Source organism: Gopherus evgoodei, chromosome 3 (genome assembly GCF_007399415.2).
Source record: "Gopherus evgoodei ecotype Sinaloan lineage chromosome 3, rGopEvg1_v1.p, whole genome shotgun sequence".
Classification (NCBI taxonomy): Eukaryota; Metazoa; Chordata; order Testudines; family Testudinidae; genus Gopherus; species Gopherus evgoodei.
This window is the reverse complement of record NC_044324.1, coordinates 220,902,211-221,190,568: the sequence shown is the minus strand read 5'-3', so window position 1 is coordinate 221,190,568 and position 288,358 is coordinate 220,902,211. Positions and strand designations below refer to the sequence as shown.

The window sequence follows — 288,358 nt, the reverse complement described above, 5'->3', positions numbered from 1 at the left end:
AGATCCCTGTCGGACCTCACTTGATATGCCCTTTCAGCATGATTATGAACCATTAAGGTCCCTTCCAGTTCTAGGAGATTTATATATCTCCAATTATTAATTAATTAATTAATTAATAACCACTCTGAATAGTTTTCCAGCCAGTTGCGCACCCACCTTATCGTAGGTCCGCCTAGGCTATATTTCCTCTAGTTTGTTTATGAAAAGGTCATGTGAGACAGCATCAAACGCCTTACTAAAGTCGAGATATAGCCCATCTACTGCTTCCCCCATCCACAAGGGTTGTTACCCTATCAAAGAAGGATATTAGGTTGTTGTTTTTGAAAAGTTCAGGTTGACTGTTACTTATTACCTCATTTTCTTCTAGTGCTTACAAATAGAATGTTTGATTATCTGCTCCACTATATTTCTGAGTACTGAAGTTAAGCTGACAGGTCTTACCTGGGGTATCCTTATTTCCCTTTTTATAGATAGGTACTATATTTTGCCCTTTTTTAGTCCTCAGGTCTCTCTCCCATCCTCGATGAGTTCTCAAAGTTAATCACTAATGGCTCAGAGATCTCTTCAGCCAGTTCCTTAAGTATTCTAGGGTGTATTTCATCAGGCCCCACTGACTTGAAGACATCTAACTTGTCTAAGTAATTTTTAATTTGTTCTTTTCCTATTTTAACCTCAGATCCCACCTCATTTACACCGGTGTTCACTATGTTAGTCATCTGATCATGGCTAACTTTTCTGGTGAAAACTGAAACAAAAAAGGCATTTAACACTTAGGCCATTGCTACGTTTTTCATTATTGTCTTTCACTCCTCATTTAGTAATGGGCCTACACTGACTTTGGTCTTCCTCTTGCTTCCCATACATTTGTAAAATGTTTCTTGTTACCATATATATCCCTAGATAGTTTAATCTAATTTTGCGCCTTAGCCTTTGTAATTTTGTCTTTACACGCACTTGTGTTTTTTCATATTCATCCTTTGTAATTTGACCTAGTTTCTACTTCTTGTAGGACTCTTTAAACTTTCAGATCGTTGAAGATCTCTTGGTTAGCCAGGATGATTTCTTACCATACTTCCTATCTTTCCTGTGCATTGGGATAGTTTGCTCTTGTACCCTTAATGATCTCTTTAAAAACCAGTCAACACCCCTGATCTCTTTTTTCCCCGCTGACTTGTTTCCCACAGGCTCTTACCTACCAATTGTCTGAGTTTGCTAAAGTCTGCCTTCTTGAAGTCCACTGTGTTTATTCTGCTCTTGTCCCTCCCACCATTCCTTAGAATCATAAACGATATAATTTCATGATCACTTTTCATCATCAGATTCTCAACTAGTTCCTCTGTTTGTCAGAATCAAATCTAGAACAGCTTTTCCCCTAGTCGCTTTCTCCACCTTCTGTAATAAAAAGTTGTGTCCAATGCATCTAAGAACTTTTTTGATAATCTGTGCCCTACAGTATTATCTTCCCAACAGATGTCTGGGTAGTTGAAGCTCCCTATCACCACCAAGTCTTGTGTTTTAGATGATTTTGTTAGTTTTTTTAAAAAAAAGTCTCATCTATCTCTTCTTCCTGGTTAGGTTAGATGTAAGGTTTACTTGGTCATGCCTCAACACAAAGGGCTGGACTGGATGATTTCTCGAGGTTCATTCCAGCCCTATATTTATTTTTATGATTCTATGATCCTATGCCACTGACAGCCAACAGGACTACAGAATATTGTATGCTGCCAACAGCCAAGAGGACAGTACAATATCGGTCACCACTGAAAGCCAATGGGACTTGGGCTCTTATATCACTTCAGTGGTTTTGATAATTTCACCCTAATTTTCTAAGGCCCTGAATAATCTCACACTTAAGTCAAAAGAGCTTTGTCAATGCCTCCAACAAGTGCAGGATCAGGTCCCAAATGAAGACCAATGGCCAGACAAGCATATACAGTAAGAGGAAAGAGGAGAGATCGAGTATGAAGGCAAGCAAGAAATGGCAACCGGCAGAGGAAACATTACACAAGATGTCATTAGGTTAGTACGTTTTATTTCATCTTTTAGGGAAGATTGTAGGGTTTAAGACTTCTCACATTGCTGCTATTTTTTAGCACTTTACTTCCCATATCCTCCTTTTGGACTATCTTCCTGGACAAGGAGGTTTACATGAAACCTCAAGTGATCCCAGCCAATGCCAGGATAGGAGTAAAGAAGCTCAGGGCAGGAGAATAAGAAACATTGCTAACCCTAAATTTAGACTGTTTTGCTACTATTGTAATTAGTTTTAAGCCTGGGGCAGATGAGAAGATGTTGCACAGAGCTGTCACTGTGCAGGTGTGAGGCATATGGCTCCTTATTCTTACCCATTTAATTGAACTAACAAGGTATGACTCTTTAAAAGTTATTTTCTCCTTTACCCTAACCCTCACTTTTCAGGCATTGGCTTATGTGTGAGGTCTGATTTGGGCATTTCATCTGAATGCAATACGTATTGGGCCCACACATTTCTCACCTTTGATGGTGATGATTCTGCTGGGGCAGACTCTGGTCGTCTCCGTGGAGGAACAGGAGGAGGACCAGAAGTTTCATCAGAGATTTTGGTAAAGCTTATGGACGACACAGATGCAGATCCTGATGGATATTTAAAAAACAAAAACCTTCAACATGATGTACTTTATCTGCTCTTTACTCATCTGATTGCCTTTAATGACCACTTAATTAGCAACAATTTGCTTTTACTGAAATACAAATGCAAGGGAGATAATTCAGCATACCATCATCATGTCTTTGTCTTGCTCATGAAAGAACAGCTGTAAAGTATGGAGATACTTCAGTTTCACACAAGGAAGCTACCTATGAAATATATATTTTATGGGACGCAGCGTGACCCAGTGGACAGGACGGCCCAGCAGATAGGGCACTGGAACAGAGCTGAGGAGATCTGGGTTCTATTCCCAGCTCTGACATTGGCCTGCTGAATGGCTTTTGCTGTGGGCAAGTCACTTCACCTCCCTGTGCTCCTGGTATATTAATCTGAAAATGGGGCTGGTGATATTTATCTCCTTTGTAAAGCATTCTGAGGTATACTGATGAGAACTGCTCTAAAACTAGGTATTAATTATTATTATTATTATTAGTGCACTACAGAATGAGTAACCCTCTTTACCTGGTAGCGAATGAAGTGAGAGGGGGAAACTGATGTATTTGTATGTCTAGGAATAACTGATGGATTTGGTGGAGGGGGGAATTGTGTGCAATTATTCTTCAATTTCATGCAAACTTTATGTTTTTTAACTCTACATTTTTCTTGAAAACATTTAGGCAGGTCTGGAGGCATAATACTTCTAAGCTCTTATCTAGTGCAGTGGTTCTCAACCTTTCCAGACTACTGTACCCTTTTCAGGAGTCTGATTTGTCTTGCATATACCCCAAATTTCACCTCCAGTTAAATATGACTTGCTTACAAAATCAGACATCAAAATACAAATGTGTCACAGCAAATTATTACTGAAAAATTATTTACTTTTTCATCCTGTCTGTATGAAATTTTAGCTTGTTTTGACTTTGCTAGTGCTTTTTATGTAGCCTGTTATAAAACTAGGCAAATATCTAGATGAGTTGATGTACCTCCTGGAAGACCTCAGTGGTACACGTATCCTTGGTTGAGAATCACTGACCTATTGCTTTTCATCAGCAGATCTCAAAGTGCTTTACAATGAAGGTCAGTATCATTATACCCATTTCGCGTGTATAGGGAAACTGAGGCATAGGGAGGTGAAGTGACTTGCCCAAGGTCACCCCAGCAAATCTGTGGCCGAGCTGGGAATAGAAATCAGATCTTCCAAGTCCCAGTCCAGTGCTCTATCCACTACACCGCCTCCCTATGAAATAGGCAGAAGAGGTAAATTAATTTTTATCTTCATTGTTCAACAACAGACTACCAGTCAGCCTGTGTATCAATTGCAAAACCCTGACGCTGAATTCACCACAAACTTTCCATCTTGGCCATAATTTTTTTAAATGGAAGTTTAGATTCTGGAGCACAATTCTGCATCAAGGAGTGGTTTGACAGCAAATTCTATTGCTGCAGCATCATGGAATACGTGGGGCCCTGGACATGTCCCTTTCCACATTCTGCTCTGGCAGAATCTGGAAGGGAACATAGACTCATAGACTCTAGGACTGGAAGGGACCTCGAGAGGTCATCGAGTCCAGTCCCCTGCCCTCATGGCAGGACCAAATACTGTCTAGACCATCCCTAATAGACATTTATCTAACCTACTCTTAAATATCTCCAGAGATGGAGATTCCACAACTTCCCTAGGCAATCTATTCCGGTGTTTAACTACCCTGACAGTTAGGAACTTTTTCCTAATGTCCAACCTAAATCTCCCTTGCTGCAGTTTAAGCCCATTGCTTCTTGTTCTATCATTGGAGGCTAAGGTGAACAAATTTTCTCCCTCCTCCTGATGACACCCTTTTAGATACCTGAAAACTGCTATCATGTCCCCTCTCAGTCTTCTCTTTTCCAAACTAAACAAACCCAATTCCTTCAGCCTTCCTTCATAGGTCATGTTCTCAAGATCTTTAATCATTCTTGTTGCTCTTCTCTGGACCCTCTCCAATTTCTCCACATCTTTCTTGAAATGCGGTGCCCAGAACTGGACACAATACTCCAGTTGAGGCCTAACCAGTGCAGAGTAAAGCGGAAGAATGACTTCTCGTGTCTTGTTTACAACACACCTGTTAATGCATCCCAGAATCACGTTTGCTTTTTTTGCAACAGTATCACACTGTTGACTCATATTAAGCTTGTGGTCTACTATGACTCCTAGATCTCTTTCTGCCATACTCCTTCCTAGACAGTCTCTTCCCATTCTGTATGTGTGAAACTGATTGTTCCTTCCTAAGTGGAGCACTTTGCATTTATCTTTATTGAACTTCATCCTGTTTACCTCAGACCATTTCTCCAATTTGTCCAGATCATTTTGAATTTTGACCCTGTCCTCCAAAGCAGTTGCAATCCCTCCCAGTTTGGTATCATCCGCAAACTTAATAAGCGTACTTTCTATGCCAACATCTAAATCGTTGATGAAGATATTGAACAGAGCCGGTCCCAAAACAGACCCCTGCGGAACCCCACTTGTTATACCTTTCCAGCAGGATTGGGAGCCATTAATAACTACTCTCTGAGTACGGTTATCCAGCCAGTTATGCACCCACCTTATAGTAGCCCCATCTAAATTGTACTTTCCTAGTTTATCTATAAGAATATCATGCGAGACTGTATCAAATGCCTCACTAAAGTCTAGGAATATCACATCCACCGCTTCTCCCTTATCCACAAGGCTCGTTATCCTATCAAAGAATGCTATCAGATTAGTTTGACACGATTTGTTCTTTACAAATCCATGCTGGCTATTCCCTATCACCTTACCACCATGGAATGATGTGCAAGCGAGATTCCTAACCTAGCCCATCTCTCACTTGACAATAAACTTAAAGATAATCGTAATCTAAGTAAAAATGCACTGAAACTCTCTGCCATTGTGCAAGGAGGCAAGAACATCTGCAGATAGATTATTTTGGTCCTTCAAATTTATTATATCAGTTTACATCATAAAATAGGACAAACATCTGTGACTGTCTTAATTATTTAAATGCATTCCTAGCTTTAGCACCTACTTGAATGAAAAGGACTTGAAGGATCTGAATCAAAGACGCTGCAGACATCTGTAGTACTGGAAGTAGCAGAGGCAGGGGGTGGTGTCAATGGCGTTCGTGGAGAATTTGGTGCAGATGCTGTACTTTCTGACTCACTCTCAGGGATGCGACTGTAACTAATTTTTCTTGGCTCCTGTTGCAGCGGTGTAGGGTGTCTCATGGTACCTGGCCTTGGGTTTGATGGACGAACACCCGGAGATTTGAGGGAATAGTTGTATTTTTTTGGCTGCAGTGATACCAAATATCAATATTGTGCAGTTAAAAACCTTGCAGTGAATTGAAAGTATACATTTTAAAAATCAAATTACCTTCATCTCCATCACAAAATCAGTTAAATGCAGCTTCATCATTATGCATATAAATTCTAAAACAATCTCTGCTGCATTGTGGGAAACATTTTTGAAGTTATTAAGAAAAAAAATAAAATCTGAATACTAACAAATCTTGGTGGAGGCTTGGAATTTCGCGGCTCTATTTCTAATGACTTGTTGAACAGATAATCTGTGAATTCTTTCTCCATGCTATTTCCCATTGGATTCAAATTTTCAAAAAACCTCTGAAACACAGGAAGTTTAGGAAGATTACATCGTATAAGTTACTTTCATGGGGCAGATTCTACATACTTTATGATACAAGTAGTCCCAGTGGTTTCAAAAGCACTATGTAAGTACTATTCAGCAAAGGTGAACTACATGAAATTTAACTTTAAAAAAAAATCAGTAAAAATATCCAACGTAACTGACAATCATTTCAGAATTTCCATTACTCTGACAAACCAGGGGCAAGATCTTGCAAACTGCCAGCACACAGAAATCCACTGACTTGGGAGGACATCAGTAAAACCCACATGCGTTACCTCACCTCTCCGTAGGACTTCACTACAATGAGGAAAACATGGTGTTTTAAGGCAGGTATGTAAGAAATGAATTACAAACAGGGTTGAAAGTGCCAATTTATATACAAGATTTTTTTCTTTTTAGGATTTATAGTAACTTCAATATAGAAAGGAGAAGTCATATTTTAATACAGCAGAAAAGAACACTACCTAAATTCTGCTTCTGTCAAGACAGCAACATGCAGGATTTTCATTCATGGATCATGGAAAATGACATAGCTCTTGCAGAGAGCTTTGCTGACCTCTGCCAAGAACAAACAGGCCAGAAAATTCAGTAGGCTAAAGTACTGGGAGTCAGTGTATCATGCTGGTCAGCAGATGAGGAGCCTCATGTACTGCCTGCTACTACAGGTGTCCTATGGTGTGAAAAAACCTATGAGCAAGGGGCACTGTGTCACACAAAGCTTGAGACCCAGGAGCAAACAGCCTGCTCTACAGATTCCTTTGATTTTCTCTATTAAAATTATTTCTGAAATAATCACCACAAAGAAGCTCTCAATATTTCAGCATAAGAAAATGCAACTCACTCGGATATCAGGTTCTATTCGTAAGCAGTATGGCTGATTTTGGTACTGCTGGATCTCCCCTGTTATTTCAGCTACTTTCCTTCTCTTGCTAAAGTTTATAAGTTCTTTTCCATGTCGCTTTAGAAATTCAGGGTTGCCTTCTTCTGTTTTCAAGATGTTAGTCAAATAAATTCCTAAAATAGTGAAGAGAATAAGAACATTCAGATACTACAGTACAAAACTATAAGGAAATAAAGAATACAGCTGGAATATGAAGCCCTTTTAAAGAATTAAACTTGTGTATTGTAATTACTCAGGCCTGATCTATACTAAAAAATTAGGTTGGCATAACTACATCGCACAGGAGTGTGAAAAATCCACACCCTCGAATGGCATAGCTAAGCTGACTGAAGTCCGTGTGTAGCCATCAGAAGGTCAACGGAAGAATTAGTCTGTCAACCTAGCTACCACCTCTTGGGCAGGTGGATTACCTATGCTGATGGGAGAACCCCTCCCGTTGGTGTAGACAGTATCTACAATGAAATGCTACAGTGGCACAGCTGCACCACCGTAGAGTTTTAAGTGCAGGCATAGACACAGAAACAAACTTTTCTCTATCACAATCAATGACAGAGTTGTCTGCTTTACAAATAATGGCAATATCTTAAACCTTTCCTTGAAAACTGCCTGTTTTCATGAGAATCTCAAGATCAATCTATTACCCTACTTACCACTTACAAAGCACATGCCACATGTATTAAAAAACAACAGGGAAATCTAGTTATGTTTGAATGCTGTGAGGCAATGTAATTTCATTGAGCTGACAGAAGTGGAGAGTTCTAAGTGTTTCCTTCCTCTCACCAGCATTGCCTTATTCATTCTCGGTTCAGCTCTAGCCAGTTACTGAGCTGAGCCAAGCCCTGGAGAACAGAGATGATGTTTTTTATGCCTGATGTGAAACTGATGTGGAGCTAGCTACTGTCTGCATTTTGCTGGCAGGTTAGTCCATGCTGTTTCAATCTTCCCTAATGGTTTCACAGAGATATTCAACAACAAGAGGATTAAAAAGAGAGACAATGGGACCCACAGGAACTCCACAGATGAGGACCTGGACGGACGGACGGGCGTGTGTGATTGAGTCTGCAGGTGCCTGGCTTTTGTAAATGGAAACCATGCTTCACCAACATATTCAAATTCTTTGAGGGGGTCAACAAACATGCAGACAAGGATGATCCAGCTGATACAGTGGACTTGGACTTTCAGAAAGCCTTTGACACAGTCCATCATTAAAGGCAATAATCTTAAGCAAAGTATGCAGTCATGGGATATGAGAGATGTTCCTCTCACGATCAGTAACGGGTTACAAGATGAGTAAGAAAGGGTAAGAATAAAGTCAAGTGTTCCTAGGGGAGAGAGGCAAATAGCCTCATAAATGATCTGAAAAAAAGGGGTAAACAGTGAGGTGGCAAAGTTTGCAAACAAAAAATTACTCAAGATAGTTGAGCACAAAGCAGACTGCGAAGAGTTACAAAGGGATCTTACAAAAGTGAGTGAATGGGCAACAAAATGGCAGATGAAATTCAGTGGTGATGAATGCAAAGTAATGCACATTGGAAAACATAATCCCAATTATACATCCAAAATGATGGGGTCTAAATTAGCTGTTACCTCTCAAGAAAGATCTTGGAGTCATCGTGGATAGCTGTCTGAAAACATCTGCTCAATGTGCAGTGGCAATCAAAAAACGAACAACATTAGGAACCATTAGGCAAGGGATACATAATGAGACAAAAAATATGATAATGCTGCTATATAAATCCATGGTAGGCCCCTGCTTGAAGTTCTGGTTGCTCCATCTCAAAAAAGATATATTAGAATAGGAAAAAGTACAGAGAAGGGCAACAACAGTGATCAGGTGTATGGAACAGCTTCCACGTAAGGAGAGATCAAAAAGACTGTTCATCTTCAAAAAGAGACAACTAAGGAGGGGAATATTATATAGGTCTATGAAATCATATATTGTGTGGAGAAAGTGAATAAGGAAATGTTATTGACCGCTTCACATAACACACAGACCAGAGGTCAAACAATGAAATTGATAGGCAGCAGGTATAAAACAAACAGAAGGAAGTACTTCTTCACACAATGCAGAGTCAACCTGCGGAACTCACTGCCAGGGGATGTTTTGGCCTTCACAAGTATAACTGGGTTCAAAAAGAATTAGATAAGTTCCTGGAGAAAAGGTCCATCAATGTTTATTAGCCAAGATGGTCAGAAATGCAATTCCATGCTCTGGGTATTCTTAAACCTCTGACTGCCAGAAGCTGAGACTGGATGACAGGGGATGGATAATTTGATAATTGCCCTGTTCTACTGATTCCCTCTAAAGCATCTGGCACTGGCTACTGTCGGAAGACAGGATACTGGGCTAGATGGACCATTGGTCTGACCCAGTATGTAGCAAATACAGAGGATTCAGACTCAGGCCATGTGGAGGTAAGAAGGAACTAGAGAGGCATCAGTCCATGCTACCCTTTATACATTTGGTTTGGAGCATGAGACAAACTACTTTGCATGTACAGGCCAATTGACCCCGCTTACTAAAAAATGTCCAGACTCGGGCGCGTGGTGCCCAGGCCTATCTGTGTGTGGAATACACATAGCAACCATCACTCGAAGAATAACCATTGTTATTCCAAGTAATGTGCACATTGCAAGGACACCAACTTCAGAAAAATCATATTTCTGACTAAATGGTCCTTCAAAAAACACTGTTTTCCCTGCAAGCAATACCTAAAGTCAGTAGAACAGATTAAAAAAAATACTTCTCTATTTTTTCCCCAGTTGTTTACTTTGTGGTCAGTTAATTCTTTCCTCTGCATATTCAGTCATATTGCCCGTTTGCGTGGATCTTTCACACAGCAATAGGGGAGATGAAATGTTTAACAATCAGACAACTGAAACTAAATTTAACTCCTTTAAAAAAAAACTGACTAGACTTTAAATTCAAGCTGTTCCTTTAAAATATACTTCTCCCCTCTGCTTGTATTTCTGTAGAGCGCTTTAGCTCAGTCTTTGTAAAACACTAACTGACATTTCTTTTATGCTGTTCATCCCGAATCAAACCTACTTACCAAAGAAAGGCACACATGGAGGATTAATGGACCTGAGTTTTGCCAAATATTTCTTATAGTGATCCTCACTCAATTCATGAGCTTCTTCTAAAATCTTTTTCTGTCGACTTGGAATTTGCTGAAAAGATATACAGATTGGTTAGTTAGGAGGGGACTGTGGTCCAGTGCCCCATCCACAAGACTAGGACTGGCAGCTGCCACTGTCTTGTTGTGTGACCTTGGGTAAGTCACAGGCCCAGATTTTTAAAGGCAAGTTTGGTGTTGCAATGCTCAGCACAGCAACATCTCAATACCCTTAAAATTCTGTGCCTTTACCAATTTGGGCCTCGGTTTCCTCATCTGAAAAATGGGATACTAATACTTTGAGATCTAGAGATGAAAATAGCGATATGGGTATAAGAATCAGGACACTGAACCTCCAACCCAGGTCAGCTAGGGCTCTTACAAAAGCCTGACTTCCTTACATATCCCTCAGCCTCTGACCATAATCTTGCCTTGATTTCCTCTCAATTATAATATTGGTAGCATACCTCTAAAACCTTTAAATCCTGCAAATGCCTATGGAAAACTCAGTTACGCACCCTCATGTCAGTGAGGATCAAGCAACCCAATTAAGTGGGTATGGATCCTATGCTAAAGTATATGGAGGGAACCTGCCAGGAGATGCAGACTTTCTTCCTGTTTCCTGCAGCTGGCGTGTTCCACCTCTTTCCCCAGACACTCATTGCTCTGATCAATCTGCCTATGCCTTTCTGATAATCCATCTTTTATTTTCAATCTTGCTTGTTACTGGTTTCAGGGAGTTGGCTCTGGTGATTTGCCATGTCTTTCTGCCTTGCTCACCACTGTATTCACTTTGGGGACTCCTGAAATTAGAAGTAAGCACCTCTGACATTACACAGAAATTTATAGCTATGTTTTACACTCTGATGCAATCTTCCATGGGTGATTTTACTTCCCTTGGGGAAGCCAGAGACACTGTACACTTACATTTGTGGTGCAGCCTGTATATTGTTGAAGTATTCGCTTATCCTGCTTTATGCACAGTAGTCCTTGCCAATGGTTCAGCTGATCTGCTACATTGAATGATCTACACTGAGGACTAAATCTTCAGATGATGCAAATAACTGAAGTCACAATTGGAGGAGTTCAGAGAACTAGGTACAGCACTACAAACAGAACTATGCACACATGTGCAGTACATCTGGGGATTCACCATCATTGGTTTTTTCCCTCCCCAACAACTCAAAAGTGATTGAAGGAATCAACTTTTCAGAAACATTCATCTATGGTCAGAGATTCAGCCCAAAAGGCAAAAGTTGTAGAAAACTGTAAGCATCTGAAAATAAGGAGTTATAATAGTGATCGTTTTGCAACCTTTAACTATAGTATTTGCTGTCACTGACCCTGTAATAAACCACCATTTTTTAGGAAGTCTAACAATTGAGCTATAACAAATTTCCTTCATCTCATTTTTTCCCTTCAGTTTTGAGTGCATCTATTCTTCCATATTTGTCATTAACTGTTTCCCCTTATTTGTAATGTTTCTGTATTGATTTTTTTTTTTTAATTTCAGTTGAAAAGTTTTTCTTCATCTTCCCTTTGAGACACTGTTCTTCCTCTGTTTATTTCAGTTTTTTAACTCTCATCCATCTCTCCGCTTTACTCTTTCACTCTAGTTTTCTGCTTTATTCTCCTCAGTCCCTTCTAGTCTCTCCTCTCTGTCTTGTGATTGGCAGTGCCTGTGCCCGGACAGTGTGAACACTGAATACAAAAGCAAAGGCTCCTTCAAAGCCTAAGAACCATTTACCACCCTTTAATGTGCTACTGAAAGGAGAAGCATTTATAGTAACAGAATGTAACTTGACTGTTTCAGTTTCTAGATTGAAAACTGAAAACATTGTAACCTACCTCAAATGTGTGATCCAGTCTATACACAGGTGAAGAGTTCATAGCACTCACAACTTCAAGAACACCATTGAAGTTATTTAGCTCCTGAAAAACTTGCAGGATCTCAATTATCCGACTCACTACATTTACTCTTTCCTCTAGGTTTTCTGTTTCTACGATGCATCTAAGTACACAAGCAGAACACTAATTTTGTAGAAATAAAACAGAGCCAGAACTCTGCCAAGCAACAAAGATTCAGCGATAGCACAAAGTGTACCATTTTGAAATGTTTCAACAGATCCAGCAAGGCCCACCAAATAGCTGGAGGGAGATTTAGAAACATTTAGAACAAGTTAGGTCCCATTTCTCAGGTTAAAAAGCTGGGAATATTAGAAGTAGGCTTCAAAGGATTAGATTTTTAACAATAAAAATTTGATAAACACTGATTTCAACATACACACATAAACCAACACAAAAATGTTTCCATCAATAATAATAAAAGTTTATAGACAGGCAAAGCAAGAAAAATGCTGCTTGAGAACTTAGACTTTGATTTAAGGACATTTACTTCGTGTATTTTGACATGTGATGTTGACAATTTGTGTTTTAACAGTTATAAAAACTTTAACTATCTGAATCCCAATATCTACTGTCATTAAATAATTATTGTCTGACACCCACCTTGTCTGACCTTGCAAAATTTTCCACAATTGTGAAAGATTAAATATATAAAAATTAAAAAAAAAAAGCTTAAAACCCACAATTTTGTACAACTGTGAATCTTTTTATCATTTAAATCAAAACCAGTGCTTAAAAATAAACAGATTTTTCTGTCAAAATTATAAAACAAATTAAAATGAAATTCTGCCAAGTCTACTTACAAGCAGCTGTTCTCAGAGGCAAACTAAAATTTGTCCATTGCCCAAGTAGCGGCTTCCCCAAGGCAAAATTTCTCCTCAGGTTACCTCTCAGGAAGCATCTGAATGAACTATATAGATCCACTAACATTCCAGAAGTAGAGATTTAAAAAACAAACAAAAAAACCCTTACTTTTCAAACCATAAAGTGAGATTAGTGGTGTGCCGTATCATTTTGAGAAGGTTGGGAGAATTAATTTCTTTATCTTCCTTGGTCCATACACTTCCAACTAGTTCTGATGGCTGCACAGCTCTAAAAGAAATAATAAAAAAATAAAGCATAATATAAAACTTTTTTTAAAAAAAGACCACCATTATTCCAAAAAAAGGTCTTAATTATCAGTGAATTTTAATTTAGTGAAGGATCACTACTTGGAAAAAAAAACAAAAAAAAACCTTAGCTTACAGCAGACTAGCGTGATCTCAGAATCAGGAGCTATTCTCCTCTACTATAGTGAAATTAATAGTATGTTTTAATTATAGGTGCTTAGATACCTTGATATCCATGATATAAACATACAAATATTTTCACTTTGTGGTGCATCTTTAAACTCCTTTGCTGCATAATTAACAATCTAGCACATGTCATGTGTCAAGGGGGTATGCCAATAGCGGGGATCTGTAGAGAGCCTGCAGAAGTAATTTTGGGAATATTTTGGGTTTGTGTAATAATGTAGTACAGTAAATTCAGTTCTTCAATGGAGGAAAAATACCTGTAAAGATCTGACTCGAGTAAAGTGAGCTGTCGGGCAATTTCTATTGGGTGCAAAGTGAGCAAGTCGAAAGTTTCTGGCTGTCCTGGCTTGCTTATATGCCACTCAATTGCAGGAGGTGAACTTTCAAAAGTAATATTGTGGCTTGGCCCAATGGCTTGGGCCTGCTTTTTCCGGAAGATTATCTTTGTGATTGATTCAACCCATTTCTTCATAGCTTTACCTGGAATAAAGACACCATTAATATTTATTTAACCGTTTTAATTCTGTGTTTCTCCAAAGAGGCTAATGTCAATTTTTAAATCTCCATGTTACAAACATTGTGCCTCAATACTCGGAGGTAAGTGGCTCACTCACACAAAGCCAAGCAGCGGCAAAGCTAGAAATAGTAGTAGGAGCCCAGCGATCCTGGTAGTAGCATGTACATAATTCCTTCTGAATTAATGGGAGTTTCAGACATGGAACTGAAGGGAAAACTGGACCCCAGAAAAAACAGTTACTAACCTTTTCTGTAACTGTTGCTCTTTGAGATGTGTTGACCATGTCCATTCCACTTCAAGTGTGTGCATGGCCAGCGTGCTAGTGTTGAACATCCTTCCATTAGTGGTACCTGTTGAGGCAGAGCCGCCCTTGACCTCTCTCAGTTCCGTCTTATTGGACAGACTCCAATAAAGAGGGGAAGGAAGGTGCGTTGTGGAATGGACACGTGCAACACCTCTTGAAGAACAACAGTTACAGAACAGGTTAGTAAGCATTTTTTCTTCGGGTGATTGCACATGTCCCTTTCAAGTCAGGTTACTCACAAGCATTACAAACTGGAGGTGGGATCGGAATCTACCTAAATAATGATTAAAGAACCACACGTCCAAATCTTCCATCATCTCTTGACTGCTGGATGATGGTATAATGAGACGCAACAGTATGAACTAATGACCAAGTTGCAGCTCTACAAATGTCCTGTACAGGCACAAGAACTAGAAAAGCTCAGAAGCTGCTTGTTATCTTGTTGAATGTGCCAGCACTGTGCTGGGCAGAGTCGCAATGTGTTGTAGCACAAACGTATGCAGTAGGAAATCCATAATGATTATTCTTTGAAATGAGACCCTTCAAACTGTCTGCCACTGCCACAAACAGTTGTGAGGACAATCTAAACAGTTTCTTCCAAGGAGAAAGCTAATGCTCTCCTGACAGCCAAGGCATGGAATCTCTCTTTGTTCTTATGAGAATGAAACTTATGAAAGAAGGTTGGTAAGTATATTGGCTGATTGATATGTAACTGTGACATTACTTTGGTCAGAAATTTTGGATGTGGGCATAAGTACACTGTGTCTTTGTAAAAGACTATATAAGGTGGATCAGACACCAGGGCTTGCAATTTTCCTCAAAGTTCACTTTCATTAAAAAATGAAGTAATGAGCAGGTAGCCAACAGATCAAAGGGAGGACCAGTCAGCCTTAATAACCCCAGATTTAAGTCCCAAGGAGGGACAGGATACTCCACTTGGAGAAATAAAGGGTCCAGACCCTTTAAGAACCTGAGTGACACTGGTTTGGAGAATACAGAGCAATCTGCAATTGGAGGGTGGAAAGTGGAGATAGCTGCTAGGTGAACTCTGATGGAAAGACCTTGATGTTTCAGCTGTATAAATGGTCCAGGATATGCTGTATAGGAGCCCAGAGTGGAGAAACACCTCTCTGCTGAGACCACAAGAACGGCTTTCACGTCAACAGTAAGTGTACCTAGTAGGTACTTTCCTGCAGCTATTCAGAAGAATGTTTTGTATATTCCTTGGACAGACCTCCTGAGGTACTTCCCATGGAACATCCAGGCTGTAAGATGAAGAGTCACAGGTCAGGATGAAGGAGGTGACCGTAGTTCTGAGAGATCAGGTCTGATTCTGGAGGTTATGTCAGCGAAGCCCAAGTTGAGAGGCTCAGCAGAGTGGAAAACCAATACTGGGAAGGCCCCACTGGTGTTACGACGATTGTACGAGCATGATCCTGCTTGATTTTTAATACTAATATGGGGAGCAGCAGAACTGGAGGGTAAAGCATAGATGAGTCTGTCCTTCAAGGTAACAGAAAAACATCTGTCAGGGATGCTGGATTGTGACCCACTCTTGAGAAAAAAGGCAAAAACAAAAACAACTGCTGACACTTTCAGGTGTGACGAGTTGTAAACAGGACTACATGGGGAACCTCTATACTTGAACAATGTCTCTTACTACATCTGGCTGGAGATACTACTCATGGTGACTGGTGAAAGACCTGCTCATGGAATCTGCTAAAGTGTTCTAAATACCCAGACGGTGTTAGGGGTGAACTTTATTGGTGATACAAAACTCCAAAAGCTGTATTCCCTCTTAGCACAGGAGATTCAATCTGGTCCCTCCTTGTCTGTTCACATAAAACATTGCTGCTGTATTCTCCATAAGAACTAGGAAATTTCTTCTTTTCTGTGGGGAAGGAAAGTGTGATAAGCTAAGTGAAGAGCTCTGAACAACCTCACATTTATGTGGAGAGCTATCCATCTCTTGGCCAGACCACAGACTCCCCAGGTGGGTTCTCCAACCTAGGGAAGAAACCTCTGTAACCAGAGACAATGTTGATTGTAGAGGAACAAAAGGAACTCTCATATGTACATTGGCTGGATACACTCACCAGTTCAGAGAGCTTAAGACCTTCTCTCAGTCCTACTAGCTGTAGATGACAATGAAGGTGTTTGCCACACCACCTTTGTGGGTTCCAGAATATCCTCATTTATGGATAGAGCCACTCAGGAGGCCCTGCTGACCCCAAAATGTCCACCAATCTGTGCATGCTTATCGGAACTACTTCTACCTGTAATTCCAGGGAGGAAGCAACCCTCTTCAACAGAGGTGGAGCCTCCCTTTACAATTCCACTTGAGGAACCACTGGGCCAGTTTATTCTTGTTCAGTACCCAACATGGTACCGAACGTGACCTTTCATGCCTCCTCCAGTGAACTATTCCAACCACTGCTTGAGGATCTGGAGGGAGGCGGGTGCAGAGAGGATTTGGTGGTGTGAGGGAATCCCCACAGGTTTCAATATGGCCAATGGTAGAGCCTCAACAGGGCCTCAACTTCTTCCCAACCACTGTTTTGTGCCCACTGACCAATGCAGAATGTCAGCTGCATATCAAGGATGAAAGAGTGACAATTCAGGTGACAAACCTGAGTCACCTGATCAGGGAGGAGCATTATCTCTCAGTGCCAGGAAGAGATGGTGACACTCAAAAGATGCGACCAAGGAAAGCATGCTAGGCCTGGCCCTTGACAGCACCATGTGAGCAGGTGCAGGATGGCCTGAAGGTGCCCAATAGCTGAGCTCTATCTGCAGGTAAGTCAGAATGAGTGTTCATTGGTGCTAGACAAGAAGTCTCCTGAACTGCTGGTGAAACTGGAATGGACAGAGACAGGAGACTGCGTGCCGCATCTTATGCCTCTGGCATTGAGGGGTTCCCTTGATGCTGTTGCTGCTGCACTGAAGAGGTCGGCACCCCTGGTTGTGATGGTGCTCCAGCAGTGGTCAGTCTCAACAGCACCTGTACTGGAGTAAACGACCCTGCCTAACATGCTATTTGCACCAGGGAGTGTCTCCTCATCAAGGACAAGGAACCTCAATCTCTTAGAGGGTGGATCCTTCAACTCACACTACCATTGTTTCTTCCTTAGCACCAGGAAAGAAGATGGGTGCCAAGACTCCACAATGTCCAGAGAAGTATGCCTAACAGAAGTAAAGGCTTGGTGCCCACTCTGGGCAGGAAAGCTCTGAAGGTGGACACAGAGCCGTCTCCATGAGGCAGTAACATAGTCTCACCTTTCTGTCCCTTTTAGGGGATTGAAGTCCCTGCAAATTTGGCACCTGCCCCAGACATTAGTTTCCCCAAGGCACTTCAGATGCCTACAGGGCAGGTCACTTATTGGTATCAACTCGTAGCATTTGGTGCAAGGCTTGAAGCCCAGAGACTGAGTGATGCCTTAGTACTGGGCATCAGCTCCCAGACAAGTGGAAACCAAAATATACACCAAGAACAATATTAAATAAATTGAACATATCTAACTATAAAACTACTAGACAAGTATCAACTACATATACTAGAAAAACAAATTCCTAGCAAGGGGAAAAAACACTTGCAAGAGCAAGCTACCATGCTCTGACTACTTTCATGAGTGGTAAGAAGGAACGGAGGGGAGGCTGGCGGCAGCTCTACCCTTCATAACAATGAGCAGCAGTATGAGGTAGCAAAGGGCATACTTCCTGCACTGACTGGTATCACTAAGGGAAAAATCTACAACACTAGTGCACTGGGTGCGCACACACCTCAAGTGGAATGGACACATGCATCACTCAAGAACTCCTGCACCCTAGTCTTATGCTCTGTCCACAAGACCAAAGATTTCCAAACTGGCCAGTCTACATAATTTGCTGACAGTCCACAGTGAACTGATTAGTCATATGCTTGTTCTCTTCGTTTCAAGCTGCTAAATATACATTAAACACTTTCCTAATATAACCCTTCCCTGTATGCAACAGCTGCAGCTGCCACAGGGATGTTTCATTATTAAAAATGAATGGGGAAGGTTTGCTACACAATTATGAATTGGAGTGGGGGCAGCCTATGTGATAACCTCCCAAGATGTAGCAACACTGTGAAACAACCTGAGAATCCCTGCTCTAGAGTACACTGTTTCCTCCAGTAAACTTTTATGAAAGTTACTCCTAACTATAGCTTAAGGGGTTTCTCCCAATAAGCAGGTGACCAAAGACTATTTTGACCTGCTTTCAAAACTAATCACTCAGTTGCTGGCAATTTTCAATATAACTAGAATCATATTTTTGCCATCAGAGTTAAGTAACATGGATCATATTTTTCTGAATAGACACCATATTTTTGGGAATGAAAACAGCAGTTGATTTTTAAATAAAGGTTTATTCAGGGTATGCGCTGAGTAATATAAGTCATCATAAGCACCCAACACTTCATTTTCCTTCATCCACTGACCACAAGGAAGCATCACCACGTAACAAAGATGTCTAACACTGGACATATTCTAAAATGCTGATATCTATTTTAATCATAAATACCTCTGACTGTCCCAATGAATTCTTCCAATCGGTGTAAAAGATCTACATCTCTCTCAAAGTCATAGAAGTGGTGTTCTACCCAATGTCGGCATACATTTAACACTCTACAACATTAAAGGAGAGATTATAAACTCTTTGCGGGAAGAGACTGTCTGTTAGTCTATGTCTGAGAGTGCCTGGCACTTAGATGGGATCTCCAGGTGCTATTGTAAGAATTAGACCATACAGGAGGGTGAACCAAGGGATCAATTGCAGCTAATATACAGTTTTCATTTCACATTAAATATTCACAAAAGAATGTGCATAGCTAGTTCTTGTCTTAAATACATTTACCATATATACTCATTCATAAGCCAAATATTTTTGGTAAAAAAGTGACACATCAAAGAGTGGAGGTCAGCTTATAAACGGGTCTACACCAAAATGTGATGATTTTAAACTTTATGGAATCACTGATTTGAATATCTAATATGTTGTCGTTTTGTTTACCTGGAGCGTCTGCAGGCACGGAGCTGCTCAGCTCCCTGTGGCTGCGGTTCGCCGTTCCCAGCCAATGGGAGCTGAGGGGCTCCATGCCTGCAGACGCTCCACGTAAACAAAACCTCCCAACCTGCCAGCAGCTTACCCTGATGGCCAGGAGCCAAACTTTGCAAACCCTTGAAATATAGGCTCGGCTTATGAAAGGATCATACAGTTTTTGCTATTTTTACCTACCATCTTGGGGGAGTGAGGTGTCATCTTATAAACGAACGGGCTAATGAATGAGTATATATTAATTTCACCTGAAAGCTCTGAATAATGCTGTCAGTTAGAAAACAATGTTACTTACTTAGGTCACATCTACATTAGGAATGCTTTGCTGGCATAGGTGTAGCAATATACTACCCTAGTAAAGCACCTCTAGAGTAGATGCAGCTTATACTGGCAAAACTGAGGGCTTGTCTTCACCATGGAGCTAAATTGGTGCTGCTGCAATTGATGCAGCAACATCGATTTAGCGGGTCTAGTGAAGACACGCGCAATTGATGCAAGAGCATTCTCCCATCGATTTCTGTACTCCACCTCAACACGAGGTGGAAGCAATGTCAGTGGGAGAGCATCTCCCATTGACATAGCAGAGTGTGGACCCCGTGATAAGCAGATCTAAGCTACATCGACTTGAGTTACGCTACTAACATAACTCACATTACGGAGCTTAGATCAACTGGCAGCTGTAGTGTAGACCAGGCCTGAGATTTTGCCAGCATAGCTTATTATAGCTCCTTGAGTAAAACTAGCTACACAGGCAAAAGTGCACGTTTGCCAGTATAACTGAGCCTACAGTAGCCTTACTGCTCCATCTCTCAAGCCACTAGAAGCACAGATTTCAGAAAACCCATTAGGGAGCATTAGTGCCTAATTTGCATCATAGCATTCTAGAACCTAAAACTTTATAAAAGCTGACCCCTTAACCTGTCCTCACTTCTCCTCTATTTCAGAGAGTCTTCAGAAGGATTCCAAAATATACGCAAGGTGGGAGGGATCAGTGTGCATCTGCAGAGATAATACATTCAGAAAACTCCATTTATAAGAAAATAACTTTTTTTTGTTATTATCCAATGAGTTATCTACTGTAAAGAAAGAAGCTATGTGGTGCTATAACCGTTCTATAAGCTGAATCAATGAAACTGAGGATGCATTACTAGGTGGGAATCAGGGTCCCGACTGCTGTGATGCAAACTAGGCATAAGTGCCCCTCATAGCTTTACCACTTTGTCAGTGGCTCTGTGGCTCATGAAGAATGAAGAGACTCCTTGTGGGAATCTGTAGAGGCACTCTACGAAGGAGAAGTTTTATCTGCATTTCTCTAATACTCACCGCAGCTGTACAGGTTGTATATATTCTTTCCTAAATCGTTTCAACTCTGCACTAAGAGGCTGATCTCCATTCTCCATAGCTATACGATCAGCTTCTGTAGGCTCAGGCTCTGGAATTTCAAACCTAGCATGGGACAAACAAAAAAGTCTAAACCTTTACATTTATTTAAATAATGTAAACAGGAATCAGTAAATTTGTTGTGTTAACCTTTCTCAGAACATGCACTAAACAAAACTATTAAGAGTTTGATTCAATTGAAGATATCTCTGCTTTCTCCCCTGTCAAAAAGTTTAGAGGGTTTCCATTAAATCAGACCCTTACCACTTAGTAAGTGTAGAGCAATCACTTACTAAATTGGAAATAATAAATGTATCTTATGTCTCTACATAAAAAAAAAATAGAAGATAACACAGTCACAGTATGTGCCAATACAGACTGCAAAATGACAAAACCTTTGGGGCAAGATCCTCATCTGGTGTAACTCAGCATAACTCCATTGACTTCAATGGAACAGTATCAATTTACATCAGTTGAGGATCAATCTTTTGGACTTCATAATCCGTAGATCTGAAAACTTTTAAGAGAGAGACCAGTGACAAAAATTGAAGCCATCTTTTTTAAATGTTAAATTTAAAAAAAAAAGATTTTTTTTAATCCTACACCACATTAAAAAAAGAAAAAAGAAAAGAGATCCCTCCTCATATGGACCAGTGCAGCAAGCACTCCAGTGAAGTTACAAAAAAAGTCACATACCTTTCTATCAGAAGACTCAATAGTTCTTGAGGTTTGCAAAAGGATCTATATGTCGTGAGAAACGTCCGAACAAAATTTGGGTCTAGGACACACACAAAGAAATCATTGCTTTCATTTCAACAAATTTGCTAATTATAATACTTCACAAGTATTCAAAGTGAATGGTTTTCTTTAAACTTAAATGTACTTGAAAATACTTGGACTATTAATGGATACCTGTTATACAGTACAATGAACATTTCCCTGTTGTTTTAGTGGCAAGTTAGTACTTTATGGCATGGCAATACAAGGCAGAATGAATAAAATCAATTTCAAATGCATTTTAAAATTATTCACAAAAAACACTTGTTTTTCCTCTCTCAATTATTAAAAGAACTGGAAAAATTCTTACAGCGTTGCACATAGTGCATTTTAATAAATGCACATAAGTGCCATTTTCTGAGTGAGTCATCTAGTCCAGCACCCTATTTATGACAGTGACCAGCGCCACGTTTCAAAAAAAAAGGGGGGGTCAGAAACCCTATAATGGGCTATTATGGAATAACTTTTTCATAGGGAGATGCTTCTTCCTAATTCCATCACTAGTGTGACCACTGCTGGAATAGTGTGTCCACATCTGCTGTCCACACTTAAGAAAAAGTGTGGAAAAATTAAAGAGGGTTCAGAGAAGAGCCACAGGAATGATTATAGGATTGGAAAACATGTCATATGTTGAGATACTCAAGGAGTTGAAGTTATATTTAGTTTACCAAAGAGAAGGTTGGGATTACTGATCACAGGTTAAAAGTATCTACAGTGGGAACAGAAATTTGGTAAGAGGGCTTTTCAGTCTAGCAGACAAAGGTATAACAAGATCCAATGGCTGGAAGTGAAGCCAGAAAACTTCAGACTAGGAAAATGGCACAACTTTTTAGCAGTGAGTGCTGTCCTGCCAGCATAATTAAACTGTCCCCAACGAGCGGTGGTAGCGATGTCAGCAGGAGAGCTTTACCTGCCAACGAAGTACTGTCCATACCGGTGCTTCCGTCAGTGAAACTTATGTGGGTCAGGAGGGTGTTTTTCTCAGATCCCTGACCAACAAAAGTTTTGCAGACAAAAGTGCTAGTGTAGACAAAGCCACAGATACTGTCTTAAGTCCATGATTTTTGGTCTTTAGCAGAGTTATGGATTTACGTTCCCAGGATCGTCTTTTGAAGGTGTTTCCTTTGAGGACAAGGACTAAAAGGTCAGATATGGACTGATCTTTTTGTAAAAAGTGTTTGCCCACAGGTGATATGGTATTTCTCTTTTTCTGTGTTCATTCCACTCCCCTTAGAGTTCCATCACAACTTTAGCAATCACCACCCCTCCATCAAGCTCTCTCTAGAACACCCCCATGCTGCTAACCCTGCTTTGTTGCAGAATGGTAGAGTTGTTACCTGCCCACTTCACCCCAAATGGTCTCTCCTAACATGTGTTAACTCCTTATCTGTTCCACCTTGTATTTAGCTGTGACACTCTGAATGCCTTTCACAGACCTGAAGAAGAGCTGTGTGTAATTTCAAAAGCTTGTCTCTTTCACTCACAGAAGTTGATCCAATAAAAGATATTAACTCACCTACCTTGTCTCCTTAATATGACAGTCATGCAAATAATGAAAATAGGGGATTTCCCTTTACTCAGTATGGGACGAGAATGTCATTTTTACAGTGCTGAACTGCACTTTTATATTTAAAGACAAAATCTTTCAAACTTGAGTGCCGAACGGTAGGTGTTTACATCCAGAACAAGGAGCACTTGAATTTTTAGATGCCAAACAACGGTAGTTGTAGGCAGTCAGCACATGTGAAAATCAGGCCCCCTGTTTAGATGCCTGACTTGGCTCCAAACTCAGAAACCATGAACAAAACTATTTAACTGTTTGCCTATAAGTAGTAGTGTTTCCACAGAATGATTTTCATTAAATATTATTAAAACACACCATGTGTACCTAAACATGTTTTGTTTAAACCAAAGAGTAGAATGCCTCCACATAAATTAAAAAATGTCCTGGCTATTCTACATCTAAGTCATAGCTATTGTTATTTACATTAGAATTTGAGATCAATGTTTAGAGCCACAGAATCCACAGTAACATTAGTTCCATTTGAGGTAAATATAGCAAAACAAATTAACTTTTTTTCCTTTCAGTTTCTGATTATAGATGTTATCTTACTAACAAAATCAGTGGCTTAAAAATAATGAATATTATACAGCTAACCAATTTGTAGGTAAAAAAAAAAAATACAACTCCACTTAGTCAGGATGTCTGCTCATGTGATAATTCTCCCTTCAATACAGCCAATTTAAAAGCTAAAAAAGAACAATAAGTTATTCTACAAGGATTTATAAATAATCACCCTTGAATTCCTTAAGAAAGGAAACGGACACTATGCTGACGCACAAATACTCTTAACATATCAAAGCTTTAAAAATAGAACAGCACTGCCCTATAGATAAAAAAATTGCCAGGACTTTCAAAATGAGGAGCCCCTAACCTTAATGCTCTTACACAAAGATCAGGAAAATGGGGGAGGAGGGGAGAGAGACACACAAACAGGTTTATGCAAACAGGGTCAAATGGTCTCCTTTAGTGTTTAAACTCTGTGGAAAGGGGCTTGATGTAGAGGAAATTTCTCCATGCAGAGATATACTGAACTGTTCCATTACAGGGAGGATGCAGTGGTTTGCCATGCCTCATGGAAAAGGCTGTGGGGCCTGCCTCCAAACCTGTTGAATCCCAGGAGGCTTTTGTCATTACACTGGCTCTGGCCACTAGTGAAAGCCTGACTCTCTGGCAGTACTACTCCGTTGCAGCTGCTCTATCAGAGATTTCACCTTGGTGCCAATGGGAACATTTTTTGCAGATAAGTCAATGTAGCCTGGGGGACAGGCAGGTCCACCCCAGTAGATGAAATCTTGCATAATCAATCATTATGGACCTTTGACTGCAAAAAAAAAAGGAAATCTGATATTTGATTTTGCCCCAGACCATTCATGTCTTGAGTCTGCAACTAATTTAGCTACACTCTGCTGTTACTTAGAGTACACTTAATTTATGTCACCTTAGAGTGCCAGGCCCACCTACCTACACAATAAAAGCCTGCTTTATAGGATGTAAGACCTTCAGGGCAGGAACCACATTTTTGTTCTGTGTTTGTAAAGTACCTAGCACGATGGGATCCTGGTCCATGCCTAGGGCTCCTATGCACTACAAATATAATAAATAATAATGCTCACAGCTAGAGAAGTTACATCTTTAAAGTTGAAGCGCTAAGAGATTTGTGTGCAGCAGTTGCACTGTTTGAGAAAAGGTGTGATCGTGCAATAAGAGACTAACAATGCATATGCACAAAGGTGCAGAATTAAGGCTGAAAACAATTTTTAAACTTCTCTTAACAGAATGTTATGTATGGTGGGAAACAAATACTACCATCTGGAATTATTTGGCTAGATGTCATCAGAATGCCCTCTCTTAAGCACCTGAATAGGTCTTGTAAGATGAGCAAATGGAGCCATACTCTCAGCTCATGGACATTATTTAAAGACAATAGGGGCAGAGATACTGTGGAGTATTGCCTCACTCGCTCTGCACCTCCTAAATATGCAGCAAATCACTGCACTCTTTGCAAAGTATGTAAATTCACTAAAAAGCTAGGTGACTTACATGCATAGGCATCAAATATGTTCACTGAGACTGGATCTAGTTTATGTCATAGTGCTTCCTGGTGAAGTCACTGAACCTCTGTGTTCCTTTGTTCATCTGAAAAGCATGGCTAATAATGCTTAGCATACACAGCGTTTCTCTCATTCTTAGATTTCAAAGCCCTTTGCAAAGGTGGGTATGCATGAGTAATTCTGTATTAAAAATGAGTGACAGAGGTACAGAAGGGTTACTAACTCACCCAGTTTCACACAGCACCTAAGAGTCAGATCCAGTGGCTGAATTCAGATCTTTAACTCAATGCCTATCACAATACCTGCCCAGGGCAACGTAGGCAAATCAGTCAATTTTTCTGTCTCAATTTTCCAACTTATCAAACGGGACTAAATTCCCAGCTCTGCAACAGAATTGTGTGACCCTGAGCAAACCAAATAACCTCTCTGTGTCTCAGTGACACCACCTCTAAGCTTTGTTAAATAGGGGTTGTAAAGCACAGGGAATTATTAAGTGCATTTGGTGGTAGAGTCAGGACTCTTCTTGGCTACCACCTTGTGCTTAGTACTATATGTAGGTTAAAGGGGCATTTTGGTGGGGAATACAGCAAAAGAAAGATCTCTTTTACTAGATCCCGTGTTCCTAAAATAATTTAGAAACTGTTCCTTTCTGGGCAGATAGAACTCTGGAGAGAAGCTCAAAGCTCACTGAACACAAGCATACAAACAGGGCATCCTACCAACACTAGGAACATTGCCAAATTTATTAATAACTTGTATCAAATCATCGTGTATGTGCAAAGGGTGAGTCTCAAAGGCCTGTAACTAACAAATCAAAACAAGCATTCACCAGAAAACTCAAAAAGGTCCTTTTTCTTTGGGGCTGTTGCCCTTCTAAATACTACCTCCATTTCCCCACTTATTTTAGTGCTCAAACTTTTAAACCAATGTCACAAAACCAATTCTACTTAAAATGTCTTGGTTTTTGCTATCAAACACTGAACTGCCTTTGCTCCAACTTCCAAAAAATTCACAGGACAGAAGCCAAACAAATGAAATTTCATCCTCAAAGGCTAACAGGTTTGAAAAGTTATGAGCAAATGAGAACAGAGGCTTAAAATAGTTTTGCTGTAACTGCATCTGGAGTACTATATTTATTCATACCACATTTTAGAAAGATATTAATAAATGCAAGTGCATTCAGAGCAGAGCAATAAAAGTGATTGAGTGTATGGAGAGATTCATTGACAACAGAGATTAACAAATGAAATATAGATAGCTTGGTTAAATGATAGCAAGGGTGGGGGAACAGGATGGGGTGAAAGCCACCTACAAATATTCAAGGGTCTAATCTTCCAATGTGTAGTGTATCAGTTCCCTGAAGGATGGAGAGCAGTTTACAATAGTTGTAATGGAATGAAATTGAGAAAGGAAAAAAATTACAGCTGAATATGAGGAAAAGCCCTCATTGCGAGATGTATTAGGGTATGGAATAGTCTCCTTACGGAAGTGTTGGAAGCACAATTAACTGAGATTTTCAAATTAGACTGGCAAAACACTGGAAAATGTATTCTAAAGAAAAATTCCATGCTGACAGGGGTTGGACTGAATGACCAAACAAAGGGGTGCCCAACCTATAGCCCACCAGAGCACTTTATAAGGCCCACGGCCTGCTTCAACACAACATACTAACAGCCAATTCATTAACATTTTGTTGTCATGTTTACATCATTTTAGTTTATACAACTGTGTAAACAGACAATACAAGTACCTAGAAACAATCAATGGCGGATTTAGCGTTAGTGGGGCCTTGTGCTCAGCTTCATTTTTGCCCCCCTTGCCCCTGCCACCGGGGGAGCATTCTCTCTGATCTCCCCCTGCCTTTACATTTTTTCCCCTGCATTCTCCTCCTGGGGCTCAGGGCTGAGGGTGCAGGGTCTGGGTGGGAGTTGGGGTGCAGGAACAGGTTGGGGTGCAGGGTCTGGCCAGGAGTTCAGGTGAGGGAGGGGGTGTGGAGAATTTACATAGGGCAGCTCCCATTTGGTGCACGGGTTGCAGGTGGCTCTGCCTGTCCTGTACTTGCCCTGCAGGTCCCATTGGCCATGATTCTCAGAGCTGCCTCCCACCTCCTCCCCTTGCCAGGCAGTGCTGCAGCCCCTAAAGCCCGGCCCCCTTTCTGAATCCAGCCCTGCGAGCAGGGGCTGGATTCTCAGGAGGAGCAGGGGCAGCCACACAGCCTGAGAGAAGCAACGGTTTCTCCTTCAAAGCACTGCTTCTCTCCGGCCAGTTGTGTGGCTGCCCTGTGCTCCTCCCAAGTCCTCTGGGCTGCGTTCGCAGCACTCCCGCCACCCGCACCTCCTGCCTGCTCCCCTGAGGCTGCGGGTGAGCCTCCGTCCCAGCTCTCCTGCTCCCTGCAACCCCCCTGCAGGGGGTGCACCAGTGCTGAGCTGCCTGAGGGCCCAACCATGGGGCCCCCTGTTGTTGGGAGGCCCCATGACAGGGCACTGTGTGTTTCACAGTAAATCCGCCCCGGAAACGATCTAAATACATACAACAAGCTGAACGTAAAATATAAATCAATACAGGTGATTTTAAATCTTATTAAAATATGTAGAATCTATTTGGCCCACACAAGATTGTGCTAGGGTTTATGTGGCCCTCCTGTGTAACAATGTTGGGCACCACTGACCTAATAGATCTTCTCCATCTCTGTCAAAGAATCCAACCCCAATCTCTGATACAGTCTTGATACTGATTTCTAGCCTAAACCTATCCAAGCCAAAGAACTGCCTTAACCTCTCCCAGGTGAAAGCCAGCCTCTCCAAATGTGTTGGAAAATTCTACTACTACTGTAACCTGTTTTTCCAATAGGATCTAAAGTTAGCCTTGGGATTACAAAAAGCTACAATACAGGATCTAACAATAATTGAAAAAAATCATCAGGAAGCAGAACAGAAAATTCCACAAAAATCCTATCCTCAACTCTTCAGAAAAGCATTTAAAAAAAACAAAACAAAACAAAATAATTACATCTTTTAAAAAGTAAGAATTATTCAATAATATATTATAAAAAATCAAAATATAACTTTCTGACATGGGGGAGGGGAGAAGCTTCCTGATCCATTGTCTAAATTGGCAAATTACTGAATAGTTTGGAAAAAAAAGAGTGGAGTGTTAAGCACTCAGTTATCCTAAATCAGACTGATCTTACATCAAAAGAAAAAAATACAGCATTGAGTTATTGTACTGCATACTGTTTTGACTAATAAATGTAAGACTTCAGGTTAAAAAAATGAAAAAAACAATTTTCAACTCTGTCTTGGGAAGAGGCACCTTCTTTAGGAAATTTACACATTTAAAGCTTTAAAGTAGTAAACAAGAGAATGTGGTTAACATTTCTGCAAATGCAGCACATAAAATATTAAGAAGCAAGGTAACTAGGGATGAGTGCTATTATGTATCTCTCTCTACCAAGTACAGATACTTGTATTAAAAAGCCCTAAAGTTGAGTATAGTAGCTTTGTCCCTTTAATAATCTGAGTAAGTCTTTATACTGAAATTCAGTTAAATTTAAAGCAAGAAACATGCAACAAATTGTTCCTCCATAACTACTAAATTGATATTATATCTTGCTTCTTTGCTGCGTGTTCATCTCACTAGCTGTCTGTGTGGGCACAGATTGAATTCAAGGCTGTAGTTTTAAAACAGAATATATAAACTCTTTCTGAGCCTGTGGCCCAACAAATATCATCACAGCTTATGAGGTCCAAACAGATAGCAACTCTTGAAGCCTGGAACATACAGGAAGAAGTATTGTGTATGGCCCTGGCCCTGCAAGTACCCATGTATGAGAATAACTTTATGCTCATGCACAGTGCCAGTGAGTTCAATGGACTGGGGACTACACCGCTACTCCAATATAACGCGACCTGATATAACACGAATTCAGATATAATGCGGTAAAGCAGCGCTCTTGGGGGGTGGGGCTGTGCACTCTGGTGGATCAAGGCAAGTTCGATATAACGCAGTTTCACCTATAACACGGTAAGATTTTTTGGCTCCCGAGAACAGCGTTATATCGAGGTAGAGGTGTATATATTTATGTCTATAGTAATGGGGCTAAATAAAGATCTCTTTTCTGAAATCCAGACCCTTAACTCAAAAACAAATTTTATTTCAGAATGCCTTTTATACTGTAAAGCATGTTGATCAGTTGAAGTTTTATTCAAACTGTTTATGGATTTTTTTTTTAAAGTGTAAATCTTTTAATCTATTTTTACTGTACCAGTGTTTAGTATGCTTTTTAGATCAATGTTATTAGGCCACAGGGAAACCTGACAACAGAACAGCTGTGGTTCTGCTGAACAAGAAAAGGCTGGATTTGAGTGGGTCAAATGTGTATGGTCCTGTTCCACACCAGCTCTGTACTTGCACTGAGGTGGGTAAGGGGAAAGCAAAGGCAGGCTGGAGGCAGAGCCACAAGAGATAATACTATTATTATCCAGTTCTTGCCCTATAACAGTGGTACATTACGGACTGCAGAGAACTTCTTCAGACACTGAGCTGAAGTGGCTTCCACACAGACGCTCTAGAGCCACTATGTTAGACATCTTATATTCTTAGCCAAGCTACTGCATCAAGACACTGCACATACAGACTGGAGCTTTGCAAAACCTGAAAGATGACAGCATCTTTCTTCTCATTCTGTATTAATAAGTACTGATGCAAAGAAATTAGGCATTTAGTAAAATAATCAACAGCTTCAAATATTCTAAACCAGTTTAAAGGCTGCCTCACCTGCATACATGTGGTAGGTCAGTCTCTCAATGAGTTTCACAACAGTTCCTGCCTTGAGGATAGGGATTCCAGATTTGGGCTGCATGTTTTCTTCAAATACAATATTCTCTTCAGAATCTGGTTCTGCAAACCTATAAAGCTCAGGACTTGGAAATCTCATCTGCTCCTCCTTCTCTTCCTGTAGCATTGTTACATCTAACATTCTTTCCAGGGTGCTTCTGTACTGTAAAGATATCAATGCTGCCATCCAGTTGTTTTTCTCTTCTGCTGATTTAGCAGCAAAAATAACACTGTTCTCATCTTTTAAAATAATTTCAAAAGCATGTTTATATTCATTAGTGTCGTCTTTATCATTGATTTGTACCTTTCGCATAAAAATTTTTTCTTTCAGACGATACTCTGCATTGCTAGCACCTGGAAGTCTTGGCTGGCCATGATTCGACTTACAGCAAATCATTAGTCCATCAAAAAGGAATATGTGTCTCTCATGTTTTGCGCCTACTCGTGAGAGAGTTCCTTCCATTATAAACTCATTGCAGCACTGTCCGATGTCCTTACCCTCCCAACCATCAATGTTTTTCTGGATCTCATTCATTTTCTTGATTGCTAGTTGTTTCCCCTTCATCTGCTGACTATAGAACCGACATGCAGATTCACTTCAGTGAACGAGAGTAGTAATAAAAAAAGGAAATACCACATTAGTTCAGAAAGTATAAAATAAACTATTCTTTCCAAATGAGAAGGTAAATACACCCTCATAGAAATACATGCTAACAAGAGAAAAATTTTAATGCAACTACCACTACGGAGAAAGTGCTTGCTAATTCCTAAAGTGCCTCATTTGGACACAAGCATTCGATGTATTTGATGCAATGTAAAATGTTTTTAAATGAAGTGCCTAAACAGCAAAAGGCAAATTGCTACAGTACATTTTTAATGCTCTAACATGTATTCTCAATTTATTTCCATTATTAAGAATGCACTTAATTCTACCTTCCTCAATTAGCAGCTAAGCTGTACAATGCAGTTACGTCTAACCCTAAAGATTCCATTTTAGAGTACAAAATTGGATTAGTTATCAACAAAATATTAAAATAGTCCAAAATTAATGTATTGAACAGAATTTTGAGAAACAGGTGTTTCTATATTACTTATAAACTGGCACTGCATGAATATTGTAACTTATTTTAATCATAACCAAATATATCTGAAGTACATAACATTGCAAGTAATTACTGGTTCACACTTGAGCTTGGTTTTCAACTGGGTAGGCACACAAAAATCTGTTTAGGTAATTTAAATGGTTCCATGACATAAGAATATCTACTTTCAACCACAAAAGAACTGCACATTAGCAATTATAATGTTACAAATTCACTTACTATCTGGAAAAAAAAATCTACAATTTATTTTTCCTTCGGCTTACCACTAGATTCTCAGGATGTCTTGACCAGTTGTGTGCAAGGACACATACAAATACGAAAGGTTTTAAAACAATAACAAATTATCTTAGCTTTGTATGTCACTTCCTCTGAAAAAGTAGGCTTGTCACAAACTATTTTGTTCATTGTTTACTGAAAGAGGAAACTGGGAACCCTGGATTTATAGCAAAGCACTGAGGGCTGAAAGCAGAAAAAATGGAAACATGTTTACCTAAGTCTTCGCTTTGCAAGACTTTTGGAGCATATCCTTTCCATACTACTCTGAAGGTTAAGCAGAGCTGTTATTGCTTGCTTTAAACATTCTTTATCCTCTTCATCCTCACTCTTCTCTTCCAGTTGCTGTGAATATTGAAAGCTAAATATTAAAAGTGTTAAAGAATGATGGTATATGCATGTGTGAAAGCATTACAAATCTGTTTAACATATTGAGAAGAAATCTCTCCATTTCCTGGGTTTGTGTGTTTTTCTTATTATATAAATCACAGAATAATCTACATTAATTAGATGCATTACCAACAGCAAGGTGGGGGGGCACAGCAGGGGAGTCCCCTGTAAGAGAGGAGTTCCTTGTCTACCCCAGGACTCAGCTGTGCTAGGGAAGAAGCTACCATTCTACTCCAGGTCTATCCAGTCCCCATCATGCCACCAGCAGAATGTGAGAGAGTCCCCTTTGAGAGAGAAGCCTCCCTCACTGGGCAAGGACATAACTGGACATGTGTGTTTATTTCTAAATTAATAGGTTTACAACCCACGTGGGAGGAGCTGGTTGAGCGTTTTACATTCTTATAGGTTGGAGACATAAAGGGGAAGCTTGTGCCTTTCTGAGGGATGTGAACGTGTTTGTATGATGTGCAGCCTCCTCCATATTACATACATGAGGATTTTCCTGGGAGTAGGGTAGACTGATTTATGGCCCTGTGGGAAAAGGGCTGGGAAATGAGGCTGGAAGAGGTTACACTTCTTTGTGAGACACACACATGGAGGGATAAGGCTCTCTGTGTTTGGCACAAAAAATGAAGAAGAGGTACCAGTGTGCGCTTGTTTTTAAAGCCCTCTTTTATAAAGAGGTTCCTTATTTTAGTTTGTCAATTTGGTTAGTCTGGGATGGAAGTGTAGGGTTTGTTACTGTAAGCTCCTTTGGGTTTGGTTGAATAAGGGTTAGTAGTTATATCAAGATGTCTTTCGCAGTCTACCCAGGAGGTCCCTTTTTGGTTACCTAGCTGTGACAGGTAGGTCCTTTGGCTGGCCACCTTAAAGCGTCTCAGAGTGAGGCAGCACTGCCAAGAGCTTCAGGAATGGAGCCTGAGAGTTGGAGGGGACAGGAGCATGTTAACAGTGAAGGTCTGGGTCCTTCTATCCCTATGGCGGATGGGGAGGCAAGGATGAGACAAGGAAGGTTTAAAAAAAAATGGTGCTAGACATAAATCTGAATTGAGATTTTTATTTCAGTGCCTCTGGTTTAGTCTGCAGTTTTCTCATGGGTTAGGGTATCAACTGAAGCAATTCCTAGACTATGGTTATGCTTATGAATATATCAGTCAGCTGTCAACAATTCTCTGATTCGATAAGAAATGAAGCTCTTATACATATCATCAAGAACTGGCTCAACAAAATTGTGGGGTTGATTTGGCACATTTGGTCTCAGGCAAGCAACAATGCCACATGAACCCACGGGTGAATCAGAGTGGAGGTGGTCTGACTGTGGTTTGCATCCAACTTGAAATGTAAAAGGTGTCCCATTCCCAAACTGGATCAAATATAGTATGTCCAACTTTGTTTGAAAGTCCTGGAGGACATTACTTCTTTCCATGACCTGTTCAAGTTAATTATCTCATGTTGTAGACACCAGTGCTGACAGCAATAACCTCAACATTCCCATGTATGGCCAACCTTCTGAATCAATTTAGTTTTTCCTGTTCACCATGAGGCCAATGAGACTATCCCTGGTGGTTTCTGGTTCAACTCTCATGGCTGACCACACTCTTGATGTAGTGTTTGGACTGGGATTGGAGATGTGAAATTTGGAAACTAAACCCCTCATACAGCAACCAAAACATCCATTAATCAGAGGTTAGGGCACACAACACATCACAATGAAGGATCCATTTAGATTGTGTATTACCATACTAACACAACCTGAGTGTTTCCAGAGGGCTCTCAAGGAGAACACTGATCTCCTGACAGAACACTATCAATGGTTAGTGGGATATATGCATCTTATCCTGATGAGGGGGACTGCTAGCAACCTCTTAACTTAGCTTTGATCTTGCAGGTTGCTTAGTTTATATCTGATCTGTAACAACTCCAATGTGAGGGAGGATTGCTCAAGCACCACTGGCAGGAGTCTTGGGATGAAATGGATTGTGGCATAAAGATCTTTGAACTCTTATATTACAGTTGTGCACGAGACTAAATAAGAGGTTCTTTGCCTCCACCACAGTACCCACTGACAGTCTTTTCTACTGTTTGCAATCTGGGTTTCTGGCTGGATTCCGTTATGTGTGGATGATCATTTTTTAGCAGCAGCCAAAGCTATTATTTACCCTGCGTCTGCCTCTGAGGTTGAAGCCTTCTCTTTCCAATGCAGAAAGCGAGAGGCAGCTTTCGAGCATATGGAAAAATGCAGACTGACTAGCTTAAAGGTCGGGATTCAAAGTAAATGAGATAAGTAATTCTATCACATACTTATGAGACATACATAGTGTTATCTGGGACTTTGATTCAGCATAATGCTATTATATGACACAGGTTGAAGACCATGGAAAATAAAAACAGGTCCTTGAACCTCTGCATTTTGGTGTAAGAGAAGCGGGAGTAAGAAAATACTTAGTTCTTCAAGTCATTTTATTAATGAAATACTTGTGCAAAAATCCAATCTTATATAAATGCACACAATGCTTTTCAGCTCTCCTTCCTAATATTGTGCAACAAGAGAGAGCTGTAGGGAGAACAATTTCCTCAAGGTGGTGAAGAGATTAAAAGGTTTTTAAAAATTTGTCACAGATCTTTCATGTTACTAGGTAAAACAAGCTTGCAGGTTATTTTATCCTGATAAGCTCTAATACATCACTCAAAGAAATAATTTTTCTTGGACTCTGATGAAGCCCAATTTTTAAAAGTTACCTGTACTTCCAACTCCATATTCAAAGAAAAATCAAGTGTTCAAAGCTACTAATGAATTTAATCATACCAAAGTCTTTTTTTAAAGTTAACCTATATTTAGAATTTCAAAGTTTTAAAAACGTTGTGTGTGCTAAACATATATTATTTTTTTTATTATAAGCGTTACCATTACTGAATTATTTCTTAGTCAAAAACGGAATAGATATTTGCAAGGTTTTATGCCAATCATAAAAAAATAGCTGGCCCCCCCCCCACCAAAAAAAAAGGGAAAGAAAGAAAAAGAAAAAGGCTTCTGCCTTCATCTGTTTCTTTTCAAAAAATCTTTTCTTTTTAAAGAAATAGGTCATGCAGGGAAACGTGGTAGGAGGGAGAGTACAGGAGGATTTTTGTAATCTAGTATCAAATTAAAAACCTACTTTCTTGGAACATATTGGGTCATGAGAAACAAAACAATCTTAGTGGACATATGCCACAAAAAATTCAAACTGCCATTAAAAGGCCCACTGATTTATTGCAGCTGTATAGTGCCACCTAATGAATCAGTACAATAACTGCAAAGTATAGGAGTTTAAACTCTCCTTTTATAAAGAAGCAGAGCGTAGGGGGAAGGTCTATCTATGCATGACTGGGATATTGAAGGTATCATGGTCTGTTTGGAAAACTGTCTATACTTTTACCGGGTCCAAGAGTTCATACCTTCTTCCCCAAGCTGTTAAAGTCATGGAACACCTCTACCTGCTAGTCAAACATGCTATGGTCTGAGAGACTAACCAGTGGGCAAGAACTCTGAAGCTATAATTAGTTTCCATGCAACAATAGGTTTCGTTGCATACACATCAAGACTAAAACTCTCAGTTCCTGTTAGGCTCAGCCCACCTACATGATATAGTATAGGAAACCATATCCACAGGTACACTGCCCAGAGACCCTGACCAAAGCTCAACAATTAAGATTCGTAAGAGGAAATATGTATACAGCCATTCCAGCAGTTGGAGGATGTTATCAGTTGGAGAATTTCTTCCCAGTTCAAAAATAAATACTGCAAAGCAGAACAGATTTGAGGGCAAATAGAATATAGAATCATCTGTCCTCATGAATGTCAGCATGAGAACTGCTCCACTCTTTGGGGCATTAATCACACCTAAGTAGTAGTAGCAATAAGAAAAGATAATCCACCTTCAAAGAAGGATTAGATGTCTATATGGCAAACAAGAGTATCCAGAACAACAGCTGATGGTAACAACAAATCTCATGCTTCCACAGTTTAAATCAATCTCTAACTATTACAGATTAGGATCAGACCTTCATGGGGGCAGATTATTCTAAATCTGTCAGTTGTGGGGTTTCTTATACCTTCCTCTGAAGCATGAAGCACTGGCCACTGTAGGAGACAGGATATTAGACTAGATGAACTATGGATCTGATCCAGGAAGGACCACACAAAATGCCATTGTAAAGGGGGCCCATTCAACTACAAGGGTTAGTTCAGTTGACCAATATCAAAAAGTTATAGCTGGTTGAATATACCAGAAATTCAGATTAAAAAAAATAAAAATTCAGTCTGGATTATTACCCAATACAAGCACAACAGAAAAACCTGAGACAGGATTGTTAGGTTTAACGCATGCAAATACGAAGCAATTTCTGACACATGAGAAGCACAAAGATTACTGAAGGCTTAAACTGCACCTCCTCCAAGAGGAGACAGGGGCAAAAATATTCCAAGCCCATCTGTGACCTGATCCAAAGCCCATTAAAGTCAACAACCCTTTCAACTGATTTAAGAGTCTTTGGATCAGGCCAATAGCCCCATAACCTACTTTAGATAAGACCCTGAGAAATCAGACAGGGTATCACACAGGCAAAAGGATAGGCAATCTGAAGAAAGTGGGCACCTGGAGGTATACTCCTCAATCAAGAGGTTGCATTCTGTTTATTAAAAGGTTATTTGGGAGCATCTACTTGAAATGGCCATCCTCTCCATGCAAAGTATTTTTAATAAAAAAATACCAGGAGACAGTGACTATGTAAGAGGTGCAGAAAAAAAAGCTTTCCTGTGTGCTTTTACATGCTATGGACTTCATGTTAAACACAAAGATACACCTCATTTGAGGAAAACCTTACATCCTATTCACCAACCCAGGGACCATCCCTAGAGAGGTCCAACCATCAATCAGCTTATACAAATAATTATAATTATTAGCTTATAATTAGCCTATACAAAGTTATTTTACTGGTGGGAAAGAGACCACCAGGAATCTTCTGTGGCACATCAGCATAGACAGTGTTTTCAATCACTGGAAACATCCTGTGCCTCTTCAGGCTTGATGGCACATAATTCATCACTTGTGGCAGCCAAGCTCACTGCAGGCACCACAAGCTCCTTGCATCTCTTCATTCCCCATAAGGTCTATGCCCCTCCTTCCCCCAATTTCAGGAACCCCCTGCAATTCCTCCCAATCTCTCCAACTGCTAGGGCCTCTCATTCTCCCCTGCTCCTTCTGTTCTTCCCCTACACCAGTGGCTTTGTGTTCAGCTCTATTTTTACTTCCCCCATACCCTCAGTGGCAGAGTGTCTGTCTCCCCTTCTTCCATACCAGATTCCCACAATCTCCCCAATCAGGGGTTTTAGGTGCCCCACATTCTCTTGTCCAGCCATGCCAAGGGCTTTGTGCAACCCTATTCTCCTCTTTTATCCTACTACCCCCGTACCAGGGTGCCCCCAATCCACCTTTCCAAGGGCTCCATTTCCACCTTCTCCATATGGCTAGGTTTTTGTGAGACTCCTCATCCCTCCTATACCAGGGGCTGTGTGTTACTACTCCCCCCCCCCCAGGCCCTCCCTATCAGGGCTGTGTGCCTCCTATTTTACCTTATCCTGATGCCAGAGATACTCTGTACCCCCCATGCCTCATATCAGGTTCCCCCAATATTCACTCACCAGGGGTTCTGCATTCTCCCCATTCTCACTCCATAACAGGGACTGTATACATTCCCACTCCTTTCCCCTGTACCATGGTACCCCAATCTCCCTCCTCCCCCACTAATACCTTCCCCCATGGCAGGGGCTGTGTGTTCCCAGTGTCCCCTCTATGGGTTCCACATCCTTTTCCCTAGGTCAGAAGTTATGTGCATACCCCCATTTCCCCCCAACATTATTCTGACTTCTCTTCCAGACAAAGCATTCAGGACACTGACCTGTTAAAACTCATCTCTGTTCATCCTCCCAATAGAGACGGAATATTGTTATTAGTAAGTATTAATGGGTACCATCAACTAGCTCTTTGATCTATAGGCTATTGCAGAAGTGCCCAAAACTGAAACAGTGGTAGACTCCCACGTGTCCCCAATCTTCTCCAAATCAATAAGGTTCTGGCCTTTGATGCCTAACACATTTCTGAATTCCTGGGATAGTTATATTACATACAAACAGAAATGTCAATGAGGTACATTTTGCAACAACAGCCAAACTGTTATAATATGATGGCTTGATTCTTCATTTGAATTAGGATCACCTTCCAATTCAGTTCCACTTTCCTCAGCAGGTGAGCTGCAGTCTGAGCCCTACGTTAGCATGGAAACAAAAAGGGGAAGTCAGAGCAACCAGCACTGGTGTCAGCAAGTCTCTCAAGCATCCTTGATTCCTATGCTATACCTTAAATGTCTTCCTCCACATAAGGCCTTCTCTATTAACCTCTATGATGCAGATCATGTTTCGTTGGTCAGCTACTTGAAGTTCTTCTGGAGTGCACGGACGCCTTGAGCCCTAACAGGAGGCAATGATTTCAAGACTAGCCAAAGGATTGGTGTTAGAAACAAGAGACACACAGTGCATAAAGGGTCCCACAGATGTGGCAGTTATGCACAGCACTTTTCAAATCACTCAGCTCAGACACCAGTGCTTCCACATTCCCGATCAATATGCTAAACAATATCCAAAAGAGGTTCTATGGGCCTGGACACTAATACCACACCATGCAGTTGGAGCATCTCAGCACATTGTGCCAGGGAGAGACGTATTGATGGATCAGGTGCTCAAGTGCACTGGGTGTTAGTCAGAAACAATGGTGCCTTGGGCGTTATGAGGAGCCAGAAGAGGTGGTGGGCCACTGAATCCCTGGTTTAGTGGACCACACTGAAGACATCTATGCCACAGAATACCTAAAGACCTCGAAGGACCAATATCTCATGGAGTCCACCCCTGCCCGTTGCGGATTCTACAATCTGCACAGACTCTCTGTGCACCAAGAAAGTAATAGGCTAGGAGCAAGTCTATCTCCAAGACTCAAAAGGCTCTCCAGTTCCTAGGCCCCATCAACACAAGCTGCCTGAAGCTGCTAATAAGTAGCTCTGGGAGCATAACACATCCAGAAATAACTGACACCCCATCCAGTTGTGAAGCCACTGTTGGACTTAGGAGGCAGCCAAGTGCTGCATAAATCAGGACGCATGGCTATTACAGGAAGCATGTCACATTCAGAGCTTTGATAACAGCATTTAGCAAGATCTTTGAACTATATATTTTCTTCAATACTCTGAACTAATTATAAATTCACTACGGCACAAATTCACATCTGAGTTTAATAGGTCAATTTATACAAATAAAAAAAGAACTACATTTTAAGAGATTATTATTACAGATTTTTCATGGGCTATACTGACCCACTTAATTCTAGACCTTTAAATTAAATTACATGCATTGAGTTACACACTCTTTCCTTGTGTGAACATGGCATTACATACCAAAACCCAGGATAACTGAATAGAAAAAAAAACAAAACCTGATGCCTAGTATTATCTTATAAAGATAATACATGCTGCTCCAATATAAACAGGAGAAAAAGATCCATTGAAGTTTGCTTTCCCTAGTAAATCACATAATTCAGATATGGCATGACATTTTTGGGTCCTTCAAAATTCACATTTGATAAAATTAAAGTGGCAACATGACAAAAATGAAATTAAAAAATTCATATATCCAGTAAGTTTTACTCTAACATTTGCCAGTTCATTAACAGTTTATGACTTGATACTCTAAGCGCTACACAACTTTCACACAGATTTTGCAATTCTAAGGAAGGGTAGAAGGGAGTACAGCAAAATAGAGACAATGGATTTCAGGAAGGCAGATTCTGGCAAGCTCAGAGAGCTGATAGGTAAGGTCCCATGGGAATCAAGACTGAGGGGAAAAACAACTGAGGAGAGTTGGCAGTTTTTCAAAGGGACACTATTAAGGGCCCAAAAGCAAGCTATTCCGATGGTTAGGAAAGATAGAAAAATGTGGCAAAAGACCACCTTGGCTTAACCACGAGATCTTGCGTGACCTACAAAATAAAAAGGCGTCATATAAAAAATGGAAACTAGGTCAGATTACAAAGGACGAATATCGGCAAATAACATAGGAATGCAGAGGCAATATTAGAAAGGCAAAGGCACAAAATGAGCTCAAACTAGCTATGGGAATAAAGGGAAACAAGAAGACTTTTTATCAATACATTAGAAGCAAGAGGAAGACCAAGGACAGGGTAGGCCCACTGCTCAGTGAGGAGGGGGAAACAGTAACGGGAGACTTGGAAATGGCAGAGATGCTTAATGACGTCTTTGTTTCGGTCTTCACTGAGAAGTCTGAAGGAATGTCTAATATAGTGAATGCTTACGGGAAGAGGGTAGGTTTAAAAGATAAAATAAAAAAAGAGCAAGTAAAAAATCACTTAGAAAAGTAGGATGCCTGCAAGTCACCAGGGCCTGATGAAATGCATCCTAGAATACTCAAGGAGTTAATAGAGAAGGTATCTGAGCCTCTAGCTATTATCTTTGGGAAATCATGGGAGACGGGGGAGATTCCAGAAGACTGGAAAGGGCAAATATAGTGCCCATCTATAAAAAGGGAAATAAAAACAACCCAGGAAACTACAGACCAGTTAGTTTAACTTCTGTGCCAGGGAAGATAATGGAGCAAGTAATTAAAGAAATCATCTGCAAACACTTGGAAGGTGGTAAGGTGATAGGGAATAGCCAGCATGGATTTGTAAAGAACAAATCGTGTCAAACTAATCTGATAGCATTCTTTGATAGGATAACGAGCCTTGTGGATAAGGGAGAAGCGGTGGATGTGATATACCTAGACTTTAGTAAGGCATTTGATACGGTCTCGCACAATACTCTTATAGATAAACTAGGAAAGTACAATTTAGATAGGGCTACAAGGTGGGTGCATAACTGGCTGGATAACCGTACTCAGAGTAGTTATTAATGGCTCCCAATCCTGCTGGAAAGGTATAACCAGTGGGGTTCCGCAGGGGTGTGTTTTGGGACCGGCTCTGTTCAATATCTTCATCAACGATTTAGATGTTGGCATAGAAAGTACGCTTATTAAGTTTGCGGACGATACCAAACTGGGAGGGATTGCAACTGCTTTGGAGGACAGGGTCAAAATTCAAAATGATCTGGACAAATTGGAGAAATGGTCTGAGGTAAACAGGATGAAGTTCAATAAAGATAAATGCAAAGTGCTCCACTTAGGAAGGAACAATCAGTTTCACACATACAGAATGGGAAGAGACTGTCTAGGAAGGAGTATGGCAGAAAGAGATCTAGGGGTCATAGTAGACCACAAGCTTAATATGAGTCAACAGTGTGATATGTTGCAAAAAAAGCAAACGTGATTCTGGGATGCATTAACAGGTGTGTTGTAAACAAGACACGAGAAGTCATTCTTCCGCTTTACTCTGCGCTGGTTAGGCCTCAACTGGAGTACTGTGTCCAGTTCTGGGCACCGCATTTCAAGAAAGATGTGGAGAAATTGGAGAGGGTCCAGAGAAGAGCAACAAGAATGATTAAAGGTCTTGAGAACATGACCCATGAAGGAAGGCTGAAGGAATTGGGTTTGTTTAGTTTGGAAAAGAGAAGACTGAGAGGGGACATGATAGCAGTTTTCAGGTATCTAAAAGGGTGTCATCAGGAGGAGGGAGAAAACTTGTTCACCTTAGCCTCCAATGATAGAACAGGAAGCAATGGGCTTAAACTGCAGCAAGGGAGATTTAGGTTGGACATTAGGAAAAAGTTCCTAACTGTCAGGGTAGTTAAACACCAGAATAGATTGCCTAGGGAAGTTGTGGAATCTCCATCTCTGGAGATATTTAAGAGTAGGTTAGATAAATGTCTATTAGGGATGGTCTAGACAGTATTTGGTCCTGCCATGAGGGCAGGGGACTGGACCTGATGACCTCTCGATGTCCCTTCCAGTCCTAGAGTCTATGAGTCTATGAGATTTAAAAGTACACCACTGTCCAATGTAATAACAAAATTTCCAGACATCCCTCTCTCATCGAGCTATTAAAAAAATGGTTGTGATCCCCACTGTTGGTAGAACTCATATTCCAGATGTTACGATTTTTTTTTAATGCTTCTACTTCAGAATGAAGGATTTTCCCCACATTAGAAATTGAAAAAACCTCTTAATGTTAACTCATAATTAGATGCATAATTCAATTTTATTGAACATTTATAATTTCTTAAACTAAAAGGTACATTCAAATATTACTGTTTAAATATCCAAACAGGTGCCAAAATATGTACTTTAAAAAAATTACTATTTCAACACATACAGATGTAATCTAACCCTACAAGAAACAGATGAAAACAAGTATTGTTTGCAAATATATCAGTCAACTTTGGCAGTAAAAGTGACTCTTGAATCATCTACAAAATTTTTTAGAAGTCTGCAGTAGACTCAAATAGCTACTAGCAGAGTCTTTGCATGGATTTTGTATGCTCAAGAGTCCACCACTGAGGAGCTGCATATGTTGCCACTTGCACATTTGGAGAAGCTGCTGTAAATAAAATTAAATCTTCTTTACACTTTCCTGCCTAACTTCAGATTCATCAGTTCCTTCCACACTTGCTGCTATCTCTTCCTCAGCAGCTGCATTATCTTTCTGGAACAAATGTAGAAGCCTGTACCAGTTTTCTTCCTTGGCCCTCCATGCTCTTGTGAGACCTCTCCTCCTCAGAGTCATCCAGTTTTTTCCTCCTGAGCTGGAGCAGCACTGTAGAATGTAGATGAACATTTTATTTTACAATTTTTAATTAACTAGACTGGTAACATGCATTGTTACATCTATATTTGAAATAGCACCAAATATTTACCTATTTGCTTTCACATTTGGGATTGAGGACATCCATTTTCTTCCCAAGAATTCTCCATCACAGTAAAGTAATGTTGATTTAAATCAGCCTTTCCGTTTTCTTATATAATTCCAATTTGTAATAAAATTCACCTTAACAGCTTCAACATAATACAGCATGGAGTCTGATTTTTACTGGCAGAGTTGTGAGGCCTTGCACTCAACTCGATGGTATTTCTGCATTTGGATGGTGTTACATGATAATATCCAAATGACGTGTCCAATCAATTCCAAAATTTTCAGGGAGTGTACTAAGCATCAACAGGCAGAACCCTATTCATTTTGGTGACAACTGGAAAAGCGAAAGGGGGAAATGGGACACACAGAATGGGTTTGCAGAACTAGGAGCTTCAGCCACCTCTATAACTGTCTATAGGAGCAAAGAACCAGTTGATGGCAGCCATTATCACCTTCCAGTTTTACAATAACCCTCACCTTAGCTCTGCCCATCCTCCCAATACAGTTTAAAAATGTGGACAACCCTGAAAGAGAAAGAAAAGAAACAGATAAAGGAGAAGAAGAATGGTGGGGAGAATGGGAGCACACAGAACCCCTGGCATGGGGAGCAGGGAGAGAACAGTGGACCTAGCATGAGCAGAAAGGGGACCACAGAGCCCCTGGCATAGAGGAGATGTGGGCCATGGAAACCTTGTTGGGGGGAGGGGGATGTGGAGGGATTCAAGGAGTCCCTAATGTCAGGGTTCCCTCCCCACTCCGAACTCTAGGGTACAGATGTGGGGACCCACATGAAAGACCCTCTAAGCTTATATTCCACCAGCTTAGGTTACCCAAGGCACAAATTTCTTTCCTTGTCCTTGGATGGTACTGCTGCCACCATCAAGTGATTTAAAACAAACAAACATTCAGGGAGGGGCCACTTGGAGCCCTATTCTCCCCCCCCCCAATATCCCCCAAGCCCCTTCACCCCCTTTCCCTTTTCGGGGGGGCAGCTTGAGAATAATATACCAACTGTTAGGTTAACAAAGTGAGCACAGACCAAATCCCTGGTTTTTAGGATATTGAAAATCAATCAGGTTCTTAAAAGAATAATTTTATTTAAAAAAAGTAAAAGAATCACACCTGCAAAATCAGGATGGAAGATAACTTTACAGGGTAAATAAAAAGATTTTAAACCCAGAGGATTCCACTCTGATTCTGCTTCCCAGTTACAAAACAGGAATAAAATTACCTCTTAGCATAGAGAAAATTCACAACCTAAAACAAAAGATAATCTGATGCATTTCCTTGCTATTACTTACAATTTTTGTAATCTTAGATCAAGGGCAGGCAACCTATGGCACACGTGCCGAAGGCAACATGTGAGCTGATTTTCAGTGGCACACTCACTGCCCAGGTCCTGGCCACCGGTTCGGGGGGCTTTGCATTTTAATTTAATTTTAAATGAAGCTTCTTAAACATTTTAAAAACCTTATGTACTTTACATACAACAATAGTTTAGTTATATATTATAGACTTATAGAAAGAGGCCTTCTAAAAATGTTAAAATGTATGACTGGCATGTGAAACCTTAAATTAGAGTGAATAAATGAAGACTCAGCACAGCACTTCTGAAAGGTTGCCGACCCTTGTCTTAGATGCTTATTTCAGGGAGGGTTTTAGATTTTTTTTCATGCCCTGATCTCTCTCTGTCTGAGAGAGAGCAACAAAGAGAGCACAAACAAAACCTTCCCCCACAAATCTTCCCTTATTGGTCCTTTTGGTCAGGTGCCAACCCGATTATTTGAGCTTCTTAACCCCTTACAGGTAAAGGAGGGATTTTATGCTACCCTTAGCTGTATGTTTATGACACCTGGGTTGTGCAATGAGCTCAGCCAATAGAAGCAACGTGTATGACCTGCTAGATTACTCCTATTTCTAGGCTGATTATATCTTTCCAGGTGTCTTCATTGGGGGACCGTTTAAAATGTTAGCAGAGCCACATTTTCTGTAAATTCAAAAGAGAGTTATACATCCCTGTCATACTGCTGTAGTTGGGGGTGACAGGAGAAACCATTCTGATAACAGGACATTCCACATATTAGAAGCTAAACAAACAAAAAAGCTATACTAAAAGAACACTTAGGTTGCCAGTCAAGCATCCATAAATTAGGAAATACTAGATTTAGGGTTGTCTATGCAAGCTAAATTCTGCCTCTCTTGTGCATCTTTCCTGTGAACTGAACGAGGCAGAGTACTGTGGAAAAGATAGTATATGATCATGCAGTTAAAGACTACCATAATGCATATGCACAAGAGGTCAAATTAAGGTTGCAGGCAACCATAAAGCTGACATTTCCTAACGTTCAAGTGCTTGACTTTGCAACCTAAATAATGATCTTTAATTTAGTTTTTTTTCCCTACATAATTTCTTAAGTTTTTAATTAAGAAGGAAAGAGATAATATAATTTGTTTTTATGTGCAACTGTAACAAGCCCTTATCATGCAGTGTTTAACCCTGAGCCTTTCAGCAGTGGAGCACAAACTGCAACCCCTGAGCTACAGAATTAACTTCATTAACATGCAGCAGTAAAAGGTGGTTATTCAGGGTGGATCTACCTGCTTGGGGAGTGGCTGAAGGGATAGCCCAGCTGGTCTGGCTTTCCCATCCCCCTGAAATTGAGGGAGCTCCTGCTGCTCATGATGCCCCTAGAAAAGGACCAAGGAATTGGGCTACTAGGGCTGTTTGCTGAATCTGTGGGTGGGTGAGGGGGAAGGCAGAGCCCGGCCTGGTTCCCACCTCATGTGGTGCCTCCATAGGAGGGTATGGGACACTGGGGCCATGAGCCATGTCCAGGTATGGGGACCTCAGCTCTTCACCTTCCCCTCTCCAGCTGCTTTAACAGCTCCTAGGAGTTGCCAGTACATCTGCTGTTGTAATAGCAGCAACAGCATGAGCTACGAGCATGCTGCCAACATTTTCCCGAGGAATGCAAGCAAAAGAAGGCATTTTCTAAACAGCCTGTAACCCAACAAAAGCTGAACACAATTTCATGGGACAAAAAGGCACTTCCCTAGCTTAATGGCATGCCTCCATGTCAAACATCAAAAGTTCACCTCAAACAACAGAAAGGTGATAGAAAGGTCTTGAGAGGTCTTTATAGAGAAAAGTGTTAGGCATTGTAAGTATAAGGTTCATTACCAATTCCCCCTGTAATAACTTTGGTCTGGTCTACACCTAAAAATTAGATCAACCTAGACTGACATTGCCTGGGGCTGTGAAAAATGTTGTGCCCTGGGCAATATAGTTAGGTCAAGCTAACCCCCGCTGTAGATACATCTAGGTTGACAGAAGAATTCTTCTATTGAATTAGCCACTGCCTCTCAAAGGGGTGCATTTAATATCGCCAAAAAAACAAACAAAAAAAAACAACAACACACACACCCCTCCCCCCCCCCACCACATCCTTTCATCAATGTAGCAAGCATCTAGCTATGCCACTGTAGTGTTTGTAGTGTACACAAACCTGTGGTGATTTTTCAGGCTTATCACAGTACTAAATGCTGTATTCTTCACAATACTGCAGACATAATTCACTCAATCTTTTTTGTACTGTTTACTTAAACATATTAAGAAATCTTACTAGAATTATACAATTGAAATCATCTTCCAGAATAAGACAGCATGGGAAAGAAATTCAAGTTCTGACAAGCAGCCAATTCTGGCCCATTTTAGTTTAAGAACCTGAAAAAAATCACACCAAACCAACCTCTCTTTTCAGCACCTGCCACATTTACCACTACCAGCATTCTGCTATTCACAATGTGACTAAACAAAAGGACATGTTACAAATGCTCTCTAAAACAATGTCCTTTATACAGTGGAGTCGCATCATAGGCGCATTTAATGTACGTGATTTTAACTACATGCGCTCGGCAAAACAAAAAAAAGAAAAACAATGTAAATACTGTACTTGTAGTGCAGGCGATTCTGCCCACCATTCCACTCAATGAGTGTTTGACTATACGCGATTTTCACCTTACGCACTGACTTCAGAACCTAATCCCCGCGTAAGATGCAACTCCCCTGCATTCTTACTAGTAAGTATACTAGACTCTAGAGCAAGGGTGGCCAACTTGAGCCTGAGAAGGAGCCAGAATTTACCAATGTACATTGCCAAAGAGCCACAGTAAAATGTCAGCAGCCATGCTGATCAGCGTCTCCCCCTTCGCCCCCACACCTCCAACTGTTTCGTGGCACGCAGGAGACTCTGGGAGGGAGACGGAAGAGTAGGGCATAGTAGGCTTGGGGAGGAGGAGGGGTGAAGTGGGGGCAGGGCCTGGGGCAGAGCCAGGGGTTGAGCCGTGAAAACCCCATGGCCCATTGGAAAGTTGGCACCTGTAGCTCCAGCCCTGGAATCGGTGCCTATACAAGGAGTCGCAAATGAACTTCTGAAGAGCTGCATGTGGCTCCGGAGCCACAGGCTGGCCACCTCTGCTCTAGAGAGAGAAAGAACTTCCTGTATTGAAATTCAGTAACATGAACTGTCAGTTTCAGATTAAATAGAATACATAATTACATTTTAATCAAGATAATTATTGGATTACTGCAATAATAATTGAAGGCATATTACTTCAGTTCACAAGAACAATTTAAACCGATCTAATAAAATTCCAAGCAAATACAGAAGTACATCCACTGCATATACTTTATTTCCTGACATATCTGCTCTTTATTTCCTGACAGGCTATCCTGTGTCTGTGGTATAGTTATTTTACTTCTTTACATCCATATACTTACTAATAGGTAGTAAGTGGAAATCCATTCTCCCCTCTAACTAGTATTAAAGTGTGTGTATATAAAAATATCCAGTATTTTTATTTTGAAATATAATAATATGCACAAGAGCTTATTAACATACAGAAAGCAGCAAGACAGACTATATAAATTACCTGACGTAAAGAAAACCTCAGCAACAAGTTTCAAAAAATATGTTGTACATAAATCATGAGAATCAGGCATGAAGCCTTGAAATATTTATTTAAAAGAGGCAATAAACACTGTCATAGCTTCTACCTCCTTGCAAACTAATGACCTGACAAACAATTACAGCGTTATATTGAATGCAGAGCTTACGGATAAACTTTCATCACAATGTCACGACCATTAAAATGATGATCTAGAGAGACAGAATTCTGTAAAATTTTTCAGCATCAAGTGTCAAACTTGATTCCTCAGCCATTTCCAAATTAAAACCAGAGTCATTCCCTTCCCTATATAACAGATAGTTGTACAGACCCAGCACAAATATACAAATAGTGTAACTGATACAATTCCACAGTTGTATGCCAGCTGAGCTCCAGCAGCATGTAATAAATTTAATACTTTCATGCTGGAAAAGGAAAAAAGTAACATTCTTACCTTTGATGCCCTTGTTGCATCAGAAGGATTTAACACTACTTAGGACAGTCCAAGAGATTCAGGAAAAAATATTTGAAATTAAGATGTTTCCACATTGACTAAACTAAATTACAACTCTGCAAAGACTGGAGAATCATTTTAAGATGAAATTCAGATATTAAACAAGGCTTTGGGAATGGATCTTTGGGATCTGTCCTTCATTTCTAGTGATACTAGAAGAGATCAACTGAAGTTATTGTGAAATGAGAGTATACCGGACAATCGACCAATTACACAAGTACATGAAAAATTCCAACTACAGATATTTGCGAAAACACAGCAATTCCCATCAAGTCACAAAACTTAAGTTTACACACATTACTAATAGAGATTAGCAAGATTTTTTTCAGGGAAGGAATGTCCAATATTGCACTTTCTGTATAAGAACATTTGAAGTATTATATACATAGAACTGAAACCATTTAAAGATACTGAAGTTTTAGAATGCATGATAGAGAAGATACTTATCTCAGAGAATATACATACTACTCTTTCACATATTGTAGTCTTCTGTGCAGGGCAGATTTGCAAATTGCTCTCAGCAAAAGGAAATTTTCAGGTGAATTCTCCTAAAAGTTATCTTACAAAAAGAAAACTAGAAGTATTATGCATCTATCCTAACCAAGACAGAAATATAGTACCCTATTTCTATAAATCTTATAAACTGTTTCCTTTGACAACATGACAGAACTGTTTATGGACAGTATTATGCAGCTCCACCTTTTATAGCATCATTCACACAAATACAAGCCAACTCTGTCTCCTTTAATTTTATATTAACTACTTACAGCAAACAGGAATTCTCCACAAACAGTTGATTCTTATACCTTTCCCACACACCCACACCTCCCCTTGCAGCTTGGAGACTTGCCTCGCCAATGTCACTGCCAATAGGAAAGCTACCTTCCATGATGGTGAGACAGGGAGCACGAGGCCAAAGACTCAATGGGCAGGCTTGTGAGCCTGCTACATTGCTCCCCAAGAGCTTGGGCCCAAGATGCCAATGTGGGGGAAGAGTTGCCTGGCATGGGACCTTGCTCACACCGTGTCTTATCCTTTCCCTTGCGGGAGGATGGAGACCAGCCTCGTCCCACCTTCTTGGGCTTCGTGGTGGGAGCCATGGATGGGGACCAGTGCTGGCTAGTGGACAGTCCCAGTGGGGCACTACACACCAAGGTCATGCTACTTGGTGCCAAGTCGGAGCATTGCTCCAGTGCTGGGGTGCTGGTCGACTCCATAAGGAGCATTCTTAAATGAACATCACGCTCCTTTTTAGTTCTTGGCTTGAAGGACTTGCACATTTTGCATTTCACTAATACATCCTTCACCCAAGCAATGCAGATAACTGCTATGTCGATCACTAACGGGCATGGACCTCTTGCAGCGAACACAGGGCTTAAAGCTTGTATTTCTGAGGCAAAGTCCCATTCGGGACCTACAAAGTCTCTAACTATAGCTAAGGGATTTATAAACACTAATAAAAAACTATATACAGTATAAACAGGAAATAACTAGTTTGTATGAACAGGTAGCTACAGCACTAACTGAAGCAGCAACAGTTCCAGCACCATCACTAGCAGTAAGAAGGAACAGAGGGTGGGGAGGGCAGCATCCTATATATCCGGCGCCCCCCAGGCATGTGCACACCACTCCAGGGGGCATCGGAGTCAGTACCCTATGGATACTGCTGAGAGAAAAACTTCCAGCACCAGTGCATGTGATGAGCACACACGCCTAAGTTGAATGACATGAGCAATCACTCGAAGAAGAATGGATAATACTGTATATTCCTGATGCACTGTCCATCAGATTTCAATTCTCTTCAGTTTTTTTAAAATGTGATAACTAACGCACCTATGCTTTGAACTATAACCGTCACTGTGTACAAGTTATATGGTTTTTTTTGCTCATCTACATATTCAACAAGAAATTGCAAGAGATTCTTTTTAATAGCTATCTTCAAATCACACAGAAGTCAAACTGGCAGATGGATGTTTAAAACCAAAGCACAGGTATTCCATAAAAGATGCAATATAGCCTCAAGACATTGCTAGTGCAATTTGCTTAAATGCTCTATGAGAATTATGGAAAATAAATGTTGTCAAATAGTACAAGAGATACTTTATATAATGAACATCTGTGGCTAAAAGAAGATGTGAACATGAAACACTATTTGTGGAAATCAGACTTTCCATAACTGAGACTAGTTTGTCTGCAACTCCTGTAATCCTGGACTCTAATTTGTGCAATATAATCTTTCATATTTCACATAATTCAGTGTTCTTTACAGTTAAGTGTACATAAAAATGCTGGGTCTTCATTCGGTTTCATGTTTTAATAAAGAAACTATGTGATGTGACCTCCACCCCCCCAAATAAAAATTTGAGTTAGAATATTGTCATGTATAACCAAAATTACAAGCAACTCAAATCTTTTGACACTAAGCTTCCAGAACACAAAATGTTGTTGCCAACCAGGAGACAGGGAGGATTTTTTCCACTCTCATTTGAATTTCTCCATGATGTCTGAGATTTTTTTCTGAGAGAGCAATTCCGCCCCCCCCCCCCCAACAATTCCCTCTGAAGTAAAATTTAATTTTGGGAGAAACAACTTAAGCAAAGTATTCTATTTGTTAAAGATCACAGTTTAATAAAGATGTCTGATTTGTTAAATCAAAAGACTTTGCCCATTTATTTTGTACTGTTCAGTTACAGTACTTTAAATAAGATCTTTACAATTCAACCACTGATAGTCCATCACATCACACAAAACACCCAGGAAAAACACCTGATTAATGGAGATGACTCACCTGTAACCTAAATTCTTCAAGATGAATGCTACACATTCCCACTTATGGGATACACCAACAGTGCAGTCTGGATGCACTGACAATACATCTCAGGATCCAAGCTGCATCATCAGTACATACCATGAGCGAGAATGTGCAGAGGCTACTCAAAGGAGCAAAAAACGTTAATGTTGAAAGAGAATGTCACAGGAGTCCTGTTCTCACCCAGAAACCAGAGTTACCATTACTTCAAAATAAAATCTCATCAACTTTAGAAAACTTCAGATATATATGTTTTTTTTTTTTCCAGGGTTTCCAGTTAAGAAATGCAGCCACGTTTTCACTGATCATTACCCCGTCTTACACTGTTCACCCAGGCTTAGCTTTATTCCTAAAATATAAACAAAATAACTAGGAAGTAAAATTCCTTTTTCTATTTGAGGGATCCATTTTCAATACACCAAAACAATATCACTACAATATTACTCAATACAAAAACAAAAACCCAGATGTTAGTTGCTGCACAATATAGATAAAAATATGGACATGCATTCGTTACATGTACAAACCTACAATGGCACAGAATTTACATTTCATTACACCATATTCATCATTCCATTTTTATTAAAAAATTCTGTTAGTCTACTAAGATGCTTACTGAGAATATAGATAGTTCTGGTATAACTAAAATTGAGAAATGCTAATATGAAACAAAACATTTTAGATGAGCAATATAATTTTTTACTTACCTTTAAAAGTTCAAAATAGTGAAGACAGTGATAAACGGGAGCAAGAAGCAGCCTCGGTAGAACATATTGAACAGCCTCTTTAAAACCTTCTCCTATTGACTGGAAACGAAAATGGTTTTAATCTTAAAACAATAGGTGTGTTGTTGTAGCACAATGGTATATTCTTAAAAACATTAAAAAAGATATTGTACCTGTAAATAGAATGCTGCTCCAGGCTTTGATAACTGACTAAGAAAGTGATCATGAAAAGCAGGTCGCAAAATATCTTGAGCGTATGATTCATACGGATCAAATGCCAGTTCCTAAGAAGGAATACAAAGTAAAATTTTAAAATAGGTTAGTATCAAAGCTTCCTGTTATTGTTAAAAATATGAAGTATATTACACAGGAGAAAACTTTATAATTTTATCAGTAAGCACATTTATAAAGATTTCAGTCTCAATCCTGAGAAGGTTTAGGCACATGCTTAACCTCATGCATTTAGTTATCAGTGTATAAAGTTAAACTCATGCTCAAGTCTTTGCAGAAACAGGGTCTTAGACACTCCCATTTTGATTTCAGTCTCTAAAGGTCAGTTTGATATTTCTAAACCTTAAAGCTCTTGTTCATTTCACTTCTGCCAGCACCTTGTCCCTCCACCTGCATGCACTGGCAATAAGGAGGAATTCTGATAGTTGGGTGCTGGGCCTGAAAATCTGGTGGCATGAGGGGATGCTCATGCAGCCTCGAACGGTCAAAGCCCTTCAAAAATGTCCCAAAGACCTGTGCAACCAGGCAGCAATACCTTAGCGGGGAAGCCCCCCTCCAAAAACTGCCAAAACACACTTTAGAATTATGAGTGAAAGATACCCATAGTGAAACTGGTCCCACACCCTTTTTGTGACTCAAACTAGTCTGCAGTCTCAGAATCAAGGGTAGGTCAGCAGCGTAAATTCTGAGAGCCTGGGGAAATCTGCCCTGTGATGACTGTTTCTTTGAAGAAGGTACATGTCAATGTAGGCAGCCAAGACAGTTGAAACAAAGATGTGCTGAACTACCAAAAAACATTTTTTTTTTTTATAATTACTCCAGTTATCTAGGACACACAAGGTGTATAATAAAAATAAAATATTTATTATAAAAACAAACTTTAATGTTCTTACTTACCTCTGCTAGGTCTTCAAAACAACTGCCTACTAAGGGATGGGGGCTGCCTTCATCTGTCATTTCTACGGTGTCTTCAATGTGGCCCAGTAGCTTCACACTAAGTTCATGAATATCTGATATACGACTAAATATATTTTCCACATCCTGAAGGAAGAAATGGAATCATCAGACAATAAATATCAATAGTGAATAAAAAAGAAATTAAATCCATAAGACAAAATATATAGCACACAACGCAAGCTACTTAATCAGTTAGAATATTGAAAAAACACTGATTAGTTTCTCAGCTAAAGCAAGGTTATAAATATTGTAGGTAACGGATAGGTGATTAATTACTGTGACTCATATTTGGAAGAAAAATAATGGGAGAAGAAACAGAGAACTTACGTTACTTATCTTAACCTGAATTTAGCAAATAGGGCTAGTTCTTTCACAGAATCAAACTCTTTAGTGTTTCTCAGAAGTATTGCCTTTTGGTTTCCATTTCGAATTTGAATTAAGAATAGTAATGACCCACATGTTAACCTGCCCTATGCAGTATACACAGTATTACACACAAATCATATCATCATGCAATTGCCCAGTTTGTGTTCTGAACCCACTGGTGAAACCCAAAGTCTAGCAGAGAAGAAAGATGAACCTGTGGAGAGGTGACCAAAACTTTTCAGATTTTTTTACTCTTAAGTAATCCAGTTTTCAGCAGTTCAGGATCTACTGCACATACCCAACTGAGGAAAATCCTGGCCTCAATGAAATCAATGGCAGAACTGCCACTGACTTCAGTGGAGTCAGAATTTCACCCTACAGCTCAGTACTCTTATAGAAAGAATGGGTGGAGGAAAGGTTTAGCAGAATCAGAAAAGACAGTTCAACTAAACAGAGCTCTAGCATTCAGAGAGAGATCTCATGTAGCTAAGAAAGTGCATGGCACTGACAGGAAAACAGGTATTCCAATTCCCATACCATGACAGACTACTGGCTTATTAATACAATATTGCAAAAACAGGCAGCATTTGCTGTTTACAATTTTTTTGAAACTCTGCACACCTCCTAAACTTCTACCCAGTAATGCACTTAGTCAATGATGCAATTTTATTTAATTATGCAATGCCAAAAAAAGAGGAACAATATCCTTCTGGTTCCTCAAACGGTCAGTTTATGACCTGAAGCATAAGTTTTGATCATCCTTGATGGTCTTAAATCTTTGCATTTGTGTGGAGTCTTTCATAAGAAGCTCTTAAAAAGTATTTTACGAACACTTTCCTCTTCTACTTACAAACATCAATAAATATTTTCATTCTTTCCCACACTTCAAAAAAAATAAGGAACCTGAGGCACAAAGCTTAAGTTACTTGTGGAACATCACACAACCCAGTGGCAGTTAGTGACCCAGGGCTCCCAATTCTAAGTCATTGAATATCTCCACAACCCTGCCTCTGTTTATATTTTCAAGGCGCTTTAGCACCTACATAGCGATAGGTGCTTCATAAAGAGAAGACAGGCAGGACAGTGGGGTAGACTAGGGCATTCAAACAATTTGCACCTTAATGTGCATTTCAATGTTGTCGGTTTTGCTTTTTAAAATGCAGTCTATATGGCAGCTGTACAAGTGGGTTGAGAAACGGTACAGGAGAAACTTCCTTCTACCCTTATAATGTCAATACAATAGTTCCCAATGCACTAAATTGGCTTTCTAGGATGCGAGAGAAGTGCAAGGGGAATATAATGATGCATGGTATAGGACACTCAGCACACCCTGCTCTACAATTCTATATTCTGGGTTCTAGACTTCTGGGCTAGGAGAGAGGAAAACATCCTCCTAATCCCTCATCATTTATTTCAGGATGAGCTATAATACGTTCCCATGCTGCCTCTCCTTTCTTATCTACATTTCAATCCTTATACCATGTGTGCATGCACACACCCCTTTTCTCAGCCTATTCTTTCAGGGCTGCCTTTGTAGGTGAGCGGCAGCATCAAAATAACATCTGTTACTGGGCTGCAGCAACAAGCGTGGAGAAACAGATGGCTTTCTGATAGTTTTTCCTATACTATATGAATGTTACCCTAGACAAAAGTTAGGTCCCAGCAATTCTTACTTACATTAATGCAAACGTAAGTTTGATATGCATCAGCTGTAACATCTATATAATACTTACATGAGCTGAAAACAATTTGGAGTTGGAGACAAAAGGCTCTCTAAAAACTTTTATAATGAGATTTAGTTCCCTTATGTACTGTCGAACCTCTGCCATAAATGACTTGACTAGATCATAATAGGTTTGTTCTCCTGAAGTGGAGGGTTCCTCATCAGATAAAGTTAGTGCACTTATATCTTCTACATCTTGATGGAACATATCCATCAACACCTGTGTAAATGAAATTGGAGAAAGTTATACACAAAAATTAGATACAAAAATTACCGGCGGGGGGAAATAAGTTGTTAGAAAAGATCTAGTTGACTACTATTAATGGGAGGCTTTGTATGTTGTCTTGAGGTTGGTTAAACATATTTGGTAAAAAGGAAATTGAATTAAGAAAAAGCAATGCAAAAAACTAACTAACTATGTATCATCCTAATTCTAATTCAGCTACAAGAAAGAACTGACCGGCAGTTTGGTCTGTGCTACACTTTATATCCCATATGGAAGAGGGGCGCCAGGTTCATGCACATGAGGCGCACACACCTAAAAGTGGGATCCACGTGAACAAATGCTTGAAAATATGCAATTTGGTTAATTTGTCTGTCCTCCATATGGGGTAGGGAGGAAGCAGAAAGAAGGAAACATAGCTTATATTATTTGAGACTGATCATACCTAAGATGCTTATGGACAGAAAGTAAGGATTACATTACATAAAGGGGCAGCCTATAAGGTGTGTGAAGGTACTTGAGGGAAAATTGGACTAATGCATACCTAAGACAGAGCATAGGCAAGTGCTGACAGCTTTATAATGTCTCAGAGTTAACTGATAAGGCTAGGCTAAGTCTGGAAACACTGTATGGGCCATGTCTGCATTTGATGTGGTGAATAAGGCAGAGCCACAGAAGTCTCCCTCTAGCAGGTTGTTCCTTCAGAACAAATACCAGCAGGTTGGATGCTTGCTTCAGAGCCTTTAAGAAACCTGCTGTTTATGCATGGGGTTATTGCAACTCTTCAGAAGTGTGACTGTAGTGTATGAGGCACCCTTACATCCAAACCCTGTTAAGGCTGGTTTCTTGGTCAATGCATTTTGCTAGTCCAACCAACAGCTGAAGGAGGCAGAAGATTAGGAGAAAGAACCGAAGGCATCATTAGCACAATCATATGGCAGGTAGCCAAGCTTCTGCTGAATATCCACATACAGACATGTATCTCTACAAGCAACAGTGATGGAGACAGCTGCCCTATACTACTAAGCCCTGGTCTACACTCTAGAATAAGCTCAACATAAAAGACAGTTTATGTCAACCTAATTATGTCGTGTACACATTCCAGCCTTGCTCCCACCGATGTGAGTGCTCTACTACCCCGAGATAATAACTCCATCCCCATGAGAGGCATGGGGCTTATGTTGATGTAGTTAGGGCGAGGCAATGTCTGTGTAAACACTGCAGGTTACTTACATTGGCTGTCATTCTTATCAATGTCAGGGCTCCATGCTGGAGCTATAAATTGAGGAAGTGTTCACAGCTTGGGCTGTCACTCTAGGTAGGGTAGTGGTGGTGGGGGCTCCAGCTACAGCCTGGCTGTCCTCCCAGGGTGCTGGCTCCCCACTGGGCTGCTGCCCCAGATCCCTGCTCCCCATAGGGGGCCTGACACGGGTGGGGAAGTGCGTGCTCCTGTTGGGGAGCTGAGCAGATCTGAGAGTCCCAGCTCCAGACCCCCCACACTGCCCTTCTTAAGTCAGTGGAAGTGCTCCTTATGAGGCTATGCACCACCGACAGAAGGAGGGTAGTGTGGACATAGGTCAACTTAAGCTTGTAGTATAGATATGCCTTAAGTGTCTTAATGGTCACTAAGGTCTCACAAGGTACTTCCTCCATCTGTTTCTTCCTTAGCCTTAAAGGAAAGCGAAGAGGGCACAGTCAATACAAGGCTGAAGCAAGACAGGGGACTATTCACTGGAGCAACAACAAACAAAAACCTCAATGAGCTGATTAACACAAGTAATGCCAACAACAGACAGGGCAAACAGTGAGAAGGGGACACAAGAAAAGGTTCCATGGACTTCAATGAAACTAGAGGCTCTGACCTCTCTTGAGGAACTGATTCCAAGTTGTGTGGGGTTTTTTGCTTTTTTTGAAAGGGAAAAAATACAGGTTTCAGAGTAGCAGCCGTGTTAGTCTGTATCCGCAAAAGGAACAACAGTACTTGTGGCACCTTAGAGACTAACAAATTCTCATGCTGAAATAAATTTGTTAGTCTCTAAGGTGCCACAAGTACTCTTGTTCTTTTTGCAGAAAAAATACAGATTGTTTGCCCTCCAGTGTGTCCAAAGATTGAGACTAGGTGTCCAAGGCAGCTAGAATGCAGAAACGCTTGAGAACACGCCAAAGGAATTTAGCTCATCGACCACAGTCAGAAAGAGTGTTCTGGAGCACTGGGGAATGCTGAGGTTGCATGAAGTGTCCCAAATAAAACTTTGCACCGTCAACCCCTAGGAATGCTCTACGTTCAAGTCACTGTTAGTCTCAAAATAGCAATAATTTTAGAAGTTCATGTACTGCTGGGGGGTTTCTAAAGGAAGATGCATATCAAAATTCTACATTACAAAACATTTAAGGACTAAGAATAATATTCAACATGGAGATTTTTAGAAACCATTCAAGATCTGGTTAAAAATTTAATACTGCCAAAAAAAAAAATCCATTCCTTTGACACTTATGAACTATGCCACCTACCTTATCAGCACACATTGCCACTTTAATGTCTTGTTTTGTAATTTCATAATGTCTTATATTTCGTACGTAATTCCCAACCAGCTTTAAGATATCTGCAGAAATGTATTCTAATACTGCTACTATGTAAACAGATACTTGGTGGTCAATTTTGTAACCTAGAACTTCCTAAAAGTAAAAAAATAAAATAAAAAGTGCATCTTTAAATGTGTTATACAACCAGTCAAATAACTAATTTATGTATTTTAGAATAAACCTACTGAAATCATATGTTCAGTGCAACTGTCATTAGATAGTCAACGTCTATTCACCATCAGTACTGGCAATATTAAAATACTTATTTCTGTTATACACCAAGAGAGAACAGTGATATCACAGGTAACACTGCATGGCTCAAACTGACTTTGAAATGTTAACAACTCTACCAAGCATTTATAACATGCAGTACCGTTCTAATTGACACACTCTAAAAGCACTGAATTCTCTTTATCACTCAGCTAGAATAAAAGTATTGCAATTTTTGGCAGACAAGTATTTAGGGTTGTCTTTTTTTTCAAAAAGTGTTACTAACCTTTCAAGACATATTGCACATATACATTCCTCTCCTGATGTACATGCACCCCAGGCAGAACACCAGAATTTTTTCCCTCAGTGGTACTCATTTGGTGGGGTTTGAGCACCCTCTGCTGGCGCCAGTAAAGGGACCCAGCTGACCCTGAGCCCCCTCAGTTCCTTCTATCTAGAAAATCCGATGTAGAGGGGTAGGAAGGCAAGTTGTAGAATGGACATGTGCAACACATCTCATCGAACTGTCTTTTTTTCCCTTTGAGTGACTGCCCATGTGCATTCCATTCTTGGAGAGTGTCAAGGAGTTCAACAGGTGGAGGGATCAGAGTTTATCACCAGGGCCTGATGAAATGCATCCTAGAATACTCAAGGAGTTACTGGAAGAGGTATCTGAGCCTCTAGCTATTATCTTTGGGATATCATGGGAGACGGGGGAGATTCCAGAAGACTGGAAGGGGGCAAATATAGTGCCCATCTATAAAAAGGGAAATAAAAACAACCCAGGAAACTAGAGACCAGTTAGTTTAACTTCTGTGCCAGGGAAGATATTGGAGCAGGTAATCAAAGAAATCATCTGCAAACACCTGGAAGGTGGTAAGGTGATAGGGAATAGCCAGCATGGATTTGTAAAGAACAAATCGTGTCAAACTAATCTGATAGCGTTCTTTGATAGGATAACGAGCCTTGTGGATAAGGGAGAAGCGGTGGATCTGATATACCTAGACTTTAGTAAGGCATTTGATACAGTCTCGCATGATATTCTTATAGATAAGCTAGGAAAGTACAATTTAGATGGGGCTACTATAAGGTGGGTGCATAACTGGCTGGATAACCGTACTCAGAGAGTAGTTGTTAATGGCTCCCAATCCTGCTGGAAAGGTATAACAAGTGGGGTTCCGCAGGGGTCTGTTTTGGGACCGGTTCTGTTCAATATCTTCATCAACGATTTAGATGTTGGCATAGAAAGTACGCTTATTAAGTTTGCGGACGATACCAAACTGGGAGGGATTGCAACTGCTTTGGAGGACAGGGTCAAAATTCAAAATGATCTGGACAAGTTGGAGAAATGGTCTGAGGTAAACAGGATGAAGTTCAATAAAGATAAATGCAAAGTGTTCCACTTAGGAAGGAACAATCAGTTTCACACATACAGAATGGGAAGAGACTGTCTAGGAAGGAGTATGGCAGAAAGAGATCTAGGGGTCATAGTGGACCACAAGCTTAATATGAGTCAAAAGTGTGATACTGTTGCAAAAAAAGCAAACATGATTCTGGGATGCATTAACAGGTGTGTTGTAAACAAGACACGAGAAGTCATTCTTCCGCTTTACTCTGCACTGGTTAGGCCTCAACTGGAGTATTGTGTCCAGTTCTGGGCACCGCATTTCAAGAAAGATGTGGAGAAATTGGAGAGGGTCCAGAGAAGAGCAACAAGAATGATTAAAGGTCTTGAGAACATGACCTATGAAGGAAGGCTGAAGGAATTGGGTTTGTTTAGTTTGGAGAAAAGAAGACTGAGAGGGGACATGATAGCAGTTTTCAGGTATCTAAAAGGGTGTCATCAGGAGGAGGGAGAAAACTTGTTCACCTTAGCCTCCAATGATAGAACAAGAAGCAATGGGCTTAAACTGCAGCAAGGGAGATTTAGGTTGGACATTAGGAAAAAGTTCCTAACTGTCAGGGTGGTTAAACACTGGAATAGATTGCCTAGGGAAGTTGTGGAATCTCCATCGCTGGAGATATTTAAGAGTAGGTTAGATAAATGTCTATCAGGGATGGTCTAGGCAGTATTTGGTCCTGCCATGAGGGCAGGGGACTGGACTCGATGACCTCTCGAGGTCCCTTCCAGTCCTAGAGTCTATGAGTTTATGTACCCACAGACTGCAGTACATCTCACCCAAATTTGGCAAAATTTCTCAACTACTGGGTGATGGTGTAATGGGAGGAGAAAGTGTGCACCGATGATTAGGCTGCTGCTTTACAAATGTTCGGCATCGGGATCTGCACGAGGAACGCCACTGAGGATGCCTGAGTTCTTGTGAAGCTTGCCCGGTGGTTAAACACCTGTCAGAGCGTAACAAGTGCAGATGCTTACAGTTTTCTAAGATAAAGATCTTTCAGTCTCGTCACAAAGAATTTCAATTCTGGCCACTATAGTCACGAACAGAAAACTTGGATGGGGTAATAAAATACAATTAGGAAAACCATGGTAAAAATTTTAGCCTGGCTTCACACTTTCTTTGTGCGAGGCATAAAGTCCCTACAAATTTGGCAACACTCCCCAATAAGAGCTTCCCCAAGGCACTTAAAGCAACTTGAGTGTGCATCGCTCACAGGAATAGCCTTATTTCAGGAAACAACAGGGCTTGAAGCCTGGTGACTGAGGCATCCCTTGGCATCGGGAATCAACTGAAACCCTCAGATGGGGTAAAATCCTGACTGAACAAATACAAAACTGTTTACAATAAAATTCAGTAGTCTGTGTTCTCTTGTGAATACTTGCAAAAGCAAGAAGAGCCATTCCAGTGACTGTCACACAGAAGGTAAGGTAAGGAGGAACTAAGGGAGCGCGAGGTTGGATAGGCCCTTTATACTGGTGCCAGCGGTTTGAGACGCCCAGATGGGTATCACTGAGGGGGAAATTTCCAGTGGAGTATGCATGTAGAATCATTCGAAGAACTTAAAAACTTCTGGGAAGTATAATCATAGTCCTAAATGTATTTAACAAGCATACAATTAACTGAAATAGAAATAGTACAATGATGATGACGATACAGGACATACACTAAAATCCAGATTTGTTTTATTCCTTTTGATTTACACTTCAGGCAATATACAGACAATGAATGAAAATGTCAACCTTAACATTCTACAGTTCTGTAAAAGATAGGTTTGCCTAATTTTAAGTAGCAAGGCAATCAATTATGATTTGAATACTTACTTTTAACAATGGATGGATTTTTTCTACTGGGAGAGATAATGGATTTCTTCGTTTCCTCTTTTCAATAGCAGACTGGGCATCAGCTATTGCCCACTTATCAATAGGATGGGGAAAACTTTTTTGAACACGATCCTTAGGAGACAGAAAACAAGCACTAAGGGCTCAGTGAATAATCTGAATGTATTCAGCAAGTAGTATACTTGTTTAGATAAAGACTTCACTGTTACTGATTAAAAACAATTCCTTAAAAGGAATAATTTATTTTGATGCAACCGTGTTTAATGTACAGATAGAAACTAAAGTTATACCAAAAACTGTACAGCGACACATATCCTAAATGCTGTACACTAAATATATACTGCGCACAAAAAACTACACTCAAAGAACATTAAGGTTGCAGAGTTAAGCACTCAGTTAGGAAACACTCACAGGTGTGTTGTGAAGTTAAGTTTATTAATGTATGTGAAGCACTCAGATGCTGCAGTGATGAGTGCCATGGAAAAGCCCACAAGGAAATTAATAAATCTGTCTTTGAAGCAGGGTTTGAATAGTGTGCAGTGACTAAGACATGGAGCCACACATTGCATAATAAAAGGTTAAAATAAAATACTGAGTAGCTGTTCTTCCTGTGAGCACAGTCCATCCTGTGCACTGAGTAAGGCAGTGGTCCTGTGGAAAAAAATAGTCTGTGATCATGTAATTAAAGACCATAATTATACACACACAACTAGGGAGCCAAATTAAAATTCATGGGCAAGCTTAATTCTGGTGTTTCCGAACTGTTGAGTGGTTGACTTTGCAACTTTAACATCCTATTAACACAGGTTTTTTATGTATACTTTTCTAGGCTTTTAAAAAGGCAAACTAAAAATCAGAAATTTCTTCATGTCAAACTACATCAACTCCAATATGGTTCAGTAAGGTTAGATCTACAAACACAGACTTTTGCCACTTGAGTGAAGAGACTGGAAGCAGCAGAAGTCAATCTCTATGTAGAACAGCCACTGAAGGAGAGATGAGATATTTTGCCAGTGGGCTCTCGGCTATCTGCTGACAACAGAGGAATGTTCAGAATCAGAACCTGGAATAGAACTCAGGATTCCTGAGGTGATCACCCTCTAATAGTTGCACACAGGGACTATTCACTCCCTCTTGTCAACTGTTGAGAAGGGCCCACTTCCACCTTAATTGAACTGGCTTGTCAGCACTGACCCCCCACTTGGTGAGGCAACTCTCCTCTTTTCATGTGCTATGTATTTATAGCTGTCTCTGTATTTTCCACTCCATGCATCTAATGAAGTGGGTTTTAGCCCACAGAAGCTTATGCCCAAATGTGTGTGTTAGTCTCTAAAGTGCCACAAGGACGCCTTGTTGTTTTTGCTGATACAGACAAACACAGCTACCTCTCTGAAACCTGTCAAAGGCTACTGTATCAGCTTTATAAATGTCATGCGATATCTTTCTGGGAGGGCTAGTGACGGTACTCATGGCTCAATAGGTGAGCTCAATAATGATTCCAACAGGGAAATAAAGTCAGTAGGGGGTAATTAATGCAAATCTCTAATGTAGGTAACAAGTCTGAGGAAGCTTCACACATTAGGGAAATAGCATATGCTAGTTTGACCCAGTTCAAAAAAGTCATGGAAGACAAAGAACTGGAAATGGTATAAAGATGACGACAGTCCTGATTTGGAAAAAAAGAGACACATTCTCTTGGTTAGAGTTTCACGTCAATTCTTGGATTGAGAGAGAGAGAGGTCCTGCAGAAATTGCCTGAAGTACTTTAAGCTTACCAGGGTCTGTTGAAGATAGATGACTGCCTAGTAAGCCAACCCCTGGAGAAAAGTTGTTTATTGTTTTTAAGATTTTTTTCTATAATGTATTTGTTCTGAATAAATAGCCACTGGTTAACTCTGTGATTGCCCCTCAGAGCAGGACTGCAGGTGACGAACTAAAGTCAATCCTGCTGAGATAGTCACAGTAAAATGCAGGGTTCTGCAATGTAAGCCCCAGATCTAAAGGGAGAGAGTCACAGGACGCAACCCAGAGAAAGCTGACAGCGAGAGGACTGAGACTCAAGTGGGGTGCTCTCAAGCAGGCCATGAGAGGGTCTGAAGTGTAGTTATCTCCAGAATGGTGATAACATGTACTATATTTTGTACAGTGTTTACACATTTTATTCATATATACTATACAACATATAGTATTACTCTGGCACACAAAACTGACACTAGATATTAAAATACTGGATATGTTAGGAAGGACCTGGGACATAAAACCAGCTTTTGGTCTGCCACTGACAGACAGACACAAGTACCATATTTCTCCCATGCGCTTCACTTCCATAATGCCATGCCCAGTAGAATCTCAGAGTTATGAACACCAGAGTTACAACCTGACCAGTCTACCACACATCTCATTTGGAACCAGTCATACACAATCAGGCAGCAGAGAAAGGGGGGGGGGGGAAGTAAATACTGTACAGTACTGTGTTAAACTACTAAAAACAAAGGGAAAGTTTAATAAACAAGATTTGACAAGGTAAGGAAACTGTTTCTGTGCTTGTTTCAGTTCAATTAAGATAGTTAAAGGCTGTATTTTTTTCTGCATAGTGAAGTTTCAAATCTGTATTAAGTCAATGTTCAGTTTAAAATTTTGAAAGATCATAACTCTGAACAAAACGTTATGGAACATTTCAGAGTTACTAACAGCCTTCATGTCCGAAGTGTTTGTAACTCTGAGGTTCTACTGTACTCCTCAGAGAAAGATTTATAAGCATGAAAACTTCTCTCTCATATTAACAGAAGTTGGTCCAATAAAAGATATATGCCTCACCCACCATGTCTCTCTAATATCCTGGGACCAACACAGCTACAACACTGCATACATGTATTTCTCATGACATTTTAAAGTGCTAATTAATTAGACTATTCATCCATAGCATCCCAAATTAATGCTACAAAATACAGAACAGATAAACATTCTCTGTACCTCTACATCCAGAAAGCTTCTCGGCTGGGCTTGGCACAGCATATTCAACAACTGCAGAATTAACTCCTCAACATATTGTAAAGCATCTTCAGCTGAGGAAAGTTTAGGATGGACTTGCTCCTGAACCTACATTGAACAGAAAATTGATTTAAACCTTGCACACTTTTCCCCAGGAGTCCATGCTCTATTTCCACAGAAGTTAACTTAGAGTTAAAAGAATTTCAGGAGCATGACACCACAGACCTAAAAACTAAGAGAGCCAGAATTCTATGTGGCATAAATCTGCATAGCTCACAGACTGAAGTCATATAAACCATACCAATTTGTGCCAAATCTAACCCACAGTACTTAAGTGAACACGTTTTGCAATACGCAACATTTGATGCTGACTTAGTTCTACTGCAATGCCTACATGACACTGTCTGATAACAAATGGGCTGTGAAGCAGCTATGCATATATTTTTAAAATAAACATTGCATATTTTTCTCTCTCCCTCCCTTCATTTATTGCTTGCAGACTAAACTCTTTAGTCTGGAATAGTCTGTGTGTGTACTATGCTTAATGCAACGTGAGCTACCATAATGTAAACATTAAAATAATTTTTAAGGTACAGGCACTATATTTAAATAGTTTCACCTTTTTAGGAAAATTTAGCAATCTTGAAGCTTAAAATTTAATCAATTTGCCTAAAGAGTTTGGCTTTCAACAAAAGTAAGTTTCCTTTAGTGTTATCTGAAGTTAAACTACTTAAGTGCCAGTTGCACTGTTTTGAATACTTAATTATTCTGAACCAATCTCCAAAATAAAAATATTTACAATATATTACTTCATCAGCTCTGCACTAAGTAATGCTTCAAATTTTACAAATGTGAATGTTACACAGTAAAGGTAAAATTTAGATTTGCAGTTATAGCTGAGAATAAATTCCCAGTGGCTAAATATAGTGAAGAGGCACTCCACTCCCACCTGTTAAATTAGATTTCATTTTCTGGAATACCTGTTTAGTAATTAAAAAGTACTACCTGAAACATGACTGCAGTGTAATGTTTGCTTCCTAACCCTGTAGCTAACAAATAGCTTGGTTTTAACAGTTTAGGTACACACAAAGTACAAAGTCTTAGGCTGTGTCTACATTGCCACTTTCAGTGCTAAAACTTTGGTCCTTCAGGGGTATGAAAAAACACCTCCCTGAAAGACAAAAGTTTTACCACTGAACAGTGCCAGTATAGACAGCACTTTATCACTGGGAGATGCGCTGCTGGAGATAAAGCTACCACTGCTCATTCGGTTTTTTTTTTTTTTTTTAATATATATTGCCGGGAGAGCTCTTCTCCGGTGATAAAGCGCTTCTACACTGCCATGTCACAGTGCTGCCACGGCCGTGCTGTAATGTTGGCAGTGCAGACATACCCTTAGAAGTAATATATTTAAAAACACCTAAGAACATTGGTTTTGGAGTATTCACCACAACTGTTTAAGGAAGCAAAGGAAGCTGATAGGTAACAACCTTCATAGTCATGCCAAGTAGCAAAACCGTCAAATTTACTATCTCGCCACAACCTAACTCCAAAACCCATTATCAGTCACCCCAATCACCACAAACCCTTAAGCTACCTTCCCTAAATCATAAACCATCAATCTAATCCAAATATCAACCCAACATGCCAACATTCAGTAAACAATTAATTATGGAGGCATCATTAGTAGCTCCACAGTTAAGGCTGCGTTCATATTTGTACTTACAGCAGGAACTAAATCTTATGAGGAAAAAAAAGTATAACACGTGCTTGCATCATTCTGCCTCAGAAGCAGAAGCCTATTGGGCCTGCTGAAGCACTCCACGGGGCTTCATGTTTGGGTACGGTTCTTTGTTATAGATCCTGCCTTTGAATTTGTTTAGTTTGCTAAAACTTCAATGAGAGAGTGGGTTTAGTTTGACAAATTTATGTCCACACTTAGTAGGTCTTAAAGCATCGCTACGAGTCATTCCTTTTTACTTTAAAATCCCTGGCAAATCTTGAAAAACAAATCTCTGTGCAAACTGACTGACCAGAGCATTTATTCTCAATCTGAAGCAAATTTGATTTTTGCCCAGCACCTCATTCTGACCAGTGTGTATGATATGGTTTTCGTGGCGCTTGTGAAACAACAGGAAAACTACTTGCCTATCACGCAAAAATCAGGGACAGCTCAGTTTACTGCACTCTGATTACCATAGTATCATATGTTGTTTGTATTTCCATTACATAGAACCTAAGCCTTCCAACTGGGATTAGAGCACCACTGTAGTAGCTGCTGTACAAATCGAGTCGGACAGTCCTTGTCCTAAAGAGCTCACAATCTAATTTAGGATGCAACAGTGGATAAACCAAAAATATAGGTTTAGCGAGGGAAGATAAGGAAAGCAGCAATGAGAATATGCATTAACGCAGGCTGGCACATGATTTCAAGATTTGTTAAACAGTGCAAAACTGATAGGAAAACCGTTTCCAGAGAATAGTTATCAGTGGTTCACAGTCATGCTGGAAGGACATAACGACTGGAATCCCGCAGGGATCAGTTCTGGGTCCAGTTCTGTTCAATATCTTCATCAATGATTTAGATAATGGCATTGAGAGATACTTAAAAAATGTGCATGTGATACCAAGCTGGGAGGGGCTGCAAGTGCTTTGGAGGATAAGATTAAAATTCAAAATGGTCTGGACAGACTGGAGAAATGATCTGAAGCAAACAGGATGAAATTCAATAAGGACAAATGCAAAGTGCTCCACTTAGGAAGGAAAAATCAGTTGCACACATACAAAGTGGGAAATAACTGCCTAGGAAGGAGCACTGCAAAAAAGGAATCTGAGGGTCACAGTGGACCACAAGCTAAATGAGTCAACAGCGTAACACTGTTACAAAAAAAGCAAACATCATTCTGGGATGTATTAGCAGGAGTGTTGTAAGCAAGACATGGGAAGTAATTCTTCCGCTCTAATCCATGCTGATTAAGTCTCAACTGGAGTACTGTGTCCAGTTCTGGGCACCACATTTCAGGAAGGATGTGGACAAATTGGAGAATCCAGAGAAGAGCAACAAAAATGATTAAACATCTAGAAAACATGATCTATGAGGAAAGATTGAAAAAATTGGGTTTGTTTAGTCTGGAAAAGAGAAGACTGAGGGGGGACATGATAACAGCTTTCAGGTATGTAAAAGGTTATTACAAGGAGGAGGGAGAAAAATTGTTCTTCTTAACCTCTGAGGATAGGACAAGAAGCAATGGGCTTAAACTGCAGCAAGGGAGGTTTAGGTTGGATATCAGGAAAACTTTCTAACTGCCAGGGTGGTTAAGCACTGGAATAAACTGCCTAGGGAGGTTGTCAAATCTCCATCATTGGAGATTTTTAAGAGCTGGTTAGACAAACACCCATCATGGATGGTCTAGATTAGAGGTTCTCAAACTGTGGTCCGTGGACATTCAGGTGGTCCGCAGATGGTTCCCTCTAAGGTGCACACCTGGGCGGCCTCACATGAGAAAATGAAGGGCCACCCACCTAACTAATGGAGCCGCAAAAGGTGTGGCTCCACTAATTAGGTGCCTGGACCCTGGAGAAGGCACATATGTACGGTGAGGTGATAGCCTTGGAGGGAATAGGGAGTAGATAGGAGGGGACAGTAGGGTGAGGGGAGGGGGGCATTTGAGATGTGCAGGGCTGCGGTGGCCAGAGAAAGATGCGACTTTCCCCAGCTCCAGAGCTCTGGCTGCCGGGGAGAGACAGCCCTCTTTCCCAGGCTTAGCTCTGTGGCAGGGGAGAGACCCCCCACTCCTTCGCAGCTCCAGCTCGGGGGCTGTCGTAGCAGGGGAGAGAGGTCACATCCATCACATTAGAAAGGCAAGACTACTGATATTAAAATGAGTTGTGTACTTTTATTTGTAGAACAAAAAAAGTTAATTAAGTTTTTAATTGGGTGAAAAGCATCCGGGCCCACTGATTTGAATTCATTCAGATTGGTCAGAAGATCGCTGACATGTTCTTTACTTATCCCAGTCTGCATCCTTTCCCCTTTATTGTCTATGGCAACTTCACTAGTTGCCTGGTCACATGTTATTTTTTGTGAGAAGACTGAAGCAAAAGTTGGTATAGAGGAGCTCTGCCTTTCTATCATCTTTCATTGCCAGCTGACCTCCCTCCACTGAGCAGTGGACCCACACCATCATTGATCTTTCTTTTTTTGTCTGACATATTTGAAGAATCCCATACTTGTGTCTTGAACATTTCTTGCCAGCTGTAACTCATTTGTTGCCTTAGCTTTCCTGATTTTGTTCCTACATGCTTGCACTATTCCCATGTAGACTTCCTTGGTGACATGCCCCATCTCTTTTGTATCCTTTTTGGTTTTTAGAGAGCTAAAAAGCTCCTTGTGAAGCCACATTGGCCTCCTGTGGCTCTTCTTACCTTTCCTCTGCATCAGAATAGCTTGATGTTGGGCCTCTAGAATTCTATCTTTTAAGAAATACCAGACCTCTTCGACTCCTTTTCTTTCAAATTGGTCTTTCCATGGGAACTTGTATACTATTTCTCTGAGTTGAAATCTGCCTTTCTGAAGTTGTGTCCTTGATTTTCCTGTTCTCACACCCTCCTTTCCATGTAGGGTGACCAGGTGTCCTGATTTTATAGGGACAGTCCCGATTTTTGGGTCTTTTTCTTTTATAGGCTCCTATTACCCCTCACCCCCATCCTGATTTTTTACACTTGCTGTCTGGCCACTCTATTTCCATGGGATCTTGAATTTTATCAGATCATGATCACATCCTCCCAAATTCCCAATCACCTTCACATTTGCAAGTAATTCATCCCTGTTGATCAAAATCAGATCCAAAATGGATGACCTCCTACTTGTTTCCTCAATTTTCTGAATCAGAAAGTTGACCCCCACACGTGCTAATAAATACATGAACTCAGAAGATGACGTTAATGTTCTGTTTACTCAGTTCATATAAACAGCTAAACATCACACTCGAGTACCAAAGATCTCTATTTATCTGAACACTTGACCACACCCTGAAATGAAACGAATATATATATATAGCAGAGAGGTAGTGCAGAGGCATGTGATTGCTGTCAGAAGGTGTCAGTGAGCTTCAAATTATGGAATTATATCCTAAGTGACTATTTCTACACAGATAAGAGAAAGCTGAATGGACACATTCTTGACTAGGCAGACAACTTGTCAAAATGAGTATTCTTTCATCTCTTTTTATAACTTTAAATCATAAGTTACAATACATACATAATACATTCATAAAACGTAAGACAGAGCAAACATGGCAACAGACAAAAGAACAAGGATCGTTTGGCTTTACCATACCTAAAAGCTTATTTCTAGACATACCAACTTTAAATATTTATTTGAACTATTTTGTGACTGGTCTATGAAGACTGAACTGATATGCTGGGGATTCAGTACTTAGAAGAATTGAAAGAACATTCTACTAGGGACAGGTGAACAACAGGATGGTGTGCTATCTTCCCAAAGCCAAGATGTGAGATGTCACTAAGATTGGATAGGCTTCTGAAGTCCACAGACAAGGATCTATTTGTGACAGTTCATATCCGCACTAATGACATTACCTTGCAGGATATTTTACAGATAACAGATTATTTCAGGGAACTCTGAAACATGCATCTGAAGTGAGGTTTTTTACCCACGAAAGCTTATGCCCAAATAAATCTGTTAGTCTTTAAGGTGCCACTGGATTAGTTGTTTATGCTGAAAAAGAATGCCCAAGCTATCTTCTCAGAGATACTTCCTGTCCCATGAGAGAAGGAAGACAGAAAGCAGAAGATTCTGGAGGTGAACTGCTGGTTAGGTAAGTGCTGCAGGGTATGTTTTGGGAAACATCGGTCCACATTCTGTGGGGGGAGGGACCCATATAGTTTGGATGGCCTCCGGATCAGAAGAAGTTGAACCAATCTCCTCAGGGGCAGGCTGGCCAGAGTACTCAGGAGGGTTTTTAATAACAGATATGAGCACTTATTTAGCACAAAATCAAGATGCTAAGAATAATCAAGGAGACAAAGGACATGAAGAGAAGAAGTTACTTAATTACCTATCCACCAGTGCTATTTTGAAAAAGAAAATGGTGCTCATAAATGACAACATAACCACAGAGCTGCTGCAAGCTGGTGAGGAACATCTGGTAAACGTGATGCACAAGCTACTCAACAAGATTTACAGACGAGAGATAACAGTATCTGCCCATAAAAAAAAAAAAAGGAGATAAAAGCAAGTGCAAGAACTACAGAGAAATCAGCTTACCGAGTGTGCCAGAAAAAGCATTCACCAAGATACTGAAGAGGAAAAAGAAGAGGTACGTGGAAGGGGCACTTGCAGAGGGACAGGCGGAATTTAAACCATGAGGAAGTACAATAGGTTAGCTACTTGTGAAAAGAACATAACCAAACCTGTTACAACAATTTTATAGACTTCAAACTGCCTTTTTATAGTATTTGGCAGAAAGGGGTATGGCGAATTTTAAGCATGTAATGGCATCCCTTGGAAATTAATCAAGCTGACAGAAAACATCTAAAGAAAGTCGATGAGCATGGTGAAAGTGACATGAAGCTGACGGAATGGTTTTGAGATCACCATAAAAGTGAGACAAGGATATACATTATTGCCAGATTTGTTTAACTGGGTATTGGAAGCTGTAGCACAGACAAATGAATGGTTATGGCTGTAGCACAGACAAATGAAACAAGACAAGTCATGGTATGTGAGTGGAAGGTGCATACAGTCATAGATGATATTGATCTCTATGGCACTAACCAAGTTGGATCTACAGAGAATATTTGACAAGGTAAACTTGAAAAGCAGAAAATTCAGACTGAAGATCAGCATGGAGAAGACAAAAAAGATGGCAATTGGAAGGCAAGAAGAGAGGGCATTGGATAGACATGGTGAAGAATGACATCAAACAAGAAAGTTTAAAGACGAACAATGCCATGAAGCAGATACAAGATAGAAAGCGGTAGAAAGACTTCATTCAGCCCCATCATTGCTGCTGAGCTGACCGATGGGATTAAACAAAAGCACTACACAGACAGCAATCTTAGGAGCCTGAGTAGCAAACAAGGAATTGTAATTGCTCATTTCTTAATATAAATTTGATCTAGTTGGTATTACTGAAACCTGGTAGAAAGATTTGCACAAAAGCTCTCCCAAATGATGAGATAAACGAGCTTCCCTTGGAGAACTTTGAAGTCCAAGATCTGCCTCACCAGGTATTCTTCTGACCCCTGAACTGTGATGGAGGGAGGAGGTGGCTGTATCTGTCCAGGAAAGAAGTTGATGTACTTTCTCCAGCAGGGAAATAATGGAACACCAGATGCACCTTGATCTATTCGGTAGCCAAAGTTTGAAGGCCACCAGGTTAATCAGTTGGATTACCTGGAATGGGCTGAGATATTGGTAGTCAGGTTTCCTTGAGGGCCAGGCTGTGTGTCCATGCATTGCATTGAGCCATACCTGACCACCGACTGTGATGTGAGGGGTGTCCTGCCAAAGGAGGTCAGTGTATCTTCTGTAACCCCTCTTGGCTGATTCTAGGTGGGTTTTCAATTCTTAATGGACATGGTGCAGGTGCTTACACAGGCTAGAAGCTAAAGGAATGTGGCAGGCTAGCAATATGGACAAGTGAAAACAAGGGTGGAAGCCATAGCTGGCACAAAAAGGACTTTGGCAGACTGAGCTGTGGTCGGATTGGAATTGTTGTACCTGAATTCAGCAAAGCGAAGCAGCACCCAGTCATTCTGAGGTAGTTGATAAAGCAACTAACATACTGCTACAAAATTTGGTTCACTTGCTCCATCTGCCAATCAGTCTGCAGGTGATAGGCAGAGGAAACTTAGATTAACATCTAAGATCTTAAATAATTCCTTTAAACAAAAATGAACTGAAATCGTCAAACAATGTCAGATGGTAAATTATGAAGATTTAAGATATGATTAAACATATCTGTTGCCTCTGTAGTAGGAACTTTCCAGCAACTTATGAAAGGAGACAGCTTTATGAGAAGACTGATGATAATTAGTATGGCTGGGTGGCCCTGGAAATTCAGGTGGTCAGTGAGAAAGTCCATAGAAATAGATAACTAGGATTGGGATGGAGTTGGCAAGAGAACCAAAGCCGCCCAGTGGTTTGAGAGAGAGAGAAGAGGTGGAGAACGCAAGAGGCTGTCCAAGCACATACATAAATTCTTGCAATGTTCAACATTATACAGCAATATAGGTTTAGCCACCAGAAACTGAGAGATCAGTTTCAATAAATTTTCTAGTGACTGAAATGGCCTGTCGGGATGACTCATGATATAGCTGGAGCATGGGTAGATGTGGTACACTATAGGGGACACAGATCTGATCTCTGAACATGAAAATCCCATTCTTGACCCATTTCAGAGTAGAAGCCGTGTAGCCCATGAAAGCTTATGCTCAAATAAATTTGTTAGTCTCTAAGGTGCCACAAGTACCTTCTTGACCGAGAAGTTTGAGCCAGGGGGCAGATCTGTGATGGCTGGCCTCAATTTTACCGCAAATGGACCATGAGACAAGGAAGACTTGAAAAGACAGTAAATCGCTGTTTGCTAATACACTGACAAGATGACAGGGATTCAAGACTGTAGCAAGCTATGGGGGGGTCTATTCCCTTGTCTAGGTACTCGTTCTTGTAAGATAGTATGCCAGGCTTCACATTTTGGGTACCAGGGCAATAGGTTAGGGTAAAAATCAAATCAGGAGGAGGAGAAAAGGGACCAACAGATCTAGTGTTGATTAAGAGCATTTGCAGTTTGCAGGTATTCTCAATTTTTTTGATCCGTGAATATACCTAAACAAGAAAACATGCGCATTCCAAGTGATGACACTAGTCCTCAAAAGATAGCTTTGATGACCATCAGTTTCCTGTCACAGACCTTGTAATTTTGTTTCACAGGCATCAGCTTTCAGGAGCGGAAAGAACAGAGATGGAGAACACTCAGGGACCTATTTGCTATGATAGCACTGCTCTGATCACATAATAGGAGTATCTGCTTTGACAATAAAAGTTTAGTCAGCTCCAGGTGAACTAAGATGAGTGCTGATGTAAATGTTTCTTCCAGCTGATCAGTTGACACAGGAAGCCCAAAAGCAGTGTTCTCTGGCAGCAGCTGGGTAATTGGGGTCATTACCTTTGAAAACCTCACTGATGAACCACTGGTAGAAGTTGGCAAAGTACAGAAAGCACTGGACATTGCAGACCTTTCTCAGCTCTGCCTAGTCCACACCTCTCTGGGATCCATATTTATCCCACTGGACGAAGTGATATAGCCTAAAAAGCCAAATGGAAGATACAAAGAGCTGTTCTTTTGGGGCAATCGGAATTGGAGCCCCAGCAGTGGATGTAAACTGACAGATAAAGTTTTTAGCCACATTCTCATTGAAGTATTCCTGTAGGTCAGTGGTTTTCAACCTTTTTTCCCATTTGTGGTCCCCTAAAAAATTTCAAATGGAGGTGCAGACTCCTTTGGAAATGTTAGACAGTCTTTGGACACTCTGGGATCTGCAAATCACAGGGTTGTAGGGCCCCGAGTTCTTGGTCCAACAAGGGATAAATTAATTCAAATTAAATTTAAGCCCATGGCTGGAGGTTGATGGGGAAGCCATAATACTTACACAGGGACAGGACATCAGCTTTTTTTTTCTTTTTTTTTTTTAAATCAAACATTAGCAAAATCTCAATATTTTGCAGGGACTGGTGAGCCATTATCTCCTTGAATTACAGTGGCCTTCTCCACGGCATTCTTCATTTTCTTGGTGCCTAGTCACCACTGCTGGCAGAAGCCAGACTGATGCCATATCTCCTGCATCTTCCAGGAGATATATGGATCATGGACTGAGAGCAAGGGGATGCAGAGCATGACTGGGAAGAGAGGTGATTTAAACAAGTTAAATTGGAGTTTCTTTGTGGTCTTGGATTTTGACGAGAAAAGGTGCAATTTTGTGGGTGACAAGACCAAGTACAGCATGGTACCATCAATCAACTCTGAAGCAAGCTTTCTTTGTAAAGGAACGTGGTTAGCCTTAATAAATTCTGCGTCCACAAGATTGCTGAAGACCCCTGAATCCACAAGCACAAGCTGTGTGAAGCAGACACAGAAAAAGACTTGTAGCTGGGTCTGGCAACAGTCCACAACTGTTAAAAATGCATGTTGGCAGAAGGGTCTGTTTGGCGAAGGACATGGTCATTTCCTGGATCTGCACAGGCCTAGATTTGATGGAGCATTTAGTGGCAAAGTAGCCTCACCCACCACAGTACAGGCAAAGGCTGTTAAATTGCCAGTACCCCATCTGCCGCTCAGTGAGGTGTCTTGGCATTGTGCCAATCTGCACAGGTTCTGGCCCCGGGACTGCCTTTGGAGGCAGATGGGTATGGGACTGGGCTAGACTGGGCCTGGACATGTACCAGACAGTCAGTAGTCAAGCCATATGTATAATTCAATGTCTGAGCTCAGTACAGTGTGTGTATGGGTCATCCTAGCCCAACTCATCATTTATGTTATCGTCTAGTCCCTGTGGAAGTGATAGACCTGAGCTGCCTTGTTCTGCACTACATCAGTGACCAGACATTGAAAGCAGGCAGCATATGCTGAGATGGACCAATGGCCTTGTTTAAAAAACTGTAGGTGACTTCAGCGATACAAGTACGGTTCAGGTAACCTAATGAGTGAAAAGGGACAAATGAACAGGTCAAAATGGTCAATGAACGGACTTGCCTGTTCTAGAAGTGATACCTAGTCTAAGGAGTCACCAGTTAGGCTATATCTACACAAGGACTTCTGTCAGTAAAACTTTTGTTGGTCAGGGGTGTGAAAAGAACTCAGCCCTAACCGACATAAGTTTCCCCAACAAAAGAGCTGGTGTGGACAGCACTATATTGGCTGGAGACACTCTCCCGCTGACATACCTACCACCGCTTATTGGGGGTGGTTTAATTATGCCGACAGGAGAGCTTTCTGCCGTTGGCACAGAGCAGCTACACGGGAGATCTTACAGCGGCACAGCTACAGCAATACAGCTGCGCTGGTGTAAGGTCTGTAGCGTAGACATCACTGCAGTAATCTGATAAGCCTCTCTGGCAGCAGGACCTTCGGGGCTCGTTTTATGGATACTGCGGCTAGATTCACTGGAAGTACTCAGGCTGCCAGGATCTGTAAATGGACAGAGGAATTCTTCAATTGCAGCTGGGCAACTTGTCTCTGAAGGCACTGAACTAACTCCAACATCTCAGTAATGGATGTTCAGGGGGTTTCCATCTCAGCCGCTGGACTGAGCACAAAGAGGGGAGTCTGCTCAAACTGTCCGAATTGCAGGGCGGATGGATGAGGCAGGAGCAGATACTGGCTCACATGGAAACAGGCAGAGAGTCTGGAGCAGAAGCAAGGAACAGCTGGACCAAGAACAGGCAGAGGCTGGAGCAGAAGCCATGCGGCACGGGCAGTTTGATAGAACTACTAAGCAATGGAAGTGCTCCTGGCCAGGTAATGACTGGAGACTGCTCAGCTGACTAGAGAAACTACTTCCCAAGGCAGGTATATAGGGTCCAAAGGGATCACCTGGGTTTTCAATGGTGCCTTGGCTGAACCCTGGTTGGATGGAGTGGGGCCTATCACAAGACCTGCAGGTAACTGCCTCTGATGACTCACTTCAGGCTCAGGGATGGCTTAAGCAGGCTCAGCAGTAACTCAGAGATGACTCATGATACAGCCAGAATGCTTGTAGCAGAGCTCTGGAAGAACACACCTCCACTGCCCCCCCATAGCACTGAATTATCAAACTGGGGAAATAGTTGTAATGGAAAGATTGACATCTCCACTGAAGAAGCAAACAAAAAATATTTAGAAATTTGGTTTCCTTTCATTGTTTACTTGGATACAGAACAATCTCCTGCTGCCAAAATAAAGAATCTACATTTCTGAATATCAATTTAATTTTCAATAATGACTGGAAGGAGTGGCTTTTGGATCTTTGTCAAACCACAGAAGATGATGTTAGCCTATCTGAAATAGAAAGATTGGACTATATATTGAAGATTGAAAATGCTAAAGATACAGAACTGGAAACTAATGACACTTTGCAAATGCAATTTGTATGAGGGTTTATTTGTGGAAATGTTATGAGCAGGGGAAACCACAGAATTGGAATTTTCTATACTGTAATTATACTAGAATTTTTATAAGAAATTTCCCTGAGATAACAAGAGATTGTTTGTGAGCGAGATTTCCCCCAAAAGCTATAGAACAGGGGTGGCTCTAGATATTTCACCGCCCCAAGCAGGACGGCATGCCGTGGGAGGCGCTCTGCCAATCGCCGGTCCTGCGGCTCTGGTGGACCTCCTGCAGGCGTGCCTGCGGAGGGTCTGCTGGTCCCGCGGCTCCACCGAAGCCGTGGGACCAGCGGACCCTCCGCAGGCACGCCTGTAGGAGGTCCACCGGAGTCGCAGGACCAGCACACCCTCCGCAGGCATGCTGGGATCTGGAGCCGCCCCTGCTATAGAACTATTGATAGCACTCACTTGCTCATTACCTGCAGGTCTGAAAGCAACATAGTGAAACAGGCCATGGTGAACTGCACAGCTAGTTGAATGAAGTGAACAGTTATCCCTCCTGGTAAAAAAAAAAGAATACCAGGACACAAACCCATACACGCTGAATTGTTATCTATTCCTCTTGATACTGTGACAAAGTTCCTCTTCTACCTTGGTGGGTCCTGCACTTATTGGCAAATTTGCTCACCTCAGTGATCTCCCCCACAGTCTGGATCAACTCCTCCTGTGTCTGATCAGGAGTTGGGAAGTTTGGGGAGAACCCGGGCCCGCCCTCTACTCCGGGTTCCAGCCCAGGGCCCTATGGATTTGCAGCTGTCTATAGTGCCTCCTGTAACAGCTGTGTGACAGCTACACCTCCCTGGGCTACTCACCCAAGGCCTCCTCCAAACACCTTCTTTCTCCTCACCACAGGACCTTCCTCCTGGTGTCTGATAACACTTGTACTCCTTAGTCCTTCAGCAGCACAGCCTCTCAGTCTCAGCTCCTTGTGTCTCTTGCTCCCAACTCCTCTCACGCACTTCCTCTCCTCTGGCTCCTCCCCATCTGACTGGAGAGAGCTCCTTTTAAAACCCAGGTACCCTGATTAGCCTGCCTTGATTGGCTGCAGGTGTTCTAATCAGCCGGTCTGCCTTAATTGGTTCTAGCAAGTTCCTGACTACTCTAGTGCAGACCCTGCTCTGGTCACTCAGGGAACAGAAACTACTCACCCAGTGACCAGTATATTTGCCCTCTACCAGACTCCTGCACCCCACTGGCCTGGGTCTGTCATAATACTTTGTGATCCAGCCCAAGTTTTGCTATCTTCAAATTATACCAAGTACCTGTATTTTTTCCAATCACCAACTTCAGCAACTCTGTGTGGCTATGAAAGACTAACAGAGATTCAGATTTAGTTAACCACATCTTCAGTATATCCAGGGGGTGGTTTTACATCTGGTAACAAGTTGTTACGAAGTGGGAGGTTTACAGCAAGAATTGGAAGGAAGTGGGGCAGCTACTCAATTTTATCTTCCACAGTCTGCAGGGATGACAGGAGTCCAGAACAACTGTGCCACGGAAGTTAATATAAGGAATGTCCTATATAGGTGATGCAGTGGAGACAAGAAACTGATGACATCCAGTGTTACTGTGAGCAACAAGTCAAGCAATGGATTGGAGTGAAACCGTTTGAAATGAAGTCAGTTAAAAATGTGTTAAAACAGTCTCATAGGCAGGCATAGCATGAGTGCCCCAGCCAATTAGCATAGTTTTACAATCACTTTTGAAAAAGTTTTTTTTGCCCCATTACTGTTCAAAAGACCTAGACATGGGAAGCTGACATTAGATGAGTTCCTGTACCTCTAGAAGCATTCTGTGTATGGTTACTTTCATTACAGTAAATTGTAAACAAAAATATTTTTCCCTCAGCTCTGTCAACTTAGGTAAAATAATTTCAAACAAGTGTGACTTTTCATAGTGTCTCTTAACTGAGTGTCGGTACCAGTTGCCTTGTTGTGAATAATGCTCAAATATTTCATAATATTCTGTACTGATGTGAATGTGAAACTGTAGAACATTTTTATGGAAAGATAATCAGTTCTTTTGATTTACTTCTTTTGAGGATCACTAAAACATTTAAGATGTTCCTCAACTGCCACACTTTTTAATCACAAAAACTAAGATTCAGGAGAGAAGCAGGCTCTAGGTATGCATGAAAGATCTCCACTGTCTGAATCAGTAGTATAATGTGTGGAAAGGTGGTGTAGGGAGAAGGTTCATCACCAGGCAGTCTCTTGAAGACAGTGTAAATTCACTAGACTGGAAGAATCTTGACTGAAGTTGCTGGAAGGCACTGATTGATGATGTCTAGCTACAACCTTAGTGTCTGTTTCCAAGCAGCAATAAAACAGATTTTGATCATCCCCAGTCACCTAAGAGATCTCATGTTCGAGTCTATCTTCAACCTCAGACTCAGCTTCTGTCTGTAGTCTTATCTTGTTGCCTCTGCAGCCTTAGCTTCTCAAACCTCACACTGGCTCCTGCTCCCTGCTTTCTTATCTTGGTGGAGCGCTAGGAATATTTTGTCCTTTGTCAATATCTTCCTTCAGTTATCGGAGGGCTTTGTGTTCCTCTGCTTTTGCTCCTTCAAAATACCACTGATCAGGCAAGGAAGCATCTCAGAGTGCACATCAACATCTTCCTTATTCAGTGCATTGCAGTCTATATCTGTCTTACTGGACTCTATATCTGTTCTAGTGGAGAACCAGAAGAAACAAGTTAAGGTCAAGTTATCATTTGAACTGCGTAAGCACTGGAAGTTTGGAATTCAGCTGTTCAGGGCAAAGATGGGTGAGATTTAGAATATATCCTGAGTTTGACAAAATACCCTAAAAATTAGGATTTGAGGAATTCTTGAAGTATATTTACCTTAAGGAATTATTTTATTCATTATTTCAAGTGTCCCAGGCAAGGATAAGAACGTCATTTTGGGCCTTTAAATATTCCTTGTTACATGCCAACCAAATGTAGCAAGAGGGTAATGACAGGCCATTCATAGACATTATAATGATGAATATTCCACTATTGTATGCTTCTTTCCTCACTGGCTGGGAATATTCCACCTTGCCCTTCCCCTGAACCTGTATTGCCATACAGGTCAGAAACCTGGACCCTCTTACAGACAGACAGACTTGGAGCAGTTACATACATTCCCTATGCGCTGTCAGCTCCAAATCCTGAGAATAAAGTGCTCTGACTTTGTGCAAAACATCTAGCTCTCAGAGCTCTGGCATTCCTCCAATTGCTCATTATATTCAAAAGCGACGTTTGCATGCTCTTCTGCCATGTCACCAGGATGGTGAAGGAACACTTCAGCACATCACACTCAAACTCTCCATCAACACAGAAAGGGGTGCATGCCCTGAACCTATCTGGCACCACCCACAGGACTGCCCTAGAGATTTGTGGATTCACAAGATTGAGCCAGATTGGGAAACTTCACTATGTGATGTCTGGTGCGATGCCGTCAACCATGGTCAGTCTAGCTAGTACAACAATCCTCAAAAAACTGTGTGTGTTTGATGATGATGCTTTCCCTATCATATCAGGGTATGAAAAATTTTAATTGGACACAGAAAAAGAATGCTTTCTTGTACATTATATAGTATGTTACTCTCCAAAGAGTCCCATTAAAGTCAGACGTGCTAACCAATCTGGGCATGTAGGCATCCTTCAGTCTCGAAAGACCATAAGTATGCGCCCAAGGGGTGAAGAATATACTCAGTTGCTTTTAAGACAGCTGCGAACATGGCTGAAGAAACCCAAGAGAATCTCTGCTGTATGTCAAATTTAAAGGTGATGTTTTGACGTTTTGGGCTCTGCCTTCTGCAAGCTCTTTTCTCTGCTAAACTGGATTGCTTCCTCTCATAACTCTGGAGACCTTTGTTAAGCTCTTATTTCGAAAGGCTGTGGTCTTGAGTATGATCTTCCCATTTGTTCACATCCATGTCCATTTCTTTGAGGTCTCACTTGCACACATCCTTGAAATGCAATTTTGGGTGTCCTTTGGGTCTTTTTCCAAATCCCAATTCACCATAGAGGATGTCCTTCAGAATGCGCCCATCAACATGGGTAAGGGTATTAAAATCTGGTGAGGTGACTGGGAAAGGAGTAGGAAGGAGAAAGCTCTCTCTTCCTTCTAGCAATCAGTTGGTGTGTGCAAGCTTCAGATGTATACAACACCTATTGACAGATAGGGTATGTCTGTATAGCGTTTTGGAACCCACGGGAATGAGCCTCTCAGTTCAAGTCAACAGACTCCGAGTAGAGGGGCTCTAAAAAGAGATACATAGACAGAACTGAAACTGCAGCATGTTTTCAGAGCCAAAACTCCAGGCCATACTGCAACTGCATAGCTATGCAGACAGTGCTTTCTTTAGAGCACTAGTGCCAGTGTCCCTGAGTCTGAGTCTGTCGACACGGGCTGGAAGGCTTGCTCCCATGTGCTCCAAAACACTGTAAATATGCCCAGGGACATAATGGGAAGATTCATGAACTGCTAGAATTAAGAGCACTGGACACTGTCTCCAGGGTGCTATCTCTAGATCTCCCCAGCAGCCACCACCCCCAGCTTCACCAATCCTACATACTAGCCTCTGGCTACAGGTTTAGCCCTTTGGCCAGTAGAGTGTGAAACTTTTACCAGATGCATACTAGTTGCAAAGCTTAACAATTGCATTGCTGAAATATTTGATGCATTGATAAAGATGAGTTCCATTGTGAACTTATTTTTATAGTATCAATTTTGTCCATAATGGACCCATGGCTTTATTCTGGGGGATTCTCCCCCACCGCATTTTGTACCTGTAGAATTTAGCAATATATATAAGTTTAGCTTTTCCAGGAGCTTTAATGTTTAAATGTTCTCAGTTGTATTCAGCTGCTTATCTCTGGCCCATTCCCAATGGGATTTTACTAAAATGGATGCAAGTTAAGCGCGGAAGTTTCCATTACTACCTTTATAACAAATAATGGTAGCAGCTGTAACCTATGATTCTAGAGAAGGGTAGGCAGTATTTAGAACGAAGATATGAAGCAGACAGTGGTCTCAAGAACAATGGAGCAGTTAAAATTTGTTACATCGCTGCAAATTAATGCATGGTGTGGGAAGCTTCAGAACTCACTTACCCCCAATATTCCCCAAATCCAAGTCAGTCTGCCTCTCATTTCCCAGATATACACAGTGAATTAGAATAAATGCTATACGTCAGAGGTCGGCAACCTTTCAGAAGTGCTGTGCCGAGTCTTCATTTATTCACTCTAATTTAAGGTTTTGCGTGCCAGTCATACATTTTAACGTTTTTAGAAGGTATCTTTGTAAGTTTATAATACATAACTAAACTATTGTTGTATGTAAAGTAAATAAGGTTTTTAAAATGTTTAAGAAACTTCATTTAAAATTAAATTAAAATGCAGAGCCCCCCAGAGTGGTGGCCAGGACTCAGGCAGTGTGAGTGCCACTGAAAATCAGCTCATGTGCCGCCTTTGGCACACATACCATAGGTTGCCTGCCCCTGCAATACACAGAAATAAAAAGGAATGCTACCTAGTATGGCAGGTTTCTCATCATCCCTGGCAGTTTACTTTCACTGACTTCTGATAGTTGGCCTCAAACTCCAGGACTATGGGAATAAAGGGAAACAAGAAGACTTTTTATCAATACATTAGAAGCAAGAGGAAGACCAAGGACAGGGTAGGCCCACTGCTCAATGAGGAGGGGGTAACAGTAACGGGAGACTTGGAAATGGCAGAGATGCTTAATGACTTCTTTGTTTCGGTCTTCACTGAGAAGTCTGAAGGAATGTCTAGTATAGTGAATGCTTACGGGAAGAGGGTAGGTTTAGAAGAGAAAATAAGGAAAGAGCAAGTAAAAAATCACTTAGAAAAGTTAGATGCCTGCAAGTCACCAGGGCCTGATGGAATGCATCCTAGAATACTCAAGGAGTTAATAGAGGAGGTATCTGAGCCTCTAGCTATTATCTTTGGGAAATCATGGGAGACGGGGGAGATTCCAGAAGACTGGAAGGGGGCAAATATAGTGCCCATCTATAAAAAGGGAAATAAAAACAACCCAGGAAACTACAGACCAGTTAGTTTAACTTCTGTGCCAGGGAAGATAATGGAGCAGGTAATCAAAGAAATCATCTGCAAACACTTGGAAGGTGGTAAGGTGATAGGGAATAGCCAGCATGGATTTGTAAAGAACAAATCATGTCAAACTAATCTGATAGCGTTCTTTGATAGGATAACGAGCCTTGTGGATAAGGGAGAAGCGGTGGATGTGGTATACCTAGACTTTAGTAAGGCATTTGATACAGTTTCGCATAATATTCTTATAGATAAGCTAGGAAAGTACAATTTAGATGGGGCTACTATAAGGTGGGTGCATAACTGGCTGGATAACCGTACTCAGAGAGTAGTTGTTAATGGCTCCCAATCCTGCTGGAAAGGTATAACAAGTGGGGTTCCGCAGGGGTCTGTTTTGGGACCGGCTCTGTTCAATATCTTCATCAACGATTTAGATGTTGGCATAGAAAGTACGCTTATTAAGTTTGCGGACGATACCAAACTGGGAGGGATTGCAACTGCTTTGGAGGACAGGGTCAAAATTCAAAATGATCTGGGCAAATTGGAGAAATGGTCTGAGGTAAACAGGATGAAGTTCAATAAAGATAAATGCAAAGTGCTCCACCTAGGAAGGAACAATCAGTTTCACACATACAGAATGGGAAGAGACTGTCTAGGAAGGAGTATGGCAGAAAGAGATCTAGGGGTCATAGTGGACCACAAGCTTAATATGAGTGAACAGTGTGATACTGTTGCAAAAAAAGCAAACATGATTCTGGGATGCATTAACAGGTGTGTTGTAAACAAGACACGAGAAGTCATTCTTCCGCTTTACTCTGCGCTAGTTAGGCCTCAACTGGAGTATTGTGTCCAGTTCTGGGCACCGCATTTCAAGAAAGATGTGGAGAAATTGGAGAGGGTCCAGAGAAGAGCAACAAGAATGATTAAAGGTCTTGAGAACATGACCTATGAAGGAAGACTGAAGGAATTGGGTTTGTTTAGTTTGGAAAAGAGAAGACTGAGAGGGGACCTGATAGCAGTTTTCAGGTATCTAAAAGGGTGTCATCAGGAGGAGGGAGAAAACTTGTTCACCTTGGCCTCCAATGGTAGAACAAGAAGCAATGGACTTAAACTGCAGCAAGGGAGATTTAGGTTGGACATTAGGAAAAAGTTCCTAACTGTCAGGGTAGTTAAACACTGGAATAGGTTGCCTAGGGAAGTTGTGGAATCTCCATCGCTGGAGATATTTAAGAGTAGGTTAGATAAATGTCTATCAGGGATGGTCTAGACAGTATTTGGTCCTGCCATGATGGCAGGGGACTGGACTCGATGACCTCTCGAGGTCCCTTCCAGTCCTTGAGTCTATGAGTCTATGAGGACTCCTTTCTTGCTGGTCCTCAGGAAGCACCCCCTCATGAAAGTTTCTCCAGCAAACACTGATAATTGAGGCCAGCTCACTGGCTGGCTTGCTCATCAAGATAGAAACAAACACTTCACAGAAGTAGCAAGTGCCCTGAGTGGTCGCAAAAGAATTGTTATTGCTGGAGCTCCTACTAGTCTCCTTGATCTTGCTCGGGATTGCCTGGCACTGTGCTTAGCGCCCCATTTTGTGAACATCTGAGACATCCTGCACCTTGCTGCTCAAGATCCCAGGAAGCCCTAGTTCAGCTTGCTGCTCAAATGTTTAGATGTATGGCAAGAAGCAAAGATATGGGTAGCTAGTCCAGAAGTTTAGTGATCATGTGTGCACTGCAGCAGCAAATGCTTTGGAGAATACACAGATAAGACTCTGTTACCACAAGCAGAACAGCACAGAGTGCCAGAGACCTTGGGAAAACATGCTCACTCTGGAACATGAGGCAAATGCATTGTAAGATGAAGTCAGAAAGACAGGCTGACTTGATACAGCTGAAACACTTGCGACTTCTAGTCCGCAGTGGGAAGTGCACCAGTTCAGCCAGAACTGAGAGCAAGTGTTTCACTCAGAAGTTCCAGTTAACTGTTAAAACCAATACACTTGTAAAATGCCTAGAATGTCTGTTGTATGTGAAATAAGATATTGGAGTAAGTTTTGCAATCTGAATCCATTCCAAGCAAAGTTTCTTGAACCCCTTTTGCCTTGCTTTCTATGGACAAAGTTCAAAAGTGGATCATAAGACAGCCTGACCATTTTCCCCCTATTCTATTTTACCAACACACAAATTCTAATGAACACATGGGAGTGAGACTTATTGTTCCCTCATTCCTAGTAAAGAATCCTTAGCAAAAAGCATTCTTACAAAAATACACTAAAACTAAAGTCACTAAATCACAGCTCTAATGAAGTAAAATACTTTCACTATAAAGTTTCCGCCTACCCCGCCACATAAGCTCTTGTAGAATGTACAAGTAAATATCTAAGTTCTAACCTAAGTAAAATATTATTCTTTTTCCCTTTCATAAAGAGTTGAATGTTATTTTTAAAAGACAGGTTAACCTATGTGACTCTCAGCTGAGAAATTTCAATTTCAGCCATACTGTTTCATATACACAAAAATGGAGGGGGATAAACAAATATTTAATTATAACTTTAAAAGTTAGAGCAAGCAGGCCTTTAGAGCTGTGCTCTGGCTCCGCTCCAGTTAAAAACCTGCAGCTCCACTGCTCCGGAGCTGCTCCGAACTCCAGCTCTGGCCTCCACTCCGAATTTCTGAAGCAAGTTCCTTTAAACTGATATTTTTTAAAACAGCAGTTACACATATGTTTTAAACTGCACATATACTTGTACAAATAAACCATTATACATCATTAAAAAAGGAGATTGACAACACGCTACCTTGACTAGGCTGAAAAAATCACTTATGGAACTAAGGAACTGGGAGAAGAAAGAGTCCCATAAAAAGGTATAAACAAAAACAATGAATTTCTGAGCCAAACTGGAAAACAAGTGGAATATGTCCAAGAATAAAGTTTCACTAGCAAATTATGAGCCTGATCTCCTTGGGAATGTAAGATCAAGTGAAACTGAGAAAGGATAAACATAATAGAAACAATGATCCACAATAACACAAGAAAACATAATCAAATTCACTTTATCATCTGTAAACATAGCAACCAAAGAAAAATCTGTCAGGGTCTCCTCCCAGGCCTCAGCAAAGGTTTAATAGCATAGTGTTGCACAGTGAGGTCTCACATTACTGAGGTCATAAAATTTATTGAAATACATTTACTATAATATGAAGTATCATAAATAAAATAAAACTAGAGATGTCAAATGGTTAATTTTTAAATTGTGTTTGCAATATTTGATATCATGTGATGGATCAGACAGTCATTAATGCAGATAAATGAAGCCATACTGGGGGAGGGGAAGAGAGAGTCACCACTGTTACAGTCATAGACATTCCCCAAATTGCTCACACTCTGGCTATAAATTAGGCTGCCACACTACCAGTTCAACATGAGAGAAGCACCAACACACTAACTCCAGGGTACGCAGGGGTCTTCCAGGGGTTACATCAACTCATCTAAATATTTGCCTAGTTTTACAACAGACTATTGAAAAAGCACTACACAAACTGAAATTTCACACAGCCAATGACTTGTTTATACTGCTCTATATACTATCCATTGAAATGTAAGTATAGTATTTACATTCCAACTGATTTATTTTATAATTCTATGCTAAAAATTAAAAAAAAAGCCCTTTTCAGTAATTGTGTGACTGTGACACTTTTGTATTTCTAGGTCTGATTTTGTAAGCAAGTAGTTTTTAAGTGAGATGAAACTTGGGGGTACTCAAGCAAGTGACCTCTCTGGTCATTCAGGAACAGACTTAAAGGAAGCAATCCTGCAGCAGAAAAGCTTCAAAAACAGACTCCAACGAGAACCTGCTGAGCTTGAATTAATATGCAAACTAGATATCATTAACTTGGAGTTTGAATAGAGACCAGGAGTGGCTGGGTCATTACATACATTGAATCTCCTCACACCTTCTTGTCAACTGTCCAAAATGGGGCATCTTGATTATCACTACAAAAGTTTTTTTCTCCTGCTGATAGCAGCTCAGCCTCTTAGCATTGGGATGGCTGCTTGCACCTTTTCATGTTCTGTAGTGTCTCTCTCTTCTCACTGTATGTGCCAGTCTATGCATCCGATGAAGTGGGCTGTAGCCCACCAAAGCTTATGCTCAAATAAATGTGTTAGTCTCTAAGGTGCCACCCGGACTCCTGTTCTTTTTGCAGACACAGGCCATGTCTACATCTAAAATTTTGCAGCGCTGGTTGTTACAGCTGTATTAGTACAGCTGTATAGGGCCAGCGCTGCAGAGTGGCCACACTTACAGCAACCAGCGCTGCAAGTGGTGTTAGATGTGGCCACACTGCAGCGCTGTTGGGCAGCTTCAAGGGGGGTTCGGGGAACGCGAGAGCAAACCGGGAAAGGAGACCAGCTTCGCCGCGGTTTGCTCTCGCGTTCCCCGAACCACCCTGCAAACCGCAGGGAAGGAGACCTGCTTGTTCGGGGAACGCGAGAGCAAACCGCGGCGAAGCTGGTCTCCTTTCCCGGTTTGCTCTCTCGTTCCCCGAACCACCCTGCAAACCGCAGGGAAGGAGACCTGCTTGCTCGGGGGTTCGGGGAATGAGAGAGCAAACCGGGAAAGGAGACCAGCTTCGCCGCAGTTTGCTCTTGCGTTCCCGGAACCACCCAGCAAACCTCAGGGAAGGAGACCTGCTTGCTCGGGGTTCGGGGAACGCGAGAGCAAGCTGGGGAAGGAGACCAGTTTGATTACCAGAGGCTTCCTCAGGTATGCTGGGATACCTGCTTATTCCACGGAGGTCAAGAAAAGCGCTGGTAAGTGTCTACACTTGATTACCAGCGCTGGATCACCAGCGCTGGATCCTCTACACCCGAGACAAAACGGGAGTACGGCCAGCGCTGCAAACAGGGAGTTGCAGCGCTGGTGGTGCCCTGCAGATGTGTACACCTCCTAAGTTGCAGCGCTGTAACTCCCTCACCAGCGCTGCAACTTTGTGATGTAGACAAGCCCACAGACTCGCAGGGCTGCTACTCCGAAATCGAGCAGCTCAGACTCCTGAAAGGGAGCGAAGCGGTGAGAGGAGCCTCCATGTGCCCCACTGGGCGCACCAGGCAGGAGCAGCCTCCCCCGTTGGTTTGTAGGACAAGCAGCCCCCCCGCCGTGCATCCATGCCCGCCCCCCCGTGCATCCATGGACTCGCCCCCCCGCCGTGCATCCATGGGCCGCCCCCCCCCGCCGTGCATCCATGGACTCGCGCTGCCCCCCCGCCGTGCATCCGTGGACTCGCGCTGCCCTCCCCGCCGTGCATCCGTGGACTCGTCCGCCCCCCCTTGTACATCCGTGGACTCGTCCCCCCTTGTACATCCATGGACTCGCGCCGCCCCCCCCCCGCCGTGCATCCGTGGACTCGCGCTGCCCCCCCCCGCCGTGCATCCATGGACTCGCCCCGCCCCCTCACCTTTTTGAGGGCCGGCACCAGCAGCCCCCGCCACTTGGGCGCGTTCTCCTCGCTGAAGAACTCGTAGAGCAGCGGCGGCGCCTGCATCCTGCCGCTGGCGGGCTCCTGGCGGCGCAGGCGGGATCAGTGGGCGGCCCAGGGCAGCGGCAGCCCCCGCCAGCGGCAGGACTCAGCGCCGGGGGGCGGCGGCGGCATCCCAGCACCCCCCGGGTCTCTCCTCAGCGCCCGCCCCGGGCAGGGCCCCGAGGCCGCAGAGCGCTCGGCGGGGCGAGGCGGCGCGGGCAGGCGAGCGGCCACCCTGCCCCACCAGCCGCACGGGCATGCCCGGCCCGGCCCCACGGAACCGCGCACACAGGCCGGCCCGCCCGCTCGCGCTGCAGGGCGGAAGGTCACGCGCCGCCTCACATGCCCCGGGGGGGGGAGGGGTCTGCACCAGCAGCTCGAGCGCGGCTGGAATTCTCGGGGCTTTTTCCTCGCCCTGACGGTTACTCCCGAGGGCGCGTGCGCACTGCGGCTCGGCCGACGAGCGCAGGCGCGAGGCCTATGCCCCCGCCCACTCGCCCTGCGCCAGGGCGGAAGCGCGGGTCAGCCGGAGCCGTCAGGGATCTCAGCAGAGCGCCGAGTGCCTCGCTGGGCTGGCGGAGCAGCGGGTCCTCAGACAGCGCCCCTTACAGGTAGGGAGGGTCCAGAGCACCTCCCACGTTGTCCCAGCCCCCGCCCATGCTAGGGGGTGGGGGTGGGGGCTGCCCCTCCTCCCCTCCCTTCCCCAGTCCCTTGGGCAGAGATGGGGGCTGGCTGCCCTAGGGGAAGGGGAGACATTGGGGTCAGGCCCTGAATCCATCACAGACTCCACCCTGTGTCCTCAGGCCAGTCACAGGCCTGCTTTGTGCCTCAGTTTCCCCACCTATAGAACAGGGTCAGTGGAACAGACCTTGGTGAAATCAAAGCAGGGGAGACCCCCCCGTCTGGGGGTACTAGTACCCAAGGGGGGCACCCCCAACCCCACCAGGCACAGGGGGGAGGGGGTGGCAGAGGGGAGCCAGCCAGCCACTCCAGCTCCACCAGGAGCCAAAGCAGCCAAAACCAGGACAGTGCGAGAAGTTCCTATCCCTTTGACTGAATGGTCTTGGCCAGGTGCAGATGGGCTCTTTGCTCCAACCCCTCTACCCTCAGTCTCTTCACCATCACTTACTCTCTTCTTCCTGCCTCACCCTTTTGCTTTCCATTTAGCTGATCCCCTCCCAAGGAAAGAAATAGTGGCACAGACAGGCCGCTTGCTGCCATCCCATTGTTTTGGGTCCGTCTAGGTTTTAAGGTCTTTGGGGCCAGGACTACCTGGTACTCTGTTTCTACAGCACCTAGCACAATGGAGCCCTATTATTAGCAGCCATTAGGCAGTATCATAAACCGGGCTAATACTAATATTTAAAAGCTGCATGTCTGTAAAATTGAGTAATAGCACCGGCCTACCTCCCCGGCCTAAATCGTAAGGATAAATATTGTATCTAAAACAGGGTGGATTTGATTTAAATCACTAGTCAGAAAGACTCAATTTAATCATGGATTTTTACATAAAAGTGTATTCTTGTTGGTTGTTATAACCTTAATACATATTCTTTTCACAACTCTTGAGATAGATGAGACCCAAACTAGGTCTCTTTTACGGCCTGCTGCTATTATAGGTTTTCCCTCCTAGTTAGGGAATGGTATGGTAGATCTCAAATCAATGACGGCTACACTTAGAAAGACCTCAAGACTTCTGGAATATGCTGATCAAACAGTTTCACTTTTGTTTCTACTGCCTGTCCCTCCCTTCTCACATTTATCTCCAGACTTCTTCTCTTTCTCCAGATCTATTCTACCCCCACACATCTTCTATTCATTGAACTTTCTGAAACTTTGCACTTTTAGAGAGAGGTAAGGGACTGACTCTGTGTACACAAATTTGCAGAGGGACAATAGGGTTGAGTGAGATCTGTTATTTTTCACCTCTATACATTCTTTAAAAACATTTTTGCTCTTAAACAAGCATGTTATCTCTGGAGACACGAATCCACAGTTTGAGAACTGCAAAACTAAGCATCTCTGATGGCATCTTCTAGACTTAGCACTGAGTCCCATTGGGTAGATAGGAAGATTAACCTACATAAACTATACAGAAAGCCCTGGAACCCCATAAGATTGGGTCCCTAATCCATGAACTATTGGAACTCATTTACAAAACTTTTCTTACATTAATGTCTCATATTATAGAATTTATAATCCCTATTCCATGATGAGATTTGAATTATAATGTATCTTAAAACTATTTTTAGATAATTTTTTTCCTCAAAAAGCAATCAAAAAATCCAATTTAAATTAAAAAAATCCAATTTTTGATTTCTTAAAAAATCATTGATTTTTATCCACCCCAATCTAAATGCCTCCCCATAGTATAATGGGGGCTTAGATCACTGACCTTAACTACCACCCTTGGAACCTTCCAGCTAGTTCTTTCCTCACCCCAATCAACAAAGAAACTCCCTGCACCTTCTCAAGCACCACTGCAGCGCTCCAGCCCATTCCGCTTAAACAACTGCACTTCGTAGTCAGGTGCAGTTTATTTAATTTCTAGGCAAAAGTTTAAACACAACAGATTACCTGAAGATTACAAAATTTCATATTCAAAGGCTCCAATAATCTCTTCTCAATGTTATTTTGTCCTTTTAATATATTTTTGAAAACTTTAGGGACAAAGGTTTGGAAGGTCTGTCTACACTGCGTTGTAAACCTGGGTCTATGAGACCTGGCTTGCGGACTTGGTGTTTCCATGCCCACGCTTGAGTGTCCACACTGCATTGTAAACCTTGGTTTACAGTTGCTGGACCCAGGTCTCAGAACTGTGCTAACGCATTCATACTGTGCTACGCAGAACCTTATGACTTGGGTTTGTGGCTTGAGCTGCATCCACACTGCAAAATGACAAGGCTTAGACCCCAGTCACAGCAGGACTGTGTCTCTGCCCCACGCCCAACAGGGTCATAGGACCTTGGTCCTGAGCAATTGCTGATCTGAATCAGACTGATTTGTATGTGGACAGAAGAGGGGGCTGAGCTCAAACACGAATCAGAGTCTAGGTTTAGTGTGCAGTGTAGACATACTCAGTGAGTGAAGCTGAATGAAGTGAGCATGTTATTTTTGTAAAGAAAATATACTTGGTTTTGGATGCTGGCTGGACTCTTAAAACACAATTCCAACTTTAACTTTTTAAAAGGAAGTGTTTTATTTGTGAATTATGGTTGTGAATTATGTGACTTTCCGTACGTTGGGCACTCCTGATATCTGTAATCACATTGCTGTGAGTGTATTTTTGAAATATTGGTTTTGATTGTTTTGTAATGTTTTTAAAATACTGTTAACTTTGAAAATAATAGCTGGGGGCCTATGTTAATTGTACATGTCAACTTTCAATTTTTTCACCCACAACAAAGAATGGGGAAAGAAATTTGTCCTATTTTACAAGCTTTACAAATAGTCACCAACACCAATAACTGTCACCCACTTAATGAAACCAAATGGCCCCATCTATATGGCGTTATTACCAATTGCCAGGAACTGTCACAAGAACCACTCATTGCCTCTGCTGCCACCGTCTCCACGACAAAAATTGGCACCAAATCTCACCAGTTGTTATGAAATGACAAGTGGCCATGAATTGCTACCAGCTCCCAAGAGAGACAAATTGTCACCAACTATCTCATTTTACTGACCGCCACACTCTTCCACCAACAGTCACTAGCTATTGCAACCTCTGACCTGACATCCCCACTTGGAACCAACTGCCGCCACTTGTCCATCATATACCAAATGTAACTAATTCTCTGCAGATGTCAGACTCATGAACAGCCACAAAATGTCCACAATTTTCAGTGAAACCCATCAAATGGAAGCAGCTGGTGAAAATTTCCTGATCAGTCACAACCTGCAGCCAACAAAGGAGAATTATCAGCTATCAGCATCTGCCATTACCTGTCTTCAGTTGACAAGAACTGCCACAAAGCACCAACTGTCTGGATTGTCACCGAGAAACTGTCAAAGTTGCCAAATCTCATGATTTTTATTGTGAGGTTAGGAATATTTGACATTTTTCTTAAAGCCCCAGCTGCTGGAATCAAGTGATTATGAATCTCAACTTTCATTATTTGATGTTTCTAGCTCTCATAATTGCTGAGAAAAACTTAAAAATGGAATGAGTGCCCCCAATAGCTCAGAAACCAGAAAGCAAATAAAAAGAATACGTTTTTGGTTGGTTTGTTTTTTTTAAATTTCAGGGCCTGAAATGTGATTTGAATTTTAGGCCTGAAATGTGATTTGAATGGGTGAGATTGGCAATACTGCTGACACCAGTCATCACTTCTACAAGACATCAACTATTACTATTGGCACCAGTTGTTTCCAAATGAGACCAACTATCACCAACTGAAATGAAGAGCTGCCAACTGTCACCCTGTCAAGACGCTCTCATCCTGCAGACACGGCCTTTGCATTGCATCACATTCCTTTGCTTGTACGGTAGTTTACCCTCCTGCTAAAACAAAACTCCATCTCCATTCCAAGATAACAAAAGTCCAAATAAATCTAAGTACAAACAAAATTGCAGTTGCCTAAATCCTCTCCCCTGTGGAAGCAGCAGCACTCCTTGTGATCCCTCAGGCAAAGGGGAATTCCTGCTCTTCCTTGGGGAATGCCTCCATTCTAGGCACAAGCCAGGATCAGGGAAATGATGGCTCTGGAGCCTGCTGTAACTGCAACAGTTAGCTCAAATTAGTACCCTGGAGTTATTCCAAACTAGCCTGGTGAGCGAGAGCAGTGTCCACATCACAATGGTAGGATTAGCATTGGATCAATTGTAACTTGAACTGCTGCATCTCCCACTAGCTCAAGCATCAGTGATGCTTCAGCTTCAAATCTCTCCCATCACCCCCAGCCTAGCTAGCACCTTTTCATTCAAGCTGGAGATTTCTGTGTGCGGACGAGTCAGGTTAAAGGCAAAACCCAAATTATACCTTGAGCTAGTGAAGACAAGACCTAATACTGCCTTAAGAGCATGACAGAACTTTCAGCAAAGGAAGATTCCCCAATTCTTTTAAAAAACATACTCTCACTCTTTCCTATTCCTATCTCCTGAGATTAGCAGTAGTGCTGGAGGACAAATTACAAAGGCAGGGAAATTTCTAGCTGCCTCCATACACTATCCTTATCAGAGCTAAGAGAATAAGGAATAGTGACAGGCTGAAAGGGTCCAGCCACTCTCTTTTGTGCATCCAACAAATTATTGAGCAATACCTGGAAGTCAACTGTGAAGCCTTTCCCAGAAGTTCAGGCATATCCTCCCTCTCTCCTCCAGAAGAATAATTTTGAATATGTATTCAATGCACTTATTCTAGTGAATTGTAAATGCTATGAAGTGCTCTTTATTAGCATTAGCCACAGAGGGGAATGACTTCCACCAGAAGCAGGGAAAGCTCAATCCCCCTTAATTACTATGAAAAAAAATCCAATGTGCATATATTTAATTGTAAGAGCTGCAGAACGACCCCGATAATATGAGGCTCTATGGTCACACTGATTTTATCCCCCATCTCCATCCCATTCTATTGTATATTTTGGCAACATCCTGTTTCCTCTGTGCACATTCCTGTTATCTCAATCCTTCACCCTGTTCTTTTTGTAAACTCCCCTCCCATCTCCAAATCTCACACCCACACATCTCTTCACTCATCCTTCCAGATGTTCTCAATTGTAATACGCTCGTAGACCAAGGAGGTGGGAAAGCAGGCAGGAATCCCTGGATAGCTAGGGAACAGAGTGGGTGGCTGTCTGTCTTCTCTGCTGCTCTCAGGAGGAAGCGGATGGTTCTTTGCCAGTCCCAGAGAGGAATCACGAGCTGAGGGTCTCCCTCTTTCCGCATCTAGGCCTGAAGGGGAGCATGGGAGGATGCTGTTTGGTGGTGAAGCTCAGTCTCGACCCAGGCAACAGAGGAACTGCAGCCAGAAGAGGGCACCACTTCAGCTCCACAGACAGAGGCAGCCCCTGCTGGAAAGGAATTTAGCTGAAGCTAAAATATGTGCCCTAGGAAAATCGGGATGAAGGGACGTCCTGAAGAATCCAGGAAGCTATTGGCCAGCCAGCGAAGTGCCCAGTTGTCTTAGACCAGCCCTGAAAGTGTGAGACACACTTAACCAATATCATTTTCCTCTGTAGTAGAGCCTGTTCAATACAAGTTGAGTAAGGATGTGTTATGGCTTGAGTGAATTCTGTTACCAGTGGACATACCTGTCTGATGTATATCTAGTGGAGAGGAGTTTAAGAAACAGTGACTTTAAACTAACATGTTGATCCTTGGAGATAAAGTCCTACAGGCTTGTTTGAGTAGATCATGGAAGTAATATGTATTGATATATATTTGAGTATATTATTGAAAAGTATATAAATGATATAATCTATTGATCTTTACAGAATCAGAGAAATGTGGGGCAGGAAGAGACCTTGAGAAATCAAGTCCAGCTCTGTGCACTGAGGCAGGACCAAGTAAACCTAGACTATGCCTGACAGGTGTTTGTCCGTGTTCTTAAAAACCTCCATTGGAATCTGCATCATTGGAAGATGTTCAGAAAAGACAGGCCAAACCCCTGCCAGGGATGGTCTAAGGAGGTATACTTGGTCCTGCCTCAGTACAAAGGGTTGGACTTGATGACTTCTCAAAGTTCCTTCCAGTCCTACATTTCTAGGATAGAGTGATTCTGCAAAGATACATATCCCACAAAATCTAGGTGTTAGGTCAAATGTAGGCAAAATTACATTCATAGCAGCCTGACCATTCATACGTTCAGAATGCCCAGTTTATATATTAGGGTACATAAACATTTAATAGCAATTCAAAAATGGATGTTTTCCATCGATAATTTTTTAGTCTTACGTGGAAATTAGTGCAGGTGGTAAGCTATCTGTACAACAACGTGTTAAAAAAAGTTTATTTTACATTATGTACATTAGGGAACATATTCAAAAGGATTACCAATCACAATAACGTAGACCATAAATCACTTCAAATTTAGTTTGTTCTTAGTGTATATTATAATAAAATATAAAGAACATATACAAAACAGAGCCAAATGTGTGCATTTTGCTAAAACTTGGCATTTACATACTCCATTGGAAAATAGCAATCAAAAATACTTGTGATCAGAACTATGTTCCTGCAATATGAAGTAACCACTACATTGTTTGTATGAGGTAGTAACTAAATTATTTTGGCCATGTGTTAACACCCTAAATCAAGAAAATGGTCATAAGGCCAAAAAAAGTCAAAACATGACAAGATCTTTGAACCATTTCCACAGTGTGGAATGTTGTACTTCATGACATGAATAAAACCGTTTAGTGAAGGCTCGTAATAATGCTAATTTTATCATTGCATACACTAGTAATTCAGACAACTATTGCAGTGTTACATTAAGGTACCAAATTCTGGGATTCATATCCATTCCAGAAGGTATTGTTTTCAAGCATAGAGAAGTAATCTTTACAGAATTTTACTTAAATATAAAAATACAGGTGTTTAATTGGTTTGTTTCACAACAAAACTACCCAAATAAACTAAAAAAAAGGTACTCTGAAGCCCAAGTCATATTCACGAAGTCACAGCTTACCTTTGTGACTAAATACATCACAGATAAATACTTTGTGCAAAACAAACAATCACACCAGTGTAGTTGCATGAAAATTAAAAAGAAGATTGTAATCTGATTCCAGCCTTGGTTACAATCTCTAAACGTTGATTTATTTGTATTAGTAAATTACATATAATAAAATACAATAGTGATGTTAAATGCACTGTGTTCATTGCTAACTTCCCATTTTATAAGAACTACACGTGAGAAGTCCTTAAAATAGTACCCCAATTGAAATTCTGCTTCCTCAGCAACTTTTACATCTGTACAGGTAAGACACTTGTACATAACAGAAGGATCCTATCTACATTAAGTCAGGGTAGTCTTCAGCAATGTGTTTCACTGAAAAATACTGCATATATGTACAAAGATTACATAACAGTGAATTATTAAGCATTTCTGTGGTATAATATGCTAAGTGTGTCCATACCACTTAAACTAAATTATCCTCTTTTCCCTCATGCCACAATAAATTACAAAGTAACTGAAGTCAGGTGACTGCCGTTTTTGTGCAATTTCAATCATCCGTCAACGTTGCAGCAGTAGTGTTTGTTGTCATGGTTAACTCCCAGGTATGATTCTCAGTAACTGTTTTCGTGCCCTGCCAGGATGTATAAATTGCTGTTGGCCATAGGATGATCTGTTGGCCTACTCTCCAATACCACAACCCTAGAATTAAAAAAAGTTAAATAAATAATGTCATGAACAGTTGTAACAAAACACAATTTCAAATTCCCTGTCTGTAAACTCAGTCATCCTTTACTTTCACCTTCCTTCATGGCTGGTGTGTAAAGTCAGCTTCACTGCTGAACTCCCCACTCACGCTTTCCTCCCCTACTGCCTGGGCTACTGCCCCTCTCCTCTTTACTTTCCCCAGATCCTCCTGCTCCTCAGACAGCAGTCAGTGCAAAACACTGCTGCCAAGTTTTTCACACATCCACTTGACCCCATCCTCAAAGAACTCTACTGGCTCTGCACTCACAAGGAGCAGGAACGGCCTTGTGCTTAAAGATGCAGCACTAGGAGTCATTTCAGCTCTGCCACAGGCTTCCTGTGCAGACCTGGACAGTGTCATTGAGACACACTTTGACCTTCAACCTCTAACTGCTCAGTCCTCTTGAATTGCCCTTTTAATAGATGGGTGTTCAAGGACAAGCAGCAGACAATCCCTAAGATGGAATTGCTATGGTGACATAATTGTCTGTTAGCTGACGGTTCTGACTGCCAACCTGATTAAGAAGTATACAATATGTTCCATGCTGTCAGTTTAGCTCCTGTTTGTCTGATGGAGATGAACTAATTAGTCTTTTGCTCTATCTACTGCAGCGGATATAAATAATGAACCCAATGGGGGTGATGGGGAGGAATTCAAAGCCCTACTCTTGCAATTGAAATAGCTGCTCAGTTTCTCCACACACAGCAGGAGTTGTAGCTGTGGATAACTAGCCCTCTTCTGAAATTCTGAGGAGTCCTTCAGCAATTCACAAAATGATTCAGCTTCTGGGTTTCAAAACACTGGTACTGAAAAAACAGCAAGTCTTCTCAGGTAACTTGGTTATCTCCAGATCTGAAGAGTCAAACATTTCTCCCACTAACTCCTGAATGCTTTGGTAGTCTGGTTGCTATGCCATTATGCAGCTAAAAAATTCCTGTTCCTGACACACAACTCCACCGTTTTGTTGTCATTGCTTCAGCACCTGTCACTTTTATCTGTTTTTATGAAGCTCAGCAGCTCTGCTAAGCAGAAGGCTGCATATGGGTCTGTGGTGTTGGGGGTTGTGGATTAAGGCCCAGAGTATCTGCAAAAATTACAGGAGACTTGTGACAGGAAAGCAAAGGTCTGTGAGAGGCGGGCATGTGCATGGAGGGCCAGTCCGGGAACAAAGACGCTTAGGGGTGGCTGGGGAAACATTAAAATTTAAACCAGGTTGGCAGCCAAGAGCAGTTACAATTAAAGTTGGGTGTTTTCCTAGTTGAAAACATCTAGTACATAAAGTTTTCAGTTTGTTGAACAGGTTTTAATTTGAATGCTTCCTGGTTGCCAAATTGGTTTAAATTTTAAATGACTACCCTCTCCTCACTGGCCTGCTGCCTTCTACTCCACTGACACTAAATGCATAAATCTGAGGTCTGTACTGCTTAAATTTAGCCTAGTGTGCCACATAGGAAGCAATGCCTAGTTACTGTCATTGGAGAGGAGATACAATGGACTCTGATGTTCACTGGGAAATATGGAAGAGTTAGGGTGATCAGGGTGCTCATCCCTCAACATTCTCATCACTGTCAGACAGATCAGCATGAATCTTGCTAACGGCAAGAACAATGCTATGTAAAGTTGTTGAAAGAACGGCCGCACAGGTCAAGGATTAAAAGTCCTACACATAAAAGGGTTCTGGCCACAAGAACACCAGAATGTAGGGAAAGCCCATGTGATGACTCATAACTGATCTCAAAATGTTCCTCTACCCCTAGAAGTAGAAGGGATTTCACAGAATGGAGAATTATGCCAAATGAGCCTCTAAGCTGCTCAGCGTATGGAAGAAGCTAACTAGCCCTTTGATCCATCTGTTGCAGCTACAGATGCTAACCCAGACATCTCTTGGTTCTTTCTGGGCCTCAGGACAGAGACTTACCACCAACATCTGAGAAATAAGGCAGAAATTGCAGGGGAATCGGGCCCATTTAGGCGTATCCAAATATCCTGAATTCAATCAGGCAGAGTAACTGGTGCAGGCTTCAGACCTGACACCCACGGGAGAGTCTGCCCAGTCTACTTGGCACTCTCAGGAAAGGGCAATCAAGCACTTGTGAAATCTTCATATCAGAGCGAGTCCCCTGCAATCAAATCCTCCTTGGACTGGTACCAGTTCTTTAGTTTCTTAGTCACAGCTCCAAGGCCTAGTGCTGAGACAACTCTTTTCTCTTGACAGCAGCTAAGGGAGGCCCCCACTGTGTGAGAGAAGGTTTGCCCTGTCTGAATCAGATACAGCAGAACCCCGAAACTGAGGATTGAGTTCATAAAACAGAACATCTCAACTACAGTAGGTGCAGAAGTTGCATTACATCACTTTCTTATTGCCTTTCAGACTACTGCAAACAAGTTCCAATGCACTGACGGCACTGGAATGTGAAGGAATGTTGACCTGCTCTTCATAAACATCACTTCCCCATAGTCATTCCTCTGCCTTCTCCATGGGAAAAATGGTTCATATAACTGGTTGTTTGTAAGACTGGTGTTCAGAAAAGATTCTATTGTAGTCAGTACTCAGGCAGTCTAGGCATAAACAGTGCTTTAGAATGATACCTTTCAGAAGCCTTCAAGTCTGTGGAAGGTCACAGAACTGACAATAACTTTAGATCAAAACTGACTTGGAAATGACAAGTACTATTGAGGAAGGTTTTAAATCTAAAGAACTCACTCAAGAGACTTGAGATAAAACCACATCTGACAAGCTCAGGTTTTTATTTTTTGCAATGCAAAGTTTTTGAGCTATTGTCTCAGATCCATTAGGGTGCTGGCGTAAACCCAATTCAGATGGAACAGCAATTGGGGATAGGATATTTCTTGATGCAATGGATATGCTGATCTTTGAGCAGTATGATGTTCTCATCTTAAAATCAGATTTATTTATTTTAAAATCTGATTGTGCAGGCTCAATAACTGAGAAATTACTGGACTGCAGTAAACACCCCAATAGGAATGAGGGAGTAAAACACCCTCTTAAAAGGAAGCTGTGCAACTGCTAAACAGCTACCCACTACTAAGCCAAAAAATTACAATTATAAACTAAAGGAACTCTGTCCAAAAGACAGCTAAAATGTAGCTTGTAAAGGCACAGTGCAATATTTCACCTGTAAATCCTTGTTAGAAAAACTATGTGTGGTTGTGGGATCGACATCTTTGCAAATTTAGACGTGTGATTGGGTGCTTACAAGGTCCCAGTAGATCTTGCTCTTTTTGGTAGCTCTGAGATGCAGTGCCAGGGTGAAATTCCCACAAGTGGAGACCAACATAGGCAGTTCTCAAAGGAAAACTTAGATTTAACTTTGCACAGTACATGTATCATACAAAGGGTGAAATTCTGCTGTCAGTATATATTACCTAAAACATACATTTACTTTCATTAATAGCCTTCATAAAACTGCAGCACTCCAAAGCAGGGCAGAGAAAGTAGGAAGGTGTTGGTCCCTGTGAAGCTCCAAAACCTTGCAGGACAGTTACTGGTTGGAGGAGCTAAGCATCCTACTTCACTATTTAGTCATGCAGGACAGGGAGAAGCAGAGAGATTTGGGGCCATGCAAAGCAGGCTCCAAAAAGCAACAGAAGCAGAGGACCTTGTGGGGCTCAGAAAACACCTCCTGGGCTGTGGATGTTGGCAGAACAACAGGCAGATCCCCTCACTTTTGTAATGTATTGAAGTTTGTATGTTTTTAATATTTTGAATTTGTTTTGAGGTGCAGATCCCATGATCTAATACAGCATAACACAACTGAATGCAAAACCTGAAATCTATTAAAGTAAGTTCATGGAGGATATGTCCATTGATGGCTATTAGCCAAGATGACCAGGGATGCAATCCCATGATTGAGTGTCCCTAAGCCTCTGACTGCCTGAAGCTGGAAGTGGACAACAGGGGATGGATCACCTGGTGACTGCCTGTTCTGTTCATTCCCTCTGAAGCACCTGGCATTGACCACTGTCAGAAGACAGGACACTGGGCTAGATGGATCTTTGGTCTGACCCAGTATGGCAATTCTTACATTCTTATAAGTTAGAACCCAAAAAAGAGAAGTTTTGGAGCTATAGGAGCACCTGTGAAATATAAGCTTATCCTGAGAGAAAATACTGCTAAACTCAGAAACAAAGTTTTATTGCTCCTCAGGAAAGAGAGACAAGGAACATATGCAAGGAAAGGGCTAAGGGGGAAAAATAAACAGACTAAAAGAAGACCACTAAGGAATCACAGAAGGATGAAGTACTAGAGAGAAAATGCCCTTAAGAAATAGGAGGAAGAGAATATATATATTACTCTTATTTTAATAGACCATGTCTGGTACCGTTCATACCTGTCAGATCCAAGAAGCCTGAATATTCTCGTACTGTCAGAAATTTCCTGTGTGATCTATTTAATGAAAACATACAATAATTATTCATGTAGCAAGTGCAGTTATTTTTGACCAATGTATCATAATATTTATTGTAGCTAGAGAAAGGAATTAATGCTCACTGAATTAACCAATTTAGGGTAATTGCCAGTCTAAGTCAGTCAGAGTCTGAGAATCCTTTATATCTGTCCCTTTAAACAAGGGCCAAAAGAAAGGACCATTTTCCAGAACTTTCTGCCAGATTATGCAAAATAGGAAGCTTAGTTACTTTAACTGGAGGTTCTTGTCTGTATTCCACAGGAGGGTACACATGTGAACCATGTGCCCGAGTGCAGAGATTCTTACAAGCAGTATCTATGGGCCCACACACAAATAGTAGATCTCCTCATGCTCCTGAACGAGGGTGTAAGAGGCCCTCGTGGGTCAACACCCCCTCAGTTCCTTTTCTTACCACAAATTCAGCCAGATCCAGAGCAGAGGGGATAGAGGGTGGGTAGTAAAATACAGACAGGGAACATACATCTGGAAGAATGTCCAGTTACAGTAAGGAACCTCCATTTCTTCTACGAGTGATAGTCCCTGTATTTATTCCACACACGGGTGATCGGCAAACAGTGCTCAGACTGGAAGGGCATGTGAGGACTGCAGATCCCAGTAACTTTTTCCTCAGGTAGATAGACTCGCACTAGCTCTGACCAAGCTAACATGCCACAAATAGCAATGCAGCTGCAGTGGCTAGTGACCCAAATACCAGGTGTGGGCGAGAGTGTATGTATTTGGGCAGCTAGCCCAAAACACCACTCATGTAGCTGCATCTACATTGCTATTTTCAGCACACAAACTCAATCAAAGCTAGCATGGGTATGTCTATCCAACCTGGAAATTACACTCCCAGTTGGAGCACATGCGTGTGACAGGCTGGATCACAGAAACTCCCTGGGAGCTGCCATCCCATGTGCCAAGACTACTTCTACCCCTGCCTTCCCTGCCAGCTGGGGGGATAAACTCATAAATTTGGGTTTAGACCTCATTGGGAGTTGGGCACTTCAGTGCTAAAGGCAGGAACACTTCTGTTAGCTGCTTTCAGGTAAACCTGCAGCTTTGGGGCAAGTAATTCTGACTCTGGGTCTGTGTTGGGGCAGACGGGAGTGTCTGGCTCAGCAGGACAGGGTGCTGGGGCCCCAAGCTGGCAGGGAAGGCAGGGGTAGAAGTAGTCTTGGTGGCAGCTCCCAGGGGGTTTCTGTGATCCAACCCGTCACAACGTGTATTCACAGAGGGAACTTTAAGCCTGCCTTTCTAGCTAGTAGTACGACACTACCTTGTGGCAAGAATGTCATTTTGAAGTCTTAGGTTTGCCACAGGAATTCAGATGGATTGTAGGGAATAGAGCTATGCCTACAGAGCCCGATCCAAAGCCCACTGAAGTCAGTGCGGTTCGTTCCAATGATTTCAGGCAGCTTTCGATAAGGCTCATTATGCTGTGGAGATCAAGACCAATACCGCTAACCCAAATAGTGCAAAGAGACAACAGAAAACATGTACTGGACAAAAGCACTATTAAACAAAAGCATACTGCTATTTCAAAAACAACTTATGGGAGTACAATAAAATCTGTTAAATATATAACCACAGTAAACAGAAAATGCAATATAGTCCAACATGTATTTGCTTTACAGGGTGCCAACAGTTACAAATAGATTTTTTTGTGTTGCAGAGAAATCGTACTATTGTAATAAGTTTCCATTTAGTGAGCACCAGGGCACTGCATAAAACTGCTGGTGCATCAGTCTATGAGGTCAACTGGAGAAAAAAAAAAAAAAAGTCAAAATATACTCCCAAATTCACCAGCTGATTCTAGTTCAGCCTGTGTGTGTCATTTACAAATTTCTACCTAATTCTGGGAATAGAAACAGTTCTTACCTAGCTTCTTTCTCAGACTCAAGGAGTAGCAGCTTGAATAGTTTTTGAAGGTTAATTTGTTTATTTGCATTTAGAACTTATTGGGAGAAAGTTAATTCAAAGTAGTAAACTCTGCATTTAGTTCTAAAAGTCATTCTTGCCCATTGTAGCCGTAAACCCAAAATGTAGGTCAAGTTCCTCTGAAAGTTCTGTCTCCTCAACTCACACGTCTCTCCGTATTAGTCAACAGTTTTACTGCTCCACTAGAAGGCAGCAACGATGAGAAGTCATGGTTGTGGTGACTTTTTAAGTAGCTAAAAACAATCCCATTCTGAGATTCAAAATGTAAGAACAGAGAACTTGAGCTGATGATGTGTTCAGAGTGACCTGTGTTGCTAAGCAGATGGGCTTGCTACATTTTGCACCAGTTAGAGCTTTGTCATGGTATGTGGATTCATTCCTAGATACGATCTGTAAGTATCACTAGAAGGTAATGAATGTATGGATCAACATGGCCAAGGTTGGTGTCTGATAGGATCAGGTGTAGTGTTCTGGGCAGCTGCAAATTAATATTTTTAACGACTGTGGCTATTTGGGTATCTAACAGCAGTGAGAAGTCAAACAGACCCCAAATTTGCAGACCAACTTACCCTGAGGGTAGAAAGAAAGAAGTAAAGGCAGCAAGTTTTCATCAGAGTGCATAATTCATTAACCGCCTGACTGAAGTTATAACATATTATAAAGGCATATTTACAGTCATGAAATAAAGAACACTCTGCCAAGAGCTCAAAGGGTGGCTTTATGAGTTGTGCTAAAACTAAACTGAGGTCCCATCCCAGAAGTGGGTCCTTTACAGATGGATAAAGATTTGAAAATCCTTTTGTAATTTTTTGACCATACTGTGTGCAAATAGTGATTTATTATCTCTCAACACATGATATGCTGCTGATATAGGTGCTAAATCAACCTTCAGCAAAGAATCTGAAATACCTTCAGTCTTTAAATGCAGTAAGTATTCCAAAATACACCAAAGCCGGTTCCAAACATTCAGGTTTGTTCTACATCCAACTCACAAACCATGGTAATTGAAATTGGTATCATCTTCTGGTCAATTGTTTTCTAGAGTTAATGAGCACTTGATGCACATCTAAAGGATAAGATCTTTCAAGGTCCATTAAAGTCCAACAGCCCATGCTGTCGGGGCAGAGACAGATCTGGAAGAATGATCTTGCTCTGCTACTGCAACACTAGATCCAGTAATACTGGGAGCATCTTGTAAAATCTCAAGTAGATTCATGTACCGCTCCTGTCTGAGCCACATCAGAGCAACTAAAGCCATTTTTTGCCCTAACCTGTATTATTTTTTTCCACTACTTTCTGTATCAATGGAAAGGGGGGAACCTTTCCCTAATTCAGTATAAATGAGTCCAATATGGACTGCACATCCTTTTCTATCCTTGTCCAGAACTGATGACACTGTGTTGTGACAGGATATCCTCAATTGCTGAAGACCTTGTGTATCACTTCCTCTTTTCCAGACCACTCATTTAACTGTATTGTGTCTCTCTGTCCAGTTGTCCTTTGCTAATAGTCGCAGGGCTACTGGATAAACATTGTGCTGTATGCACCAATCCCATAGCCTGATTGCTTCATTGCATAATTATGATGAATAAGCCCCTCCCTGCTTGTTGATATAACACATGACAGTTGTATTTTCCATTACCACCTGAACTATCTTCCCTTTGATATGAGCAAGAAAAGATCTGAGAGCCAGATGAATGAACCTCAGCTCCAATATGTACAGCTCTAGTCTCCTTTCCTGGGAGTTCCAATGTCCCCTGAAGCACAATGTAGTTTAGATGGGATGCACTCAAAGCGACTGTCAATGATAGGGCTGGACGACTGAATAACATTCCTCTTAAAACATTTGTCCTCTGAGACCACAAAGTCAAAGAACACAGTGAGTTTTGTGCACACCGTCCATACCAGGACTGTAATTTACTGCCAAGCAGTACTGTAAAGACCTCTTCCTGAGACGAGAGTACAATATGTCGTATGTTATTGCTGCCATTAGAGCCATAAACCCTAGAAGGAAAAAAGACTGATTTCTGGGTACACTGTCAATGAAATATGCCTATAACTGTCTGAAGCCTTAGAAATCTGTTGTCTGGCAGAAAGGGCCTGCCCTCCAGAGAATCAAAGATTGTTCCTATGAAAGAAATCTCCTGAGTGGGGCATAACCATGATTTTGTCACATTTATTAATAGACCCAACTCTCTGAAGAGGGATGCTGTACATTGAATGTCTCTGAGAAGTTCCTTATTTGATGTTGATTTGAGTAGCCAATCCTCTAGATATGGGTAAACAAATATAGCTCATCTTTCAAATGAGCTGCTGCAGCTGAAAAGAACTTTATAAACTCCCTGAGAGCCAGGATAAGGCCAAAAGGGAGACATTCTATTGAAAAGATCTTTGTCTTTCCATGAAGCAGAGGTATTTGCTATGGCTTGGTTTTACAGAAATATGGAAATAAGCATAGTTGAGATTCAGAGTTTCAAACCAATGCAGAGTAGATCGGGAGGCTGTAATGAGAACTCATGGAGGACAGGTGAAGGCCCCAGCAACTGAAGAAGGGAAAAGATAGTACCTAGCTTTAAAAAGGGGAACAAAGAGGACCAGGGAATTACAGACCAGCCAGCCTAACTTCAATACCCAGAAAGATACTGGAACAAATTATTAAACAATTTGTAAGCACGTAGAGGATAACAGAGTGATAAGTAACAGCTAACATGGATTTGTCAAGAACAAATCATGCCAATCCAACCTAATTTCCTTCTTTGACAGGGTTACTGGCCAAGCAGATGCGGGGGAAGCATTAGATGCAACATATCTTGATTTTAGTAAGGCTTCTGATAGTCTTACATGATGTTCTCATAAGCAAAGTAAGGAAACATGGTCTAGATGAAATTAATGTAAGGTGGGTGCACAACTAGTTGAAAAAAACATACTCAGAGTAGCTATCAATAGTTTGCTGTTAAACTGGTAGGGCATAACTTGTGGGGTCCTGCAGGGGTCTTGTCCTGAGTCCAATACTTTTCAATATTTTCATTAATGACTTGGATAATGGAGTGCACAATACAATATTTTGCTGACGTTAGCTGCCCGCAGACACGGCTCCCCGCAGCTCCCAGCGGTTTGCTGTTCCCAGACAATGGGACCTCAGGGAAGCGGTGGGCCGCAGCGAAGTGCTGGTCACCACTTCCCACAGCTCCCATTGGCCAGGAATGGTGAACCGTGGCCACTGGGAGCTGTGAGGGGATGTGAATGCGGATGTTCAACGTCAGCAAAATGTCTCGCAGCCCGCAATCAGTTTACCCTGATGGGCTGCATGCGGCCTGTGGTCTGCAGGTTGCCCACCATTGGTCTAACGATTCCATATTCAGGAGTAAATCCTGCCAGAAGGCTGAAACCTAGACGAGGCCTCTGGTTGTCTAGCTCTATCCTGGCCCTTTGGTTGTTGATATGACCTCAAATATATTACTGATATGATCAGCAATATCACTGGAACCAGCAAGGGAAGCATCACAAACAAAGGTAGTTTTACTCTGAGAGTCTTAAAGGAAGTGAAGTTTCCTGAGCTAAATGAGGTATTACTTTCATACTGTATCTCTTCAGATGTAAAAGCAGCAAAGAATCCTGTGGCACCTTATAGACTAACAGACGTTTTGGAGCATGAGCTTTCGTGGGTGAATACCCACTTCCTCAGATGCATGTCTTCAGATGTAGGAACCTTAGTGAAGACGTTTGACAGAATCTCTTTTTTCCTTTCCATAGAAGGTCATTCCCAGGGATCCAGACCATTGTCCATTCCAGTGGGATGAATTTCTGCTACTACTGCATCCATATTTTGCAGTTCTGATAATGGCTGCGTCTTCAACACTATCTTTGGATCCAGCAGAATTAATGGATCCGCAAACTGAGGTCTCTGTTTAGATCTCTCTCTTTGGACTGCTTTCATTTTTAGTCTGAGAACCAAACTAGACAAATCCCAATGTCGAATAACCCTTATGGGATCTGGCCTGCTAACAGTGGTCATCTTCTCTCTAGTCATAGTCTTCAAAACCACTACAGATGGATCAGGTGGCTTTTCTCATGGCACAGCCTTTGTCTCAGAGGCCAGTGCCGATGGCACCTTGCAGGTTTTTGGCAATGAATCCTATGTCCCGAGTACCAGATGTGCTGTAGGCACATGAGAGAATTCAGGTATGAGTCTTCATAAGCACCTTAGATTAAGCAGCCATTGAACTTGGAGTGGACATGTTTTTTGCCTTATGTTCTGAGCTCTGGGACACCTCATATCCAACATGTTTGCTGCCAATGTTTCCTATAGAATGAGTGCCTGTAGTCTTTTGTCTGTCCTTACATGCTGCAGGAATTAATGTACTGCAAACAGAGCATCTGGATAGAGAATGTCCCTCATCAAGACATGCGAGATATCTTACATGAAGTACCATGCAAGAAACACTGCCAGAAAATAAGCACCTCTTTTAAAGCCCAATCTTCTGTTCATCAGATCCATAACTAACACTAACTCAGCTAAACAATTAACTATCATTCATACATAATTATAATAATCCAATATAATAAACCACACTAATCATTATCAATCGCATTTTTAGGAGAAAAGCTCCAGATCAAAGAGACCCGAAAAGGTTTGCTTCCATCTGATGCTGTGGTTGGAAGGAACCGAGGTAGGCAGATAGTACCATTCTCCCTTTTATTGGCCTTGCCCTCAGAAGCTTAGGGAGAGATATAGGAAGGGATGTGTGAACACACCTATGGATACTGTTTGGAAATAGTTCCAGCATATAAGCTGCAGAGGCCAGCACCATCCATGAGTAAAAATAAGCAGAAGGCACTCAAAGAATTAAAAATAGTCTGATGAATTGTACAGAATACATTTTTGGCAGCTCACGAAGACAAACCAAACATCACTCAAAAAAGTAACAGCATTTTTTCAGCATAGTCACTCATTGGATATTCTACATAAATAATGTGACTAATGAAATGGAAGATCTAAGTTTGATATGATTTAAGTATATAGATGACTAACTGTATTTAAAGGTGACTTGCTCACTCTCTCCACTGGTGTTTATAATTTGGCAATAGGAACTTGAATTTCCTAACACTTAATGCTAAAGTTGAATGCATGAGCACCTCGTTGTTGGGAAATCCCAGCTGCTGGTGTCAAGGAGTTAATAACTAGGCGTATTGAAGTGATTCTTTGAATAGATATTCAGATGATTTTTGGCTAAACGTTTCCCCAGTATCCATTCCAAACTGAATACTCAAGTCAGTTGCATTGTGTACTCCTAATATTTTGCTGCAGCAGCAGGGTTAACTTTGTTATTTTTTTCTGCCTTTTCTTATGTTAGGAACAACACGGGTGGTGTCAGATCCTGGGCCCTGCAGCATGTGAACTCAGCTGTCTCTTTTCATGACTGAGAGAGCTGAGAAGGCACTATTCTCCCCGGGCCACGCAGCTTTTCTTTTCAAGGCTGGAGGGATAGAGGTTTCACTGCCTTTTCAAAGCATACACAGCTCATTTAATGACAGAGGTGAATTCCTAGTCTGTGCTAATTCATCTTTTTGGACCTGATTCTCCACTGCTTTTCTCCCCATATGGACATTTACACTTGTGCAAAGTAAGTGTATAACACTACCACACCAGAATGTAATGCCTCCAATATACAGATCTGTCTCATCTTACGCTGGGGTTACGTTCCGCGGTCAGCGTGTAAAGCAAAAACTGTGTATAGTCAAAATTACATTGAGTTGAATGGCGGGCGGAATCGCCCGCACTACAGAAACAGTATTTAAATTGTTATTTTTGCCAACCGCGTAAAGCTGAATTAGCGCATGTTAAATGCGTGTAAGATGCAACAGACCTGTACCTAATGTAAATTCCACAATATTCCATTAGGGATGAATCTGCGCCTTGGCATTCTGTTCCTTGGAACAGTAAACTAAGGTCCATTTGTTTTCTGTGAAGGTTTTCAACATTTAAAGTTTAGTCTTGGCATGACAAGCTGAATTCTCCTGTATCAGAGGGGTAGCGGTGTTAGTCTGGATCTGTACAAGCAGCAAAGAATCCTGTGGCACCTTATAGACTAACAGACGTTTCGAGCATGAGCTTTCGTGGGTGAATACGTCTGCATCTGATGAAGTGGGTATTCACCCACAAAAGCTCATGATCCAAAACGTCTGTTAGTCTATAAGGTGCCACAGGATTCTTTGCTGAATTCTCCTGGTTTATCCTGAAATTTAGATATTGTTGAAACAATGTTTAAAATATCTGGCTGTTATGTCCAACAAAGAATCCTCTTTATACTTGTTCAACTCAATAAAACACTATTCATTTCCTCTTATTCTTGTTACATTCTAACTGAATTAGGAGCAAAAAAATTGTGGGGAAGATATTGCACTCACCTCATTTGACCTAAAACTCCTTCCTTGCATTCCATGCTTCCAGAAAGCTAAAACACTGTCTTGTAGGCAAACTAGAAGGAAAAGAACATGAATTAATTTTGGTAACAACCCCAATTTATTCTTTCAAGGCAAAGAATATTTATTACCTTCCTATCATGGCAATTTTACGTTCTGTCTTTAGACATTTTATAATTACACCAATTTCCTCATAAAAAATGTTTCACCAGAATGACTTAACCCACCTCAAGCTGGTCAAAAAAGGGCTTTACAAACACTGTTAGTTAGTATGAGCCCTGTGTTATTTGTAAAATATTAATTTATTCTCTCAAAGAGTTTAAATCTTTAGAAAATGTGCAAGATTTCCAGGTACATAAGCATTGGAATTTTACAAAAACTTGCATTCTACTTTTTCCTCCCAGATTCAAGAGAACAGCTGAAAAGAGTCTACAATTAAAACCTTTTTATTTTTACCCTCCTCTTCCCATCCTCTCCCCTCATTTTCTTTATTGTCTTTAAAAAAGGCAGTTCTATCATAGGTACCAACTGTCTTTTAAATTAAATTAAATTCTAATTACAGAAGCAGCAAAGTAGCTTTTTAAAAGAGAGTTGTATAAATCTATTGGGTAATAGTATGTTAAGGATTTAAAATTCATTTTCAAGAGACAGAATGACTTTCTTTTTTACCCTAACAGTCTCTCAATGCTCATTGGCAGAGGGCCACTATCGTGTAACTCATATCAGGCCTGACACACTCACTAATCCCAACACACTGTGGTAATAACATGGATCCAAAAGGTAACTTGTAAGATATCATATGTAAACTGGTAAAACGCCAGTCATGAATATCACTGTGCAATGTATGCACTGGTAAAGAATTGAGTGTATGCTGGAAATATGTTCTTAAAATGTGGTTTGGAGGCAGTGTATAAATCAAGCCTATCAGACAAAGGAATGTGGATTCCCTTGTCTGACTGGCTTGATTTCCGGCATAGGACAATAAAAGTACATTTACATATAAGGTAAAAAAAGCAATCAAACTAACAAGCAAGGGAGAAAACAGCTTAGAAAGCACTCCAGAGACAGAGACTGCAAATCCAGGAAGTCTTCCTGGTTCTGGAAGCAAAGACAATGGACTCTACATAACATAAGGGGAGGAAAAAGGCATTTAGGGCCTATCTACGCTTAAAATGCTATAAGGGTAGACGCTACCTATGCCAACACCAGCAAAGATAATCCACCTCCCTGAGACCCTTGACCGATATACTTAAACCAACCTAATTTTCTAGTGTAGAACAGGCCTTATTTATCAATCATTTAAGGGACAAAACAGGCCAGAGCTCCTGGAATCTGTGAAAAGTGGATACTTGAACAACGTGGGAGGTTGAAGTATCTGGGAACTGACTATAAGCAAAAGAAATTGACTGAGACCAAGACTGTAATCTGTTAAGATTCAGATACTAGGAAGTGTTTTATTTTGTTGGTAACCACACCTATCTTTTTCTCTCTTGCTTAGTATCACTTAAATCTTTGTTCTTTATTAATATATGTATTCTTGTTTTATTACAAAACCAGCTCAGTGCTGTATATTAAACTGAAGTGAGAGTCTTCAGCTAACTTAACAGGTGGGATGGGTCTCCAAGATGGGCTCCAGTCTGAGCCTGAGCATCTCCAGTCCCTTTTTAGCTCTGCAGCCTGAACCCCATGAGCCTGAGTCAACTGACCCAGGCTCTGGGACTCTGTGCCATGAGTTTTCTCTTCCAGTGTAGACATATGCATAGAGCCTTGAGGAGTCTGCCTGTGAGTTAGAAAGACAGGCGTGGCAGGAAGCTGACATCCGGTCTAATCTCTAGCAAAGCTACCTCTCTGCTTCACGAAGAGTGAACACGGTGGCTTGTAGTTCTGAGCATCATGAACAGAATGCCACAATAATGTGAAGTGCATTTTCAGTTCCCAAGGGTGGGAATGAAGTGTGTAAAATAAGTGCATCCATTAGGAGAGAAGAAGAATTCCAAATTGTCAATCTATTGTGGAACAAATTCTATGTAACTCTCCTTGATTAAATTCTGCTGGAATCTGATAGAACTAAGTATATGAGAAACTGATGGTAGCATTATTGCCAGGCAACATATCATCCACGTGTCACCAAAATGATTTGTGGTAGACATGGCACAACATGTGGCCTCAATAAAAATCCCCAGAGATCTTCCAAGGGGTACACATTTCATCTGTGTGTTACCACAGTAGGCTTTTTGTAGAAACGGAAAACAAAATGTTACAGTGCTTTCATGAACCCCATTTGGGAACAGAAAGGGGAGACGATGATGCAGAGAAATGAGGAAGTTGCACTACTCCACTATGCCATAACTATAGTAATAATATCTAGGTCTTATATAGCGGCTTTCATCCATAGATCTCATTGCACTTTATATAGGAGAGTATCATTATCCCCATTAAAGATGGGTTAACTGAGGCACAAAGTGGTGAAGCGACTTGCCCAAGGTGACCAAGAACCTGATCTCTTGAGTCCTGGTCAAATACAGTAGCCACTAGGCCACACTGCCTTCAACTAAGGAGTTAAATTTATTTTCATGAGAGAGTGATGTGCCATATACATTTAACAAAGGATTTACAAATTTAGTAAGAAAATAGAGGCTAGTTAGCAATGAATTTTTAGTTCATACTTCCTGCGTTTGCAGCACTGAGACTGAAGTAAACAAATGAACTGCATGCATAAATGAAAAGAACAAATTAGCAACAGGAATAATTCACAATGAGTCTGAGTGGCCTGAGTACAGACTTTCCTGTAGAGACAGGGTCATAACATCACCAGACCATTTAGACTAATCAGAGGGCATTCTGAGGTTACTCTTCCATTCTGGTCCCTCTTTTGGAAGCCTATCTGTCCATTGAATGCTTAGCCCATCTTGTCATCACACAATAAAACATAGGAATTGGAACATTTCATGTCAGCAAAGTCTTGAAAATTACTATCTTTAGCATTGCGAGCTTTCATGAGCTACAGCTCACTTCTTCGGATGCACAGAATGGAACACACAGACAGGAGATATTTATACATACAGAGAACATGAAAAGGTGGAAGTGTGGGTCATCTTAATTATCACTTCAAAAGTTTTTTTTCTCCTGCTGATGCTCCCTCTTCTCAATTGATTAGACTCTTCCTGTTGGTATGCATACTTCCACCTTTTCCTGTTCTCTGTATGTATAAATATCTCCTGTCTGTGTGTTCCATTCTATGCATCCGAAGAAGTGGGCTGTAGCTCACGAAAGCTCATGCTGAAATAAATTTGTTAGTCTCTAAGGTGCCACAAGTACTCCTGTTCTTTTTGCGGATACAGACTAACACGGCTGCTACTCTGAAACCTATCTTTAGCATTGAGTGCCAAATTAAACAAGCTACACCAAGTTTAGTCCAAAAACCCACACTCACCTATTGATTCAATCTGGAAATCAAACGTGAGCTCTGATGAGAGTTTTCGGCTAGATTTTAATCTGCCTTGTAGATTTACTATTTTTATACAGCCTAGAGAATAAACAAGAGGTGTCACTTAGCCATTGCTCTCAAACAAGTGACCTAATTTGAATCTGTATATTTGGTTCATAACTAAAACTTACAATCCAGACACACTAAAATGGTATCTCTTTCCAGCTGTGTTAAATGTACAACGCTCGCCTGCGTAGTGTCTATAACAAAAATAATTACAGTTAATTTATATACAACACAAATTACCATCACATTTGAATGTGGAGATTCTGAAGTTCAAAAGGACTTAAGGTACTGTTGTATTTTCAATTACAGGAAGATTTTCTTACCAGGGAAATTTCTCTTCTCTTAAAAAGGCATGTCCACTTACCCAACTTGTTGGCTGTGATGGAGGCAAATGAAGCTGTAATATTAAAGTATTAATATTACAAAGCAAACTTATGTTTATGTTGCTGTCCACCGTCACCTCTTTGTCTTTCACTATTTTTGCTTTCCATAAAATATGTGTGTTTCAGATTATTTCCTCCAGATGTGTTGGTTTGCATTTTTCCAACTGGAATGCTGCTCTAATTCTTCTGCCATTGTTTCTAAATCTTGATCGGACTTTTCAACTTGTTCTCAGTCCTTGCTACTGTTTGCAACTTCTCCTTCATCTTCAGATTGTATATGCTATTTACAAATTGTTAATGAAGACGGTTTGAACAAAGGAGAGAGAGAGCGAGTAACCTTTCTTCCACATTAGAGCTGCAGTGGTCTCCATCACAGAAAATGGGGGAGATCTGAACCACAAGCTCAGATCAGTGGACATGCCAACTCAAAAGACAAAATATAATTTATTTTATCAAGATATGATACAAAGCAACTCTTGCTAATCTGGTATCTATACCACAGCATTCTAGGAACTTTTCATACAACCACGTGAGAAACTAATTCAGTTTCTATTAAAGATGAGACATTAAAACATGTTACATAAAATACTAAAAGCAGCTATGAATCACTCTTAATTAAGAACATTTTAGCCCCATTTAAAAAAAAAAAGTCAAATCCTTGGTCCCGCATAAGATAAAAAAAATGAAAGAACTCCACCTATGGGGCAGTAGAAATGTGCTCACTGAGGCAAGTCTCCTGACCTGGTTACTTTTGAGTTCAAATTTGAGATTTAGATTTTTATCACAACCTTTACTGCAATCTGGATCGGCATCTGAACCAAAGTGGTGAAAAACTGGTCTTAGAATATTTCTGCCATTTCTATCCCCTCAGCCTGGCTCCCTGACTCACTATTGGATTCTGGGATTGGGGCCTATTATTTTCAGTAGTATTAATAATTAGTAATACTTAGCTTCTATATAGTTGAGAAGCACAATACAATTTTATTGTAAATACTTCTCTCTTTCACTTTTACATAGACAAATTGTACTCTGATCCCAATGGATACTCTCCTATTTTTGTATTAAACACTCCACCTGCAAGAGTCTCGTCAAAGCAACTGTCCCTTCAGCTGGGTGAGCTGTGACTTCCCCTCCAGTGAACTGCAGTCACCCTTAAACAGCTGGAGGAGTCACTCCAGCGAGTCAAGACATTACCCGCCTTCCCACAAAGCTGAACAGACTGGCCTCAGTGAGGCCTGGAGTACAACCCTGCACATGAGTTAAAGCACTAATGATTCAGCCTAGACCAAGGGCTTGTCTACACTTACACGCTGTGGTGATTGATGTGTTGGCGGTTGATTTAGTGGGTCTAGTGAAGACCCACTAAATCAACTGCCAAACACTCTCCCGTCGACTCCTGATCAAAAAGAGTAAGGGGAGTCGATGGGAGAGCGTCTCCTGTCAACGTTGCATAGTGTGGACCCCTCAGAAAGTAGATCAAAGCTATGTCGATTTGAGTTACGCTATTCATGTAACTCAAATTGCATAGCTTAGATCGACTTTTCCCTTTAGTGTAGAAAAGGCCAAAAAAGATTTTAAAACAGTAATAATATCTGTGTAAAATCAAATTAAATGGTGGAAAGAAATGTGCAGTACAAAGTATGAGAGTATTTTCATGGGCAATTTTTCTAGTTATGATATAGCGAGAAAAAGTACCAGTTCAACAATATTAAAATCTATTCTTTCATATTTCAAAAGATTTGTTTTAATCTAAAGCATTCTCACATCTGATGAAAAATGGGGAAAATACATAACAGTGCATCACAGCCTTTCATGGCAACAAGCCTGGGATGACATCAGAACCAGAACCTACTGTGGTACTGTCTTTGGTGTCAGTGTAGGAGGCGGCTGGGAACTTCATTTTCTCTTTGCTGCCTTTGCCCCCTTGATTATGAGAGAGGACTCCTCACTCTGTCTTCCTCTCTAATTTTTTGGACAAAGAACTCCAGTCTCAGCCTTCTGTCCATGAAGGGAACATGGTAGGCTGAGAGGCTGCTGTGTTCTTGGTGCTGGTCAGGCACTGGGTGCTCTTACTTGAGAGTGTGGAGAGCAGAACTGAGAGCTACTGAAAATGTAATACATACCATTCTCCCTGTGACTTAGCTGCCAGAACCAGAGGGATGGGGGAAAAGAAATTAAAAGAGCTACCTCTTCACCACCACCCCCAGGGTGTGTGTTCTTTGCCATTGCATAGGAATTGAGTTGGCTCTGCCTAAGACCACACACAGTGAAGCAATATGTCACGTGGGAGTCTCACTCACATACCATCAGGCATAATTGTCTGTGGAGAAAAATGCACTTTCAGAGCCAATAATTTGGCCTGTCAGTCACAAGAAGGTGTATGCATTTTCTGACTCATGATCATCACACAAATGGAGCAAAGACAATTATTTTGTAGCATATCACTTTAAAACATTTCCAAACAAATGCCAAATATATAAAAAATAATCATTTGGTGCAAGCTATTTAACCGCCACACACTGTATACTTTTCTCTCTTCTCAAAGAGAGTTTTTGACTATGTTCTCAATGTCCTGTCAGCAGAGGACAGTGGAGACTGATTTAACCATGTGGTTTAAAGCACTGCCAATATAATAAGGAAAGAAGACCTGACAACAATACAGATGCACCAGAAGGACATACAAAAGACTAAAAAAGAATTCTAATGAGGACAGGTGCAGTAATTCAGAGAAGTGTTAAACCGTCCAAGTTAAAAAACAAAAGGTATTAAGGGAATAAAGATTTTACATTTACAGAGACATATCATTGATGCAGACAATACTGAAATAAGACTGAATACAAAGGGTACATTTTTAAAGAGTTGCTTTTCAGTGTTCTACTTTCATCAACTATATTAGGAGCTACATAACCCCATGTACCAATCTGAAAATGGTCCTCAAAGTTCACACACGCACGTATTACAGTATTAACTGGCCATACACTGCAGCACTACCACTGATAACAGTAATTCGTGTAGTTGCACTTCTATGTACATCAGAAGTTACTCAGATATTCATTTAAGCAGCAAGAAAGTCAACAGAAATCTTTCTAGTGAAAATAGCATTTTTAGTGAGCTCCACAGGATCGTATCAGTGAGGTTTATGCAAAAGTACTGAGGGATGGCAACTTACAAGCTCACCACAGATCAATGGGAGTGCACCATATTACCTTCTGCCCTGGCCACAGTGATAACTAAAGCCCTGAGACAGTTACTTACTGCTTCTGCATTGTGGGGCTGGGATCGGGACTGGGACCAGGCTCATGACGGCAACTGGTTTTCAAGAGGGTGGGGAGCAATCCAGAAAAGCTGTCTCTCCACCACCCAATTTTCATCTTAAGAGTTTCTGCTGCTGCCTCTGTGCACTAGCTCCTCATCCAAATGGCACTCTTGCCAGCCACAGGATCAAAAATAAGTGGTGGCTTCCGGATGCAAAGTACAGGGCACATATCCCTTCCCTCCTCTCAATATTCATGGGAAGAGGAAGGGGCAAGTACTTCCTTCTTAGCAACAGCAAGGTAACTGCCATGTTGAAACATGCTCCCTGCATTTGGCCCACAACATCTCATACCAACTGCCTGAGAAGGCAGTCGGCCTGAAATTCTATTAAAATCCATTAAAAACACTGTCAAGAGAACAATGAAATTGCAAAGTGATGTGCATAATTCAAGAAGGGCCTAATTTATGGAAACACAAGCAGCTTTTATTCTGTCCCCTGTGTGTTCCACTCAAGCATTCCCAAAAAAATTCACTCAGTCAAAAATCTGAGCCTGGAAGGTGAAAGTCAGAGAGAGTTATGGACAACTGGGAGTCCACTTTAGGCGGAAACCCCAATGTAACTAATTATGGGACATTGTGTCATTTCCATAATGGAAACTATGGAACCTAGCTGTTACTAGTGCTCAAATTATAATAAAGTAAAACAGCAAATAATGTGGGAATCCAATCATAATGCACAAACCTGTTTCTGTAAACCATGAAGAGGTAGAATTTGGGTTGACAGTCTCAAACTTTACCACCTGGTTGAAGTCTCTCCCTCTACTGACACCAACACAAACTAAGGGGAATTCTTGTTCAGGTACTACCAGCATTTCAAACAATCTCAGTGGACAAGGTACAGGGAAATCTATGTGCTAGATTAAGAAACAAAAAAACAGTTAGATAAAGGCAAACAAGTTAAAAAGCAAATAATTTAGTACACATCATGATTAGTCATTTAAACAGCACGGTAAGTTGGATAAAGTAGTTTTGCCATTCATAGTTAGCACACTTATGTAACATCAAGCTTTTTCCTGGGATCACAGTAATTGGCAGATGCGGGAAAATCTGATTTATGAAGATTTAGGTTCTTCATGTGGATTTTGTTATTAATATCCAGAATATGAACTTTCACTATCATTTTTCTTATGGCTGCTTACAGGAGAGAGCCCAGATCCTCTGAGTGACATCACCAGTTGGGAGGCTTAAAACTTTTGTTAACCCAGCTGACCAGACTGTGGGTGCTGCCTGTCCAAGAAAGATGAAGCACTGTGGCCTCAATCCGGCAGATGTCAGCTGGGAAAAGCAATTATTTGATTTTGGCGCACTCAAAGAGTCACACAGTCCAAAACAAATGAGTCATCTTCTCTCTTTAGGTTGGCATCCAGTGAGAACTATCAATGTTCTCTCCTCAATTTTCCCAAGGCTCTGCCCATTGATTAGCCAGAACATTCTGACTGTATAACTATAAGATAACACTTACAGATAGAAAAAAAATCAACCTTTACACTGGGTATGTGCAGGGAAAAAGGCTCTAAATAATGTTTAGTTGGCATCTAGCAAATGTTTGGGACATTTTAAACTGGTATTTTTCAAATGATGTAAAATGAATTTTACTTTCAAAATGAGTTAAGCAGAAGTGAACAGAAAATCTTATAGGGACATAAGAAATTATTTACATTTTGGTTACTCAACTAATTTTTTGCAAGATAAAAGCATCTGAAAATCAACATTTTGTATTAAGAGGTTGAGTCCTAAAAGGAAGGTAGTACATCTGCTTGTGGACATCTTATTGTAATGTTTACCTTAATTAACATAAACTTCTGCATCAGTTCAACCCATTCTAACAACACGATGCTAGACTGTAGTGCTCCGCAAAGGTATTTGTGGCCTGTGTAAGGATTCCTCACTGCCAAGAAAGAAAAGGCAAAGTTAGTTGCTTAGCACAAACATTTCACATCTAATTTAACAGAGCCTTTGCAATTCTGAAAATGCCAGATGTGAAAAGGGACTCTGAAAGTCAGTTTTCAAACTACATACAACCCTTAGATTTTGGGTTCCTAGGCATGTCTTAAGAGTTTGGAAAAAGCAGCATATAGTAGGTGCTATCACAAACATCATAATAAAATCATATTTTATATACCCAGCTTGTTTTAATACAACTGACTGAAGGTTTTTGACTGATAAACAGGACTTAATACTTTAGGGCTGCCTACCGGATAGTTCTAGCACAGACACTGACAGTCAAAGCTTCCCATTTCGGAATGTTGGTGTGCCCCAACTATTTTTTAATCATCATAAGGAAACCTCCTCTAGTGTTAAGACTTTGAAGAAAGGTGCCAATTATAATGGTTGTTCTTATGACAGTGACATTTATCCAACATGAACTGAACAGAGGCCAGCAATCATTTAACAATTTACCAGTCATTACCAACTGAGAGTCACTCAGTAGCCTTTCAGCCGCTCGTGTTCTAAACCAGGTTCCAGCAAGAGATCGGAAATGAAAGGCTCCCTATATCCACTGTCAATTCTTTAACTATCCAGTTTCCCAGGAAGCTGAATTTTAATTACAAAGTTGGCCTAAAAATGTAACACTCAGTCTATTTTGCACTAGTACCTAAAATTCAATTAACACATTACTTAATCTTACACCTTGACTGAAATTAAATAGGAAGGATATCAGTCATCACAGTTTTCATTAAAAACTGCTTTTCTTATAGCTTTTATCACTACTCAATTAAAAAAATCTTTATTTAAAAAGAGAACAAGAAGTGCTGCACTGAAAAGTCAGGAAATGCTATAAGTTGTGTGCAATGCCTGAACTGTGCAATTTCATTACATTACAAACTAATTACATGATCACATTATTAAATCATCAACCATATGATTAGAGCTGTACAAGACATAAAATGATAAAGTCTCTGTCCCAAGGAACTTACAATCTAAGGGTCTAAGCTAACTGATGTGATCTTGGGCTAGATTTACAAAGGCATTTAGAGGCCCAAACCCACTGTGGTTTACAGAACTGCCTATCTCTCACTGACATTCAATGTGGTTAAGTGGATGAAATCCACTAAGACTACCCTCCTCTCTTGAAATTCCACTAGATGCTTATCTGCATCTATAGGCACCTAAAAATACCATTTTAAATCTGGTCCCTTGTGCAACATCTCAGTTAACTCCATCAGTAAAGCAAGGACAATGATACTTGCCTGTTAAAGTAAGGTTTAACTCAGTAATGCAAATTATGAAGTGTACATAATTACTAACACCAGTATGTGGAAAAGATGAGACTAGAATACAGTCTCTTTTTGACTGTCACTTCAGTGCTGCATCCGCTGGGCCAAAGGGTACAACACCCGTGTCCCGTCACAGGTTCTGTTCCTACCACAGGGGAGATTCTCTACGGTCTAGTCATTTTTAGACGTTTATTCATCCATTTGGTGGTGATAAAGCTCTTCGAGCGCTGCAGACAGCAGCACAGCCACATGCTAGCTATCTGCTGCGTCGTGCATGCACTCTTCTGACAAACGAGACAGGGTTACCATGACCACCATATGATTACAGTGTGGCATGCTAACACCTTCTCTGTTCAGCACTGGAAGAGAAATCTTGTAAAATCTGTCTGGCTGAAAGTTACATTGATATTCATGAAGAGCCTATAGGAGCTTCATATCTAGTCAGATTTTTTTTTTCCTATTATTCTTCTGCCAGCAGGTCAGAAACTACACCTTTCAGTGGTTCAGTATATTGTTTTTTAACATTATATTGAGGCCTCAATCAGGCCAAGGCCCTTTCATGCTAAGCACTGTACAAACATATAGTAAATGACAGTCCCTACCCTGAAGAGTCTACAATCTAAATGGCAAGACATAACAGGTAGATGAGAGAAACAAGTGATTACTTAGGTCAGAGAAACTGAAAATGTTTCATCGCGTTCTATACAACAGGGACCTGGGTGCTGCAGTGAGTGATTCAAGACCACCCCACTCCACCTCCACACTCTACAGCTTGTGTGGAGAGCTCATTCAGCAAATAATCTTCCTGCCTTTTATGCACATTTATTGAACAGTAACTTTTCACAGTTTGTATCTCCCTTACACTGCGGTGCTGATTCAGTGGTTGGTGCACTGGACCCTTACTGTACTTTTGTCTGGTACTATCTTTAGAGAACCAATGCTGCCCTCGTAGATCTTTCTAGCACCCCACGAGAATTTAAAACAAACCCCTCCCAGTATCGGTCAATAATAACATGAACTGCGGTGGACTCACAATGGTCAGTATTAGAAGTCATGGTCCATGACCTGATGCTTCCTGTACGTCGCTCCGCCGGAGAGACTGAGGTTTCTCGAGAAACCGGACATGCATTCTGCTGTTCTGAATTTGTTGTGAAATGTGAATAATTGTGAGGGGGAAAAGAGGAAGTTTTCACTTCCTATAAATGTGAGGGCTAATCTGGTTGAGTTTACTACCTGTAGATGTCTACAGCTTCTTTCTGCTGACAGGAGAAACGTGACAGCCTGATAAACATTCTTCTAGCCTTTGTTCCTCCCCAGGTAGTGACTCATTACAAATATCTCAACTCTGTAGTCATTTATTCCTCTTACTGACATTTCCACTGTACATCTTTACTTACCAACGCAACACTTCTGACACCATTTGGTTTCTGGAATTTTTGTAGACACTGCAAACTTCCTAAAGGATATAAATAAGAATTATTAATTCAATAAAACAGACTGAATCAATCTGCTTCTTAGAAGGACGTTTAATAAGGGAATGATATTCACTGAAAAAAAACTAAAATAAGAGAACTATTGTACTTCACTGTACATTTATCTTCCTCAAACCAGTATGTTTGGCACCTAGACATACATTACGGTGGGTCTTCCCCATTAAGGTTCAGATATAGTTCAATCAGATTTACAGCAAGTAGACCTATTAATAACTGCCTCCCAGAATATCTTACTCAAATAGTTGTAAAGGCACAGCAAGAACTGGTTTTCCTAAACAGGAACTCTCTCAGCAGTACTTTGTATGGCTACGAGGGGAGAAGACTGCTTTTGTCAAGGTCAGAGAAAATTACAGTAATAGAGAAGTAAGATGATGAGAGCCTGGACAAGAGTTTAAGCTGTATGGATGTTAGGAAACATTTCAGAGATGTTATTTAGAAAGAATTAGCAAGATTTAAGCATAGCCAGAATGTGAGGATCTGGAGAAAGAGAAGAACTAAAGATAATGCCCAGGTTATGAGCCTGAGAGATAGGCAGGTTGTCCACTGTGCTTGAGAAAGAAGGGGTGAGGGAGGATGTAAAGGGAAAATTCAGGCCATGTTGAATGTAAGCTGACGGCTAGGCATCCTCACTGAGATATCAAAGACAAGCTGAGATTTTAGTTTGGACAGGAGACAGGTCCACAGTAGAGAGATAAATCTGTGACTCATTCACATAGAAATGGTAGTTCAATTTGAGTTTGCAGAGGAGATTACCCACAGACAAGCTGTGGAAGGAGAAGAGAAGGGGGCCAAAGATCATAGGTGCCGACTTCCTCTCTTTCTGTGGGTGCTCGACCCCTCTCTCTGCCCGTTCCACCCCTTCCATGAGGCCCTGCCCCTGACCTGCCTCTTCCCACTCCTTCCCCATCCCCATTCCAACCCCTTCCCCAAAGTCCCCACCCAACTCTGCCCCCTCCATGCCCCTATTTCAACTCCTTTCCCAAATCCTCACACTGGCCCCGCCTCCTCTCCTGAGTGTACTACATTCCCACTTCTCCCGCCCCCTTCCCGGAGCATGCAAACAGCTGTTTGGCAGCAGCTGGGCGGGAAGCGCTGGGAGGTAGGCAGAGGAGCGGGGACCCCGTGCGCTCAGGGGGAGAGGAGGAGGTGGTGGGGCGGAGGGGAGGGGAGCTTTGCTGCCAGTGGGTGCAGAGCCTATGCCAAAGAGGGAGCCCTGAGGAACCTCCACAGAAAGTTGGGGGGAGAGAAATGAGGAGGATCCTCAGAATGACTCACTGAAAGAGCAATTTGAGAGATGGGAGGAGAAGCAAGAAAGGACTGAGTTAAGCAAGTCAACAGAGGATAAGATAATCAATAAGTATGTGATTGAGAGTTCCAAAGGTGACTGACAGGCTGAGAAGGAGAATGGAGTACCTGTTCCAAGTTGTTCCAGGAAGAGGTTTATTAGAGACATCGTCAAGGACTACTTCAGTGGAGTTCACAAGGCAGAAATGGACAGGAAATCATGATTTCCATAGACTGTAGGGGGGAGGGATAGCTCAGTGGTTTGAGAATTGGCCTGCTAAACCCAGGATTATGAGTTCAATCCTTGAGGGGGCCACCTAGGGATCTGGGGCAAAAATCAGTACTTGTTCCCTTCCAGTTCTAGGAGATTGGAGATATACCTATTTATTCTATTTTATTTTTATTGTAGGGCTCTGCTACCAAATGCTGTGTCAACTAAGTCCCAAATTAAGCATAAAACATTTTGCAAATTTATGTACTGCTTTGAATTTTTCTTTGCTTTCCATTTTTTCTGCTGGTGCATGAACTTTTCTCTGAAGAGAATTCTGCTTTAATTTTACATCAATTTTTATATTGCACTCATCATGGTATTCAAGAACCTCTTGAAGAACATGCTTTGAGGTCTGGTGGAAAGAATTTATCTTGCTATTTACGTACTTTAGATATGCATCTAGTAATCCTCCTGGCTAGTGTGTCCTTCTGATGCCTGTCACGCAAAGGGAAGAAAGCAGCAAAGAGAAATGTGGAATACGTAAATGATTCTGCCTGGCGATGTATGTTTTGCTTGCCCTTCTTTGCAAATTCAGGTTGTTTAACATTTCTTTGGGATGTGATGGGACTTGGCAGGAAGTCTCCTGGCCCTCTGGAGAGTGTATGAGATGTCATCTCAGGCTTGATGTATTTTGGAATTTTCATAGCAACCCCGACCTTGTGAAATTTACAGTATTGGTCCTCTGCTGGTTGTGCCCCCAACTCACGTAGTCTGCTGGCCAAAGTTACAGTATGGGGCTAGGAACAAACAAACTGCATAGGGATATGCAGTGTAACGGTTTGAAAGGTGGCTGTGCTAGATCTTGTAAGACGATATTTTGATTTCAAGGCGATCACAGTGGCTGGTGGGTGTAACACAGCAATGCATGCAGATGACTGCACAGAGGCCTTTCCTGCATCATATAATGAATAAAGCTATGGCTGTTGGTTGTACCTCAAGGTAGCTAAGAATCAGGCCTCCTGATAAGGTTGTTCTTTAGGAAGTTATGTATTGTGAAGTGTTCTGGTGATTCAGTCTGCCTTCTGTGCACTGAATGTTGACTCCACACTGAATTCTCAGGTTTCTTACTGTTACCATTTCTCTCTGTCGCTAACAACATTAATTACATGTCCAGAACACTTCTCTTTTCAAGTATTTTCTTTGGAGCAGCAAGGGTACTATGGCTCATGGAGGACAAAACAGTCCTATAGCCCCTGCTATAGCAGATTTGGTGCAATCAACAAGTTATCTGTTACTGTGTCTGACGTCCAGACTATTTTTAAGAACCTGTCTCCTACGGCCTGGGTAGCAACAAATACAGTATTACTTCTGCTCTCTCATATTTTGTATGATACTTGGTAATAAATATTTTTGGTGGGATTGCATACAGAATTTGCTGTGGACACACCTTAGATAATACATCCATAGCCTCCAGAGCCCCATGTTCTCATACTGAATAAATATTTCCCTACCCTCATTCTCTGGGCTGATAGGAACAGTTTATTTTAGGCTTCAATCTCTCCTCTGGTTCTTCGATAAATATGTCTGAGTCTAATCCTGGGATTTGGTTTACAACAGACACAACCAGAACTTTCCTCAAGGAACAAGCTGTCTGACTTGTTCTCAGTAACTCAAGAATAATTCAAGTGAAGTACAATGGAATAATGAAGTAAAAATCTTAAGCAAATCCACATGTTCCATAGAATCGCTATGGATAGAAATTTCATGCTCTAATAAAAATATAACATTAGGGATCTATTATTGACCACCTGACCAGGACAGTAATAGTGAAGATGAAATGCTAAGGGAAATCAGAGAGGCTATCAAAATTAAGAGCCCAATAATAGTGGGGGATTTCAATTATCCTCATATTGACTGGGAACATTTCACTTCAGGACGAAATGCAGAGATAAAATTTCTCAATACTTTAAATGACTGCTTCATGGAGCAGCTGGTACGGGAACGCACAAGGGGAGAGGCAACTCTAGATTTAATCCTGAGTGGAGCGCAGGAGCTGGTCCAAGAGGTAACTATAGCAGGACCGCTTGGAAATAGTGACCATAATACAATAGCATTCAACATCCCTGTGAGGAGAAGAACACCTCAACAGCCCAACACTGTGGCATTTAATTTCAAAAGAGGGAACTATACAAAAATGAGAGGGTTAGTTAAACAAAAGTTAAAAGGTACAGTGACTAAAGTGAAATCCCAGCAAGTTGCATGGGCCCTTTTTAAAGACACTATAATAGAGGCTCAACTTCAATGTATACCCCAAATTAAGAAATACAGTAAAAGAACTAAAAAAGAGACACCATGGCTTAACAACCATGTAAAAGAAGCAGTGAGAGATAAAAAGACTTCCTTTAAAAAGTGGAAGTCAAATCCTAGTGAGGCAAATAGAAAGGAGCACAAACACTGCCAGCTTAAGTGCAAGAGTGTAATAAGAAAAGCCAAAGAGGAGTTTGAAGAATGGCTGGCCAAAGACTCCAAAGGTAATAACAAAATGTTTTTTAAGTACATCAGAAGCAGGAAGCCTGCTAAACAACCAGTGGGGCCCCTTGACATCAAGATACAAAAGGAGCGCTTAAAGACGATAAAGTCATTGCGGAGAAACTAAATGGATTCTTTGTTTCAGTCTTCATGGCTGAGGATGTTAGGGAGATTCCCAAACCTGAGCCAGCTTTTGTAGGTGACAAATCTGAGGAACTGTCACAGATTGAAGTGTCACTAGAAGAGGTTTTGGAATTAATTGATAAACTCAACATTAACAAGTCACCGGGACCAGATGGCATTCACCCAAGAGTTCTGAAAGAACTCAAATGTGAAGTTGTGGAACTATTAACTAAGGTTTGTAACCTGTCCTTTAAATCGGCTTCGGTACCCAATGACTGGAAGTTAGCTAATGTAACGCCAATATTTAAAAATGGCTCTAGAGGCGATCCTGGCAATTACAGACCGGTAAGTCTAACGTCGGTACCGGGCAAATTAGTCAAAACAATAGTTAAGAATAAAATTGTCAGACACATAGAAAAACAAACTGTTGAGCAATAGTCAACAAGATTTCTGTAAAGGGAAATCGTGTCTTACTAATCTATTAGAGTTCTTTGAAGGAGTAAACAAACATGTGGATAAGGAGGATCCAGTGGGCATAGTGTACTTAGATTTCCAGAAAGCCTTTGACAGGGTCCCTCATCAAAAGCTCTTATGTAAATTAAGCTGTCATGGGATAAAAGGGAAGATCCTTTCATGGATTGAGAACTGGTTAAAAGACAGGGAACACAGGGTAGGAATTAATGGTAAATTCTCAGAATGGAGAGGGGTAACTAATGGTGTTCCCCCAGGGTCAATCCTAGGACCAATCCTATTCAATTTATTCATAAATGATCTGGAGAAAGGAGTAAACAGTGAGGTGGCAAAGTTTGCAGATGACACTAAATTACTCAAGATAGTTAAGACGAAAGCAGATTGTGAAGAACTTCAAAAAGATCTCACAAAACTAAGTGCCTAGGCAACAAAATGGCAAATGAAATTTAATGTGGATAAATGTAAAGTAATGTACATTGGAAAAAATAACCCCAACTATACATACAATATGATGGGGGCTAATTTAGCTACAACGAGTCAGGAAAGAGATCTTGGTGTCATCGTGGATAGTTCTCTGAAAATGTCCACGCAGTGCGCAGAGGCGGTCAAAAAAGCAAACAGGATGTTAGGAATCATTAAAAAGGGGATAGAGAATAAGACTGAGAATATATTATTATATATTATATATTATTATATATTATAATATATTCGTCACATACATGCATCTGACGAAGTGGGTATTCACCCACGAAAGCTCATGCTCCAAAACATCTGTTAGTCTATAAGGTGCCACAGGACTCTTTGCTGCTTTTACAGATCCAGACTAACAAAGCTACCCCTCTGATACCAGTCAACTTGTGGAACTTCTTACCTGAGGAGGTTGTGAAGGCTGGGACTATAACAATGTTTAAAAGGGAACTGGATAAATTCATGGTGGCTAAGTCCATAAATGGCTATTAGCCAGGAAGGGTAAAGAATGGTGTCCCTAGCTTCTGTTCATCAGAGGATGGCGATGGATGGCAGGAGAGAGATCACTTGATCATTGCCTGTTAGGTTCACTCCCTCTGGGGCACCTGGCATTGGTCACTGTCGGTAGACAGATACTGGGCTAGATGGATCTTTGGTCTGACCCGGTACAGCCGTTCTTATGTTCTTAGATCAGAATAAACCTGGTGTGAGTCAGATTCAAACTCAGTCTATCCTGAGAAGAACGTGAAATGTGTACAATTGGAGTTTTCCTTTCAGAGTGTATATTCTCATCTTAATTCATGTGACTTTAAGTGCCTGAACTCTAATTAAGGCTAGTAGAAGTTATTCATAGAGATGAGACTATACGTTCCAAAAACTCCAAATTATTAGGGGTCCCCATTCAGGAGAGGGTCCTGGACTCTCAGAAACAAGATCCTTTACAGAATATTGCTAATACATTTGGTTAATATATATTTACCTGGGGAGTATTCTGTCAGGAAGCTTGTGTGTTGGAATAGATACAGGCAACTTTTGCATTTGCCTTGCATAATCAAAGAGCCCTGGTAAATTATGGGAATAAAGCTGAGAAGCTTTACCTGGAAATTAAAAAACAGAATAAAGCTTAATGCACAAAAAACTTACGATTCTCAGGCATTTACATTAAAAATAGCAGAAAGACTTACCAGATATTGATAATAAGCAATTGTTCATTACATACAACCACGTACATCTTCGGGGAAATAGCTGATAAAGAAAACAAACCAAAATTTACTGCACACAACATTTTGTGTAGTACAATAAATCAATTTATAAGTTAGTATCTGGATAGGCAATACAACATAATTAACGTTGCTATGATTTCTATAGTAGAAAATGGCCTTAGATAAGTTAAACATAGTATTTTCATGGATTTTAGAGTTAATGCACAGGATAAAGTCATAATACATACAAACTTTATATTTTACATACACGCAAAAGTATAGTATATGCATACTTTCCCCTGACCCGGGTTTTATCCTAGAAGAGTGGACAGATTCTTCTCAGGGTTTTTAAATAAGGCTCTCTATTGGCTCCTGGAAAGTTATATATTTCTGATCTCTGTTTTGTCCATTGGAGTTAACAGCAAAGTATAATCAGAGAGGTTAGCTTTTCTTTATCTTTGCCTCACATTTCTAGTCAGTAAGGCATATGAAAGATCAGTTTTATTTTAATTCAGTTCACAAGCAGTTTTATTAATTTTCTATAATTGTGTAAGTATATTCTCCATTGCGACTCTGTGCTTGGCTTTAAGTGTTAGACCAACACTGGATTGTAGGTAGTATAGAAACCAAATGAAACAATTTACACCCGGAAAAATATCAGCCTGAAAGGTGAAAGTCTGACAAGGTTATATGTAACTGAAAGTGAATCTTTAGAACTGAAACAGGTAACTTTAAATGCAGCTGCAGCATGTATAGCTGCATTAAAGCAAAGGGGATATTACGTTATGCAGCACTAGCCTTAATTGCTGAAAAATGACAAGGACTTCACTTTCAAAATTCAAAACAAACATACCTGTTCCATCGATGTTTCATGAAGTTCATTGAGATTCAGGGTGTAAATACCTTCCTCTGCACCAAATATCAAGTATTGATCTGTAAAGGGAGAGAGAAATTAAAATTAACAAATCTGGAGTTAAGGAAAGTGAAAATTATATGAACATGGAGCTGGTTTAGCAAAGCAGTGCTTCATTATCATTAACTGAGGCACTCACATTCATCAAAAGCAGGCAATCTACTTTGTTTAAATTTCCTTAGATCAGGAAATAACAGGAAGTAGCAGTAGTTTAAATTCAAAAAAACAAAACAAGAAGCAGAGGGATTCCCCTTATTTTAGTTCAAAATACTGGCCATAAGAATTACTACTAGAAGAACCTATATGAACAATATAATATATTTAAGTTCCTGCTATTAAGATGAAGCTTAACTCACAATAATATACATCACTTAACAGTTCTATAAGTCTTTCTGCAAGACCCATAACCACTTCATAGGGTGCTTATAATGATGGTACTGACTGACATGTTATAACTGCTCTTCTTTGGGGGCCCCATCGGTTTCTGCAAAATTTAAGATAATTCCACATCTATCCCTCATGGTTACAAAGGTAACCTGAATGTTGGCCACCACTGCATTCTCCTTTTGAGTTTCCAAAGAGTTTCCAAGAGAATTAAAACCATTGTTTGCTGAAAAGTTGGAATTGTCTAATCTAAATGAGGTGTCAACTCCAAAGACTGATTTTGATCACTTAAATTTCAGAAAAGTATTTTGTTGCTGGTCATTTTAGTAGTAGCAGTTTGATAAAATTTCAGGCAAAACTTGAGTCCCATATCACCAATTCGCCCCTCCCCTATAGTCTGACCCCTGTAGCATAGATCACTTCATCCCACACTGAAATATATTTACCTATGATGGAAATAGTGGCAACCTCTCTTTCTGCCCACAACAGATCTGAGAAGTTAAGTGAACAATAATATATCCAATGAAACTACAGGGGGAATTGAGGAAGTCAGGATGTGGCTGTTTGACCAGGACACTAGGGGTAACAGCATTATCTCCTAACCTGGGATTTTTGATTCCCAGAAGCAGAGTGTGTTTTACACCTCAACCAAAAGAATACATGGCACCTCACTTTCATCTGTATGGTAAACTTATTTTATGCAACTAAAAAGTTGCAATCTACATCACATACCTTAAAAGTAAAGGGAATTTACTGTTTTTTAAATCAATGGTTGATTTGAGTTTAAGCAATCCAATAGAGAGAAAATTCCTACATACACAAGTGACACTTTTATAAAGAATTATCTTGATAACTAAACTGAATAGACTATGTTCTTAAAACCTTCAGGAGAGAATAAATAGGATGAAAATACATAATGTACTACCTCTTGTATCTGGATTAATCCATGATGTTGCACAATGAATTTTTAATGGGCACCCATTGAAAACCTTTGAAAAGCAAGCACCCATCTGTGAAAGTAAAATATAAGCCATTTAGAACAGTGAATTTGATACTTTATATCAACAGGCATTCAGAAAAATACTAATTATGTATTTCAAATGACACAGTTTTTGCCTTATTGAAGGGGTAAAAGAGTTAGGGGCCAGTTTATTTAATTTTTTTTCCTATCGGAGTGATTTCATCCCCATTATTTTTTTTAAATAAAGCCAGTCACAGTTTCTTTGCCTCTCATATATTTCTGAATTAACATATTTCAAGACCTGCCAGTTCTGGTAACTGATTACAACAATGTCTACTTATTGCAGCATGAGAGGAAACTGAAAAAGGTTCTTTGTGAAATATGGGAGTATGATTAAAAAAAATCACAGTAGTCTCAAGAGTGTCCTCTTATTTCTGAAATATTTTACAAATTTGAAATGTCATTAGTTGTTGCATAAATCACCCCTCACATTTTTATTTCAAGAACTTTCTTAAAACTCAATCTGTTCTGAAATGCAAATCTTAAATGATAGGTATGCTTAATGATATTGGCTTTCAAATATTTTACTTTTAAAAAAAACTGTTGTGACAACTATCTAAACCAATTGTTCAATTAGATGTTTGTTTTTTTAACAGACATAGAACTTCACTGAATATTCAGATGATTTTTTTTTTATTTAATACAAAAAACATTTCTATGCCATATTCAAAATTAGTTTGGCTGGTCCAATATTATATACTTACATGGACTTTAGGTGTGGGTGGAAGGCCATTACTAATTGGTTTCTAGAAAAAATATTGTAAACTTAGATTAATTTTGTTTTTAGTGAAATGTGTATAGCTATTAAAATAATAGTGTACAGATTAAACATTAAAATATCTTTTCTGAACAGTCAGATAGTGCATAAGTAACTTAGTAATTGTGAGTATGACTATATTAGATGAAACTGACAAGCCAATATTTATTCATTTATCTGCATAAAAGACATCCACCAGTGGCAAACTCCATGCAAATTTTTAAACACAAATATAGACATGCTGTACATTTTCAAGTTTAATACTGCACTCATTTAATGAGATGCACTAAATAACTACAAGAATACTCCAGTTTTTATAGAATTTGTATGTGAACTTGCTAACCTTCCTTGTCTGTTGATGATGCCAATTCCCCCACCTCCTACAGAGGAATTACTGTTCTAGTGAAATTCATCTATTATGATTTCTTAATCTCAATATCCCATAACTTAACTTCTATATAATTTCTTACATATTTTTTTTCAAATTAGAGATGTGAAAGAACACTAGAGTGTCATCATCCATTATTACAAAGCTTATGAGCCTTAGTATTATAATTAGCTGTTCAACATTCCAAACAGTTGCTTAATGTAAACTCTGCTTTATTAAATTATGTTTCAGCATTCCACACATTGTTTATTCTATACCAAAACTATTTCATAAGCATCAAGAATACTTATTTCTTTCAGTGCAGAGATATTTCAACCAACAATTATCTCCTTTTTAAAGCTGTGAGCTGCTTCAACTACAAAACTTGAAAGGGACACAGTTAGCTGTAAGTCTAGATGATTTCAAAAGATGAGTTACAAGCAGTTTCAGGGGCTATACTTATCTGAGTTTCCCCACCAATATTTATGGTTTTAAAAATCAGATTTTAACTCTTTAAAATGTTCTCCCTCCACCCCTTATTGTTCTGATAATTCCTCTCCTCTCCCCCCCCCCCCCAAACAAACAAAAAAACCCTCAAACCTGACTAATGGCAACATTTTACAGAAGCAGCCCAATTTTAGGCCACAAATTGAGACATCTTGAACCTGACTTTCAGAAATGTTGAACACTCATCTCCCATTAGCTTCAACTGGAGTCAGAACTAGGTACTGAGCCAGTCTGAAAATCAAGCCCAAGGTTTCAAGTTGGGATGCAGAAACTGATACCCACTTCTGAAAATTTTGATCTAAATGACTACACAGGAGAAATAATGAAATGATTATTACACACAAAAAGGTGTCAAAATACACGACAGCAAACTAAAAAAAGTATTTTTCCTCCCAGACTTCTTTCCCCAAATTTCCCCTCTTCTGCTGTCCTCATCCACCATCTTTCTTTCTCTTGTCTCTGATATTTGCTCTCTCCTGGCCCTGCTCCTCATAACTCTGCTTCTCCTATGTCTCTTCTTCCACGTCCCCCATGCCTCGTCCCTTTTCTTCCATAGCAAGAGAGGAAATCTAGGAAAAGACCAAGAAGTTCCCATGCAAGGCCTCTCAGCAGCTGCTCCGACAGTGCTCACTAGCTTGGTTCCCTCCCGAGCTGGCAATTTGTTGTGATAAAGGCTGCCAGTGCTAGAAAAGGACCTGGGCCGGCAAGGAAAAAAGCAGAAGGTCAGAACAACATTACAAGTAGATTAGAAAAAGGGATGCATGGCTGAAGACTGAAATATTTACTGTCTTATTTGAGTGAGTCCATATTCCATAGTGACCATCTCTGTGTGGGTGTGGAAGAAGCTTTCAGGTGTCTTTCTCCCAGTGACAGCACTAGGCACACACTAGTGTCAACTGCAAGGTGTTTATTTTGCGCTGGTAAACACTCTGAATACAAGCAAGCGTTGAACAACAAACTCACTTGCTCTGAGCTGCATGGACAGAGCAGTAGAATCAATACAAGGTGGTTCCCATGGGCAAATCCTGGGTCCATTTGTCTAAAAATCCTTGGAAAATACAGGAAACCACAGAATATCTGTGACAGTTGAAAGCTAGTCTGCTGTAGTGGCTCAAAGGGAGAGAAGGGATCTCAGTAAGCTGGAGTCCAAACTACACAGGACTTACGTCAAAATGATTAGAGTTAAACTTGAAAGCAAACAGGATGCTAAGAGAACTACGGTATATATGTCAATAATGTAAAAGCTGTGCATATACAGTATTTTAATTTGAATGGAATATTTATAAACAGCTAAATACATTGCGTTACTGAGTTCTTGTTGGACATCAGTTTTGTAGTTTGTACGTAAAAGATTTTATTCTGTAGGCTTGAGAGCCTCAGAAGTTCATTAATTGCTAAGGGGTAAAAAGCACACAGTTAATAGATAGAAGCTTTCAAAATGGAATTAGGTCCAAGTATGCCAGAATACATAAAAGGCACACAACTTTAAAATTGCATTGTTTAAACAATTTTTTAAAAACATATTTGTTTCTACCCTCACTCTGGATTTTTGTCTTCACTACTGTTACCTCAAGTTCTAATTTGAGTCCTGTCCATGAACAAACACCCTTAACTCAGGTGTGGTGGTGCTTTTAATTGGAGCTGGCAGGCCCACCAGGGGTATAGAATAAAGCTGGAGTTAGCAAAACTCACTTGTCAGCTGCTAATAGAACCTCTGTGCAGCATGGACAGAGAGTAGCTCTGCTTGCATGCTGCTAGTCCTCCAATGCCTTCCTGCAATTCCTCCCCGGGGCCCAGAAAGGACAGACAAGTTCTTCCACAATTTGCTGGGAAACAATTAACACAGCAGCTCAGCTTACTGCTAAGTAAAGATCCCTGGGAATTTTCCCAGAACAAGCAATTGCAGGGCCAGTATGGACATAGCATCGACTGTGTTATTTTGCACTGTGGCCACTCTCACTTGAGCTAGGCTACCTTGCGAGGAGTAAATTGAGTACTGATAACCTGAGTAAACTCTGCAATGAAGACAAACCCTTTAAAATGTAGGACTAAAAAAATCTGTCAGCAAGAATAAAAAACCTCAAGAGCTCCAGCTCACCCTCCATTCTGATTCCTCACTGGTAACTCTTGCATATCTCCAAATTCTCTCCCCACCTACTGTGGAATCCTTCCTGTCACTCTTTCAGTTCTTTCTTGAACTCCATCCCCAGTATGGCCAAGTCAACTTCCCCACCCTAAAATGCCTTCTCTGCTGGATCTGGTGCTGCCACTTCTCTAGTACTGAATAACTGCTGATACTGAAGTGTCATATATTATCAGTTTAGCCCCAGTAAACAGACACTTTGATTTTAACCTTTTCCCCAGAAGATCCATTTAATTTACTGTAGAAATGGCTTGATTATATCCCTGTTAAGAACAATTCTCTCCATTGTCAAGCAGCAGTTAAACGGCAATCCAAAGCTAACCAGTCTGGGGAGAAAAATGCTATGACTGTATATGACCTTAATTGCGCACTATGATCCTCAATAGCCCCCACAAACTGCAGAGGATTTATGCATATTTTCTTCTCAACTCTAATACAGTTTATATATAGCCCTAGATGTATACATTACGTGTAGAAATTACTCAAGACAATCCTTGGCACATTGATAGGAAGACAGAATTAAGGATTTGCATGTATTCAGAAACTCGTATCTGCTACATCGCAATGAAACCTGCTTCTAGCAGACAGTCATTCAGAAAGTACAACAGAACCATGCTAATCCACATCATTTTATAATCCACACAAAAAACTCCCTATCTCGCAGCAAAGATGTCATACCAGACCGTGTTGCAGTGAAATGTTAAATTCCTCAAAATATCATTTTTTACACATTATTAAGTATCAAATGATTAAAGTCCAAATTGCAATAATCAATGTAAATTAAACTACATTTTCCTTGGTTTACCAATTATTTTTTGTTTCATAGCCAGTAGATAGTAAAATTCATTAATCTACACAATCTCTCCTCATCATTAATATGAATTATTGAGGTTCTACTGTACTGTACAGACAGGACACATCACTAAGGTTTCACACAGAAAAACAAATCTTGAATGAACAATATTTATTACTTGTAATAAATGACAGCTCCTAGTAGCATTTAAAAATAAAATTGGCATTAATGTTGACTGCTTAAATTTAGATAAAAACTGTAGCATGATTAAACAGTTTGGCCAAAATGTTTTAGACTTGTAAGACAAAATCCATTTAACAGACATCAAAACTTGAATATACGAAACAAATCAATAACCATAGAATCATAGAAATGTAGGACTGGAAGGGACCTTGAGAGATCATCTAGTCCAGTTACCTACACTGAAGCAGGACTAAGGATTACCTAGACCATCCCTGACAGGTGGCTGTCTAACCTGCTCTTAAAAACCTCCCTTTGTAATTTGTTTCAGTGCTTAACTACACTGACAGGAAGTTCTTCTAATGTCTAACACCTAAATCTCCCTTCATGCAATTAAAGCCCATTACTTCTTGTCCTGTCCTCAGTGGTTAAGGAGAACAATTTATCACCCTCCTCTTAATAACAACCTTTTTTATACATGAAGATTGTTATGTTCTCCCTCAGTCTTCTCTTCTCCAGACTAAACAAACCCAATTTTTTCAATCTTTTCTCATAGGTCAGGTTTTCTAGCCCTTTAATTATTTTTATTGCTTTCCTCTGGTCTTTCTCCAATTTGTCCACATCTTTCCTGAAATGTGGTGCCCAGAACTGGACACAGTACTCCAGTTGAAATCTTATCAGTATTGAATAAAATGGAAGAATCACTTCTTGCATTTTGCTTACAAGACTCCTGCTAATACACTGCAGAATGATATTTGCTTTTTTTACAACAGTATTATATTATTGATCCATATTTAGTTTGTGATTCACAATAACGCTTTGATCTTTGTCTATAGTACCCCTTCCTAGGTAGTCATTTCCCATTTTGTATTTGTGCAACTGATTATTCCTTCCTAAGTGTAGTATTTTGCACTTGTTCTTATAGAATTTCATCCTATTTATTCAGACCATTTCTCCAGTTTGTCAAGATCCTGTTGAATTCTAAATTGTCTTCCAAAGTGCTTGCAACCCCTCCCAGCATGGTACTGTCCACAAATTTTATGCGCATACTCTCTACTATGGTACTATCCAAATAATTTATGAAGATACTGAATAGAACCGGACCCAGGACACATCCCTGCAGGAACCCACTTGATATGCCCTTCCAGCTTGATTGTGAACCATTAATAACCACTCTCTGAGAATGGTTTTTCTAGCCAGTTGCGCACCCACCTTATCGGAAGTTCGTCTAGGTTATATTTCTCTAATTTGTTCATGAGACAGTATCAAAAGCCTTACTAAAGTCGAGATATAGCCCATCTACTGCTTCCCCCCTATCCACAAGGCTTGTTACCCCGTCACAGAAGGATATTAGGTTGGTCTGACATGGTTAGTTCTTGACAAATTCAGATCGACTGTTATTACCTTGTTTTCTTCTGGGTGCTAACAAAATAGAATGTTTGATTACTTGCTCCACTATCTTACACTTCTGCCACTGCTGCATTTTCTGTTATTGTCTTTCCCTCCTCATTGCGTAATGGGCCTACTCTGTCCTTGGTCTTCAATAAAAGCATGGGCAACTCAATCCAAGGAGTTTTTAAAAAAACAAAAAATTAAAAAAGAGTATAAAAGTAGATTTGAAATCATTACCTACCAGTATTTCCTTCTTTTCTTTCCTTGAAAAATTAGTGTCTCTATTTTCATTTGACTGTTGATGTGGAGATCCTTCTCTGTCACCATTTAAATGTAAAGAACTCACTCCATTACCTTCAAAAGAAACGCTTAAAGTCACAAAAACATAATTTAATCGTCTACAGATACGAATTTGATGGGTCAAATTCTCTGTGGGCATTAACGCCACTGTCTTCAATGGAGTTACACCAGCAAAAAAATTGGCGCATTACAACAGGAAAAAGGGGTTGTAATCAATTTCAATCCTTTCAAGCCCCTAAACAAGGATCAATAAAACTTCTGAAGGTTTTCAGTATGAGATAGTATGAAACAGAGTCATCTTCACTGACTCTCTTTGTATTTACAGCATATGTGGAGAGAAGATATTCACAGATTTAGATTCTCACACTTTTCCCCAAAGAACAGATTTTCCCTTTGCAAACATGGCTGCCAGACCACGTAGCTGCTTCAAAGCAAAATCAGGAGTTGCAAAAGCTCATTCTCTGAAAAGAGAAGCTTATCATATGTATATCTTCATTTAACCACCTACATTTGGAAAATTAGGTATTTTTTCTTTTCTGTTAATTAACAAAAGAATTATATAGCCACAGAACTTCCCCTTCCCCCAAAAACTCTCTCCCTATGGTATTAAATCAGAAGTTTATACATCTACTTTTTAAGCTAAAGTAGCCTGAAAAATCACGAGTCTCGAGAATGTGAATTTTTAAAAGACCAAATTTTAAATGATTAGAACTCATGATAATAAACACATTTATTTGAATATAGTTTAGTTTTCCTCAGGCTATATGCTGAACATTTGGGGCATATAGACTGTTTTTCCTACAAAATAAAGGATGCACTCCCACTTCAAGTACAAAATACACTCTAACCTTATCTAAGGAGTGACTATGGTGCCTCCATTTTTTCATATTATATATATACACACACATACACACATAGAATTTTAATCTATAAATTCTACATAAAACTACCACCAAATTTTGGTCACTAAAAGAAAAAGTTGTGTGAATGTGAGATAAGACGATGTGTTGCTCATGTCCATTCCACATTAGGTGTGAGCGCTCACCACATGCACTGGTGCCAGAAGTTTTTCCCTCAGCAGTATCCATAGGGGAGTGGCTCTGGTGCCCTCTGGAGTGGCGCCTGCATGGCACGGTATAAGAGGCGCCACTGGCTCCCCCCACCCTCAGTTCCTTCTTGCCGGAAACTCCGACAGTGGGGAAGGAGGGTGGGTCGTGGAACGAACATGAGCAACACATCTCAAAGAACACCAGTTACAGAACAGGTAACTGTCGTCTTCTTCGAGTGTTTGCTCATGTCTATTCCATATTAGGTGACTCCAGCCATTCCCGTGGAAGCGGGTAGGAGTTCATGGCTGTGCAGATTGTAATTAATAAAACTCTGCTGAACCCAGCGTTGTCTCTGGCCTGCTGAGTGATGCCATAATGAGACATGAGCGTGTGGACCGAGGACCACGTCACAGCTCTACAGATGTCCTGGATTGGGATGTGTGCCAGGAAGGCTGCTGAAGATGCCTGTGCTCTAGTCAAATGGCCCTCACGATCAGCAGTGGTGGGACCTTTGCTAGCTCGTAACAGGTCTTTATGCAAGAGGTGATCCAGATGGAAATCCTCTGCGAAGAAACCAGAAGGCCCTTCACCCTATCCACTGCAGCAATGAAGAGCTGGGTCAATTTACAGAAAGTTTTGGTACACTCCAAGTAAAAAGCTAAGGCCCTCGGGACATCCAGTGCGTGCAGACGCCTCTCCTCAGCAGTCTGTGAGGCTTGGGACAGAACACTGCCAGAAACATGTCCTGGCTCATCTGGAAGGAAGATATCACCTTCAGTAGGAAGGCTGGGTGAGGCCACAGCTGGACCTTGTCCTTATAAAACACTAAGGCGATTCCGAGGTTACCGCCACCAGGAAAGCGACCTCCAGGACAAGTAAGAAAGAAAAGGGAGCAGGAGCCCAGCAGCTTGAAAGGCGGGCTGGTGAACCTGGAAAGGACCAGGTTAAGGTCCCATTGGAGGACAGGGGACCGTACCTGAGGGTAAAGCCTCTTGAGGCCCCTAAGGAACCAGACAGTCATGTCATGAGAGAAGACCGTCTGACCTTGGATAGGCTGGTGGAACGCGGAGATGGCCGTAAGGTGCACTCTGATGGAAGAATGTGCCAGACCCCAGTTCCTGAGCTGTAGTAAGTAGTCCAAGATGGACTGCACTGAAGAACATGAGGAAGAAATGCCGTGCTCTGACACCCAGCAGGAAAACCTTGTCCATTTGTCCAGGTAAGTTAGTCCTACGGATGGCTTCCTACTTCTCAGGAGGACCCGCTGGACTGCCTCCGAGCAGGAACGCTCCTCCGGGTTTAACCACGGAGCATCCACACTGAGAGGTGTACACTCAAGGTTGGGGTGTAGGAGCCAACCGTGATCCTGAGACAGCAGATCCAGACAGTAGGGAATGGACCAAGGAGGGGCCGCTGATAGGCTCATGAGCGTGCTGAACAAGTGCTGGCAACGGCATGCAGAGGTGATCATGATAACCTGTGCCTTGTCCCTCTCGATCTTTACTAGGACCTGGCTGACCACAGGGATCAGAGGAAACGCGTACAAAAACTGGAGAGTGTAGTCATGTGCCACTGTACTGAGGACCCAGCAGTCCAAACCTATCGCCGACCACGCTGGGAGTAAAAAGGAAAGGTGATTGCAAAAACTGGGGAAACTGGATCCAGGAAATAGACTGGTAGGTCGTCCTCGGGTGTACCCTCAAAACGACTTTTTAGCTCCCTGCTTGAAGCGGGTCAAGCCCGACTGGGCACAGGGTGGGGCAGGTGGTTCGCGCGCCATCTATAGCCCTTAGGCTTTTTCTGCAGCGGGTCCTGCCGGGGCTGGCTCCCTTGCCCCGGGAATGTTGTAGTTTGAACCGCTTACATGCCGGGCTTGGAACACAGAGCCCCAGGGTTTTTAAGGGTGGTTCAGGAGTCCTTCAGCCCATGTAATTTATTGTCTGTTTGCTCTGCAAACAGGGCCTGGTCATCAAAGGGGAGATCCCGAATTGACTGCTGAGCCTCAGAGGACAAACCAGAGAGGAGCAGCCAGGACACTCGGAGATGGCTGATGCCACAGTGCAGGTGGTGGAGTCTGCTGTGTCAGGTGCCACTTGAAGGATTGGCAGCGGCTGTACCCTCATTGAGAAGTGCCCATATTCTTTACGGGAACCTTCAGGGGCAGGGTGGAAGCATTCTCGAACATATTTAAGATGTAGCGGCCAAGGAGGGCATGGTGGCTGGCCACCCTCAACTGTAAGCTAGACAAGGAATAAATTTTCCATCCGAAAAAGTCCAGTCTCCCAGAGTCTTTATTTCTGAGGGTAGTTCCAGGTTGTCCCTGGCATTCCCTATGGTTAACTGCCTCAACCACCAGGAAATTTGCGGCAGGATGCGAGTAAAGGTATTTGTGCCCCTTAGTCGGGACAAAGTACTTACACTCTGCCCATTTGGAAATGAGGGGCAGAGAGGAGGGGTTTTGCCACAAGGCGCTGGATATCTTCAGTGCTTCGTGAAGGGGAAGGGCCACCCTAGCAGGGACTGTGGAGGAGAGGACGTTGAACAGGGAGTCTGCTTGCTCCTCCAACCCCTCTGCCTGCAAGCCAAGGTTGGACGCGACCCTCTTCAATGGGTCCTGGTGCGCCTTAGTGTCATCCTGAGGAACCGGGTGAGGGGGCTCCGTGATGGCCTCGTCTGGTGATGAGGAGGAAGCTGGTACCAGAGGTTCCATGACACCGACTGGTGGCCCAGCAGGCTGTTCACTTTGGTCCACATGGACCTGCGGGGTCCTATCCCCTGGGGCCTCAAGCACCAGAGAGAGTTGTGTTGTCGAGGCCACAGGCCTGCCAAAGACTCCTGACACCAAGCGGGCAGGCTGGGAGAACCCCCACGGGTTCCAGGGTACCACAGGCCAGTCACTGGGCAGGTTTCGGTACCGACAATGCAGGCGGCACCGAGGGTCTGGGAGGCTGCCCCACCAATGTGGAGCCTTGCTCCAGCCGGAGCGACTCCTACCTGGTGACTCGGGTCCATTGGAGCAGTGACTCCGTGCCTGGCAATAATCAGTCACGTCAAGGGGAGGACTATTCCGAGAGAACGTGAGCCTCTCTGGGGACCTCCGTGATCAGCGGCACTCGGTGGATTCACGATAGGAGACCAGTGATCCACACCTCTTGCTTCAAGACCGGTACTGGGACGAGGAGCGGAACCTGGAGGTATCACAGACCAGGCACCAGGGAGATCTCCCTGAATACGGGGACACCCACCTTCATGATCACTGGCAGGCCCCAAGGCTCCAGTCCTCTGATCATTCCTGGGATCTGTAATGGCATTCCAGTGACATGAAGGGATGGTCCTGACGTTCCTGCCGGGGAGCGCATGCCTCCATGGGTCTGTGCCAGGTAAACAGCGAGGTCCGTCTCGAATCCCACTGCCAGTGCCCAACATCTGGTGACCGTAGAGGGCTCTGATGTGTCTGCCTCCCTAACTCCGAGGCATGACAGCTTTGAATGGGTGAATGGTGGCGGGACATCCCCCACACTGGGGAGCAGTACCATTCAGGTGAGGGTGGACAGAAAGGTTCCAAGGAGGGCTTACCCCAAAGTCTGGGCGGCACCAGGAGCGTCAGAATCTCCTGCACGGTCTGGAACACTTCATCAGCTTCAGGTGCTACCGATGCCTGAAGGCCCACCTCTGTGTTTGGGTTTCCAGGCAAGGAATGGGGTGGGCTGCATCGCTCGGATGAGCAGAGGCCCGACTTCCCGACAGGGGAGATGAGCCTCCTGGCGCAGGTCTTAGCTCGCCCCCAGCCCTGTCCTTCCCCTTGCTCGAGTGAGCGCTGACTCCATCAGGCATGCTTTAAGTCTGATTTCAAACTCTTTCTTAGTCCTAGGTTTAAAGAACTTGCAGATTCTACACTTATCACTTACATGCCCTTCACCAAGGCCCCTGAGACAGCTACTATGAGGGTCACTCACAGGCATGGGCCGTTTGCAGCGATCACAGAGCTTAAAGCCTGGGGATTGGGACATGCTTCATCCCCTGGCTAAATCCCCGACAGGACTAACAAAACTAACTACTGCTAAGGGCTAACTAAGTTAACTACTAACTTTACAAGAACTCTAGTTCGTACGAACGAAGCCTAAGCAATGCTAGTAAGAGCAGCGAACATTCTGTGAACCGTCACTGGCAGCACGAAGGAACTTAGGGTGGGGGGAGCCGATGGCACCCCTTATATCACGCCATGCGGGCACCACTCCAGAAGGTGCCAGAACCGCTCCCCTATGGATACTGCTGAGGGAAAAACTTGCAGCACTGGTGCATGTGGCGAGTGCTCACACTGAATGTGGAATCGACATGAGCAAGCACTCGAAGAACTAAATATTACTGAAAGACATTTCAACCAGAATTCGCCATTTGATACCATGTCTCTCTTATACTTATAAAACACAACACCAGATACTGATTAAATCCACACCAACCTTATATTAATCATCAAAACATGTGAACATATAACCAATACACATGGTCAGAGTAAAGGCTGCATGTTGGTTGTTTAGCATGTGGATAGACAAAAATGTGCTTTTGTGGATAGAGGAAGGGATGTAGTTGTACTTAAGAGGAGGAAATAATAGGCAGAGTGGAAATGGATGTTGAATAACTGTTGCTTATTCTGTTGGATTTTTTGTTTGTGTTGGTGGGAGATGTTCATTTTTTTATGCAGTCTTACTGTGTGTTGCTAACAGTTAAATGTTTAAATGTATTACATAAAGGTATGTTTACAGTAGTGTAAGGGCACAGTGGAAACTGTAAGATGCACTATGAATCAAGAATGAGCCTGATCCTGCATGTGTTTAATATTGGACAAACTAACAGAGCATGTGTCAGATCAGGCCTTAAACTCCATATCAAACACCAGGCAAACGCTTACAAACAGGCAGGAAGCTCAATTAACAGCTATATAATTACTGAAATCGATTCATTTGTTTATATGTGAACCTTTGAAGCCCAGTTCTACACTCAGGTATGTCCATACAACTCCAATTGACTTAAATGGGAGTTTGCGCAGCAGAGCGGAATTTGACACTTAGGTCTATTGAAAACATACAGTGCTGCCCACTGTTACACTGTTTCAGTATATTTCACCTTGAGTATGTTGCTTAAGGATAAAATCCTGTCCTCACAGACATCAAAAGGAATTTTGTCAATGACTCCAGTGGGAGGTGTATTTGGCCCAGGTAAGTTAGTGTGCACATTTTTACTCCCACTGGTTTTCCTGTACTATTTTTGCTACTTGCCCACAGAAGCACACACTACCACAGGATGAGTCATGTGTACATCTGTCTAAGGATGCAGAAATAAGCTGAATTACATTCTTTTAGAAATCCCCACACACTGCTTGGTGTCACTTGTATTACCTATAGGATTAGGTTTTGGGGGAGGCAACCGAGGAGGGGGTGGCCTAGGTGGAACTTGTGGTGTTAACTTTGCTGGACTGTCTGAAACAGGGCATCTCTTGATCGTTCCTTGATTATCGTCTTCAGAAGAATGACCTTCCTGTGGTATGCAGATGGATTTAGGCTGAAAAATAAATATAACAATATTAATGAACAATACAAACAAAGCAATCTATCCAGGCATTTATACCACATTCATCATGGTAATACTGTACCAGAGCTCTGCATTGTATGTATCCCATGAGTGTACTGATAAAGAAAACTATACGCTCCGTTAAGCAAAACGTTTACTGCAGAAAAATGCTTAGCAATTAAAAAAAAAGTTTCTTGTACTAACAGAAAACTCAAATTATTAAGTAGTACACTGAAATTGACCTGCTGAAACGTCACTACTCATGTCAGGTTCTGCATTCAAGGTAGTCAGGCCTGGTGGTTGGAGCAGTGGTCATAGCCAAACATAGGTTCAAGGCCAGGCTAAGGGTATCACTGATACCAGGGTCTGGGGACAAGCCATAGGTCAGAGTCTGTGGACAGCAAAATCTTGACCACAGTCAGAAACAGGCCAACAATCAAAGCCAGGCTGGAGTCAGTCTGATGGACAGGAGGCGAATGCAGAGCTGGTGGAGAGGCAGGGTAGGACATGGACAAGGCTGAAGCAGGCTGGAACAAGGCCTGGCAAGGCTAGGACAGAAACAGGAACTGGATCAAGAGTAGGCTGGAAGCCTAGGGAATCTAAGACTGCAAGGCAGCGGCGGGTTCCTGGACAAGCAGTGCTGTTGCACAGACTAACTTGCAGCTCTGACAGGGTCATCTATGCCTGGGGGTCATCTGACTGGGTCCCTGCTCAGGGATAGACTGCTGCAGCATTCTTGAGGGCTGAGTCACTGCAGGCTCTGCTTATGGGATGAATCAGTGCAGCTGAGTTGCTGCAACATGCCTGAGCTATAAGACTCTGCAGCAGGCTCTGTTGGAGGAGTGAGTAATGGCACCTATTGAGGCTCTGGGGGATCTAAAGGTCACGCCCCCCCAGCCTAGCAGGAGCCACCACTGGACTCAAGCATCAAGAAATTATGGGGGAAAACAAATGAAAAAACAGTGACAGGACTGAGGGTACAGGGTCAAAAGCAGGGATCCTGAGGGGTGAGGCATGGCAAGTGAGTAAGCTGCCTGTGGGTTTGGCCCACAGCTTAAGTCCCACAGATAATCAAATCAGAGGCATTTAAGATAAAGTATAGAGCTGAATTATCAGAATGGAGGCTGGATATCGTCGCCACCCTGAGTTGGCCTTTGGGATCTGTGAAACATGGCTACAGATCCCTTTGCTTTTGGGAGGACCCCAAATCAGTACATGACTGCAGAGGGCAGTGTCAAGCAGACACACATTGATGGGACTAAAACTGTCACTAGCTCCCTCCCGGTCATCCAGATCTGAAGCTGAGCTGGTTCTTCTGTGAACTCTGACAGAGACAAGGGCACTTCAATTGCACAGGAGGACTACTGCAGACTAGGCATGAGAAGGGTAATCCATTCATCCCTGTCATAAACAGATAGTTAAGGGTTAATGTCTCTTTTACCTGTAAAGGGTTAACAAGCTCAGTGAACCTGGCTGACACCTGACCAGAGGACCAATCGGGGGACAAGCTACTTTCAAATCTTGGTGGAGGGAAGTCTTTGTTTTGTGCTTTTTGGGTTGTTCCTTGTTCTCTCTTGGGATTAAAAGGAGCCAGACATGCAACCAGTTTTCTCCAATCTTTCTGAAACAGTCTCTCATGTTCTAACTAGTAAGTACTAGATAAAAGGCGAATTAGTCTTTATATTTGTTTTCTTGATTTGCAAATGTGTATTTTGCTGGAAGGATATTTTACTTCTGTTTGCTGTAACTTATACTTAGGCTAGGAGGGAGGGAGTCTCTCTGGTCTATGTAAAGCTGATACCCTGTAAACATTTTTCCATCTTGATTTTACAGAGATAATTTTTACTTTTTCTTTCTTTAATTAAAAGCTTTTCTTTTTAAGAACCTGATTGATTTTGTCCTTGTGTCGATCCAAGGGGACTGGGTCTGAACTCAACAGGGATTGGTGGGGGGAAAGGAGAAAGGGGGAAAGGTGAATTTCTCTCTGTTTTAAGATTCAAGGAGTTTGAATCACAGTAATCTCTCAGGGTAACCCAGGGAGGGGAAAGGTAGGGGAATGGTTTATTTCCCTTGTTTTAAGACCCAAGGGGTTTGGGTCTTGGTCTCCCCAGGGAAGGTTTTGGGGGGACAAGGAGTGCACCAGATACTGAAATCTCTGGTTGGTGGCAGCGCTATAAGATCTAAGATAGAAATTAAGTTTAGAGGGGTACATGCAGGTCCCCACTTTCTGGACGCTAAAGTTCAAAGTGGGAATGAGACCTTGACAATCCCATCTTTTCTGGTAACAGCTTGGCTATCAACTTTATATATAGCTAGCCCAGTCAAGGAGAAGGTAGAACGTAACCCAGTCTATGCCTTTTCGTGTAGTTGCTTCCCTCCTGTATACAGGCAGGTCAGAGTAGCAGTGATCTCAGTTCTCCTGTCCTACTAATCCCTTTCCTATTGTCCTTTTTTCCAATGCATTAAGTACAAACAAGTTTTCTTAGGCATCAGGCATGTGTCTCTCCTTGCTCTAGTTCTTCTTTTCTACCACATCTTGTAATTATAACGAGCAACAGAATGCCACTTTACATTCCAGTGTGGGTTCCAACAAACACATAATGGACTTACACAGAGGTGTTTTATATTTTCCAAAATGCTACTCAAACATTAATTAACCCTCACCGTGTCAGGTGCTTGGATAACAGTGCTAAGCATGGTACAAACACCTAAACAGATACACACAATTTCCATTTTATAGATCAGAAATAGACAAAGGGAAGCTAAGTATCAGAGGGGTAGCCATGTTAGTTTGGATCTGTAAAAGCAGCGAAGAGTCCCGTGGCACCTTACAGATTAACAGACGTATTGGAGCATAATCTTTCGTGGGTGAATGCGTCAGATACAAGTGGGTATTCACCCACGAAAGCTTATGCTCCAATATGTCTGTTAGTCTATAAACTGCCATAGGACTCTCTGCTGCTTTAAAGGGAAGCTGGTTTCTCCCAACATACAGTAAGTCAAGAGTAAGACCCAGGATTAAAAAAGTGAGAAATCTTCAATGCTTGCCTCACATCCCTAGAACTTGCTGGCTTTCATATTGCTCTTCCACAGCAAGCAAAAGACACTGAATCAAGTCAAACTTTTGTTTGGGTTTTTTTTAAATAAACATTGTTCCCATTTATGGCTTCAGCACTATAAAGCAACTGATTTGTCTGTTCTGCATTTTGGTTATTGCTATTGAGTGTCCTACTCTTGGAACCTTAAGAATCCAAGTTTGTCTACCACTCTTGCTCATTACCTCAGCATGCGCAGCAGCAGCTGAAGATGGTGCAGAGATGGAAGTCCTTTTTTGGGTGCTGCCTTTACTGATACATCTTTCTTGCCCTACAGTGCCACCCATAGGACACTTCACAAGACTTTGTGTCTGCTGTTCTGTGGTCGATTACGAGAAGTGCAAGATTCATGGTTAATGAATATCTATAGCACATGGAGGCAGCCATAATGGCAAGGTTAGGTTGTGCTAGTTGCAAGGCTCTCAAAGGTCCCAGTTGTAAAATGGAAAGCTACAGCACTCCCTGCCGAGGAAGGGAGCAATCACAAATGTAACAGCAGATTCATTAGGCTAGAATCCACTGGAGCCAGGAACCCCATGGGCCCACTGAGCTGCAGAACTGGCTGGGCCAGTGGGACAGAGAAACACCAGGCTCCGGGGGCCTGTCACTTCATCCAACCCAAGGAGAGGGCTGATGTGCATGCTACTCTAGAGCCAGAATCTGCAGATTGAGGAAATAAAAATGAGATCCGTCAGAAGAGCATGAAAGGAAAAAGCCTGTAAAGCAGAAAACGGCAGAGGCTGACAGCTCAAGTATAGATTGGGTGCAAGAGACTGGGCAAGACGGCATCTAACAGACTCTTAAAGAGCAAAATTTTGATGCCAAAACACAGGCCTGTCTGAACAGCTAAAAGCAGGCATGGTTAAGCCACCCAGCATTGGTAAATGGACACTCAGAATAAGATATAGGGGTTTTTTTACACCTTTTAATTTACTTTGAATGTACAATGAAATTGTAGATCAACTGTGTTAGTGTGACAGAATTTGCTATCTGATCTGTGCACACAACCATTTAAGTGTATCCCATCATTGCATCTGAAATTAGTAGTCAAGACTCTTGCTGTGGTGGCCCTGTGGTGGGAATTCCTGTGCCTCCCCAGCCCCAAATCCTTCAAATACCTAATCTAATCCCTCCCTAAATATTAATAGTACAATCATAAGTACCATTTCTGCATTGCTGAATACCACAGATTATATTATACACATTTCCCCAAATTAGAGATGTACACAAATAATTGAAAGGTCAAATCTCACCTTGATAAATCTGGGGCCAAAAGAAGTTTTGAGTAAAGTTTTCAAAAGTGCTTAAGTCAAATGAGACTCTTAAGTCATTTAGACACTTACACATTTTTTGGGGGGAAAAAAAACACACACACACACACCACAAACCCTTTTTAGCATATTTCTCCTCTTATGTAATACAGTGGAAAAACATGCTTACCTTTGGTGGTAAAGGAGGTGGCACTTTAGGTTTAATTGTAGCGCTATAAAGAAAATAAGTACAGATAATTTAGAAGTTATCCAAATACAGATCTCTGACATCCTCACAATGCTTTATTCTTGATACGGTCATGTAGGATTTATTTTTATATTTTCAAAACACTATACAAATAATTGAAACATCCTGAGCTTTTTGATCCATACCAGTGTTATTTTTAAATACTTACACTATGTATATTTTCAGTGCTGCTCCCTCCTTTGCCCCACATACAAGCAGGAGAAACCCAAGTGCCCCCAGAGACCTCCCCTGAAGTCATGAGTGACTATTTTGAAATGCTCAGCTGTTGAGGCTATATGGACTTGTGCAGGAGAAGAGAGGAGAGATTCTTAACAGGGAGATCCAGAGAGGACACAGAGTGAGTCTAGCATGTGTTGAAAGAAAGAGGACGGATTTAATACTTAAGGGGAGAACACAGGATATTAGTTGGATTTACTTAAAAAGTATTGATGGTTGTGTGGAATGATGATGATTATATAGGATTACGATGGGGTGGTGAGGTGTGCGGCAAGTGACCACACTTGGGGACTCCACATAGCTGTGCTGTGGCTGAGGACAGCGCATGCCTAAATGGCAGCTCATCTCATACTGGCCTATTGCCATTGCTGACCCTGTGGCTACTGAATGGCTAGAGCATGTGATGCTCACCTAAACCCTTTTGACACGTTTGATTTTTTTTTTTTAAACTTATACATCTAGACAAATTGGAGAACTGGTCTGAAATCAACAAGATGAAATTCAGTGAAGTGCAAAGTACTACACTTAGAAAGGAAAAATCAAATGCACAACTACAAAATGGGGAATAACTGGCTAGGTGGTAGTTCTGCTAAAAAGCATCTGGGAGTTATTCAATTTGCAATCCACTATATGAGTCAACAATGTGATGTAGTTGCAAAAAAGGCTAATATTCTGGGGTGCATTAACAGGCGCGTCATATTTAAGGCAGGGGAGACAATTATTTTGCTCTATTAGGCACTAGTGAGGCCTCACCTGGAGTACTGTGTCCAGTTTTGGCGGCTACACTTTAGGAAAGAGGTGGACAAATTAGAGAGAGTCCAAGGGAGAGCAACAAAAATGTTAAAAGGTTTAGGAAACCTTTTTGAGGTTGAGGAGGAGTTAAAAAAAATCACCAACCTTAGGCATGTTTAGCTTTGAGAAAAGACGACTGATGGGGGACCTGATAACAGTCTTCAAAGACGTTAACAGCTGTGATACAGAGGACTGTGATCAGTTTTTCTCCATGTCCACTAAAGTAATGAGTTTAATCTGCAGCAAGGGAGAGTTAAGTTAGATATTAAGAAAAACTTTAACTCTCAGGGCAGTTAAGCTCTGGAACAGGCTTCCAAGAGAGATTGTAGAATCCCCATCACTGAAAGTTTTTAAGAACAGGTTAGACAAAACACCTGTCAGGGATGGTCTAGATTTACTTGGTCCTGCCTTACCACAAGAGGCTGGATGTGATGACTTTTCAAGGTCCCTTCCAGCCCTACATTTTTATGATTTTATCATTCTGTGATCTGTTTAATCTATTTTATGTTTTGTATTTTTAACTTTTTTCCAATCTTTACTGTACCATCCGTGCATTTGCAAATAATTATAACGAAAGCAGCAAACATCATTCCTTGGACGGCTCATGGACTTGACCACTGGATTCTTCGTCTCAACCATATGCAAAGCAGCAAATCTGTTCACAGCATACTATTAACCTACTATTCAGGTAATGTGATCAATAATATCTTCATTTTTTCCTTTTCCTTGCAGAATTCTGTGTAGATCTGAGTTCTCATGAAGCAAATATTCAACAGCCTGGTCTTCGAGAAAAATATATCAACATAAAATGAAAAGCTATTTCAATTTTTTTTCCCAGCATTATGTTGTAAAGGATTTACTGTATTTTTGGTCTTGCATTCCTACACTGTTGTACAGCCTGTTCTGTTAAAAAAATTTTCTTATCTTTTGGAAGTATAAAATATTAAGTGTGAATAATTTTGAGAATGCAACCCTGAAATCTCAAATTCTTGCACAGAATTTTAACTGCTTTTGGATTATGCTGCTCCAAAGAAAGGGTTAAGAAAATATCCAAGAAGTGAGAATTTTTTTGGAATACTTATCTTCACTTGCCTGGTTTCCCTAAGACTTTCCAGAGAAGTTCTATCCCAGCATAAGATCAGGTTGATTTTGGTTTGGAGAAGGGGAGTTGGAAGAGGAGTTCAGAATCCAGTTTATACTAGGAACCTTGTTTCATCTTTAACAATGAAAGTAACTACTTTCTCTCTCATTTACCCTCACTCAAATCCTCTATCATATATTGAAGTTAAAATCTTGAAAATTTTCCTTTACATCCTTCTCTGCATCTCAGGCAGACATCAAAGGATGCTGTCATTGCTGGGAGACAGCTAATCAACACCTTTTATGTATCAACACTGGTTGCACAGAGGCTACTGGCCTGGATTGTGTCAGTGGAATCAACAGCATGGCTAATGCAAAGTATCAGAACTAAAGGCATAGGGTATGGATCCTGGATACGAGTGCATACAGAGCTCCTACAGCCTTGAGTAGTCCAGGCAGCATCAGCATTGGGACGCAGCTTTGATGTACTTGAGTTGATGCAAAAAACTTCAACACAGCCAATGTGATATGAAGACACTATTCACCAGAGTATCTAGGCACTCAAGATATAAGACCTATGAATCTTTCCTATCTTCAGGACTGTGGATTACATCAACTTGAACGTGGCTGGCGTAGGCTGACACTTCGGTTGCTTCCGGGAATCAAAGGCAAAGGTGGTTGCATGTCAAGTGAACTCTTCAACAATGACTTGGTCTTGTGGAATTTGTGTGAAATAACAGAAGTGCTGAGCCCTCAATGTGCTCTAGAGAAAGACACCAGGGATTCAGCTGAATGCCTCACCTGTACTGAGGTGGAGCTTTGGACTCATTCCATCAAACTGATATCAGAAGGATTGATGCAGAGCTTTAGTGACCAGATGACAGCCATGAATGTGGAGAAGACATCCAAACTATGGAACATCTAGTGAACCAGTGCCCTTCAAGACCTTTCTCTGGAGGGACAGCCTTGATTCATCCAAGTCACCAAAAGCCACAGAGTGCATGACAAACTTGGATGTCAGCCTTTACTGTTCCTTTTCAAGTTGCCAAAAGAACAAGTAGAAGACTGACCCACTGGGACTGGACTGTGGCTCACTCAAGGTTGAAGCCTTCAAGACTTCTCGCCAGACTTAAAAAGTTTCAGAGAAAGCCAACACGGACTTTCTGGTTCTTTCTCTAGGACCTGACTATTTGTGGTGAAGTCTGTGAGCAAATCATGATCCTTTTGGAGGCAGAGAACACACCAGATGGTCTGTCCATAGGGAACATGGTCAGACTGAACTCAAAATCTCTCGAAACTACTGGGCTCTTTCTTACGTATCCTGAAAGAAATAATGAAACAAACCATAGAAAAAACAAAAGTCACATGAAGACATTGATGTGAAAGTTCTGACTGAGCAGGAGCTAGGAGTAAGGATCCCTAGCGTATCAAGCAAAGCAGCCAGTGCAAAGTGCTTCAGGAAAGCAGGAGCCAAGAGATTCAAAGTCCTGAGACTTTAAGTAGGTGGTGTTGACTACAGACAGACTGAGATAAGGAGGAAAAAAAGGTTAAACAAAACTTAGACACAAACTGAGCATTAGAAGAGGCATCAAGCTGAGCTGGTTGCAGCACAGACAACAGCATTGCGGCTATTCAACATAGCTTCTTCTTCAAGCACAATCAGAATGGAATTGGTGGAATGGAGTGCTATGTGGACACTTACATTCCACTGCATCAGTGGCCTGAGCTATCCCATTTGAACACACAGCTTTGAGCAAACCAAGTTCCTGGGTCACATGTAGGGGGGCATGAATCCAAGAGTAAGTTCTATTCAATCTTATCTTCGAAGATAATGCAGGGTTGGGGTGATTTTTTTTTTAATGTTATGATTTAAAAAAACAAAAACCTAGAAAATTCTTCTTAGAGGAAAAAATGATTAAGAACTTTTCTACATGCATCACTCATCTCAAATAGCATATACACTGCCATTTTGAAAAGATAATCAATAATTAAATAACTGCATGTTTAATGTGATATCACCTGCCTCAAATGTAAGTAACAGTGTCAGCACTTTTGTCTCCATCTCACCTTTGGAACCTTCCCCCCAAATAATTCATAGAAAAACAATCCAAAGGTTAGTGTTGTGTCATATATCAAGCACCCTACCACCTGTCACCACCCATGCCCCAATATTAGTCAATCAGTAAAGCACATCATTTGTAAAAACATGTCCCTCTTCGCTGATGGCTGGCCTTCCCATTGAATACAGGGGTGCACGCATTTTTAAAAACTTTCCTTGATAAAATGGTCATATAATAGCAGTGGAACAGCTAAAATGAGAAGATTCATTAAAATATATTTAGTTTCTCTACAAGAATGTTAATAAACTCAGCTAACAGTTCACAGGTTTCTAATATAAAGCAACAGCTCTTTGAAGATCATCCGTTAGCAGGAAAGTAAAATTGAATCCTGTTATCTCAAAAACAGTCTTCTTTCCTATCTCAGGCAAACAATGTATTTGTTTTAAGAAGGTGGTCTTTCATACATACAGGTTTCACATTTTAATATAATTCCTTTTCAGTTCTCCTCTGCCTCTACCATAGTTAAACTTAGATTTAGAATGGTCATATTATTTGTTCCACTGAAATTTAATATGAATTAAAACTTTCCACTATAATGTTTTTAATGTGGTAAACAATAATACACCAGGGTTTCTGTTGCAACAGATGATTTCATTAGCTCAGTGTAGCCCTTTTGCCAGATTAGAATTTTAGTGAGGTGGCAAAATATACAGATTATACAAAATTATTCAAGATAGTTAAGTCCAAAGCAGACTGCGAAGAGTTACAAAGGGATTTCACAAAACTGGATGACAAAATGTAAGATGAAATTAAATGTAGATAAATACAAAGTAATTAACAGTAGAAAACATCATCTCAACTATACATACAAAATGATGGGGTCTGAATTAGCTGTTACCACTCAAGAAAGATCTTGGAGTCAGTGTGGATAGTTCTCTGAAAACATCTGCTCAATGTGCAGTGGCAGTCAAAAAAGCTGACAATATTAGGAATCATTAGGAAAGGGATATTAAGACAGAAAATATCATAATGCCACTATATAAATCCCCGGTATGCCCACACCTTGAATATTGTATGCATTTCTGGTTGCTCTATCTCAAAAGAGATAATTAGAAATTGAAAAGGTACACAGAAGGGCAACAAAAATGACTGGAGGATGGAACAGCTTCCACATGAGGCTAGATTAAAAAGGACAGAATATTCAGCTTGGATAAAGGGACAACTAAAGAGGGGATATGACAGAGTTATATAAAATCATGAATGCCAAGAAGGAAGTGAATAAGAAAGTATTATTTAACCCCTTCCATAACACAAGAACCGAGGTCACCCAATGAAATTATCAGACAAAAGGAAGTACTACTTCTTCATACAACACAGTGTCAACTTATAGTGCTTGTTGCCAGGGGATGTTGAGAAGGCCAGAACTATAACTGGTTTCAAAAAAAGAAGTACAGTAAAAGCTTTTTTAATTGGCATGCTGGAGGAACGGGGAGTAAATTAAAAATGCCAGTTAACTCAGAGGGAGGGGTTTGGAGTGCATAGGAGGGGTGTGGGGCAGCAGGGAAACGGGAGGGGTTGCAGGGCACTGGCTGGGGGGGGGAAGGGGGAGAGAAAGAGGGGTTGCGTCCGGGAGGGGGCTTGGGGCAGGGGCATGGGAAGGAGCTTGGGGTGCTGGATGTGGGGGGTGCTCACCTCCACCGGCACACTGCCTCCATCTGTAGGCGCCGCCCCTGCAGCCAATGGGAGCTGCAGTTCCCAGCCAATGGGCTGAGCGCCACAGAGTCAGCCCTTGGGGAGCAGGGATGGAAGCAGTGTGCCTTCAGAGCTACCTGGCCGTGCCTCCGCCAGCAACAGCAGGGAGGGGAGCTGCTTGTGAGGAGCCGTCAGAGGTGAGCGCTCCCCCCCATCCAGCATCCTGAGCCCCTCTCGGGCCCCAACTCCCTGCCCCAAGCCCCCTCCTGGACCCAAACTCCCTCCCAGAGCGCACGCCGCAGCCCCTCCCACACCCCAGACCCCTGCCAGCCTCGCATCAACCGCACTATAAACCAAACTCTCAGTGCAGATCAGAAATGCTGGTTTATAGAGCTTGCCGGTTGGTGACGTGCCGGATAAAAGAGCTTTTACTGTAGATAAGTTCATGGAGGATAGGTCCATCAATTGCTATTAGCCAAGATCGTCAGGGATGCAACCCCATGCTCCAAGCATTCTAAGCCTCTGACTTCCAGAAGCTGGGAAAGGATGATGGGCTGGATCACGCAATAACTGCTCTGTTTTGTTCATTCCCTCTGAAGCATCTAGCATTGGCCACAGTCAGAAGAGAGGATACTGGGCTAAGTGGACCATTAGTCTGACCCAATATGGCTGTTCTTATGTTGATTTAATTATAATAAATTAGAGAAAATAATAAAAGATACTGTGAAAGAGCTGTACGAAGAGCTGAACATAAAGATGTTATTTCAATATTAATGCAAATCAATCAGCAGAATAAAGCATAACACCAGTGATGTGATCCAAACAGAGATTACTGTGATTTTGCTATTTTAAAAATATATCAGAAGGGGAAAAAAAAAATCAAGGTATTCTCACATTCAGAAAACAATTCAAACATGATTAAATTTTCAGCTACCCATGAATCAGAGAGCAGATGCATCAAAATAAAAATGACTTACTGTTTAGCATCATCGTCTGCATCATCATCATCTAAATGTGCCACATGTCCCCTAAGGAAATGAACAAAGTACCATGGCTGAGTTCCCTTCATTAAAATGACTTTAGTTATTATGAAAGAATTCTGGTATGCAACACAGTACCTCAAGGGCACCTTCTATACAGAATATTATGCTGCTTTGTATTTTTATTATATTTTTCATTATTCTTTAAAGCACAGATTCAGCCCAGACAAATGAGACCTCTCCCATATCTTCAAATGAGCATTAGCAGATTGTAACAGGTGCAAGAAATCAATGTAAAAAACACTTTGAAAAACACAAGAGAAAAATAAAAATGTTACCGCTGATGCAGTTCTTCTTCAACTGATTTTAGAAGACTCCTTCAAAATTAATAAGAATACAATAAATAACTGAACACAAACTGAAGAAAGCACTTGGAAAATAAGACATGAATAAAAATTCTCAACTTAAAATAAGTTACTCTATTCTAATAAGATACACTGATTCTTTTGCTGAAGAATAATTTTTATTGTTTCAATATAGTTACATGATGCTATTAAACAGTGTTTACACTTATTAGCGTACTCCTAATTACTGTACCTGGCCATCACCTCTGTACTGCAAACTAGGGCTATTTTGGCTTATTTCAATATTCACCTGTTTAAATTGAAACCAAGATACTTAAGATTAAATAGTATGTTATCATGAAAAGTAAAAGTGTCAAAAAGATTAAATTATCATTGTCAGGAGACCACTAGTACCAATTTTATTATCTTAAAATTCACATCTTTCACAGTACTATGTTTTTCCTCTCAAAATGCAGATTTCAACAAGCCAATCTATAAAACTAAGCCCATCACGTGCTGGCTGTCCTGCAAACATCTGCATTCATGCATGCGATAAAAGGACAGCAGGATTTTTACAGAAAGGAGGATTCTTAAAAATATCAATATTATTCCCTACTGAAAAATAAAAAAGATCTACAGAGTGAAGGAAATGGAATGCCTATACTTTCATCTAAATATTTATACAACTTATCGATTATAAAGCTACATGTCAAGAGTTTGACTTGTACAGACAGTGTCATTTTAAATATAAAAGCACCTAAACCACTTCAAGTATCCAAGGCCGGAGAGAATCAGTGACTATTATCTCATTTCATATAGTGCATGTATCTGGATAACTACATCAAAACTCACAATGTAAAGATTAACCTCTAAGGAACTTAATGACAAAACTGTAATGACTAGAGTTCTCCATAGATGTGTAAATGTTTTAAGTTCTTTTGTCTTTTTTTTTTTTTTTTTTTAAACAAACATGTGTAAGTACATCCCCATAACTGGCCAGATGACTTGGGCAGAAAGGCAATATCTTGCTGTAAGGGAAAGTTTGTCACTAAACAGACTCTGATGTCTGAAACTGAAACTGACATTCTAGAGGTGGTGGTGGTGGCAGTCTCAATATCTTGAGAGTACACCTCAATATGCTGAGAACTGTTCTAACTCCCTATATCAGCTGGAGTGATTATTATTGTAGAAGTCAATAGTTTAAAAACTGCATTACTGTAAATAACCAAAGGTTTATCATGTTTTACTGCATAAACATCAAATTACATTTTACTACTACATTACCTGCAGTTTTAAATTTAAACAATGAATTTAAGTCTCAGTTAATTTTTTTAAAAAAGAGGAAAAATGCCCTCTTTTACTCACTTATTTGCACCTAAGAAGCAGCCACTCTGGGGACCATGACCATATTCTAGCTGCAGATCCTATAAATGTAAGAGAAAGAGCTTTAAGATGAAAAGACAAGAGAGTTAAAAACATGTCACATGCTTGCCTCACCCTCTTCACTGTACCCAAGCCACATGACTAATTCTGTCCTACTGCCACTTTTGGCTCTAGACCCTCATTCATAGGCCCCTTAAGCCTGGGTCCCTTCCATGCCCCGACTCTGCCACGCCTCACATCTCCTCAAATTCCTCCATGAAACACACTCCTTTCATAAAGCCATTTAACCACAGTTCCCTCCTCAGGGAAATACTGAGCTAGAGAAGCCTTTCCACTGATCATTCAAAAAAACCCAAAACTATGAAAACAACAAACTTGTGGAACTAGCAAATGGTGTGTTAAGCTTCAATTAGTCACAGTGCTTTTTACTGTTCATTTTAATTGTATATATTTATATTGTCAGTTCTTCAGCGCAGAGATCTTGTAATGTCTGTAGTATACAACTGGCACTATCCAAATAAATACTATATAGAGAATGGGGCAAATATTTTGTTTGTTTTAGTTATAAAGGCAAAAAAATATTTTAAGGAAAACTACTATTCGCTCATTTATTTTATGTGTAGTTCTTTTGTATGAAATACAAAATACTACATTAACCAAACATTAAAGTTGCAAAATCAAGCACTTACAAATTACGAAGTGCTAGGTAACCTTAAGACTAAGCATGAGATGGCAAAGAACCCCAGGAGACACTACTCAAAAATTCTGAGCTCACATACCAGAAGGTATGCTTATCTCATTAATGGGAATAGGCAGAGTTCACCTTAAAGAATCACCATACTAGCACGTCCCCAGAGAAGACTATTAAAGCTATGGGATGTTTGTCTCTCCTCAGCCAGGTTGGGATTGGAGAAGTATATACACAAACTCCTTCCCCTAAACACTTAGGGTTCGCCTATACTGGGAAATGAGTGATGTCTTAAGACGTTAAAATTGTTAGACACCACTTAGCAGCTTTTATAGAACAGAACTCTCTCAAGAGCATCCCATTCCAGAAATATCCAGTCCGTCACCAAAGGATATCCTGGTAACACAGTGATGAGACTAGTACAACTAGATTAGACAGGCAACCACCCCACAGTGACGAGGCACTCCATAGCCTGAGCCTCCCACTCTCCCATATGAAGGACAGCCTGACAAAGAAGAAATGCTTACTCCAGTCCTCAGGCTACTCATCCCAGTCTCCTAGCCCAGCCAGTCCTAATTTTCTCCTCCAGGCTCAATGTCCAAGTCCCAGTGTCCTCGCATCTCCCAGTCTCTCTCTCCACACACCCAGTCTCCCAGTCCAGCCACACCCAGTTCCCAGCTCATCCGACCCCAGACTTCTAGTACTACTCTCTATCTTCTCAGACTTCTCATCCAGTCTTAGTCTCCCCACCCCTCAATTCCTTGTCCCATTCTCTTTGGCCAACCAGTTCTAATTCTCCCTGACACCCAAGTTCCTTTCCAGATCTGCGCACCCTCCTCATGCCCCCAATCTGGTTCCTCATCCAACTTTGTTTGTCCTCCCAGTGACAGTCATAGTTTCTCCCCCCAATCCTACAGTCCCAAGCTATACCTTTCTCTCTCCCAGTCCCCCTTTTGTCACTTTTGCATTCAAACCAGACAGCTTCCTCTCCCAGGCTTCCTGGGCCCAAGAGGGGGGTCACTGAGAGGACAGGAGGGACTCCAAGGCCTGTTCTATACTACAAAGTTATGCTGACATAAGCTGCCTTGCATCAACCTAATGACTACTTGTTCTGTTCATTCCCTCTGGGGCACCTGGCATTGGCCACTGTCGGAAGACAGGATACTGTGCTAGATGGACCTTTGGTCTGACCCAGTATGGCCATTCCTATGTTCTTAACCTAGTTGTGCATGTGTCTACACTTAAATTTGTCTCCCACTGTAAGTGTCCTGTTACGCCAACATAGTAATACCTCCTCCCCAAGCGGCCTTAGCCAAGGTTAATGTACGGAGGTCAATACAGCATGCATGTAGACACTGTTACCTATGTCAACCCTAACAATTCTCCAGCAGCTGTCCCAAAATGTGCCACATTGATCACTTTGGTTACCACTGTGAATTCCACTGCCAAGAGATCACATAAACCAGGAGTCCTCCCTCCCTTTTCAAGCCCTGTAAATTTTGGAATTCCTTTTCCTGATTGCTCGGTTTGGCAAGAATACCAAGCAGCTCTCCACTGTTGAGTGCAACTGTCCAGCTGAGTATGCTGGCCACGCACTCCAGATGTGCTCCGACAAGAGACATTGATTCTCTTGGACCTGTAGGGAGACAAGGCTGTGCAAGCATTGCTATGGACCAACCATAGAAACTTGAACACCTACGAGCAGGCTGCTCAAGGGATTCAAGAGAAGAGGTACTACAGAGCCCAGTAACAGTGCTGCATGAAAGCCAAGGAGCTGTACTAGGCACACCAGAAAGCCAAAAATCGATTGGTACTAAGCCATAGACTGCTGCTTTTAAGATGAGCTACCTGCCATACTCAGCAGAGACTCTACCAGCACCCTGCACAATACTAAAGATTCCTCCGAGGAGTCCAAGTCACAGGCCTCTGCCAAGAACAGGGAGGGAGAGGAGGAGGATGGGGGACTGGTGATTGGGGGATCCAGCTGTGCAGAGAGCCTAGACCTGTTTTTGATTCCACCACAGTCCAACCAGTCGAGCACAGGCGAGCCCAATTCAGGGAAAGAAATCTCAGTTAAATGTGTACATAAATTTTCCATTACAGGGATGCCCCCTCCCCACAAGACCATGACTTTTCCTTAATTTACTCGTTCTAGAAGAGGCAGTTGTACAACCAAGAGAGGCAGAGATGCACACAGCAGTCAGCTATAACCATTTTGATTCTGGTAACACTGAGGTCCAATCCTGTGAGTAAACTATGCCCCTTCAGATCGACAAAAAGCACATTCAACTGTTATTCTGCACCTGGTGAGCTGGTAGTTGAATCATTCCTCGGAGCTGCTGAAATGGCCAGTGTATGGCTTCATAAGCCAGGGGAGCAATGGGTAGCTTATCACTATTGTCATTTCAACATTCCCAAAGCTAATCTGCCAGTCTGGAAAGAAAGTCCCTGCTTGCAGCTTTCTGAAAAGTCCTGTGTTCTTCAAGATGTGAGCATCATGAACCTTCCCTGACTAGCCCACGTTGATGTGGGTGAAGTATCCCCAGCGATCACCAACAACTGCACCACCACAGAAACACAGCTTTTTCTCTCGAAGCACTCTGTGGCGAGATGGCTTGGTGCCAAGATAGGGATGTGTGCGCTGTCTATTGCTCCATCGCAGTTCATGAACCTCACTGCTGCAAATCCACCCACTATGTCCTGTACATTGCCGAGAGTCACAGTCCTCCATAGCGGATGATTAATGGCCCTGCAAATTTACATGCAGTGGATTTCCTGACTACACACTGATTTCCGACTGAGTGGTAACAATCTGGCATTGTACATTTCCACAGTGCGATTGCCACTCACTTCTCCACTGTAAGAGCAGCTCTCATTTTGGTGTCCCTGCACTGGAGGGCCATAGTACTTGTACGATACAGCCTACTTGGACCTTCAGAAAACCTTTGACAAGGTCCAGCACCAAAGGCTTTTAAGCAAAATAAGGAGTCATAGGATCAGAGGGAAGGCACTCTCATAGAACAGTAACTGCTTAAAAGGAAACAAAGGACAGGAATAAACAGTTTTCACAGTGAAGAGAGGTAAACAGAAGAGTCCTCCGAGGAGTTAACTAGGACCACTGCCATTCAACATACTCATATATGATCTGGAAAAAGGGGTAAACAGTGAGGTGGCAAAGTTTCCAGATGATACAAAGCTACCCAAGATAGTTAAGTCCAAAGCTGACTGAAGAGTTACAAAGGTATCTCACAAAACAGGGGGACTGGGCAATAAAATGGCAGATGAAATTCAGTTCTAATAAATGCAAAACTAATTACACATTGGAAAACAATCTCAACTATACATACAAAATAATAGGGTCTAAATTAGATATCACTCAAGAAAGATCTTGGAGTTATCATGGATAGTTCTCTGACAACATCGCTTATTGTGCAGCAGCAGTCAAAAAAGCTAACAGAATGTTACGAATCATTAGGCAAGGGATAGATAAGACAGAAAATATCATAATGTCACTATGTAAATCCATGGTAAGTCCACACCTTGAATACTGTGCACAGTTCTAGTCACCCCATCTCAACAAAGATATATTAGACTAGGGAAAAGGACAGAGAAGGGGAACAAAAATTATCAGCTTTCATATGAAGAGAGATTAAAAAGACTGGGATTGTTCACCTTAGGAAAAAGAAGTGACTAAAGGGGGATATGAAAGAGGTCTATAGAATCATGAATTGTGTGAAGAAAGTGTTACTCACCCCTTCATGTAACACAGAAAGCAGGGGTCACCCGATGAAATTAATAGGGAGGTAGAGTTAAAATTAACATAAGGAAGTACTTCTTTGGTATGCTTGTTCTGAGCTCACAGCTATCATCAACTGTGAACCACAGAAAAAACCCTTGCTGGGATATGCAGGACTGTTCACCAACCAGAGCCCTTGTTGGAGGTGGGCTGATCTCTGGTAAGCTTATCAGCATGCATGTAGCTTCTTTTACTGTTTTAATGTTTTCTCTGTAACGCTTTCACCTTAAGAATAAATGTACCTGCTTAGAAAGAGCTTTGTAGTAACTTATTACTGTGGCAATTACACTGTTTATAGCCTTCGGATTGCAAGCAAAAGCAAAGCAGGCTTGCTCGGGCAGTCAGGGTTTGCTGGGGGATTCACAGTGTAGGCAAGAAACTGTGCAGCCTGGAAATACCCTGGTCAGGATGGAGAGAAACACATGTCTCCATCCAAGAGAGATGATGGCTGAGGAGCCAGAAGCCTGAGAGTGGGTGCACTTGCTGGACCACAAGAGTTAAATACAGGTGGCAGTTGCTCTGAATTGTGACACCTTCCTTTTTGGCACTACACAGCTATCTAGAGTGAGAGAAATTTCCCACCTTAAGTGAAAAGCATTTTGAATATAAATTCCAAAAGTGTAATACACAAATTCTTATAAAAATGGAAAGTGAAGATCCTATGCTGGACAGAGCTAAAGTGTCTGTCTACTTTAATTTACACATTCTATAGTACATGACAGTGTACATTCTGCAGGAGTGACAGAAAATTTAATAAGAGAAAATAAGCAAACCTCTACAAAATGTAAAAGATTCTTTATCTGTCACTGATGGTTATATGCCCTGCAATTATTTTTTTTTTATGAAAGATGACATCTGTCAGTGTTACTTATACTTATATATTTTAAAGGACAAAACCTTTGTTTTTATCCAGTTTACTACCATGCTGTCTGCTAGTATTACTAGACTATGTTTTCAAATGGGCATTTATGTTCTTCACTTCCTGTTCTAAACTGCTGTATTGTGTTCCTGTTTGCTTTTCAGACATTACTGTATTTCACCCAAATGTACTTAATTGCTGGGTAAAGTAATTCCTTATGTACACTAAAATCAATCAGTGGGGAGTAAGGGAGTTTGTAAAGACTGAGATTTGGATAAAAACTGTATCCTCATCTCCATCCAAATGCTTTGAGTTTGAAAGTTTTAATATGCAGCACATGAACATAAAACACAAATAAATCTGACTGAGCCCTATGTTTTCAAAATAATATTGCAAGATATACAATCATCATCAATGGGATATGGAAATAATATTAAAATATCTTAATAGGATCCACAAAATGTCCCAAATTATACTTTATTCTAAGAGGTCAGTGAACAGTGAACTGGTCTTGAATTGCTGGTACAGTTTATAACTAGAGTTCTACTTGGGAAAAAACCCACTACTTTGCACAATATAAAGGTGTGGACAACAATGTACAAAATCTCAGTGTAATGGATAATATTAAAGAAAAGTCATGCAGGAGAACGAATCATACATTCCAGGGGAAAATCTTTTTATTCTAAATTAGGGCTCTGGGAGAGAGTTTGGGTGCGGGAGGGGAGTTGGGCTGCCGGATCAGAGAGCTGCTCACTGTGGGCATTGACCTGTCTCAGCTGCTCCTAAGCGGAGGCATATCAGGCAGCTCTATGTGCTGCCTCTGATTGCAGCCGCTGCCCCCGCAGCTCCTACTGGCCACTGTTTCCAGCCAATGGGAACTGCATTGCTAGCACTGAGGGCAGGAGCAGCGTGTGGAGCCGCCTGTCACACCTCCACCTAAGAGCAGTTTGTGGGGAGCTGCTGGAGGTGAGAAGCCCCTGGATCCAGCACCCCAAGCCCCCTCCCAGAGCACACGCTCCACACCACCTCCTGCACCCCAACCCTCCGCTGGCCCCATACCAACAGCACTATAGACCAGAATTTCAATAAAGATCGGAGATGCCGGTTTACAGAGCTTTTCGGTTCATGAAGTACTGGATAAAACAGCTTTTATTGTATGTCATGCAGTATCTCATCATGCATGAACTATAATTGTAGCTTTGCTCTTCTGCTAGTTTTATACTCTTAATTTGGAACAAATTTATTGTGTAGGCTTGAGCTGTACATGAAATTCACTTTCCCATTTACTTTTCATAGTTTTTCAACAAGTGTATTTGAATATGCACAGTGAACCAATAATTCATAATTGGATATTGCAGTTGCTATTCCTGAAACTGTAATTAAGTGGTCAGTAATAAAATTTGGAAGTATAACACTTTGATATTAAATACTATTGGCTGCTGATAAGGTAAATCCTGATCAGTTGACAATACAAATGTACCTTAGTTGTTCAAAGACAGTCAATCATAAGATCGTGTACATCTTCCACTAATATGGTATCACCATTTTTCCTAGTCTCCTAGTGAAAGGAATGACTAATGATTCTTAGCATTTCATTCACCCATAAAGGAGAATGCTTACTGAATAACACTTAAGTCATACACCAAATTCCATTGTCCTTATTTTATTAAAAACGTGTTCAACTTTTTAGATAATGCTAGTAGTTTTTCAAAAAGAGAATTAAGTCTTTCAGGATTTTAGTAAACATCCAAATAAAACAAACAAACAGTCTCAACTAATCAGCATGCAGGAATTTTGTAAATTATTGTTGCATATCCGCAGTTTTCCCTCCCACCTTGTTCAGTGATTTCTTGCACTCTGTCTGTGGTTGTCTGAAGGGCATAATCACTATTGTTATTTAGCGCCCATACAAAGAAGAGAAATATATCCATTCTGATTAGCTATTGAAATCCCTCTGCAGTGACTGGCTACTGGATTCAGTATTTTAAATGGTCTGCCAGAAACAGAATTGGCTGTCTCAGAAATCTAACTCTTTGGCCGAGAAAGAAAAATGCCTTGGACTCAAGTCCCCCATCCTACTTAGTTCCATTGGATCTTAAGAATAATGTTCATATTTATGTTTTCCACTGAGGACAATCTCAAGAATCTCCCCTCCCAATTCACTTTTGAAATGTAATGTAAACAAAAATTGTGGTTATTCTAGGGAGAAGAGTCTTGTTGATTCATAATGAAAGAAAAAGAGGGGGGGAATTTAAACTGTACATTGGTCTCTCTATATGACATAAGGGCTAGGATATTCAAATTGCTAGCCTGCGGAGTGAAAGAGTGGGGCTTGCAGAGCCTGGAGTGGGGTGCTTGTGTTGCCAGCAGGCAGCAACCTGTAGTTTTGGGTAAGTTTCCCCCAGGGAGCACAGACAAGGCTCCCTCGCGCTGTAAGGAGGCAGTAGTGATTCACCCTGTACCCCTTGGTAAACCCAAAAGAGTCTTAATGGTACAGTGACCAACATAAGAATACTAACTTCCAAAGAGAAACAAACTATATATCAGAAAACCCCTAATAATTAGGAAGGGTACTAGCTTAGTTAGGCAGCGCATTCTCCAGGATCCAGTGACCAAAAGCTGCACTCCTAGAGGACTCTGCATTCTCTTACAGTGTTAATGAAGGCACGGAGAGAAGCCCAGGGTGAAGATTTCCTGATATGATGGACAGTCCCTTCTATGCCCACAATATAACTACTAACCAAGCAGTGAGTGCGATTATTCCTGTATGGGGAGCCCTTTGGAAATGAATACAGGATCCCTTAAGAGCTGCAATGACTTATGGGGAAATGTGGAATTTGAAACCGGTTCCAAAAAAGTAGGATGGACCACATACAAAACAAAGGATCTTGGCATTATGAAAAAAAGTTGTTCGATTTGGGCAATATTTTACAGCTCTAATATCATCTAGGGAATACTAATTCACTTCCTTGGACAGGATGTGTTCAGATGGAAGGGAAGGAAATTTCCTAAGTAATGATGTGGGAACAGTTCTAAGAACTGCTTATCTGTGAAAAACAGGAGGAAGAGTTCTTTACACAAGAGATCTCCCTACTCATTAATTCTTTGAGCAAAGGTGGTAGCAATGAGGAACATCGGTTTAACAGAAAGATAATGGAAGGTAGCTTTTGCCAGAGGCGTGAAAGGAGATTTGTTGAGAGCATTCAGAATGAAATTCAGGTTCTGTTCTGCTAACTGGCTCTGACTGGCGGTTGACAGCATTTAGCACACTGGAAAAAAAGTCAAGTGATGTGAGAATGCAGAATGAGGTTGTCATTATTTAGTCAGGATCTGAGAGTTGGTATATGACATTCTGATACAGACCTTTAACAAAAACTCCAAAAGGAAGGAGAGGTGTGCTTCAAGGGGAGGGACACTTCTAGTGCAGCACCCACTAAAGAAACTAATTGCTCCAATATGCCTGATTTGTAGAGTGCTCCTTGGATGCAAGCAAAACATCAACCAGATGAGAAGAGAAGCCAAAGGTTTGGAGAATTATTTTGTTAACATCCAGGCCTGAAGTTTCTAAAATGACTAGTGATTTTGGGTGCCCAATTGAAACACATACAAGGGACCTGATTTTCAAAACGTGCTACGTACGCTTGCTTTCTGACAATCATGTGTCTTGATGGGCACCCAGAACTGAAGCACCAAAAAATCACTAATCATTTTTTAAAAAGTAGATCTCAAGCTGCTACATACACGCTGTATGGGTCCAGGGGCAGAATTGTATCTGATCAGAACTGATGGAGAAGGTTCCTTGTTTGAGGGAGTTGCCGTGGTTCTGATATATAGACAGGCTGAATACAAACTAGGGAAACAAGGCCTCATGGGACAGTGACAGGGCTTGAGGATGACTTTAGCCTTTTGGCAACTACGTATGCATTTCTTTGGCAAAAAAGGCATGTGTTTAGGGGTTGACCAGTTTAAGAAAGAGCATCCACCCTCTCAATGGGAAGATCCTTGTGCCTAGATCAAGGTAGAACCAAAATTTGTTTAGATGTGAAGCAAACATGTCTCTATGTGGAAGGCACTACAATAGCACCATCTTGTTAGTTTGGCATCTGCCATGAATGATGGTGGATCTGCTAGTCAGTCTTTTGAGGCACTGAAATTTCCCTAGATATAGCTGAGAAGTCAACCACTGAACCTTTTCTATCTATCTCCCAGAGAATCCAGATGGCACTGTCAGAGACAGGTTTCATTTTTCCCCTGTCCATTTTTACCAGTGGTCACAGTTCAAATGTCAAACTTCTTAAATATAATCTGTGTAGTGATTGGGGGCAGAGGCTGCTGAAGTGCCCAGAGTGCCACAGAGTCTGATGGTGATCTAAAATTCCAACTTGGACTACAGTCACTGTCATTATCTATATGACCCATAAAGCTTCTCCAACCTTTGACATTTGTTTTGGTTATGATCCTGAAGATTCATGGGTTTGCCAAAGGCGGGAGCGGCTCTAGGCATTTTGCCGGCCCAAGAACAGCAGGCAGGCTACCTTCGGCGGCTTGCCTGCGGGAGGTCCCTGGTCGCAGGAATTTGTCGGCAGCCTGTGGGAGGTCCGCCGAAGCAATGGGACCAGCGGACCCTCCACAGGCATACTGCCAAAGGCAACCTGCCTGCTGCTCTTGCGGCGACCGGCAGAGTGCCCCCCACGGCTTGCCGCCCCAAGCATGCGCTTGGCATGCTGGTGCTTGGAGCCGCCCCTGGCCAAAGGCTTGTCCCTCATCAGGTATATGTTCCACAGTGGAACAATTTCCGGACTCAAGTGAAATGGGAAGTCAAAGCCTCCTGATGAGAGGACTACTCAATCCCACTTCATGAAGGCTTGAAGAAACCATATACTGTCCAGTGAACAGTGTCTGCAGCTCAGACTAACAGATCTAGAGGAGGGAGAGCACGATTAGCATGGTCTCGTACAGAAGACAAGAGAAAAACTTCCTTTAGTTTCTGGGCTTTCCAGAACAACCACCTTGGTTGGCGAGAAAACAAACACAACCAAATCTCAAAAGTAAATGGGATCCTGTGACTGAGTCAGAGCACTTCTCTCTGGTTCATAATGAGCCTGTGGAATTGCGGAATAGAGAGTGCCTGATGCAGATGAAGTGGAGATGTCTGGAAAGTGTTCACAGCCTAGAAAACTCCCTCTTATTTAAAACTAACATTATTTCCTTCTTTCTTCATTGTAGCAATAACTATTGTCCTAAATTTAAAACCATGGGGCAGAGGAGATGCCAAATGGGGGGTCTGGTCAGGACACATGCTGCAAGTGCATCTTAGATGGCATCTTAGGCCAGTTTACACTCAGTGGTCTAGAGGGCAACACATGGAGCAACTACTGTAATGGGCTTATGCCAATCTATGAGGGGCTGCAGGAGTCCCTTTGGGAATGACCATGGAAAGATCTGCTGGAGCCACATTCACGAGGACAGCAGGAACCATCTGCATGCAGCAGAGACGAAAGTGGCAGGAAAAAAGTGAGAAAATGAAGAGAGTCGGTAGCTGAAAGAAAAACAGAGCTGAAGTGCAGGACAATGCTGCTGGAGGAAGAGAAACTGGAGCTGTAGTCCCAAGGAAGTTGCTAAAGGACATTTGTGTATGTTAAGGAGGAAAATCTACACAGGACTGCCTCCAAAACTGGAATCAGTACAGCTTAAGCTATCACATATATTGGCAGAAACAGTTTCTGAGAAGCTGATGTAAAAAGCCATCATTTTGTTCCATATTTATTATTTTCAATGGACTTCCACATGAAATTCTCAGTTTACAAATCAAAACAAGACTTGGGTTTAGTTGGTAGCACAGCATGTTCCACCTAGTACAGAGTCTGAAGAAATGAAACGGTGCTCTCACTACTTTACACATGACTAGCAACCATCACCAACAACAGATACACGAGTCTCTGGCCATTTGAAGACCCAGGAGCAGAACAGAGTAAAAGTTGCTGGCTTGATTTTCACACTGCATTGCTAAAGCAGAGAAGGGCTGGAAAAGAGGACAGGTACAATAGGGCAGTACCAAATGCCAAGACAATCATATTTCTGATCTAGATCTTAGAATGTTCGTGGTTTTGTCAGTATGCATGGTAATGTTTGTATTCATTCTATGCTGTAATTACATTTTGGATATTAAAATATTAAAAACATACACATTTTTTAATCTTTCAAATGGATGTTTAAAGGAACTGCCAAACAAAATATGCTAAGAAATATCTCCTAGACACAGTGAAAAAAGTTTAAGACATTACAGTTAATTCATAATACTGACCTACTTTATATATATTTTCCCTCAGTTCCTTAGAAATATTCATACAACTTAACCCTTAGACTGAAAAACTGTTCTACAGAGGCAAAAGCAAGTACAGCAATTGAACAAAACTTTAGCTTTGAAAAACAAAAATAAAGACATAAAACCAAGGTTGACAAAGAAAATCAGAAGGTGAAATATACCAGGTTAGATCTTGCAGTGTAGTATATTTCTTCTGAACTGTCCAAAAAATCGTTACTGTTGGGCTGTTCATTAGACAGAGACCAAGAAACTCAGGTTATTTACTTTGAGACTGCAAGCCAGATATACATAAAGGGAAATTGTCTTGCCAACACAATTTTGTTAATGCAAATGCAAATTTAAACCATATTAAACAGCTTCTGACAAAGCTTACATTTCATATTACATCATAATTAATTTAGTATAAAGTTTAAACATTACTTAAAAGCAAAAAAGCAAAAAGAACTAAAGAACTACCTTAATAAATTGGTATTAGCAATTATCAATTTATTCCCCTCCCTCAATCCCCCCCATTCCAGGATTTTTTGTCACCTGTTAGAATACTGGAGATTATTGCAAACTTCTACCCTCAATCTCTCTACCTACAAGACCTTCCATCAAAATGTCTTAGAATCAACATGACTTCTTTTGCACTCACTTAGTAGTCGGACTTCAGTTGACCAGAATGATCTAAATATAATGATACAATACTCCTTTCCTCAAACTCTGAGACTGACACCACCTCCACAATCCTCTCATCCTCTAACAAGGAACCGTTCTCTAGCTTCCAAGAATCAACCTGGCTTTTCCACTTTGCAGTATATTAATGAATCAGCCATTAAAGCCATTCATATTTAATTTAATAAAAGCAGCTACCTGTAAAATATTGGAACTGCTTAAGTGTAAATGTCTTTTTCCAGATTACCGTTACATTTCTATGTAGTTCAAAGTAACCTCATAAATATCAAAATAATGGTTTTGTTTCACTTGTATGCATTTTTTCTTCATCTACGGTCAGACTGAACATGAGCTCAAATAATTTGGTAGGGTATTATAGGAAAGCTGCTGCCATGCCCTCAGGAATCAGGTGTTGAAAAATCTTTTAAAGGAAGAATATCTGAAGATGTCCTAAATAAAGAAATTCCTTTATTTTTAGAGTGAAGTACAGTCCTTCATGCTTCCCATTCCTAGGCAGGCAATTAAGCACTCCCTTTCCCTCCTCAGAAATATCCAAACAAACAGTTCTCTCTCTTCCTCATGGGGAGGGAGATAAACAGAGGGGTTTAGGCAGTGATTGTCTGTCTTTTTGACAGAGTCAAAACAAAGAGTTCTGGTTCTCCCTTCTGGCAAGGGAACCTTTTGTGTTGATTTTCCCTATCAGCAGGATTAATCCTTTCTTGCAGCCAGAGAGACAACTAAGATTCCAAAAGGCAATACTCCTGTGTGTTTCAACTCAATGTGGAGTGAACTTCAACTCCTCCCTTCCAAGAACGTCTGCCAAAAAAACCCACTCCTGATGGCTGTGACTTAAGCCCCAGAAGAAAGTTTTCCCCTCAAAAACACATTGCTGTCCTGTAAAGCTGTTCAGCTGGGTGACGGGGACATACAACCAGTCACAGGAATTTTAAAATCAAAATGTACAATCTAAAAAGGGCTGCTTTTTCAATTTTAAGCTATATCTTCTTCATTAAAACCTATTTTGCAATTGTCATGTCACATTTTCAAGAACTTCTCTAAGAACAAAAAGAACACCACAAAAATGAGAAAATATTTAAAGGCATGTAGAACTAAAGATTGTGCTAATCACAATAGTTTCCACAATGTATACTACAGTGAGGCAGACTGCAGAGAAGGGGAGTAAGAGTACTGACATTGTAAGGTGATTTTGGTAAGACTAGCTCTTAACATACATTTTTCTTGCCAGTTTCAGAATTGCAGATCCTTTGTTTTTCCCATATGTTTAATTATATATAATGCTCTAATCAGCATAGCAATAAGTAATGTGATTATACAGCTACGTAAATGGGTATATAATTTCTCTGAAGTTGTTGCAGAAATTCTCGTTTGTATTAAATAAGCTACTCCTCTCTGTCCTGTTGGGATACTACAGGCTGTAGTTCGCCTGCCCAAGCCAGCTGCTGTGGAAGAGAGAGTGTGCACACCAACTCAAATCTCCAAAGACAGCTGGCTCTTTACCAGGAGAGAGGGTCAAGGGAGGGAGGGAGGAACGAGGAGCTCTTGTAGTGCACTGCAAGAGAAGTGTGCCAGCTCTGCTCTTGCAAGGCTCTTATGCCAAAGGAGTACAGCTCCAGGCACGCTCCCTTCCTAAGAACCTGATCTCCAGGGGGAGGAGCTTATTGATAAAATTGCTTGGGGGGAGAGAGAGGGTACTATGTAACAAGTCAAACTTTTTTCTCATTTTAGAATCTGAGGCATAAAACCCATGCAATATGTTACTCACAAACTCATGATGTGGCTCTGTCTCCTTCCTTAATGGAGGATTGAACTTTATTTGACCAACTATAGAGGAAAAAAAATAAAGTCAAGATCTGGTTCGCTTACTGTGAGAAACGATTCAGTTTCTAGTAGCAGCTGCCCACTAACTAAGCATAATTCAGTTTTATGCACATATACTTCCATTGATCTGTATTTCTGACACACGCATGCCCTTAGTGCCATGAGCTCAGAACACTTTAGAAAGCAGCAAGTTCTGGAAGTTGCACATCCTTGCTTCTGTTCAGAGCTATATAAGGGACTGCACTTAGGTCCTCATCATCCACACATGAAAAGGATCACAAAAAGGATTCAGGAGCAGCATCGTAGGGGAGCATAACTCTGCAAGGCAACTCGTAACTTTAGTTACAAGTGAGTAAATCTTTTCTGTGAATTGCTTTTTCAGATCCGTACTGCTGGGAGATTTAACTAGCAGTAAAAAGCCTGATGAAGGATTGAGGAGTACTAATTAAATTTTCCAGCACTGCTCTTCTGCAAGAGACATTGGCCATTGTACCAAAAGCTGGATACAATGTTCTTGAGTTCTTGAAGCTCAAGAATTCCAAAGTTACTATTAGTTTATAAATCCAAAGATACCAAACCCAAAATTTAAACTGCATTTGTTTTTGGAGAAAGGGAAGTCCTTCCTTCTGTTCTGACCTCTTGTCAGACTCTCCCTCCACTAAATTGCGTTTGACCATTTCAGTTTGAAAATAAAACCGATGATCTTAAAACAATAGTCGAATGAGAGATGTCAGTGTTATGCTTAGGGTTTTCTTAGCAGTGGTTTCTTTACCATCACCATACGGTTTCAAGGGGCTTTCACTCCAACTTTAAATGAATAATTTTCTTAATAGCTGGCCCAAAAGTTTAATGCCAGCAATATTCAAAGTAAAGTACCAAGTTGCAATGCATAGCAGTATTATGATGACATTTTCCACAGCCCTAGGGTGAAGACAGAATCTTGCACCACTCTCTGGAAACCCTCTCTGAAGAATAGCATGAAGTATCATTGAAAGTCTCTGAGAGGAACCTATGTCAAACCCTATTTCACTAGGCTGTAGTAGTAGAGAGATTTGAAGCATTGTTGGAAAACAAAATGGTACGGACCGTTACATATTTTAAGACAGAGTGTGCGCGTGTGTGTGTGTATATATAATCTGTTCCTATGTTCACAATAAGTGAAATTGTGTATAAATTCATTCTGTGCTGCCTCTTAATAAAAACACTCCTAATTATGGTATCACGTATCGGGGGTAGCCATGTTAGTCTGTATCCACAAAAACAACAAGGAGTCCCATGAAAGCTTATGCCCAAATAAATCTGAGAGTCTTTAAGATGCCACCATACTCCTTCTAGGTAGATAGACAAAAGCTCAGTTTAAGCTAATTTCAAGTTATTATAACCTTTATTATTCTTAATTTAACAAAGTATACACATGCTTACAGTTTATTTCAGAGCGTGTTTTTTCTTCTCTCACATTTCTACTTGTTGAATGAATTCTATGAGGCACAAGGGGCTAGAAAAGAAAAAAAAAAGCGTTATTACCAAAAGTATATACCTTCTATTATTTGAAGATACAGATGTCCTGTAATATGTATTTTACTCATCTCCTTAGAATATTTTTAAATGTCTGATACAAGCAACGTCTAAAAACAAACAAAATAAAGAGCATGTTATGCATTTTAAAGACACACCACTACATTAGACTTCTGTCCAGGTACTAACAATATATATTCCCATTATATCTGTACAGTTTGTGCCAGTCTAGCTGAGTGTGCAATGGTTTTATAGATGTTACATATGTCATTCTGAATGTAAAGGGACAGTGGTAAGTCTGTATTTATCCTAATTTGTCTGTTTCCTTCTTATACCTGAAAAATCTAAACACCTGAATGTTTTCCAAATAAATAGGACACCAACTAGAGCATCAATCTAGTCCGGTAGTCAAAGTTTGGCTCCTGAGCTTGGTGTCAAGCGCCTCAAACTACAGGAACTGCAATGGCAACAGACGACCACTGGTAGAGTGAAGTATGCCTAAGTGGCATTAACAGGATCATTAGGGAACTGCAGCCAGCCCTCCTCAGATGAAAAAACAGATAGGGCTTTGAGAAGAGAGAATAGGCATATTTAAAAAATAAAACAGGTCATAACTATGACAAAACAACAGAAGGCAAGAAATAGAGCAAGACAACAGCTGGAGTAGCATAGGGATACAATGTCAATCAAATGTTGTTCCCACCCCTCTGCCCCCAAGGCCCCGTCCACCTTTCATCTTAAGGCCTTCCCCCTGAGTTATTACTTTCAGGGTCAAGATTGACATATGACTGAAAACGAGCGGCTCCCCACATTCTCTCTCTTAATCAGACTGGGTCTCAGCTCAATAGGACCTCCCTGACAGCAGGTCTGACGAACCAGGGCAAATTCCAGGTCAGAGTGACTAGTTCAGAAGAGGGTAATGTGACATCTCTAATAACACTTCCCACTGCCATCTACCCATCAGAATGGGTTTCCCTCCCATAGACCCTCCTGGAAGGGAAACATATAACAATTATAATTTGTATAGCATGAGGGTCTAGGCCAGAACCCTCAATCTCCAAAGCTCAACATTTGGGCAAGTGGCAGCCCCTCCCCATTGCTGTGAGAGAGAGGCCATCTTGATTCAAGAGCGTGTTTTTCAGGAATCGTAGGAAACGCTGAGGGGAAATATGGTCTCCATCACCCCCAGAAGTAGTACAGAATTTGTTTTAGCTCTGAGTCACTCTGTCCCTAAGGAGAAAGCAATACATCAGTGACAGTTCTGAACAGGTGGGAACTGCCAAGGGAAGCCCTTTGGCCCAGCTGTTCATGGTTATGCCAGAATCTGACCCCGAGACCTAAGCACTTGTGAGGCAGACTAACAAGCACAATGGTCATCCAGTGTCCACCCCCATAGAGAAAGACGACAATAACTTGCTGGAGTCAGATGAGGTGAATGGAGAAGACACTTAACTAGACTATAAAAAGTGATGATTGAGCATGGGGTGTAATGGGCTAGGAACCAACCTGGGATTGAGTAAATCTAAAAACTGCAGACTGACAGCTGTTTGTTTTTTTCTGAAAGTGTCTCAATAATGCCTTTCTAGAGGACCAGAGGCCCTGGACAGCATTGCATCATAGGGAGAGACCTTGAATCAAGCCCAGCTTGTTTTTGCTCAACATCAAGACAAGAGGAAACAGAGCATGAAGAGGATGACAGCTATATGCACTGAAGAAGGCCTTTGGCATGGTGCTGAGCCAGTGTCATGTCTTGAGCATAAAAAAGGTTATGCAATCTATTGTACGCATTTCTGTTTGTGTTATCCTTAATCACCGTCTTAGTGAGAAACTTTTTGAAGATTGTGAGGGCTGCGTTATAGACAGGGTAGGCCAGCAGCGTGAGTTGGACTTCAGAGGATGGAAACTCCAAGCTCCACACTCGGTGGGCTGATCTGTGTTTGGAAAGCCTATTAAATGCTTTTATTACCATAGGTTATGGAATGCAATGTCTGTGCTTAATCCAAGAAAATTTAGCACAAGGGATGATCTTGGTAAATGCTGTGGAAAGCGCTCGAGACCCTGACAGTATTTAAACAAAATCATTATACCAAAGAATATCCGCTTAGTGCATTATATTGACTGCCTGACCCACACAAAAAGTTACAGAGCCCCACTTCGGAAATTATCAAAAGTCTAAAAGAATTAAGTCAGAGAATGGCAAGGGGACAAGTATGCAATATAAAGTATAATAAAACTTGGTACCTGTAAATAAATATGTCTATTAAAAAAGGTCTTTGTGACTCTGTTTCTGTTACAAGGTCGGTGTGGCAGTTAAATAAGATCAAAGTTTTGATGGGGCATCTCTGTTTTCAGGGGTTGTAAGTCTTCTAAATAAAAATAGCTTCAAAGAACCCAGCTACTAGGTCTTCAAGAAAAGAAACCAATTTACAGCAAAACGCTGAAATGCATGTAGTAGAATTCAGAGGAAATAAAACAAAAACGTGTTTCAAATAAACCAAAAAAGCTCCTATATTCTGTATAAAACATGGATATTTGAGACGTGTACGTAAGTACAACTGAGCTGACTCAACACCACTTAATTACATTGGTTTAACCATAACCTACTGAAAAAAAGAGGTTGTGTGGAACTACTGCCTTCAGATGTAATCACTAAGGTTAAGATTCTGTCAAATGTATTTTCAGTAGAAGTTAGGGACAGGTCACAGGCAACAAACAAAAATTCACAGAAGCCCAGCTGTTTCAGCAGCCCAGGGGCTCCTGCTCCATCAGCCCTGAGACTGGCCACTGGTCAGCTGTTCTGGCAGCCCTGTGGCTGATTGGGGGCTCCAGCCGCACCCCAGAAGTAGTCCCAGAGATCCTGGAAAGTCATGGAATCTGTGACCTTCATGACTGAATCATATCCTTAGTAATCACACATCCATGTTTCCTTAATGCTCCATCAGGGTTCAAGATACTAGGTCCTGTTGGGGCTGGAAAAATAATCAGTAATTCACCCATGGAAAGGGGGGTGGTGAGCTCTGATTAATATTAAATTAAACAAAAGGAAGTATTTTAGGATGGGTAAATAATTAATACATACATAGGGAATTTCAGAGCTCTAGTGATCAAATAAATCTGCTAACTACAGACACTGAACTTTGTTTGAAACAGGTTGGCATAAAAATAGAGCTTTTTTGGAGACAGTCTTCTTATAACAGCAACTATCTTTCAAAAATTATTACTACTGGACTGCAGGACAAGGGATTTTGCTTGCTTTATAAATCTGAAAATATATATTGTACAATCTTACTCTTTATACATGCTGTCTTTACTAATAACGATACATGTCTTTATTTCAGTGTGATTTGTTTAGAATGGAAACAGCAACTTCAAGCTGCATTACAGAGGTAATGGAATTTGAAGGTTACAAAGAGCATTTCCCACTTTTGTTATTATATATATTAAAAATATATATATATGTGGGCCCCATGCCAGGGGAGAGCACTATGACACTGACAGCATGATGCCTGGGGAGAAAGCAGAATTTCAAGACTAGTATCAGGACAACTGACAAGACATTTGACTTGCAGCAGGAGCTTGTGTATTATTGTCAGCAGGATGTCAAAACTGAAATGGGCCTGTATCCTGTACAGAGAAAAGATCATGAAAATGAGACAGCTGTTGCAGTGAAGGGCCCTGATAGAGGTAAACTTGCATATAGATCCTTTCCAGCGCATAATGTTGGCCTCTGCCTACATGGCTATGTACAGCTTTATATTTTTACAGCCCAACACCACAGCACTTCTCCCTCCAGACAACTATCACAGACAGAAAAAGCTATTTGACTCCAGCTATCCAGTGGCTGCTGTGTATCTCTCATGAAGAAAATATATAGATACAATATGCTTTACAGGTAGGAGCCTACTTTCTAGACAGTTATGCCGTCATTAACAGGAAATGCATAGCCTTTCAATTTAATGTTTTTTTTCTACGGCTGTGTCACCTATTATGATGAAAAAGCACACAACCTAATGACAGGGATGACTTCTGGATTTCTTTATTACAAGACACAGCTCAAGACTGATTTTCTGAAAAGATGAGGATATGAAGTCAGGACCCTCTGGGAACACAAGTGGAAGGTGATGATAGAAATAGATAGGGAGCTTGCAGATTTCTTCAACAAAGCCCAATTGCCTCAACTCTGGTGCTGAGGGATGCTCTTTTTGGAGGGAGGTCTAACGCTATTTTCCTGTATGACAAACCTAACCCCAATGAAGAAATCCACTATTACAATTTTACCAGCCTGCACCCTCTCATAAACAAAACTAAAGCATACCCCATCGAACAAGCCGATATTGTTCATGACAAATTTGGACCTCTCATAAATTATTTTGGAATTCCAAAATTAAATCACACTGCCCACAAGGCCTCTTTCCCTCCAATGTTATCTGTCAGAGTGGGTGGCAAACCTATGTTCCCACTATGCCAAATCTGTGTGGAAACTGAGTAGCAGAAGACATGCACCGATGCTGATGAGGAGAGCGCCATCCTGGGGACTTGGTGCACAGTGGAATTGAATGCGGTCATAGCAAAGAGGTGAATGGTGGCCAAAAAAAAACACCTATGAAATTTGGCATTTTGAAGAAAAATCTGACAAACTCTTTTCTAAGTACAGGAACACGAGACTTCAGGGTATCCAAGCTGGTGCACAAAGAAAAACAAAATAAATAAGTTAATGATTCTAAAAGAAAGAAGGTGTGCATCTATGCCAACATAAGATTATGCTGAACTCCACAAAGCACCAAATTGCTAAACTGTTTTTAAATTCTCTGGGGGGTAAATTAGGCAAAAGAACAAAACCTACCCAATACCAGCATCATGAGACTCTTGATGAACTCTTTCAGTACTTATTTTCTCCAAATTATGAGGTTTCATCCTCCAAGCTTAACAATGATGAAACTGCTTGCATGTCTTGGAAGCATACAAAAGAATGCTACATGGTCTTTGGCAATACCAACATCTTCAGGGCTTATTTCACCACCACTTACTGCCATCTTAGAACTATATAACCTGCTAGACAGGTTGCAAAGAGATGCCTGTACTATGACACAGAGTAGGTGGTATTTGTGAAAAGGGAGGGAGACTGGAACCTCCCTCCAGCGGATTATTTAAGGGACCTCACAAGTGAGACCCTGCCAGATCAACACATCACAGAGTTTGTGTCAGTAAGTCCAAAGTCATATGGGTACAAGCTGTCGGAAGGGAAGGCCTACATGAAAGTCAAAGAGATTACCCTCTATCATAAACATAGTCCCAGATTTGGACCTTAGCGTCCAAAATATGGGGGTTAGCATGAAAACCTCCAAGCTTAGTTACCAGCTTGGACCTGGTAAAGCTGCCACCACCCAAAAATTTAGAGTGTTTTGGGGCACTCTGGTCCCCCCAAAAACCTTCCCTGGGGACCCCAAGACCCAAATCCCTTGAGTCTCACAACAAAGGGAAATAAACCTTTTCCCTTCCCCCCTCCAAGTGTTCCTGGAGAGATACACAGAAGCAAACTCCGTGAATCTAAACAGAGGGAGTCCACCCTCTCTATTTTCAGTCCTGGAAACACAAGCACTTCCCTCTTCACCCAGAGGGAATGCAATGTCAGGCTAGTAAATCTAACACACACAGATTTCCCCCTGACTTCTTCCTCCCACCAATTCCCTGGTGAGCACAGACTCAATTCCCTGGAGTCCCCCACTAAAGAAAAACTCCAACAGGTCTTAAACAGAAAGCTTTATATAAAAAGAAAGAAAAATGGTCTCTCTGTATCAAGGTGACAAATACAGGGTCATTTGCTTAAAAGAATATTGAATAAACAGCCTTATTCAAAAAGAATACAATTCAAAGCACTCCAGTAACTATACCTATGTAAATACAAAATAAAATATAGAAATCACTATCTGATCTTTGTACTCACAACTTGGAAACAGAAGATTAGAAAGCAAGAAATAGAAATCACTCCTCATAGCCGAGAGAGCATACAAGTAGAAGACCCCAGAACAAAGGACTCACACACAAACTTCCCTCCACCCAGAGCTGAAAAAATCCTGTTTCCTGATTGGTCCTCTGGTCAGGTGCTTCAGATACTTCTTTCCAGGTGAAAGAGACGTTAACCCTTAGCTATCTGTTTATGACACCCTCAACATAGCAAACTGTGATAAGATCTACTTTGACAATTTGACAGATCTAGTCCTAGATTATAGCATAGACCTAGGGAAGTATAACTCAAAGAAGACAGAAGTGCAGCAGTTGTCGACTGTACGGAACAAAAATCAGTAGCAAATAGAGACAAAGACCCTTAAGAAAATACAGACAGACAGTCACAACATGAGAAAGGTTTAAACCCTGCACTACAGCTTTGGAAAATGGATACATGGTGGAAACCTCCTTTTTTTGTAATTCTCACAGGGCCTAGCAACTATTAGAAAAGTCACTTTATAAAAAATGTGTTGGATAACACTGATCAAATATCTGTTATGTCTGAGACTACCATGTGGTGTTACAGTTGCAGACAATCTCAGTATAAAGAACTGCTTTGTAAATAACCTTTTATCAATTTTGTGGAGGGGTCACCTGATGCTTTTAATGATGACCACTTGTTTCCTACCAATAAAATAAATAAGATTATTGTAGACTATTTGATTAACTCTGCTTGTGCAAGTGATGAAATTGAGAAAGCCTTTACCAAGTACATGTATTACAGGAATGTGTGCATTATGTAGATAGTTCAAAACGTATTTTGTCGGGGGGGGGGGGGGGGAGTTGCACAATTAACCAAAAAACAAAGTATATGATTCTGTTTAAAAAAAAAAAAAAACACAGGGATAAAATTACAACTTATTATGCTTGCTCTGCAAATGTACACCAGCAATGCAGAATTCTTTCTAGGAGCTACTGAAGCTACCAAAAGAACTTATGGCTATCTGGTGGGGGATTTAAATACTTCTACACCAGAGGTTTATAGATTAAGAACTAGGATTTTCCATCCAGACTGGCCCACAGTTTATACTTTGAAAAGAACAGCTGGGTATAAAAAGAAATGAATTTTGGTAAGTCCTTTTTAACAGCCAAGGCTGCCAACTGCAAGCGCATCTGGCTACGTGAAGAGAAATCTGGTCCTTTTCAAATTACTTAGCCAATGACCCCTGCAGAAAAGGAAGGGCATATTGTGTGCCTCTAATAATTTAGTAGTGCCCAACTTGGAAACAGAACTCAACACCTTAACAGAAAAAGTACCTTCAACACACAATTAAGTACATGTGCTGAAAAAGATGCAAATGTATAAGAACTGTGGAATAAAAGTATCTCACTAGGAAAAAAAAAAGCATCTGGTGAAGCAGTCTGGGGGGGGAGTTTATCGGCCTCTTAAGTTTTGCAATCCCTCTGATAATGGGACTTTTGACTAATCAATAACAGAGTATGCAGGGAAAAAAAATGTACCTAGTGCCTTCCCACTAACTGGAGCAATTAAGGGTTTTCCCTCCAGCGGAGAAAAATATCAGAACAAATGTGGGCCACTTACTGGATACTAAAATGAAGGCTATTCTTCAAAGGACCCATTTATTTGAATATGAAATAAACTTTATGCAGTCGTACTTCAAAGATCCCTAATGTACTTGAGGCAGAGTGATGCAGAATAAGGGAAAATAAATCTGTTTCTACTGGAACAGGAAAGAGCATGACTGCCAACCCCCAGAAACACCAAAGAACTCTGACTCCATTACTCAGAAGGTGTTGGATAATGTGAATACGTGTTACATGAAAAATGCATTACTATTGCTAAATAAAGTGGGCAGGGTAAAAACATCTCTTCACAGAACAATTACGGGGCTTTTGTGTACAAAGGCTCAGTTGTTAATAGTTCTAACATGCTTAACTTAGCCAGATTGTCACCCAAACAAGCACCATTCCTAGAAGACATGGACCTAAAGGATGAGACGTGTTTATAAATGCCATAGTGGAGCTGAATGTACCATCTTCCACAATGCAGCCAACACAGAGCTTTTTGAATGCCTGAAGGCCTTTAAACCATGGCTGATCAAGAAACCACCCCTTTTTTCCCTCCTAAGAAGCAAAAGTTGGCTAAAAACCCAAATGGCTCAATGTGCAATGTTTTTCATGCATTCATTTTTAAAACAGTAATGTTTTCCTTTAAACAAAATATTCCTATACTTAGTATTTTTTTAATGTACTTTCTCTGCATTGGCCGTTGTACCAAACCAAAAAAAAAAACAAAAAAACCCCACACCACCATACATTAATTGTCTTTAAACTCCCACTTGAGGGTGCTTTATTGAGAAACACTGTTATAAAAGTCATTGCAAGAATGAGAAACATGTTTTGAGTAAGGCTAGACATGCCCAAGTTTTTTTTTAAACAGAATTCATCACTATCCTGTCCTTTTGCACTAAGTCATTAGAGTACAGTTTTAATATCTGACCAAAAGATAAACCCTTACTATAGTGATGTAAGAAAAACTGCAGCTATGGCCTCAGGGAACAGAGCAGGAGTCTTGCGATTCTCCAAGTGAAACACATTGGTGGCATTTTTGTTTCAAAATTTCATAATGCTTCTAGGAAAGAACACAGTTTGGGGAATATCCATATGAGTCAAAAAAGTCTCTACAGCCACACTCCACCAGGTACAAGCTGGGCCATTGTTCATTTGGCTGATCATGTGCGTGTGTGTTGACCACAAAACTTAGGGGGAAGTCTCTGAGATACACTGCCACCTGGGAGCCATTCGCAAGGAAGCGCATCTAAAAAATTCTCTTTTGCGTAAGGGTCGGCTGGTAAAACACACAATAGCTGCATAGTGTCCATATTCGCATGTAGTCAAAAGAACGTTTCTACTCTGACTTCTCTCTATGACACTGTCAAAAGCCCCATACACAATCATATTGACGGTGTCTATCAAAGCCTTTGCAAAACGTATTTCTGGTCTCAGGTTCCCAGTTTTTATCAGGGAATAGTGATCAGCACATCCCTGGTTGGAAGACAGGTCAAAGGCAAACAAGGTGTAACCTGTGCAAATGTCTCATGGCTGATTAACAGAGAGTGATCTTCCATGTGTTTACCAGCCGTCTGCACCAGATTCATGTTTTCTCGTGTGGTTTCTGGCCTTGAAGTCTGATTGCAGAGGTTTAGCTGGTATATGTTCACCATCCACACACAAGGCCACAAAATTAATATTGTAATGTTTAAAGTGAAAGAGGTTTTAGTGTAATTTCCACTGTCTAGTTTTCCACATCTTCTGCAGCAGCTTTCCCTTAAAGGCCAATTCAAAATTGAATCTCTTAACTAGAGTAAATAGACAGACCACGCACTTCTATACAACCAGGTCCATAAGATTTATCAGTCTCAACTTCACTGCTCTCTTTAAAGTTTCAGCCATGGATCATGTGATGCCTGGGTTCATGGAAAGAAAATTCATTCTTCCTGAAATCAGCAATAGCAATCCACCAACTCTTCAGTGAGCCTGAGAGAGAGACCAAAATCTCAGATGAGAGACTCTCTTTGCTAACTTTTCTTTCAAGTTTCACACTGGAAGAAATTTTCACTGATTCAGTCTGCTTGCACAGTGTCGAAGATCTGATGTGTATGCTGGTATGTTAATTTTGTTTCTGGATTCACTATTTCACTTTAAAAGCAGCAGAGAGTCCTGTGGCACCTTATAGACTACCACTTCTCATCCATCCAATGAAGTGGGTATTCACCCACGAAAGCTCATGCTACAATACGTCTGTTAGTCTATAAGGTGCCATAGGACTCTTTGCTGCTTTTACAGATCCAGACTAACACGCCTACCCTTCTGATACTATTTCACTTTAGTTAGTCTTCTGTAAACTGTCATCACATTCTAGTGAAGAGCGGCTTACTGATCTTCAATCTCCACATTTTCTTGCGAAGACATCAGCAGCTCTGCAACCATGTCTATTGTGAACACTTCACTTAGAAAAAGTTATTCTCCTTTCTTTTCTCCCCCTTTCCCTAGCCCATGCTTTACATAAGATCTAAATAATACTGCACTCACGTCTCTTATGACATTTAGTGCATTCTCCTTTACAGGCTGGACACATTTTCCAAGAATTGTGTAGGTTTTTTTTGTTGTTTTTTTTTTACTCTATCTTCCACAAGTAGTTTTCCATTCTTTGTAGACAGTCTCCAAATCTTCTGTTTGAGTTTTGTGCTTTTTGCTAAGTCTCACTACAAGTTTGTATTCTTGGGTTCACCTTTGATTTTATCTGTGAGTTTTTCCAGACTTCCTAAAAATTGTACATCAGAGAGTTTCTTCACTATGTCATTTAGATCTGGAGTTAGGTTTGATGTATTCAAGTAGGTCACTTGCCATTATAAATATGAGACAGCTTACTTTGTATTTCTCACTTTCCACGCAACGATGCAAAACTGCTTGTCAAAGCCTATCAATTTTGACCATGCTGATTTATCAGCAAAGGAAAAACCTTCTGGAGGGATTATTATAGGAAATATTATCTTCATTGCTCTTGAAGAAACTTATTTCTTTTCTCCTTTCTCTGATAGGATACAGCCATTTCTGTCACCAAATTGCATGGAGTGGGACACACAAGAACTAGGAGCACACTCGGCAGCAGAGGGAAGAACTTTATTAGTAGTAAGCCAGAAGTGACAAAGAAGAGTTATAGCCGGGCTCACCCTTAAAGAGCCCTCCAGCACAATTATAATTCCTGTGGAATGAAATGGCTTCAGCAAAGGAAGATTTGACATTAATCACTTCAAGGGCCCAAGAAGAGAATTCAAGATGAGGAAGGTGCAAATCATACCAGGGATCCTTTCCACAGGCAAATGGCAGAAGACAACCGCACATCAATTATTCAATCCAACTTTCAAGAAACCAGGGACGACCCCATAGGCATAGGGAGAGCAACTCTTAGAACCGCTCGTTCCCAACTTCCTGCTACAATTTTAAAGGAACTGTATATGCATCCTCACAACTTCCCCCCTTTTTTCCTGTACAAACAGTATTTAACAAGAATTAAACTACAAATCAGAAATGCAGACATGTCACTGGTTTCAATACCTATCCATATGTGGTCATCTTTTGGTCTTGATAAAGGGTTCCCCCCCCCCACCATAACCATCTGGATTATGAAAACCCAAAAGTTAAGAGACTCCAGTCCAATAGCCTTAGTATTCAACAGATCATCTCCTTTAGCTAGGGATGCAGTGAGACCCTTTCCACCTGGTGCTGCTCTCCCTTGTTGTTTACTGTCTTTAGATTGTAAGATCTTCACTGTAAAAATAGGGTCTCTATTTCTTCTGTGAATTGCCTGCATGCTGTCTGGTACAGTACTACAATCATTAATAAGAATATTACATTAATGAACTGCTTACTCCCACCCCTTGTCCTTCTGTCTATATACAGTATTTTATTTCCCCAGGTCTTAAGAGCCTACATACTATTGCATAATGCTCAGCACGTTGTAGGCATTAACAGAAACAAACAAATAATATAACATTGGCTCATTTCAAGTTCTAATGAGATGTGTTAGTCTATGTCATCTTCAAGTTTTATTTCTTATCACATATGACCAACTTTTGTCTTACAGTCTCTGAAGTCAAAACTAAATAAATTTTGGAATGCAATAGGTTAGCCTGGTCTCACCCTGAAAATTTGCAGACATTTTGAGAGTTAGTTTTTCACAAAACATACAGGAACACAATCACAGAATCTATGGCATTCCTGCCTGTTACAAAAGATTTAAGCTTTCAAAACCGATAATCAATTTGGAAGGTGCTAATATTTATACTGTGTATGCAAATACACCATAAACTAGACACTCTGACTGCATGCTATCCATTTTCTCTTTTTTGTGAAACATTTAATTACTGCCTGGTTTATCATTCTTATATAAGCATGCTATTTTTTTCATCTGTAGAAGCTTTTTTTCATCTGTAGACTTTTTTCATCTGCACTGATGTTATCATGCCTTGACATTTGACAAAACTAAGTGAAATCAAGTTTTCTGGATTATTTTAAAACTGGAAATAATATAAATATAACCTGAAAAAGGAATGTAACAGAATACAAACAACTTTTAAAAAAAAGATCAAAGAAAACACTACGTGAAACATACTTTCACTGTGATATTAGGGCTGAACAGAAGATTAGCAGTGGAAGACAAAGTTCTACACTGATCCTAAAATAGTTTCCAAGATTTATCTCTTTGTGGGAGATAAGGTGGAGGGGACAGGGTGAAGGAAGGACATCCATGTGAAGAATCAGGGAGAAAAGGGACTTGGCTTTACACAGTAGTACTGAAGAATTAGTCGCATACCTATATGGTTCAGGGCAAAAGTCCTGGCTCATTTAGAGACTGCTACAGAGGATACTCCCAATACAGATCTCTCTTAGATGAAATGAAGTAACCATAAGGTTTGCTAGTAAAGAAAAATCATTTGAGGAAGAGATTCCAAAACAGAGAGAATCTCAGTACTCCACGTTCATGAACCTGAATATCTATTAACAAAAGAATACAAGCAGGCTTTGTAAACAATTTCTACACCTGTACCTCTGTGAGTTTAGGATTTTTTTTTTTATAGTACCATATACGACCTGGTCCTTGTTTAAACAATAATTAAGAACTTAAAATTTTAGATACTCTGAAAATATCATTTCACCCTTGCTTTCTGCTTCTTTAAGTTTTTCTTCCAAATTATAACAAATTCTGATAATTTACTGCACTTGTGGCAAAATGCCATATTCTGCTTACATGTAGATTAAAATAACCTTTTAAAAGCTTTTGAGATCTCAGAATAGACATAGTAAATGCTTTTAGATCTATAAGTGTCAAACATTTTAAAAAACCATTTACTAGCAAAGCCCATTTACTTCTATGGTTAGCATGTATTCTCACCTCAGGATCATCATCATCAAAATCATGGTACGTGGAATGATCAGGATTATTCATTTTATCCAATAATTCAATAGCAAGGGTTCGATTTAAGGGTTGTGTAACAAAAGGGTGCTATAAGACAAAGACAAGGGAAAAGAGGAAGATTAAATTAAAACTTCAACACAGTAAGTTTAAAGATACTTTCAGCTCAGAACTACTTCAGAAAATACAAACAAAAATCACACCTGTAGTAATTTTTCAGCTGTAGGTCTCTTCTTGGGATTTTTTGTAAGTGCCATTTTCACAAAGTGATGGAAATTATTTGACCTGCAAAATGAAATAGTGTACATTAGACTTCAGTAGTTTAGTGAAATGCATGATTAGTATATTATAATAAGAGAGCAAAATATGCTTACCATTTCATTTTGTCCTTTAGCTTGGGAGGCTGAAAGTTGCTTTTCGTCATTAAAAACAGTGCTCTGAAAACCGATAACATTTTTGTGAGTTTTTTGTATTGTGATTATCCATTACTTTACAAACTTATTTTTGGCTGCAATAAAAAAATCCAGTAACCCAAAAAAAGATAAGACGAGGCTACTTGTTTATGCAAAATGCAGCCATTACAAATTTTCACGTGTACATTTTGAAAACTTGCATACAATACTACTCGCAATAACCCCTCATATTACAAACTTATCTAAACAATTATTTAAAAAAATGTTATTCACGGAACTTTACAGCCTGTCATAAACAGATTTTATTTACCAACCTCATGGGATGCAAGTCAAACATAGGAGGCTGAAGTTCTGCAAGTTCTATAGCAGTTATTCCAACGGCCCAAAGGTCACACAGTTGGTTATAGCCACCCTTCCTTTCAACTGCAGCAACTTCTGGAGCCATCCTAAAATATATATGTTTTTAAGAGAAAAGACATGTCTCTGTTAGATCTCTCTCTCTCCACAACTAACTCAAACACTTTTCAGTGTGAGTCAATGTTTTATTATTCATTTTTCTAGAGCACATTGTATACACAACCTTTTATTTATTTGACTTATTTGTAAGCATTTGAAATCCTGAGATCTACTGAGCTTCAATGGTATTTCGGGTTTTTTTCCACTTTGTCCATTCTATTCTATGGCATTAGTGTTGTGGTGTTCATTCACTCAATTGAGGAGAGCTGGCTGCAAGTCATTCCAAAATCAGTTAACACTCTTGAGTCAGAGGAACTGCAACAGTGAGTTGCAATTTTCTGTCTACATCCTCCCAGGGCTGAGCATACTGCCTCCCAAATACCCCTAAGTCTGGCAGCAAATGGACAAAACCAGCTACTGCTGGCTTTTTAGCCATAGCACAAGTGAGCTATCACTGGACTACCAAACTAGCCCTACATTTTATGATTAAACTGGAGTACAATCTAACTATAAAAAAAAGTTTAAAAACATCAGTCTGGAAAGTGAGAAAATGAAGGTTAGGAGAATTCTATAGGAAAATGCATCTAACTTTTTCCACTCCTTGAGTCACCAGACCTGGGATTTATTCCCGACTCTGCACGTGTCCTGTGAGACACTTAACCACTTTGTGTCTTAGCTTTCTCATCTGTAAAATGGAAATAATTATCTACTTCACTGGGGTGTTGAGAGACTTCATTAAAATTTGCAAAGTACTTTGAGATCCTCAGATGAAAACGTACTATTTACTGAACTGATATTCATAAACAGAAGCACCCAATATATTTTAAATTATTGACTAACCAATCTAATGTGAAAACACCTGTTTTGGTTTGTTACAGATATGGTTACATGCTATAGCCCCTATAAGGCTATGAACTCAATCCAGGCATGGCTGGGTCTCATTAATATGGAAAACCACCAAGAAAAACCCCAGTTGGAGTAGGAGTTCAGTAGATGATACTCTTCCCTCCCAGTCGGTAATAAATCAATGCCCCAGAACAATGGTAGGTGACACTATGTAGCAGGAGAAAAATGAAAACTGCTCTAAACACAGATAGCCTTACCATCTGTGATCAAGAAAGATATGATTCTTGCATAGCTGTGTTGTTAAGCTTGGTGACTTGAACATGTTCCAGTATGGATAATTACAGTCTGCTTACCTAAATTTCTTCTCCCATCTCAATTGAGTACATTAGTCTATGTACCCTGTCTTAAATTACTGTGCAACTGCACTCGAGGGGATTAAAGAGACTGTCATATATATTAAGTTTTAAAGCATTTTGTAATCTTTTTGGGAACATAGGTACTACGTAAGTGTGAGGTCTTATGTTATTACAAAACTAACAAAAAGCGCTACGTTTGCTAGTTTGGCTAAAAGGGGATGAGATGAACGTCAGTCTCTTTTCCTCCCATTATTTTTCTCTTTACTCCCTTAAAAGCGATTCTCAGAATTAACAGGTTAATCAAAATAGAAAAAATCACTTGAACATTTAGTTGCAGACCTATATACTGTTACACATCTTGTATGACGCAAACATTCAGCTGGGTCCTGACCAAGCAAGAAATCTGGTCAGCAGTTACACCTGGCTCCCACTGTGGCACGTGCTGAACAGGTAGCCACTCTGTCTCTCTGATTGTTCTCTAGTCTCCCTGCCCTTTTCCAAGCCATTTGGAGCAGGGAAGTTTATATTTGTTGCATTAGTGCCCCAAAGGCAAGAAAAGCTAGGAGCTACTGCTGGAAGGAAGAGACCACTGAGAAACAGGAGCTAAGGGAGGAATAGGACATAGTGTGAGGAGCAAAAGCTAATGTGGAAATGGAAGGCAAGTACCAATGGAGCTAGCACTACCCTATAGCAACTTCCTCCGCTCTCACCCAGCGACCATACCCTCTCCTCCTCAAAACCCCTGGTTATCTTTAACATGCACACCCCACACCTTCCCCTCTCTTCCATCTATTCAAAGGGGTACAAGAAATGAAGTCTTACTTGCTCCCACTGCTCAGGGGAGCCATCCAAAGTAAAACTGGTACCTTCTATCAGCATTAAATCCACACAATATTTTCAAAAGTGATATTCATGATTATATGCAAATTATTTACAATTATGCAAGTCAGCTTGAAACATTACCTAAGGAGACTGACAAAACTTGGCAGCTACATAGTGGTTTATGTTAAAAACCACTATAGATCAGGATTACAGTCATCCAGGCACTTCAGCCAGGAAACAGAGCCACAATCCATTTATGCAATCATGAGTGGAAGGTGGTTTGTACAACTGTGAAAGGGAGGTGGGTCCATGTGACACTATATATTAAAAATACAGCCCACACTATGGAAAAGCTTGAACACCTTGTTTATGGGCATATTTCAAGAATACAAATCCGAATGGAGAGACTTGTGCTAACATATACATATTTGTACATAGCGTTTTCACACAAAGGATCTCAAAATACTTTTCAAAGAAGCACAGAACAGAGAAATAATGTTTTACAATAAATATACACAACTGTCTTAAACGCAGCCAGGGAAAGTCATTTCCAGTACATAGATGGAGTAAAAGAAAAAGCTGAAATTTAAAAATGATAAATATGCAAGTAAATATACTTGTAGGCCAGTTGTAGCGAGAAAAGACTAAGAGGGTGTGGAGTACTAGCGGAAGGGAAAGGGGGGTGGGATTTAATTTAATAATAGACTAAAGCAAATGGGAAGGTTTTTAAACAAGATTTGAAGAGGAAGTGGCTGAGAAGAGCACTCCAGACATAGCAAGCACATCTGTTGACACAAACAAGTGAAACGACAACTCCCAACTGTGAAGAGTTCCAGGAAAGGCACCTCAGTGAAAAGAAACATTTGAAACCTAAATGGGTGGGTAGAAAAAGTATTTATAAAATCAGAATTAAAAGGGGCAAACTCCAGGGAGAACTTTAAAATTAGATTCAATGGCTGATATTAGTCAGCAGTGATGAAATATATAGCTGATACAACTATTTTTCAGAGCATCACAGTACTTTGGTCACAACATTCTGATGTTTCGCTAAGTTTCATATTTGGCATAAGTCGTTAAAAAAATAAAATATATGAGGAATAAACCAAGATTCTCAAAATGCTTGGTCTAACCAGGAAATTAAGTACAGAAACTTTTTATATAAATTATTATTTTTGGTTTTAAATATTAAAGGGGTAGCCGTGTTAGTCTGGATCTGTAAAAGCAGCAAAGAGTCCTGTGGCACCTTTTAGACTAACAGACATATTGGAGCATGAGCTTTCGTGGGTATTTTTGGTTTTGTAAAAGTTATTATTACATTAACTATCAAGTTAAACACAATTACCAATATGGTGTGCCAATGAAAGATTTCCTTTTGGCAATTGTAGCTGTTATCTGTGCAGAGACTCCAAAATCAGCTATAAAAAAATGAAGATAATTAATTAAAGAAGTAATGATCAAAAGCAAGTAATTAATTATCAACAGGAGAGTTAAGCTTCTCAGCGTCTCCCTATACTCTGTATGTTACCCCCAATGACCAATAACTGATGCTTCAAACTCTTTGTATCATCTTTATTTAAATATTCTCTAAAAAACTTCTAAACATCCAAGGACACAGAAGCTAATGAGGTTTTTACAGAATCGATCATAAATTTCCATAGAATCACCTTCTCCAAACCATCCTGCCGAACACACACCACAAGAAACATGAAGAAGGAATTGCAGTGTAGAAGTCCTAACACACACAAATATGTATATGTTCCCATGTTAGAGTACACCTATGAATTTTATACTATCTATCCATGTAATAAACTCCTCTGAACAAAATTATTTCCATCTGCTCTGCTTTGCTGAAAGCACACTATATCACTACTTCGGAAACTTTTGTAAAGAACTGAGACGTATCTTCATATAGATGTGTAATACGACACATATTAATGCTGATCATAAAATACATGTTTATTTTGTTAATGTAAAACATGACCAGAAATATTAACATTGATAATATTTTAAAATAATCTTTGTCACTACAAAAATAGAAGGGCAGTCAGAGGCAGTTGTAAATAACCAAGGATATTAACACTTTTTTAACAACAGAACATGGTTAAGTTCAAGAAAGTCTTCTGGAAAAGTAATCAACATCAGTTTAAAAATAAAACAGATTTAAATGACAAATGAAGACATTAACAAAGCACCTAACACCTAATATTGTGCCTGAATAAATTAATTATTAAATGTGACTAAGTGTGAATCTGTTTCTTTTACAATGGTGTTTTTCTCTCTGTTTTCAAAACAAAAGTGTTCTTTCCCTTCCTGGTTGCTAACCAGTTCTGACTGGGAAATCAAATCACCCATGTTAAAGTTAAAATAAATTAAAAAGAAGCAAGTCTTGACGGTTCTCATTTTCTACTCTTGCAATACATAGAATGCAATTAATAAGATCAATAATATGTTTTATTAGTTAACATTTTCCCTGTAATTCAAGTAATTGTATATATTTCATTTGAAATGTAATGCAATATATTCCAGCACCTATAAAAAAATTTTTTTTTAAATAGACTCTGGTAAGTACTGTATTCATAAGGATTTTCTAATATACGCTTTTAGATTCATATATTTATGCAGTCTTTGGAGGCAGTTTTGATATTTCTGAGACTTGGCAGGTACATTTATTAAAATGAAATGTAGTAATGGATTTTTAGCCTACCTTTTCAATGTCAGACTAATTCTCTATGGGAGTATGTCTTTCACCTGATTTCCAAAGCTATAGTCCGATTAGCCAGTTGCGCACACCCATGCATCAATTCAATCACAGCTGAGACCTCATCAATGAAAAAAACTAGTCCTAATAATACCCCCCCTCTCACTGAAGTTTACTGGTATTATATAACATTCTGGCATTCCTGGATGAGAATTCAAAAATTTTTTATAATCTATAGTATCTTTTAGTATCTTTTTGCAGTATAATCTGAAAAAGATTTCTGAAGTACTCACCTAATTTTACATGGCCATTATCTGTTAAAAGAATATTTGCTCCCTTAAAAGAGAAAAAAAGAATTCAATTAAAATGTGTATCTTTTTCTAACATTATATGCTTCTTTATGCTCTGAGATATAAACCCTAGCATCAAATATTGCCTATATTCTGTATTGTATTTAATTTATTTAAATTTACACAAATGCTAAGAGAACAGCTGTCCGTATGTTCTAGAGGCCCTTGATATAACTTTAAAATAAATCGTAAATAATACCATAGGTGCAACAGTACAATTTATTCTAATCCTCTCTCTGCAGGACAGGCAACAAAAATAAGTCAAATCCCCTGCCTCTCCAAATAATTTCCCACCCTATAGACCTAATCGTAACACAGTTACAAAGTTTGAGCTTCATCTTGAAACCATTACTTCTATGATAAAGTGATGCAGAACTGGGCTCTCAAATAACACAGCAGCAAGGAGACACAAATTAAGACATCAAGGCAAAGAACATATATATGTTTTGAGACAAAATTTGAAAAAAAATTGAAAGTAGAGGACAAACCAAGACAGACTGTTTGAAGAATCTGAAATGTGTACAACTGAAATGACAACATTAGGTTATGGGACCCCCATGTTCACAAATACACTGTAAATTTTATTGTAGCTGTACATGTCTATGCAACTCAGATTCCCATTAGTTATGAAATCCTCTCCCAAACAACAGAAATAGTTTTGTGACCATTTGTCTCTACTGATTAAATCTTACTTTCCCTTCTCTGTCTACATTCATTAATAGGCGACTTATAAAGATCAAAAAGGAAAGCAATCAGATTTATATTTCCAAAAGAAAAACAGTTTACTCCCATTTTGAGATCCTCACTCGTAATCTGATGGACCTGCCTTGATACTAAAATGCCTAGGAAAACAGTGATTTTGCTTGTGCTAGATTTGGAAAGTACACTGCTGTGAGGCTACATGCAGTGTTTATTTGGATTTAACAACCAGAACGAATGCTCAAAATTGATCCTTCACATCAGATTTCATTATAATTACCTGTTACGAAGGACATGGAACAAGCCTGAGCTGAATAACAAGGTTGGGTAAGGGCAGGACTGAACTGAGAGAGAAGCTGCCTAAAGCAGAGCTAAACAGGAAGGAGCAGGTAAACTGATTTAGCGGCAGATGTTAGCACCACAGACGAGTTGGTGTGTGAAAAAGCCAAGCAGGTTTTCCAAAGTACAGCTTGTGCTTTTCTGGTTACAGTTTTTATACAAAAGGACAAAGTAGGCCCTCAGGACACCCATGCAATCCAACAGCTTTGAAAGGCTTTGCACAAGTGTAACTAATAGACCCCGTGACTGGAACATAGTATAGTAACCCCTCCCTTAATGTTGTAGTTATGTTCCTGAAAAATGCAACTTTAAGTGAAACAATGTTAAGCGAATCCAATTTCCCCATAAGAATTAATGTAAATGGGGGGGGTTAGGTTCCAGGGAATTTTTTTTCAGACAAAAGACTATATTGTGTGCATATATATGTGTGTGTGTGTGTGTTTGTGTGTACACACACACACGCAGTATAAGTTTTAAACAAATCATTTAATACTAGTACACAGTGATGATGATTGTGAAGCTTGGTTGAGGTGGAGGAGTCAGAGGGTGGGATATTTCCCTTACTGCTAAATGATGAAGCAGCAATTGGCCGAGCCCTCAAGGGTTCACTCTCTCAGTCTACAAGGCAGCAGGAATGGAGGGAGGGGAGACGTCGCAGACAGAGACATATACCCTATGTGTGAGAAAGAGATCTGCATCTCCCCTTTTAAGTACACTTACTTGTTAATTAGATCAGCTGGCTGAGACTGCAGCTGCTGCAAGCTCCCTCTGTCCTGAGCCCTGGTGTGTCCCCCCTGCTCTATGGAAGATGGATAAGCGGGGTGCAGGAGCAGGGGGGAGGGGGATATCCTGCCATTAGCCCCCCTCTTCCTTCCCCCCTCCCAGCAAGCAGGAGTCTCGGGGAGCAGCTCTAAGGCAGAGGGCAGGAGCAGCACATGGCAGTGGAGGGGAGGGACAGCTGAATTGCAGGCAGCTGCTGCACAGGGAACTTAGGGGAGCGGGGAGCTAACAGGGGGGCTGCCGGTCCACCTTAGTTCCAAGCACCCACCAGCTAGCTGCAGCGGGCTGCTCTTCCTGCAAGCAGTAGGAGGGCCAGCTCCAGGCACCAGCCCAGCAAGCAGGTGCTTGGGGCAACCAAGGGGAAGGGGCGGCACATTGGGATCTTCGGCGGCGGGTCCCTTGGTCCCTCTTGGAAAGAAGGACCTGCTGGCAAATTGCCGCCGAAGAAGAAAGTGGCACAGTGGAACTGCCGCTGATCGCAGGTGCCCTCCCCCCACCGCTTGGGGCGGCAAAAACACTGGAGCTGGCCCTGAGCAGGAGACAAAGCAGGCAGCTGCCAAACAATGTTATAAAGGAGCGTTGCACAATTTTAAATGAGCATGTTCCCTAACTGATCAGCAACGTAACAATGAAACGTTAAGTTAACTGGGACGACTTTAAGTGAGGAGTTACTGTACATAATTCTGTGGCTAATGCACAAGTAGTACTACAATCCAGTTCACGTCCTCTCAGCTGCATTGACTCTGCAACATTAACAGGAGTAAATATGTAACAATCACAAACAGGCAGGCATGGCTCAACACAAGATGCAGATCTTTAGCTTAAGGGGATGCCATTTTTCACAGCAAAACTATTTTATAAGAACACCAATTTTGTTTAAATTCTATTAAGCATTATGGGTCTGATCTACAGCCAAATGGAGTCAACTGAAAGATACTAGACTTTGGATCAGTCCCTTTATTCCTGTAATATGAGCAGATAAAAAGTAGTTCTGGATTTTGTAACTATCTTCAATTAAACTTTCAAGTCTTATAACATACATTCCTTTATGTGGGCCAAACTGGATTTTGGCCACCCTCCAACATGACCACATGATGCAGGGGAAGGAATGCCTCCTCCTCACCAACCCATAAGTGCTGTGCAGAATAGCAGTTCCAGCCCTGAGTTATGCCCCCAAAAGTTGGGTTTGGCCTTGCCATGACTCCATCCTGCTGGCTGGTGCAAAGGGAGGTGTATGCTGCACCTTAAACATACGTCAAAAATTAAATTCTCCTCCCACTTTCCTCCAGCACAACTGAAAATGCTCCCCTAAGGTAATATGTCTCTGTATTTCCCCCAATGCAGAGCAGTGGCTAAATGTCACAATTTAGCCCCAAGAAAGTGCTCCGTTTGATCTAAGTGATAAAAAAACTGAATTATTCTCCAAGCATACATTTTAGAAGCGTCTTACTTCTGTTTTTTAAAAAAAGTGACTACTGAACCCCAATAAAAAAAGAAATTAGTAAAAAACAAAAATTAATTAGTAGCATTACTTAAATATTTCTCTGTAAAATGGATAGTTAACTAATTGTGAGAGAGTCGCTTTTTTAATGTTAAGGGAATCAAAATACAAAAAAAAATTGACCTACCTTGATGTCTCTGTGCATTTTTCCTTTACTATGAAGATAATATAATCCCTGCAGTTTAAGAACAAGGGCTTTAGTTAAAGAAAATACTTACATCATCATTTAGCCTTAAACATTTTTCATTTTATAGAAAATTATTTACTAGATTAAAAGAATAAGATTTAGGATACAATTCAGTGATTTACTAAAGTTAATAAATACCGTTTTGGCTGGTTGTGAAATGAGAATGAAACTAGATTTTAACAATCATACATTCAAACTGTACTTATCTAGCAGCAGCCAATTTAGAGATAGGACAAAGAATGAATGGGGGGGGGAGGAAATCAGTAAACAGATACACCTCTACCCCGATATAATGCGACCCGATATAATACAAATTCAGATATAATGCAGTAAAGCAGCGCTCCGGGGGGGAGGGGGGGGGCTTCACACTCTGGCGGATCAAAGCAAGTTTGATATAACGTGGTTTCACTTATAACGCGGTAAGATTTTTTGGCTCCTGAGGACAGCGTTATATATGGGAAGAGGTGTATAACGAGCACCACATTCATAACAGGAAAACAAGGAGCGTGAGAATATTGTCCTTCTGGGCATGTAGAGTGCCATTTCTGTTGTGCAACATTTAGATACACCTCTACCTTGATATAACGCTGTCCTTGGAGCCAAAAAATCTTACCACATTATAGGTGAAACCGTGTTATATTGAACTTACTTTGATCCACCGGACTGCGCAGCCCCGCCCCTCTGGAGCACTGCTTTACTACATTATATCCAAATTCGTGTTATATCGGGTGGCATTATATCGAGGTAGCGTTGTATTTCTAAAGTGTCTATCCCTGCTTTATCTCACTGTTCAAGTTAGACACCTATTGTACAGATCATATGCTTAGATACCAATTTTCAATTAACTCCCAAGTAGATAGAACCTTTTTGCCCAACGCAGGAGCTCAACTCTGGTCTATGTATCAACTTAGTGGAATTTCTGTAGGAGGCATTTTAGGTGCTTCCTCCAGGATTTGACACATGGAATGAAATAATATCCAAGAACGGATGGTGCACTCCAGTCAATCATGGTCCGTGCTGAACCAGAAGGCATAGTAATACTGAACAGCCATAAGGGAAATTGTATGACTACAATCACGGCATTCCTGAATTCAGTGAACCAGCTTTCTTCTTCCATACTTGAAATGATAGAGAATAGAAAATTGGAGAGTATCAGCTGCACATAAGACTAAGTTCAGCTAAAGGCTCTGAGAGAACTGGAGATAAAGACTCTCATATCTAAACACCACCTGGCACAGAAGCTGCTTGGGGTGACCCCTGTACAGTGCCTCAGCAATGCATCCAGACTTGAACTTCAAAGGTGGTGAGATGAAGGGGAAGAAGTTGAGCCTGATGACAACACAGGCTACTGAGAGCACACCGCCTTCAGTGCTCCACTCTCTGCACTGTATTCAGTGAGCAGCCAGAATCAAGTACAAGTTCCAAAATCCTCTCTGAGATTTGAACAACTGTCTCACTCTCGGCAGCCATAAACTCTCATAATGGTTACATTTCTCCAGAACTCAGGACAGAAGCACTTAAGTGTGGGACAGAGACCTATTCTGGCAAGTGGACCAAGACTACAGAATTCACTCCTGGAAAAAAATGGGATTACTGTGAATATTACCATCTTCAGATTGAAAAATAAGCCCCACTTCTTTGAAATAGCCTTCACACAATGATAAAAGCAAACCACTGACAGGTGGAGTTAGGGATTGCTTCTAAGATTTGTCAGCTGCTCAGATGATGAGCATGGCATAAATACCTAGACAGATAGGAGCACTCGCAAGGATATGCTTTTGGGAGGTGTTTTTCCCCTTTTTTTCAGCTCATCAATAGCCTGAATGCAATTTAGCCGGAGAGCTAGTCAGCGCTCTCGATTGGAATTCCTTTATCGACCACAAGAGAAAAGAACTGATCACTGAGGCACCAAGGGGAATATAGGTTCCTGAGCACGGTTGGCATGTGACAACCAGCTGGAACCATAACCAATTCAGATTTTTGAGATGAGAGAATCCACACCACATGTGCATCCATGGACCTGGACCAAAAAGTGGGATTCATTGTAATGAGTATTTTTGGAGAAATAGGTATTTTTCTATAGACATACAGCTGACATCAGCTTCAAACAGTTTTACTAATAGCCCCTAGATTTAAATGTCTTGGGGTTGTTACGGGACTGGGTCAACAATTCGCTCACTTCCACCACTGATCTAAAAGAACCCAAGGCCAAGGCTTCAGAAAACATATGCCTAAAGGGAGACCCTTAAAAGTCCATATTTAGGTAACAGAGGGAACAGATTTCCAAAAGTGATGAGTACACAGAGGCTCCTCCTGATTTCAAAGGGAGCTGCTGGGAACCACTTGCAAAATAAACTCCCTTTTTTAGGTTCCTAAACATGGCCATGTAGCCTAACTTTAGACACCCCACGGTGAAATTCTGGCCCCACTGAAGTCTGTGGCAAAACTTCTATCAACTTTAATGGGACCAGGATTTCTCACCCTGGTTTTGGACTAAGCCTGTTGACTTTTAGAGAGTGACATATTTTCTTCAGGCTTTTGATTGATGAGGATGACTGAACTATAAATTTTGCTTATTTTAAACACATTAGAACCTATGAATGTTATATTTGGTCAAATTATTGTAGTTTTAATATCATACATGCAGTAAAGGACAATTTCATAATCTACAAAAACATTCATTCATTCAAACGTTCAGATTCATTTATATTCCTAAGAAATATACACAAACTAAACAAGAATTAACACGTTATTTTCTCAAACAACTAAAAATTAATAATCCAAAAAATCTGATCCTATATAGCGAAAGAAGAGCTCCACTTGAGAGAGACTTCAAGACTCTCAGACAAGAAGAATAAAATAGAATCAAAGTTTTCCCAGAACAAAAAAAAAAAGGCAAGAGACCATACACTATTGCCTGGAGTTTTCTAAACAAAGAAATAGTATCTTGTAAATAGTTAAGACAAACGGTTATATTTATTTTATAAGAAAAAAACCTACAACTCGTTTACATATTCAAAATTGAATGCAATTATGCACACATGGACAAATGCATACGTAGTTGCTTCATTTTTAACAAAAATGTAACAGCTTCTCCCAGTGTTCAATCTTCCACTGCCAATTTCATGACTACGGGGAAGATGGAAGGTGCTAACCTCCTTTTAAACAACTCTGCAATAACTTGAGCCAGATGACAGAATAATTCCACATTTTGTGAAAGCTATTATTCAGGATCTTCTCTTTAGCAAAAGAGAGAGTAACTGCTGAAGTATGCAACATGATTCTTTCAGATGATTCAGATGTTTTTGGTCCTTTTAATTTTTCCCTGAAGACTAACATTTATGTACAAATTAGAATGTTAGCTACCTGTAGTGTTTCTCTGCTAACATAGGCAATCTGCTGTTCTGAAAGTGGTCCAGTCACTGCAAGAAAGAAAATATTTTGTTTTTACAAAAATAGGTCTTTAAAATTTTTTTCCTAGTGTTGTATTTCAGAGTCCTGCACAAGTTCAGCAGACACACACAGAAGCTTTAGTCTACTTTCTGTGGTTCCAGTTGTACCATTTCTACCCTGAAACTAAATGATTCTAAAAGAATAGCAACCCTCTTCACAAACTTTTCCAATTTGACAAAGTAAACAGAAGAAATATGGATGGAGGCTGGGATTTCTCAAAGAAGATTAGGAGAGTTAAAGTGCTCACATCCAACTGAAATCCAATAGGAGCTGGGTGTTTAACTCCTTTAGGCTCCTCAAACTCCCAGCCTTCACACAAAACACCACCTTGCAATATGAAACTTGAGAACAAATCTAAATCTGTCTTCTCTTTCCTGAGGATCTTGAAATAAAACAGGAGTTACGTTTTGGAAGTTCTGGAATCAGGTAAATCTGGATAGCTAAATGACACCAATTTTTCTAAGAATTCATGGGTACTTTGAGAAATCTAATTACCAGGGAACTAGAGTATACTGAAATCCTTTGGAGTTACCTCTTAGGGTACACCTAAATTGCAACAGAAAAACAGTGGCACCAAGTCTCAGACACCAGGTCAACTGACTCGGGCTCACGGGGTTCAGGTGCCAGGCTAAAAATTGTAGAGTAGATCAGGAGTCTCAAAGTCCCGGCCTGCGGGCCGCCTGCAGCCCGAGAACCTTCCCCCTGTGGCCCATGGAGAAGAGACACATGCAGCCACACTACCGCAATGTCTGTTGCAGGCACCGCTCCCAGCAGTTCCCATTGGCTGGGGGAGAGGGACAGAGACACCATCGCTAGTCGCCAGGTGGAGTCAGCCATGGAGACGATATCATTAGTTGCCGTGCAGAGTCAGCATCATTAGTTGCCAGGCAGAGTCAGCCATGGAAGCAGCGTCACTTTTTTCCACAATGAATATAAACAAGTCAAAATACCAAACACAACTATCTGATCCACACCTTGCTGCAATCCTGAAGGTTTCAACTGCTCCATCACTGAGGCCAAACATCAACAAACTGACAGAACAGAAGCATTGCCAGGTGTCTGGCAAACATTAAAAACTCTCTGGCAGGAGGAGAACTGTATAAAGTTTATGACAGTTTTATTATTTCTAACAAATTTAAAATAAAAAATACAGTATAAACGTTTTCTTTTCTGAACACCATCTTCAGTGACATTATTGGCCCACTGGGAGGATTTGAGGACTGGCACTGGCCCTAAGGCAAACTGAGTTTGAGACCCCTGCCTTAGGGTATGGCTACACTGGAACTAAATACCTGCAGCTGCCTGTGACAGCTGACTTGGGCTTGCAGGGCTCAGGCTAAGGAGCTATTTAATTGTGGTGTAAATGTTTGGGTGTGGGTGGGAGCCCGGGCTGAGACCCCACAAAGGGATAGAGTCTCAGAGCCCAGGCTCCAGTCCAAGCCCAAACATCTACACTGCAACTGAACAGTCGCTTAGCTCAAGCCCCATGGGCCCAAGTCAGCTGACATGAGTCAGTAGTGGATGTTTAACTGTAGTGTAGACATAACCTGAGGATTTAATTGTTGAGGCCCAAGGTCTGATTGAACTGACACACAGCTTGGAAATTAGTTAAATGAGTACACAGAGTCTTCTACTCTAAACAGCAGGGATGAAGCCAAAATCAGTAGTGACAGGAAAGCATTACTACAGGACATCTGTTCAGCCACTTATGTGAAATGAGCTCATTTCCTTGTGAGCAGGTCTTTCACATCACAAAAACTATCATAACAATTAACACTCTTCTCAATGTTAGCAGAAATGCCAAGGACTGACTTGGCCACTCATAACTTCTTGGGTCATTATAATGATCTGAGCATGTAAAATGATCCTTCAGTTATGAGAGAAACCTGAAAGTATGTATGCTGTTTTACTCTTCCAGTGCAGAAGATAGAGCTACTGGGTGGGAAGTTGTGGGATAAATATGAAATTAAAGAATTAGAATTAGCTTAAGTTTGATTAATATATAGGTGTTGTAAAGAAAGGCCCTCACTAGCAAGTAGAAGACAGGCCTTGAAAATAATGAGTTATAAGGTCAGAAGGAATGTATGAGGGAGGATGCGTGGATCCAAGATTAACTAACGAGATAAGGGAAATTTTCTAAAAAGGCAGCTTCTGACTGATAGGGGTGACTGCAGATGGTTTTAAATAAGACAAAAAGAATCTGTTTTAAAGGGATTCTGCATAAACCTTCCTACCCTGCATAACAGTGTTAAACCCTATGTGAACCCAGGTGCAATGGAAAAACGGTTGGTCAACGAGGAGGGGAAGAAAGACCTTGGGAAGATAGGAGGAGGTAAATCTTATCTGGATTAAGACTGAAAAATAAAGGGTGAACTGTCTCAAACTGAGTTTTAGCTGAAGACAGTAACTGGAAATGACATCACTTGTCTGTTAAAGGGTATAAAAAAGTAAACTCTTAAAAGGTTCATTGCTAGAAACTGTATGACCAAGTTGGAGCCAACCAATATAGGTCTAAGCACCTATCAGTTTAGCCTGCTTGTAAGTATCTTGATCAAATGCTTATCAATGTCCTGTCACTGTTTGGCTGTAGTAAATTGCTTATTATTTAGCCATTGTAAGCATGTAACTCAAGGAGTTAACAGAAGAGGTATCTGAGCCTCTAGCTATTATCTTTGGGAAATCATGGGAGACGGGGGAGATTCCAGAAGACTGGAAGGGGGAAAATATAGTGCCCATCTATAAAAAGGGAAATAAAAACAACCCAGGAAACTACAGACCAGTTAGTTTAACTTCTGTGCCAGGGAAGATAATGGAGCAGGTAATTAAAGAAATCATCTGCAAACACTTGGAAGGTGGTCAGGTGATAGGGAATAGCGAGCATGGATTTGTAAAGAACAAATCGTGTCAAACTAATCTGATAGCGTTCTTTGATAGGATAATGAGCCTTGTGGATAAGGGAGAAGCAGTGGATGTGATATACCTAGACTTTAGTAAGGCATTTGATACGGTCTCACATGATATTCTTATAGATAAACTAGGAAAGCACAGTTTAGATGGGGCTACTATAAGGTGGGTGCATAACTGGCTGGATAACCGTACTCAGAGAGTAGTTGTTAATGGCTCCCAATCCTGCTGGAAAGGTATAACAAGTGGGGTTCCGCAGGGGTCTGTTTTGGGACCGGTTCTGTTCAATATCTTCATCAACGATTTAGATGTTGGCATAGAAAGTACGCTTATTAAGTTTGCGGCCGATACCAAACTGGGAGGGATTGCAACTGCTTTGGAGGACAGGGTCAAAATTCAAAATGATCTGGACAAATTGGAGAAATGGTCTGAGGTAAACAGGATGAAGTTCAATAAAGATAAGTGCAAAGTGCTCCACCTAGGAAGGAACAATCAGTTTCACACATACAGAATGGGAAGAGACTGTCTAGGAAGGAGTATGGCAGAAAGAGATCTAGGGGTCATAGTAGACCACAAGCTTAATATGAGTCAACAGTGTGATACTGTTGCAAAAAAAGCAAACGTGATTCTGGGATGCATTAACAGGTGTGTTGTAAACAAGACACGAGAAGTCTTTCTTCCGCTTTACTCTGCGCTGGTTAGGCCTCAACTGGAGTATTGTGTCCAGTTCTGGGCACCGCATTTCAAGAAAGATGTGGAGAAATTGGAGAGGGTCCAGAGAAGAGCAACAAGAATGATTAAAGGTCTTGAGAACATGACCTATGAAGGAAGGCTGAAGGAATTGGGTTTGTTTAGTTTGGAATAGAGAAGACTGAGAGGGGACATGTGATGCAGTAGGGACTGTCTGTGTGGGGAGTGGGAGAGCAGGGGAGGACTTTAGGGGATGGACGATGCCAGGGCCTGTAACCTGAGCTAGGTAAGGGAGGGGAAAGGTCAACACCTTTGCCCGGGAAGGGGAACAAAGGAAGGGAGTGGCAGGAGGGAAGCAGTTTGAGTTTGGGCTTGGGGTTGTGTGGGCGGAATTCAGGGTATCCTAGCTAGGATCCAAGCACCCTGAAAGCCCAGAAGGACTCGAGGAAACCTTGATCCAAGCACCCTGAAAGCCCAGATGGACTTGGTGGAGGGGTCCTGACTGTGCCTGCAAGCTCTGCTGTAACCTGTGTTCCTGTTGTCCAATAAACCTTCTGTTTTACTGGCTGGCCGAGAGTCACTGTGGGTCCCAGGAAGAGGGGTGCAGGGCCGGACTCCCCCACACTCCGTGACAACTGGTGGCAGCGGCGGGAGATACTGCACCCCGTGGACGGCGCTTCCTGCAGTAAGTGACTAGGGAGCAGTAAAACGAAGGGGTGGTTAACCCCTGGGAGTGTGTGCCCAGTGAGAAGGACTTTGCAGTAACAGGGTCCCCCGGGGGATTGCAGCGAGCGGTCCCAGGGGCGGAGGAGTCTGCAGCTCGACCCTGGCAGAGAGGTGGTGACCTCAAGAAGGGCTGGTGCACTAGGGGTCCACCTGGAAACCGTGGGGAGCGGCGAACACCCCGGCCTGTGAGTGGCCAGCAGGAAGATGTATGCCAAGCGGCGCAAGTGTGACCTGGTGGAGCTGTGCAAGCAGAGGGGGCTGCGCCTGGGGAGGCTCAGCAAGGACCAGCTGATTGCCCAGCTGGAGCAGGGAGACTGCATGAATGAACGGAGCCCTGTCTCTGAGGGAAGCAGCTGGGCAGATGCAGCGCAGGCACCAGAGTCTGTCCCCACTGGGAGTCGTCAGCCGGCGGACAAGGGCTTCCCGAGACCCCCCCTTCCTAGGCCTAGGGGAAGGGCGGGGAGGAGCCCAGTGTATACCGAGGGCACCGTGACACCCCCGGCCAGCAGGGGATCCTCCCAGCGAAGCCCACCCCCCAGCAGGGGATCCTCCCGGCAACGCTCGGCATCCGTGGAGCGGACGCGGCTGGAATATGAAAGGGAGCTGAAACGGGAGGAGCTCGAGTTAAAGAGGCAAGAGCTGGAGGAGAAGGCGAAACAGCGTGAACATGAGGAGAACCAGCGTAAACATGAGCGGGAGGAGAAGGAGAACCAGCGTAAACATGAGCTGGAGCTGGCCCGGCTGGCGAGCAGTGGGGCCCTGCCTGCGGTGAGTGAGGGGGGGCCCAAGCCTACAAAGAGCTTTGATAAGCACTTGCTGCCCCGGCGTAAGGAGGGGGAGGACATAGATACCTTCTTGACGGCCTTTGAGAATGCCTGCGAGCTGCACAGGGTTGACCCTGCAGACAGGATCGCAGTTCTCACCCCCTTACTGGACTCCACAGCCGTGGAGGTGTACAGCCGACTGCAAGGGGCGGAGGCAGGGGACTACGAACTGTTCAAACAGGCCCTGCTCCGCGAGTTTGGGCTGACTCCTGAGATGTACCGGAAAAAGTTCCGGAGCCAGCGTAAAACCCGTGAGGTCACATACCTACAACTGGTCAACCGGGCGCAGGGGTATGCCCGCAAGTGGACAGCTGGGGCCCAAACTAAAGAGGACCTGCTTGACCTATTCATACTGGAGCACCTGTACGAGCAGTGCCCGTCCGACCTGAGGCTGTGGTTGATGGACCAGAAGCCGGAGAACCCACAGCATGCAGGCCAGCTGGCCAACCAATTTGTGGACAGTCGGGCAGGGGATGGCAGGGAGGAGTCTCGAAGGAGCAGGCCTGCCTCAACGCAGAGAGAGAGTCATCATGGGACCTCCCAAAGGGGGCCTATGGAGAACCCCCCCAAAAGGGGAACATCCAGCGGCAGGTCCCTCCGACCCACTCAAGGGGACCCACGAGATATGGGCTGCTATCGCTGTGGCCAACGAGGTCACATACGGGCCCAGTGCCCCAAGCTCAGGGACAGACCAAGCAGACCCAACCCGCAGAGGGTGGACTGGGTAAAAACCCAATCGGAGGAGGGGCTACATTCCCAGGAAAGGGGGGCTGGCAACATACCACCTGTGGATGCTCCAGGCTCCGGGTTTTTGGTTTACCGGGTGGGCGCGGGGCTGCCCCTCCAGAAGGAGTGCATTGTTTCCCTGGAGGTAGATGGGAGGAAGGTCACTGGGTACTGGGACATGGGCGTAGAAGTGACGCTGGCCCGACCCGAGGTAGTGGCCTCAGATCGGATGGTGCCTGACACCTACCTGACCCTGATGGGCGTGGGCGGGACCCCATTCAAGGTGCCCGTGGCAAGGGTACACCTGAAATGGGGGGCCAAGGAGGGCCCCAAGGATGTGGGGGTACACCGATATTTGCCCACTGACGTGTTAATGGGAGGGGACCTCGAGGACTGGCCTAGTAACACCCAGAGTGCCCTGGTCGTGACTCGTAGTCAGAGTCGGCAAAGGGCACTGCACCCCAACAACGGGGAAGGTACTCGACCCGAGGTGCAGGACCCTAACTCAGGGAGCGGGGAACGCCCAGGGGCACGGTTCAGAGAGGCTGCGGCCTCAGACCCAGCCAGCAAGAGAGAGCCGGTCCCCATCCCTGTCCCAGCTGCTGAGTTCCAGGCCAAGTTGCAGAAAGATCCCTCCTTGCGGAAGCACAGGAACCGGGCTGACTTTAGAGCGGTACAGACCATGAGGAGAGGTTGCAAGGAGAGGTTCCTGTGCGAGAAAGGGTTCCTGTATTGAGAATGGGCTCCCCCAGGGGAAGTAGAGTCATGGGGGATCAGGAGGCAGCTGGTGGTTCCCCAGAAGTTTCGTCACAAGCTGCTGTACCTGGCCCATGACATCCCTCTCGCAGGGCACCAGGGAATCCGGCGCACCAGGCAAAGGCTGCTACAGAACTTTTACTGGCCTGGGGTCTTTACCCATGTCCGACAGTACTGCCAATCCTGTGACCCCTGCCAGAGGGTGGGGAAGGCCCGGGACAAGGGGAAAGCGGCTTTGAGGCCTTTACCCATCATAGAAGAACCTTTCCAGAAGGTGGCCATGAACATAGTGGGACCCCTCAGCAAGACGACCCGGTCAGGGAAGAAATACATCCTGGTGGTGGTGGATTTTGCCACTCGCTACCCCGAGGCGGTGGCTTTGTCCTCTATCAAAGCAGACACAGTGGCAAATGCGCTGCTGACAATTTTCAGCCGAGTGGGGTTCCCCAAGGAGGTCTTAACGGACCAGGGGTCCAACTTCATGTCAGCCCTGCTCCGGTCCTTATGGCAGAAATGTGGGGTCCAGAACAACTGGGCCTCAGCGTATCACCCCCAGTCCAACGGGCTGGTAGAAAGGTTCAACGGGACGCTAAAGATGATGCTAAAAACATTTATGAACCAGCACCCGCAGGATTGGGACAAGTACTTACCTCACCTGCTGTTCGCGTACAGGGAGGTACCCCAGAAATCTACCGGGTTTTCACCTTTCGAACTGTTGTATGGAAGGCGGGTAAGAGGGCCCCTAGACCTGATAAGGGACAAATGGGAGGGGAAGGCCGCTCCCGAGGGAGAGTCAGTGGTGGAGTATGTCCTGACCTTCCAGGAAAGACTGGCCGAGCTCATGGGCCTGGCCAGGAAAAATCTGGCCCGAGCCCAGAGGAGGCAGAAGGTCTGGTATGACCGCACAGCACGAGCCCGTGCCTTCACCACCGGGAATCAGGTGATGGTTCTCATCCCCGTGAGGAGAAACAAACTCCAGGCCACCTGGAAAGGGCCCTTCAGGGTTATCAAGCAACTGAATAAGGTAAACTATGTGGTGAAGCTGTCAAACCGGGCACATCACCGTTGGGTGTACCATGTGAACATAATAAAACCATACTATAACAGGGGGAATGTGGTGTTGGCTGTGTGTGGACATTGGGAGGAGCAGGGAGATGACCCCTTAGTAGATCTATTCCCTGGGACAAAAGCTGGTTCCCCCCTGGAGGCGATTCCCCTCTCTGATCAACTGACCCCGGGCCAGCACGCTGAAATCAGGGGGGTGCTGCATCTATACCGACAGCTGTTTTCCAACCAGCCTGGACGCACTAATTTAACTGTCCACAGGGTGAAGACCAGGTCACATCCCCCTATAAAATGCTCCCCTTTTCGGGTCACTGGTAAAACTGCCCAGAATCTTGAAAGAGAGGTCAGGGACATGCTGGCTTTGGGGGTGATCCAGCCATCTTCCAGCCCTTGGGCCTCGCCAGTGGTGCTGGTTCCCAAGAAGGACGGGTCAATCCGGTTCTGTGTGGACTATCGAAAGCTCAATGCCATCACCGTATCTGATGCCTACCCTATGCCCAGGCCTGACGAGCTCCTAGACAAGCTGGGAGGTGCTCGGTACCTCACCACTATGGATCTTACCAAAGGCTACTGGCAAGTGCCGCTGGACGCAGATGCCAGGCTGAAATCGGCCTTTATCACCCCTCTGGGGCTCTATGAGTTTCTGACCCTGCCCTTCGGCCTCAAGGGAGCACCGGCCACCTTCCAGCGCCTGGTGAATCAGCTACTGAGGGGAATGAAGAGTTTTGCCGTGGCGTATATTGACGACATCTGCGTCTTCAGCCAGACCTGGGAGGACCACATGTCCCAGGTTAAACAAGTCCTGGACCAACTCCAAAAGGCTGGGTTAACAGTAAAGGCTGAGAAGTGCAAGGTGGGGATGGCTGAAGTATCTTACCTGGGCCATCGGGTGGGGAGCGGCTGCCTGAAGCCGGAACCAGCCAAGGTGGAGGTGATCAGAGACTGGCCTGCTCCCCAAACCAAAAAGCAGGTCCAGGCCTTTATTGGGATGGCGGGGTACTATCAAAGGTTCGTGCCCCACTTTAGTGCCATAGCCGGCCCCATCACTGAACTGTGCAGAAAGGGAAAGCCAAACAAGGTGATCTAAACTAAGCAGTGCCAGGAGGCTTTCCGGGCGCTGAAGGAGGCTCTGGTTAGTGGCCCAGTTCTGGCAAACCCAAATTTTAACAAACCCTTTATGGTGTTCACCGATGCCTCAGACACGGGACGGGGGGTGGTGTTAATGCAGAAGGATAAAAAGGGGAAAAGACACCCCATCCTGTACCTGAGTAAGAAGCTGCTACCCCGGGAACAAAGCTACGCGGCCATCGAGAAGGAATGCCTGGCCATGGTGTGGGCCCTCAAAAAGCTAGAGCCATATCTCTTTGGGCGACACTTCACTGTGTACACCGACCACTCTCCCCTGACCTGGCTGCACCAGATGAAAGGAGCCAACGCCAAGCTCCTGAGGTGGAGCCTGCTCCTGCAGGACTATGACATGGACGTGATCCATGTGAAGGGAAGTGCCAACCTGACAGCGGATGCGTTGTCCCTGAGAGGGGACCCTGAACTTCCCCAGGTCACTGGGCAGAGTGACCCTGCTCAGTTCAGTCTCGAAGGGGGGAGAGATGTGATGCAGTAGGGACTGTCTGTGTGGGGAGTGGGAGAGCAGGGAAGGACTTTAGGGGATGGACGATGCCAGGGCCTGTAACCTGAGCTAGGTAAGGGAGGGGAAAGGTCAACACCTTTGCCCGGGAAGGGGAACAAAGGAAGGGAGTGGCAGGAGGGAAGCAGTTTGAGTTTGGGCTTGGGGTTGTGTGGGCGGAATTCAGGGTATCCTAGCTAGGATCCAAGCACCCTGAAAGCCCAGAAGGACTCGAGGGAGGGGTCCTGACTGTGCCTGCAAGCTCTGCTGTAACCGGTGTTCCTGTTGTCCAATAAACCTTCTGTTTTACTGGCTGGCTAAGAGTCTCTGTGGGTCCCAGGAAGAGGGGTGCAGGGCCGGACTCCCCCACACTCCGTGACAGGACATGATAGCAGTTTTCAAGTATCTAAAAGGGTGTCATCAGGAGGAGGGAGGAAACTTGTTCATCTTAGCCTCTAATGATAGAACAAGAAGCAATGGGCTTAAACTGCAGCAAGGGAGATTTAGGTTGGACATTAGGAAAAAGTTCCTAACTGTCAGGGTAGTTAAACACTGGAATAGATTGCCTAGGGAAGTTGTGGAATCTCCATCGCTGGAGATATTTAAGAGTAGGTTAGATAAATGTCTATCAGGGATGGTCTAGACAGTATTTGGTCCTGCCATGAGGGCAGGGGACTGGACTCGATGACCTCTCGAGGCCCCTTCCAGTCCTAGAGTCTATGAGTCTATGAGTTTAGAGCAATTATCTAAATACCTATTTGACCTTTGGATTTAATAATGGGATTCATGGTTAAACTAATGTTGTGGTAATAGCTAGCATAAATAATAATTCTAACAGAAGTCTTTGCAGTGTAGATGGTGGTGGCTTAAAGATTCCTAGGGTGGACCTTTATCTAGAAAGATTGTTTCAAGGCTGCAATTAAATCCCCATTTGCTACCCATTTTGTCTGGAATATTGTCCCTTTCATGCAGCTCCTAGTGACAAAGTGATAAAATCCTTGTTCTTAGATTTCCATTTTCCAAGCCTGTTCTAACAACAATATGTATTTCTATCAACTAATGCATTCCTGCCATTGTGTGACAGATAGGGCTGTAAGAAAATTACAGGCTGCAATTTTGTTGCAGAAACTACAACTTTTACCTTTTACAGTTACCACAAATTTCAGTGGCATTGTGACCGTATGCCAGATTGCACCACTCACTCTTATTTGCCCAGGCACCCCGCCATCATGCTTGCCTTTGAGAGCCAAGCAGGACATGAATCATCTCTTCTGTTCTCCTACCCTACTTTGGAAGGTAGTCTTCATGCCTTGAACCACAGCTTTAAACAAACTGTTGCCACATTTTTTAACAAAAAATAAAAATCAACTTTTGTACAGCCTTAGCGATAGACTTAACTAATGTAATGCAAATAAAGCCAGCAATTAACATTCCACATTCAGCTAAGACCCTTTTTAACTGGGCTGTACTCTTGTTCTCCAGTGAAACCTTTCACTCTTGCAACTATACGTGCTGTTTTCAGAGGATTGCTCATTTCACTGCTACCTTTTCGTTCCCCTCCCAGCTCCTAAGTGTTTTGCCCACCTGTTGCAACTAATGGTTAACCATATTTTGTAAACTGTTTGAAGCAGGGATTATCTTTGTATTTTGCATCTGTACAGCACCCAGCATTAAGATCTGATTCCTGTTTAGAGCCTCTAAGCACTACTCTAATACAAATATCAATATACTTGACAATCTCTCTATGCAAGCAACACCATTCATGACAACAGGTCCAATATACCAGCTATCAACAGGCAATAGTGTGCAATATAGTAAAGCCAAGCTCACATGAACTTGGAAGAAAAGTGGATATATGCTAAAACTGCATGACTGGAAGCATGTTCTTCATTTTATTTTTTACATTAGAAATATTGTAAAATTAAAGACAAACGAAGAAGTAGTATATCAAAATGCACACGTTATTTCCCTCTTACCAGCCCTTCTTTACAAATATATAGTAAATTTTGTTTGTTTTGGCAAACTGGTACTTTTCTAATATGTAAACCGCTATTTGTCCTTACACACGTTAAAATTGTCATTAAATGGTTATAATATATATTAGATCCTAAGACACAGGTAAACAATGCTGACCATTTAAAAAACTTTCATTTTTAACCCTGTAAATACTGTAACTATACATTGGTCTAACAAGTTATATTTAGCTTTCACAGATGCACAGTGATGGCTTACCATGATAAATGTCCTGTAGAGAACCACCTCCACAAAACTCCATGCAAATCCATAGCTTATCTCGCCTAAAAAGTAAAAGCATTCATTAGCCTTCCATAGTTACAACTTGGCCTATTAAAGATAATTCAAAAGTCTCAAACATTAAGCAACAGAATATAACAAGCTTACATATTATGCAAGTACAAATGAAAACAAAGTATCTATACTATCTGATACTAAAAATACACACTTTAAACAAACATCAAAGAACTCCCCCCAGTTTATTGCATTAATGTGAACAATAAGAATGAAGCATGTGTGTGCTTTAAAGGCCTAAGAATTGAATACCAAGGGAAATTAAATTTCCTACTTGCTGGCTAATTTGCTTTCTACAGTAACAGTTGACAGAATGCAAACACTGGGTTACTACCACTCCCTCGATCGAACTGGCAGGATAACGGCTAACCACAACCCAAGGATTTTCCCACTCTAAAATCAGAAGAATGGAATGATCAGCTAGTTCTCACAAATGCTTACTTTACAGAAGACAACTGGAGAAAATTTGAGTACTAAAACAGAACTTTCTTTGTTTTTTTTTAATTTTTTCCACTGATAATGTAACTTTTTTTAAATTTATAAAAATTACTTTTAGAAGTGTTGTGGAAGACACAAGTTTAATATGGTGCACTTCAGAAACACAAAGCAATGTAACGTCCATCACAACACTATCAGAAACGAAAGATAAAAAGAATACATATCTTCAGGGAATGACAATTTAAAATGCAAAGAAGAGCTCTTTTCTCTGTCAATAAAACTGATTGAATCAAATGAACCTGAGTTTAAAAAGAGGCTATAAAATTCTGATTCATCCTATCCTAACACAGTAATGCCCTGAGCCGTAACTGATTGAGTGGGTTCACCTCACACAGAGTACAAGTAAAGAACTGTTAATAAGTGTGTTCAGTACACCAACTAGAATTAGTTACTGAGTTGCTGCTAAGCCAGTGCCAGCTCTAGCTAAGGCAATAGGCATTAGCTCAGAACTGACAAACTCACAGCTGGAAATCAAACCTGCTCACCTGTATGTTAGTTTTGTTCAAAATAGATATTATTCTTATAATAATGTATTTAGTGTTTAGACTCTATGAAATGTTTGTAAATTGCTGCCTGCATGAATCTCACTTGTAATGTATGTATTTCGCTATAAAGAAATATGCAAGTTTTTCTTTAAAACTTTGAAAATGTCCTCTGAACTTGTGAACCCAAGCACAGGAATCAATGACCTCTCCTCCCCCTGCCCATTAAGGAGGTCTATCAAGATTAAACAGACCATTAAGAAACATGACAATACAAGGATTGGTGAATGACCCTATAACACTTTGGAAATGCTATGTGCAAGGGAGCTCCTCCCGTAGACCAGAAGGCTAAATATAAAAGATAAAACAGGGTTACAAGGAAATTTGTCATCTCTGCTGTTTGCACTCTCGCAGGGCCAGAGACGATAAACTAAGGCAGAGATCCCCAGGGGTTATCCCTGGGTCCTCCCTGAAAGACATTTTGAATTGACAGATTACTACATCTCTGTCATCTTAACGAATCAGACACAGTAACTCATTTGTGCATATATGCTTGCTTGCTTGAACCTATAAATAACTCATTTCTTTTTCCTAATTAATAAACCTTTAGACAGTTTATTATAGGATTGGCTACTGGCATTATCTTTGGTGCAAGATCTAGAGTACCAACTGATCTGGGGTAAGTACTTGTCTCTTGGGACTGGAAGCAACCTGAATAGTGTGTGATTTTTGGTGTAATTAGCCATTTATCACTAAGTCCAGATTGCTTGGGCGACAAGATAGACAGGAAAGCACAAGGAGTCTGCCTGTGACTCCATGATAAGACTAGTACGTGATCCAGGACTTCATACTTGTTACTGATTTGGCAAAATCTAATTATAGAACATACTACCAGTTTGGGGTGTCAGCACTGTTTTTGACAGTCTGCTCTGAGGTAGGCGATCATGGTCATGAGTCTCTCCAGTGTGACAGTTACCTTTTCTAGATAGGTTTGTTTTAATTACTATAGCGCAGATTAATAAAATGACAAACATGAGGACAAGGAGAGAGGATAGAATTGTGATAACATACTAACGTTGTTTCCTGACTGAAAAAAGTCAAGGATAAAACACTTCCAAGAATCAAATTAGAAGAAAATATTCAAATACTGAAATTTATCTTCTCCTTTCATTTTGGTGCTAACCTCTCTATTCCAACCATCCCCTCCTACATTCTTTTCTAAGCCACCCTCAATCTCTACGTTTCTCTCGCCTTCTCCTGCATAGGACTCTAACCCATTCTCTTGACAAATCACAAGATCGTCTGCCCACTCTACCTTCTCACAGGTAGTCTGTCTGGCAGCAGCTCCCAACAGCTAAATATATTCCCAGACAAAATGTTTTGTTAAAACAGAGTTAAAGGTTGAAAGAACACCACAGTAATTTAAGGATTAAAAACCGCCTTACAAAAATACTGTAATTTTTTTTTTTAAAAAGAGACCAACAAGCAACAGAAACGCAAACAATTCATAGTTAAGGTTAAATTTAATGTGTGTGTATATTATATATATATATATTCATATACACACACACATATATACTAAATACATATATTAATTAATAATAATCAATTGATTAATTAAATAATCAAAAACATATATATGGACAACATTCACAGTTAAAACATCCCAACAATCTTAACTCTGTCTAGGGTGATGCTTGTCTTCTTTGGCCCTTTCATACCTAAGAACACTCATACTGGGTCAGACCAAAGGTCCCTCTAGCCCAGTATGCTGTCTTCCAACAGTGGCCAATGCCAGGTGCTTCAGAGGGAATGAACAGAACAGGTAATCATCAAGTGATCCATTCTTTGCTTCTGGCAAACAGAGGCTAGGGACACTTCAGAGTATGGTTTTGCATCCCTGCCCATCCTGGATAATAGCCATTGATGGACCTATCCGCCATGAACTTATCTAATTCTTTTTTGAGTCCTGTTATAGGCTTGGCCTTCACAACTTCCTCTAGCAAAGAGTTTCACAGGTTGACTGTGCATTGTGTGAAGAAATACTTCCTTTTGTTCATTTTAAACCCACTGCCTATACCTAGAATATGATCCTGAAAACCTCATCCATCAGATCAAGAGTTTGCAGGGTCAGGCTCCTACATGTACTCTCTTTAGAAAGTGTGAGGCAGTTTATAGAACATTCATGAGGGACCCATAAAAGCCTTAAAATTGCATAAAATAGTAATGCAATGTTGTTGTAGCCACGTTGGTCCCAGGATATTAGAGACACAAGGTGGATGAGATAATATCTTTTACTGGACCAATAAAAGATACTACCTCACCCACCTTGTCTCTCTCTAATAAGATAGTAATGACATTTTATTGTTAAGCTTTAAAGTCTGTTTCTAGCCGTGCAGGGCCAGGAGATAAAAGACTTTAAACTCATGACCATTTTAGATACAAAAAAAGAAATACGTCATTAGTGAGAGACTGAAGCTTGTCTATATTGGACAGCAGGCAGCATATACACATGCTATTGTAATATATACACACACACATCAAAACTGAATCAAGCAAACATTTAGAAACAACCTACATTAATAAAGTGCTGACAAGATTTTCTATCCAGTTTCTAAATGTAGGGACATCATTTCTAGCATGGACTTTTCATTACAAATGAAAACAAATAGGCATTACTTTACCTGCATCATAATCAAACCCATTTTATAACTGTATTTGTAATTTCAAAAGTTTGCCCTGACCACTTATTTTTTGGAAAACTTACATATACAAAAACAGCATAAGAAAAAAAGTTTTACTTCAAAAGACTTGTTCAGAGAAAACCCCATAAAGATGCAGCCACCCTCAAATAGGTGGTGAAAGGGTTAATGTGGACCTAAGAGGCAAACTATCACATCTGGTTGCACCTGGAGGGTGGGCCAGGTCCAATTAAAGAGAAGTCTCAGCTGGAGGAGGAGCTGGTTGGTTTCTATGGGCCTGTCTACTCTTAAAATGCTGCAGTTGCACCACTGCACCTGCGCCACTGTAGTGAAGACACTAGCTATGCCAACAGGACTGCTTCTCCGGTAAACATAGGTAATCCATCTCTGAGAGGCAGTACTTAGGTCAACGGGAGATAGCAGATGGCCTTTGCAGGCAAAGAGGCAATACACTGGAGTAGAGGATCCGGATTAGTGGCAAGACTCCAAGGAGGTAACCCCTGACAGCCTTCTGCAGAAGAGACAGCTAGGTAGGCCTCAGGATGGATTAAAGGCTCAAGCACAAGGAAGAGGTGGAAACCTCTTTTGGTGTGACTTGTTTTGCTTTTGACTGCAGTGAAAAGACTTCAGGGAGAAGTCCTGGGGCCACTACTCTGGCAGAAGAGTGGAAGGGAAGAGGAGCATACCATACTGCTGACTAGTGTCACCCTGGAAGGGGAGGGACTTTACAGTGACTCAACTGGAGAACCAAGTCAAGAGAGCAGGCAGACAACTGCAGGGCTGGAGCAGGTGTCAGCAGGGACACTAGCTGATGAATGAGTTGCTACGCCATGTCCAGTCACAAAGAGGTGTGCCTGCGGTCAGCACACTTTTCCATAACAACTGAAGACTAAAATACTGCATTCAAATGCAGTCCTGAACAAATTTAAGAGGAGAGAGGACTATAAACCAGAGCTGACCGGGGGGGGGGGGGGGGGGGGGGGATATTCTGTTTTGTAACAAATTTTGAAGTTTCAACATTTGTTTTTGTTCTACATCAGAACAAAAAACAGATCTTTCAAAAAAAATTGTGAAAAAACATGAGAGTGAGTGAGAAAGAGAGAGACACACACACACACACACACACACACACACACACACACACACACACACACACACACACACACACACACACACACACGTTCAAGCTCCTGCCCTACCCGATTCAGAACAGGGACTTGAATCTGTCTCCCGTGACCCAGATGAGTGCCCAGCCACCCTGGTTAGAATCACACTGTCTCTCTCACTGTTTCCTGTTGAAGCTATTTCACTTTGTATACATAATTAAATACTCATTGGGCCTCATTAATCTCTCATTCAAGAAACTATTCAAAAGAAAAAAGCAGGGGAAGATGAGACACTTATTGATCAGTATATGCTGGCTACTGCCTACAACATATTAACAATATGTATTATCCAGATTCTATATATTAATATGCATTAAGTATAAATAGCAATAAGCACAAATATTATAGCAGTTATGTAGCCTCAATTCACCGATATCTTTATTATAACCCTATTCACTTATGCTAAATATCCCATAACATCTTGCATTAGCAGAAGTAAACTTTGGCTTAAGTAGATAGGAAAGCTGTCAGGACCAGGACATATGATTATTTTACTACACCAATAGGTAGGGAGTTATTCTCACAGACCAATGCTAGTATCCAAAACAAAGATAAGGAGGAACAGAACAATAATTTAAGGAATTGGGACAAGCTGATGGGTTAGATTTTAATGACATGTATAGAGATGTGTAATTTACAAAATCATCTTATAAATACTAACAGATGTGTAACTGCAGGAGCACATCTGCATAAGGGAAATGTAACAATGCTGCATGATGCAGCTTTCTGGAGACTGACATCATATTGAACCTTTTTCCTGTACTATATTACTAACGGTTTATCGTAATAATCCTGACGGCTACTGGCTGGTCACTTCAATAGACTTCATAATGAACCGAAGTGTGGTCAAGCAACTGACTACAATTTATTAACAAGTGACAGAGTCAAGACCTCTAAATATGCTAAAAACTTTGCTATCAAAGGACAGGATGAAAATAAAATACAGAACTGAAACACACATCACCTTCAGTTATCAAAGAGAACCCCAAAATACAAACACTAGCGGCCTTCAGAAATGTTAAGAGTTTCAGTTTTCTACGTACCACAATATAATAATGTCCTTGATTAATACTTATGTTCGAACTACTGTTTCAAATGCAAGAGAATCACCTCCTCCTCAATTTTTCCTATTATCAAATAGCCAAGGATTTTATTTTAGCAAAATCTAGTTTACTCCATGTAAACATCATTTGCAGATGTAATTTGATACAAACTAAAAGATATATGTTAAAGATTGCCACTGTATTAAGAGAAAAATCTATTCTAGCAAAACCTCATTAAAGACACTTGTGTGCATGCAGTTCTCTTTACATTTGGTATATTCGCCCTGCTGAGTTCATTCAGTGCTGTCCCAATACAGAGTTAGTGAAATCTCAATTCCTGTCCAAGGATGTGATTAAATGTCACCTACACTGAACTGTGATGTCCCTGAAGGATCCAGTCAGTAGAAACAGTCTATCTACAGAGAAATACCTTAGCAATTAGTACTGTTGGTAAAGGACATACAGAAAATATAGCAGTTTAACAGTGGTTAATAAATTATGTATTGCTAAGTTTTGCTATGGATCATTCCTTTTCAGACAGAGAGCACTACGGCATTTTGAAATGAGCAAAACAAACAAAAATTGTACCTGAGATAGCTGCCAAAATAAGCAACTATGTTTGGATGCTTACAGTCTTTCATCATAATGATTTCCTGCTGCACAACAGCAAAATCTTCCCCTGAAGAAGAAAACAATTGATATTTTTGTAGTTTTATTTAAATATCCATCCCTCTGAGTTTGGCTTTCAACATTTTTTTTTAGCTGAAGATCTCTGGTAATTATCAGACTTTGTAACTATCTTCATTTTATATTCATGTACATTTATATAATACAGCACTTTGTAAGCCAGGACAAGTTCCAAAAGACTAAGGGAATAATAGATAACTATTCTTAAAATCAGGATGGAGCCCTAGTCCACTACTTGACACCTCTTAGGACAGTAGCCACAGCTCTTCTCAATCCCTTTTTAAATCCAATTACTCTTTATTTAAAAGGTAGAAAATGATTTTAAAAATAATTTACTCTAATACCTGTGTAGATTCTCTTGTGGGAAGCTCTGCTAGTAAAGACCAAGCAAGTCTGCATTACATATGAAGGTTAGAAATTGGTAATAATAATTTTGTATGTTAATAACAATGTTCCCGTTTATAGTAAGTCCTAAAAGTGAACAGCTTCCTGGTTGTTTGCTCAAGAGTCTCTGCTCTCCTTGGCAGGAATTGCTGTACATAGAAAGTTCCTCACTTAATTCTTTTCACTGGTACCTTGCAGTGTGGGGCTCCAGATGTACTACCAACCATCTATGTTCTTGAAATATGGCAAAATTTGTTACCTCTAACCACCATCTAGATCCATCTTGGATTATCTTCCTATAGAGAAATCATGTCATAGCACTCTTCAAGGACCTTGAAACAAACTTAATGAGCATACAACTACACAGAAAGTGCTAAGTTGTATGTTCAGGCATTTTTCCAGTGTTTTTGCTTTACCATTTATTTGAGTTTTGCTATCTGGTGCCTAGATTGTGCCAATCTTTCCATTACAGACTCCAATTACCAGGTTTACACATCTATAAAAACTTGGTCAAACTATAGGAATAAAGTGCTCTGCCAGTGTTGGGTTTTTTGGGCGTTTGCAATGGTACAGGAATTAATTTTACCTTTTTTTAAAGATTTTTTTTCCCAGATGCTATTTTGCAAGCCAATATTTCAAACATAGCTTTGTGCTGATTTTTTAGGTCATTTGGACAAATTAGTATCCATATGTATTTTGGACAAGCTATTTTTATAGGAGTTATTTACTATCTATTAGAAAATACATTTTAAAGGAGTCCCCAGATCCTCATTAGACTAAAACAGCTTTAAGAACTCAGTAAAATAAAAATATGTCCCCGTGAGCCAGGCTTTTGCTACTTGAGACAAAAAGTCCTGGACAGCTGCTTCTATATGGGATGAAGGCCAGCTAGAACTTATCACAGCTATGCACCACCCTACCTATTAGTTGCCAAAAACCCACATTGAAGTACAAGGTGCTAATCACAATTTAGGGCTGTGTGGCAGAGAAGAAATTTTTAATTTTAATAGAGCCTCTCCATTTCAGGACCACCATACAACTTACATTAATCCAGAACACTGTTATGAGGGTCAAGTTCATAGGCAATGAAGGTAGACTGCAATCTGCTTGACCAGAAATAGTATATTTGAGTATAAGCTTGGTAATATTTAGAAGGAGTTGCAAGACATCTTTTCCACCTACTAAAAGCTGAGATATGTGGTAATGTAACTGTCTGCTCATGACTCCATAGCTCCAGGGGGAGCATAGTGTTTCTATTTCTCTTACTCAAAACATTAAACCCAATATAAATCATGTAAGGCCACCTACTGTGGTGGTGATCCCCTCTTTATATTACTGTGTAAGATGTCCTGAGAATAGTTCCAGTTTCACAAACATGTCTTGTTCAGGGCTATACTACTATTAAACTGACTTGTACTATTTAGGATGAGATGTGTATGTGCAATACACATACACAAGACATATCCAATTACAAATATAATCAGTTAAAATATTAAGATTTTTCTCTTCTAACCTGACCTTAACGGCAAATAGTGCAACAGCTAAAAAGTAATAAACTAACGGTACATCTTACAGCATCTGTTATGCTCAACAAGTCTAACCAGATCAGTCCTCAGCCCTAAAACACTTTATGACGATATGTAAACGAGATACACTTTGTAGAAGCCAACCATATACACAACTAATACATAGTTCTATTATAGTGGCCCACCAGGTCTACTTTAGCTTTCCATTCAAAAGCTGAACTTTTTGAAGTGCTCTAAAATCTGCATGGTTACTCAGATTGACTTGAAATCTGGTATGCCTCGTGAGCAGAGATCCTAGAAATCCGTTTGCCATGGAAAAACACAGAATTTGCATTTTTACAGGGAACCTTTAGTTTGTACATTTTGAGGAAAAAAAAACAAACATATATTAACTAAATTTTACTGAAAGTGCCAGTGTCACTTATTCCAAAGGCTCTCAAACTACTGAGTATACCCCCCCGGGGGGATGCAGAATGTATATGGGGGGCTGGACGGGGAAGGGTGCGTGAGAAGCTCCTGGCGGCAGCGCTGCCTCCAGAGCTGGACGCTTGGCCAGCAGCCAATGCTCTCTGGCCACCCAGCTCTGAAGGCAGTGGAGAACAGCAGCTGCTGGCCTGGCATCCAGCTCTGAAGACAATGCCACCACCAGCAAGCACAGAAGTAAGGGTGGCATGGTATGGTATTATCACCCTTACTTCTCCACTACTGCTTCTGGCGGCACTGCCTTCAGAGCTGGGCGGCCAGAGAGCAATTCTGTTCATTTTATTACGATTGATGGCACTGGTAGGCTTCGAAATTGTTTAAAAATTGTAAATATATCAATAAAACTTTGTGTTCAACTGATACCTATATATATTGTGGCTAGGGAAACTAAAGTTCAGCATTTCATTTAATCATGGTAAAACATGGATTTTTATGCTTTTTTATTGGAGAATTTTGGGTTTTTTAATCATAGAAAACTAGGATCCTGCTTATGAAGACTCTCTGGCTAGGATTAGTGAACTAAATTTGGGGTAATTTAACCCACGGGTTCCTGAGATACAGCTTTTAAACAAGGGGGTGGAAAGCTTTCTTAAGGTTGACATTTTCCTGAATGTTTTATTGGGGATCAAACCATGGCTCTGATCTGCTTGAGAGTCAGCCTCAACTAGTTCTTGGCACCCACGACTCCTTTGGGGGAGCAAAATTCAGTAAAATATTCTCCAAAGAGTTTAGGGCACAGACTCAATGGATTACACTGAGCATTAGAAGACAGAGCCAACAGGGTCTGCAGTCCTATAAGTTTTGTTACAGCTGGGTAGCTCAATTGGATAAGCAGTAGTCCTTTAAACCCTACCCACCAAGTGTCAGTTCAAAACCTGCCTCGGGAAGAAATCTGGAAAAAAAACTGTAGTCATCTTATTCAAAGCTTTCCAGGGGAGGGGTACGTTATTTTATGGAAGGAGAATTTAATCAAAATAATTCTGAGGAAAAAAATTACACACTCAAACACTGAGTCTGCTCCCAAAACCAGTCCCAGCAGTTGTTAAATTTTACAGCCCTTCACTCTTACCCAAAATATTCCATTTAACACTACTACACTTTCACTTACTCATCATTAAACTCACCAACTGCTCTCATATCCACCGCACTGCTGAGAATCTGCATGGCAAGAAGACCCTTGTGCCCCCTACTGACAACCTGCACAATTCAGTGCTGGAATGCTGAACAGTAGATCCCTCAAGGTATATATGTACCTCTTTCCTCTGATCACACACATTGGGGGGAGGGCCTCCGACCTAGATCTCCTTACATGACAATCACACCTCTACCAAGCTGTTTCAACCAATCCCTCCACCATTCAGTACACCGACACCTAGCATAAGGAATACAGTGGAATGCATGCAGATACTTTCCAGCTCTGGGAGACAGAGTTAGTGTTGCACTGGTGTGAACTTTAACTCCGAATTTCCTGGTTTTCAGAAGTTTGAGTTTTGCTCAAGGGCATGAGATATTTCCACACAACCTCTATCTGGGTTAAGTTTTTTTCTCAGTGAATTATAGTGTGTTTTAGTCAGGGTCTCCATGAGTATTTCTGGGCTCATGGAATATGTTGAAGTCCTGGACCCTTCCAGCTCATCTGTACTCCTATCTTTCTCGGTTAGTATTCCACACCTTCTCTCATTCTGCTTCTCTTCTGTCTCACTGTCTTCATTTCTCTTACCCTGCGTAGTTTTCATTTCACACAGACTGATAAAAAAGTGTTAACCCAATATTGTTAATATCTAACACTTCATGATTTGGGGGAAAAATGTACACCTCATATTAAACTGAAGCTTTAAAAAGTTTCCTTTTAAATGTTTCACACCCACTGTTTGCTCATTTCTAGTAAAGTTTCTTAGACTATATCTACACTCATAGATGCCAACTCCGTAGGTGCTCCAGAGTTGGCGCACCCATAGAAAAAAATTAGCAGGCAAGCTCCACTCCCACCCCCTCAGCGCCTCCTGCTTGCAGCCCCAACAATCAACTCCCCCCACTCACTGCCAGCTGTTCCACAGAGTGCAGGAGGTACTTGGGGAACAGAAGAGGAGCAGGGACAGGGCAAACTCAGGGGAGGGAAGGGGATGGAACTGGGTGGGAAGAGGTGGGGTGGGAGTTGAGTGGGAGCAGGGCCTTGGGAGAAGAGATGGAGTGGAGGCAGAGCCTGTGGCAGAGTGGGGGTTGAGCATTCCCAAGGGAAGTTGGGAGCCGGCACCTGCGTCTACACTACAACTGAAGGTGTGATATGCAGCTCAGACAGCTTTAATCTAGCTAGCACACTAAAAACAGCAATGAAAACATGGCAACACAGACTAGTAATGTGTGTATGTGCCAAGAGGGACTGGGCAGGTTTGTAAAGCCCATACTGAAGACCATGCCACTGTGTCTTTGCTACTGTTGTTAGCATGTCAGATTAAACTTAGCACAGATATGCCTATCCAAGGTGCAAATCATACCTTTGAATGCAGCATAGACATACCCACAGTACAGACTTTGTCCAACCTGCCGCTCATTCTAAAAAGATTGTATGTTTACAAAAAGCATAATTCTTAGACACTTTTCATTTTCTTTAAGAGGGTGTCTTGATTCCACTCTGCCACCCGTATCTTCCTGATACTAACCTGCATGGTGGGAATATCTGAGAATGCTGTTCTTATATTTATTTATCGGTTATATCTAATGCAAAATACCATACACCCTCTGCAGCACGATATGCAGAGACAGATGCAAGATAGGAGTACCACAGCTAGAGTTATCAATGCAAAACAGCAGGCAAAGCAACACAATAAAAGAGTAAAAATAATTCTATGCTTTTTTTTTTTTTTTTTGCACTTCTCTATTTGTATTCATCCTGCCATCCTTAAAAAAGTATGCCAATGAAAGAGGGGCTGCATAACAGGAAATTTTGGGATGAAGGGACCAGAAATTATCCCCATCCTTCTTGACGGCCATTTTTTTTTAAAAACCGTTAATTTTGTATAAGAGCAAACAAAAATGAGCACAACTAAAACATGAAAAATATTTGAAGTCTGTAAAGCAGTAAGCGTCAACACAAGAGGATACTTACCTGGTTCTAGTTTTATTACTTTAATACCCGCTAGCTCACCCGTGTTAACATTCCGAGCCTATAAAAGAAAAGAGAAAAGTATATCTTAATTTTATATTCTTCAGTAATGTGAAGAGTTCATGCCAGAGCAATTAAAAAACTCACTACATGAACTAAACATTAATTTAATTTCTTTAAACAAAGGCAGTGTTTAGAAGTCTGTGCTAAATTAAAACATTTTGCAGATTTATATGTTACATGTGATTTACGATTAGTTTAAGGTTAGGGGATCTTTCAGTTAAATGTGTTACTGTAATTAAACATAATTGGCCATTAATCACATATTTTGATTAGCTAAATAAACATTGCTGTGCAGTTAGCACTATTACACTATTTAGAATTTCTTTTAAAGTACGAGCCACATGACCGTCTGATGACAATAAGCCAAATGTCATTGAGAAGTCCTTGGCTTCAAGAAGCCACACATCATAATCCAAACATAATGCGTATTTTATAATACTCAGCCTTTTTAATCCCTTCTTGCCCTTCCATCTTTTCAAACAAAATGGTGAACTATGCATTAATTCTTAACCATACTCACAAGACTGATTTTGCAATCACAACCTGGAAATCTTTAAAGAGTTTTATATGGACATTTCTCTCAAGAGAAATTTTTCATGGTAAATTTATTTTCTAATTACAAAGAAAACTATCTTGCAAGAACACTAAACAAAATTAAATTTGGAATAAAGTGCGTGCTTTGGCACATCAGACATAAATTATGCAGCAAGGGCCATCAATTATGCTGTATTGATGCTCTGTAAATTTGTGACATATTGGGAACTGGGACGGGTTGCTTACAAAATAGTTTCAGCCTACATGGCTCCCAAACTCGGGGATCAGGAGGTATGCAGCAGTAAGTACATTGTCTTGAGGAGAAGCTGCTTCCATCCAAAGCTCTTGAATCTTGTTGCTTTCAAGACAGTACTTCAACCTTTTCTGCTTTGTATTCTACTACTTACCCCTAGTTCCCTAACCCATCCATCCACAGTATCTTCTTCCTGTGAAGCCATTAAAATCAGCTAAGGAGTTAGAAGACAGTATGAAAATAGCCTTCCCACTGTCCCAGCCCAATATATGCAGCAACTTGATTTTGAGCAGTATCCTATAAAACTTACATGGCATTTGCTCAGCATCAGAATTACATTATACACTGGGGGGCTGTTATGCAAAAACACACCTTATATTAGAGTAAAAAATTAATCAAAGCTAAATTTTAAGATGACATTAAAAAGAAACTCAAATATGGTAAACAGCCTCTTCCCTTCTTACCTAATCATCTAGGAGCATTGCTTGGAAGAATTTACTGGTCCTTAAAAGTATTTTGTATTAAGTCCACCAGTGTTTTTCCAGCCCTGGCAAGTCATGACATAATACACCTTCAGACTCTGTTTAGATTATCAGTTCACTTTTCCACCCTTTCAATTACAACATGATATTAGCAGATAAAATTTTCAAGTCACTTAAGACCAGCTTTACAAAGATATTAAGGTGCCTAAAGAAGAAGATAACAATGAGCTGGATTTTTAAAAGTCTCTAGGCATCTATCTGTATCTTTAGGCTCCTAGGTATCTTTAAAAATCTGGTCCTTAGAAGCTTAAGTCCCACTGATTTACAATAAAACTTAGGGTCCTAGATCATGTTTGAAAATGGGACTTGAGATTTAAAAAAAAACTGAGCTGCTATCTTCATCACTATGCTTGTGAAAGCATGAAATTCCATCTATTAAATGATATAAAGCCTCTCCCTCTGTAGTGGTGTGAGAGATGAGCTTGTAAACTCATGTTTGAACTGATGTTGAGAAAACAGCAAGATGTTAATCAATATGTGAAACTAGACACCTGGCAACCTGCCAAGCCTAGAAATAAATTCTGCAAGCCAGTGGGAAAACACAATAATCTCAGATTTCCATCTTTGGTTTTCTACCCTTAAATTAGAATGAATAAATGAAGACTTGGCACACCACTTCTGAAAAGTATCAGGGGGTAGCTGGATCTGTAAAAAGCAACGAGTCCTGTGGCACCTTAAAGACTAATAGATGTATTGGAGCATAAGCTTCTGAAAGGTTGCCGACCCCTGGTATAGGGCAAGCCCCAGGCAAAAATCAGTCAATGACTTTACTTAATCGGAGAAGCTCTCCCATTGGTGTAGGTGGCGTCTTCGCTAAGCCGCTGCAGCACTGAACGTGTAAATGAGCCCTTAGTGTCTGGCAGAGACCAAAGCTTGCATAAGGGATAGATGGCTGAAGGTCAACCAGGATAAGACAAATAATATTTGTTGGTTAAAAAGGCAACCAGGAAATATACAGACACTACAGAGGAAGGTCTGCATTCATCGTCTGCTTGCACTTGCAGTCAAACCAACTCCCAGCTACTTCTGATGAGCAAGAAACAACAATGGCCAAGACTGCTTCCCCCCACCCCCTTTTTATATATGGGTGGGAGTTTGCAACTGCTTCTTTCAAATGCAGACTTCACTACAGTTGCTCATTCCTTTCTAAACTCAAGATCAGATTATGGCAGGGGTTCTCAAACTTCACTGCACCGCAACCCCCTTCCGACAACAAAAATTACTTCACGACCCCAGGAGGGGTGACAGAAGCCTGTGCCCGCCCAAGCCCCATTGCTCTGGGTGCTGTAGGCATAGCCTGAGCCCCAGCACTCTGGGCAGGGGGGCCAAAGCTGAAGCTCAAGGGCTTCAGCCCCAGTCGGAGGGCCTGCAACCTGAGTCCTGCCAATCAGGGCAGAAGCCTTGGGCTTTGGTCCTGGGTAGTGGGGCTTGGGCTTCAGCCCCAGGCCCCAGCAAGTCTAAGCCAGTCCTGGTGACCCCATTCAAAGGGGGTTGTGACCCACTCTGGGGTCCCGACCCACAGTCTGAGAACCACTAGTTTATGGTGATGTGCTCCAAATAAAGCTGCATCTTAAATCCATCCAAAAAAATCAAACTGATGCAGAAGACATCTGTCCATTTATTGACTCATCTCACCATGAGTATATTACAGTTATTTTCCATGATCTGTGTTGACTGCTATCTTTTTTCCAGATGGAATTAAAGATGTTGGCATTGGTTTATGCAGCCCCATATGGCTTTCCACCAAATGCAGCATCTGCATGCAGTCACACTGGCAATTTTGATATGTTCCAAAACCACAGCAAAAAATATCTATACTAATTCAGTCTAAGATCAACACTGCTATAGATTAAACCTTCACATCTGAGGAAGTTTCTCGGCATTTTAAGGCTTGGTCTACAGTGAAAAGTTAGGTCATCGTAGCTACTTCAGTCAAGGGAGTGAAAAACACACCTAACCAACATAGCTGTGCCAATCTACTCCTCTAATGCAGAGGCAGCTACGCTGACAGAAGTGTAGCTGCCACCATTCAAGGCAATGGTATTCCTACACCAACAGAAAAAACCCCTCCTTTGATGTCGGCTGTGTCTACACTATAGTCTCTACAGTGCAGACATATCCTAAGTAACCTTTGAGAAACATTACTTCAACTGGGGCCTGGGCTACACTACAGTTAGGTCAACAAAGGGCAGCTTATCTCGACCTAATGATGTCATTGTACACACTACAGCCTTGTCCTGCCAATGTGAGTGCCCTGCTACATCAACATCATAACTCCACCTCCACCAGAGGCACAGGGCTTTTGTCAGTGTAGTTATGGCGATGCAAACTTACTTACACAGGCTGTTGGCTGTCTTGTCAATTTCAGCCTGGAGCCCTGAAATTGACAAGAAAGCCGGGCAGCCCAGCTGCCCCCAGCTGCTCACTCAGCTCCCCGCTCAGAGAGGTGAGAAGCCCAGGTGGCTGCCCCCAGCTCTCAGTAGTGAACAGCACTCACTAGTGCTTCCCAGTGGGGAGCAGGGAGGTTAGAAGACCAGAGAGTAGCTGGGCTCCTGGCGAGGAGCTGCACAGAGCTGACAGCCCTGGCTCTCAACCCCCCACCACTGCCCCCTTCAATTGGTGGAAGCGCTCCTAGGGATGATGGGGACCACTGACAGAAGAGTAGTGTGGACATCACCCACCACAGTAATTACTAGTAATTACTGCAGTGACTGCAAGTCAACCTAACATAGATCGACTTCAGTCTGAAGTGTAGACATGCCCCGGAAAATAGTTACTTATACCTCTGAAAACAACAGGATTCCAGCTTAAGAAGTTAAATAAAACAAGCATCTGGTCAGAAACAAAGACTATGAATGTCTCTATACAAATGCAAGAGGCTTAAAGTAAAAACAAGTTAACTAGAATGCCTCTCAATGGAAGAGGATCTTAATATAGTATTTTTCAATAATAGGCATTATTGAAAAAAGCAGAATGATAAATCAGTGGGGTACTGTAATACTTGGCTGTAAATTATACAGGAAAAACTGATTAGGCAAATGAAGTGGAGTAGCAGCACTGTACTTAGAAGATTCTACAGGATTTAGCAAGGTAAAAATTGAATGGAAAGGACCACACAGTTGAATCTTTCTGGACACAAAGCCCAAAACTGTAAGAGTGTGAGTGTGTAAATAATGAGGGGTGTGCATGTATGTATGTATTTATTTAATATTAATTAGTAGGCCTATACTACTGGCCTCTAGATCAAGAAAAGGATATTGAATGCACTATATTGAGAGAAATCAGAGATTGCAAAAATCTAAGAAAAAAATAATGGCGGACTTCAGCTACCAACATAAACTGGTCAAAAGGCACTATAAGACAAAGTTTAAAGAAGCAATGTTTCAACACTTTAAGCCAATGCTTCTTGGAATAGCTAGTTCTAGAGACAAGAGCAGAGGCTATTCTTCACAGTCTTAAATAACAGTAGTTGAACCACTGAGTAATAGTGACTACAATATAATTAGATCCAACATCCTAGGAAGTAAGATACCAAAAAACGACATAGTGACACTAAATTTTAGAAAGGGATATACAGACGCCCCCTGACTTATGCAATTGTTCTGTTCCGGAAAGCCTTGCGTAACTCTAATTTTGTGTAAGTCGGAACCATATACCTGAACGTTACGCAAAAATTTCCGCAACTCAATCCTATTTCTGGTTTATGGAACTTTTTCTGTAAGTGCAAATTTGCGTAAGTCGGGTCTTGCGTAACCCGAGGAGCATCTGTATTTCAATAAAATGAGGCTAGTCAAAGACTCTGAAGCTAAGAGTAAAAGTGAAATCTTTAGATGTGGCATGAATGCTATTTAAGGAAACCTCAGCAGGTATTCTTGAACAAAAAGGGAATCAGGATGGCAAGAAGTAAACCCATTTGCAAAACAAAACAAAAAGCTTGAAAGGTTATTAAGCCAAATAGATCCTTCAGGTTTGACTATGTAACCCCAGTGAATTTAATACACAAGAACATAAATTATAGCAGGCAATACGCAAGACGGAAATTAGAAGGGTTAAAATGGAAGTCAGAGCAAATAGTTAAGGCTCTTCATTATTGGTATTTACCAGTTTTTCCTGAAATATTCCCACTATTTTTTTGAAAAAGCCAGTATTCAGGTCTTACTGATTTTGACCTGAATTTTGGGACCCAGACATTTTTTGCAGGAGACTAAGATGGGGCTTGCTGAAAAACTGGCAGAGTCCAGCAGGGGTCTCTGTCTGGAAAGGGGTTTTAGTACTCTTGGGCCAGATGATCACTTCCCTCCTGAACTCAAAAGCCAGTACCACCTGACTGCCGCTACGACAGGGCTGTTGGGAGCAAAAGGCTGTACCCCAGGCGTACTGGCTCCCTGCTGAACAGAGCCTCCTTCTGAGGCCAGCCCTTCAAAATGGGAGTCAACAGAACTGTGCTGCACTGCTGCAGCGATCAGACCTAGGGCACAGAACCCCGTCTGCTTTCCTTCCATTACCCTGTCAGACAGCCTGTACAAGGGAAGCAGATGGGGCAGTACTGAAAGACCAAATTGGCCAGGATGGGACTGTGACGGGATCCCCGGGGTACAATATGGAAATGGGGTACTGCTGCGCCACCTTCACTCCCCAGCCTGGGCCATCTCTCACAATGCTTTGCTAGTGACAAACAGCAAACCCCTCCAGATGCTCTTAACACTGAGCACAACAGTGTGGAGTCCCACACCCAGCTAAATTGCATGAATGCTCCCTGAGCCACTCTCAAATCACACAGAGACAAGTAAGTCTCCCAAGCCCTCAGCCTTGCACCCCCAGAATATACTGTCTTGCCCTGGTCAGAAGCCTGACCAGTAAAAGTTTATTATCCAGTCTTCCCCTCCATCGATGTGGAGAGGACATGCACTAACCTTTGTGAACTGAGCTGAGATTTCCCAAGCACTTCAACCAAAACACTGTTTTAGGTAAAATATAAAACAGATTTATTACATACAGAAAGACAGATTAAGTGGTAGTTACCAAAGAAAATTAAAAGGTAAGCACACAGTCTAAAATTTTCAACCTCATCAAACTACGCAGTATTTGGATCAAGCAGTTTCTCTCACCCCACTGGATGCTGCAGGTAGTTAGTTTACAGTTCTTAGTATACAGATTTCCCCTTTAAGCCTGGGACCAGTCTTCTGAATTCAAGTCTTTGTCTTCCCAGTGTTCTCGTTAATTCCAGCGTGGGTGGGGGAGGAGAAAGGCAAACGCATGATACCACTGTCCCCTATTTTATATCCTCAGTCCACGTGCCTGGAAAACACTAGCCCAGTCATGTCCTGGAGGGCTTTGCTAAGTCACAGAGTGAAGCAATCCCCCATTGTGTGATGCTTGTGCAGCCCTCTTACAGCATTGTAAATCCTAAGTTTACAATTCCCCTACTGATTTGATCACTTAACATGCTCCTGGAAATGGATCACCTCCTTTGTTGTCACTGGAGAACTGGCAGTGGATGACTCTCAAACTTGAAACATAATCCACACCCCCAATGGATACCAGGCATTCTTCCCCCTTCACCCCATATCTCCATGAGTATTACGCATCCTTCCCCACCCTCCTTTTGTTCCTCATTTTTACCCATTTTTCTCCTATTTTTAATAAAACCCAATAAATTCCCAGGACATTTTAAAGACTAAAAATTGAAAATGAAAGGCCTGACAAATAGCTAATGACATTTAAAAACAAAAAAAACCAAAACCAAGAAATTATGTAACCCGCAGGAAGCCTGCAAAAGAATTGGTGGGTCTGCTGGATCACTAAAGTTAAATGGAGCAATTAAAGGAAGATCTATGGACACTGCTGAGAAGACAGAAGATTTATTTGTATCAGTCTATATCACAAACGTTGTTAGGGACCTGTCCTTTTCTTGTAATAAAGATAAGCTGCTATCAGAAATTGAAGTGTCAAAAAGAAAAGGTGCTGAAATAATCATATAATAAAAAGCAGTAAGTCACCAGGCCCAGAGGGTATACATCCAGGAGTTCTGAAGGAGATTATTTATGAAGTGGCTGAGCTGCTAACAAAAACATGCAAATTTTTGTCAGAAACAACTTTTGTCTCAGAGGGTTGGAGGGTAGCAAATATTATACCCATATTTTAAAAAAAAAAAAAAGTAGTAGTAGTTCTAGGAATGATCCAGAGAATTACAGACCAAAAAGCCATATGTCTACTTGGCAAACTGATTGGAACTCATAATCAAATACCTGTAAGATGACATGATAAGTCTAATCACTAGAGTTTCTGCAAAGGGAAAGAGTGTCACTCTAATCTAAGGGATCTCAAACTTCATTGCACTGCCACTCCCTTCTGACAATGAAAATTACTACATGACCCTGGGGGCGGAGGGGCCCGAAGCCTGAGCCTGCCCAAGCGCCACCGCCTGGGTGTGTGGGGCCAAAGCCCAAGCCCAAGAGCTTCAGCCCCAGATGGGGGCCTGTAACCTGAGTCCCACCACCTAGGGCTTAAGCCCTCAGGCTTCGATCCCAGGTGGCGGGGCTTGGGCTTTGGCTCTGGCCCTGTGTCCCAGCAAGTTTAAAGCCATCCCTGGCAACCACATTAAAATGGGGTCACGACCCACACTTTGAAAACTACTAATCTATTAGAATTGCTTGAACATACCAATAAAATAGAAAATAAAGGAGACTAGCTGACAATTTTTACAACCTTTTTTCAGGCTGAGACAGGGTAAATGGTCAATTTTCACCGTGGCAAAAGATTAACAGCTGGTAGCTCAAGGTTCAGTATTTGGTCTGGTGTTGTTTACTCTAGTTACTAACAGTTTTTGGAAGAGAGGTGTGCAGTGAGACGCACAATTTGCAGATGACAATTAGTTAAGTTAGCTAAATCCAGAGAGAACTAGGGGGAACTAGAGGGAGCTAAGTAAGCTAGGTGAATGGGCAAAAAGATGGCAAAGTTCAGTGTTTATAAACGCAAAATGCTGCACATTACAGGGAAAATTGTAAACTGCTCATATACCCTACAGACTTCTAATTTAACTGTTTCAGCTCTGGAAAAGAACTTGGGCGCCACCCAACGTGGTCAGCTCAGTGAATTACTCTCCTCTGTGTAGCAGCAGGCAAAAAAGCAAACAAGATGTTAGGATGCATAAGGGATGACGAATTAGAGAAATATAATGCCATTATAAGTCAATGGTCAGACCTCATCTGGAATACTGTGCACAGCATTTGTCACTTTATCTTAAAAAGGACACGCAGAACTAGAGTAGGCTCAAAGATATTTTAATACGAAAAGAAATAAAGAAGACTGAGATTGTTTACCTCAAGAGACAAATAGGAGAGAAAATGGTAAATGTATAAAAAATGAATGGTCTAAGAGGCAGAGAGAGAGAGACAACATAAGCTCCCAGTCTTATAAGACAAGATCCCTGGGGATATTCAATTAAACTGAAAAGTGACAAATTCAAAAAGTGAGAAAGGAAATACTTTTTCACACAATGAATAATCAGACTGTGGCACACTACCACAGGAAGTCATTGGGTATGTCTTATACTACAGCTCGGAGCAAGCCTCCCAGCCAAGACAGACAGATTAATGCTTAACACTCGAAATAGCTGTGTGGACATTGTGGCACTGGCAGAGGCTCAGGCTAGACACCTGTGAGCTCAGACCCAGTGGTAGGATGGGCTTAAGCTCAAGTGGCTAACCAGAGCCTCTGCAGTGCTGCAATGTCCACACAGCTATTTTTAACATGCTAGCACAAGTCTGTCTACCCGAGCTGCAAGATTCAGAGAGGGACTGGACTTTTATACCGATAACAAGAATACCCAGAGTTATAGAAGTTAATGGTAAGAAAAATTTGGGAGAAATATAAATCTTCATGTTTCAGCCAATCTCTACTAGGAATTTGAATGAGACATCCATGACGGAGTGGATTATCCCATGTCTCCCTACTGTGAATCTTGTTTCCCTATTGTGCGGTTTCTTAAACCTTCCTCTGAAGAATCAGAGACAGGACACTGAACTAGGTGGACCCTGGTCTGATTCAGGGTATGGCTACACTTGCAGCTGTACAGCGCTGGGAGTTAAACCTGTCTTCGTACAGTTGAATAGGGAATCTGCTGCAATCTGGCCACACTGACAGCTACCAGTGCACTGTCATGGCCACATTTGCAGCATCTGCAGCAGCACTGGGAGTGGTGCATTAAGGCCAGCTATCCCAGCATTCAAGCGGCTGCAACGTGCTTTTCAAAAGGGGGGGGTGGAGTATGACAGGGAGCATGAGGGAGAGAGAGAGTGGATTTTTGGAGCCGACACTCTGTCAGCAGCTGCAAATTCCGACCCCCTCCCCCACCCCTCTCTCGCTCACTGAAAGCACCAGATACGCAGCCTCCCCGAAACGGACCCCCCCGCCCCCTCCGCACACCGTGCTGCTTCTCTCCTCAAGCCCCCTCTCTTCAAGCAAACACTAGCTGTGGGCGTTCCAAAGGGAGCTCATTCACAGCAAACAGTAGCTGTGTTTGTTTTTTTGATAAGCAGCATGGGGAGCCTGGAGTTCACAACAAAACAAACAGAGGCATCACAACAAAACAAAGAACTAATCTTTACTTAAAAGCATTATGGAAAGCTTCCCGAGGTCAGTTACAGCGTAGTAAGATTACTCTCCGTTTACACTGGCCCCCCAGCGCTGCAGCACCAGTGCTATTCTCTTTATTCCTCTTGTCGAGGTGGAGTACATGCAGCGCTGTAGCCAGGGAGATACAGCGCTGTATGTGCCTTGCCAGTGTGGACAGGAGTGAGTTACAGCGCCGTAAAGCCACCACCAGCGCTGTAACTCTCAAGTGTAGCCAAGACCTCAATCTGGTAATTCTACATTCCTTAGGGGGCTGTATATCATACACAGTACCACCAAACAAGGAAGTGGGATAATTTCCCACTAAACTGTAGATGAAATGGGGGGCAGGAAGGGGGACTAGCTCTACAAAGTACCTGTTGATAAACGTACACAGGCGCTATCATCTTCAAAAAAATGAGAGGCAGTAAATTAACAAGTTTCTCTCCTTGAATATTCAAGTCCACTATTCCCCACTTTCACCACAATTTGTTATGAACAAGATGCTGTCAATTATCAGTTTCATCTTTGCTCCAACTACCTACCAAATAGGATGCTTTCTGAGATTTAGCATAAAGAACTAAGAGCAAATTTTCTGCAAAGATTTTCTACAGTGCAGAAAGGGCAAAACCACAACTTTCCCTTACTGAAATCAAGGGACATTGCCTATAACTCAGTAGGACAGAATAGTGAAACTGTTTTTTCAGAGAAGGAAAATTATTAGTTAATTCCTCTTCTGAGATTTTTACAGTAGTGAAACCCATAAACAGTAGATGCATGAAAACAATTTACATGTGCCAGCAGAAGTATTTTTCACCCTGCCTAATAGGTGTCAGTTAAACTTTTCCTAAGCCCTTTTTAGCTATATGGAATTCTGTTCTATTCTTATACCACGCTCATCACTGTAGAACCTGAGCACTTTTCAGTAGCAGCCTAATTACACATCTGATGTGTGTTGTTTATTCTCTCATCTCCTCAGGAGGAGGAAGCATGTGCTATAGAATGTCTTGTTTTGTTTTGTTTTAAATATGGGTTGCTATGCATTTATGTTAAAGCAATGTCAAAGAAATGCACTTTGCATTTGGAAGTGGTGAGGTTTGGGATAGTTCTCAGTTCCTGCGGGAGTTCAGGCTAGCTCCCAAGAAAGTTCTGTGTCCCTAACATATGCATTTTACCCTTATTGTAAAACACTGTGCCATAGAAGTATGCTTGTCAACCACAGTCTTAAACCCAGAGCTTTAGGTGGTATTTTAGAAATCCTGGGGCCAATCATGGAACACCATAAGGATAAGGACGGAGACCCTGAACTTGATTTGAAATTCTGTGGGAAAACAATGTAGAGAGCGAAAGGCAGGTTATGTGCTTGCAGTAGCCTATGTTACAAAGGAGATGCACTACAGTGTTCTGTACTACTTGGAGTTTTCGAAGTACTAAATCATGCCCAGAAATATTGTGTTGCTGTAGTACAACAGAGAGATGAGAAAGGTGTAAACAACTGAGGCCTTGTCATCATCCACCAGGCTAGGACAAGTCTCCCAGCCAACTGGAGATGACAGAAAGTATTACTCACAGATGCTTTTACGTGAGAGTTTAGAGTTAAATGATGAATACAAGAGTTCTCCTAGACTTCAGGAGAAACAGAGCAACTGTGGCTATGTACCTTCAACCAAAGGGAACAGCACAATGACTACAAACTCTTCAACCTTCCTCATCACCAACATCATTACTGTCTTGCAAAGATTCAGCTTCAGCCAGATGTTCTTCCTCCATGAGTTGATCTTGTCCAAGCACCAGGACATCTTGGTGACAGAAGAGTGGTGGTATGTAGCAGAGCTGCACATTACTGGCACTTGAATCCATGTCATCTGACCACTTCACCTTATGGTTGCACGCAGATATTAAAAAGGACCAGAGAGAGAACTGATCCTTATGGAATTCCACAAATGAGGTGGAGTACTGGGATTTGATAGAAAAGGTTCCAATTCAAAAATTATCCTGGCAGAGGTGACTGCAACCAGAAAAACAATTTTGATGGAGTAGACTAAGTGGCTTGAATGGCAAATTTATTACGGTATATAAAAGTTAAAATTAAGTGTCCAGAGGGTACCTCTGAGATGCTGCCTGCAGGAATCTCTGAAGTACAGTTCTACTCTGAAAATGACTAAAAATGATAACATCTTACTCATCAAATCTGCTCTGTGTTTAGACAAGGTCATATCTGCTGTCTTTGGTAACAAAAATAAGTTATTACTTTTTACTCCTGTTAGCACTGCAGACATAACACAGCTCTGGGAAAGGGAGAAAGATTCTAATGTTGCTTTTGCATCCACCACAGAAATATTTACCAAGTCCAATTTACAGACCTAATGAGTTATGCCTATGTAAACCAGCAAGGCAATATAGCTTCACTGGAGAAAGGCACTCTCCTCATAATCTGATGTGCAATACTTTTGTTATCTTAATTTGCATATTCTGGAATGAGTTTGCATGGCTGTTGGTTAGGAAAGATATAGTCTTCCCTACAAACCAAGCACATTTGATATAGAAACTATTGCAGAACCAACACAAAACTTCACATATCCATTTTTTACAGACATTCCATCATCATCTTCAATTCCTCTCTCAAAACCCACTTCAAGGCGGCTTATAAAATTTAGCCTTATGTATTAACTTTAAGAAAAATGGTGTATCCTTCAAGTAATGTGCACTAGCACATTTTTGGACACCAGATAAAATAACAGAACTGACCCAAACAACAGCAGGATCTTATTGTCTTGACCCATGTCCTCATCCCTCTTCACCTTCTCCTTAGCTCTGTTCATACTACCAACTCTTATTTTAAATTGTAAAATATCCAGGGCAAGGACACTATCATTTTTTGAAACACAAACACAGCTACATATCTATTTTTTTAACATACTAAATACATCTATGGCTATAAAGAAAATAGTGACCATTCAATGGTATATCCAGGTTGAAAATCCAATTAAAAAAAAGCATCAAGAAAATCTAAGGATTCCAGGAGATACCACATTGCCTTGACTCTACCGTCTCAATAACTTTAACCTCCCCACTTTTTTTTTTTTGGGTGGGGGGTGGTCAGGTCAACAAGTAGCAAGAGTGTCCACATAAGAAGACAACAAATATAATGGCAGCCTGATCCCAAGTTAACCCCCACGTAGTCACAAACTGCATGGATACTGAAGTCATGGCAGAACAATAAGCCTGGCCAACTCCAATCCTAAGAGATAAAAGAATCAGGGTGCTGCAGAACACAATGAATCTAATTTAATCTTATCCTGGAACTTGCATGTACATGATGAAAACGGATCCATTTTTCAGAACAGGACTTATATGTCTGAAGGTAGATCAAATCAGGAATGGTACTGACTTTATTAGTCACCGACAGAACTCAGCCAATGCCCTACTGCTCCCAACAGACCCTTACCAAATCCAAAACAACTTAAATGTAACATACATAAATAATTGTATTATAATTGGAAATATTTAAATTCTACAGTATGAGGTAATGTCTTCTAAGATTAACCAATTGATCCAGGTTTGCTGATTTGCATACATCTTCGTATCTCATTTATAATGCTGAAAACACTTGATCAAAAACAAACCAAAACATCACTCCAGTTACTGGAACCATTTCAAAATTATTAACTACACTGGAAGAAAGCTCAGCCAGGTTCAAAGTAGCAGACTGAGGGAGGACCTGAACATTGAGTAAATGTACTTTGAAAAAGTCAAAAACCTAATCAGACTAGATATTAGCATACAGATAAGGAGCAGGGACAAGGAAAAAACAAGCTCATTTTCTACAGAGCTATCCTTAAGAGCAGGAGATTTGGCAAAAAGGGTCCAAAATCTGTGTTAATATTTCAATGAGAACATGTATAATTGAGGTTCCGCACACCAACCTAAATTGCTTTTATGAATATTCAATTAAAAAACGTTAAGGTGGAATCAGTGTTGCTCACACACAACAGAGCATTAAACATTAGAAAACCAGAAATGCTTAGTGAAGGTCCCCCCACATATATCTTAAAAGAACATTAGTGTTGCAAGAAAACCAAAAACATTAAGGTAAAACTTCCAACATGACACACACAAAGTTTAGTTCTGCCCCACACACATGCAAGCACATGGAGACAAAGTAAAATAAATGTGTGTGTAATGCCACTTGGGGAACCGGCAGTCATACTGCATTAGTCAGTAATTGTGCTGGACACACAAAATGGTAATGTGATCATGGATTTTTTTTCATGTTAACTTAGTGAGTTCCTTGTGGCAGCTTTAAGGGAGCAAAGTTAAAACTGTCTGGTTAACGTTGCCTTAACCGGGGGGTGGGGGGTATTATAACACTGACATTCTTTTAAGCAGTATGCTTAACCAAGTATTTCCTGGTTTTCCAACATTTGTGTTTACATTCTGAAGTCTCAAGTTCTGGAAGGGTAAAGGAGTAGGAGACGCTGTTATACAGTAGGAAAATTACTTTCACCTTAACAAATTAATCAGTGGAGCAGGTGATATTAGAACTCATGATCTCCTGGCTCCCAGCCAGGTAAACACTCTGTAAGCTAAATGTCATTTTGAAGGAAGCAAGCAACATGTTCATTTGTCTGATCCTTGTTCCCCACTAAATTCAGAGATGAAAATGGTGCTGAAATTATGTCAGAATGCAGTTAAGGGGTCTGCACACCATGCTGGCAACGTATAAGTGGACCAACACAACTCTGTCATCTCAGGCCTGGTCTACACTATGAGTTTAGGTCGAATTTAGCAGTGTTACATTGATCTAACCTTGCACCCGTCCACACAACGAAGTCATTTTTTTCTACTTAAAGGGCTCTTAAAATAGATTTCTGTACTCCTCCCCCGACAAGGGGATTAGCACTGAAATCGACATTGCCCAGTCGAATTTGGGGTAGTGTGGACGCAATTCAATGGTATTGGCCTCCAGGAGCTATTCCAGAGTGCTCCACTGTGACTGCTCTGGACAGCACTTTGAACTCAGATGCACTAGGCAGGCACACAGGAAAAGCCCCGGGAACTTTTGAATTTCATTTCCTGTTCGGCCAGCGTGGCAAACTCAACAGCACTCAGCAACACAGGTGACCATGCAGTCCCCCCAGAATGTTTCTACTTTCCCCCTATCATCTCTGTCCCTGAGGTTATCGCAGATTAGAAAGCAAAAAAAAGGGCACTCATGATGATATGTTTTCCCGAGCTCATGCAGTCCTCCTGCACTGACAGGGCACAGCATAATGCATGGAGGCATTCAGTGGCAGAGGCCAGGAAAGAATTGCTGTGTTTGCTTAACGGCAAAAGTATCATGCCTCGCTAGTGATCCTGCCCGAGCCAGGTCGCTATGTCAGCCTTGGGCGGGGGCATGACCGCTGTGTCAGCAGGAAGGCCTTAGATATAGACATTGCATTAGGTACCTTCTGTAGCTAGAGAAAACATTCCTGCACATTTGGCATAGTCTGTGGCAAAAAAAGAGAAGCCCCATAGAACAGTGGTAATCACATTCACCTAACACATGAAAGCCCTGTAGTGTAGTGGTTATCACGTTCACCTAACACACGAACCATCCCTGGTTTGAAACTGGGTGGAAACAGGTCACTGTTCCTTTTTCTGACTCCCCTCCTGCATTTTTAGTCTTAGACCAGACCGTGCCGTGAAATTTTACTTTGAATTATGAGTTAAATAATATGGAAGCTCTCTCTAAATTATAGTCCCGGGTTCCTTATCCTTTCAGCTGCTCTGGTTAGGGGTGGGAAAAATTTTCATGAAACCTTTTATAGGGACTATTGTTATCTAGGACTCTGAAATAATCTTAACATGGTCCATAGAGTGTAATCCTTCGTTCTGGATTTGTCATTCCACAAACTGAACTGCTCCTTACTACTGTCCAGGCTTCATGCACCATGGGAGCAAGGGGCAGGCTGAGGTCGGTGCGACCATGCTGTGCTGCTGGCTGGGAGAGCAGCCTGAGGCAGAAGCCTCCAGCTCGCATGATATTTCAGGTAGGACTGAATCTCCATGAGACAAAACTTAAAGAAGAGAATGGCCTGGAGTCACTCCCACTTGGTGCTCTAAGGGTATGGCTACACTTGAAATTTCGGAGTGCTGCCGCGGCAGCGCTTTGAAGTGTGAGTGTGGTCGGAGCGGCAGCGCTGGGAGAGAGCTCTCCCAGCGCTGCACGTAAACCACATCCTCTACGGGTGTAGCTTGCAGCACTGGGAGCCGCACTCCCAGCGCTGCGGCACTGATTACACTGAGGCTTTACAGCGCTGTATCTTGCAGCGCTCAGGGGGGTGTTTTTTCACACCCTGAGCACGAAAGTTGCAGTGCTGTAAAGTGCCAGTGTAGCCAAGCCCTAAGAGGAGGATAGCCATGTCTGTCCAGGCACCCCTGACTGACCTCACGAGGTCTGCCAGCGAAGCGGCACCCTGGCAGGCAGGAGCTGTGGACGGAGCCCCAGACAGGCAGCGAGCTGAGACACTCACTCTGCTGCCAGTCTGGGGCTCCATCCGCCAACCCGTTGGTTCCGATCATTGAGGCAGGCAGTAGGCTGAGTGAGTCCAGTGGACGGGACCCCGGAAAAAAGGCACGAAACGATTGTCTACCAGTGCTTTCACGGATCGGGGGGAGCTCAGCACAGAATTCCAATGGGCAGTGGAGACTGCGGGAACTGTGGGATAGCTACCCACGATGCAATGCTCCAAAAGTCGACGCTAGCCTCGGTACTGTGGATGCACTCAGCCGAGTTAATGGTCTTAAGTGGGGACACATATAATCAACTGTATTAAATAGATTTCTAAAAAATCAACTTCTATAAATTTGACCTAATTTCGTAGTGTAGACATACCTTCATAATGAGCTCCAAAAAGTTTTAATAACATCTTATATTTTAAGTGATGGACCTTTTTTCCTTTCACAAGCTTTCTCCTAGGTATGAGCAATTCAAAACAGTTTAGTTTGAGGTGCTCAGGTTCTTCCACACACTCTGTGCTGACCTGATCTACCCATTTCCAGTTCAATTTGACTTTTCTTTAAAACTGCAGAGAATGCAATATGTGGCTTTAAATGGAAATGTGGTGAAAGCTTAATATATTCTCTTAAAAATTACTGTACATGTGTTCAGAGGTTATTAATACAGTGCTACATATGCTACTGTGCTCATATCCTACTTGGTTGTGTTACCCTTTTTCTTGTTACTTGTTTTCTGGTGCATTTGTTTGAACAAAAATGTGATGCTGACATATTAATGTAGCTGAAGCCTGACTGAAATGAGCAATTAACACCTGAAGGGAAGTCTCATTTCTTGGAGGACAGAATTAGGGAGGTAAACAGAACATTGGGTTTAAAAAGAATGTCTGAGCCAACTAAGATAAGAGGGAGAACATCTAGGGAGCCATTTACTAACAATGGACAAGATAAGTTAGACATTTAGAAATTATGTAAAGATAAGGTTGTACATAAACAGCACATAGACAGAGCATGCGGTACAGAGTCCTGCAAAGTGACCAAGACTATCCAAAAACGTATGATCTAAGGAATAGTAAATGCAATGAGACAGGTAAATGTATATGAAGGGAAAGTGCTTCTGTGTAACTTTTGATTGTGGTATGCTCTAGACTAGGGGTAGTCAATTTTTTTTTCAAGGTACGACTTTCTTGGTCAAGGTATAATCAAGGTCTAGACTCCAGTGAAAATAATAAATAATAATAATAATAAAGTAAGTAAATAAAAAGATTTCAGGGTTCATACAAGTGTCCAGATTTGGCCCACAGTCTGCCTATTGACTACCCCCTTCTAGACCCACTCCTAAGCTTCCGTCTGATCAACTCAGCATAGCTTTGTTGTATACCAAATAAAGGAACCTGAGTGACAAAATCTGAAGTCCAATTGTTTTCTTGGATCCCAGAGACCTGGGCAAGGTGTTTGCCCAGACCCGAACAAGCTGTTCTGGATAAACATGTACATGTGTATTCCCACCGGAGCTGTTTTCTCACTAACTCACGTTTCAGGCAGCCGGCTTGTTACAAGCCCATGACAAAGATGCGGGAAAGTTACCCTGGGCACCTCCCAGCCTAGGCTCTGACAGGGCGGTGAGAGGACCAGGCGGGCAGCGGACAACCCAGCCAGCCTGGGCTCTGTCACTGGACACGGCCCCGTCTGTGGCTGTGCGGGGCTCTGCCAGGGGCTGCCCCCCGCCTCGGAGGGAGGGAGATGGGAGAGGCTCTGGGGGGAGGGCCCCGTGACAGGAGCCAGGCCCCCTGCAGAGCCTCTCCAGGCAGGGACCGCCAGCCCCCCTGCAGAGCCTCTCCAGGCAGGGACCCCAGCCCAGAGGGGAGGGAGGGGGCGCCCGGCGGCTGACAGGCGCTGCCCGCTGCGGGGCCCGCCTCGGTCGCTACCTTGTAGACGTCGCCGTAGGTGCCGCTACCGATGCGCTGGATGAGCTCGAAGTCCTCCTGCGGGTTCCGCCGGGAGAGGTCGCGCACCCGCCCGACGCTCATGGCGCCGCCGAGGCTGGGGGCCCCGCTCGGTCACCGCAGGGCCCGGCTGGGGGAGGGGGACGGGGACACCGAGGAGCGATCACCGCCGCCCCCCGGCCTGCTCAGCCAACATGGCGCACTAAGGGACACCGTGCGCATGCGCCCGCTCGCTCGCTCGCGCGCCTCTGGCCCCCGCTGCCAGAGACACGGGGCGGGGGCGCTAGGGGCCAGCGCGCGCATGGGGCGGGGCGGGGGGAGGAGAGCGGTGCGCGCCCTGAACTCAGCGGCTCAGTCCCGCCCCTGGTGCCCACGTGTCTCCCAGCTGGCGAGCTCTCAGCAGGAGCGGGGCGAGCCTGGGGCTGGGGCTCCCTAGTGCTGCCCGCCTCTAGGAACTGAGACACCAACACGCAAGCCTGGGGTCGGTCCGCTCTCCATTCCCCGGGCTGCCCTGACCCACTCCCAACCCCCAACTCAACAAGGCCTCGTCCTGTTCCCCGGGCCACACGGACCCCCGGCCACTCCCAACAAGAGCCCGTCCCAGTCATTGCCTCAGGTTGCACTAACCCCATCCCCTACACCCAACAAGGTCCTGTTCTGCTCATTGCCTCCTACCAGGCTGACCCTACAACCAACAAGAGACCCCATCCCACTCCTCCCAAGCTGTACTGGTCCTAAACCCAACAACCCATCTCCCCTTGCCAATCCAATCTGTGCTGGGCCCTGTGGCCAGCAACATCCCATCCCTTTTCACTGGCCTTGCCTGCTGCAGTTTCATTCTGCCCCCACTCACTCTCCTGGGCAGTTGACCCGTAAACCCAGCAAGACTCTATCCCCCTCAAACAGCCCGGGTTGCTCTTCCCCAGGCCTGGTCTACACTACAGATAGGTCGATGTAAACTGCCTTGTATCAACCTAACTTTGGAAGTGTCTACACTTAAATGTAGCTCCCACCAGTGTAACCACCTCGCTACACCAACATAATAATTCCACCTCCGCAAGCAGCGAAGAGTCAAGGTCAATGTAGTTAGGTCAATGCATTGTCTGTTTTTCACTGTGTTACTTACATTGACTGTTACTGGCTTTCAGGAGCCATCCCACAATGCCCCACACTGACAGTACAATCGATACAAGCCCCCTTGTTGAGGACGCACACCACTGACACAAGGAGCAAAATGTAGATATGCATGAACAATGTAGTTATTGTGGTGGCTGTATGCTGATGTAAGTTAGGTTGACTTAATTTTGTAGTGTAGACATGGCCCCAGTATACAGCACTCAGTATTACATCAGCAAGCACAGTGGTTCTCAAACTTCTGTACGGGTGACCCCTTTCAAACAGCAAGCCTCTGAGTGCGATCCCCCTTATAAATTAAAAACACTTTTTAATATATTTAACACCATTACCAATACTGGAGGCAAAGTGGGGTTTGGGGTGGAGGCTGACAGCTTACGACCCCCCACGTAATAACCTTGTGACCCCCGAGGGGTCACAACCCCCAATTTGAGAACCCCTGAGCAAGCATAACTGATCCCAGCCACACTCAGACCCTGTGAAATTTGGTAGCATGGAACAGCCCAGCAAGACTACCTGTACTTCTTTCCCCAGTTCTATTTATACCACAGCAGTTTGTGGGCACAACGTTAAACACAGCAGCTCTCCAGTCACCTGTAGAGTTTCCCAAGACAAACAGGAGCTGGGACCAGAATTAAAAGGGAGAAAAGAAGTAGGGAAAAAAAACAAACTATGATCCCTGTGACTCCCCTTTCCCAACCCCTGCTGTGAGCATCCTTCACACATGGATGAGAAAGACCCTGTGACTCCCCCCATAGTTGTGAGTGTCCTCACACATTTATAGGGAGGACCCTATGGCTCACCCCAGCTATAAGCACCCCTCACACATTCATGTATGGGATGTGTCAAGCTGTCTGGAGTGGCTCATGAGCATGAGTACCAACCTTAGGGCAGACTATTAAGGAGTAGGGCACAAATCCTAAATTGGCTGTAAGTTCTATATTTAGATTCACCAAGTGTGAACTCTTCAGGCATTACAACAACCTCAACACAGAGTCACAGACAGTCTGCATGAGAACTCCAGTCTGTCTTGCTACCCAGATAAGCTTGCCATTACAATACACGGTCCCTTACACCAAAAATCACAACAATACTCAGGTTACTTCCAGTCCCATTACACGGGGTCAATGCACTTTAGATCCTACACCAAAGACACTTGTAGCCACTCCTATAATAAATTAACTAAAGATTTATGAATTAGGAAAAATAAATAAGAGTTATTTACAAAATTAAAGCAAGTAAACATACCACACAAATTATTTACAATCTTAGATTCCAAAAGGTCATAGAAGCTGCGGTAATATGCAAGCTGTATGTCGTTTAGGGCTAACCCAAGCTGAACATCCAGGGACCCCTTGCTTACGCTTAGAAGTCTTGCCCTCTTCCTGAAGTCCAGGCTGCACAGGGATACCATTTTTTTCTTAGCAGAGGGGTAGCCGTGTTAGTCTGGATCTGTAAAAGCAGGGAAGAGTCCTCTGGCACCTTATAGGTTGACAGACTATTGGAGCATGAGCTTTCCTGGGTGAATCCACTTACTTGGATGCATGCAAGCCTTTTATTGATGCCTGCATGTGCCATTAACTTGTCTAATTTGCATCTTCATGTCAGGGATTTTTATTCTGTTCCCCCAGAGCTCAAGCTGATGGGGTGAGTTTCTATGCACCGTTCCTCTTCATGGGTGTGGGGGGAAGCAATCACGGGTGGGGGGACCCAGTGACTCCACTCCTGACACACCCACGGGTGGAGGGACCCTGTGACTCCGCCCCTCAGACAGCCACGGGTGGGGGGACCCTGGGGCTGGTCCGGCCCCGGAACCGGGGCGGGCCCATGCGGGCTCTGGGCAGGGGGCGGCGCGGGGGGCCGGTGCGGGGCGGTGCGGGGCTCCGAGGGAGCAGCCCAGCTCCCCCTGGCGGCCGCGCGGGGGCCGGAGCGGCGGCGCCGCTGTCCTTTGTGCTGCAGCCGGCATGTGGCCGGGCTGTGGCGGCGTGAGGGCGGCGGGCGGCGCCATGGGGCGGAGGCGGGCGCTGGTCAGCGCGCTCAGCCTGTGCCTCAGCCTCTGCGCCCTGGGGCTGCTGCTCGCCGCCCTCCTCACCGACCACTGGTACGAGACCGACCCCCGGCGGCACCGCGCCGGCTGCGAGCGCCGCGCCCCGCGCCCCCGCCTGCCCACCTTGCCCCTGCGCCGCCGCCTGCCCCGCCGCGCCGGCCCGGAGCCCGCTCGCTGGCCAGGGCTGCCGGGGCTGGGCGTGCTGCGGTCCGGCTGCGCCCGCCCGCTCTTCGCCACCCACGCCGGCCTGTGGAGGAAATGCTACTGCCTGGGCATCGACCCGCACCTGGACAGCCTGGTGGAGAGAGGTGAGGGAGCGCGGCACGGGGCAGCCTCTGTGCGGGCACTGTGCGCTCGGCACCGCTCCGCCACCCCCCGCACGGGCAGTGTGCGCCTGGCACCCCCCGGCACCCCCCGCACGGCCAGTGTGTGCCCGGGACCCCCCCGCCACCCCCCGCACGGCAAAGTGTGTGTCCGGTACCCCACCGCCACCCCCTGCACGGCCAGTGTGTGCCCGGCACCCCCACCGCCACCTCCCGCACGGCCAGTGTGCGCCTGGCACCCCCCCGCCACCCCCCGCACGGCCAGTGTGTGCCCGGCACCCCCCCGCCACCCCCTGCACGGCCAGTGTGTGCCCGGGACCCCCCCGCCACCCCCCGCACGGCAAAGTGTGTGCCCGGGACCCCACCGCCACCCCCTGCACGGCCAGTGTGCGCCTGGCACCCCCCCGCACGGCAAAGTGTGCGCCCGGCACCCCCCGCCACCCCCTGCACGGCCAGTGTGTGCCCGGCACCCCCCCGCACGGCAAAGTGTGTGCCCGGGACCGCCCCCGCCACCCCCCGCACGGCCAGTGTGTGCCCGGCACCCCCACTGCCACCCTCCGCACGGCCAGTGTGTGCCTGGCACCCCCCCGCCACCCCTCGCACGGCCAGTGTGCGCCCCGGGACCCCCCCGCCACCCCCCGCACGGGCAGTGTGTGCCCGGGACCCCCCCGCCACCCCCCGCACGGCAAAGTGTGTGCCCGAGACCCCACCGCCACCCCCTGCACGGCCAGTGTGTGCCCGGCACCCCCCGCCACCCCCTGCACGGCCAGTGTGCGCCTGGCACCCCCCCGCCACCCCCCGCACGGCCAGTGTGTGCCCGGCACCCCCACTGCCACCCCCTCCACGGCCAGTGTGTGCCCGGCACCCCCACTGCCACCCCCCTCACGGCAAAGTGTGTGCCCGGGACCCCCACCGCCACCCCCTGCACGGCCAGTGTGCGCCTGGCACCGCTCCACCACCCCCCGCACGGCAAAGTGTGTGCCCGGGACCCCCCCGCCACCCCCTGCACGGCCAGTGTGCGCCCGGCACCCCCCGCCACCCCCCGCACGGGCAGTGTGCGCCTGGCACTCCCACCGCCACCCCCCGCATGGCAAAGTGTGTGCCCGAGACCCCACCGCCACCCCCTGCACGGCCAGTGTGCGCCCGGCACCCCCCCCGCCACCCCCCGCACGGCCAGTGTGCGCCCGGCACCCCTCCCCCGCCACCCCCCGCACGGCCAGTGTGCGCCTGGCACTCCCACCGCCACCCCCCGCACGGCAAAGTGTGTGCCCGGGACCCCCACCGCCACCCCCCGCACGGCCAGTATGTGCCTGGCACTCCCACCGCCACCCCCCGCACGGCAAAGTGTGTGCCCGGGACCCCCACCGCCACCCCCTGCACGGCCAGTGTGCGCCCGGCACCCCCCGCCACTCCCCGCACGGCCAGTGTGCGCCTGGCACTCCCACCACCACCCCCCGCACGGCCAATGTGTGCCTAGTACCCCATCGCCACCTGCACGGCCAGTGTGCGCATGGCACCCCACCACCACCTCCCGCATGGCCAGTGTGTGTCCGGCACCCCCACCGCCACCCCCTGCACAGCCAGTGTGTGCCTAGTACCCCCTGCACTGCCAGTGTGTGCCGGTACCCCCCCCCACTGCACGGCCAGTGTGTGCCCAGCACCCCCACGGCCACCCCCTGCACGGCCAGTGTGTGCCTGGCACCCCCTGCACGGCCACTGTGCACCTGGCACAACACTGCCACCCCCTGCATGGCCAGTGTGTGCCCAGCACCCCCACCCCACCCCCTGCACGGCCAGTGTGTGCCCAGCACCCCCACACGGCCACTGTGCGCCTGGCAACCCCCCCCACCCCCTGCATGGCCAGTGTGTGCCCGGCACCCCCACATGGCCAGTGTGCGCCTGTCACCCCCACCGCCACCCCCTACATGGCCAGTGTGCGCCTGGCACCCCCACCGCCACCCTCTGCACGGCCAGTGTGTGCCCGGCCCCCCCACACGGCCACTATGCGCCTGGCACCGCGACTGCCACCCCCTGCACAGGCAGTGTGTGCCAGGCACCCACACATGGCCACTGTGCGCCTGGCACCCCCACCCCCTCCACGGCCAGTGTGTGCCCGGCACCCCCACATGGCCACTGTGCGCCTGGCACCCCCACCGCCATCCCGTGCACGACCAGTGTGTGCCCGGCACCTCCTGCATGGCCAGTGTGCGCCTGGCACCCCCACACAGCCACTGTGTGCCTCGCACCCCCACCGCCACCCCCTGCATGGCCAGTGTGTGCCCAGCACCCCCACACGGCCACTGTGCTCCTGGCACAACACTGCCACCCCCTGCATGGCCAGTGTGTGCCTGGCACCCTCGCACGGCCACTGTGCGCCTAGCACCCCCACCGCCATCCCCTGAACGGCCAGTGTGTACCTGGCACAACACCGCCACCCCCTGCATGGCCAGTGTGCGCCTGGCACAACACTGCCACCCCTTGCACGGCTACTGTGCACTCGCTACCCCTTGCACGGCCACTGTGCACCCGCTACCCCTTGCACGGCCAGTGTGTGCCTGGCACAACACCGCCACCCCCTGCACGGCCACTGTGCACCCGCTACCTCCTGCATGGCCAGTGTGCACCCGTTACCCCCTGCACGGCCAGTGTGCGCCTGGCATCCCACTCCCACCCCCTGCATGGCCAGTGTGTGCCTGGCACCCCCTGCACGGCCACTGTGTGCCCGGCACCCCCAACACTGCCCTCTGCACAGTGAGTGTGTGCCCAGCACCCCAACACCACTCCCCTGCATGGCCACTGTGCACCCGGCACCCCCCTCCACGCACACACGGCCACTGTGCGCTTGGCACCCCCACCCCCCGCACGGTCACTGTGTGCCTGGCACCCCCAACACTACCCCGTGCACAGCCAGTATGCACCCAGCACCCCGAACACCACCCCCTGCACAGCCAGTGTGTGCCTGGCACCCCCAACACTATCACTCTGTGCCATCACTGCCCAGGCACTATGTGCATCCAAATACCATGTATTCCCTGATCTAGCAACGCATTGGCACTGTGCACCCTTAATGCACCATGCACCCACTTTCCCTGTGCATGGGTACTATGGATTATGCACCCCTTAATAAACAATGCACATGCACCTTGCATCCTCTCACCCACCAGTACACAGGCATGGTGCACTATGCACCCCCATCATCCCTCAGTGCATGGGAACCGTGCAGCCCCCAATGTGTCATACACCTACCTTACTCTTTAAAGCACAAGAACTTCTCCTAGTACATGTGCACCATGTGCCCCGTAATGCACCATGCATCTCTTCGCTCTCCCAGTGCATCAGGTACTCCACTCATGCACAGGGTCCACATACCTCCTCTTCTCCCATGCATAGGTACCATGCATTCCAGTTACCCCAGTGCACAGGAACCATGCACACCTTTATATCAGTACATGGGCACCATGCACCTCACTTCCTCCCGCAGTGCATGGGTACTGTACACTCCCAAGTGCAAAGAAACCATGTAACAGCTTGCATTCCCCCCACAATGCACTTTCAGATACTAAGGCACTACTCTTGCTCTTCAGTCCTCCCCCATACACAGGCACTGTAATTTTTTTCTCCATCTCCAGTACTGGGACTCCAGTGCACTCAGCTCCCACAGTGCACCCACACTGTGTATCCCTTTCTCTCCCTCCAGTGTGGGGGCACCATGCACTCCTCTTCTCCTCTCCCAGCCCCAAAATATACAGGGAGTAGGCTCCCCTTCTACAGACCCTTTTGCCTCTCCTTCCTGTTCCCTCTTACATGCTGGCACCATATATGCTCTTTTTACCACCAATGAGTATACTCTCATGCTAGCCAGGCCCACATGTGGGGAGACAGTGTGTGACACAGACTCAGGATGAAACACACAACAATTATTCGTGCAAGCAACTTAAATTGCAATAGGACTCCTTCCTTTTCTGTACATGCCTCTTCCCATAACCTCGTCCTTATGGTTCTTTATTTCTGATGTTAATAATTTTCAGTAATAACAGTGAAGGGCACCAGCTTTGCATGGGATAAAGTCATTTTTCAGCCTGCAGTGAATGACATGCTTCAAAATGAGGAATGTTTGAGAGGTTATGCCAACAAATAAAATGGCACCATATGCTCAGCTTCCCCTCCACTGCCACAAATGCACTGGCACTAGCCACCCTCTCACCTCCTCCCCCTCAGTCTGGGGTTTGTGTGTGTGTGTGTCGGGCGAGAGGGAGGATACATGGGCATAGAGTATTGTCTGAGTGTTGATGAGTGATAATTAAGGCTATGTTTTAGTCACAGGTATTTTTAGTAAGAGTCACGGATTTAGTAAAAGTCATTGGCTACCAATGCTTTATGTGCAGGAGTCGTTGGCCACTACCTACAGTAGCTGCTCTTCTACTGCTCCCACAGTTATGCTGCTGTCAGGGGCGGCTCCAGGCACCAGCATGCCAAGTGCGTGCCTGGGGCAACAAGCCACGGGGAGCGCTCTGCCGGTCGCCACGAGGGCGTCAGGCAGGTTACTTTTGGTGGTTTGCCTGCAGAGGATCCGCTGGTCCCGTGGCTTCAGCAGACCTCCCGCAGGCTGCCGCCGAATCCGCGGGACCAAGGACCTCCCGCAGGCAAGCTGCCAAAGGCAGCCTGCCTGCCGTGCTTGGGGTGGCAAAATACCTAGAGCCACTCCTGGCTGCTGTGTACGTCTAAGTATATGCTGTCTAATATTAAACAGGCCATTTTTTGTTACTTTTCTGTGTACCTGAAGCTGCCTTCAGTGGCCTCCTGTACATCTCCTCTTTGTGTAAGAATCTGCACTGGTCTTCTAGTAGAACCTCTGTTCCTCCTTAATGAAAAAGAGAAATGTAGCCCAGATAATAACACCTCTGTCCCTTCAGAAATTAAAAGGAATAGTCAACAGACATTTGCATCATTTGTCACCCCAATCTGAGATGTGACTTTTCTGCTTCCTCCCTTTATTGTCATCTGTTAAATTAGACCTTTGGAGAACAGCCAAGCCTTATGTCACATAGACATGGGCTAATGTTCTTCTTTAGTACATACTGGGAAACAAAGATAAGGTATTTGTTTTATGTTGCAGCAATAGATTAAACATTTTCAAACTACACATATTGACATAATGCAGGTTTTTGATTTGGTTGGTTAGTTGTTTTGGTTTTCATAATATTTAACTTTAATATTATATAAGTAGATAAGAAACCTTTTAATTACAGCAAGAAATAACGTGTAATACACTATTTCATGCTCAAAAGGGTGGGAGGCATCACTTTATCTTCTGTAGCCACTTGTGTAGAGGAACAGGATAGTTATATTGTTAACATTACGTGCAGTGAATGTTGCACAAAATATCTGTAACTTAATGAAACATTTCAGAGATGTGCCTCGGAAGACACAAAATTTCATTTACCAGATTGGCCTGAGAATAAGGTAAATAGCTTTCATTATGGCAACGAAGATGCACATTTAAGTGCTGCAATTCATACCATCTTAAGCCAAGCAATACACTTGAAAATGAGTAGAGAAATGCAAAAATAGATATTGCTTTAAGTGTTCTTATGCTTATACTCAGCAGACTCATTGTGACATTTCATTGCTTGTGCCTTTAGGGATAACATTTTGGATTTGGAGTCAGCTATACCCTAGAGCACATGAAAATATCTTCCCTGGGATGGAGGTTGTATTTTCAGGGCCAGCCCTGCTTATAACCCATTCCCCATGCTTCTGTTTATAACCAAAATGACATTTTGTTCTCTGCAGCCAACATTCTTGGCTTCTGATTAAAGTCCAAGGGCCAGCTCAGCTGGTGTAAATTGGCATCCCTCCATTGACTTCAGTGAAAATATGAAGATTTACACCAGCTGAGGATCCATCTCAAAATGTCCCAGAGAGTAGCTTTCAATATTAATATGTACAATCACAAAGGCCCTGCATTTCCTCTCACTCTCCAGTTTTACACTGGTGTGTCCATCCCATTAACTCTTGACTAGCATGAGAGGACCTTTTATCGATATTCCCATAGAGATGAACTCTAACCTAAGCATGTAATCACTGTGTCTGCAGACAGGTAACTTTTTCCTTTCCAGAAACATCACCGCTCTCTCAGGCATAGGCCTCTTTCCTGAGACTCATATTAACTGTGATAGGCCTTGTCTACACTGCCACTTTACAGCACTGAAACTTTCTCACTCAGGGGGTTGAAAAACACCTCCCTGAGTTGATGTAAGTTTCAGTGCTGTAACGCGCCAGTGTAGACAGTGCATCAGTGCTGGAAGCTATTCCCCTCTCTCCCAGTGCTGGTGCTGCAACTACACAGCCACCTGAAAGCACTGCCATACCATTAGTAACAAATGCATTTACAGTTGCTTACCTCTTCAGAGAAAAACACCTTCACTTTTGCAGCATAGTTAAATTCAGATCACGACCTTGCAGCCCATTATTTTTCATATGCTGTCTCCTTTTAGTTAAAAGGGTTTAATCTGTTTTAATAGTAAATTAAACTAAAAGGACTGAGGTCGCGTCACCTTACTGGCTAAGTGCTGGTAGAAAGGGTTCATAAGGAAAGTTCCAGATCCTCCAAGGTATTTAGGCACCTGACTCTCAGTGAAACCGATGAGAGTTGGGCCCCCAAACACCTTTGAGGATGCGAGCCAAAGTTCACATATTGGGTTCAGCCATCTCCTTCTTTGACTCCATCTCTCTGCAGCTCTTATGCTTCCAACGATTCAGCACCTTTCCCGCTAGCCTGGCTGTCCTCTGATCTGTCCATGATGCCCTTGGTGAGGGGAGGAGTCTTACTCCATCCCCTTCCTGGGCAATTCACTTTCAGCTCCTGGTGTAACCAGTTTAGTTTCATTATTATTTATATTGCAATAGTATCTTGAGGCCCCGACCAAGAGCAGGACTCCTTTGTGCTGGACACTGCATGCATACACACAGAGAGTTTGACCCCCTCTCCTCTTGGCATTTGCACTTGAAGTCAGGGCGCATTAGCCCACAAGAACCACAAGTGGGAAATGCACAGAGCCCCTCAAAGAAGAAACACTCCCTGCCCCAAAGAGCTGACAATCTAAATAGACAAGACAGACACATCTGACCCAGGCCCTGCCCAGGGACAGGCTGCTGCAGTGTGTCTAGGGCTGAGTCACTGCAGGTGCTGCTTACGGAATGTGTTGGTGAGCTGAACAAGCAGCCCTGGTCCAGCTGCAGGTTTGCCTCACAAATACCACAGAATTGCTCGTGGTTTCTCTGTCACAAAGCCTTTTAGTGACACTATGCAACCTGTCACAATGTCACTGAGCTTAGAGGATAAGGACTGGATCCTGCCAAGTGCTGACTCCAAGCCCCAAGTGAAATCAGTAAGCGCTGACAGCGCTCAGCACCTTGCACGATAAGACCCAAAGAATAGCCTTGCAGCTGAGTGTCAGGGCAGTACACTGGGCACTTCAGCTTCCTTGCAATGGAGCTAGATTGCCTTATTGCAAAGCAAACATGGGGTTATCCATATGGGGCCAGGTACTAGCTGTTAAAGCAACAGGCCCTTTTCGGGGGCGCCAGGGAACACTGCCAGTGGCGGATCTTGTAGGCATTTGTTCTACTGAGAGCACAGCCAAACAGGGTGTCTCTGCATGTGCTGTGGGAGCGCGCACAGGAGAAGCAGCTGCTACATACTGTGACGGGTGCATCATGTGTTTTCCCACCCATCACGGATTCACAGGATCGGTGCTATGTCCCCAGCTTTGGATCAGTCTCTAGGAGGAACCCCTTCAGTGTGCCAGACCTGTCAGGGTGTCTCCCTTTTCCTCCAGGGTAAGCCACATGGCTTCACTGCCTCCTTAGGCTGGACTCTGGGCCTGCAGAACCTCTGCTTCACACCGTGAGCTCCGTTCAACGAGTCCAGCTGAAACAGATCCCTTTTGGAGACTTGTCCACTCTGCAGGGATTCATGCATTAATTTGACCGTTATTTGCAGCAGCGCTCACCCAGCATCATCCAAACAGTCGGATTTATTAGTCATCTGGACACAGCATAGGAATTCCTTAGGGTATTATAGAGAACTGAAGGTTAAAGCTCTGGTTAGCCCTGAGCCCCGCCAAGCTGTAGGGAACCCCTTGATTCAAGGTCTCACTCTGTGTCTGACCTCCTTTGTCAGACCCAGGTGAGTCCTGACTCCTTCCAACAGCCAGCACTTATCACCCAACCTTGTACCTTTCCAGTCCTTTGATCTCAAGCTGGGGAATTGTTGTTCTCTAAGGAGAGATGGGGAAGTCCTTATCCAAAAGTCATTGGTTGCTAGTGTCAATGTCTTGTCTGAATCCCATTGACTTTCAGTGAGATTAGGGCTCCTAATTGCCTACATTTCTTTTGAAAAATGGACTTAAACTCCTAAATCACTTAGGTGCATTTGAAAATTTGATCCCACATTCCTGGGATCTTGTGAGTCTGGGTCCCCTCCAGCGTTTTGTTGGGGGAGAAGGCTGCTTAGGAAATTGCCCCAGAGTGAACGCAGAGCAGCGGGTGGGTAGGTGCACATCCACGCGCATGTGAACTCTCCGAGCCTGAAGAGCTTGCACATCTCTCACTAGTGTCAAGCTTCTGCCATTTATAGGGAGAGGGGGTGTTGGGTGTTCAGAACTGGAAGTGCAGGGTAGAAGCTGTGAGGTAGTCTGTGGGCACGGGGAGAGCAAATGGGGAGAAGGAAGTGTGGACTAATTGTATTAAAAGACAATTTTCAGCCTAGCTGTCAATGTTTAACACAGTGTTCTCTGGGGGAACCTGCTTGGTTTTTAGCCGGCAGGTTAATGAAGTCTCATTCTTCCTTTCCTGAAGGTATTGTTCAGAGATGCACAGCTATCAAATACCACTTCTCCCAGCCAATGCGCTTCCGAAACATTCCATTCAACTTAACCAAGACCATCCAGCAAGATGAGTGGCATCTGCTTCGTAAGTACACAAATTGTCAGCTCTCATCTGGGGACGCACAAGTTTCTCCATAATTCTGTCAGTGTTTCACATGAAAAAGCAAGACAACGCGCTGGTCTGTAGATAGGGTTTGCCATGCTGAATCAGACCAGGGCTCTGTCTAGTCCAGTAACCTCTCTCTGGCCAGTGGCCAATATCAGACACTTCAAAGGAAGGCGTAAGAAATCCCATAAAAAGCATATATGGAATAACCGACCTACAGGTAAATATCTTCCTAGCCCTCATCCTTTACAAGTTGCCTTATGCCCTGAAACATGGCTGTTTATATCCCTTCTAAATCTTCTTTTTTAATTTTAAATCTCATCGGATGTAGCTTTGGATGTTCTTGTTATTCATATAGTTGGTCATTCTTTTTTTGATTCCTGGTAAACTCTTGGCCTAAATTATAACTTGTGACAATGGGTTCTGCAGGCTAACTGTGCAATATGTACAAATGTATTTGTTTCTATCTATTTTAAATTTGTTGCCTCGCAATTTCATTAGATATCCCTTCATTCTGTGTTATGAGAAAGGGTGAATAGGAACCAACCCCTGGTTTAATTTTTCTGTACTGCTCACTATATTCTATACCTCTGTCAAGTCCCCTCTTATTCCTTTCCTGTCTAAACAATCCCAATCTTTTCATTCTCTCTCTAAAGTTAATTTTTTTCATGCCCCTAATCCTTCTTGTTGTCTGTCTCTGAATCACTTGTTCTCTAAGGGCTGGTCTACACTACGGGGGGAAATCGATCTAAGATACGCAACTTCAGCTACGAGAATAATGTAGCTGAAGTCGAAATATCTTAGATCGAATTACCTATCGTCCTCACGGCACGGGATCAATGTCCGTGGCTCCCCATGTCGACTCCACTACCGCTGTTTGGGTTGGTGGAGTTCCGGGATCGATAGGAGCTCGTTCAGGGATCAGTATATCGTGTCTAGATGAGACGTGATATATCGATCCCCAAGAAATCGATTGCTGACGTAGCTTGAGATAGGGTGACCAGAACTAGTATTCCAGGTCAGGTTACATCGTTGGTGCAGGTAGTGATATTAGAACATGTTCAGTATTACTTTCTGTTCCATTGCATCTGCATCTAAACATTTTGTTTGCTCTTTTAACCATTTGCTACCCATTTAGGAGAGTTGTGTAGTCAGCTATCCACTCTGGAGTCCACCTCTTCTTCCTGAGTGGTTACAATTAATTTAGAACCCAGCTTTGTCTATGAGTGGCTCGAAAGATTCTTCCAATATGCATTACCTTGCATTTACCAACAGGATTTGTAAATAGTTCCTTGCCACTCTCTTTTTTGCTCTCAGCAAAAGGGTGGTGTTTAATCTCTGCTCTACTTCTGATATGGAAACAGATTTAAGAAGAATCACGGCTGGTTTTCTGGGCATGGCAGCTGCTGTTCTTCTCTGTGGATGCATTGTAGCGGCAGTCAGTTTCTTCTGGGAGGAAAGCCTCACACAGCACGTGGCAGGCCTCCTATTCCTTATGACAGGTATTGTGCCATCTTTGTGTGCTAATTACAAATGAAGCCCTTGATTAGGTTTTTCTTTGATAGACTGTGCTTGTTATCCAACAGCAGAGAACACCTTCCTTTGATCTTTCCAGTTAGAACTGACTTTCCACTGCAGCTATTCAGGCAGATGTCAAAAAAGCAGGCAAGATTTTTCTGAATATTGTATGAAAACAGAAAGGGACCATTTAATTTTTTCTTCCAAAAAAGGGAATAAAAATATTGTCCTTCACGCTGCATACCTGTGCCTGGGAGAAAGAGGAGGTAAGAGCACTCCAGTACAGCGCTTGCACAGACTGCAAACTCTAGGACCAGGCGTGCAGGGGCAAGTGGGCATTGTGCCATTGCTTACTTCCCTGCTTGAGCATGTGGATGGGGAAGAGTGGGCAGAGCACTGGTCCCTTGCCTTCAGTTTACCAGCCAGCAAACCTGAGACAGCATGGGAGGGTGTCATAATTTGCTGGGAAATGATTTCTTTCCAAAGCAAAGAGGGAGGCTGAGACTAAATTGTGTTTGAGTTACAACGTCTGGCAGGGCTACTCCTGGAGGGGTGCAGTTTACACCCCTTCTTTTGCACAAGACTGGGTCTAAAGGCAAAATCTATCCCTAACTTCATGTTAATGGGGAAGACTAGAGAATAGGGTCCCCTCCCCCCCATTCCTTCTTCTTAACTCTGGCCTTAAAACAATGAAGGAGAAGTCTAAATTACAACAAAAGCAGCTGTTATTCAGTTAAGTCAGTGTAACAATTTTATTTTTGTCCAAGTCATTTATAACTTCTTGAAATTTTCACCCCTCAGGTTACTGTTTTCCATCATTGGTCTTTTCCTAAAAATGAACTTTTTGGGGAAGTTTGAGGAAAAGTGTTCAGTTGTTTTTTCAGAGTGAAGGTGAACAGGTGTTATTTGGTTTGTATTATTAAGAAAAAGGTCTTTCAATTTTTTTTGCAAATAGCAAAAATGGCAAAGGATAGGAAAGGTTAAATTCATTGTGGGAAAAGCCCTTAATGAGAAGCAATTATTTTGCCTGGTCTGGGGGAAATGTATATTGGTTTGACCAAATTATAAACCTCTGAAAAGCACATACTGAGCATGTAGATTTTATTTCATCAACTTGTTAATTTTAAGCACCACAGATTTTATTCCATAAATTTGTTAAGTGCAAGCCTAAGGAAAAATGTATTGTGGCTGTATGTGTATAGCTAATTTCACTGCATAATGAAACATCTAGCCCAATAGATTGCTGCCAACCCAGGAGGGACACTCTGGACAGGGAGACAGCTCCTGCAGACAGATGTGGAGTGGCTGAGAGATAAGGAGCTCACTCACATCAGAGCTGTGCTGGGGATGCATGGTTGAGTAAATTACATACATGCCCAGACTAGATTTTGTCAATACAAAACTATTGCCTCAGCCAGCCCACCATGGATCTTGTGAGGTGCAGTGGGGCTGCTCTCAGCCATGGATTTTACAGGGTGCAAGAAGAGGAGTCTCCAATCTGAATATGTTAAGCAGGCCTCATGAATCCACATGCTCTAAAAGCATTCCCCTGGGGTAACAAATGCAGCAAACCTTAAACCACTTGTCTAAACTGAGAGCTTTTTTCCAACTACAAGAACTTACAGGAACTACAAGAAGTTACATTAAGTTCATAATTAAAATACAGAGCCAGTGCTCAAAGACTTGTGTAGTCAGATAAGACCCTGAAACATTGTAAATGCCAGCATTAATACCACGTTCTGTCCAAGTAAGAAAACAGCTTTTGCCTAATCTTTTGATTATATAAACTAGTGTTTAACAGGGACGTGTTTGCTCTTTTATTTATCCCAGGCTGTATAACTCTACTAACCCTGAGAATGTTTTGTTTGCAGGAATATTTTGCACTATTTCTCTGTGCACTTATGCAGCAAGTGTATCATATGATCTAAACCGCCTACCAGCATTCATATATAGGCTTCCTGATGATGTGGAACATGGATACAGCTGGTCTATATTTTGTGCTTGGTGCAGTTTAGGATTTGTAGTAGCAGCAGGATGTCTTTGCGCTGCTTATCCATTTGTTAGCAGGACCAAGATTATTCATCTAAAATCTGCCAGAAACTCTTCTGTATGACAGCTTCTCAGAAGATGATCTTCTCTACCCTTGTTCAGTGACAGGCAAGCAATATTGTTCAAGGACTTACCCCCAAAAAAGTGAAAGGAAAGTTACGTTCAGGATTCCATGCACAAATACCTGCTCCTTCAAAATCTACCAGTCGGGAAACAAGAGGAGTTCTGTTCTGTGTTCTAGCTGACTGAAATCAAATATAGGAAATGCTTTCCCAAGGACAAGAATAGTAGGGATAGCAACTGCTTCAGTCAATATACTGTGTATACATGTGTCTGAAAGGAGATGAGGCTATTCACATAGGACAAGTTAAATGGTTGGGAAAAGCTGGGATGAGAATTTAGGGCTATTTCTATTTTTCAAATGGTTGTAAATAAAGTAACTTATCAGAAGGAAAAAATCATTGCCAAATGAGTCCAAGTCAGAAAAATATGCTTTTCTTTCTCTAGGATCATGCTTAATACACTTTAATGCAGCTTCTTCTGGATTTGAATTCAGGGGAGGGTTGTTAGATTTTTGCTGTTGGATAGACCCAGTCTCTTCCCCTGTATCCCATATGAATGTTCTTTGTCAAAACAAGAATCCTGCTTGGTTTCATTCCCTTTGTACTTTATAAGTAACCAAAAATGTTCATTATTTATATAGATGAGAGATTCATTCGTTTCCACTGATAGTGTTGGAAGTTATCTCTGTTGTGAAGCTTCAGCATCTTTGTGTTAAACTACAATTCAGTAGTAAAACACCTCCGTCTGCGAGCACTGTGTTTGTGTTGAGTAGAAGTTAAGGGACTTAGAACTGGGTTCTCTCTTGAAGGTGGTGTAACTCAAAGCTGACTGTGAATCATTACAGCTGGCTTTCTAGTGATAGGGTAGTCACAGGTCCAGTCGAGCACCCCTCCTGGTTCTCGCTAGACTGCTGTGAAAGGCAATCCAGCTTCTGGCTCCCAGGTTAAGCCTCCAGACTCTGAACAGAGCTCCTGACACTGCCCTTGTGAGCACTGCCTCCTCCTTCCCCCTAGAGATGTAAGGATTCTTCATCTGCAGCATGAAAGCACAGCACTGCACAATCTCACAAGCCTCCCTCCTTGCCCTCGGGCACTGTTCTGGGCTCAGACTTTTGTGGCCAGTATCAGACACTTCAGACCTCAGCTTCAAATGTCTGGGGGTAGAAAAGGGAGATTGGGTTGTCTGGCAATGCACAAAGTTGGCTCTTGGTGAGCGCTTCCCACAAGCATCAATGTACATAGGCAACTCCTTCCACAAACTACTGTGGAAGAACCTGTTCCCTTAGGGCAAGTCCTAGAAAGCGGTGTGGCCCCTGTATGAAAGTGAAACCAACTATACCTTCCTTCTCACCAACACTGTCTTTATACAGGCTTATCCCAAAGGAGTGCTTGCTTACTCTGAGTAGATTAGGGGTCTCTTTACAGCAGGATACTTCCCCATGTGCTTTAATAAACAATGGCTTGAGGCTCTTTGCAAACTCAAGCAGACATCTCTGCATCAATTAAGTTGGAGACCATGACAAGACTATTTCTTTGCAATCAGACCAGCTGGAGCTTTTTTGATGAAAGTGGAGCCTCTACAGAATGAGTGAGAGACTTGGAGGCACATACCCCTCTGAAGAACAGTGTTTCAGGCTGATTCGATTTGCCCACAGCTGTGGAATATTAGCAGCTGAGAGAGGTTAAGGTACTGGCCAACCTCTGCCCACCCCCCACTTAGCTGCCATGGTTAATTAGCCCTTTGAACACAGGTCCTGGCAAGGGCAAGTGAAATAGCACACGAAGTAGCAGCTTTGTGCCAAATTGCAAACTGGCTCTTGTATCATTTTTATTTCAGCTTACACATTTATCCATAGTCTTGACTGGTAATGCATCTAAAGTCACTGTACTAGAAAGTTTCCAGTTATAAGTAGCTAAATATTCCTTAACAAAGGTCAGAGTTTTAAACAGTATATGTAATGCTACAATAGTTTTAGGTAGCATGATCTCTAAGTAAGATATACACTTTTCTTATCACTCATGAGTTTTCCCTTTAGGAAATACTTTCCTTTCCAGGATTTCTGTGGACTTTTACTCCCTGTAAAACTGACCAAATCTGACCCAGCATGCAACCAGTTTGCTGCCACTTTAAATATAACCCATCCAATGTGCAGAAGAGCATCACTGTGCAGACTTGCTCTAAAAGTCGGAGGATCTTTTACATGACAGTGCCAAAGTTGTATGAGCTGGAGTCAGAGCAGAGATCTCTTAAGAAGTAATAGAGACAGCTAGTGTTTCCACGTCTGTTCCCCACACTATGCAGCGCTGTCAAAGGTGGGATTCTTTGAGTAAACATCAGCAGGGGAGAGGTTTAAGATTTCTTCCACTGATGGCCCATCATCTTCTGGTAGTATCTCTGCCTCAAACATACGCTGAAGCAAAGCATCAACTGTCCTGTACCCTGAGAAAAGAAAACAAATACATTGGTTTCTATATTGACCTAAGTTATTAGCTAGCCCCTTGATTTACTTTATGCTCAAAGGTTGAGTGGTCAAGTCAAGTCATTTTGGTGATCTGTTCCTCACTGGGTGAAAAGTCACGGAGGTGTCTACCCTGCCAGTTTACAGCCCCATTCCCCAACAAAGGCAGCTCTTTCAATCAGCATGTGTTATTTACCAATGTAAAAACATACATGTGAGAACCTCCCTCTGGTCCTTACACACATTTTCTAGTACTTTGTCCAATAACTATTTGAACATCCTGAACAAATCCACAGTGAAAAAGCAAAAAAAACAGTTTATTAACTGCTGCCCTTTCAAGGGATTTTTTTTTTTTAAAATGAAACAGTTTTGATAGAGCACTTGAAGTAGGGAGCTCCATATGAGGTCCCTAGACTCAGGCTTTCAATCAGTTTGTGTGTTAAACAGTGACTCCAGGCTTATAGTGAGCTTCAACTGGATTCACTAGGAAACAGCCAAGATACAGGGAGAGAGTTTCTGGGAGGAAAGGATGAGTATTGAACCAAGCAGTAAGAGTTGCAGAGAGTTACCAAAGAGCCTCAGCCAGGATAAAAGTGAAGTGGATACAAGAAGAAAACAGCAACAGAGGCTTCCTAACATCTGGAGAAGCTGAACCACCAAGACTGTTCCTTGTGTAAGTAGCTACTGCAGGCAACGAGCTCGTGCTGTAAAGCCCAGAAGCTTGACAAAGAAAGTGCTATAATAAAAACAGCATAAACACTATTAGAATCTGACCGGGGATGCCAAAAGCCCCAAAATGCATTCGGATTGGCTGTTGGGCCTGATGGTGCCATATTTAATCACAAACGTGGGTGGGCTCAGATGAAAGAGGTGCTGGGGGCTGAAAGTAAAAAATTGCTTGAGAACTGACACAGCAAGCATAGAGGTGCTGGGGCTATGAACTGCCAAGCCAAGAGCCCCGGCAAAAATTAAGCACTGCCAGGGCCCATCATACTTCATGGACAAGATGATACCCAAGGGTTGGAAATATTCCTAAAGAGACTCCTTGATCCCAGCCTGCTATTTAAAGGGGATTTTGATGAAGTCTCTAGGTGGGTTTTAGCTGCAGAGAGACAGCTACATCTATATCAGCTTCCCCTGCCACCCCAATGCAGGGCGGCTCTCCTCCCTGCCTTGGGACCTGGAGTGCCCTGGAAATCTGTGATTGATGAGATCAGGGGAGAATTAAGGTTTTGAACAGCTCATCTCACCAGGAGTGGCTTCTCCTAGAGTCCCACTAAGCTTTCTGTTTTAAATGGTCAAGTTAACATGCCATCCTGTAATGGCGACTGTGCCCGAGTAGGCTATTGGAGAGGGGCTCAGTTGAGTTGAGGCGCAATGCACCTAAAAAACACACTGCACAATAGCCTGTGACAGTGCACTCACTGACTCATTGCTGTGGGCTGATTAATGCCAATTCACAGCAATTCAGTAAATCTGTTTGCCAGCCCCAGGGGTCTTTCAGCTGCAGTTCACTGCCCTGGAATATTTGTAATCTCAAGAGAGACCTGACAGACAAGCAGAGAATTCAGCAGTGGATTCGTTCCCCAGAGAAGAGCCTTTGGGAATGGACTTACTTTTAGAAGCTATTTTAAACATCAGCCCTTTAGACTTTTTCTTGGTTATTTCTTCCCCTCCGAGGTCATTCTCACTGGTTTCCATGTTGTCTATTAGTTTACCATCACATAGTTCTTCCCTTTAAGTAAATAAATAAGATATATATATCCCTATGAAGCCACGCTCTTCCATGGACTGGACTGGCTCTCCCAGGCTCTTGCTATTAGGGCTTGGAGCCCCAGCAGTCCCTCCCCCAAAGGCCACTCTGCATGCAAAGCGGAGCATGGCTCAGAATCAATAGAGCAGATCCTGCGATGCAGGAGCAGAACCCCCACACCTCTGTCAGGAGAGAAGGAGAAGGAGAAAGCAACCTTTTCTCATTCTAACATACAACCAACTGCTGCTATTGACAGATTTTCAACGGGGTCAGTGAAATGTCGGCCTCTTACTGCAAGGAGCAGGTGCCTGTCTGCCTCCCACCTTGCAACTGGGAATTAGCAGAGACGTCTGTCCAGAGAAGGTCTCATTTTAGCTGTTAGCCCCTTATGGGCCAAGTCAGCCGCCTGAGCTCACATTCCTCTGCCCAAGCCATGTTCTAGGTTAGGGTTTAAAGGAACTAACATCACACCTTTCAATCAGAGTCCAGATGCGCACTGCAGCAGGTCTAATGGGGGAAATCGGACCGTCTCTCAATATAGTATCTAGAGCAGCCAGAGGCTGTTTTTCTGATTTCACTAAAATAGCTCCCTGAACAGCCCTCTCTGCCAAAGGCAGGCAACAGGAGGGAATGTGAGAGAAAGGGGAGGAGTGTAGGTAAGAGCCTATGCAGAAGAGTCACCTGTTCCTTTTCGAAGGCATCTGATCACCACAATGGTGGGGAGGCTACGAAATGGAACTGAACTCACCCAGGAGACTCTGGAAACCTAGATCAGATGTCTCAACTCTTGTATTTCTCAGTTGCACATCACCAAGGACAATCCGATTACACTTTCCATCAGTAATTGGAGGTGTTGAGAGACCCACCCCCAAAGTACCACCTTTCCCCTGTAGTTTACTTACTCTTGGATTCCTACTCCCAGCTCTTGAATTTTCCTCTCAATGGCAGTTTCTACTTCACTCTTTTCCAGGGAGTACTCCACAAAGAAAGCTTCTAGGATAAATGCTATGAGAATACTGAAAGGGGGGGATGGGGAGGGGAAAGACATGCTGTTTGTATAATCCTGCCTATTAGTAACATGCCCAATGTTTTTTGCAGAACAAGCCCTCGCATTATTCATGGATTTCTGCCATAGCAGACTGTGGAATTCATGGTCCATCAGTACACATCTCTCAGTGCCTAGATACTGTGGAAATGCCCCCAGAGCAATAGATAACCCTGGCTATTTGCCAAAGACCCACCCCCCCCCAACATGTCTTCATGGCCTAGCACTGAACAGGGATGGAGGAACCTGCAGAGTCCCAGTTAGATTTGCAGCTAGACACAGTTTAATTCTTATTCTTTAAAATTCCAGCCCCAAGCAGCCCTTTACAGAGTTAAGTGCTGTTGTCCATGAGACTCGTTTAGGGCTTGCTGCCTCTCTCCTCTCTAAAGCATCCCCAAATCCTTCCTCCACAGGGGACACAGAATCCTGCATTCCTTACCGCCTAGTCTGTTCCATCTAAGGAGGAGAAATCGCCCTTTTCATCTGTAAGGTGTCCCCAGGCTCAGTACCTTTTCATGCATCCATCAGCAGGAGGCATTTGCAGGGAAACCACCGTAACCCAGAGCCCAAGCATATCATCCCAACCACCAACAGAGCTCCAGCCACCCAGGCAGCAAGAGCCCCATGAACATATTATCTCAGGCCTTCAGCCGGCTATGGCTCTCAGCCCCATGCTTCTCTGCCCCTAAACGGATGGAAATGTCACTGAACTTACTTTATGATCATGATCACCACCACAATGTGGAAGGCAATGAAATACAGCTTGGCAGCCTGATGAGTAACCAGGGCAAACCCATTGGCAAGAAGTATAAAGTTAAGGACTAGGACAGATAGGGAACGTCTCCCTGCTGAGAACACCCTGCTTGAGACAGTCAGGATGACGACAAGACACATTTGAGCTTCCCTTGGTGACACTTCCTAGTTAAAAACAAAACTTTACTGAAGGGAATTAAGAGCTCATTTCTTTCTCCATTTTGACCCCATTGAAGTCAATGGTGTGGGGATATTTTTCCACTGACTTGTGTGGGCTCTAGATTGGACCCTGTGTTATAGATACGGAAAGGATATCATGCCACTGATTGACGACAGTTAGCTCCATCAGAACAACGAATGAAGATGTGATGTCATTGAAGTTGTTCTTGCAGTATTTGGCTCGAGCAAACAGAGAATCTTTTAAGGCAGGGTTTCCGCACTCCAGGGCATGATGGGCGGTGGAATTCCTGGGAAAGAACTGGATTTTCCCCTGGAATAGTTCCATGCCAATGATAGCAAACATGTAGTATACCACCTAGGGAGAGACACCCATTCCCATAGGTGGGAATGTCACATGACAGCTTTAGCCAGCAGAGTACAGAAGCATCTAGGATTCCATTATCAAATTCCCCAATGCACTTCCCAGATTCTGTACCTAAATACTGGGCCACTTGAGCCAACTGTGGCTTCTCTCCAAGACCCTTTTGGAGGATGACTGGTACTAGAAGATTAACAGAGACTTAGTCCAGGAAGTAGTGACTCCATACAAGGTTTACAAATAAACTAAGCACAGAGGGAGAAGAATTTTGAACTGGAATCTAAGTTGATGGAGGTGGGTTTTTCCAATTTATCATCTAGTTTTATTTTAATTTTATTTTTTTTGGGGGGGAAGGGAACGGAGGGGAGACATGCAGCAGCATCAAGCAGATTATATATATATCCTTAACTGGCAACTAGGGAGAACCAGATCCTGCTAAATAGCTTTATGCATAAATAATCCTGAAAATATTCAGGTCCACACATACAGCTTTGATTCTGGCCTGAGAGAGACCGCTCTGAAGCTTTATAGTTCGCCTTTTGAAGATAAAAATCGGAATTCTAAGGAAGACAAGGTCATGCTACAGCAGCAACTGCTGTACTTCAGAGTTAGTGTCCAGGGTGCTTACCAGAGCCAGCCCACCAAAAGTCAGCATCGTCGGCACAATGTTTATGAGCGTATTCATGATGACCCGGAATCTAGAACAAAGACAATTCATGAGACCCCCAGACCCAGACGTTTATTTAAAGAGATATTCCAGGAATTCCTGATAGTTGGGGGAATCCATTGTTCAAAGAGGCACCATTTTGTTTTGCAGGAGTGAGAGAAAAGTGGTGGCAGATCTGAGAGATCACTGGCCCATTTGCTTCTGCTGATCGTTGGTGCCATTTCTCTGCCACTGTCCCACATTAATGCAGAATGGGGCTGGGGTGTAGGCTTGATCCTGTTTAACACCATCTGCCTGCCCGCTGCTGGGCAGCCTTGTGTGGCTTCCCCATTTCACAGGGGCAGTGCTTGGTCTGCTCTAATGGGCTCTCGCTTAGGTGTCTGAGTGAGTGGTGGGGCTCATTCCTGTTTGAGAAGAGAGCTGCTAGCAGCCCTTAAGCCTGGTCTACACTTGAGTTCCATTGGTACAAACTTTGTTGGGTTGGGGATGATGTGTCACCAACGTAGTGGTGAAATCCTTTACCAAGGACGCAGTTTATGCTAGGATAAAGGTGCCTTATTCTAGTAGAACTTAGTCTCATTCCCATATGGGAATAACTACACTGGTATCAAAACCCCTTTGCAAAGCTGTGCTGCCCTTGTAAAGCCATAGGGCAGCATGGATACAGCCAGCGACACCAGTATTGCTTGTGTGTGTCACCAAGGGCTTGATCTACTCAGCTGAGCAGATGTTAGCTGGCTGGGAGACCTGATCCCCTGCCAGCCTCTGGATCAGCTCAATGCAGTGGTAAAGGGCTACAGCCCCGTTACATTCTTTACCTTTGAATGCTATCCACAATCCTGATGAGACGGAGGACTCTCAGTATGAAGACAATATCCAGCACTTGCTGGCTGTTGTATTGACTTGCTGAGGAAGAAAGCAGCACCAGCAGCTTTTAGCATACATGATCTCCAATACTTCCCTGTTTGCTTAAGACAAAGGCTAATTAAACCACTAGGCAAAGCACAGAAAGTGTCCCCCATCAGTCACAGTACAATAGCAGAAAGAGAGTCCTGAGCTGGTTGTGCATCCCAAGAGGTTCTATTTCTATCATCCTCAAAAAGGTGTGCACAATTCTGGTACATGACGACACTTCAGATTCTGACAGGGATGGGTAGTATGTATTTCAAAACCTAAAATAAAATAAAGGGGTTTGTTTCTGCCCCCCACCAGCATAAGAGGTAGTATTTAATTTAAATGGATACCTTTCAGCGCTATTACATACATAGCTGGAACAAACACAAATTGTGTTGTAATCTAAACAATGTTACCTACTGAAAGGTTACAGATTATGGGTTCGTTCTTCCCCCGATTGTTATTTAAAGTCTTTTTATACTTCCCCAAAACATGCAGAATTCTTCATAAGTTTCAATGGAAACCATGAGTCGAGAGTAATATTAGGAGATTAATCTTAAACAAAAACAAGAAGCCCACCACATAAGCTACAAGTGCCTGAGACATTAACAGCCTGCTAATGCTACAGAAGGTTTAACGTGTAATGCTGTTCTTACCTGATTTAAATGAAGTGTTGAGAATCGTAGCTATTAGAGCAGCGATAATGATGGAGGTATCAAACCTAGTGTTGATGGAAAGAATTCTATTACACAGATAATTCTATTACACATGGAAGTGCAGTGCAGGCATTTAGATATTAATAGCGATGGACACAATACAAGGCCTTAATCTGCAAACACTCAAACGTGTGCTTAAAGTTAAGCACACAAGGATTCCTACCAAGCCAGAGGAACTATTCATGTGCTGGAGCGTTTGCAGGTTTGAGCCCTAAATGGCTGGACTGTGACCTCTTTGGGGCAGGGACTGTATTTTATTCTGAGTTTGTACAGAATGCCTAGCACAGCAGACCCAGCCCCAGTCAAGGCTCCTTGTGTTAATTCAGGCACTGAAACAGCCATCCAGGACTAAGCAAAGTTTCTACATTGGACATACGGTTTGCAAAGATGACCTGCAAGAGGTGTGGGGGGGACAACTGGAAAAACTATTAGGTTCCAGTATCACAGGGGGAGAAGAACCCAGCTAACGAGAGGGGTGAGGGGATTCTTGTACTGACTGTTGGAACTAACGGCTGTTTCTGTTGGCAGGTATTTAAGTCCCACCCCACTTTTGATTTAAAGTATGATAAAGCTCTTATACCTACAAGCCCCAATGGGTCTGCCAGCAAGTCAGTGACAGCCAGGGCTTGACAGTCCCAATATTTTTAGGGCAAAGAGGATACACACAAGAGCTATCACCCCACTTCCAGACCTTCCTGCAATAGTATTAAAAAGACAGCACAAACCCAATTGTTGAAAATGTACATTCCTTTTTAAAGACAAGCCACCCCCCTTACCCCCACTCTAGTACCAAGAAATCAGTCCAGTCTTCTAATCTTGTACTCCAGTTTGAGTTAGAGCAGGGGCGGCTCTAGACATTTCGCTGCCCCAAGCATGGCGTCATGCCGTGGGGGGGCGCTCTGTTGCTCGCCGGTCCCGCAGCTCCGGTGGGCCTCTCGCAGGCGTGCCTACGGAGGGTCCGCTGGTCCTGCGGCTCTGGTGCAGGACCAGCGGACCCTCCGCAGGCACTCCTGCGAGAGGTCCACCAGAGCCGCGGGACCAGCGGACCCTCCGCAGGCATGCCGCCGAAGGCACCCTGCCTGCCGCCCTCCCAGTGACCGGCAGAGTGCCCTCCATGGCATGCTGCCCCAAGCATGCGCTTGGCGTGCTGGGGCCTGGAGCCATCCCTGGTTTAGAGCATTTCTCTTGCCATTTCACGTTTGCAATAGCTTTAGTTATATGCTGGTTATGCAAGTATGAACTTTACTAATCTAGTGCTGGTTGTTTTTACAAGAAGAATCTAATTCTAGTAAGAGGCTGAATGTAAAGTGTCTTTGGCTGCAAAGAGAAGAAAATTGCAAGACATTCTTCCTATATCCCCTCTACCCTCAAACCACTGCAACTCAGCGCCCTACTTACCAGTTCCAGAACTGGGACTTTGCAAAGAATGCCCTGGGTTCATAAGTATACACTTTCAGGAGGATCTCGAGGATATATAAAGAAAGGAAAACCCACTCTGCATAGGAAATCAATGGGTTTTCCTCATCCAAAGCAATGAATACGGCGTTTATTAGAATGATTACATCATAAATCCAAACAAAGCCCCTGCAAGAAGTTGGGGGGGGGGGAGAGAGAAGAGAAAAAAAAAAGTTTGTTGTTTCTCCCTATGAAGGTTTAAAATATATAAGATATCCCTCAGAAGACTCCCCTGTGACCTTAAGAGCCCTTCAATGCCAACTGGCAGGGAGAAGCCGCACCGTTGTGTAGTTCTGAATGTTGTTTAAGATTTCAAATGAAAGCCAGTGGCACACTAGTCATTAATATAATTGCAAAATACATATTAACACTAGATAAGGAATTACAGATGCTTGCTGATACTATAAGTCTGATCAAACAAACAGAAAACTAGGTTTTCTTCCAGACATGAGGAAGGACAGTTACCTCCATCTCTAATGGGAACGGTCTCTGGCATGACCATGTTCAATGGGTGGTTCATTTGTATCAGATAAAAACAGGAAGAACAAATTAATAGGAGGTTCTGAAATTGGCACGGAAACACACTCCCATCTGTACCCCAGTGATTCGTCCTGACTCTGGTGAATATCAGGAGAAGCAAAAAGAGGTTTGTTATCCATCACTTGGGGGGCCAGCATTCTTTGTATCCATGAAAGGTGGATCCCCCTGCCATGCGGGTGGGTGCTGCTGAACGGGTGCCTTAGACAGCTTTCTTATCTTAGTCAAGGATTGTAGCCGGTTCAGTTCTAGTGACTTGAAGAGTGTTATACATCTGTCTTATTTGTAACCATTTCTGCTTTTAGTTTTGCTTTGTCTTCCTTTCAGTTCTCGGTTAATAAACTTCTTGCTTTATCATAAGCACAAATCAGTGCCGTTCTATTAACCAAGTGAATTCCTGGTTAAATCAAGCAAGCTGGTGTGTACCCGGTCTCTAAGGAGACAGTAAACTTGCTAAGTTGTGAGTGTCCAGCGACAGGGCTGGATTTTGCAGGGAGACACTTCTCCAGTTTTGGAACCGATACACACCAAGGCCTAACCTGGCAGAGTCCTGAGGAATCTGTGGGGCCAGTTAAACTGAGAGTGGCAGGGAGCTGTCACAGTTTAGCACCAGCAGATTTCTTTGATGCTGAGGCAGAGAGGTAACAAGGCGAGACACAGTTCTGGATGTTCCAAGAAAGCCTCTCAACCCTCCCATCCATCCCCATTTCCCAGTTACAAAACCAGCTTTGCCATATATCAGCCAGTGTTTCAGTTTAAACAGCCTTTTCCCCGATGGAGAATTTAGGAGAGTTGATGTAACTTAACCTTATATTTGAAAAGCCAGTTACTGCAAGTATGTATATTCAGTTGTTGACGAGATCTAGCTTTCAGTGATGTTGGAAGTTCAGTCTGCATCAAATCAAACAGCGCTCATAAATAGATGTGAGACGCCCAGAAGAGTGGAAAGGAATTGGAGAAAATTAAACATCAGACTGAGCCCTAAATTAGCTCTTGATTCCAATTTAATAGGGGTTGGTGAAACGGAGCGCAATAGAGACTGCTGGCTTATTATAGGTTTTCATACCTAAATTCAGACTCCTTTTAAGCAAGACTTTATTTTCAAGCCAGAACATACAGCAGATCTGCTGTAGAATACTCGTGACGTCATTCAGTGCTTCTAGCACGACTGAGTTAGAGGGACTGGAACGTGAAGGTGGGGGTTTTCAGTAGCACTCAGCACTGGTCTAACGCCAACTCAAGTTAAGGATCAAACTCCTGTTGACTCAAATGGACGCACAGTTTGGCTAAGACTGCACACTTCTGAAAAAAATCCCACCGGTAGCATTCCCTTTGTAGGGCTGGCGTTTTCCAGCCTACCATCCAGGTGAACACTTGTCCAGAGGTAAATACTGGTCTGCAGCATCAGTATGAAATGCTCATTGTGAGGGCAGAGACAGACTTACTTGTGTTGAACCATGCTGCGTACGAATAGGCTCACTGCCGAGTTATAAACATGGGGCATCCAGTGCTCCAGGGGGTGGGTTTGTATCCTCATTGCAATCACCTGGATGTTCAGAAGGTCTGCCAGACGCACAAAAGATTTTTTGTCTGTTGTGGACAGGAAAGATGCCAGTTAGCCTACATGCATAAATGAATGGCAGCATTTCATATTTGCAGAAATACAGGCCCTATGTGAAAAAGCAGTACACAGAGAACACACAGAACTCGCCCTCCCAGGCACAAAAGGAGCTTCCTTCAGCCATGCTAGCTAGGAGCCCTCTTCACCTGTGCAGGGAGCTGTGGCATGAAGTTGTAACGAGACTTGCTGGGGGGGGGGGGGAGAAGAGAGAGAGAGAGAAAGAAAATCAATCACATCTATAGGACTTATTTCACTCCTTACATGCCAAAATTTTAAACCTCATCAAAAAAGCCAACCTTTAGGCAAACACGTAGTGGTCAGATCACACATCCACAGTTAAGTAATCACTATTCATTAACGTAAGGGGTTGCAAATAACATTTTCTATTTAACAGGTGATAACTGAGGAATTTGCTGACAAATAAATGCTGTCTTTTTAGTAGCCCCCTTGTAGGTTTGTTCCTAGACAGAGGCTGAAAATCTGAAAGCACATTTAAAGTGCAAAAGAATTTCCAGACTGCATTAGAGGAGAGCTCCATCGTTCCCAGAATCCCTGTCTCTAGTAGTGGGTAGAACAAGATGCTCAAGGGGAAGGCATGAGAAACCCCACAGCAGGAAACTTCCCCCCGGTCACAGGTATTTTAACCCCCTTCACTGAGAGGCTGGCTCATGCCTGGTGGCAGGAGAATTTATATCCCTGATAAAGCCATGGCAAAAATCAGATTTCCTCATCTGTAGGAAAATAGTGTTTTTTTATGTCAAACATCTTTGGAGAGTCTCCTACACATTTATCACGTAGGAGTTTTAAATTTGAGGTCATGAAGCTCCAAGACACTCTGTGCATGGAAACAAAGTGGCCTAAGTGTTACAATTAAGTAGAAAGAATGTGTGAAAAGAAACTGAATGCTACAAGTTTAGATAAGTGAGGTAGCAGGATATGCCTGGTTGAGAGTGTCACCAGTCACACAAAGCCAAGTGACCGGATGGGTAGATTTTCAGCATTCGCTTGAGGTTGGTTATACATGGTACACTGAAAATACAGATCTCGCTGCTTAAGCCAAAAGGTCCTCCCGTACTTCAGTAATGCCTCCCCAACAGTGCTTGTTACAGCTACTCACCTACATAACCTTTTTGTTCCTCATCGGATACTCTCAACAGGAGCTCTCGATGGGAAGTGCTGTATATGGGGCCCCGAGTTTGACGAGTTTCTTCCACTGGGCTTCTTGAACAACATTCTCTGTGCCCTCCTTGACCTTTAGGATGTTGAAGGGCTTCTATCATCTTGTGATGCTTCATGTAAGCAAGTTTGCGGATCTCATTCTGGAGAAGACAATGGATTTCAGATACCCAGAGGGTGGGTTGTTTCCCTCCATCTATCCATTATTTTTAAAGTTACTGTAGTTTTGGGATATTCATGAATGCCAGATTTGTTCTTGCAGTTCTATACCAGACTGCCAAGAAGGACCTCTACAGGAAAATGAACAGAGAGCAAAAGTTCCCAGCTGACAATGCTCCATTCAGCCAGAGAAGCAGAGAATGACCAATAGTCCAGAGTGACTCATCTGGCCAGCTGTGGAGAGTTGCAGCAGGCTACCAGGAAAGTCCTGTCCTGTCCTCCACTGTAGAGTGGTCACTAGCCCCTATTTCCTGCCTCAGTCTATCAAAAGCTTCCCAGACATATCGAGGTAGGCTCCATAGCAACAGTTTGCTCCCATGGGACACCTCTTAGCAGGTTAAAAACCTTGATGGCTTATACTAGGCCTTGGAGGATGGTGTGCAATTGGGGGAGTGGGAAGAGGTGTGAGTCACAAGGGCTTTATAATGGACTGGAAGGCCCTCAAGTTGGAGTAGAAGAGAAGAGGAGGGAATAGATTTAGGCATCACATCAACATTAACAAGTGAGGCCTCGGAAAGTGGCAGCTACCTATCTGATTTCTGTGGTACACAGATGGGAGATGATCCTGCCAACAGCGAGCTTCAGGAATTTGGGCAGAAGAGGCAGCCAACTTTGTGCCCTACCTCCACTAGGCAGTCTGCCCAGCAGACAGCATGCAGGGATGGTTTTTGTGGCCTCCTGTTAGTGCATTTGGTAGGAGACCTTGTGTACAAGAGAGGATGGTTAGTCTGTTTATGAAAAGGTCAGTGGAACTTTTAGCATTAGCCCTTTAATTGCAAGCACTAGACATGCTTATAGTGTCCTCATTTACCCCAACATCTGGTGGGTGCTACTAGAAAAGGGAAGATCTACACCGCTCTGATTGAATATTGCATCCTCTGCTTTGTCCTCCTGCTAGTGCCTTAAGGGTATGTTACAGAGCAAACATACACTATGCAGAGTTGCTGCTGTGTGGCAGCTGTCTTCCAAGTAGAGACATTCTGGAAGGGAGGTTTTTCTAGTGTTTAGTAGGAACAGTGTGCAAAGAGGACTGCACCCAATCTATTGATGAGCACACACACACCCACATACACATCCCGAGCGTTTACTGCGAGAATTCAAAACAAGTGGTGATTGTGGCACTAGCAGTATTAAGTCAGTCATTCTGTATCTCTTATTTTTATTGCAGCAGCAGCCAGGAGCCCCAGGTATGGGCCAGGACCCTGTGGTACAAGGTGCTGGACAGACAAACAGAACAGGGGGACAGGCCCTGCCTAGTGAGCTTCCTTCTTCTCCCCACCTGGTCGTCTTTGACTGTAAGCTCTTCAGGACAGGGTGCATGTTTATACTGACCTAATGCCATGGGGTCTCTGGGTGCTAGTAGAACCATTAAGTGACATATGGAAACCTCATTAAATGGCTCTAAAGGATGGTTCAGAATCAGCAACTGATTAATCGTACTGTCCCCTGGAAAGGATGAGTGGCTGGCTGTGAGACGTTGCCTTGAGGAGCCTTTCCTCACAGATGCTCTGTGGGTCTCTCCCCTCTCTCCGCCCCCCACCAATGAAAAACATTGCAGTACAACCCCCACTACTAGGCTGTAACAGGAGATTTGCCATAATGCCAGCACCTTACAATTGTGCCGTAAGAAGGGTTACTGGATAACCAAAACCCCCACTTGATGTCTTTCTAGCACCAAAATCAATCAAATCACTGTCCCACTGATTTTGGTGGCCTACTGCTGGGGTGGGACTCACTCCACAAAGCAGTCTGCACTGAATTCACAAACACCTGAGACTCTGAGGACCAGAAGAGGAAACAGATGTTGTCAAGCAGAAGACTCTACCCTCTCTGCGTGGAGTGATGTTATTGCTATGTCCAGTTCAGGGAATGCGCTTCCTCGCACACCTTTACCTTTAAATGTTTCCTGTAATTGTTGTACACAACAGCCAGGAAGACAGACATGAAGAGGTAGGTGTTGATTACTACGGTAGGTTATGAAGAACAGGGAATACCACCAACTGAAGTCAAATGCCGGCATCCTAGATGGGGAGAGAGAGTGGCTTTAGTCATTTTTATAGTGAAAGCTGGGATCATATATAGCAACAAAACCTCTGGGACAGCTTCCAACATGCTGCCTCAGGATACATTGCACCTTATAGGCATGAGACTGAAGCAGCATTGGAACAGGTCAGTCTGAAATTCAACAAGTCAATCATGCCGTAAGGATCACAAGCAGCATGTTCTTTGAGTCAAAATTCTTCCCACAGGTGCTTATTGCAACCGCTAATAATGTGGATAAGGGGAGTGTAGAATTTGTCCCTTGGGTGGACAGCAGAGGACGCTGCATGCTGCAGTCCTCTCCAGCTCTCTTGGTCCCAAGGCTATTGTACAATGAACACAGCTCCTGGTGAGGGATGGGGGAGAGAGAGAGAGACGAGAGAGAGAGATGAGAGAGAGAGAGAGAGAGAGACACAGACACACACACACACTCTCACCGGTAAATACAACTCTGTATTAAAAGGCTAAAAAGCCACAAAACCCTCATCAGGGTTTGGGTGCTGCCTGGAGGTGGAGATAGTCCCCACTGTGGTACAGGTTACAGGGCGAGGGGCAAGTCAGGCCACTCACCCATCAGGACAAGGCTAATGCTCCCACCTCCACACGTGCAGAGTCCATCCAAGCCAGTCAAATCACGCAGTGCCTGGAGGCTTTTAGAAGTACTGTGCTGTTTGAGACTTCCTCATTTCCTAGATTATATCATTTGTGATTTAGAGACCCAGAAAACAGAATCCTTTTATATTAAATACAGTGACAGACTCTTTCATGTCTTTCCTTCTACTGCAGCGAGCTCCGGATTGGACCCTAGACTGCTGCTCCAGTTCTATGCGCTATGCTGTGCCTCCTGGCTGCCCAAAGATAGGTTGGTGCACCTAGATTGCTCTGCAGATGCCAGGCTGGGTAGTACATGACATCAGGGCTGTTGGCTGTCGTCACCAGCACGTACAGATCAAATACGATTTCTAGGTAGTTTGTAAAATATGGAGATCCTTCCACTGTCCGGAGATTCCTGAAAAGGAAGAGTCACCATGAAATTACACTCACAGATACCAAGTCAGACAGACAGCTATTGCAGGGTGGTTGACACTGCATTCAGACTCTCTATGCCCTTTTTTTGAAAGTACCCAATACCCACAGATGATAAAGCCAGTCATGGTTGCACAGAAGTTCTGGAACCCCAGCCATACTTCATCATCATCTGCAGGATTTGGAGCCGGCAGATTCCCTCAGATCCAAGCTTGAAACCCACCACACAGGGAACTCCAGAACAGAAAGTGCTCTCACCTGTCACCGAACAGCTTCAGAGCCATGAGAGGAGAACATGCAGGACGCTGAACATGAAGAGCAGGAAGACGTATGTGATCTCTGGCAGTGTGTTTCGTATACTGCGGAACACTCTCCGGATCTGCCAAGACACAACAGGGAGCATTTAGAAAATGAACTGCGTTAGCTTTCCCCATGGCTTTCACCCCAGAGTTTGTAGCCTCCACACCCATGATCAGGCAGAACAGGAGACAGGCGTTCTTTCCGTTGACAGAAACTGATCTAGCCACCAATTAACGATGCCCAATGGTAAACTCCACTCTGTCTTTACACAACCTGTTCCTCTAGGGTCCAAACTGGGCCTGGTCAAGCCAGGTTGGCTGCCTGGTTCTTGGAGAATGCCATCTTGGTCCCCAGAATGTCAAAGCTAAGTCTCTAGCCCTTATGTCTACAAAGAAAGCCTTCCAGGGTCCAAAGATGAACCAAGCGTAAGCTGGTGCAACAATATCTGCCTGAGTCTTCAGGCAGCCTGAGAAAATAGCTTTGAGAGCCCCCCCCAGGGCTCATTTGCTTCAATGAGGTAATGCCCCAGGTGTCCCACGACAATGATTTAATTAACGTTGTTAGCTATTTTACTGTGTATGACGTGCGTAAGTAAGGAGGGGGCAATGATCCTAGGAAGATCGGCACAGTCTGCCTGTAAGGGTATGTTCCACCAGGAAAATGCCACATGACAGGAAACTTGTGAGCCAACACATTTCTACTAGCAGTATTAGACAACTTCACACTTGGTATAGACAAGCACTGCCATGGAGGAGTCTTCTCTGGGTTCCCATGGGCTTGTTGGCCAACTGAGCATGCACAATCTGCATGGCATCTCATGTAGGCAGAGCCTGGGAAGATACCAGGGCCTTCTTCCCCTGTCCCCAAGAGACAGAAGAGGAGTCCCTACCTATGTTCAGCAGAGACACCCTGTTGAAAAGGGGAAGCAACGATTCTCATCTCACACCCACCCAAGATGTTCCCATGCACAATTCAGTCGCTGAAGTCTAACAAACATTGTCAGACTCTGCCAGTCAGTCACCAGAAGGTCTTGGACTGCATCAATTTTAAACCCATCCTCACGAAAGTCATGCTCCGCACAATTCTTAGAAAAGCTCTTTTACCCAGACGCCTGTATTATGGTGCAGACAAGTGGTAAGGCTATGTCTACACAACAACATGTCTTACAGCGGGGCAGCTGTGCTGCTTAAGGTCTCCTGTGTAGCCACTCTATGCCGGCGGGAGAGAGCTCTCCCACCAGCATAGTTGGGAGTGGCTTAATAAGTGGCTTGTAGCTCTGTTGGCAGGAGACAGGGCTGGCTCCAGGCCACAGCGTGCCAAGCGCGTGCTTGGGGTGGCAGGCTGCGGGGGCGCTCTGCTGGTTGCTAGGAGGGCAGCAGGTGGCGCTGGTGGAGCTGCCGCAGGCATAGCTGCGGATGGTCCGCGGCTCTAGTGGACCTCCCACAGACACGCCTGCGGCAGCTCCACTGGAGCCGCAGGACTATCGAACCCTCCGCAGAAACGCCTGCGGCAGGTCCACCGGAGCCGTGGGACCAGCGAGCTGCAGAGCCCCCCTGCGTGCTGCTGTGCTTGGGGCGGCGAAATTGCTAGAGCCGGCCTTGGTGGGAGAGCATCTCCTGCCAACATAAAACTGTCCACACCGGTGCTTGTGTCAATGAAACTTACATTTCTCCACCACTACTTCCCTGACCGACAATAGTGTTAGTGCAGACAAAGCCTCCAGGACACTAAATATGCCAAGCTTATAAAGCAAGTCAGCCTCTCACCCAACAGCTCCCCGGCAGGCAGAGGAAGAGTTGTTCAACATTAACCATGTGTAGGTCACTTCATGAGCCCAGCTGAACTGAGCTGTATCTAAAATCAGGAGTAGGTGGGATGAAAGATTACACAAAAACATGGAGGTTTCCCTTGGAGGAAGAGAGGAATGGAGATGGGACCACACAAGACAGGTGTTAAGTTATAAGACTGGCCATGCTGGGTCAGACCAATGGTGCATGTGGCCTAGCCTGACTTCTGACAGTGGTCAGAGACAAAAGCTTCAGAGGGAACGGATAGGACAGGGCAATCATCAAGTGATCCATCTCCTGTTGTGCACTCAGCTTCTGGCAGTCAGGTTTAGGGACACCCAGAGCATGAGGTTGTGTCCCTGATCATCTACGTTAATAGTCATTGATGACCCTAGTTTTTTTTTTTTTTTAACCCAGTTATACTTTTGGCCTTCACAATATCCCGTGACAGCGAGTTCCACGAATTGACTGAAGTACTTCCTTATGTTTCCTTTAAGCCTGCTAAATATATTTTATTGGGTGACCCCTGGTTCGTGTGTTATGTAAAGGGGTAAATATCACTTCCCTACTCACTTTCTCCACACCATTCATGATTTTACAGACCTCTAGGACATCCCTCCCTCAGTCATCTCTTTTCAAAGCCAAACAGTCCCAGTCTATTTAACCTCTCCTCATGTGGAAGCTGTTCCATACCCCTAATCATTTTTGTTGCCCTTCTCTGCACCTTTTCTAATTCTAAAGGTCTTATTTTTTTATATATAGGGCAACCAGAATGGCAGGAAGTATTCAAAATATGGGTGTACCATGAATTTGTATAGTGGCATTACGATGTTCTTCTCTTATTATCCATCCCTTTCCTACTGGCTCCCAACATTGTTAGCTTTTTTGACTCCAAGATCTTTCTTAGCGGTAACAGCTAATTTAGACCCCATCATTTTGTATGTACAGTTGGAAATGCAATGCTATGTGCAAAGAGCATGTTGGAAGAAATAACCCCATCTGCCATTTTGCTGGTTAGAGAGTGCTCAGATACCATGGTGATGGGCACAGTTCAAGAACCTGAGCAGAACAGGCCAAGTTTTAGATGCTAGCTCCCCTGGTCCTACTATTCACATGTGGCAGTCACCACTGCCCATCAAGTCCCTGAAGCCCCTTCTTCCATGTTAGTCACTGCCATACTAACAAGCCTCCACAGACAGACAGCCTGGCTTCCGTAATGCTCTACAGTAGCAATCCACCTGCATTGCCTGAGGAGGAAGAGCTGTGCCAACAAATCTTAGACAACCCTCCAAATCCCTACCCAGTAGGTATTGTCCATATTCACACACCCAGACCATTTGAGATCTCACGGTAACTCAGAGGCAGAACTGGGATTAGAACTTGTAACTCCAGGCTGCTGGTCCCATGCTCTCATTTTAAGAATCTGCTGTCTCCTCACTTCAAAGGGGGTGCCTTGATTGTCAAGGCAGTGATCCAGTCTGTTCATGACACAGGAGTGAACAAGCCCAGTCTGGGCAGCCTATGCAGTTGAGATGACAGCGTAATTAGCACAGCTGTGATCTTGTTCGCCAAGAAGGGTTCTAGAAACAAGGAATTTTTGACAAATGAGCAGAGCAGGCAACAGAAGCAAGGTTAGGGAAGAATAATTAGGACATGAACTTAAATTAAGAATCCAGACAAAGTGAACTGACCCCAAAGAAGTTGGGACCATGCCACGATTCAGGTTCCAGACAGAAGCTTTTCAATTCTGTCCTCAGAGCCAGCAGTGATTAGGTAGGTCACCGCATTAGGCAGAAGGAGATAACACACACACACACACACACACACACACACCCACCCTCCCTTCCCCACTCATGAAGGAGGAGGAGATGGAGGCTCATTTTTGAAGCTACTTGCAATTCCTCATTATTTCCACCATTCCAAAGCCATGGAACCACTGCCTGCAGGAGTCACTTTCTTCTCGCTTGCCTGTCAAGGAGAGATCTTCACTCAGCACAGGAGAGAAACCCTGCCGATATGCGCCCTATTCTCCCTCTGTCACAGCCCAGAACACGAGTTCCCTGTCACACTCCCTCTGCTCTGCCACAGCCAGGCACCAAGAGCTTGACCGTTGTGGACAATGAAGCTCTAGAAGCATTTTGGATTCACACCAAAGGGAAAGAGGGGTGTGTTTGCACACACCTGATAATGCTCACGCTGACCAACCACAAGGGTATCTTTGAAGAGGGCCTTGGCAGACACGGTAAGAAAAAGAGAGCCTTCTACAGAAGCCAGCAGTTATGGCTATCTTACAGCCACTCTGTCAAATGCTCTTACTCCAAGATATCAGCAGGCAACTTCAGACAACAACCACCACCCAAACCCATTCATGTGATGACCAAGTGTTGCTTACCTGGCGACTTTCTGCAAAGTTTATTAAGAAAATGGGCCTCAGGAATCTTGACCATCTAATGCTGTTTATGTTCGAGATTTTAAGTGCCCCATATATAATCAGGTCAATTAAGGTCACCTGTGGAAGAAAGAGCAGCAACAATTCACAGGAAAGGGTTTGGTCTACCGCTCATTGTAATACAGGGACCTGCTCTTTGATAATTAAGAGACCAGTTTCATGGGGTAGTGTTATCTCCTACAGGAGATGGAAGTTTCAGTAGATTAGACCATGTTATGGTATCAAAACTGACAATGCGCATATAATAAAAAATTGCTCTTGCCACATTTTCTTTCAACAGAATTCCAGAAACTATGCCTCTGTTGTAAGTCATGCTCTGAAATTGATCTATTAAGAGAAAAGGAGGACACACTGGAGCTGTACAAATGGGAAGAATAGGCTGTTTGTAGACCTGGCTATCAACCAGCCCCATCATTTCACACAATCCTTGTCACAATGGAAGTGGAAGTAGGAAAAAGTCTACAGAAGATCTAGCTTTGCACACCTAATTCCTTCAGGCCACAGTGACCACGGCTGTAACTCACCAGTATTGCTATCATGATGCAGATATTCTTTGTATCCTTCCAAAACACATTGCGAGGGGTGACCTTGGCGAAGTGCACCAGTCGGCCGAAGAACACCAAAAGGCACAATACTTCCACCAGCGAGGTGGCCTGCAAAGGGAGGACAAAAAGTTTAAGCCAAAAGAACAAAAAAAAAAAAAAAACCAACACCAACCCCCCTCAAAACCACTGTCTTGCTAGACTGCCCCAATATTGTCTCTTTAGCTGCGTTATTCTCTACCTGCCACGAGAGAAGTTCAGACAGTGAGCCAGAGGGAAGAGGGAGTCACAAGGAACACAGAAAGGAGGAGATATCAGATTGGTTTTCACTGGGAATTTGCTGTTGATTGAGCTATTTTTTTAAACTGTCTTTCACTGTAAAATTAAAATAAAAAAAGTCACCTATTCAATGTTGGCCACTAGTTTTTGGTGCGTCGTGCGTAACACTAGCAATTTAATGAGAGTGGCCATCTTAGGGAGTTCGTAGATTTTCATGTATGCAGGATTTGGGATGGATGTCTGTCAAGGTATATGATGCCAGTGCAGTATGGAATTCTATTCTGGAAGTAGAATCCCTAGCTCTTCTAGAGAGCTTTTCATCCATAGATCTCAAAGCACCTCACGAAAGGAGGCCAGTTTCATTATCCCCAGTTCACAGAGAGGGGAAGCGACTTTCTCCAAGTTGCCCAACAATGGCCAAGCTGGGACAGATTCCAGGTCTCTGAAGTCCCAGTCTAATTGCTCTATCCCTTAGGCCACACTGCCCTCCCTGATGTAATACACAAGAACCCCGAGCAGATGTCAACACTAAATAATCTTAATGGTGTGCTAAGCATCTCACAATGCAGCTCGAGACATAATCCCTGCCACAAGCCAACCTTGAACGTGACAAGACCGCAGAAAGGGCGTTGGGCCAGAATAGAAGACTGGTTACTCAAAAAGGGCTAGGCACACAGTGCGAGGGAAGACAGACCTTTGTTTAAAATAAGGAATAAAATAGTTAAGTGTCTTCACTGGCCAGTTTCTTGAAGAGTTTGCAGGACAAGTCCATCTCCAGGAGGGAGATGAATGAGTGAGATTAGTGGCCTTGCAACCAGCTCAGGAAGATGTTCTGTGCATAGGGGGAAGCACGGCAGAAAGCAGAGAATGCTGAAAGTGGGCCAACAATGTTTTGAACCTGGTGGTGGAGCAGAGGGCATTCCATGGTACTGTTGATGGATGCACAGCACTCATCACCATTACATGGATGAGAAAGCCATTCCTTGTTTGCACAGGATTATATTTGCTATGCTCCCATAGAGTTCTGAAAATTAGATTAATTCAGCAGTACCAGGGATCACTGATATTACTATAAAAAAAATCCAGCAGCCTCCTCTGCTGAATGCAAGCAGAGAAATACTCCTTTATACGACAAACTGGAGTATTATAGAAGACATGAACTTTCTCCATCCATCAACAGGACGAAGCTGTTGTTCCTTTTACCCAAATGCTTACCAAGAAAGGGAGTGGGTACACAGCAGGATCTTCAAACACAGCAAGGAAAAGGTCTACAAAGATAAAGAAGTAGGTGGCTGCTTGCATAGTCCAATGGTTATAGAGATAGTAGAGTCTGGGGAGGCAAACCAGATATTAAAAGTTAGCCCACTAGTACACGTGTATTGACACAGCAAATTTACAGCGGGGAGAAGAATACAAGCCCTTCCAATCCAACAGAAGAAGGTTAGGATTTCTGACAGTACAGAATGGTGGCCCGTGAACACCCAAAGCAGTGGTGGGCAACCTGCGGCCTGTGGGCCACATGCGACCCACCACTGACCCAAAGACTACTGGAACACATACAACCTGCATGGAATCATAGAATATTAGGGTAGGAAGAGACCTCAGGAGGTATCTAGTCCAACCCCCTGCTCAAAGCAGGATCAACCCCAACTAAATCATCCCAGCCAGGGCTTTGTCAAGCCGGGTCTTTAAAAGCCTCTAAGGATGGAGATTCCACCACCTCCCTAGGGAACCCATTCCATCTTGCAAGGCCTCAGGAGCTCACACAAAAAAACCAAACAGCTATTTGCTGAGATTTTGTAAAGCACTTTCCTGAGTGAGTTAGTTCGTTTAGCCAAGTTCTTGTGTATACTGGAAACTTCCTAACTGTTCAGAGGACGGGTTAGACTCAGGACCTGTGTTCTTCAATTCAGTTTCAGAATAAAATGTTAACACAAAAACTTGGTAAAGTTGCCTCTTCTTTATAACTAGCCCTTCCACTTAAGATGCGTCACCGCTGGAGCTGACAGTATGCTCCCCAGCTCGGGAAAACAGATGTGCACTACCTGCACTCCAGCTAGCCTGCTAAAAATAGCAGCATAGCCCAGGGGGTTAGGCTAGCTGGCTGAGCACAGACACACCCAGACCCCCGATTCAGTCTTTATGTCAGATATCCAAGGAATGCCTCAACCAACCCTGACCAAACATTTTAGAGTCACTTCTCAGCACGGTCAAACTCAAAACATAACAAATTGGGAGTCTGAAGACAAAGTCCATTTTGAAGACATCTGATCTAAAAAGCATTAGGAAGGTGTGTCGTCGCCCCCCACCCCCCCAATCACTAAGGATTTTTTGGTGAATTCTAGCTTTAAACACCTTTTCTCCAAATTCTCCATAAAATTTCTCCCCCAAGATGTGATATTGGTTTCTTTGTGAAAAGTGTGGGCAGGGAAAGAGGTTGAAAACCCAGAAAGAGCATGTAATACAAAGCTAGCTTCCTTCCACCTTCATTATGGAACAGTGGGAGCATGTTCCATAACTTTCCGCAGCATACTTTACCCCTGGAGCTAGATTACATTTATTAGTGGGACATTCTAGCTTTCACAGGTGTCTTTTATTCATCCTTACAAAAGCACCATTTGACTTTCAGTTTTGTTTTTTTTAAACTGTGAATATGTTAAAATAGCAATATGATAAAACAACAGTGCCAGAGGCACAGTGCACTAAGATACAAAGGTTCTATAATATTTTCCATTGATGCAAAGTGCTACACTTGCCTTCTTGTAGCTGGGGAAGAGAGAACGGCAGGAAGAACCACTCAGTAAAATGGCACCCAGGAGGACAGATACTGGTTCTGAATTTGTGACTGCAGCCTCCAAAACATATTTCATGATTATGGCCATAAAAAAAGCACAAAACCAAACAACCACCACACACACACCACAAGCACGTAAATATCACTGATAGAAACATGGTTGGCCAGAATAAGAGAACTAAGGGACTAGAATGTCTTGGTGTTTTAATACCAAGCACTAAACTGTTGAGGGAAGATGAGCTAAACAGGACAAACTGATTGAGGTTAAAAATTAAAAGAATGGGGAAAGACTGTTGTATCAACATGGATATCCACTGTAACTCAGCCTGTACGGCCTCTAGTCTTCTGTATTCTCTTCCTTTGCATTAGTCACTTTCTCTTAATACTTAGAAATGCTTTAATCTTAAGAAAACAATTCATTACTCTCAACAATTATGTTCACCTTTAATAAAAGAGCTTGTCACTTAAAGTGCAGATTTTTGTTTTGGTTAAAAGCTGTTTGACGAGCTATTGACAAACAACTAAGGGGAAAGACTCCTGAATGTGTCACATCCCCTCCCATTTGCTGGAGGGGCGGGAAACAAGCAGCTATTATCTCGTAGTAGCAAGACGTAGCTGTCCCACACTGGTTCTCTGAAGATTTCTCCAGCAAAAAGAGAAAAAAAAAAAAGATATATCAAGACTTGACATCACTAGAGAAAGAGGGGCAAGAACACTCTCTCTGGGAAGAGTTTGTCTTCCGACATTGCAAATATATTAAAATAAAAAATTAGATTTTTTTTTTAATTTTGACAATTAAGATGTCTTCCCCCTCCGCCAAACTTTTAACTAATTTTGCAGTTGCTGGAAGTTAAGGCAGGAATAAGGGTTCATGCAGCGCTGATGGGAGGCTGCAGGGTGCTCCCGGCACAGCAAAGGGGCCCAAAACACCTAAGTGCAAGGGATGCTGCAGTCCTGGCCTGGTGGAGTAGAGATGGCTCCCCAAGGCCAGGACCACAAGAAGTACTGTTACCAGATAGCAACTGTGAAAAAAACAGGATGAGGGGTGGGTAAATAGGCACCTATATAAGAAAAAGTCCCAAAAAAGTGGGACAGATGGTCACCCTAATAAGAAGGAGAATGAGCTCCCAGCTCCATCCCAAGACAGAAGCATTACTGCAGCAGGGTGGCCTCCCCCACAGCCTCGGGCTAAGCATCCTCCTCCTCATGGTCCTGGCTGGGGTTGTCTGCTCCGCCAGGCCAGAACTCCAGACTTCCCCATGCCTTGCACCTGCAGGGAGCCCTCTACAGCCCTGCTGTCATGAGAGTGGGTCATAGAATCCTAGAATATCAGGGTTGGAAGGGACCTCAGGAGGTCATCTTGTCCAACCCCCATGACAGCCAGGCTGCAGAGGACTCCCTGCACTGTTGCTGGGCTGGTGACACTGGATCCCTCCAGGAACAAGGTGCAGGGAAGGCTGCATGCCTGCCAACAGTTACCACTCCATATTTTATTATCTAGTCAACAACCTCTCTTGAGATTCCCCCGTTTATGCAGCCAAGGATCATATTAATTCTTTTCTCCATAGCATCACACAGAGCTCACGTTCGGCTGATTATCCACCATGACACCAAAATCTTTGTCAGAGTCACTGCTTCCAGGATTGAGGTCCCCATTCTTTATTCCTAGATATGGACGTTTACATTTAGCTGTATTACAACGCATAGTGCTTGGTTACAAGCAGTTTACCAAGCAATACAGATCGTTCTGAATCAATGACTTGTTGTCTTCGTTATTTACCACTTCCTAAATTTGGGGTCATCTGCACAGGGCCGGTGCAAGGAAGTTTCACGCCCTAGGTGAAACTTCCACCTTGTACCCCCACCCCAGCCCTGAAGCAGCTCCCCTGCCCACTCTGAGGTGCCCCCCACCCCCACGGCAACTCCCCCCCAGGGAGCTGTGCAGCACCTCCCCAGCCCAGCTTACCTCCGCTCCGCATCCTCCCCGAGCACGCGACCCCCACTCTAATTCTCCTCCCAGGCTTGCAGCGCCAAATAGCTGACTGGTGCCACAAGCCTAGGAGGCAGAAGAATTAGAGCAGGGGAAGCGTGCTCGAGGAGGACGCGGAGCAGAGGTGAGGAGCCCTGCGGCAGCTCCCCCCCAACCCAGAGGCACCCCCATGGCAGTTCCCCAACCCAGCTCACCTCTGCTCCGCGTCCTCCCCGAGCACGCCGCCCTCACTCTAGTTCTCCTCCCAGGCTTGCGGTGACAAACAGCTGATTGGCACCGCAAGCCTGGGAGGTGGGAGACGCGAAGCAGCGACTGCGGGGTGGAATCCCCGGGGCTCCCGGTGGCGCGCTGCCCCAGGGGAACCCCTGGGCTGCTGGCGGCAGCTCAGACTCCCTCTCGGTGTAGCGGTTGCTGAAATGCTGTAAAAAAAAAATTGGGAGGGTGCCACTTTTTGGCACCCCCAAATCTTGGTGCCCTAGGCAACTGCCCAGTTGGCCTAAATGGTAGCACCGGCCCTGCATCTGCAACCTTTCAAAGTGATTATTTTAGTTTTTCCTTACAGATCATTAATAAAAACCTTAAATATGGTAGGGGTAAGAACAGGTCCCTGCCAGGCCGCTCGATGAAGATTCCCTATTTACAATCACATTTGAGATCTATCAGTTTTATATTACTTTAGGTTTTTTAATCTAATATCAAGGGGTACCATGTTAAACACCCTAGAGACGTCTATTACAAACATTACCACCTTTATCTACTGATCTCCTAAAAATATGTTTTATATAAGGTTTGACAGGATCTATTTTCCATAAATCTATGTTGATTTGTGTGTATATGGGTGTATGGTCTGGAATAATGTGAGCAGTTATAATCACTTGTACCTAAGCTACCAATAATTGTTAGTTCTGTGATCAATTACTCTTTATCTGTTAGGGGAATTCTACATTAGACCTCATCCCATGTTGGCTGCAACACTTTTTTGAGTTAGGAAATTGCCATCTATTATGTTTAGAAATTCCAAGGATGTTTTAGTGCAGGCAGAATGAACCTCCAGCACATCACTCAAACTGAAGCGCTCCATGATCATGCAGGTTCTTCCCCCCCCCCCCACACGTTATAGGCTGGTGTGAAAGGTGCTGGTCACCCTGTTACCTAGTGTGATTTGTTGGTCTGTAGCAGACTCCAACTAGTACTCCATCATGTGCTCTATCTGTTCAGACATTAATGCTTAAGGAACAAAGATCATTTTCTTCTGAGTTATCGGTCACTCAGAAACAGCTAATATTCTTGATGTAGAGTGCCACTTCCCCTTCCCGTTTGCTCACTTGATCCTTCCTCAATACATTATAATTATTTTAACATTCCAGTCATGCAGATCATCCCACCAGGTTTCAATAATCTCAACTAGATCAAATTTATGCACATAAATGAGCAATTCCAATTCATCTTGTTTGTTACCCAGGCTGCTAGCATTGGTGTACAAGCAATTCAAGAATTTCTTCTTTTCATATCCTTTTGTTTCTTCATTTGTTTCGTTCTCAACATCTCGAGGATAGAGTCCCCCCATCAAATAACCATGGCCTACATTCTTTGTTGCCAGATTAAGCATGTGCACAAACATTTGTGGAAGCCGAGCTTTAGTGAATAAATTAACTTGATTTAAATCAAAATTTTCTTTTTATCCAGCATCCCCCTCACCCCAATTAAGTGAAGATATTTTCCCAGTTAAATATTTTAATTCTTCACACAGAATATTGCTCTATTGGATGTTAGAGTGTTTTCTTACCTGACTGCTTGTGGTGAGGTTTCAAATGGAATGTTTCTATTATATTGAGCATCATAAACATAAGCTGCTGCCAGGAGAAGGTCCTGTTGATGATGGGGATGGGGAGAATGTGACACAGTTTAATTCAGTCAGAATTTGACACTCTTACATTTAAAGACGCAATTCCAAAGAGGCCTTCCAAGGAAGCATCTTTTTACCTTGAGACATTCCATTTAGATGAAGCTTAATATATGTGGTGCTCTGAACAATGGTGCTATAAAGAGACTTCATGACATGCAGATTCTGAAATATATTCTAATTTCTAAAAGCACAAGCAAACATACAGCCTTCTCCTCACCCCTATTTATACTGTGTGAGAAACCCAAAGTTCATTGCAGAACAAAAAAAGTTGCATGATTATTTACTATAAATTTAAAATTGCTAGAAATATACAATGCAAGGAGAGGTTTAGGTGAGGTCACCTGGTGGTTATAACTGTCTAATAACTTCAGGAGTACTTTGCCGGGGAAGTGCTGTGCGCAGAGAGCACTTCATTCTTCTCTCTCCATTGAGGAGATGAGCATACGTTTGTTTTTTACTTCTCTTGTAGCCAACAGCAGAGATGGAGCTCTCAAAAGGGATGTGCTACCTAGGATTCCTGCCATTCTAGGCTAGATTCCAAACACTTGAATTCTGTTTCCTGGAAACGTGACTTATCACCCTACCCTCTCACTGCATTTGTATCATACACACGCTATTTACAATCTAGTACCCCCTTTAGTTTCTGTCAATTGTGTCATTGCATGAATGACTCAGAACAGAGGGACTGATTCGCTTATCATACTCTTCTCAAAGAAAGAATTTCAGTGCAAGTATTTAACACACAGATGGAGTAGCTCCACACTGAGTTTGTTTAGCCAATGCTCAGCGGCATTCTGGGTCACCTTTAAACAAGGAAGAGTCAGGTTGGCAGCTTGCACTTTGGCAGCTGAGCCAGGTAGTCATCTGCCTTGTTAATGTGGCATGGAAAAGCAATAACACAGGTTCTTCTTCGAGTGATTGCTCACATCCATTCCAGTTAGGTGTGCGCGCCGCGCGTGCACGTTCGTCGGAAACTTTTTACCCTAGCAACTCCAGTGGGCCGGCAGGTCGCCCCCTGGAGTGGCGCCGCCATGGCGCCCAATATATATCCCTGCCGGCCCGCCCGCTCCTCAGTTCCTTCTTACCGCCGTGTCGGTCGTTGGAACTGTGGAGCGCGGCATAGCTGTCCTCCACGTCCCTAGCTCTCCTAGTTATCTATCGTTATCTATTGTTATTCTCTAGTTCCATTACAGTTGTTAAATAGTTTGTTAAGTTGATAGTTAAGTTAATTAGTTGTAAAGTACTTCTTCGCCGGGGGCTTAGCCCTTCCCGGCACCCGGCACCGGGCTCATGCCTGGTTCGCCGGGCTTCAAGCAGTGTGCGGCCTGCAAGAAGCCCATGCCTACCAGCGATCCCCACGAAGCGTGCCTGAAGTGCCTCGGGGAATCGCACAGATCTGACAAGTGCCGCATCTGTAAGGCCTTTAAGCCGAGGACAAAGAAGGAGAGGGATCAAAGGCTCCGAACTCTCCTGATGGAGGCGGCACTTGACCCGACGGCTTCGCAGGCCGTGGTATCGGCACCGGCACCGGATCGCTCCGGCACCGAGAAGACTCCTCGGCACCGACCCTCTCCGGCACTGGAGCCAGAGCCAAGGCCGTCGAAGTCTAATACTCCGGCCAGGCAGACCCGGCTAGAGCGCCCGGCCTCGACATCGGCCGCGGCGCCGCCGGCACCGTCAGCACCGTTGACTCCGGGCCCGGCGGGTCCGTTGAGTCCGGTGCCGCCGAGCTCCCCCATGAGATCTGGGGTTGAGATAGTGGTCCCATCCACACCGGAGACCTTCGCCTCGGCTCGGGACCTTATTGCCCTGACGGAGCCTACTCGGCTGCCACCCCCGGTACCTCCGGTGCGGGTCGCGTCCAGAGGCAAGCCCATGATGTCGGCACCGCCCACAGACAGTCGTTCCCGATCCAGGTCCCGACGTCTTGGGCGCTCCAGTTCCCGACGCCGCTCGCAGTCCCGGCACCGCTCCCCTCAGCGGTACCGGTCGCACTCGCGGCACCGGTCGGCATCGAGACGGTCGCGGTCAGGCTCCAGTCGACACCGGCACCGCGACTCCAGGAGCAGGTCCCGACGCCTACTCGCCGCACCGGTCGACCTCCCGGCACCGAGCTGGTGGAAGGTCCCGGTCCCGGTCTCGCTCGACCTCCCGGCACCGAGCCGGTGGCAGTGTCCCGGTCGACCTCATCCTGGCACCGAGCTGGTGGCAGGGTCCCGGTCCCGGTCGATCTCCCGGCACCGAGCTGGTAGTAGGTCCCGGCACCGAAGCGGCGCCCGCACCGAAGCGGCGCCCGGGCACCGAAGCGGCGCCCGGCACCGTGACAGATCCCGGTCCCGATCCCGGCACCGATATGACTCCCGGCACCGGTCCCCGGCACCGAGACGATCCTCCGTGCCGGCCCACGCAGACCCGTACTATCCAGGGTCGGCCCCACCGTGGCCCTCGAGGCAGCCGTCCGTATCCTCCCAGACGGACAGCGGCTATGCGCTGGGCACCGACCGGCAGGCGGCGCTGTTTGCTGATCCGCCGCTGCAGGACCAAGGCCCACAACAGTGGGGATTCTGGACACCCTGGGCGTACCATCAGGCCCAGGGCCCCCAGCAGCTCCCTGCTAGGCCGGCGACTGCAGAGCGTAGGGCCCCTGAAGCCTCCTTGTCTCGCCCCCCTCCCTCCCCGGAAGGGGACGAAGGGTCCAAACAGCAGGACTCCGCTGTGGCTCCGGATGACAGAGGCGAGGGCTGAGGAAGATCCTCAGTTGGACACTATTGTGCCTGGGGTCTCATCATCCTCCTCCGCGGATGAGGCGGTGGAGGGTACCTCCTCCAACAGTCCCCCCCCGCTGGAGTCTTAGGGCGCACCAGGACCTCCTCAGGCAGTTGGCTCAAAACCCGAATCTGCAGGCAGAGGAGGTCTCGGAGATAGAGGGACCCAATTGTTACCATCCTCTCTTCTGATGCTCCCACCAGGGTCGCCCTGCCCTTGCATACTGACCATCCAGGCCAATGCCATACTATCTGGCAGTCCCCGGCCTCCATGCCATCCGACAGCGAAAGGAGTCGAGAGAAAGTACATGGCCCCTTCTAGGGGCTATGAATATCTACATGTTCACCCCACTCCCGGTTCACTGGTAGTGCAATCGGTGAACGATAGGGAGCGTCACGGCCAGGAGGCTCCGGCCCCCAAGTCCAGAGAGGCCAGGCGGATGGACCTCCTTGGCCGTAAGGTGTATTCGGCTGGGGCGCTGCAGCTCAGGGTCTCCAACCAGCAGGCCCTGCTGAGCAGATATGCCTTTGATTCCTGGGTGGCAGTGGACAAATTTAAGGAGCTGCTGCCACAGGATGCTCGCCAAGAGTTCACAGCCATCTTGGACGAAGGCAAGAAGGTCGCACGCACGGCCTTGCAAGCCTCCTTGGACGCTGCGGACTCGGCTGCCCGTACCCTTGCGTCAGGAGTTACGATGCGTCGCATCTCCTGGCTGCAGGTTTCCGGCCTTCCGCCGGAACTCCAGCATACTATACAAGACCTTCCTTTCGAAGGCCAGGGCCTGTTTTCTGACAAAACAGACCCCAGACTCAAGAGTCTGAAAGACAACCGAGTCGTTATGCGGTCCCTCGGGATGCACACTCCCGTGACGCAGCGTAGACCCTTCCGGCCACAACAACAACAACGCAGGCCGTTTTCCCAGTTCCGCCAGCGGCAGGACCTTTACAGGCGCCGCGGCAGGAACGGGAGGCGCAGGCAGTCGGGGAACCAAGGGGGGCAGAACCAAGGCTCCTCAAAACCCACGCCTGGTCC

At 42.7% G+C, this 288,358-nt stretch overlaps 4 protein-coding genes across 7 annotated transcripts in view; 1 reads left to right on the top strand and 3 right to left on the bottom strand.

The window, feature by feature from the left end:
* Positions 1–88,009, bottom strand: part of SOS1 (SOS Ras/Rac guanine nucleotide exchange factor 1) — a 95,139-nt gene extending 7,130 nt beyond the window's left edge. Inside the window, exons 1-21 of one of the 2 annotated variants that reach the window (XM_030558132.1) lie at positions 87,870–88,009; positions 64,164–64,289; positions 61,173–61,304; positions 57,668–57,832; positions 54,944–55,153; positions 52,785–52,928; positions 51,830–51,940; positions 51,639–51,737; positions 31,606–31,733; positions 29,953–30,608; positions 21,481–21,562; positions 20,728–20,850; positions 18,871–18,974; positions 13,762–13,984; positions 13,182–13,301; positions 12,153–12,315; positions 10,242–10,359; positions 7,129–7,301; positions 6,146–6,262; positions 5,668–5,932; positions 2,495–2,613 (exon numbers count right to left, since the gene is read on the bottom strand). In XM_030558132.1, coding sequence (XP_030413992.1) covers positions 2,495–2,613; positions 5,668–5,932; positions 6,146–6,262; positions 7,129–7,301; positions 10,242–10,359; positions 12,153–12,315; positions 13,182–13,301; positions 13,762–13,984; positions 18,871–18,974; positions 20,728–20,850; positions 21,481–21,562; positions 29,953–30,608; positions 31,606–31,733; positions 51,639–51,737; positions 51,830–51,940; positions 52,785–52,928; positions 54,944–55,153; positions 57,668–57,832; positions 61,173–61,304; positions 64,164–64,289; positions 87,870–87,956 — 3,465 coding nt within the window. In that variant the 5' untranslated portion in view covers positions 87,957–88,009. The remainder of the gene's footprint in view (positions 1–2,494; positions 2,614–5,667; positions 5,933–6,145; positions 6,263–7,128; positions 7,302–10,241; positions 10,360–12,152; positions 12,316–13,181; positions 13,302–13,761; positions 13,985–18,870; positions 18,975–20,727; positions 20,851–21,480; positions 21,563–29,952; positions 30,609–31,605; positions 31,734–51,638; positions 51,738–51,829; positions 51,941–52,784; positions 52,929–54,943; positions 55,154–57,667; positions 57,833–61,172; positions 61,305–64,163; positions 64,290–87,869) is intronic. The other variant, XM_030558133.1, reaches the window with a different exon arrangement.
* A 6,859-nt stretch (positions 88,010–94,868) lies between these two features.
* MAP4K3 (mitogen-activated protein kinase kinase kinase kinase 3) lies at positions 94,869–239,678 on the bottom strand. 3 transcript variants are annotated; one of them, XM_030558134.1, is made up of 34 exons: positions 239,467–239,678; positions 221,036–221,093; positions 215,438–215,528; positions 208,884–208,948; positions 197,250–197,305; positions 193,824–193,871; positions 190,321–190,363; positions 188,672–188,744; positions 185,164–185,295; positions 184,811–184,873; positions 184,640–184,721; positions 184,416–184,526; positions 171,401–171,473; positions 169,923–169,981; positions 167,644–167,706; positions 155,797–155,855; positions 154,426–154,464; positions 154,085–154,135; positions 147,190–147,232; positions 142,483–142,645; positions 135,979–136,091; positions 130,303–130,344; positions 129,503–129,587; positions 128,134–128,213; positions 127,263–127,323; positions 127,058–127,175; positions 120,897–120,955; positions 118,066–118,169; positions 116,964–117,135; positions 112,709–112,777; positions 112,524–112,616; positions 109,076–109,146; positions 100,649–100,704; positions 94,869–96,250 (listed from the first exon to the last, which is right to left on the bottom strand). In XM_030558134.1, exons 1-34 carry the CDS (start codon positions 239,566–239,568, stop codon positions 96,163–96,165), a joined length of 2,685 nt encoding a protein of 894 aa, XP_030413994.1. In that variant the 5' UTR covers positions 239,569–239,678; the 3' UTR covers positions 94,869–96,162. The 3 variants fall into 3 exon arrangements, 2 of the variants coding, with proteins under 2 accessions (XP_030413994.1, XP_030413995.1); XM_030558135.1 differs by lacking the exon at positions 167,644–167,706; XR_003999797.1 differs by lacking the exons at positions 94,869–96,250; positions 100,649–100,704; positions 109,076–109,146; positions 112,524–112,616 and adding an exon at positions 115,154–115,286.
* A 2,904-nt stretch (positions 239,679–242,582) lies between these two features.
* Positions 242,583–256,409, top strand: TMEM178A (transmembrane protein 178A). The gene is made up of 4 exons (XM_030558379.1): positions 242,583–242,973; positions 251,851–251,964; positions 253,350–253,487; positions 255,375–256,409. The coding sequence occupies exons 1-4, from the start codon at positions 242,583–242,585 to the stop codon at positions 255,614–255,616; spliced, it is 885 nt and encodes a 294-aa protein (XP_030414239.1). The 3' UTR covers positions 255,617–256,409.
* Positions 256,410–256,807: 398 nt separating this feature from the next.
* Positions 256,808–284,652, bottom strand: LOC115649444 (two pore calcium channel protein 1-like). The gene is given in 23 exon segments (XM_030558377.1): positions 256,808–258,054; positions 259,690–259,808; positions 260,729–260,842; positions 261,587–261,677; positions 261,940–262,159; positions 262,791–262,860; positions 263,648–263,735; positions 264,380–264,444; positions 265,838–266,023; positions 267,877–268,021; positions 269,170–269,232; positions 269,235–269,319; positions 269,321–269,371; positions 271,341–271,415; positions 271,417–271,468; positions 272,395–272,496; positions 272,772–272,809; positions 272,812–272,892; positions 276,993–277,109; positions 277,574–277,702; positions 279,086–279,200; positions 284,441–284,523; positions 284,638–284,652. Coding segments are annotated over 23 exon segments (2,250 nt in total). The 3' UTR covers positions 256,808–257,908.
* Between the last annotated feature and the right edge of the window lie 3,706 nt (positions 284,653–288,358).

Coding starts and splice junctions, on each gene's coding strand:
- MAP4K3 (XM_030558134.1), bottom strand. CDS start 239,568: ATGAGCGTCGGGCGGGTGCGCGACCTCTCCCGGCGGAACCCGCAGGAG. Junction 188,745..190,320: donor TAATGGCCATGTAAAATTAG/GTGAGTACTTCA, acceptor ATTTTTTTATAG/CTGATTTTGGAGTCTCTGCA. Junction 96,251..100,648: donor AGGCTTCTTGGATCTGACAG/GTATGAACGGTA, acceptor TTTTAATTCTAG/GGTTGTGGTATTGGAGAGTA.
- TMEM178A (XM_030558379.1), top strand. CDS start 242,583: ATGTGGCCGGGCTGTGGCGGCGTGAGGGCGGCGGGCGGCGCCATGGGG. Junction 242,974..251,850: donor GGACAGCCTGGTGGAGAGAG/GTGAGGGAGCGC, acceptor CCTTTCCTGAAG/GTATTGTTCAGAGATGCACA. Junction 251,965..253,349: donor AGATGAGTGGCATCTGCTTC/GTAAGTACACAA, acceptor ATATGGAAACAG/ATTTAAGAAGAATCACGGCT.